General features: G+C 42.6%; 7 protein-coding genes across 19 annotated transcripts in view; 4 read left to right on the top strand and 3 right to left on the bottom strand.

The window, feature by feature from the left end:
• Positions 1 to 29,302: 29,302 nt before the first annotated feature.
• WNT2B (Wnt family member 2B) lies at positions 29,303 to 42,910 on the top strand. 2 transcript variants are annotated; one of them, XM_047784998.1, is made up of 5 exons: positions 29,303 to 29,954; positions 35,723 to 35,943; positions 36,963 to 37,240; positions 38,179 to 38,443; positions 42,039 to 42,910. In XM_047784998.1, the coding sequence occupies exons 1-5, from the start codon at positions 29,770 to 29,772 to the stop codon at positions 42,266 to 42,268; spliced, it is 1,179 nt and encodes a 392-aa protein (XP_047640954.1). In that variant the 5' UTR covers positions 29,303 to 29,769; the 3' UTR covers positions 42,269 to 42,910. The 2 variants fall into 2 exon arrangements, with proteins under 2 accessions (XP_047640954.1, XP_047640955.1); XM_047784999.1 differs by having other exon boundaries at positions 29,892 to 29,954; positions 35,681 to 35,943.
• Positions 32,438 to 128,802, bottom strand: ST7L (suppression of tumorigenicity 7 like). 6 transcript variants are annotated; one of them, XM_047784992.1, is made up of 15 exons: positions 128,537 to 128,802; positions 126,754 to 126,836; positions 122,840 to 122,999; positions 117,202 to 117,256; positions 114,559 to 114,674; positions 107,634 to 107,712; positions 104,833 to 104,987; positions 103,140 to 103,237; positions 102,789 to 102,903; positions 99,095 to 99,167; positions 97,919 to 98,021; positions 74,661 to 74,811; positions 70,651 to 70,743; positions 62,384 to 62,523; positions 32,438 to 35,104 (listed from the first exon to the last, which is right to left on the bottom strand). In XM_047784992.1, the coding sequence occupies exons 1-15, from the start codon at positions 128,742 to 128,744 to the stop codon at positions 34,970 to 34,972; spliced, it is 1,764 nt and encodes a 587-aa protein (XP_047640948.1). In that variant the 5' UTR covers positions 128,745 to 128,802; the 3' UTR covers positions 32,438 to 34,969. The 6 variants fall into 6 exon arrangements, with proteins under 6 accessions (XP_047640948.1, XP_047640951.1, XP_047640952.1 ...); XM_047784995.1 differs by having other exon boundaries at positions 128,723 to 128,802; XM_047784996.1 differs by having other exon boundaries at positions 128,608 to 128,742.
• Positions 128,803 to 129,376: 574 nt separating this feature from the next.
• On the top strand, positions 129,377 to 180,920 carry CAPZA1 (capping actin protein of muscle Z-line subunit alpha 1). Its single transcript, XM_047785002.1, has 10 exons — positions 129,377 to 129,494; positions 153,199 to 153,262; positions 155,868 to 155,919; positions 160,065 to 160,128; positions 165,651 to 165,857; positions 169,439 to 169,518; positions 170,164 to 170,242; positions 175,943 to 176,014; positions 178,464 to 178,526; positions 179,286 to 180,920. Exons 1-10 carry the CDS (start codon positions 129,456 to 129,458, stop codon positions 179,424 to 179,426), a joined length of 861 nt encoding a protein of 286 aa, XP_047640958.1. The 5' UTR covers positions 129,377 to 129,455; the 3' UTR covers positions 179,427 to 180,920.
• Positions 180,921 to 185,065: 4,145 nt separating this feature from the next.
• MOV10 (Mov10 RISC complex RNA helicase) lies at positions 185,066 to 210,428 on the top strand. Of its 2 annotated transcripts, XM_047784988.1 has the most exons (21): positions 185,066 to 185,372; positions 185,480 to 185,697; positions 199,401 to 199,604; positions 199,985 to 200,220; positions 200,402 to 200,660; positions 202,085 to 202,219; positions 203,117 to 203,285; positions 204,057 to 204,211; positions 204,468 to 204,644; positions 204,747 to 204,894; positions 205,329 to 205,487; positions 205,699 to 205,802; positions 206,288 to 206,385; positions 206,486 to 206,702; positions 207,427 to 207,544; positions 207,761 to 207,952; positions 208,404 to 208,478; positions 209,352 to 209,477; positions 209,557 to 209,645; positions 209,873 to 209,994; positions 210,084 to 210,428. In XM_047784988.1, exons 2-21 carry the CDS (start codon positions 185,561 to 185,563, stop codon positions 210,167 to 210,169), a joined length of 3,006 nt encoding a protein of 1,001 aa, XP_047640944.1. In that variant the 5' UTR covers positions 185,066 to 185,372; positions 185,480 to 185,560; the 3' UTR covers positions 210,170 to 210,428. The 2 variants fall into 2 exon arrangements, with proteins under 2 accessions (XP_047640944.1, XP_047640945.1); XM_047784989.1 differs by having other exon boundaries at positions 185,358 to 185,697; positions 199,401 to 199,574.
• A 387-nt stretch (positions 210,429 to 210,815) lies between these two features.
• RHOC (ras homolog family member C) lies at positions 210,816 to 216,834 on the bottom strand. The gene is made up of 5 exons (XM_047784990.1): positions 216,676 to 216,834; positions 213,327 to 213,490; positions 212,669 to 212,789; positions 212,250 to 212,380; positions 210,816 to 211,422 (listed from the first exon to the last, which is right to left on the bottom strand). Exons 2-5 carry the CDS (start codon positions 213,480 to 213,482, stop codon positions 211,249 to 211,251), a joined length of 582 nt encoding a protein of 193 aa, XP_047640946.1. The 5' UTR covers positions 213,483 to 213,490; positions 216,676 to 216,834; the 3' UTR covers positions 210,816 to 211,248.
• A 3,056-nt stretch (positions 216,835 to 219,890) lies between these two features.
• On the bottom strand, positions 219,891 to 225,373 carry PPM1J (protein phosphatase, Mg2+/Mn2+ dependent 1J). 5 transcript variants are annotated; one of them, XM_047784985.1, is made up of 11 exons: positions 225,006 to 225,372; positions 223,573 to 223,687; positions 223,001 to 223,111; positions 222,824 to 222,901; positions 222,412 to 222,524; positions 222,072 to 222,156; positions 221,151 to 221,269; positions 220,884 to 220,947; positions 220,620 to 220,727; positions 220,352 to 220,503; positions 219,891 to 220,207 (listed from the first exon to the last, which is right to left on the bottom strand). In XM_047784985.1, exons 1-11 carry the CDS (start codon positions 225,329 to 225,331, stop codon positions 220,060 to 220,062), a joined length of 1,419 nt encoding a protein of 472 aa, XP_047640941.1. In that variant the 5' UTR covers positions 225,332 to 225,372; the 3' UTR covers positions 219,891 to 220,059. The 5 variants fall into 5 exon arrangements, with proteins under 5 accessions (XP_047640941.1, XP_047640940.1, XP_047640942.1 ...); XM_047784984.1 differs by having other exon boundaries at positions 222,439 to 222,524; positions 222,824 to 223,111; positions 225,006 to 225,373; XM_047784986.1 differs by lacking the exon at positions 223,001 to 223,111 and having other exon boundaries at positions 225,006 to 225,373.
• A 4,040-nt stretch (positions 225,374 to 229,413) lies between these two features.
• The window catches only part of TAFA3 (TAFA chemokine like family member 3), a 16,323-nt gene continuing 13,859 nt past the window's right edge, over positions 229,414 to 231,877 (top strand). For both annotated transcript variants that reach the window (XR_007135577.1, XM_047784981.1), the window contains exons 1-2: positions 229,414 to 229,776; positions 230,958 to 231,015. Coding sequence is in view for 1 of the 2 variants with exons in the window: in XM_047784981.1 (XP_047640937.1) it covers positions 229,656 to 229,776; positions 230,958 to 231,015 (179 nt within the window). In the remaining variant the exon portion in view is untranslated. The remainder of the gene's footprint in view (positions 229,777 to 230,957; positions 231,016 to 231,877) is intronic.

Genomic DNA, 231,877 nt, shown 5'->3' with positions numbered 1-231,877 from the left:
CCTGGCCTCGATCAGTGAGTCGGGGATCCGGAAGTGCCTTGAGCTACGGTACAGTTTGTAGACGAGGTTCAGATCCCAAGTTGCTGTGGCTGTGGCTTCCATTCAATCCCTAACCTGGCAACTTCCATGTGCTGTCGGTATGGCCCTATTAAGGGGAGGGGGGGGGGTGTGCAAAAAATAGGAATAAGCTGTAGTGACACCATCCCCAGTGGATTCAGGAATGGTCTCAGAGAGGAAATGACCCTCGTCCTGGTCTTGAAGGAGGGCTAGATGCTCCCAGAAAAGGCGATGAAGAGGGTGTTCCAGATAATGAGAACAATGCACCCATTTCACCAAATTGCCAACCAGCATAATGAGAAGTCTGGGGTGGGAGTGTAAATCTGGAGAAGTAAACAGGTTCAGAAAAAGGCTTGGTCTGCCTAGGGAAAGAATTTGGACTCTACTTGGTAGGCCACTGGGAGCCTGAGCCAAAGAGGTATCATGAACAGAGGCAGGTTTACCAGGAAGTTTAATCTTCAAGGACCATCACTGGCATAGCCCCTTCCAAACCTGAAGAGCCCAAGCAATGTGTTCATACGGTCATATGGTTTTTTTTGTTTGTTTTTTAATTTTTTTTTGTCTTTTTTTTTTTTTTTTTTTTTTTTGCTATTTCTTGGGCCGCTCCCACGGCATGTGGAGGTTCCCAGGCTAGGGGTTGAATCGGAGCTGTAGCCACAGGCCTACGCCAGAGCCAGAGCCACAGCAACGCGGGATCCGAGCCGCGTCTGCAACCTACACCACAGCTCACGGCAACGCCGGATCGTTAACCCACTGAGCAAGGGCAGGGACCGAACCCGCAACCTCATGGTTCCTAGTCGGACTCGTTAACCTCTGCGCCATGACGGGAACTCCTGGTCATATGTTTTTATAAAATTTGTAAATATGAAAGATTTTAACTGCAGTCAGTTAAGACTGCTGTCTCTTTTCACTCTGGCATCTGTATTAACACTTCCCCCCATGTTGGGTGACCTTGGAATGGTGGCCACAGCATTTTGGGAATTCAGCTAAAAGTAAGTTAAATAAGGAGTTATTTTTGAGTGAAATATGTTTATGCAGTTTGCCATCACTTTCATGTATAGTTGAATTTTTGCTAGACATCCCAGTGTAGGAATGGCTTCTGAGAATGGTCCTATCAATCATTGTGCTGCCTCACTTTGCATAATGACATGAAAGAGAAGCACCAAAGGTTGTATGGCTATAAATATACTCTATAGCACCTGGCACTAAAAGTAAAGTGGGAAATGGAAGACAAACAAGATTTTAAATGTATGAAGCCAGAAGTTAATCTCTAGAAAATTCTTCCAGTTGCTGGATGAGTAAAATTATATGTGGGCAATTTCTCATCAGTGCTAGTCACAACAATATTTCTGTCAGGAAAATATCCAATAAGGCAGTATACACAATTATGAATGCACCATAAATATAAAGATGTAATTAGAGTATGGAGTCCAAAGACATGTTTTTTAAATTTTTAGAAAATTCTGCTCCTGACCGAGATGAAATAAGAGGGACTGGATTTATTCTCCCCCTTATTCAACTGAACACTGAGTGAACAACTAACCACTAAAACATCTAAAACAACTAAACACTGAGCAAAATATATTAAATAACAATGCTAAAGAGATTGGACATCAGGCAAAAGGGTAGAGATGGAAAACAAATGAAGTGACTCCTATAACTGACCCAGCAGTGAACGGGGGGTCAAGGTATGGCTGGCAATATCCCTAAGTAGAGGAGATAAAGGTGAAAATTGGGAGAGAAAGGTATTATAGACAAGAGAGCTGCAATGACAGAAATGTCCAGAGATCTTCAAAGGCTTCCTCTGAGGTCTTCAACTGAGTACTAATCAATATATGCATGTGAGGAAATGACCAAAGGCCAATGAGAACTACCCAAAAGTATTAGAGGGAACAAACTCAAAAGTAGGAGACCCTCATTATACAGAAACCTGAGATGAGTGTATGTTACCACCCTTCTGCTGATTTGAATAAGCACCAAAACAGTCCTAGTTTGACCATGCAGGGTCAAATGTTCTGTTACCCAAAATGGAGGAGCTGATGATGTAAGCCCGACATCTACCCAAAGAATGAGGAAGAAAGCAGTCTTTTCCCCTCCGCACTTTCCTTGGATTATAAAAATGTAGCCCACCTAATCCTCAGGGCAGAGCTTCTTTGCCTGCCCACTTGTATCTCTCACAAGTGTCCTATCTTAATAAATCTATTTCTTGCCTAACACATTGTCTCTCGCCGAACTCCTTCTGTGCCGAGACACAAAGAACCTGAACCTCAGTAAATCCAGACACCAGGTGAGTGATTCTAATTTAAAAACCATGTGTTCAAGTCCCAATATGGGTTTAGGCTGGGTTCAAGTCCCGGCATGTGGGTTCAAGTCCCAATCTGGCTTTTGACTGGATTCGAGTCCCATCATATGGGTTCAAGTCCCAATCTGGGTTCTGGCTAGGATCTAGTCAAAAGTGCTTTTGTTTTCAGAACTGCTCTTAGGAATTTAAATGGTACAACCACTTTGAAAAATAGTTTAGTAGTTTCTTTAAGACTTAAATATACACTTACCTACAATATGATTTAGCCATTCTACTTCTAGGTATTTATCTCAAATAAATAAAAGCTTATGTCTATACAAAAATTGTAAAATAATTTTCATAGTGGTTTTTATGTGTAATAGCAAAAAAAAACAAATTACCCAAATTATCTACAAATATCAACAAATGAAATAATAAACAAACTCTGGCATATCCATACAATGGAATACCACTCAGCCATAAAAAAGAATGAACTATCAATACATGCAACAATATGGATGAATCTCAAAATGATTATATTAAATGAAAAAAGTTAAAAAAAAGGGGGGGGGAACCAAGTGAAAACAGGGTCCTAAGAGCCAAAGAAGGGAAGCTTTTGATGAGTATGGGGCTTTGGCAGTGTCAGAAACCCCAGAAATGTCAGTCAAGGCAAATGCAGAATGAAAATAAGCCACTAAATCTGGCAATTAGGAAGCATTCTGTAATAATACAGAGAACAATTTCAAGTATACTTTTGGGTACTGAAACCAGATTATAGCGTATTAAGAAATACTGGATTTTCCTGTTGCTCAGTGAGTTAAGGATCCTGCGTTGTCACTGCTATGCTGTGGGTTTGATCCCTGGCTCAGGAACTCCTACATGCCACAGGTGTGGCAGAGAAAGAAAGAAGGGGGGGAAGGGGAGAGAGAGAGAAAAGAAAGAGAAAGAAAGAAAGAGAGGGAAAAAAAGAGAGAAGAGGGAGAGAGGAAGGAAGGGAAAGAGAAAGAAAGAGAGAGGGAGGAGGAGGGATTAAGAAACTTAAGATGGAAAAATCTGAAGTTTTCCTTAATAAAGGATATAGATTATGCTGTAAATCATCTATAATGAAAAAAATAAAAATCATTATATAAAAAAGAATATAGATTATGTTTTTAAGAAGTTTAGAGGTTAAGAAAGGATGAGGGAGGGAAACTAGTCTTGAGAGTTTTGAGATAAAGCTGAAAAAATAGAGTATATTTATAGACCACGAGTACTTGGTCAATAGACAAAGAAATCTTGAAAATTCAGAGAGGTTTTTTTATATGGAAAAAAAGTCAGACCTTGAACCATGTACAAAATCCAGTGTAGATGGAGTGAAAACTGAAGTTCAAAAGATAAAATTAGCAGTGGAAACAAATCCGACTAGGAATCATGAGGTTTCGGGTTTGATCCCTGCCCTTGCTCAGTGGGTTAAGGATCCAGGATCCAGCATTGCCGTGAGCTGTGGTGTAGGTTGCAGATGCCACTTAGATCTGGTGTTGCTGTGACTGTGGTGTAGGCTGGCAGCTGCAGCTCTGATTTGACCCCCTAGCCTGGGAAATTCCATATGCTGCAGGTGCAGCCCTAAAAGGAAAAAAAAAAAAGTTGAAAAATACCAACTACTTTTAAGAACAAGAGAAAATGGGAAGTCTCATTCGTTACTGAGAGAGTGTAAACTGTAGTGAGTTTAAGCGTGTGTGTGTCCTGAAACCCAGTAATCCTAGATAAATTTGCACACTTAAAGCTCATGTGTGAAAATGTTTTGGGAGGCATTCGTTTTGATAGTATGAGTTCAGGTTACTGGGAAAATGAATAAGTAAAATATGATCAATATTCATTATGGAACACAGTGCAATGCTTAGAACCAATGAATTATGCATGTCTATATAGCAAGAAGAATAGATATTTTTTAAACATAAGAGTGTGGGAAACGTTAAAACTCGGGGAGTCTAAGGTCAGTTGTATTATTGTCCTCAGTAATTCACTCTTTTCCCTGTAAGAGGTTTACATAGCCCACCTGTTAGAGGAAACTTGCAGCACCAGTTTTCCCAATAGGTATACTTCATGCATTGTTAGGTTTAGATATGACTTGTGGGAACAGATGTGAAACATGTCAAGTCCAAGCTGAAGTTTTAAGAAGCATCACAACTTCAGCCAACTCTCTGGCTACTTTCTTTTGCAAGAAAATAGCATGTTCACCAAAAGGGTCTGTTCCTTCAGCCTGGTCCTAAAGTGGGAAGATGGAGGGGGAGAACTTCGGCCTCCAGCCTATAATCACTAACATGTAATGGAGCAAGAAACAAAAGCTATCGTAAGCCACTAAGATGTTAGGATTTTTTTCACTCACGCAAAAACCGGACTAATACAAGGTCTATATCACAATACAATATTTTTAACTTTTAATTTTTTAAATTTAATTTTAGGAGTTCTCATCATGGCGCAGGGGAAACGAATCTGACTAGGAACCATGAGGTGGCAGGTTCGATCCCTGGCCTCGCTCAGTGGGTTAAGGATCTGGCGTTGCCTTGAGCTCTGGTGTAGGTCACAGACGCGGCTCAGATCCTGTGTTGCTGTGGCTGTGGTGTAGGCCAGCATCAACAGCTCAGATTAGACCCCTAGCCTGGGAACCTCCATATGCCTTGGGTGAGGCCCTAGAAAGACAAAAAATAAATAAATAATAATTTTATTGGAGTATAGTTGATTTACAATGTTGTTAGTTTCAGGTGTACAGCAAAGTGAATCAGTCATACATATAAATATAGCCATTTTTAGAGTTCCTGTCGTGGCTCAGTGGCTAACAAATCTGACTAGGAACCATGAGGTTGCGGGTTCGAACCCTGGCCTTGCTCAGTGGGTTAAGGATCCGGCGTTGCCATGAGCTGTGGTGTAGGTTGCAGACGCAGTTCGGATCCTGTGTTGCTGTGGCGCTGGTGTAGGCCAGTGACTACATCTCCAATTCAACCCCTAGCCTGGGAACCTCCATATGCCTCGGGAGCGGCCCAAGAAATAGCAAAAAGACAAAAAAACAAATAAATAAATAAATATAGCCATTTTCCCCCCATATAGGTTATCACAAACTATTGAGTAGATTTTCTTGTGCTTTGCCGTAGGTTCTTGTTAATCATCTGTTTTATACTGTAGGGTGTACATGTTATTACCATCCTCCCAATTCTTCCCTCCACCCAACAGTTTCACCTACAGTAACCATAAGATCGGTTTTGAAATCTATGAGTTTGTTTCTGTTTTCTAAATGTTTGTTTTTTGTTTTTTTGTTTTGTCTTTTTAGGGCCACATCTGCAGCATATGGAAGTTCCCAGGCTAGGGGTCAAATCAGAGCTGTAGCCGCTGGCCTACATCACAGCCACAGCAATGCCAGATCTGAGCCAAGTCTGCAACCTACACCACAGCTCGTAGCAACTCTGGATCTTTAAACCACTGAGTGGTGCCAGGGATCGAACCCGCATCCTCATGGATAGTAGTCAGGTTCATTACTGCTGAGCCACGACAGTAACTCCTAAATAAGTTCTTTTGTATCATTTTTATTAGATTCCACATATAAGTGATATCATATGATATTTATCTTCCTTTGACTTACTTCACTCAGTATGATAATCTCTAGGTCTATCCATGTTGCTATAAGTGGCATTACTTCATTCTTTTTTATGGCTGAATAATATTCCATTGTATATACGTACCATATCTTCTTCATCCATTCCTCTGTTGATGGACATTTTGGTTGCTTCTATGTCTTAGCTATTGTGAATATTGTGAATAGTGCTGCAATGAACATTGGGGTGCACGTATCTTTTTGAATTGTGGGCTTCCCCTGTGGCCACAGCATAACTATGGCATTGTCTCTGCAATGGCTCTTTTGTTTGATCCCTGGCCCTGGAATTTCCACCTGCCACAAGTGCAGCCAAACAGTACAATTTATAAAAATTAAAAATAAGAAAAACACACATGCAAACAACAAAGAAGGATACATATATATCCAAGGACATATTTCAATTACATTAGAGTGGATGCCTATGGAACAGGGACGGGAATAAAGAACAAATGAGAGGAGTCTATGGTGCAGTGGGTTAAAGATCCATCATTGTCACTGTAGATGCTTGGGTCACTGCTGTGGCGCAGGTTTGATCCTTGGCCTGGGAAATTCCACATGCTGCAGGTGTGCCCCTCCCTGCAAAAGAGTGAGCCTCACAGTTTAATGATGATCATGTACTAAGAACTAGGAGTAGGATTAACTCAGCCCATGAGATCCAAGTCCAAACGATAAAAAGCTCAAGAGTTGGAATTACTGTCAGATGGAAGTCCCAGGGGAGTTGGGAGAAAAAAGAATCTAGGATCCAGGTAGAGAGACAAGTCTGGGGATCAACTCCTTGCTCTGGGAAAGAAGTTGAGAGAAGGGTGTCTAACGGATTCTGTTTTCAGTGTAGAAAGTTGTTCTGCCAAGTGTGAGTGACAAAGGGGGCTTAAAGAGAGAGCTTAAAAAAATGTTTCTTTGTTCTCAAAGAATTTATATTGTCGGACTTCCCGTGTGGCTCGCAACATAACTACTCGGCGTTGCTTCTACCCTAGCCTGGGAACTTCCATATGCCGCAGGTGTGGCCAAAAAAAAAAGAATTTATATTGTTAGTGAAAAGAAAATATTGATATTCCCTATGCCCCAAATGCGCATTCCCCCATTTTTGTATATTAAATTCTACCCATCTCTCAAGGCCTAGATCAAAATATACATCTTTCAGAAAGATTACCTTGGTCTTCAATACTCTTCCTGAAAAAGTAGAAATAATTCCTCCACTTATAAAACACCCACAGAACCTTTTTTTTTTTTTTTTGGCTTCTTAGGGTCACACCCGCGGCATATTGAGTTCCCAGGCTAGGGGTCAAATCGAAACTACAGCTGCTGGCCTACACAACAGCCACAGCAACGCAGGATCTGAGCTGCATCTGTGACCTATGTCACAGCTCAGGCAAAGCCAGATGCTTAACCCACCAAACGAGGCCGGGGCTCGATCCCGCGTGCTTAGGAATACTAGTCAGTCTTATTTCCACTGAGCAACAACGGGAACTGCCTACCCATAGCACTTTCTATTTTTGTTGTTATGCTTGTGTTTCTCCCTCCCAGGAGACTTATGAATCCTTGAAAGTGGTAGTAACTGGCAGGTGGAGTGCCTCACATAAAGTAGGTGTTCAAAAAATGTTTATAGAGGAGTTCCCATTGTGGCTCAGTGGTTAATGAATCTGACTAGGAACCATGAGGTTGCAGGTTCAATCCCTGGCCTTGCTCAGTGGGTTAAGGATCTGGCGTTACCATGAGCTGTGGTGTAGGTCGCAGACGGCTTGGATCCTATGTTGCTGTGGCTCTGGCATAGGCTGGCAGCTACAGCTCCGATTAGACCCCTAGCCTGGGAACCTCCATATGCCGTGGGAGCGGCCCTTAGAAAAGGCAAAAAGACAAAAAAAAAAAAGTTTATAGAGTAATATTTTTCTGGCCGCACCTGTGGCATACAGAAATCCCTGGGCCAGGCGCGGAACCTGCATCACAGCAGTGACCCGAGCCACAGCATTGACAACACCAGGTCCTTAACCCACTGAGCCGCAAAGGAACTCCTCTTACAGAGTAAATGTAAATGATCATTTAAATGTCAGATAGCATATTAATACGATAAATTAAGTAACAGTTGTGATAGAATTTCAGAAGAGGCGTTTCTGCCATGGCTCAACGGTTAACAAACCCAACTAGGATCCATTAGAATGCGAGTTGCCATGAGCTGTGGTATAGGTCACAGATGCAGCTCGGATCTGGTGTTGCTGTGGCTGTGGTGTAGGCCCACAGCTGTAGCTCTGATTCAACCCCTAGTCTAGAAACTTCCATATGCCTCAAGTGCGGCCCTAAAAAGAAAAAAAGAAAAAAAATAGAGAAAACATTTTTTTCCTGATGTTGATAATTCCTAGTATTTACTCTCTTAACTTTTATATATAACATTCAGTGTTAATTTATTATTGTACTTTACATTGCTAGTATTTATTTCTCATAACTGGAAATTTGTACTTTTTAAAGAAGTTTTTTTATAGTTGATTTACATCGTTCTGTCAATTTCTGCTATAAAAAAAAAAAAAAGTTTGTACCTTTTGAACCTTCATCCAATCCCCCTGCATCCCCACCTCTGGTAACCACAAATCTGATTTCTTTTTCTATGCATTTGTTTATTTGTTTGTTTTTGAAGTATAATTGCCCTACAAAACTATGTTAGTTCCTGATGTATCACTACAATAAATCTATTTACCGTCTGTCACCATGCAAAGTTATTGCATAATTATTGACTATAATTCCAGCACTGTACATTTCATACCCACGCTTGTTTATTTCGTTACGGGAATTTGGTACCTCTTAATCTCCCTCGCCTATTTCTCTCATTCCCCCACTTTCTCCCCTCTGGCAACCACCCATTTTTTTTCTCTGAACCTATGACTATTTCTGTTTTCTTATGTTTATTCATTTGTTTTTATTTTATTTTATTTTTTGCCATTTCTTGGGCCACGCCCACGGCATGTGGAGGTTCCCAGGCTAGGGGTCCAATTGGAGCTGTAGCTGCCGGCCTACGCCAGAGCCACAGAAACACGGGATCCGAGGCGCGTCTGCAACCTACACTAAAGCTCACAGCAATGCCGGATCCTTAACCCACTGAGCAAGGCCAGGGATCAAACCTGCAACCTCATGGTTCCTAGTCGGATTCGTCAACCACGGCGCCACGACGGGAACTCCTTGTTTTGATTTTAGATTCCACATGTAAGTGATATTATACAGTATTTGTTTATTATAAATAATGGCACAATGAATATAGGAATGCATCTTTTCAAGTTAACATTTTTGCCTTTTTCAGATAAATAAGCAGGAATGAAATTGTTGGATTGTTTGGTAGTTCTACTTCCAGTTGTTTTTTTTTTAAAAAACTCCATACTGTTTTCTGTAGTGGCTACACCAATTTACATTCCCAACAACAGTGTACAAAGACTCCCTTTTCCCACGTTCTCACCAAGATTTGTTATTTGGGGCCTTTTGGATGATAGGCATTCTGGCAGGTGTGAGGTGATATCTCACTGTGGTTTTGACTTGCATTTCTCTGATAATTAATTATGTTGACCATATTTTCATGTGCTTGTTGACCATCTGTCAACTTTGGAAACGTGTCTATTCAGATATTCTGTTCATTTTTTAATTAGGTTGGTTTTTTTTTATTTTGAGTTGTATGAGCTATACATATATATATATATATATATATATATAATATACGTACAAAATATTAACTCCTTATCAGTCATATCATTTGCAAATATTTTCTCCCATTCCATAGACTATTTTTTCATTTTGTACTACTTCATTAGTAGTTGGGACATAGCTGAAGAAACAATCTCTGAACTCGAGGATATTCCAATAGAAATTTCCAAAGCTGAAAAGCAAAGAGAAAAAAAGGTGGAAAAAGAACAGAAAAGAATACCCAAGAAATGTGGCAAAACTAACATGTAACAAGAATACCAGAATGAAAAGAAAGAGAGAAAGGAACAGAATATTTGAAGCAAGAATAACTGAGAATTTCCCCAAATTAATGTCAGATACCAAGCCACAGATCCAGGAAGCTCAGAGAACACTAAGCAGGATAAATAGAAATATATCTATACTGGCATACCTTGGAGATATTGAGGGTTTGGTTGCAGACCACCTTAATAAAATAAATATCTCAATAAAGTGAGTCACATGAATTTTTGGTTTCCCAGTACATATATGTTTACACTATAATCTATTAAGCAAGCAATAACACTATATCTGAAAAAAACATTGTACACATCTTAATTTAAATATACTTTATTGCAGAGTTCCCTTCGTGGTGCAGGGGAAACAATTCTGACTAGGAACCATGAGGTTGCAGGTTCGATCCCTGGCCTCGCTCAATGGGTTAAAGATCTGGCATTGCCCTGAGCTGTGGTGTAGGTTGCAGACTCGGCTCAGATCTGATGTTGCTGTGGGTATTATGTAGACAAGCTGCCATGGCTCCGATTGGACCCCTAGCCTGGGAACCTCCATATGCCACAGGTGCGGCCCTAAAAAGACGGAAAAAAAAAAAAAAAGAAAGAAAGAAAAAAAAGAAAAAGAAAGGAGGGAGTTCCCTAGTGGCCTAGCAGGTTAAGTAGCCAGCATTGTCACTGCTGTGGCACAGGTTCAATCCTGGCCCAGGAACTCCCGCATGCCATGGGCATGGCCAAAAACAAAGAAAGAAGTACCTATATTAATTTCAAGCAGAGTAGATTTCAAAGTAAGGAAATTTAACAGGAATAAAGAGGGGCATTACACAATGATAAAGAAGTCAATTCTCCAAGAAGACTTATTAATCCTTAAGGTGTATACCTAACAACAGAGCATCAAAATACATGAAGGGACAATGGATAAAACTACAAAGAGAAACAGATGAATCCGCCATTACAGTGTAGACTTCGGCACCCCTTTATCATAAATGGACAAATCTAGCAGGCAGAAAATCAGTAAGAACATAATTGAATTCAAGAGCACCATCAATTAACTGGTTATATTTGACATCTATTGACTACCGCATCCAACAGCAGAATACATATTTTTCTCAAGCTTGCATGGAACATTCATCAAGATAGGCCACATCCTGGTCCAGAAAACACATGTTAACAAATTTAAAAGAATACAAATCATACAACGTTTGCTCTCAAACCACAATGGAATTAATCCAGAAATAAGTGACAGAAAGATAGCTGGAAAAATCCCAAAATACTTGGAGATTAAACAACACACTTCTAAATATCACTTGGATCAAGGAAGAAATCTTAAGACAAAATTTTAGATTTTTTTTTTTCTTTTTGGGGCCTCACCTGTGGCATATGGAGTTTCCCAGGCTAGGGGTCTAATCATAGCTACAGCTGCCGGCCTACACCACAGCCACAGCAACACCAGATCCAAGCCATGTCTGCCACCTACAACACAGCTCACGGCAACGCCAGATCCCTAACCCACTGAGCAAGGCCAGGGATTGAACCTGGACCTCATGGTTCCTAGTCAGATTCGTTTCTGCTGCGCCACAATGGGAACTCCTAGAATATTTTTAAACTAAATAAAAATACAACTTAATAAATTTCATGACAGGGAACAAGAGCAATACTTAGAGAGAAAGTTATAAAATTGAATGCAAGTATTAGAAAAGAAGAAAGACCTAAAATTAATAATGTAAGCTTCCACCTTAGGGAACTAGATACAGAAGGGCAAGTTAACCACAGGCAAGCATAAAAGAAATAATAAAAATTAAAGCAGAAATCAATAAAATTGAAAACAGAAAAATCAGTATAGAAAATCAATAAAATCAATTAGCCATTAGTTAGGCTAAAAAAAAAAGAGAGAGAGAGAATATATAAATTACTAATTATCAGAAATGAAAGCGGGGACATCACCATAGATCCCATGAACATTAAAAGGATAATAAAACAGGAGTTTCCGTCGTGGCGCAGTGGTTAACGAATCCGACTAGGAACCATGAGGTTGCGGGTTCGGTCCCTGCCCTTGCTCAGTGGGTTAACCATCCAGCGTTGCTGTGAGCTGTGGTGTAGGTTGCAGATGCAGCTCGGATCCCGCGTTGCTGTGGCTCTGGCGTAGGCCGGCAGCTACAGCTCCGATTCGACCCCTAGCCTGGGAACCTCCATATGCCGCGGGAGCGGCCCTAGAAATGGCAAAAAGACAAAAACAAAAAAGATAATAAAACAATATTAGTAACAATCTATGCCCACAAATTTGATAACCTAGATGAAATGGATCAATTATTTGAAAGACGTAATCTGCCAAAACTCACACAAAAAGAAATAGGCAATCTGAATAGGCCTATGTCTAAAAAAGAAATTAAATCAGTGATTAATAACCTCCTAAAACAGAAAATACAGGGCCTACATGGGTTCACTGGTGAATTCTACCAAATATTTAAGGATGAAATTTTACAAACTCTTACAATCTCTATCAGAAGATAGAAGCAGAGGGAATTTTTCTAATTCATTCTATGAGGTCAATATTGCCCTAATACCAAAACCAGATAGAGATAGTACAAGGAAACTAAAAACATATCTACCATGAACATAGATGTAAAAATCCTTGACAAAATATTAGCAAATCAAATCCAACTATATATATATATATATATTTTTTTTTTTTGTCTTTTTGCCATTTCTTGGGCTGCTCCTGCGGCATATGGAGGTTCCCAGGCTAGGGGTCGAATCGGAGCTGTAGCTGCCGGCCTATGCCAGAGCCACAGCAATGCAGGATCCGAGCCTCATCTGCAACCTACACCACAGCTCACGGCAACGCCGGATGGTTAACCCACTGAGCAAGGGCAGGGATTGAACCCACAACTTCATGGTTCTTAGATTCGTTAGCCACTGCGCCACGACGGGAACTCCCAACAATATATTTTTTAAGAAGAGTTATACACTATGACAAAATAAGATAGACCAAGTATGCAAGATGGGTCCAATATTCAAAAACCAACTAATACATCATCACATCAACATGCTAACAAGAAAAATGACATGATTATACCAGTAGATACGTAAAGCATTTGACAAATAAATGGGTGACAAAATACCCATTCATGATTTCTAAAAAACCTCTAATTTAATGAGGAATAAAAGGGAATTTCCTCAACTTAATAAAGAGCATCTACGAAAACATCTACAGCTAACATAATACTTGATGGTAAACTAGAACCTTTCCTGCTAAGATCAGGAACAAAGCAGGAATGTCCCCTCCCACTATTTCTTTTCAACATCATACTGGTTGTTCTAGCTAATGCAGTAAGACAAGAAAAGGAAATAAAAGATGTACTGATTGGTAAGAAAACATAAAACTGTCTTTGCTTAAAGAAGACATGATTGTCTATGTAGAAATAATAAATAACAGCAACAAAATCTTCTTGAACTAATAGGTAATTACAACAAGGTTGCAAGATGTAAGGTTAATATACAAAAGTCAATAGCTTTCCCATGTATCAGCAATGAATAAGTTGTATTTGAAATTAAAAACACAATCCCATTTACATTAGCACCCCCCAAAAAATGAAATACTTAGGAATAAATCTAACAAAACATGTACAAAATCTATATAAGGAAAACTACACAACTGTGATGAATGAAATCCTTAACTAAAAAGATGGAGAGATAGTCCATGTCCATGGATAGGAAGACTCAATATTGTCAAAATGCCAGTTGTTCCTACATGATCTTCCTAAACATGGAAGCAAACAATATGCCCTTCAACAAGTGAATCAATAAATAAACTATGGTACATTTAGACAATGGATTTTTTTTTTGGCCACACTTGTGGCATGTGGAATTTCCTTGGCCAGGGATAGAACTCATGCCACAGAAGCAACCTGAGCCCCAGCAGTGGCAATGTGGGATCCTTAATCATTAGGCCACCAGGAAACTCCTGGACAATGGAATATTATTTAGCAGAAATGAGCTATCAAGACATGGAGGAACCTTAATTGCATATTACTAAATGAAATAAGCCAATCTGAAAAGGCTACGTACTGTAAAATTCCAACTATATGGTATTTTGGAAAAAGTAAAATACGGAGACAGTGAAAGCATCAGTGGCTACTAGGTGTTTGGGGGAAAAGAGGAATAAATGACAGCACACAGAAGATTTTTGAGACTATTCTATATGGTACTATAATGGTGGATATATATCATTGTGTGTTTGAAAAAACCCATAAAATGTACAACACCAAGAATGAACACTAATCTAAATTATGGACTTTGGGTGATAATGATGTGTCAATGTAGGTTCAGAAAGTGGACAAATGGACCACTCTGATGTAGGATTTTTTTTTTTTTTTCTATTTCTTGGGCCGCTCCCGCGGCATATGGAGGTTCCCAGGCTAGGGGTTGAATCGGAGCTGTAGCCGCCGGCCTACGCCAGAGCCACAGCAACGCGGGATCCGAGCCTCGTCTGCAACCTACACCACAGCTCACGGCAACGCCGGATCATTAACCCACTGAGCAAGGGCAGGGACTGAATCCGCAACCTCATGGTTCCTAGTCGGATTCATTAACCACTGCGCCACGACGGGAACTCCTGATGTAGGATTTTTATAGTGAGGGAAGCTGTGCATATGCAGGGGTAAGTGATATATGAGAAATCTCCACATCTTCCTCTCAGTTTTCCTGTAAACCCAAAACTACTCTAAAAATAGTCTATATAAAATAAAAAGATATTCATAATGGGCAAAAGCTATAAATAAACAATTTTTAGAACTACAAATGCCTTTGAGCACTGGCAATCTGGGAAATATGGAATAAAACTTTAAAATACCACTTATTTGCTCATCAAGCTGGAAAAAAGTTAAAATGCTTATATCCAAATACGGTAAGAGTATAGGGGAAGTGGCAATAATATATGTTGTTAAAAGTGTAAAGCAGTACAATTTTTTCAAAGGACATTGTGGTAATATGCATCAAAATTTAAAACAGTCATATCCTTTGACTGAGCAGTTTCACTTCTACAGAAATACATATTACTCCAAAATGTATATAATTTTGTAACATACTGACTGTATTTGTAATACTGATTGTACCATAAATCTGGACATAACCTAGATGTTCATCAATAGGAGAAGAGTTAAGTAAATTTTGATATATGCACAGCTTGGAATACTATATGGCAACTGCAAAGAATGGCAAATAAAGATAACATAAGTATGTTGTTAAAAGTATAATATGAATAGTTGATGCCAATTCTATGAAAATAATTATATATTATTATGGCAATAAGGACGTAATAATATCTGGAAGGAAATAGATAATTTATCTCTAAGAAGAGGTGTGGAATGGGGAATGTGGTGGTGAAACACTTTTAACGTTTTACTACATGTATATGCCTGTAATTTTTCCTACATAAATGTATTACTTTTGTGATTTACAAACAATAAAAGGGAAAGAATAAATCAATTAAAATAAAACCTTCTAAGAGTTGAGGAAGCGTAGAGCATGTTCAGAGCCCAGAATGAGAAGTGCCTTGAAATGATGTCAGCAAGATGGCAGAGTAGACGATACTAGCCTTCATCTCTCCACAAAACTCCAAAATTAGTACACCTGAAATTAACACAACATTGTAAATCAACTATACTTTGATTTAAAAAATAACAAAGGGAGTTCCCATTGTGGCCCAGTGGGTTAAGAATCCAACGTAGTACCGTGAGGTTGCAGGTTCAATCCCTAGCCTCTCAATAGATTAAGGATCCAGCATTGCCCCAGGCTACAGCATAGGCCTGTAGTTGCAGCTCCAATCTGACCCCTATCCTGGGAACTTCCATATACTGCAGTTGCAGCCATAAAAATAAATAATAAATAAATTTAAAAATTAAATAGTTATCCATGAACTAAAATAGACCTGGGAGAGTCAAGCATCCAATTAAGAACCTCTGCACTTTAAACTTATTCAGTGTTGTGTGTCAATTATATCTCAATAAAACTGGAAAAAATAAAGATATTCTGAGGGAAAAAAAATATTGGAAATAACCTATGTTTTTAAAAAAAGAATCTCTGGCAACATAGAGGAGCAAAAAATGAAGACTAATCACACAGAAAGAATTTCTAGGGAGGCTGGCTTAGGAGAGATATCTGGAATCATCTAGGAATAAAGAATAAAGTGGGGGATTATCAGTGTAAGCCAGGCAGCATAAGCAAGCACAACCCTAAAACAGCAGCCTGCTCTGTTTTGCAGCTGAGGACTTCAACAACCCCCATAATAGCCATGAGCTACATGCAGCTTTCACAGTACAAGACTCTGTAGTGTTTGACAGTGCAGATCTCAGCGGTCTGCTCCACAGAGAACATTAGCAGCTTTCACTACCGAGGTAACCAAAGGCCACTGCCATCACAGACCTCCAGGGAGGAAGACACTGCCACACCTATTCACCAGAAGGAGCTGCTGTTGCACTGCCTAAGGACCAGGGCTTCTAGCCCTCCTTCCCCCAACCCACTCCCCACTTACATACCACTTTAACCCTGAGCAGGACAAAGAATTAAAAATTGTTTTAAAGAAGCTCAACAAGCTACAAGAGAATACAGATACACAATTCAAGAAAATCATGAAAATAATACATAAACAAAACAAGGAGTTCAGCAAGAGCTAAAAATTGTAAAAAGAAAAAAAAAAAAAGAACCAAACAAAAATTCTGGAGCTGAAAAATACAATAAAATGAAAAATGCAGGAGTTCCCACTGTGGTGCAATGGGTTAAGAATTCGCCTGCATGGAGTTCCATTTGTGGCACAGTGGAAACAAATCTGATTAGGAACCATGAGGTTGAGGATTCGATCCCTGGCCTTGCTCAGTGGGTGAGCTGTGGTGCAGGTCACAGATGCAGCCTGGATCTGGCATTGCTATGGCTCTGGCATCGACTGGTGGCAACAGCTCCGATTAGACCTCTAACCTGGGAACATCCATATGCTGCAGGTGCCGCCCTAAAAAGACAAAAGACTAAAAAAAAAAAAAAAAAAGGAATTCGCCTGCAGTGGTTCACGTCCCTGCAGATATGTGGGTTCAATCCCCAGCCCAGCACAGTGGGGTAAAGGATCTGGCATTTCCACAGCTGTGGCATAGGTCTTGGCTGCAGCTTTGATTCAAGCACTGGCCCCACAAACTTTTATATGCCACAGGTATGGCCATAAAAAATAAAAAAATAATTTTTAAAAGAAAAATGCAGTGAAAGATCAACAACAGACTTGATCAAGCAGAAGAATGAAACTAAGAATTCAAAGATGGGGCATTTGAAATTATCCAGTTAGAGAAGAAAAAAGAATGAAGACAACGTGACTTATGAGACACCATAATTGAGGTGCTGCATGCATTATGGGAGCCCCAGAAAGAGAACAGAGAGAGAAAGTGAGGGGATGAGAAGTCAGAGAGCTTATTTAAAGAAATAATGACTGAAGGAGTTCCCATGTGACTCAGTGGTTAATGGACCTGACTAGCATCCATGAGGACTTGGGTCCAATCCCTGGCCTCCCTCAGTGGGTTAAGGATCCAGCGTTGCCATAAGCTGTGGTGTAGGTCGCAGATGTGTCTTGGAGCCCACATTGCTGTGGTTCTGGCATAGGCCAGAGGCTATAACTCCTATTGGACCCCTAGCCTGGGAACCTCCATCTGCCATGGGTGTGGCCCTAAAAACACAAAAGAACAGAAAAGAAAAAAAAAAAAGAAAGAATGACTGAAAACTTTCCAAATCTGGGAGACATATGGACATCCAAGAACATGAAACTCACAAGTCCCTATCTAGAGTCAACTCAAAGAAGACTTTCAACAAGATACATTAATAATAAAAGTGTCGGGGTTCCCGTCGTGGCTCAGTGGTTAAGGATCTGGCATTGCCATGAGCTGTGGTGTAGGTTGCAGACATGGCTGATGGTTAATGGTTGATCCAGTGATTAATGCGGGTTCAATCCCTGGCCTTGCTCAGTGGGTTAAGGATCTGGCATTGCCATGAGCTGTGGTGTAGGTTGCAGACGCGACTAGGATCCCCCATTGCTGTGGATGTGGCGTAGGCCAGAGGCTACAGTTCCAACTTGACCCCTAGCCTGGGAACCTCCATATGCTGCAGGAGTGGCCCAAGAAATGGCAGAAAGACCCCCCAAAAAAGTATATATATATATAAAATAATAAGTGTCAAGTTAAAAACTAAACAAAAAATGAAATAAAATTATCACTAAAATTTTAAATAAATAATTTATCTTATAATAATACAATTATATTAAAATTTCAATATGCATTATAATAAAACACATTATAATAAGGTTGTCAAAAATCAAAGACAAAGATAATTTTGAAAGCAGTTAAAAGAAAAAGAAATCTCATCTCATACAAGGGAACCCCCAGTAAAGTTATCAGTGGAGCTCTGGAATGATCTATTCAAAGTGTTAAAGTAAAAAACTTCCAACCAAGGAGCTTTACTCAGCAAAGCTGTCCTTCAGAAACGAAGGAGAGGTAAGATTTTCTAAGACAAACATAAACTGATGGAATTCATCACCACTAGACCTGTCTTATAAGAAATGCTAAAGGGAGTTGTTTAAGCAGAAATGAAAGAAATCCTGCTTAGTGATATAAAAAAACATGAAAGTATAAAACACGCTGGTAAATATAAATATATTATTAAGTACAGAATACTCTACTGTGATAGTGGTGTATACATCACTTAACTCCACTATAGAGATTAGGAGTTCCTGTTGTGTCTCTGTAGTAATGAGCCCAACTAGTATCCATGAGGACATGGGTTCGATCCCTGGCCTTGCTCAGTGGGTTAAGGATCCAACATTGCTGTGAGCTGCAGTGTAGGTCGCAGATGTGGCTGTGGTGAGGCCAGCAGCTACAGCTCCAATTCAACCCCTAACCTGGGGACTTTCATATGCCGTGGGTGTGTCCCTAAAAAGACAACAACAACAACAACAAAAAGATTAAAAGATTAAAAGCAAAAGTGTTAAAAATAACTACAGCTACAATAATTGTTAATGGTACACAATATAAAATGATGTAAATTATGGCATCAAAGCATGAAATAAGTGAAGAGTAAAAGGGTATAATTTTTGGATGTGATCAAAATTGTTACCAGCTTAAAATAGACATTTACAACTATAAGATATTTTATGTAAGCCTCATAGTAAGCACAAAGCAAAAACCTATAGTAAATATACAAACAATAAAAGAAAGAAATCAAAGCATATTATTACAAAAAATCATCAAATCACAAAGGAAGAGGAGTTCCCTGGTGGCCTAGTGGTTAAGGATCTAGCATTGTCCCTGCTGTGGCTTGAGTCACTGCTGTGGCATAGGTTTAATCCCTGGCCCAGGGAACTTCTTCTAAAAGAAATCTCAAAGGAAGATATCAAGAGAGGAAGAAATAAGAGAACCATTGCTATGGCTGTGGTATAGGCTGGCAACTGCATCTTTGATTCGACTCCTAGCCTGGGAACCTCCATATGCCATGTGTGCAGCCCTAAAAAAAAAAAAAAAGCCAGAAACCAATGAGAAAGTAAAAAGGCAATCCTACTTACAATAGCATCAAAAACAAAATTAGGAATAAATTTAACCAAGGAGGTACCACACCTATCCTGAAAACTGTAAGACATTGGTGAAAGAAATATAAATAGATAGATATCCCATGTTGTTGGACTGGAAGAATTAATATTGTTAACATGTCCTTACTACCCAAAATGATCTACAGATTCAATGCAAGCTCTATCAAAACTCCAACGGCATTTTTCATAGAAATAGAAAAAAAATCCTAAAATATATAAAACCACAAAAGACACTGAATAGCCAAAGCAATCTTGAAAAAATCAAAGATAGAGCCATGACACTTAACTTCAAACTATAACGCAAAGCTATAATAATCAAAACAATATGGTACTGACATAAAAAGACATATAAACCAATGGAACAAAACAGAGAGTCAGAATAAACCCCACACATATACAGTCAACTAATGTTTGACAAGAGCACCAAGAACACACAACAAGGAAAGGATAGTCTCTTTAACAAATGGTAATAGAAAAACTGGATATCTAAAGGCAAAAGAATGAAACTGAACCATTATCATACTCAATTACAAAAATTAACTCATGGAGTTCCCATCGTGGCTCAGTGGTTAACAAATCCAACTAGGAACCATGAGGTTGCGGGTTCGATCCCTGGCCTTGCTCAGTGGGTTAAGGATCCAGCGTTGCCATGAGCTGTGGTGTAGGTCGCAGATGCGGCTCAGATCCTGCGTTGCTGTGGCTCTGGTGTAGGCTGGCAGCTACAGCTCCGACTGGAACCCTAGCCTGGGAACCTCCATATGCTGCGGGTGCGGCCCCATGAAGCAAAAAAAAAAAAAAAAAAAAAAAAATTAACTCAAAATGGATTAAAGACCCAAAGAAAATCTGAAACAGTAAAACTCTTGGAAGCAAATGTAGGGGAAAATCTCTTTGACATTGGTCTTGGCGATGATTTTTGGAAAAGGTGCCAAAAGCATAGGCAACAGAAGCAAAATTAAACAAGTGGTACTATATGAAACAAAAAAGCTTCTGCACAGCAAAGGAAACAGTAAACAAAATGAAAAGGCAACCTGCAGAATGGGAGAAAATATTTGGAAACCATGTATCTGGTCAGGGGTTAATATCTAAAATATATAAGGAAATCCCAATCCTGGGCATATATCCTGACTATAATTCGAAAAGATACATGCACCCCTATGTTCATAGCAGCACTATTTATAATAGCCAAGACATGGAAACAACTTAAATGTCTATCCACAGAAGAATGGATAAAGAAAATGTAATATATGGCAGCACTTGTGGTTTGTGGATAGTATTCTGTGGGTGGAAACATCTCTACTGAATTGATGCCCCAACCTAGTTTCTGAAGACAAGGAGATGTCTTAAAATACACTTGGCCAAACTGGATTTACCTGCCTATGGCAATGAGAGAAACTAGTCCTCGCTAAAAGCAAAGCAAATATCAAACTTATTAAATCAAAGACTGTTTTATCATTCACAGGGGAAACTCGGGCTGCTATGCAGGAGATTTCATCAGAAAGAAGAAGCTCTTATACCAGAATTATCAATAGTCATCCAACAATCATTTATCCCATGCATTCAGTATTTTGGGGCTTGTAACTTCTCAGTGGTTTAGGAAAAATGAGAGGGGCAACTGTCCCATTGCTAAATAATTTCGCACAATGGGAAGGAAGCACAGTGTTTTGCATATTAACTTCACAGAGCTACTGTGACTGGCAGAATGATGCTCATGCTGACATGGACTGGGGAGTGTTGAAAGGGGATGATAGGGGTGGGGAGAAGGCAGGATATGATGACAAATATGGCCAGAGAATTCAGTGGAGTTGTTTCAAAGCTAGTGATTTCAAATTGTGAATCTAGAATCAGAGCAATGGATGAGATCACTAAGGCAGCAGTTTTCTGTTGTTTGACCTTTCACACTCATTCTTTCTTGAATGTAGAGTGGAGTTTTCCAGAGGCTATAAGACATGCGATGTTACAACAGGCAATGCAGAAACAAATACGAGACTCCTGCTCTTAAGCCGGACCTTAAAGATATTCGCAAAAATGTTACGTAATGCCACTCTTCCACTGTTTTTGTTTTGGAAATTATAGTTGTTTTTCATAAAACATGACATTAATATTAGCAAGTATTGGGTTTGTTATTGTGAATTTAAATTAATTAAGATATGTAAATATTTTAAAGTTTTCATCTTTTAAACTTTATTTTTTAGAAGTTTTAGATTTACAGAAAAATTACAAAGATAGTACAGAGCGACCATACACCCCACATCCAGACATCCAGTTTTCCCCATTATTAACATCTTGCTTACATTAAAAATATGTGGTGCATTTGTCAAAATTAATGAACCAATACTGATACATTTTTATTATTTACTAAAGTCTATACTTTATTCAGATTTCCTCAGTTTTTCCCGGATCCTATCCAGGATACAACAATACATTTAGTTGTCATGACTCCTTAGGTGCCTCTTGGCTGTGACAGTTTCTCAGACATTCCCTGTTTTTTTTCTTTTTTTTTTTTTGGTCTTTTCTAGGGCTGCACCTGCAGCATATGGAGGTTCCCAGGCTAGGGGTCTAATCAGAGCTGAAGTCACAGGGCTACACCACAGCCACGCCAGCTCCAAGCCGCATCTTTGACCTACACCACAGCTCGCGGCAAGCCAGATCCTCAACCCACTGACAGGGATCAAACCCACATCCTCATGGATGTTAGGTTCATTAACCACTGAGCTACGACGGGAACTCCAGACTTTCCTTGTTTTTGAATGACCTTGACAGTTTTGAGGAGCAGTCACTGGTCAAGTGTTTGGTGGACCGTCCCTCTGATGCAATTAATTTGATTTTTTTTTTCTTCTAGTTAGACTTTGGCTACGGGGAGGGAAACCACAGAGGTAAAGTATCATTTTCATCACATCACAGCAAGGGTCCACTATCAACATGAATTGTCACTGCTGATGTTGACCTTGATCACCTGACTGAGGCTTGTCAGGTTTCTCCACTGTAAAGTTACTCCCCCCACCACACACACCCTTTTTCTGTTTTGTACTCTAGAAGGAAATCATCTGTAGCCCACAGTTAGGAATCATTTATTTATATCAGTATGGACTCATGCATATTTATTTGATACTTTGGGTCATAATCCAAAATTACTTAATTTTGTTGCTCAAATTGTCCCAACTTTGGCCGCTGGGAACACTTGCAGTTTGGCTCCTGCCTTCTTTTCAAATGCTAATATGGATAGATATAACCCACCTAAGTAAAAGCTCTTTAGGGTCCTTGATAATTTTTAAGAGTGTAAAGGGATACTGAGACGGAAAAATTTGAGAACAGCCACACTAATGGGCCCACCCGACCCCAGCGCCAGGTGTGGGCATGGTTCTTCTGCAGAAAATAGGCTGCAGACAGGGCAGAGGCAAAGCAGGCCACATTCCTTGCACCCATGGAGGCACCCACTTCTCCGTGCCGCGCACTCCTAAGATTTTCTTCCAGTTTGAAACGCCGGAGCCCCCACAAAGTCGAAGCTCACCCAACTATGCCTTTCCAGGAAATGCCACTGTGGGGCGCACGGCCCACAGAGTGAGTCACCCGCCAGAGTCGGGAAGGAGACGGCATCTTGGCTCTCGCTCAGCGTTTTCCTCCGCGGGGCCAGCGCCCAGGCCGGGCCTGATTGGTCTCATCCCTGTTCTAGGCTCTGGTGGCTCGCCCTCCCGGGCCACATCAGGCGTGCAGGTGTGGCGCCGCGGAAAAAGAGCGCTCCTGCAGCGGTAGCAGGGCACACAGGGAAGACTGGCCGATTCTCCAGACCTCAGAAGGGCACCCCCAGTTGCCCTGTCAGATCCCTGCTGAAAGCAGCCGGACAGCTCCCCGGGCCTCGGCCCTGCTCCCGCCCTTCCCTCGCTGGTCGGGCTGGCTGGGTCAGACAGACCATGTCTCCCGCAAGGGCACGACGACAGAGATAAACTGCTGCAGCTGGAGACCAGGCTAATTGATACAATAAGTTCTATAATTGCCTGGAAAATAAGGTAGTGATTTGGCAGAGGGAATGCTTTGATCTTATCAGCCAAGAAAGACCTCTTCAAATGAAACTTCTGAGAGAGGCTGGAGGCCTCTAACTTAAAGTGTGAAACCCAGGGTCTGCCTGCCCTGGGTCCCCTGTTCTCTGCCTGACACCCAGACTTTTCTGGAAGGGATGGAAAGACCCTTCTGGGAAAATGACTGGGAAGGAATATATGTGTGGTGAAGGGGTGGGTTCTGGGCTGTTAAGGAACAGGCGGAGGGCTGGAATGATTTCTCCAGCCCTAGAGAGGCTGTAGTAAAGGAGATAGGGAGGTGGGGGAGGAACAGACTGGGGTTATGAAAACCCTGATTTGGCTCAAGCCTGAGGAGTTTTCCTATGGACTCAGGGCTTGATTTGGGCTTTTTAGGCAACAGAGGGTAACAGAGGGAGGAGAACCTTGGTCCTGTTTTCTCTAAGAATCTGCCTGTGCACATGCCGGCACACGCACACACACACACACACACACACACACACACACACACACACACACACACACACACACACACACACACCCTCACTCTGCGCTGTGGGTGTCCCTGCCTGGCAGAGGCCCCAGCACAAAGAGGATTAGAGAGATGAGCTAATCTGGTTTATATCCCAGACATGGCCCCAGAAACGGACCTTGTCTACCCTGTTTAAGAGAGTAAAAGAGTGAGGGGTCCTTTTGGGGCCTGCTGGCTGACAGTATCAGAGACTCCTTCCCACTGGAAGTCTGGAGGAGGCTGGAGTCCTAACTTTAAATTTAGGGAGTAAAGAAGCAGAACCCTCAGAAGAAAGGATGGGCTTTGCTACAAGAAATGAGAGATAAAGACAGAAAGAGGCCTGGATAGAGGGAACTGGATCTCCATCCCACTTGTTTCACATGCAAGGAAACTGAGGCCAGGAGTGGGAAAGTGACAGAGTCATGCAAATCTTACATGATTGAGCATGCGCGGGATGGTGTTGATGGTGGGGGCCTGATTTCTTTCAGTCCAGTGCACTTTGCACTGTGTTGGAGGGACTGCAGAAGAAGGTGTGAGGCAGAGGGCAAGAGAAAGAGAGAGGACAGACACAAAGAGAAACAAAGATACATAAAGAAAAAGAGGGACACAGAGGCTGAGAATCAGAAAAGATATGGAGAAAGAGAGATGAAGAAAGTGACAAGAATGAGAACGGGAGTCATACAGATTCATAGAGTGAAAGATGGAGGGGGAGACAGAGATACAGACCAAAACAAGAGTGACAGAGATAGATAGGGAGGCAGAGGTTCTGACAGAGGAGGAAAGGCTAGCAGATACAGGCAGAGAGACAAATGGAGACAGAGACAAATGCAGAGAGAAAGGAATAGACACAGAATGACAGAAATACGGGCCAGAGAGAGACCCAGAGAGATGATGACACAGAAAAGAGACTGGCAAAGAGCAAGAGGCAGAGTGAACCAGGGAAAGCAGACTGGGAGGGAGCCAGAGAGTGGGCTCTGCAGATGGTTCCACTGGAAGAAAATCTTACTTCCAGATTGTTCTGAAGCCCAGAACAGGTGGTGAGAGGAGAATGAGAACTCTGTGTAGTCCATTTGATACAGGCAGGTTGTGAGAGAGAGGCTGGGGGCAAAGTAGGACCACCCTCCCTTGGGGTTAGGCTGGTTAGTGACCACCCAGGATCCCAGCAGCACACCCACTGGCCTCACACAGAACCTGGGCCACCCGCCCAGGATGGCTGTCAGCCCGCCCACCGCCTGGCTCCAGTCTGATTACAGCCAAAGTGCTAAAAGGCTCCAGACCCCCGGGGCTCCGCCTCCTCAGGCCTCTGCTTCCCCTTCTCCCTTAGCTCTCTCTTTTCCTTTCTCCAGGGGCCCTTGGGGATTGGTCTACCGCCATTTGGCCACCAGCTGGGAGAGAGAGGTCTCTGTCTTTAGCCCTGCCCCACTGAAAGCCTTCCCCTGGTTTGGGGCAGATGCTCCTTCCTCCAAAGCCCTCTTGGCCTGGCCTCTTTGAGACAAGTCCAATGCTTCGCCTGGGAGCTCATAAATACCAAGGAGAGGCCCGTCAGGCTGTGTACAAAGCATTGATCCCCATCTCACTCTCCTTAAAAGCCCCTGGGTTCTTCCCAAACTCCCTGCTCTTCCCTAGGCACCTGCCTGGGGTGGCGGGAGAGGAAGAACAAGAGCTGGGGCACTAGGGGTCTGGGTGAACCTGGCCCCACTTCAAATGAGACTTGCCTAGCTTTGCAAAGAAATCTCAGCAAAGGCGTCTCAGGGCCCCCTGTGCAAGCAGCAGGCTCAGGAATTCCTTGACTCCTATCCAAACCTCCCCCCAGCCCCTTCTCAGCTTTTCTCTCTGCTCATTACCATCCACACCACCTCCCACCCACCGGGAAGAAGAGAAGGTCATCACCAAAGGGGCCCAGGGAAGCGGGGCCTCCAAGGGGGGTAGACCCGGGTGGAGTAAGAGCTGTTTACTTACACCCAAACTCCCCTTAGCTCATCTCCACTCCCATCCAAGGGCCAGTAAAAATTCAAAATCACTGAGCCACACACAGCTGAGAATAGTGGAAAAAGATGGGGGGGGGTAGTCCTGGGATTCTCCCTCAGACCTTTTCTGCCTCAGCAGACAGCCGAGCCTTATCATCCCAGCCTTTAGATGGCTTTATTGCATTTGCATGTAAATGCCTTGGGGGTGAGACCCTTTTACTCCTGTCTTTTAGGATGTCCTAGCCAGTGCTCAGTGTACAGCAGGACCTCAGTAAGTGCTGACTTGACTCCAGGCAGGGGCCCTCTCAACCAGAACTTGACTCCCAAATCAGCGACTCCTCCCCTGGCTCCGGTTACGATGGAGTGGAGGTGGGGGATGGGAGGGAAGAGCAGGTCAGGCGCTAGTTTGAGCCTCTGGCCTTGACCCTCTGCCTGGAAGCCCCACAACAAGCCCTTGCGTGAGGAGCTGAGCTCTCCAGTAGAGTTTAGGACCTTGAGGCTGGAAGTTTATTTTGAGATTTGAAGTCCAAAGTGGCAGATCCCAGAAAACCTCTTCTCTGGCTCCGTATTTGTTCTCAAGTTAAGTGGTTGAGTGCAGCTCTTGCAGTCAGCTGGCTCCTGCAGCCTGGGGTTCCTCCTGGGGAGTTGAGGGCTCTGAGGGGAGGGGAAGAAGGAGTGAAGCCCCATCCTGGGTTGTCCACTCTAGGGCAGAGGTAGCCTGTAAGCATTGGGGAGAAGTCTTGTCCCCTCACCCACTTCCCTCCCTCTTGAAGCTGCTGATGTGTTTCTGGGGGCCCCCTTAGCTCAGCAACATGCTTTAGTAGTTGAGCATCTATGTTGTGCCAAGACACAGTCCCACTTGACTATGAAGACAGCTGAAGCCAAAGAAGGGGCCTCATAAGTGAGTTCGGGGCCCATGTGGGCGAGTCCACCCAAGGTTAGGGCTGATGTGATCATCTCCAGCTCCCCACCCTCCAACCTCAGGCCCATATGTAGAAATAAACACAGGGCCAGAGTCACACCCAGGCCTACGCACACAGGGGAGCCTGGGAGAGGCTGCCAGAGCTTGCAGAGCTTAAAGACTGCTGCCCAGCATCAGGGTGGGACTGGGCTGGGAGGAGGTAAAAGAGTGGTCCAGTGAAAGGGACCTGGCCAGAAATGAGCCTGAGCCTACTTTCTCGCTCACCTGTCCCTATCAGGAAGCTCATCTGCTTCTTTTTTTTTTTTTTTTGCTTTTAAGGGCTACACCCGCAGCATATGTTAGTTCCCAGGCTAGGGGTCAAATTGGAGCTGCAGCTGCCGACCTACACCACAGCCACAGCAACGTGGAAACCAAGCCAAGTCTGTGACCTACACCTCAGCTCCAGGCAACGCTGGATCCCCGACCCACTGAGGCAGGCCAGGGATCGAACCTATACCTCATGGACACTAGTCGGATTTCTTTCCACTGCATCACAACGGGAAATCTGAGTCTGCTTCTTTTTAGGGAGAGGGCTGAGTGGAGCCTCCCGGACAGAGAGAGAGAAGGAAGGAGAGGGGAGAAGAGTCAGGTTGGCAGTGAGGGATGTGGCCAGCATGCGGGCCCCACTTGGTCTCTGTATTCACCCCTTGTTCATTCCCATCAGCTCCAGTCCAACCCCTACTTTCCACCCACCCCAAGGATGGGCACCTTCTTCCCTGCATGACTTGGATAACCCCTGTTACCTGTCTAAAGTCCTCTCCTCCTCCCTAGCTCACTCTGCAGTTAGCCCACTCCCAATTCTGTCTTGCTGGCTGTGCCGTCTGCTTGGGATGCTCTTCACCAAGAATCCACTGGCTTGTTCCCTCACCGTCTTCAGGTCTCTGCTTGAATGTCATCTTAATGAGTGAGGTCTACTCTGATCATCCTGGTTACAACTCTATTGTTTCTCACTTTTTAACATACTCTATGTTTTACTTATCTTCTCCCGAAAGAAGTTAAACTCCATACCCGCAGGAAGTGTTTTGCTTTCTTCACTGATGTGCCGAGCATAGTCTGCCATATGGGAGGGGGTAAATGCTTGTTGAACTATTGAATTCACTCCACCCCCACCATAGAAAGTGAGGTAAAGAGGTGAGAGATGGGGAGAGGGGATAATGGGCTCTCACAGCCCTTCTCCCTCATATCTGCCTATGGGATGTCTGCAGCCTCTTGGCAGCCAGCTGCACCCTGTCTGGTCACACTTCCGAGTCTCAAACACCGACCACCCCCAACCCCCCAGCCAAGAACTGACAGTGAGTTTGGGGTTGAAGAGGGTGGGCAGCTTCCAGCGCGTTGTTTACACCGGGGCTTTATAGTTTAAATAAAGACACCTGGGAAAGAGGGGCTCCGCAGGAGAAACTGAGGCTGGAGAAGGGGTTGGGGCCAGAACCCAGGCGGACTCTGGAAACTCTGCTTACCTCTCAGTAAGGGCCACCCTACCTCCAGAAGCTCTACCTGCCTGCTTAGGAAGTGCTGAGGAAAGAGGGAAGTCAATTTCTACAGCCACCACCTCCACACCCCTTCCCAATTTACCACGCCCCTAGGCAGTGAGCAAGCTGGCGGGGGGCCGTGGGGGGGGGGCGTGGGGTAGAGAGGAGGAAGGGTGGAAAGGTGGAGGAAATGGCTTCGGGGCTTCCACTTTCTCAGCAGGACCCCCACCCTGGCCTCTGGATCGGGAAAGCTGCCCAGCTGTTTCTGATTCTTTCGTACTCGCAGCCCCGCCCCAAGGGGTCGGGGACCGAGGCATCAGGAAGCAGGGCGAGAGTAAGCTCAGGGGATCCCGCGCGGTAAAGGGCGGGGAGTCCGCAGGTGTGCCCCTCCGCTTCGGCCATAGATTCCTGGTCAACAGGCGGGAAGGTGGCGTGAGGTCGGGGGCTGTGCGTAAACGTTGTGTGTACTCGAGGGGTGCGGCGGGCAGCGGATAGGAGTAACTGGAGGCAACGAGGCGTAGGTGAGAGAAGCCCCTACCTGAAGTTTGCTGCCCGTGGCACCCTTGTTGGCAGCGACGGAAAGGGAGATTCTCCCGTACTCCCCGTGGCGTAGATTCTACCCATTTCACAGAAGCGCGAGAACGAAGAAAGGACACGAGGAAATGACTGCGTCCTCTGTGGCTCACTCCACTGTCACTGTAGGTTAAATGACAGAGGAAAATGTCTGCAGCTCCCCTCACTCTGCACTCTTGGCCATTACCTACGGAGGTTGGGGTTGAGGAATGAAGGCGCTAGGACCCGGCGGCGCGGCCTCGGCAGGGACTGGGTGCTCCGAGAGCCAAAGGGCGCCACTGCGCCCGGTCGCTTCCACCCAGTGCAGGTGAGGGCGCACCGCAGTGCAAGGGGAGCTGAGGGGCCGAGGCGGCCGCCACAACTAGGGCGCCTCGGAGCGCCCAGGGCTGGTGCGGGCGGAGCCGCCCGCCCGGCCGCGTGTGTCCCAAGCCTCGGCCCCGCCCCGCGCCGTCCAATGAGAGCCCGCGGCGGGAGGGGCTGTCCGCACACTCAGTCCGTAGCCCCACTCAGCGCCGCCGACCCCCTGACACCGCATCCCAGCCCGGACAGCGCGCCCCAGACCCCGAGCTCTGCGCGCCGCCGTCGGCTTCCGGACACCGCTCCCTGCGCCCCTTTCTGGGACTTGACGCCCGCGCTCCTGCACTGTAGGTGCCCCTAGGTCTCCAGCCGCCGGCGAGCCCTATGGCGCCCCGGGGGGGGTGAAGTAGTAGCGGCCTGAGTACCCTCAGCCGGTGCCCCGTCCACGCCCCTCCGGGCCGCGCGGCGGGAGTCTTCGGGGAGCTATGCTGAGGCCGGGTGGTGCGGAGAAAGCCGCGCAGCTGCCCCCTCGGCGCGCCCGCGCCCCAGTCCCCGCGCCCAGACCCACGGCCCCCGACGGCTCTCGGGCTTCCGCCCGCCTAAGTCTTGCTTGCCTTCTGTTGCTGCTGTTGCTGCTGACGCTGCCGGCCCGCGTAGACACGTCCTGGTGGTGAGTGTGGCTCTCACGGTTGGGAGGGTGAGGGTGAGGCTGGGTTGGAGAGGCCAAATACGCTCAAAGGTAATATACAGCTCCTGATACCCGATGCTCTGGAGACCAGGTTGTCGCTTTGATGGAATTAAGAGACGATCCAGGCAACACTCTCACTTAAGTCGTGAGGGGCGCGGGCAAAGGAGGGCAGGCAGGAATAGGGGGGCGCCGCTCCTTCGTCTTGGTGATGTGGGCGCTGGATATTTGGAACAAGGTCGCCCGGTCTTCCAGGCTTCCCAGACCCCCTCTATTTTAGCGCAATCCTCTTAAGGCAAGAGTTACCTTTTGAGTTTCTCAGGGTAGATTCAAGAAACCAGTCGTCCATCTGGGGCCTTCGGTGGCCATCCAAGAGGACCTTCTGATCCCATAAGATTGTCCCCCCCTCGCCCTGAGACGTGGCGAAAGGGGCAGCCTGGCATGGGGGGACAAGCCTCTGGCTAGTCTACCCCAACCCCATAACGCAGTAAGGCTTTGGTGAGTCAGCAGCACCCAGGGCAAGGTTTAGAAATGGTATTAAGGCAAAAACTACCCCATTAACTCCCACAATTTCAATAAACAAAGCACTTGGGTCTGCATACTTTTAGACATTTTGTCTTCAGCCTCTGTTTTAAGGTTGTCACTTGGAACCTTGATATCTCCCCCGCCCTCTCTCGTTCTTTTTCTTCCCCTATAGTCCCATCTCCCATCTTTCCCCTCCAAGAACTTATGGAGTCTCAAAGCATTAAGGGATCCTCTCCTTAGATTTCTTGCAGGGCTTAGATGCCAGACACTCCACAAGCCAGCACATGAGGCAAAAGGAATTAAAAATCCACTGGCTATCTTTTCTTTTCCAATTCCCTCCCCCCCCCCACCACCACTTCCACCTTGAGCTCTGGATGGCACTCATTTTTTTCTCCCAGGAGTAAGAGCTGTTCTCTTCCCCCACCTTCCGGGGGCCGGGCAGGGGGAGAGTTGGACTGAGAACTGTCTTCTCATCTTTCCTCTTCACCCCACTAATCAAACTGGCCTATTGGACTGGGCTATTGCCCCTCTCTGCCCATTCAGTACCCCCCTTCTTTTCCTTACTCTGCCCCTCCCCCAATCCTCCCCCACCTCCACAAAGTGCTGTCTCTTCTCTCCTTGCACCCTGTGGCTTCTCTCCTCTGGACTTGGAATCTTGGCTGGAAGGGTGAGGGGTAGCTAGCTGGCTGAGGGGCCAGTGAGCTTGGGCTGCAGATTCCTATCATTTCAAGATGCGTCTTTCTCCATCTTCATTACCCCCACCCCACCCTCCGTTTTCCTGTTTGAGAAAATCTTTTTTATCTCCGCAGTGTTAGGGAGGGCGGGGGTTGGGGGGGGGGTTCTGGATGGGGGAGCAGGGAGGCCCATATCTTACATCTGGCTTGAGACATTCCTTTAGAAAAAGAAAAGAAGGGGATGAGGAGAAAAGAAAAGGCTTTCAAAGTTCAGAGTGAGATCAAAGCCACCCTTTACCTTCATGGGCTCAGTCTGGCTGGGGACTTGTGTCTTCAGTGCCCCAGTAGAGAAAGGATGAAGTAACCACTGGGCATCTTTATCCATCCCAGATGACAAGTTGATTTTAGGGACTCTTGATTGCTTCTTACCAATTTGGGAGGCAGTCTTGGTCCGCTTGATGTTTAGGTGAGGAAGTGACACTCTAGTAATTTCAGCATCCTGGTAGTGGTTCCTGAAGACTCAACTGGGGTTCTTCCTAGTCCCCATTTTGTTCCCTTGGCTACTTCCTCTCCCTTTTCCTTTCTCCCTCTACTACTCTCCCCCCATGTGGTTCATATTAAAGATTTTGGAAAAACTCCTGGGTGGAAGAGCTAGCTAAGGAGGGAGGCAGGCGGGTGATATAGAGGGATTTAGCAGTCCCTGTGAAAAGGAGGAAGGCAGCAACAGAACCAGGATGGGCAGTGAGTGCAGAGGTCATTTCAGTCTCCTTGCCTCACACAGGTCATAGCTGCAGGCCCCAGATGCCTGTCTCAGTGGCCAGCACTTCTGGGATAAAGTAGAAAGCTGCTTTCTAAAGGCAAGTCAGGCCCCCAGAGTGATTATCTCTCTACTTTAGGGGAAAAAAAAAACAAAAAACAAACAAAAAAACCCCATCAAGTCTGATATTCTGTACAACCGCCTGAAGAGATGCCTATGTGTATCCATGTTCAGCTCTGGAGCAGAAGGCATCCACTATCACCAGTTTACAGTCTGATCTTCCTCACAGCCCTTCCCTTTACTCTCCAACCACTCCTTTCTTCTCCTGATTTTTAACTGGAGGAAACAGATGGTCTCCTTAATCTACGAAAAAGAGAACAAGAAATAGGGGTCTCCTGGCATGTGCCTACCTATACCATTTAGTATTTTTTAGGGGACTGGGTGTAGGGCATCACAAGAGTAGGACTGTGTTCGTGGTTTCACAGAAAGAGGAACAAAGTGGTACCATGATGTTAACATTAGTTATCGACTACAGCTGCCATTTATTGAGCCCTTACTAAGGTCCAGACACTATGGCTAAACACCTATAAGCATCATCTTCTTCAACCAACATGATACTCTATTGGGGCAGATACTATTATTATCCCCATTTCACACATGAAGGTGAAGGATAGGAAGGGAGTAGTAAGAAACTCAAACCAATTTTGGAGCCAGGCTGGTCTACTCCTATGCCTCTCTTACCCTTGGAATTGAAAACAAACTTGGACTTTGTTCACCCAGTTCTCCTCTGACTAGCCCTGATGGACAGAGCTGGATATTATTAATCTCCATGAACCTCAGTTTCTTCACCTGTAAAATGGCAATCTCTCCCTCTCATAGGATTTTTGGGTACAAAAATGTTTTGTGAATTGTAAAGTACCAGGTAAATGATATTGCATTATGATATTCAGGAAGGGTAATGGTTTTATCCCTGTGTTCAAAGCCCTGCATAGACTGAGCTAAACCACACGCATACACTATGGACTGTGAGAGAAAGAGAGTAAATAAAAAGAGGATCCCTGACCTCGTTAAAAAACACAAACCTAAAACATCTGCAAATAGGCTGCCAAGATCAATAAGGAGTAAAGCTATAATTGAAATGAAGTTTATACCTAAGTAGGGGGAGAAAGGAGTTGGGGATAAATCAGAGCAGTTAGGTATTTATTCAACAAATAGTTATTAAGTACCTGCTTTGTGCCAGACAGTGTTCCAGGTACTGGGGACACTGAAGTAAACAAAACAGGCAAAAATTCCTGCCTTCCTGGAGTAGTAGTAGTCCTAATCCTCTGGAGATGTTAGAGAAATGCTGGTTCAGTAGGCCTGGAATGGGGCCTGAGGCTCTGCATTTCTAACAGATTCCCAGGAGATGCTACATGGCTCTTCTGGGGACCACATTTTGAGTAGCAGGGGGGCTAGAGTATGGCACAAGTCACTTTGTCAAAGGAAAGTATGTGAATTGGTCAAAAGCAGGTGAGGAGAGCTTTCTGGAGCAGGAAGCTGGGAGGAAGTAAAAATTCTGGAAGGGAAACAGCTAGAGAGTAAGGGGCATCTCACCCTTCTACCATCCCATCAGCTGGAGATGCCTTAAATCTATCTGTGCCCCTAAGAGCTGAGCTCATTGCTTGGCACACGGTAGGCATTTTGCAGGCATGTGCTGAATTAAGAGGGGGATGGATTGGGCCTTAGGCTGCTTTACTGGAGGCCCCCAAATTGACTACAAGTGGCTGACCACTGGTCAGGAGACAAGTGCCCTGCTCTGCAGAATCTTGAAGCAGCTCCTTCAAGGGGTAAGGACAGAAGGAGAGAAAATTATACTCTGGTCTTAGATACTGAACAGATGTTCCCACGCCCAGTGAGGATGTAAGAAGAAGGACTAATGTTGGCTGCAGCAGAATGGAGTTAAGTCAGACCACAGGAAGGACTTTTTACCAGAGCTTGGCCTGCCCCACTCCAGACTGTCTCATGAGGGCTGGATTACTGGTCTCCCATTCCCATCCAACCCCCCTCTTCCCAAGCCCCAGTTAAAAAAAACAAACACCCATTGCCTAGAGCAGTACTCCTCCAGACTGAACTGGGGAAGCAGAATGGTGGTGAGACAGGGACAGGCTCCAACTCCAACGGTCTTGATTCTCCAAACAAAGCACCGCGGCAGTGGGTGTAACCCCCGGCTGTGCGTCAGGCAGCCCTTTCCGGCCAGGCCCAGCCCGGGGTGTTTATTTTGTTTGTTCCTGGAAGCTGTTGCCCTGATGGACAGTGCTGGGGACTGATTCCATGGGATTTGTTAGTGGTGGACCAGCCCTCTCACCCCTCCCCCGGGACAGATGGGCCCCATCAGCCCTGCTGAGTTCCAGAAGAGGCAAGCATCAGCCCTCCTTGTGTTTGTTTGAGTTGGTGTCACCACTGGTGATCCAGTCTGTGGGTGAGGGCCGGGTGTGCAAAGGCAGAGGGTGGGGAGTGTTGCAGAGGACACAGAGCCCAGGGCAGTCCAGCTTTTCCCTTCTCGCCACTGGCTGCCCTCCCTCCTCCTTATTCACTTATAGGCCCTTTGGGGGCCCTTCCTAAACCACAGGCTCATCCACAGCCCAAACCAAATCTTTTCTGTCTGTAGTAGCAGCTACCCTCTGTAGCCCCAACCTGTTGAAAAAAGGGGAGAGAAGGCATCCTTTGATGTGTTAAGACAGGAGAATAGAGAATTCCCAGCAAATCAATGCAGGTGCTGGGTGTTTGAGAAATAGAAAGGGAATGAGAAGTGGGTGTGAGAGTCAGATCTCAAACGGTGACCTTATGGGGAGAAAAGGTGATGATGAACTCCTGCCTTCTCTCTGAAAGGTTCTTCCTGAAGCTTGTAGCGGAGTCCAGGGCTAAAAGTGTGTGAATAAAGAAAAGTACTGCCCTGAGAAAATTGAGAATGACTCTAGCAACCACCTGTCTTTTAGTAGCCCACCCTAATGATCTTCTAATAACTGTTCACACTGGGCAGACTGGGGACTGGAACATAGGGAGTGTCACCCTTTTGCTTGATCTTGGCCTTTGGCTTCCCACTGGAAACAGCCCTCTGCCTGTGCAGGTCCATCCAGGACACTGTGCCCTGTGAGTTGGGCAGGATGATTTTGAATGACTCGTTCAAAAGTCCATAGGGCCTGGAAGTAGAGTATGGGAAAGAGAGTTAGGGAGGGGTCTTCTTCCCCAGACCTCAGGATTGGGAATGAGGACTTTTTGTTACATAGGTCTAATTAGAGCTGTAAACATTACTCAAAATTGCCCACTGTATCTCTTCCCACTGGCCCCTCCCTGTCTCCATCTTTCTTCCCCAAACTATGTCTTTATGGACCAGCCATGCAGGACGTGTCTCTTAGATGTGGGTGTAACAATGTTGTCTCAGACTCTCATTTTGTTAGTTTATTTTTCCATGAGGCTCTTAATGTTTATTAAATAAACAGGCAATGGGTTTGTGTGACATGCCCACAGCTTCTGTGTATGTGACACATGCCTGGCCTGTGTTCTGGGAGTATGTGTCACTTTGGCCCTTGGCTGGGTAACTGGTAATGGTGGGAGACCACTCAAATACTCTCTCTGCAACTACTTAACTATTTCTCCAGAGCTTGTGGGGATCAGTTCTCCCCACTGCCCTTGGGGAATATGGGCTGGGGGGAGGGAAAGGAATCTCTCCAAGGTCTGAATGCCAAACCTTTCCCCTCCTTATTCCCCTAATGCAGAAAAAAGCCGGATGCTCTGACAGGGCCATCTCCACCTTGCAGGTACATCGGGGCACTGGGGGCTCGAGTGATCTGTGACAATATCCCTGGTCTGGTGAGCCGGCAGCGGCAACTGTGCCAGCGTTACCCAGACATCATGCGCTCGGTGGGCGAGGGTGCCCGAGAGTGGATCCGAGAGTGTCAGCACCAGTTCCGCCACCATCGCTGGAACTGCACCACCCTGGACCGGGACCACACTGTCTTTGGCCGTGTCATGCTCAGAAGTAGGGCCTCTTCCACCCTGCCCCAGCTCCTTCCCTTTCTATGCTTGGGGTGGTGGGTGGGTAGGGCAGGCATGAGCCCCTCTCTCCTCTCCTACACACTACTTCAAAATCAGAGAAAGGATTAGGGGCAGAGCCCAGGATACAGTTGGGAACAGATCCTCAGTACCTTAGCTATATAGGCAGTGGCCCCTCTAAATCCCCGTGTTCAGGGATGACTGGTCAAAGGAACGACATTCCTTGTACATCCTTCTCTCTTCCTCCCCAACCCCTAGCCTTCAGGTTTCCATATACTGTAAGGCTGAGGACTGGAAATGGTTGTTCTGTTCTTACCAACACCATCACTACCCTCACTCAACCCTCCCAACACTATAGTAATGGGAGCAAGGGATAAACAGAAAGGTGATATGTAAATATTTGGAGAGTGAGTGGCTTGGACCCAGCTCAGCAAAAGAGCTAAGCAGAGCTAAACAATAAACTAGGAGAGGGGGAATGAGATGAGAATCTGGAGGTGGCAGAGAGACAAGAGCAATGATTCAATTCTCAAGAGCAGGGAGGGAAGAAAGCAGGCTGGGGAAAGTAGCATGTCTCTCCAAATAGGATGACCCCTGGGCTGGGGTCTCCATTGTAGGGGAACTGTCCAGCAGAGTGGGCCTGAAAAGGCCTGGAATGTGGACTGAGGCAGTCTTTACTAAGCTGGGGTTGGCACTCTGTGGGGGGGAATGATTCACTGTGAAGCTTTTCCATGGCTGGACCCAAGGAGTTTGGAAGGAAGCAGGAATACAGGTCAGCCCAAGAGGTCAGATATACAAAGAAGCAGACAGAGTTGTGAGGGCTGAGGGGAACAGGCTAGCTACTCTGGGGAATGCTCTGAGAAGGGAAGAGTACATTGATAAGGGAGGAACAGGGGTTGACCTGGGAAAGAAACAGAGAAGAGGTTTCAGAGTTGGAAGTTATGTGGGCTGAGGAAGGGGACAGACGTGGGCCTCGTTCCTGAAACACATTTCTACCTTTTTCTCTAGGTAGCCGGGAAGCAGCATTTGTATACGCCATCTCATCAGCAGGGGTGGTCCATGCTATCACTCGTGCCTGTAGCCAGGGTGAACTGAGTGTGTGCAGCTGTGATCCTTATACCCGTGGTCGACACCATGACCAACGTGGGGACTTTGACTGGGGTGGCTGCAGTGACAATATCCACTATGGAGTTCGCTTTGCCAAGGCTTTTGTGGATGCCAAGGAGAAGAGGCTTAAGGATGCCAGAGCTCTCATGAACTTACATAACAACCGCTGTGGTCGCACGGTCAGTACTCATGTTTGCATATGTACACTCATTTTCTGGGGGTGACCTGTAGGTATGACCACGGACTAAATATGAAGGTGGAAGCGCTGAAGGCTTGTGGGTCACCTCCAAAAGCCCCAACCCCTGGAACAGCAGCAGTAAACACAAGGGATCTTCAGAATGGCTAGGTTCAATCTGGTGCCTGAAGAGTCTTCACATAGGTGGGAAGTAGGGAAAGGTGGAGAAAAGACGGGAAATTTTTTAAGAAAGAAAAGAACTGTATCCATAAAGACTGAGGAAGATAAGAGCTTGCTCTGGTCAGTTCATTGGCCTTTGAGCACCTCCTACATGCCTAGTACTGTGCTGGAAAATGACATGCAATAAAATTGGAAGGCATGGTAACGTGAACTCCAAAACACATGAAAACTAGAGGATGTTCCAGTATACGGTAATTGTGAACAGAATCCTAATTCTCTTTCTTTTAGGGCTGCACCCAAGGCAGTGGAGGTTCCCAGGCTAGGGGTGGAATCAGAGCTGTAGCCGCTGGCCCACGCCACAGCCACACCAGATCTGAGCTGCATCTGAGTCCTACACCACAGCTTAAGGCAATGCTGGATCCTTAACCCATTGAGCCAGGCCAGGGATACTAGTCAGATTTGTTTCCACTGAGCCACAACAGGAACTTCCAAGAATCCTAATGCTTTAAAGTTCAAATGGGCTATCATGAAAGGAAAGCACTGTTGGTCCAGGAAGGTTTCCTAGAAGAAGAGGTTCATGAATTCGATCAGGAAGAATGGGTGGGATCTGACTGGGGAGAGCACAAACAATGGTTCCACCAGCCAATGGTTCAACTAGGCCAGGACTAGCCGACCTCAGGGCATTCATGCTTTTAGTCCTAGAGATGACTATACAGTACCCTGACTGGCTGCCTCTCCATCACCTGCCTTCCCACCTCCCAGGCTGTGCGGCGCTTTCTGAAGCTGGAGTGTAAGTGCCATGGCGTGAGTGGCTCCTGTACTCTGCGCACCTGCTGGCGTGCGCTCTCAGACTTCCGCCGCACAGGTGATTACCTGCGGCGGCGCTATGATGGGGCCGTGCAGGTGACAGCTACCCAAGATGGTGCCAACTTCACAGCAGCACGCCAAGGCTATCGCCGTGCCACCCGGACTGACCTTGTCTACTTTGACAACTCCCCAGACTACTGTGTCTTGGACAAGGCTGCAGGTGAGTAAGGAAACAGGTGGGACATGGAGCCCCAGTTCTTAGTGCAGGCACCCCTGGTTAATCACAGTCTGTTCAGCCTCAGAAGTTAGGGGAGGAGGTGCTGCTGGAGGAGTCAGAGGAGTCAGAAAATGTTGAAATAAGAGTGTTGATTTATGCCTCAGTCTGCCAGGCCCAAATGTGCCTGAACAGAGAGGAGAGGACACTGAGCTCCTTGAGGCCTGAGGTTATTTATCACTCCTTCATATCCTGAGCATCTGGGATACAGTGGGTGCTATTCAGTGAATGTTGAAATAAATCACTCATTTTCAGTACCAAGCAGTGTATGGGCTATACAGAATCATAAGACGCAGGTTAAGTTCTGGCTCTTTACAATCTAGCTAAAGAAATGAGATATAACAGGGAGTTCCCATCGTGGCGCAGCTGAAATGAATCCAACTTGGAACCATGAGGTTGCGGGTTCAATCCCTGGCCTCACTCAGTGACTTAAGGATCCGGCATTGCCATGAGCTGTGGTGTAGGTTGCAGACTCGGCTCTGCAATGACTGTAGCTCCGATTAGACCCCTAGTCTGGGAACTTCCATATGCTGAGATTGCGGCCCTAAAAAGACAAAAAAAAACAAAGAAAGAAATGAGATAAAACAGGCAGACAAACGCAACTGAAAAAGAGGGCAGTTAAGGAAAGTTTATTTGAAAGTGTGGAATTTAAAGCTGTTTCTTGAAGTGTGGGGATTATCTGGGTAGCCAGAGAGAAGAATAGGTGAATACTGTCTACACATAAGTAGAATGGTAGGTGGGAAAGCACATGATCTGTTCCAGGAACAGAGAGCAGATTAATCTGACTTAAGTGGAGGTTTGAGGTAAGGGAGATTAAAAGTAGAAAGATAGAGAATAGACCATGAATGACCTTGAAAGGATTTATCCATTGTACTGCTACTGAAGATTCTAAAATGGAGTTGAGGAAGCAAGGAAAGAGGTAATAATTCCTCTATAGGCTCTTCTCTATAGACTCAGCAGTCAGGACTTGGGTAAGGCGAAGCCAAAAACCTTAGCTGGCTTCCCTACTATTTGTTTTCACCTAATGCATTTGTTCCTGGAGAGGCAATTAGCTCAGAGCAAAACTAAGCACAGAAACAGGATGAGGCACTACCCAAGTAACAGAGAAAGTAGTTTGTGTACTTTGAAGAGTGCTAGGAGAAAAAAGGTTGAAAAGCACCTGTGATTTCCTGCCACTAAGTTTTTTTTCTCCCCATGTGGTATAATTCAGAGGGCCACTCTCTAAGTGCCTAGATATCATTCCACAACATCCAAGGTGTAAGCCTACGCTATCATCCTAAAATGCACCTTTGGGGAAAGATCTTTGGAATTAGAAGGGAGGATGAATCGTATGTTTGTTGGTTTTTCTTAGAAGCATAAAATTCGATCTCATAAAACCCAAAGTGGAGCCTGGAATTCAAAGGGTACAAGTCATCCCAGAAGGGAGTCTGGAGCCTGGAATTCCCTCCACAGCAGTACTGTCCCAGTGAACTTTCTGTGATGGTAGAAATGTTCTACATCTGTGCTCTCCAGTACAGCAGCCACTCAGTCACATGTGACTGTGGAGCACCTGAACACTGACACCTATGCCTTACTGAGGAACTACATATTAAAATTTATTTAATTTTAATTAACTTAAATCTGAATGACCACATTTAACTGGTGGCTACTACATTGGACAGCTCAGCTCCACAGTGTAGAAGAGGCTTCCGGTGTATAAGAGAATGACTAAGACCCAGCCCTTGGAGGTAGAAGGATAACATATATAGTAGACCTGGTCAGCCCAGGCTCTAGAGCAGTAGGCTCCTAACATTTTGGCTTATATACCCCTATCATTTAAAAAAAATTAAGCATGGTACCTCCAACATATGTATATTTACTTGTGAATTATATCTTTGTTCCACTGTACTAATATGTACATTATAAAACATAAATACAAAGCATAAATATTTTATTTTTTTGCTTTTTAAGGCCACATCTGCAGCACATGGAGGTTCCCAGGCTAGGGGTCGAATCGGAGCTATAGCTGCCAGCCTACACCACAGCCACAGCAATGCAGGATCTGAGCCACATCTGCGACCTACACCACAGCTCACGGCAACGTCAGATCCTTAACTCACTGAGTAAGGTCCTGGGATCAAACCCGCAACCTCATGGTTCCTAGTCGGATTAGTTTCCACTGCGCCACTCCACTTCAAATTGATGAGAAAAAAACAAATATAGAAGTACTAGCATTTTCTATCCATACCAGTGGAATTTGGAGACTACTGCTATAGAAATCAGTTAATTTAGTCCCTTTCTTGAACCCCAGGCTAATGACTTTCCCATCTCTGGGAAAGGGTTGAAATATTTACTAGGATCCATCCTATCCAAAATTCTAGTGGCATTGGTGGTATAGTGTTGCGCATAGCTACTTTCCAAAATTCTATGATTTTGTGATCCTTTGCAAAAATCATTCAGAATGAGGTTGAGAGCATTCTCTGTACAGGAAGATAACATCATCCCTACCCTTAAAGATTCCAACTGTAAGGGATAAGGCAAAGGATATTTTTTAGGAATTCCTTAGCATTACTGGCAGGAAACATATCCCTAATCAGTTCACCTCCTCAGTTGAACAGAGATTATAGATATAACCATCTACTGAGTTAGGTGCTATTACCATGTCTCTTCATATGAGAAAACTAAATCCATGAGAGATTAACTGACTTGCTGGATCAAAGGGGGATAACTAAGACCCAGCTAAGAAATGTAAAACTGAGTTTTAAACCTAGACAACCGGACATCAGGCCCATCCTTTTAATGACCATGCTAGATTACTTTACTGCATAGCACAACTTTATAAACTAAGGTCCAAGATACTAACACATGGTAGCTGGACTGGAGTTTTAACAAGACTTTTTAGAAAAGGTAAATTACAGGAGTTCCTGTCGTGGCTCAGTGGTTAATGAATCCTACTAGGAACCATGAGGTTGTGGGTTCGATCCCTGGCCTTGCTCGGTGGGTTAAGGATCCGGCGTTGCTGTGAGCTGTGGTGTAGGTTACAGACATGGCTCGGATCCTGCGTTGCTGTGGCTCTGGTGTAGGCCAGTAGCTATAGCTCTGATTCAACCCCTAGCCTGGGAACCTCCACATGCTATGGGAGCAGCCCAAGAAATGGCAAAAAGCCAAAAAGCCAAAAAAAAAAAAGAAAAAGAAAAGGTAAATTACAGGCTAAGTTGTTTTTTTTTTTACTTTTTATTATGGACATTTTCAAACATAAATAGAGAGCCCTCACCCAGCTTTAACAATTATGGCATTTTAAAGCTAAGTTTTGCTGGAGATATGGAGATGGGTATTGGCAGAGAGGGCATTGCAGGAAAAGTCAATGGTCTTTGGGGACACTTGATGATGGGAAGAAACAAGCCTGGTGCAGAGGGCAGTGAGGCAATGATCATTTTGGCTAGTGGGTATATTTTCAGGAAAAGGGATTCTTTATGGTTTCCTCAGGAGGATGTGGGTAAGGGAACCCAGAGCAGCTGAAGTAAGAGGTAACTTGGTTCTCTCTCTCTCTTCCCCAACTCAGGTTCCCTAGGCACTGCAGGCCGTGTCTGCAGCAAGACATCCAAAGGGACAGACGGTTGTGAAATCATGTGTTGTGGCCGAGGGTATGACACAACTCGAGTTACCCGTGTCACCCAGTGTGAGTGCAAATTCCACTGGTGCTGCGCTGTGCGGTGCAAGGAGTGCAGAAACACTGTGGACGTCCATACTTGCAAGGCCCCCAAGAAGGCAGAGTGGCTGGATCAGACCTGAACGTATAAATACCTCACTCATCCCTATACTTCAAACCTCCTGACTCAAAAGCACAAGATCTTCGCATGCACACCTTACTCCACCTTCAACCTCGGGCTGCTACAGCTTTTATTTAAGGACTTTGAGAGTACTCCAGAGGGGCTCCGGTGTCCTAGCTGGTTCCTTGGCCCTGGGAAGAAGTTGACAGGGGATGTAAAAGACTGAGCAGCTCCCCGACTCCCCACTCTGGAGGTTAGCAGGGAGAGTGGAAGAAGTAGGGGTCTTCAGAGTGATTGAGTTGCACTAAAGCACGTGGTCAAGGCTTATTTTTTCTTTCCCTTGCACTGGCTTCCTGACACTTCTTTTTTGTGCAAGAGAAAGGGTACCTGGAGAAAACTTTTTTTTCCTACCTGGCTAAGGGTAGATGGGACAGAGATGAAACCACTATCTCTTCCCTGGGTCAGTCTGAGCTAACTGCCTGGGACTCCAAAAGAAACTCTTAGGCCGCAACATTCTTCCCATATTAAGAGCCTGGGATTGCTAGGTAAGAGTTAGCAATAGTGGACAAGGTTCCAGTCACATGCTCATTCATATGTTTATAAACTGCTGTGTTTTGTAGGAGAAAAAAATTATATAACTATACCAATATACATTTTCTCCCAATCTCTCCTTTTCAATCTACATCAGCCAGCACTGCCTCTTTTGCTCACTTGCTGCCTGTTCAGAGTGAGTGGCATGAAGTGTCATGCTATACCTAACAGATCTTTAGAATATTCTTGAATACTCCTAAGAAAGAGTAACTTAGTAGGTCTTTTCTACTTTTTAAAACTCTCCATGCATTATTCTGGTGGTCAGACAGGTTTGGGAAACACTAAGTAAAAGATATGTAACTCATAGAGGGTGGGAGAGGGTAACAAGCCTGATTTCAAGGGCCCATATGAGGCATCAGTGTATACTAGGCAGGTAGAAATCTCTGGCTTTGGCAATTTTAGGAGAGGATGCTAGCCTTTGAATCTGGGAGAAGCCAGTGCTTACAAAGGGAAGGAGAAAGAGGGCTTGAGGCCAAAGTGGTAAACAGCTTAGAAAGCAGCCTTTCCTCATTTATTCAACAGTCTTTATTTAGTGACTCTCCAAGTCCTGGTGATTATTATCCTTCACTCCATGTTTGGCTTAAATAGGGTAGTTCTGCTTTGCTACTGCCCATTGCCTAACTCAGCTTGCAGTAGTAGAGTCTGCACAGATAGCAGGCTTAATAAGCTAGAGGATAGGTCACAAAGTCCCCAAAACCATCATGCTCTATTTCGATGTGACTAGACAGTGGTTATTTCTTGCCTATTGATATTTTAAAGGAGAAGAATGGTATAGATCTTTGCAGCTAGACCTGGGTTGAAATCTCAGCTGTGATAGTTACTGTTCTTGATATTTTGAGGAAGTTACCCAAAATCTCTGGGCCTCTATCTTCTAATCTCTAAAAGGCGGTTATGAACCTATCTCAGATATAGAGTTTTAATTATGCCCAAACTCTAGCCAGTAGACCCTCTTACCAAAGGCCCAACTGGTCTAGCCCATCCTGACTTCTCTCAGAATCTCCAACTCAGGTAAGGTATTGACAGCAGGCTGTAGATTAAAAAGCCTACATAAGGAATTTTGAATACAGCACACACACACCCCCACCCGCCTTTCCTGAGTTCCTCTCCAGCACCCCTTGGGGGTCCTCATGTGTTTGTGGAGCAGCTTTACTCTGCAAAGGCAGCAAGAGGATGGTGGAGCCATAGCTCTGGGCCATAGGGGCAGATTTATTTGGATGATAGGACTAATATTTGTGTAACCTGCTGAGACCTGTGTGGGAGAGTTTAGGGTGGTTTTTCTTTTGGTGAGGGGGTTTGCTCTGGTTTCACATACATTAACACAAAACATGAGCTAGTCAGGGCCCTTGTGGTCTGCGGTGAGGGGATTCCTGTGGAGAAATGGGACTGAGTGAGTCAGGCCAGGGGAATGTCTTCCTTGCAAAGTGGAGTCAACTAGATAACTGATGAGCCAATGGTGGGATTAGGGAGGGGGAAATTGGAGGGGAAAAGAAGAGTTTCTGACATCTTGAGCTGGGATTAAGAGAAGGAAAGCTCTAGGGTAGTGGGAAGGCAAGGGGGTTATAGTCAGTCTGAACTTAAGAACAGAGTTGAATGAATTACAAAAGGGTGCTGTCTTGTATGCTGGGCCACTGGGAAGAGCCACAGGTCCCAGTTAGCTTCAGCTCTCACAGAAACATCCAGAAACATAAATGATAGCCTAGGCTTTCCATGGGAAATCAACCTGAGCTAAATCTACCTGTGCTCTATTATTCTTTTTTGGTTTTTATCCTATGCAAGGAAGTGGGCCTCTTCTGGCACCTCATGCTGCTCTGTGCTTTTCCCTGAGGTCCAAATTCTAGTTCATAAGGACTTAAAGTTTTACAATTTCCTATAAATGGTTAAGGGAAGAGCAAACTGTCCAGAGTGTGAGAAGTGTGAAAAGTGAGGTCGATAGTGAGAGAAAAGAAGTCCATGTAAGCCCTGCCACTTATGGTTCTTAGGCTATGTGGCTCCTAGAAGGAGTAATGGCCAAACAATTTTTCCTCTTGCTCTTTAGCTTGTCTCTGCATTCCGACTGGCTTTAGACAACTGGCATCCATTCTGTACTATACAAACAGAAACTAATTTATTTGGAACACACAGCAAAATGAGAACTTTATTTGGTACAGTCAGGGCTCCATTTAGTTTTGCTGCCACTCACTGCCTCTAACTTCCGCGCCCCCCACCCCTCCCCAACGGTCTATCTCATAGCTGTTTGTCCTTCAGATCAGGAGTCTCTTAGCATGCCCCCTCTCTTCAACTCCTTCCTGTTGGTCTTCATTTCTTTTAACGATTAATATTTAGGTAAAATGCATTGCAAAAATGCTACTTGGACACAAGATTAACTTAAAAGACAGTATCCTTAATGGAAAAAAAAAAAAAAAAACAGTATCCTTTAAGGATTTTAGAATCTTTTAGAGAAGACACATGATTTAAGTACCTCAGCTGCACATCCTATAGCCAATTTCTCTTATATAAGAGTAAGAATGCCAGCTTTAACACAGCCCGGTAGGAGTTCCCATCATGGCACAGAGGAAACAAATGTGACTAGGAACCATGAGGTTGCAGGTTCAATACCTGGCCTCGCTCAGTGGGTTAAGGATCCGGTGTTGCCGTGAGCTGTGGTGTAGGTCACAGACAGAGCTCGGATCTGGCATTGCTATGGCCCTGGTAACAGCTCTGATTAGACTCCTAGCCTGGGAACCTCCATATGCTGCAGGTGCCACCACAAAGAGACAAACAAAACAAAACAAAACAACCCCACACAGACCAGTAGATAAGAGCCAACTTATTGCTAGCCTTGAATAATAGCAAGAATCCATACTCTTCCTTAGAGTGACGCTGGAAAAATGAAGTCAGGGATTTAAGATTATTTAAAAGAATCAAGCATTGCCTGGTCCTAACAGTCTGCTTGCAAAAAGTCTTGTAAGTCTGACTCATGACTACTCACTGCCTCATTTCTCTTCCTGTTACAGAAAGTAATTTCTTCTCCTTTCTCTCACCTCTCTTAGCAAGCATACCAACCATTAAGTCCTTTGCCAAATGCTCAGAATGGGTTTCTACATGGCTTAATAGAAAAAAGATAATAAGGATTTTTTTCTCTCAGCCTCTCTGAGTTGTATTTAAATGCCCTCAGTGGTCATACGGCAGAAGCCCAAGGGAGGATGCCAGGGAGAGTATGTTTCTCATCCCTGGGAGGCCGTCGGCCTGGCTCCTGCAGCCAAATTACAGCACCAGAGAACAATGTAATGCATTCCTGGGCAGGTCGGTGGGACCCTGGGCGCCTGGGCCTTGTGGAGAGAGGTGCCAGACACAGAGCTCTCCGTAAGCAATCCTGCAGAGCCTCCCCCTGGGTGCAGAAATGAAATACGGGAGAGCTTCACATTACACAGAGACCTGTAGCTCACACCTGGTTATTGATGGCCTTGGTGGAGGCCTCTGCCCCCACCCTCCACTTGGGAACTGCTTGCTACTATGGGGGTTGGGCATCTTTGAAGCAATGTTAGAAAACAAGAAAGAGATGCCTCCTTTTCACCCCTTGCCTTCCTTGTCCGTCTCTGCACATCCGTGAGAATATATATACACACATGGACATATATGGACATATAAATAGGTTCTCTCAGGCTGCATAAGTGTTCTAGTTATCCTTCTTCCTCCCAGCAATAAAAAAGAATAAAAGGAGTTCCCATCCTGGCTCAGTGGAAACAAACCCAACTAGTATCCATTAGGAAGAAGGTTCAATCCCTGACCTCACTCAGTGGGTTAAGAATCCAGCATTGCCATAAGCTGCAGTGTAGGTTGCAGACATGGCTTGGATCTGGCGTTGCTGTGGCTGTGGTGTAGGCTGGCAGCTGTAGCTCTGCTTCGACCCCTAGCCTGGAAACCTCCATATGGCACGGGTGCGGCCCTAAAAAGTCAAAAAACCAAAACCCCACTAGATGTCAATCAAAAACTTCAAAAGTCATACCAACAACAAGGGTTTAGCTATAACCAAGGAATATTTAAAAGGTATCAACTGGGCGTTCCTGTTGTAGCTCAGTGGGTTAAAAATATGACTGGTATCCACAAGGATACCTTGCCTTGCTCAGTGGGTTAATCAGGCATTGCCTCAAGCTGTAGATGCAGCTCAGATCTGGTGTTACTGTGGCTGTGACACAGGTCAGCATCTGTAGCTCCGATTTGCATGGGAACTTCCATAAAGGCCACAGGTGCAGCCCTAAAAAGAAGAAAAAAAAAAATCCTTATCAACATGCAGACAGCTGTTTGGTTTGGGGACTGGTACTCCTGTGGGAGGTGGCAGGGGAAGGATACAGAGAGGGCACGGAGAGAAGAGATCAACAGTAGACAATTCCCTCCCAAGCAGAGTAGCTGAGCCCATAGAACTTCTCATGGCTGCTTCACGCTGGAGAGAGTACAATTCATGCCCTGTGTGCCGTGGATGAGCAGGCAGTCTCCTGTCACTGCATGAGGTATGATTACCAAGCCTGCTGCTCATGACCTGCTGTTGTTATTTTTAACTCTTACTAGGTTAGAACACAGGATACCTTTGGGTTCCAGAGAAAGGCATGAGAGGGGAACAAGCAGTGGCTCTGCTAGAGTAAATATGTTAACAGTTGCTGCACCAGGCTGAGCTTTCCCAGAAGCTGGTGACTGGCAGGTTTCAGGCCATATCAGTAATATGCCTGTCCCCGGTGCCAAAGGTCAAAGGGATAGAAGAGAGGGAGTTTATAGGTGCATTTTCCCACTTCCTGCTTATGGCTCAAATGGCCTCTGACCAGCTTTGTGGTTATTCCTCACAATGTTTTAGCCATCCTGAATTTGAGAAAGCAAGGTAAGCATTCTCCTCTTTGTCCCCTAATCTTATCTTAAAATTTGTCTTTGCTCACTTTCATTCTGCCAATGAGTCTATGGATGGAACTGCTGGACATGGGAGTTCCCTTTTTTTTTGGTGAAAAGAAGCTGAAATCTGGTGACTGTACTTCAGCACCACCAGCCCTTGTAAACAGACTTGACCAAACAGAAAAACTAAACTGGGAGTTCCTGTCGTGGCGCAGTGGTTAACGAATCCAACTAGGAACGATGAGGTTGCGGGTTCGATCCCTGCCCTTGCTCAGTGGGTTAACGATCCGGCATTGCCGTGAGCTGTGGTGTAGGTCGCAGACGAGGCTCGGATCCTGCGTTGGTGTGGCTCTGGTGTAGGCTGGCAGCTATAGCTCCGATTCGACCCCTAGCCTGGGAACCTCCATGTGCCACGGGAGCGGCCCAGAAATGGCAAAAAGACCAAAAAAAAAAAAAAAGAAAAACTAAACTGAATAAAAACGGAAGACAGTTTAACCCACAGCTGTTCTATTGGACAACTTTCAAGGTGGGGCTCCCCCAAGAATAACTGCGATGTTTATAAAAAGGTTTTTCATGTACAAACGCTTTAGCTTATATGTAATTGTCTCACCAACCCTGTGAAATAGGAGTTACGCTCATTGCACAGATGCCACTCAGAGAGGCTCTGTCATTTGTCCAAAGTCCTGTGGATACTGAGTGGCTCAGCCAGAACTCAAGGCAAGGGCTTCTGACTTCAAATCCTACGTGTTCTCCTCAAAGACTGAGGATGCCTAGGGCTGGAGGCACCAAAATCACAGCACCTTTAGAACAGAAACTGATACAAAATATCCTAGGAGAGTTTATATGAGCAGAATTGACAAAAGGAACATCTTAGGCCTTCCATAACCTCACCAATGAATCCCCTTTTGGCCATTTCTGCCATTAATACCACCACCACCAAATGATCACTATACGAAGTAGTCCATATTTAATCAGCTCCGGCTCTTAATTGTTTCTTTTTTCTTCTTCAGACTAACACTTGAACTTTTTTTTGTTTATCTAGTCCTTTTAAAGTGATGTTAAATGTACAGACAGAGCTGAAATAGTCATGAGAAGCTATGAGAGGAAGTTATTGAGGTTTGGGGCTTTTAAAGTATATATCAGAATTTCCTTTGAGACTTCAATCTTTTAAAAAATGCTGTCAACCCCTGTGCTAGGAAAATAAGAATAGGGAATGAAAGTGCTAACAAACTGTCCTATCCCAGGCCAGATGCCTACTAACAGCCTAGTAAAGGTCCTCTAGCCAAGACAAGCAATTTATCTACACCAAGGCAAGGAGTATCTACCCTGCAGAGAAACCCCTGCAAGATGAGGCAGACAACAGATTTTCACTTGATCAAAAACTTTTGCTGCTCTCAACCCCTCCTCCCCTCCTCATTCAAAATCCGGACTTCTGTTTAGGTCCGAGACAGTGAGACAAAGCAGCTCCAAGAGATGATGTGAACAAGGGGAACCCTTCCCTGTTCAACCCTGGAATGCATTCCAGTAGAGACAGCATAAGCCCTCACACACCCCACCTATCCCACTCCTGCACCCCAACCGTGAAGGCAGGAGGGAAAAGTGCAGGAACACAATGTTCATCAATCACAGATCTGGGATGCTGCAGCTCTGGGCCCCCACTTGATCAAGGGAAGAACACTTCATGCCAACAGTCTACCTATAGTCAGGATTTCTCATAGAACAAATCTTTACTTTTTGGTCTATCGATCTTGGCTCTCACTGTTCTCCCTGCTTCCCACCCCCACTGCCTCCGCATGTGGGCTCAGAAGTCATCATCTAAAGAATTCCATTGCTCACCTCCTGCATAGCAGCACAGCCCCATGAGGCCGCACACCAGATGGAGGGGATAAAAGTACGAGGTCATGGCTTCTAGCAAGAGGCTTTTTCTTAAACTAACCCTGACTCCTGGAAAAGAGGCAGAGCAGGAGAGTGTCGGGTGAGCTGCTGACGACAGCAGCTTCAGAGGTCTTGTATAAAAAGGAAGGAAAAAGCTAACTTGGCTTTCAGTGGAAATTTCCCTACTTTGGGTCTCACATCAACTTCTTGAAGGTGTATGAATAGAATGCAGAGAGTGTCAAACCAAAGGGTTAAATCCTTCCCAATTGTAGGGACCTATTCAGCAGGCTGCCACCCACATGCTGAGGAGGAGGCCAAACCCTGAACACATGCCCTGTTTCTCCAGGAAAGTAACTATGAATAAAGGGAAAGGATATGGAAGGTGGACTAGAACTTGGGAGAAACTGAAAAGGTTGCTAGCAGACCTTCAAAGTGTTTGTATATAATATACAAAGACAGGGGGATGGAAGAGGAACATCATTTCTATATCATTAAGCTTGCTGGGTGACAATGAATACAAGCAACAATTACAAAGAGACAAAACATTTTAAGTAACAGACTAAGAAACAAGTCTTAGAATAAAGGAATCAGGTGACTAAGATTAATTGGGCTTTCTATAGGAGGTGGCACTTTTTTTTTTTTTTCCCCTTTCTTTTTAGGGCTGTACCTGCGGCATATAGAAGTTCCCGGGCTAGGAGTGAAATCAGAGCTCCGGCTGCCAACCTATGCCACAGCCACAGCAGTGCAGGAGCCAAGCCGCATCTGTGACTTACACCACAGCTTGCTGCAACACTGGATCCTTAACTCACTTGAACAAGGCCAGGGATAGAACCTGAATTCTCATGGACACTATGGTGGGTTCTTAGCCTGCTGAGCCACAACAAGAGCTCCTAGCTAGTGGCTTTTGAGCTGGCTTTTATTTTTTTTTCTTTTTTGGCCGAACCCATGGCATATGGAAGTTCTCAGGCCAGGGACTGAATCCAAGCTGTAGCTGTGACCTACATCACAGCTGTGGCAACACCAGATCCTTAACCCACTGCTCCAGGCTGGGGACCAAACCCTCGCCACCACAGAGACAATGGTGGGTCCTTAACCTGCTGTGCCACAGCAGGAACTCACTGAGCTGGATTTTTAAAAGATGAGGTATGTCCTGGTTGAGAGCAGTCAGAGGAAGGCATTCTAAATAGAAGCAACTAGTTTATGCTGAAACTTAGAAGAATATGCAAGCAATATATAAGGAATTTCAAGCGAGTACATATTATATACACTGGGGAATACAAAGAAATTAGAATGCTGAGATCAGGGCTTAAACAATGTGAGGTGACTGCATGTGCCCAGACTGTCAAATGGCTCAGAGTCTCCTGTAGAGCCACAAAGCATCTTGACCTATGTCAGTAAACACCAGGGCACCTATGGGAAAACACAAAGATGAACCCATTTGTTACAGATATAGGGACTGGAAGAGAGCTACACTGTAAAGCCCCCCAAAATGCTAAGTACCATTAACTACAGCTCCCTATCATTTGCAATTCTGGGCTAAATAAGAGATATCGAATATCTCATCCAGAACTGTGATGCATTTAATATAGGCTTACAGGCACAAACCCTGGCATAAATCTAGGCAAACTCTTAAGAAATTAGAATGTAAAAAAGGAAGTCTTCAAAATAGAAAATAACATGTTTCTTTCCCTGACTCCCAAACTTAAAACTTGAATGGTCCCTTGTATACTGTTTGGCATACTGGACTTGAGGCTATAGTACATTCATCATAGTGAATAGGAGGGGAGCTACAAAAGAGCTTTAGGGACTGTAAAATCAGTTCACTAATAAGTCAGAGGATAGTTCTGCTGTACTACAGGCTGCCAGAGCAACAGCCAAAGACAAGATAAATTCCAATTTCATAACTTCGAATTAGGTCTCTGGCTTCTCTGCATTGTTGAAGGTAAAAGCAGCTATTTATAGGGCTTCTGTCCTGCTTCCTAAATGAACTTCCCTAAGGACAAAAACCACCTGTTCTTCCAGAGCACTTTCCTGGTACCACTTTCAGAAACAGAATATTGAAATGTATGTATATATAAAAATTATATTTATGAACACTGAATAAGCCCAAAGGTGAGCAGTATCCAGTTTCTGCTTTACTTAACTGGTACAACTTAGTTCTGCCTCTCGAAGGGAGGCAGCTACTTAACAGTGATAGCATTTGTTGGTATCATCTTAGTTTTTCCCTCCTCTCCTAGGTAGTTTATAAAAGGTGATTTCTGAAAACCTTCACAATAGAAAAGCTCCAGGGTTTACATTCAACTGTGACACCACTATGAATTCATTACGAAGCATGTTTCAGGTTGCACTATAATTTCCCTATGTAACATAAACCCATGGAATCTGACATAAGCTGATTGCTCATGCTGGTTATTTTATTTACATTTCTGAATGGAAAGGATTTTAATACTCATAAGGTATCAAACTGACTTATTATTTTTCATCTGTTCTCCCAGAGCAGCTATTATAAAATAGGCATAGAGACAGAAGTCTCAACTTGTATGACTGGTTAAGCAACCAGAGAAAGTTACTGCTCAAAAGCAATTTTTTAAAAAATAATTCAATACAGAACTTGAGGCCAAATGAGTTATCATTACTCTCACTGCCATCTGAAAGATGAAGTGTTTTTTTTTAAAATAAATATGTTCACTATCTTCATCAAAGTTGTATGGGAGCAGGAGGTAGTTCATAGAAACTCAGGGGGCCTGGAGTTTACTTAAGTCTTTCCCTAGAGACCTAATGTTAGCAGACAAAGCCTAGTATAAACAGAAGTGCAGGTGAATGCAAGACAGTGGGCTCCTCACGAACTAGAAATATGAATGTGCCTCTTTAGCAGCATGTTACAAATCAGACTTCTGAATTGTCATCATCTAATTCACTATTTGGAGATGTATGTTCTGTTCACATAGCAAAGAGTAATAGTTTCTGTTTATTTCAGTAGATATTGCAAGCTCAAATAAATTGCTAGAGAAGTTACAGTTACCAGTAAACTCCAAAGGCTGATCTGCTGTCATCTGCTTCTAAATCTTTGTTCAAATCATCCCACTTTTTCTGCCGCCACACAGAGTTAAATAAGTATACTCTCCAACCCTCTAGTACAACCTTGGACCTACTATTTTACTCAATACATTTTCATCACTTTACCATATTATTGATTACATGCCCAACAGTGTAAATTCCAAGGACAGGTTCTGTGCCTATTAAAAAAAATTTTAATATGTATTTCAAGGTCATATCCCCAATGATCCAATTAGTACATATATTTGACTGAGTCCAATAAAGACAGGAAGTTGTTTTCAGTTGATTAGAGAGAAAATCTTGGTAATTCCCATTTTAAAAAGGTAGAATTGTCTAGGATTGAGAATTGGTCAGCAAAACTCTCCTTGGAAGAGAGGGAAAAGGCAGCTTATTTTAGTACCTTAACCTAATATCCTTTTATTCTTTTTCTTAATTGACCTATTCTATTTTCAGAATCAGTGACTGCAGGGTACAGCATTGACCTTAACAGTGAGCTCTGGGAAATTCTGAGAAGTCCTTTCCCTTTCTTTCTCACATGTCCACACAGGCACATAATTTTAGTGCCAACTCTTGGCTGTCCCATTCTGCTTCACCAAAACATTATAGTGTTTCATTTACTAAACCAGGATGGTCCCTAGCCCTTATTAATCTGTCATTATTAGGAATGAGAAGATATAAAAGAGAAAGAATAAAATAGACTTTCTATTTCCTCTCATTTGACTGAAAGGAATCCTAATCAAATTCTTCTACAAGGAAAAAAGCCTCTATGAGTCTAGATCAACTTTTTTGGGTCACAAAATCTTATGTGAGGCATGTGAAAATAATTCATCAGTCACTTCTAGTCAAATGAATAAATACGCAAGAATGAACTAATCTACTGTTGTGGCAGTAACCCTGTCTTATACTAATACATCTTTTGCCTACCTTAACCCCCCTACTATTAGATTATGAGTTACTTGTGAACAGGGATTGCATTTTATATTTCAGAAAGGTACCCAATAAAAATCTGTTCATTGAATGAACAAATTCATTAGTAGTAACAACTTTTTTTTTAAGGTGATTTTTAATTTTTATTTATTTATTTATTTTGCTTTTTCAGACTGCAGCTGAAGCATATGGAGGTCCCCAGGCTAGGGGTCCAATTGGAGCTACAGCTGTCAGCCACAACCACAGCAACGTAGGGTCAGAGCCGCATCTGCAACCTACACCACAGCTCACTGCAACACCAGATCCTTAACCTGAGCAAGGCCAGGGATGGAACCTCCACCCTCATGGTTCCTAGTTGGATTCATTTCCCCTGCACCTTGACAGGAACTCCATTTATAATAACAACTTAATACAATGAATTCAAACATCAAAAACTTACAATATATTACGGGATAATCATTACCATACTATAGTATATACAGAACAATAGTTAACATGTTTTTAAATGCTGAAGCTCTGTAAAAAGCAAAACCAAACAAAAACAACCTCTGAAAACAAATTAAGATAAGCCCTACTGGAGTCTTTTATTCAATAAGCCAATACTGAAAGAAGAGTCTTTTCAGGGTATCCAGGACTCTGAAGTGCATGTTCCAGGGCCGGGTTTTTATGTGTGTTTTTTTTGTTTTTTGTTTTTTAATGCAGAATTACAAAAGCTAAAATACACCAAGAGCAAATTAATAAAAAAAGTCCACACAGCTAGGGCTTTGTTGAATTAGAATCCCTGGGCACCTAATAAGGGCTAACTCCCAAAGGGATCAGAGTCAAGTAAATAAAAAATCCATTTGAATTTTATCAGAGGGCAAAGTTTCAACTTTGAATACCCCAGCAACCAAGGATGAATTATGTATAAGATTAGTAAAGTGGTTCATCCACGCCCAAGCCAGAGAACATTCTTCTATCTCACTGTGTCTGAAGGAAAAACAGCAATGTATTTGCCTGCCAAGAATAGCTGTGGCTATACTCTAGACAGGAGTTTAACAACACTGAGGGATTAAAATTTAATTGTAAAGCTGCTGCTACCTGAGAGCAAAAGCTTGAATTCTGGCTTCAGAAAGAAACTGAGACTCCAGCATATTGAATAGATGAAAACAAGAGTTGGCATGTTCCTAACAAAGAGTATGAGAACATGTTCCCTTCTTAAGTTCTTCCCCAAACTGTTTCTTTCTCTATATATCCTATTTATAATATGCAAGGGTCCTCAATGGGATACAGCCCTTTTCTACACTTGGAATAGTATATATACATTTCATTTCCAGAATGCTTGAAATTACAGGATGAGGTTAAAGGGTGATTATGTGGTCTAAATTCCCTGAATATCAGTTCTCATAATTTTGTTCAGCATCACCTGAAGCCCAAATCATTTCTTTTCTTAAAAGAGCTGTTGAGATGGATCTAAAGCCATCTTAATATTATTACAGAACTAAGAGAGACTATTTTTTCCTCCAAGTCAGATAGAATACTACTAACAATCTTTTACTGAGGCCTCATCAGCATTAAGGAACGCACCAGGAGTTCCCTTTGTGGCTCAGCATAATGAACCCAACTGGTATCCATGAGGACATGGGTTCAATCCTTGTCCTTGCTCAGTGGGTTAAGGATCCAGCGTTGCTGTGAGCTGTGGTGTAGGCCAGCAGCCACAGCTCTGATTCAACCCCTAGTGTCGGAACTTCCATATGCCATGGGTGTGGCCCTAAAAAGACAAAAAGACAAAAAAAAAATACATCAAAGTTTCCTATGTATTGTTTCAACCACTAGAAGTACCAAAAATTTATTCTGTTCAAATAAACTTCCCCTCACAATTCTTCACAAACTTCATCTTTGATTTTGAAAAAAGAGTACTGTTGAAACATAAGATATACATTTGTACTTTATATTAAAACTTTTTTTGATCATTTCAGAGAGTTAATTTCCCTCTGAATCCTTACAAATGACCATGTAATAGACCAAACAGCATTCTGTCTTAAGTGGCTTACCAGCAAAAAGAGGAATGAAATTAGAGTGAATCAAACAGAAAAGCAAATGTACATTCTTCATTTTAAAACATCACAGAGATCATAAAATAGGTGTATACTATGAGGAATTCTCCAGGTAGTTTATATGTCTACTTATGTCTTTGCAGTAAGTATTTCTGCAATCTAAAAAAGAACTCTCTTAACTCTAATGGCTCAAACTCCCTCATTTATTATATTGGAAGATCACAATCTGTCCTCCAATGCCTCTGGTAAGAATAAATGAGAATATAAGCATAAACTCTCTCTCTCTCTCTCTCTCTCTCTCTCTTTTTAATGTCTTTTGGGGGCCAAACCTGCAGCATATGGAGGTTCCCAGGCTAGGGGTTTAATCAGAGCCGTTGCCATCATCCTACACCAGAGCTACAGCAATGCCAGATCCAAGCCGCGTCTGCGATCTACACAACACCTCATGGCAACACCGGATCCTTAACCCACTGAGCAAGGCCAGGGATCAAACCCCCAACCTCATGGTTCCTAGTCGGATTCATTTCTGCTGTACCATGATGGGAACTCCAAAGTATAAACTCTTAAAAAAAAAAAAAGAAAACTAACGAAGTCCATATTACTCTTGGTTTAGAACTGTAATATATTTAAGTAGTTGTCCTAATTTAGTTCTTTTGCGTATTAAATTGATTAGTGGGGGAATGAGCAAAATTCCAGTCAAAAAAGCTAAAATAACTATCCCTTAAGATTTTAATTTTCCTCTGTATCCCATTATTTTCTCCATTTAGAGGACTTTGCTGGCTCTGCAAAACATGAAGATGTTTTCTAAAACAAAAATAAGTAGTTTTCCTAATATGAATTCTAATACCACTAATGTAATGAGTTTGGAATGAGTGATTTACAGTAATATTTAGGCACAGCTCTTCTGAAAACTATACAGCCCATCTGACTCAACTGCTAATGAGCAACAATAAATATATTAGGAGTTCCCGTCGTGGTGCAGTGGTTAACGAATCCGACTAGGAACCATGAGGTTGCGGTTCGGTCCCTGCCCTTGCTCAGTGGGTTAACAATCCGGCGTTGCCGTGAGCTGTGGTGTAGGTTGCAGACACGGCTCAGATCCCGCGTTGCAGTGGCTCTGGCGTAGGCCGGTGGCTACAACTCCGATTTAACCCCTAGCCTGGGAACCTCCATATGCCGCGGGAGCGGCCCAAGAAATAGCAACAACAACAACAGCAGCAATAACAACAACAAAAAAAGACCAAAAAATAAAAAATAAATAAATAAATAAATAAATAAATATATTAGTAGCAGTTAGTGACTGGATATCCTAGACTTTGGCATTGAGACTTTCATTTTGAAGGGGAAAAGTTGATTAAATATACTGCCAAATAAATTCAAGGAACGCTTTTGTGAACTTCATACTTGTCAGGCACATGTTAATAGGGAAAGAGGGAGCTTTCCATAAACTTCAAAATTGAATTAAATCCTGGGGAAGGGATATAGACATGCATTGAAAAGTACATTGTCCTAACTTTTATTCTTTAGAGTTTACTACTTAGAAGATTTGGATAAAGAAGGAGATTAGCAATTTCATAAATTTCTAATCCTGGTTCTTTTTGAAAGCGAACAATGAAGATGCAGCATGAGAAATTACTCTTATAAAAAGTTGAGGACAACTTTTCTCTTGTTATTGCAGGTAAGAAAATCAAAATTGGAAAATGTTGGATTACCCAAATAAAGACTTTAGCAGCACTAAAAATGGAGCAAAATTGTAAACATTTAAAATTTTTGAACTGTCACAATAGGTTCATTTTATTATCAGGATAGTCTCTGGGAAATGCCTCAGATATATTACTATGGAAATAGCATGGTTACAGAATAAGATTTTACAGAAATATAAACTTAGTTACAATCCAAAAAAATTTTTTTTCATCATTTGAGGGCCACACCCACATAATATGGAGGTTCCCAGTCTAGGGGTTGAATTGGAGCTTCAGCTGCTGGCCTATGCCACAGCCACAGCCACAGCCACAAGGGATCTGCACCATATCTTCAACCTACACTACAGGTCATGGCAACACTGGATCCTTAACCCACTGAGTGAGGCCAGGGATTGAACCTGTGTCCTCATGGATGCTAGTCAAATTCATTTCCACTGAGCCACAATGGGAACTCCCAAAATATTTTAAAAACTGTATCAGTTCTTAGGAACTAGAGAAGTCTCACAGCTTTGGAAAATAATCCATTTTCAAATAAAGTGAAGAAACATTTTAATTGTCAGTTTAACTTATGAATGAGGCCCTACATACTCAATAAAGAAGAATGCAACTCTCATATAAGTTTTCAGTATTAATAAAGTCAGATGCAAAATATAAAAAAAATTTTTCACCTATAAACAGATTTCATGTCATAAAATGGAAAATTAGGAACTTTAAAAAACATTTTTTTCTTCTGGTATATATCAATATGGTTATAATTGCCTATCAATTCTCCTGGTTATGAAGACAAATTTGCCCTTGAAAAAATGATGATTATGGACAAACTGTCTCAAAAGTTCTGGTTACTATTCAGTAAAAGACACTTGGCATTTATATCTGCTTATTATTTTTAAAAATGTAATTTGGGGAGAAAAATGTTAATTATTTTTGGGAAGGGGCTTAAGAAATCCCAGCGAGACATTCTGTAGAGCGGTCTTTTGTTAGTGTAACATCTGACCTTCTATATCTTTGGAAATCATGCAACTTGGCTAATGTAGTCCTTAAAGAATTAATCAAGCAGATTGTTAGGCCCTAGTTACAGCGGAGCCAGCCAATTATGAGTTGCTCAGAAATTCATCACTGGCATGTCCAACCAGATTTTCCCACATAAAGATTAGTAGAAATATGTGGAAACAGGGCCCGTTCCCACCCCAGCACTGCTACAGTGTGTTCAGTGAAACAAATTTTAACCATGTTTTAACTTAGTGAAACAATTTATTTGGGAATCTTTTTGATTTCTGCCTTTACCCATAATACCTTTTCTGTCAACATTACAAAGGCTGCCCTATTTAGTTAAAACTCAACTAGGGATTTTTATATTCAAACACACTTATGAATTCAAAGCACTAAAATCACGTGCCACAAGCCTGAATTTATCAGGAAGTAAATAAAATACCCAAAGACCATCTTCAGTATTTTCGCTGTTGTAATAACACCTTCCCAAGGCTTACTAAGAAGAAAGCTTTTCTTGCAAGAGAAATGAAAGTGTCCAGAGGAGATGAAGATTGGTTCTCTAAGAAGAAGGCTGCTCTTAAATAAAGAAGCTCCTTTCAGATAAGCAGAGAATCAGATTCCAGTTCATTGGTTAGCTGGCTACCCTTACTTTGAACTCTCATATTTAACCCAGCAGGCTTCAAAGCAGGTGAGAAAATGACCTACCACTTAAAAGTAATTTTTCCTTTTTCAGGAATTCTGGCCTTAGAGAGTATCAGCTCTGATATCAGCACATTCCACATCTCCAAGGATTTATGCAATTTTTTTCATTGCTCTATGTCTAATGTCAGACTAGGTTTTCATCTCAGCCAAGAGAAAAATCAGGGGAAAAAAAGTCCTAACTTGCTGAAAAGGAAGTCTTATTCCACACAGCTTTATATTATGCAAAAGGAGAAGGGGTACTAAAATTACTGACCATTCTAGTTCATTCCCTTCCATTTATCTAAATCTGATGCTCAGTGAGGATTACTAAAAATCATTCATCCCTAGCACCTTGCTTCACAAAAAAGCAATTTCTCTAACAAATAGATTTTAACAAATTCAAACTGAATTTACTCTAGCACGAGAGCTAATACAAAAAGATATTGCATGAGGAAAAGACAATGGTAACAATGGAAGAAATTTAGGAAACTTTCTTAAATCACTCTACCTTACTAAATAGAAGAACAAATATGTTTCAAAAATTCTTCACTGATTTCTACTGTACTTGGCTAGCAAATATCTGACCTAACTGAAAATTTAACACAGGCAGTTTGCAATTACCAACAGGTTCTGCTCTATAGGCAATTTGCTGTTGCTGAGAATTTGAAACATTTCTCCACTTTCTGTGGTTTATATACACATCAAGTACCAGAAGTATAATACTAATAGTGTTGTTTAAATGATACCAAACCACTAATCCTACGAAAAAAATGCATTTTGAATTTTGTGTTAGGACACAGCTCCTCCAAACATGAAGAGAAGCTGTAGGGTTTCCCCCTACAGCTGCACTTCGGTGATGATGATGCCACAAATGACGTCAATGGTGATGATGGTGGTGACAAGTAACACCTAGTTTTTACTCTGACAGACACAGTTCTAAACACTTGATATATTTTAAACGAATTTAATGCTCACAAAACCCATGAGGTAGTTCTATTCTCATTCTACAATGAGGGGGAAGAAAAGGTTAAGTAACTTACCCAGGGTTGCACAGCCAATACGTGTACGAGCTGGAATTCAAAGCAAAGCAGTCTGGCTCCAGAGCCTATGCTCATAAGGCTTCCACAAAGCTGGCTGTCTCCACCTTGATAAGGTGGCACTGCCCAGGCATTCTAAATTCCTCTTATTGGGGGCAGAACAGAGCAGGGCTTCTCAAGTTTTAAATGGGTATATAAGATCACCTGAGATCTTGTTAAAATGCAGATTCAGGAGGGCTGGAGTGGTGCCTGCAGTTCTGCATTTCTAACAAGTTCCTGGGTGATAAGAATGCTCCAGGGGACAGAGACTATACTATAGCAAGTGGTGAAGAAATAAAATTTGAGCCTCTAGTTCCCTTAATGTCTGTCTGTTGAAGTATTTATATGTTTAGCTTATAAGCTGGAGCCTGCTCATACTGCAGTCATTTCCCATTCTTAAATGGAGACTGCCCTTGGAACTGCTGCATATCAAATATTGGTTTGCAGGTATTTTCAGTAAATACTTGGCTTTTAGGAATTTAAAACGTACAAGTTTGCTGTCAGGCACATTATTAACACTATGTACCAACAACAAACACCAAAAGATAGTAAGCAAATGCCTGTTTATTGTTAATCAAGTAGAATCACAGTAAGTTAATAACTTTTGCTCTAAAAAAGCAGCTTCCACCTTAAAACGTATTATTCATTCTCGGACTCTGTTCAAGCAGTGCTAAGGAGCTTGTGCTATGCAATCTTAAAGGCTCTTCTGGTGCAAGAGATGTATTAGGTAAAGGCAGGCTCTATTGTACTAACAGTGATGAATAGAGGAGTGAGTACCCTCCACATTAATTTAGCCAGTGCCTCCTAGGAGTACACTGTTAACAACTGCTAACAGAACAGCAGAATCTATTAGAATCTAATAGAGTCTCTACTCCAGATTCTAGATTTCCATCCTCTCTCTCTTTCACTTCCTTCCCACTGGCCCTGGCAGAAACCCAAGGACCATCTCCCCCATTGCTTGCTTGTGATTTCAAATACACAGCTGAATTTTTTTCTCTGGTTGTTAAATGGATGGAATTTCCTGGCTAGTCCATTTTTTCCATGCCAGGTTATACAGTAAGGTCATTTCAGTTCGAGACACACTCACTCCCCAATCAGCACCACTGTAAACAACAAAGTTATGGTATGATTGCCAAGCTTCCTTTTTATACTAAAAGGAAATAGAAGAGTCAATTTCCAACCCAGATATCTATACTCCCTGGACAAAAGTGGAAAGTCATTCTTCTTGCAGTTTGACCCAGAATCAAGTGCATTATCAGACTCCTAGGCCTACAGCCAGTGGCAACCTAACACAGTATAAGTAGACCTTCAGGGAAAAAGAGAAACCAGTGTTCTTACTACTGCTGCCAGAAGAAAACCAACGAATCTTTAAGGCACAAAATAAACTATTCTTAAGGCAGGAAAGAAAGTGTAAAGAAACAGGGAGTCAGAATGAAGGCACATAGAGAAAAATACAGAAACTATATTACCAAGTAAGGGCTGGTGTTTCCATGGTTCTCAGTGCCTTTCTATTTGGGAATATAATGAATCGACATTTTCTTTTTGTATCTGAACTCTTATTACTTGGTAAAAATGCAAAGATGTAAAAGACATATTTTTAAAAAAGACTTGGAGACTTAAAGGGATTTATCTTTGGTAATTTTGCTTTGAGCCAGTGACATTAATTAATAGGTTTACGTAGATGAGTAAATAATTATGGGATACTGATACTAATCAGTCCTCAGGTACTTCTTGGACCTGGATCAGGAAATAAGGAAGCAGTTCAAAACTAAAGGGTAAAAATGAGTAAAAAAGTCTATACATGGTTCTGTGCCCAAGGTTGGGAAGGTAGTAAGAACAAGCAGATATAATAACAGGGAGAACTTTCGAGTAAAGGGGCACATTCTGTATCCAGGGCAAATGACCCAAGTGTTTCATCTTATGTACGTATTCTCCACCCTAGTTGCGCTCCTGAATTAACCTTCAGCAAATCCTTAGAACTAATGATTTCATTTAAATGGAAAAAAATAAAAAGTCTTATGTAAAATAAAGAATTTTTTTAAATGCGAAAGAAAATGCATTTAGAAAGAGTTGGACTATTCTTTAGCTAACAACAAGGGCTACGTTACCATCAAAAGTCATCTACAAAGACCACCAACTTTGTATTCTTTAAACTTCTAAGCAACAAAAATGCAACTCAAATCACCAAAAACTTATATTTGACATATTTATGGCAGCAACTTTACAAATCAATTCTTGTACTTTAACAAATTCCACTGCTCAACTGGTTTAGCACAAACAGATCATAAATGGTTTCTTGTGTGTTTTACAAATACTCCACACAAGTCCTTGAGACCATACTTACAGCTTTAGCAAAAACACCCATGATTTCAGGAAACTGGTGTGTGAGAAGAGCTATCATTGCTGTAGAAGAACACAGTCCTGCTGTGAAATGGATGAAAAAAGGAAGCTCCTTCTTTGGGTAAACAGAAACATGATGAAATGCTGCAAGAGAGGAAAATATAGAAATAGATTTTACTTCAGAATACCGTATAAGCCAGTTTTATATTCTCAAATGAAATCTATTTTTAAAAACTAAAAAAGACAGAGTTCCATCGTGGCTCAGCAGTAACAAATCCAACTAGTATCCATGAAGATGCAGGTTCCACCTGTGGGTCTGCTCAGTGGGTTAAGGATCCGGCATTGCTGCGGCTGTGGTGTAGGCCGGCAGCTGCAGCTCCGATTCAACCCCTAGCCTGGGAATTTCCCTATGCTAAGGGTATAGCCCTAAAAAGACAATCAATTAAAAAACAAAACAAAACCCTAAATTAAAAAGGAAAGTGGCTTTTAAAAAGAACAAGAAGTTTCTGGCCAAGCAAGGTAGAAGGAAGCTATCTACTATTTACAGCTTCAACAGCATTATCTACTTAGCCCAATGACTGTGCTGGGAACTGGGAATAGGATGGCATTGGGAAAGGACATTAATTGTAGTCATGCTGAGGTGGTTTTGAAAAAGAGCTTTGTCACTTACTAGCTGTGTCATCTTGAGTAAGCTGCTAAACCCTCTAGCAGTTGCTATGGAGTTGTTATGATGAACATGTAAAGCCTTTTATAAATGTGTTGTTATAATTCTTGTTCTTTGAGAGCTCAGAGATGAATATAGAGATCAAGAGACAGACATATGGTGGGAGATTCCCCAGAACAATCAGTTGATAATTTTATCCCCTTATTAATAAGTATCCCATATGCAACATCTTACCAAGCACTGTAAAAATCTAACCAGAACACCAAAGCCCTAGGATTCTAAATATAAATGGAGTCCCTTGTCTTATTTTACCACACTGACACATCTACTCAGGTATTATTTTTCTAAGCATTAGATATTTCATTGCCAATAGTATTCAAATATTTATTTCTTATTTGAAATTTGAAAATACCTGAATAACAATGCTGAGAGGAGCTATTACAATGATTGACAAACGGTAGGTTCAATAAATGTCTGTTAAACTGAGAGTTATTCTGGGACTTCATTAGTCCAGGAAGTTGACCACTCAGGGTTGGACACAAACCTAGGAATTCCTGATGTAATACCTTGCATAAGTAAAGAATGACTAATTCAGTGCTGAATCAAGGTCAGCTATAAATTTAACTGTTTTAAACATGATTCACAGAGAAGATTACACCTAAGTTTCCTTCAGTAGCTAGGTTATTTTTTATGTCTTATACTATCTTCAGAAAGCATATACCAAAAAAACAAACTCATTAAAAATCCAGAAAATTTCCAGAGCCTTGAATCATGTTTAAAGAGAAAGCATACCAAATCTGAATTTTTTTAAAGTTGGAAACATTTGAAGCTTTGGACAACATTGTGCTCTCAGCACCCAAAAAACCAGCAGTCTGTTTTGCTCTGTCCCTTAGTCATAAGAGGTAAACTTCTTCCAGCAAATCAATAGATACAAGCCATGGTATTTGCAAAGACAGGGAACAAACACTTATATATGCCAATAGTTACTATAATTGCTTTTGTGTGACAGAAAAATTAATAAATTAAACTGTATAGCACTTTATGGTTTACAAAGTACTTTAATTTATACTGGTTTAATTTTTTTCAACAATCCTAGGAAATAGATAGTATTACTCCTACTTTATAAGGTAGAAAACTGTTTAGCTTTAGTAACATAATTTTCTAAAATATGATATTTTTATACTGTAGGAGAGATTCAATTATTTCTTTTTGGATTGCTTTCTATAAATTCATTTGTCAGTCATTGTTTGGCTAATACATCAAAACAATGGATGACTAGTACAAAAACACTCCTTTGGAAGTACAGTTCAAATTTCATCACTGACTTGTAGAGAAAAATTTATCAGGAGGCATAAAAGACAACTAAATAGCTATGTGAACTAAGGGAATAATTCAAGTCTGAACTTATGAGGTTCATAAGCAAATTCCAGAATGCTGTAAGTCATATCAAGGTTGAAGGAGAACTGAAAACAAAAAACACTAAGTACTCCTGGGGATTAGAACTCCACATTATTAAAAATCTGTTCATTCTATTATAGTCAGAGACAGAAGAAAATACTCTAAGAACATAAAATACAATGTATTGCTTTCTGTTTCTTGTTAAAAACAAAACCCCAGAATATCCCTCCTTTCCTATCTCCTAGAATCTGCAAATGCGTAGAACCCTAGAAATAATAAAGGCCTGTCAAATAGCAAACTATCTGTTCTTAGAGCCTATGGCTCTGAGAAGACATAATAATAACCCTGATTTTATTCACATTACTATGAAAGTCAGCCTTATATCAGGCAACCTCTGAAATGATTTGGAGGGCATTATTTTAGGCTAAATGCATTAGCCTAACATAATAACACTCTTGCATACTGATGTTCCACAACTAAATATTTGTGTCTTTGCTGTAAATATCCTTGTTCCCACTAAAATAGAAAAGCAACAAAATAACTAGCACCACCATCCTAGGAAAGAAAATAAAATTTCTAACACTAATGACCGTCTAATGGATTCTTCTCAATAATCACCTTCCTAAATACCTCAGATACTCCTCCTCACTTGGAAATTTTTTCCTCCTTTCAGTTTCTATGATATCTAATTCTGGTTCTACCACTCCTTCCCTGAATCTTCCAGCTCCTTATCAGACACCCATTTTTTAAAACTTTTGGTGTTCCCCATGTTTCATCCTTAGTTTATTTCTCATACACTAGACTGTTTTCCTTAGTGATCTCATTCATGCCTAGAAAATGATCACTCCAAATCAGTTTTGTGATGTAAAGAGATGTGGAAAGAAAAAGATATCAGGACTGGTGGCAGTTTTATTTACAAAACCAGATCCTGTACCTAGGTCATAGCTGATTGAATCAGGGATGAACACCTGGGTAAATCTGATTCCCTCTCACAGAAGTTTTAGAAGAGGAATTGAGATATTCTTCATTCTATACTATCTGCCTGAAATGATGACATGTAAACTCAGAGCTGTATGGAGGTATCAAGCTGGGCTACATGAGTATCTAAAAAGGGAAAGCCAAACTGCAAAAAGAAAAATATAAAAATGAAACAGATATATTGAAAGAAGCAGAAATGAGACCTCATACAAAGATGCAGTAGGGGGAGGGAAACAAAAGTGAGAATAGGAGAGACTGAAAAATGCAATCAGAGACAGAGACATACAGAAAACTGACTCCTGGAAATCCTGATAGTTTCCCAGGTTCCTGGTCCTAGTCTCTTCCGAGGTAAAATTGTAATTGTTGCCTTTGGGTTCTTTGAGATAAATTTTCTTTCAACAAATTCTCTTTATGTTTAAGTTAGTTTAAAATAGTTCTCTTATACTCAAAGAATGCCTATAACATTTACTACTTGTATTATATATATTTAATAATATAACTATTATATAGATAACTTACAAATATATCTTATCTCCATATTCTTAGAGACAAAATACAAAGATTATGTATGTATATGTTAAATATATTAAATAATAAAATATTTAGGAGTTCCCGTCGTGGCGCAGTGGTTAACGAATCCGACTAGGAACCATGAGGTTGCGGGTTCGGTCCCTGCCCTTGCTCAGTGGGTTAACGATCCGGCATTGCCATGAGCTGTGGTGTAGGTTGCAGGCGCGGCTCGGATCCCACGTTGCTGTGGCTCTGGCGTAGGCCGGTGGCTACAGCTCCGATTCAACCCCTAGCCTGGGAACATCCATATGCCTCGGGAGCAGCCCAAGAAATAGCAACAACAACAACAACAAAAAAAAGACAAAAGACAAAAAAATAAAAATAAAAACAATAAATAAATAAAATATTTAAGCACCCATACATACATGTGTCATGTATAGGTGAGATGTCATACATGCGACATACTCAAAGCCTGAAATTATTTACTTCTCCCATTCCTATTCCTAAACCTGCTCCTCCTGCTGCATGATGGATTTACCATTCTTCAAATCATCTATGTCAGATTTGGGAATCATCCCTGACCGTGGAGAAACAGGCACTTCTGACTCCAGCTTCCTTATAATCTATTCCATGCATATAGCACTTGGTACATTATCAGTCTTTCTGTTAACCTGTAAGTAGCTTAAGAGTTCAAAGCAGGGTAAAGAGGAAAAGTCAATAATAGTTAACATTTTTGTTGAGTACTTACAATGTATCTGGCATGTTTATAAGAATAAATAACTTTGACTAATTCAAACTATATTTATTAATTATAAAATTTTATGGTGAACATTATAGAGAAACATAGAGGGACCAGTGAAGAGAATCCTGGCCTTCAAGTTACAATCTAGAAGGGGGAGATTAAGAAGTACACAAATCATTCTGTGAGTTCAAAGAAAGAAGAGACAACTTATCTCAGATGATGGAGGAAAATAAAAAACCCTGGAAGAAAAATACCAACATACTCATCTTCTATAATCTCTCCTAAATTTTTATCTATCTATTTGAACTTTTAAGCTCATTAAGCCTGATGGTTGTAAAAGTGCAGCTTTCCTTAGACTTCAGTTCTAATGGACCCAGAATTGTAAAAACTGTGGTAAAGACTTATATCATATGAGGAAACTAGTGTTTACAACTTTCAGCATGCTTACTTATTAGTTAAATCATAAAAGGAAAGTTAAACAGAAATTTACCAGCTCAGAGAGAAAAAGAATGAGTGGATGATAAAGAAGCTGAGACAAAAAGTATAGACTATACTTTCAAGAAGTTTGGTTTCCTGAATGTAGGAACTAGATGAAAACACTAGCAGCAATCATCTACATATACATTACAATATCTACATATTTCTGGTTCTCCTGACTCTTTGATTGCTCTTATTTATTTTTTGGCTGTCCCTGCAGCATGTGAAAGTTCCTGGGCCAGGGATCGAACTTGCACCACAGCAGCAACCCAAGCCGCTGCAGTGACACCACCAGATCCTTAACTCTCAAGGGAACTCCTGACTGCTCTAGGACTGCCAGCCTAAGCCACAACTACAGCCACTGCAACGCCAGGTCCAAGTCGCATCTGCAACCTACACTGCAGCTTGCAGCAACACTGGATCTTTAACCCACTTAGGCCAGGGATGGAACCCATATTCTCATGGATACTACTCAGGTTCTTAACCCCCTGAGCCATGATGGGAACTCCCAAATGCTCTTTTTAAAAATGGGAAGTATAGTCCCTCCAGCTTCACTCTTCTTTGTAAAGATTGTTTTGGCTATTGTGGGTCCTTTAACTTGCCATAAAAATTTTGGGGTCAGCTTGTAATTTGTAGAAACTGTATTGAATTTACAGGTCAATTTGAATTTGAAGAGATTTGCCACATAAATAATATTGAATTTTCTAATTCATAAACATATACTGTCTCTCCATTTATTTAAATTTTAATTTCCCTTAGCAGTATTTAGTGGATTTTAGTGTACAAGTCCTATGCTTCTTGTTAAATTTATTCCTAAACAGTTTGTTCTTTTTGAAGCTAATGTGATTGGAATTGTTTTCTAATTTTCATTTTGTTACTACTGTTATTTTCTTTGTTTCTTTTAGGGCTGCACATGTGGCATATGGACCCAGGCTAGGGGTCTAATCTAAGCTGCAGCTGCCGGCCTACACCACAGCCACAGTAACACCAGATCCCAGCTGCATGTGCAACCTACACCATAGCTTACAGCAACGCCGGATCCTTACCCCAACTGATCAAGGCAAGGGACTGAACCTTGCAACCTCATGGTTCCTAGTCATATTTGTTTCTGCTGAGCCACAATGGGAACTCCTTAATTTTCATTTTGGATTATTTATTGCTAGTATATAAATATGCAACTGAGTTTTACATATTGCTATTATACCCTGCAATCTTGATGAACTTGTTTATTAGTTCTAATAGTATTTTTATGGATTGCTTACACAGAAGAACATGTCATATGTCATCTGTGAATAAAGACAGTTTTACTTCTTTTTTTTTTGTATTTTGAGGGCCACACCTGTGGCATATGGAGGTTCGCAGGCTGCTGACCTATACCACAGCTACAGCAACTTGAGATCTGAGCCATGTCTGTGACCTACCCCACAGCTCACGGCAACACATGTCTGTGACCTCCCCCACAGCTCACAGCAACACCGGATCCTTAACTCACTTAGCGAAGCCAGGGATTGAACCTGCAAACTCACGGTTCCTAGTTGGATTTGTTTCCGCCGTGCCACGACGGAAACTCCTTCTTTTTGAATATGGATGCCTTTTATTTCTTTTTCTTTCTTGATGGTGCTAACTAGAACCTCAGTACAATGCTAAATAGAGGAAAGCAGAGGAGTTCCTGTCGTGGCTCAGTGGTTAACGAACCCGACTAGGATCCATGAGGATGTGGGTTTGATCTCTGGTCTCACTAGGTGGGTCTAGGATCTGGAGTTGCCATGAGCTGTGGTGTAGGTCTCAGACATGGCTCTGATCTGGTGTTGCTCTGGCTGTGGTATAGGCCAGGAGCTACAGCTTGGATTTGACCCCTAGCCTGGGAACCTCCATATGCTGTGGATCTTGACAAAAAACAAACTAACCAACCAAAAAAAAAAAAAAAAACAACCAAAAAAAGGGAACACATACATCCTTGCCTTGTTCCTGATCTTAGGGGTAAACATGCAGTCTTTCACCATTAACTATGACATTAGCCGTGGGTTTTTTGTAAATACTCTATCAGGTGGAGGAGTATTTTGTAAATACTCTATTCCTAGTTGGTTCAGAATTTTCATCATGAATGGGTGTTGGATTTTTGTCCAATGGCTTTCTGCATCTATTGTCCTTTATTCTATAATATTTTCAGATGTCAAACTAACTTTGCATTTGTGAGGTAAATCCCACTTGGTCATGGGGTAAAGTCCTTTTTATATGTTGCTGGATTCAGTTTGCTAACATTTTGTTTGTATCTATATTAATGAGGAATATTGTTCTATAGCTTTATTGTAATGTTTTTGTCAGATTTTGGTGGGTAATGCTGGAATCACAGAATGAATTGGGTAGTATTATTTTCTCCTTTATTTACTAGGAAGAGTTTGTGAAGGACTGTATTATTTCTCCTTAAATGTTTGTAAGATGGGAGTTCCCACAGCGGAAACGAGGTCCACTAGGAACCGTGAGGTTGTGGGTTCAATCCCTGGCCTCACTAAGTGGGTTAAGGATCCAGTGTTGCCATAAGCTGTGGTGTAGGTCGTGGCCATGGCTTGCATCTGGCATTGCTGCGGCTCTGGCGTAGGCCAGTGGCAACAGCTCTGATTGGACCCCAGCCCAGGAATCTCCATACGCTGAGAGTGCAGCCCTAAAAATACAAAAAAAATAAAAATAATAAAAATAAATGTTTGTAAGATGACTGCTCTTTTTAATACTTTTTTTTTTTTTCTTTTTATGGGTGTACCTGGGCACATGGAAATTCCTGGGCTGGGGTCAAATTGGAGCCACAGATGCAGGCCTATGCCACAGCCATGGCAACACCAGATCCAAGCTGTATCTCTGACCCACACCGAAGCTGTGGCAATGCCAGGTCCTCAGTCCACTGAGTGAGGCCAGGGATTGATTCTGCATCTTCATGGACACCATGTCAGGTTCCTAACCCCTGAGCCACAACGGCAATTCCCTTCTTAAATATCTTTAATCTTTGTGTCTTTTTTTTTTGTCTTTTGTCTTTGTTGTTGTTGTTGTTGTTGTTGCTATTTCTTGGGCCGCTCCCGTGGCATATGGAGGTTCCCAGGCTAGGGGTCGAATCGGAGCTGCAGCCACTGGCCTACGCCAGAGCCACAGCAACGCGGGATCCGAGCCGCGTCTGCAACCTACACCACAGCTCATGGCAACGCCGGATCGTTAACCCACTGAGCAAGGGCAGGGACCAAACCCGAAACCTCATGGTTCCTAGTCGGATTCGTTAACCACTGCGCCACGACGGGAACTCCTAATCTTTGTGTCTTTCATTGCACCAAGCACAAGGTTTTACCCCAAAAATACTTGGAACTGAACTAAATTGTACAACTACATTCAAGAAGTGGCTAAAAATAGTATTTAAACAATATCCTGAATTTCAAAAAGGTACTTTTAAAATGGGAGAAACATGAAAAACAATCTTACAGCTAATTTTAAGTTTGGGAAAACTTGAATATTTACTTACTAGGTAATAGCTCTCTGTCAGCGGTCTCTGTGCAGCTGGGGTAAGGGTAAAATAGATGGCCTTTCTCTAGTGGGTATGGAATCATTCTAAAAGCTGGGGGGAAAAAAAACATATGTTGGTATTCAATTCAATCTCATTTTCATCCTCTACTATAATCAAAGCTATTTTGGAGCTGTATTTTCATTACATTTTCTCATAGCATTTTATTTTTTTAGAGACACATTTTATTTTTTAATTTTTATTTATTTTTGCTTTTTTTTAGGGCCAAACCTGTGGGATATGGAAGTTCCCAGGCTAGGGGTTGAATTGGAGCTGTAGCTGCCAGCCTACACCAGAGCCACAGCAACGCAGGATCCAAGCTGCATCTGCAGCCTACACCACAGCTCACGGCAATGCCGGCTCCTTAACCCACTGAGCAAGGCCAGAGATTGAACCTGCATCGTCATGGATATCAGTTGGGTTTGTTAACCGCTGAGCTGCTACAGGAACTCCTAGAGAGACGTTTTAGATGAAAGAAACGAAGTATGCAAAAAGAATGGATGAGAAGAACAAGATTTATTTAGAGAATAGTGAATGGTCTGGCTGGAATAAAACTAAAGGGAGCAGTAGATGGATGATGAGACTGGGTATGTCCTTCTTGCCTCAGTCTCCTCATTTACAAACACAATAGATTTAACTTCCCAGGTGTAAATTCCACTTCTTAGGAGAATCACATATAACTATTGTAGTCATAACTGTTGGCAATCTAAAAGTTCTCAATGGCTTCTAACTTCGTATGTGAGCTGTTGCCAAAGTTTTCTATGAGCAGAGCTTAATTTAGATCAGGAGACACCAAGATCTCTAAATTAAGTATCTAAAGGGGTCACCTTTGGCCTGACCTGGCCCACTGTTTTTGTAAATAAAAATTTATTAGAATATAGCCATGCCTGTTCATTTATATATTATATAAGGCTGCTTTCATGCCTTAAGAGTTGGGGAGTTGTGACAGAGACCACGGCCCACAAAGATTAAATATTTACCATCTAGCTCTTCACAGAAAAAAATTTACCAATCCCTCATCTAGATTATCACCAACTCTTGTAGACTTCTTAAATAAGAAATCCTTATTGATCTATTTAAATAGCTGAGTACTCATCAAAAAAAAATTTTTTTTTTTTTTGCCATTTCTTGGGCCACTCCCTCGGCATATGGCGGTTCCCAGGCTAGGGGTCGAATCGGAGCTGAAGCTGCCGGCCTACGCCAGAGCCACAGCAACGCGGGATCTTAGCCGCATCTGCGACTTACACCACAGCTCATGGCAATGCCGGGTCGTCAACCCACTGAGCAAGGGCAGGGACCAAACCTGCAACCTCATGGTTCCTAGTCGGATTCGTTAACCACTGCACTACGACGGAACTCCTCATCAAAATTTCAATAAGGTTTTTGTTTTTCTTTTAGTGCTTGGCTCTATACACTTTTGTCAAAATATGAATTTTGTTTTGCTCCCATAAAATGTAGTGATTTGTCTATAAAGTCACAAAGCAAATCAGTGATAACACTAGGGAATCATTCATCAAGATGATTATGAAATACAGAATAAATCATATATGTACTGAAAACTTCCTATATGCTAAGCAGAATGCTAAGCACTGAAGACACATACAAGGTGAATGAGATAGAGGACCTGGTTTTGAGGAACTTACAGTCTACTGGAAAAAAAAGCAAAAGGGGAAAGTCTAATTATCCCAAAACATTTCAGTTCTTCAGTTTCAACAGTCCTACTTCCATTAATCTGTAGATTGTCATGTCAAGCACAGTGCCTGACTCTCAACAAAATGTTAATGTAGAGGTTCCCAAATCTTCTTGGTTCAAGGACACATGGTGCCTTTCATCTTTAGGTAATATGCTATGATGCCCCTATGCTGAAAGAAATGTCTAATGATTCCACTTATTAAGCAGTGGGTCTGACCAACTTTAAAAGTTTTTATTGTAACAACCTAGTGATTTGAAAAAAAATACACATAATTAAAGAATAATTATTTCATTTAAAAACAGCCATTATTTCTTCCTAGTGGGATACATGAGCCTATTGGGCATTGCATAATTTCTCAAACCTTGGAATCACATTGGACACCACCATCCTCATTTCCTGTTCCATACCGATTTTTGTGTGATATTTCTTTCAATTCCAGCAACTAAAAAAAAGTTAGCTTTGCAAAGCTATGACAACATTTAAAGAAACAGAATGAAGAAAGAGTCAACTAATGCTGAAATCATGAACTATTTAGAGATAGCAGTTTGAATGGTGTCTGACAGATGGATATTGCTGTGTTTCCACTAAAAATTTAAAATACCCCATGGCACTTTTGTGAACTTGGTGTAATACTCCAAGGTACTTCAGTGCAAAGTTTGGGAAGTGAGAGGGTTAAGCAACTTGAGGGAATGAGCTTTGAATTTTCATTGAGAGGTGATTTTAAGAAATAAAAAATAAGGAGTTCCCGTGGTGGCGCAGTGGTTAACGAATCCGACTAAGAACCATGAGGTTGCGGGTTCGGTCCCTGCCCTTGCTCAGTGGGTTAACCATCCGGCGTTGCCATGAGCTGTGGTGTAGGTTGCAGACTCGGCTCGGATCCCGCGTTGCTGTGGCTCTGGCGTAGGCCAGTGGCTACAGCTCCGATTGGACCCCTAGCCTGGGAACCTCCATATGCCGCGAGAGCGGCCCAAAGAAATAGCAAAAAGACAAAAAAAAAAAAAAAAGAAATAAAAAATAAGAGATATGGCAGTTACTTGAAAATAGTCCAGGTCTCCAAGAAATATACAAATGGACAATTAACACATAAAAAGATTACAAATTATTGGGAAAATGCAAATCAAAATCAAAATGAGATAACTACTTCACACCCATTATGATGCTATTATCAAAAAAACAGAAAATAACAAGTATTGACAAGGATATAGAAAAAGCAAAACCCTCATGCTTTGCTGGTGGAACGTACAATGGCTTAGCTGCTATAGAAAATACTATGGTGCTTCCTCAAAAAAATTAAACACAGAATTACATGATGTAGCAATTCTACCACTATTAGGTTTACACCCAAAATAACCGAAAGCAGGAACGTGAACAGATATTTATGCACCCATGTTCACAGCAGCATTATTCACAATAAGCAAAAGGTGGAAACAACTCAAATGTCCATTGATGGATGAAAGGATAAACAAAATGCTGTATACATTTTCAATGGAATATTACTAAGCCTTAAAACAGGAACAAAACTCTGACACATGCTACAACATTATGAGAGTGAAAGAAGCCACATACAAAAAGAAAAATACTGCATGATTCCACTAATATGAGATATCTAGAGTAGCCAAACTCATAGAGACAGAAAACAGAATGGTGGCCATGGGGCTGGGGAGAAGACAAGAATGGGAGTTATTTTTTAACAGGTCCAGAATTTCAGTTGGGGGTGATGAAAAGTTCTGGGGATGGACAATGAGGATGGTTGCACAACAATGTAAATGTACATAATGTCATGGAATGTACATTTAAAAATGTTTAAAATGGTAATTTTTATGTTATATATATTTTACCACAATTTAAAAAAAAACCTTTTTTTAGAGTCAAGTTAATATCGGTAATGAGGAAAATCGTTTCATATTGTACACATCTCAAAACAAACCCCTCCCAAAAAGGTGCAGTTTAAAAAATATTAAAACAGCTAGCCACATTTAAAACAATTATAAATCAAGGAATATAAGTTTTCATTTTCTTTCCTTATAAATATGTCATTTAAATGAACATACAGCAGAATATCCAAATAGTTTCTGATTCTGCTTCTCCCAATTGTAGCATTAATATAAGCATATTACACATTTCTTCTACCAAGAAACACCACTGAGTTCACTTTTAAACCAATCTGAACAACAAATCCTTAAGGAAACTCAACAATCTCATTAAAAAGAAAGACTGCCTCTGTGAATGCAATGAACAGTCATAAAGATTAGTGCTGCACCTGGAAAAGAATACTTACTGCCTTCCCACGTACACTGTAACAGATTAAGGGCACCTTCTATCCGCTTCCAGTGCTGAAGATGAAAGAAAGCATAGGCAATTGCTTCACTATCACCCCGTTTCAGAATGTGTTCTGGAGGTAAAATGAGACTTTTCATCTCTAGTAAATACTAGAAAAGAAACACACACACATGGACACACCAAAGGAAAATAGAAAAATTTATGTTAAATACCCATAAAAATGTAGATTCATATTTTATAAAGTTAATTTGACTTAACAAATATTAAGATAGTTGAAATGACATGAAGGTTGTACTGACAATGTGTATAAAACGCTTACATATATATTTATGCAAATTCCAAAGATCAGAATATTCCTATAGGTAAAAATAAAGTAATAAGTGGCTTATGTGTGACTTTACTAAATGCAAAAAGGAAACCCAAGCTGAAGAAATAATGTGCGAGCAAAGTATTTATTTTTCCAAAAAAGAATAATTGTAAAAAATTACAAAACATAATTTTGGAATAACACTTTGTGCTAACATTCATTTTTTTCTTTATTCCCCTTTTAAAGTGAATGAATTTAACTAAGAAGTTCCATCAAATTAATATTCACTGAGTGCAAAGCACTATGCTATTTAGGGAATGCCAAAACACTCTGTTCTCTGGAGCTTTTAATTACATTAATGAGAAAGATTTCTTAAGTTAATAATTATAATCAGACTATTTTGAGTGCCTTGTTAGTGGTATAAATGTATACAGGAATATGGATAGGAGGTATCCATGTTGTAGCATGTATCAGTACTTCACTCCTTTTTGTGCTTGAATAACATTCCATTGTATGCATAGACCACATTTGTTTATTCATTTTTCATTTGATGGACATTGGATGCTTTCATCTTTTGGCTATTGTGAATAATGCTGCAATAAACATTTGTGTATGAATTTTTACGTGAACAAAGGTTTTTCATCTCTCTTGGGTACATATCTAAGAGTAGAATTGCTAGGTCATGTCATAATTCTATGCTTAACAAGTATTAATTATGGGAGTTCTTGTTGTGGCTCAGTGGTAACAAACCCAACTAGTATCCATGAGGATGTGGGTTTGATCCGTGGCCTTGCTCAGTAGGTTAAGGATCCGGTGTTGCTGTGAGCTGTGATGTAGGTTGCAGACACAGCTTGGATCCCATGTTGCTATGGCTGTGGCATAGGCCGGCAGCTGCAGCTCTGATTTGACTCCTAGCCTGGGAACTCACATATGCCATGAATGCGGCCTTAAAAAGACAAAAAAAAAAAAGTATTACATTATGATTTAAACTACTTGCTGAAGTTTGGAATTTGAGCTGATAGGTAGAATATGGATGAGAAGATTGGAGGGTAGGGTGGGGAAAAGAATAGGAGAATACATTCAATGTTCAGGGCCAACTTGCACAAAGTTACTGATCCAGGAGAGCACAGTGCAAGAATGCATTTAAGGGATTAGTGAGCGTGCCTGTTAAAGAAGTTATAACCTATCAATTCTTATTCATATATGAAATTACATTCTATGTTATACAACTTCTTCTTTTTTTTTTTAATGGCTGCGCACCCCTGGCATAAGGAAGTTCTCAGGCCGGAGACTGAATCCAAGCCAAGCTGCAACCTACACCGCAATGCCAGATTCTTTAACCCACTGCACCAGCTGAGGATCAAACCTAGGCATCCATAGCAACCTGAGCCACCGCAGTCATATTTTTAACCCACTGCACCACAGCATAAACTCCAAAAACAAAATCTTTAAAAAAGTATTTAGTTCTCTAACTACCTTTTGCAAAGAAGGAAGCCAGAGTACACTTCCCTTACTAGAAAAGGTCTGAAACAACCTCTCTGGTTCTCAATAATTTGATAGCAAATTGTATGTCATAAAGTCCAAACCACATTAATGTCTATCATAAAATATAAAAAGAAACATTTCGAAGGTGTTTTAAAAGATACATTCTCACATTTCAAATTCCAAGTTCCTCAGGTTGTTACACAAACTAATGAGATAACAAATTAAACAGCTGAATTTGTGAAACACTTTGTAAAACTACTACAAACAGGAAGAATTCTAAAAACAAAAAACTGCAGTGGTTTCAAATTTTAAGCATCGGGTTATTAATTATATGTATGCACTTATGGTATTAATATATCTGAAGTAATTTCTCTTTTTTGTTTACAGAATGTGCCTTTCCAACACTTACTGAATGTAACACCCATCTTTAATCACTCTTATTCCTATACCCCAATAAAGCTGAAATTAAAAAGCAAAAAGATAAAAGAATAATTACTCTTAGTCTTGATGTCACTGGCTCTCTCCTCAAAGTGTAAGAATGTCATCAATTTATTTTAGCAGATGTCACAAGCTATGAGATTATTTACTAATCCAGTTCGGGGACTTAACATTTCCCATTCAGTTTCTTAAAGGAATGCAGCAGAGGTTGTGTCCTGGTCAAGCAAAGCCCATTTGCTGCCTGGCTGGGTTCTCTCCCCTTAGTGCCTTGGGCCTATATTCAGGAGGGTAATATTCTTTCTAATCCTTTTTAATCCTTGCTCATTTTTTTAAAACACAGTAAAAGATCACTCGCACCAGGCGGCTGTGGGAAAATGGACTCAAATAGCTGACCTCTGACATGACTCCTTATGCTCTCTGCAAGTGCACTAAGAGCTTCTTCAGTAGGAAGCAAAGAAAATGAGGCAATCACAGTGGAATCTCCATCATAAAAAGAATATCTTATATTCTGAGAGGTTTAATACTTAAACCATGTCCTTCTTATTAGAATTCTGCTTTATTTTACAGACAAAAGTATCTTAAATTATTTTCAATGAGTTTTAGCACCCTGAAGCTTTAAACTAAATCCTATCTTGGTAGACACTTAGAAAATGGTTAGCAAAAGTATTAATTTAACAATTATTCAGTAAAACTTATAAAAAAGCATCAACTTAACATATATCTAGAATATACTTTTTTGAATAGCAACTATATGTCTATATTTTCACTGTAATAATCTAAGTGACAATTAGTATAGTAATCAAACAGATACACCACACTCATTAGGAAATGTCCTTTACAGCTGACTTTAAATCAAAGCTACTCTTATTTTTCAGTTTCTAATAGGTCATTGAAATAAAATCTCACCCTTGAAATTTAAAGAAAAATTTTCAGTTTAAGGAAAATGTACTTAAAATAGGTAACTATAGGATTATTTTATTTCCTCCACAAAATACTACTCAGAAATTTCTACTACTCAGAATAAGCTGTAAGTTAGTGCACAACAGAAACCATATTCTTCATATTCTCCTGTCTTCAAACTCATACATATATTTCAGATTTACTTAAAGATATTTTCTAACTCTCTGGACAAACTGAAAACAAAAAAAAACAAAAACAAAAAAATTCTGCTACCAAGGCTTTACTTTCTAATGAAGAATGTGAAAGGTTAAAAAAACTAAGATGTGGGAGTTCCCGTCATGGCGCAGTGGTTAACGAATCCGACTAAGAACCATGAGGTTGCAGGTTCAATCCCTGCCCTTGCTCAGTGGGTTAACGATCCAGCGTTGTCATGAGCTATGGCATAGGTCGCAGACTCGGCTCGGATCCCGAGTTGCTGTGGCTCTGGTGTAGGCCGGTGGCTACAGGTCCGATTTGACCCCTAGCCTGGGAACGTCCATATGCCACGGGAGCGGCTGAAGAAATGGCAAAAAGACAAAAAAAAACAAAAACAAAAACACTAAGATTTGGTTTGGGTTTTTTTTGTTTTTTTTTTTTGCTTACAGAATACATGCTCACAATACAAAAATGCAAATATTGCAGAGAAACATAGAAAATAGTCTATGTTTCCCGTCATGGCTCAGGGGAAAACAGTCTTCAAGTTCCCATCATGGCTCAGCGGAAACTAATCTGACTAGTATCCATGAAGATTCAGGTTCAATCCCTGGCCTCACTCAGTGGGTTAAGGATCCAGCATTGCCATGAGCTGTGGTGTAGGTCGTAGATGTGGCTCGGATCTGGTGCTGCTGTGGCTCCAATTACAAGATTGGAAAATAAAAGAATAAAAAAATAGGAAGTTCCTGTGTGGCACACTGAGTTAAGGACCTGGTGTTTACCTGTGGCACAGGTGCAGTGTGGGTTCAGTGCCTGGCCTGGGAACTTCTACATGCCATGGGCGCAGTCAAAAAATAAAAAATAAAGATAATTTGATTTGTGTTTGTCTAGATTTCTTTTTAAAGGAAAACATACTGACTCCACTTTTCTTAACTATAGTATCAAGGAGTTCCCATTGTGGCACAAAGGAAATGAAACCGACGAGAAACCATGAGGTTGCAGGTTTGATCCCTGGCCTCGCTCAGTGGGTTAGGGATCCAGTGTTGCCATGAGCTGCAGTGTAGGTCACAGATGTGGCTCAGATCTGCTGTTGCTGTGGTTGTAGTGTAGCTCAGTAGCTGTAGCTTCGATTGACCCCTAGGCTGGGAACCTCCACATGCTGTGGGTGCAGGCCTGAAAAGCAAAAATAAATAAACAAACAAATAAATAAATAAATAAAATGCATAGAAAAATGTATAGCAATATATACAGCAAACAGAAACAGTGGTTACATGAGAAAAACAGAACTGGGAGAGAAAAATAGGGGATTTTTTACTTTACAAATTTCTAAAGGGTCTGAATTCTTTTTTTTTTTTTTTTTTTTTGTCCTTTTGCCCTTCCTTGGGCCGCTCCCGCGGCACATGGAGGTTCCCAGGCCAGGGGTCGAATCGGAGCTGTAGCCACCGGCCTACGCCAGAGCCACAGCAACTCGGGATCCGAGCCGCATCTGCAACCCACACCACAGCTCACGGCAACGCCGGGGCAACGCCGGATCGTTAACCCACTGAGCAAGGACAGGGACCGAACCTGCAACCTCATGGTTCCCAGTCGGATTCGTTAACCACTGCGCCACGACGGGAACTCCTGAATTCTTTTTAAAAAGCACTCACTAGGGAGTTCCCATCGTGGCACAGTGGTTAACGAATCCGACTAGGAACCATGAGGTTGCGGGTTTGATCCCTGGCCTTGCTCAGCAGGTTAAGGATCCGGCGTTGCTGTGAGCTGTGGTGTAGGTCGCAGACGTGGCTTGGATCCCACATTGTTGTGCCTGCGGCATAGGCCGGTGGCTACAGCTCCGATTGGACCCCTAGCCTGGGAACCTCCATGTGCCATGGGAAGTGGCCCTAGGAAAGGCAAAAAAAAAAAAAAAAAAAGCACTTACGACTTTTATAACAATAATTTTTAAAAAGAATAGGTAGTGAAAGTGTACAATGAGCAGTGACAGTGAGGATGGAATAGATGGCTAGATCTGGAAGACATTTCAAAATTATGAATTGATCATTTGGAAAGGGTAAAGGTTAATTAAAGAAGATGATAATAAATACATAAATCAAAATATAAAAATAAGGAAAGGAAAGAAAAGTCAGAGAAGAGACCAAAAGATAAATTTTTAAAAGTTCAGTCTGAGGAGTTTCCATTGTGGTGCAGCAGAAATGAATCCAACTAGTAACCATGAGATTTCGGGATTGATCCCTAGCCTCACACATTGGGTTAAGGATCCAGCATTGCTGTGAACCGTGGTATAGGTGGCAGATGCAGCTCAGATGTGGCGTTGCTGTGGCTGTGGTGTAGGCCAGCAGCTGGCACCTCCAATTCGACCCCTAGCCTGGGAACCTCCATATGCCGTGGATGTGGCCCTAAAAAGCAAAAAGTAAATAAATAAATAAATAGTAAAAAATAAAAATAAAAAAATAAAAAATTTAATCTGAGACACATTAAAATGTCTGAGATACCTACTGGATACCCAGGTAAAAACTTCCATAACTAGATAGAAATGCAATTCTATAGACAAGGAAGGAAGCCAGAGTTAAAAGACACAGATTTGAAAATTATCAGCAAATAAAATATAGTCAAAGATTGGTGTTTCCATTGTGGTTTCGCAGGTTAAGGACCCAACATTGTCTCTGTGAGGATGTGAGTTTGATCTCTGGCTCGCTCAGTGGGTTAGGGATCCAGCATTGCTGCAAGCCATGGCGTACGTCAAAGATGCAGCTTGGATCCGTTATTGCTTGTGGCTGTGGCGTAGCTCTGATTCAACCGTTGGCCTGCAAACTTCCATATGCCGCAGGTACAGCTGCAAGAGTAAATTAATTAATTAATTAATTAAATATAGCAAAGAAATAAACTAAGGTTAGTACCTAGTATGTGCTACAGGACCTTCCATATTTCCTCCAAATCGCCTTCTTGTTATATCCAGAATAAATCAAAAATTGCTTGAGCCAAGTTTAACTAGTATTCAACTGTGGACAATACACTCAAATAATTACTCAAGTCTCTTGCTTTTCACTAAAAATATTAAAAATTAAAGTTACTTTGGAAAGCTATAGTTAAAAAGACATAATGATGTATGGTCTGATGATTTCTTTTATAACTCTAAACCCATACCTATGCTTACACTCAAATTCACTCTAATTTTGAATTGCTTTGATCTTTATAATTTATCTTTAGATCACTTTGTTTCTATTACTTTGCAAATCTTACAACAGCTTTTGTCCAAAAGCAATATAATTCTGACCTGAAGTAATGATAATGCTTTATAATCTTCCTCTTAAAAGCAGAGGTTTAAGAAAAATCTCTCTCAAGGCATCTGAAATTAAGGTACTTTGCTCTTGATCAGTCATGCACATCAAGAACCAATTTATCTCTGCAATTAGTTTTCTCAGTGCACATTCTATGAGATTGGACAGGCAGGCCAATTGCAAAGCATCCACATGGAGGTATATTAGAGGGGAGACTAAAGACAATTTCCAAAGATAAAGTAAATAGAACTGCTGTATGAATAAACTGAAAAAAAAAACCCCACACATAATACTACCTAATAGCCTCAGGAACAAAGGGAAAGTGATCTTGTATCAAAAAGAGAGGGAAGGGAGGCGAAAGATGGCACAAGCCTTGGAACAGCTGCCTTCCACAGCATCCTATAGAGCAGCACCTCAAGAGATAAGCATTTCACATCTCAACCCTTCCACTTGGGCCACAGTACCAGGTAATGGAGGGGCAAAGGCCTCACTGTGCTCTAAGCATGGGCCACGGATTTTAACACCACTTCCCTTTCTTCCCTGTCCCCCACTATGCCAATCAGAATCGCAAGTGAGTGCCCGTTTCACCTTTTATATATGCTGCTATAATATAGGGAGTTTGGCCAAAGAAATGTAAGCCTGCTGTCTTCTCTGATGGATGGGACTCATAACATCCTATATGCTTCCATTTCTAATCAACCAGAATGTATCAATTTATTTTAAAAATTCCCCTTGCACTTAAAAAGGCCTCCTGGCATGGTCTACTTTCTTAACAGCACAATACCCAAAAAGTTTTATTGTAAAGTAAGAAATCATTTTTAAAAGGCACAGATAACATATTCCTCAACATGTACTCAAGTTGTAGAGATTTACTAAACAAGTTTTTGTTATTGTTTTGTTTTTACTTTTTCATTAAAAAAAATTTTTTTTGCCTTCTGTCTTTTTAGGGCCATAGCTGCGGCATATGGATGTTCCCAGGTGAGGGGTCTAATGGGAGCTGTTGCCGCCAGCCTACACCAGAGCCACAGCAACGCCAGATCTGAGCCACGTCTGTGATCTATACCACAGTTCACGGCAACGCCGCACCCCCAACCCACTGAGCAAGGACCAGGATCAAACCCGCAACCTTTCTTCTGCTGAGCCACGATGGGAACTCCTGTTTTATTTTTAAATGTTTTACTTCACGCTTTCCTCAAGGACTTCTCTAAGACACAACTGAATTGTCCTCAGGGTATTAATTAATTCAAATTAGTTAATTCCTAATTGTCTCAATATCTTCACCTTCACCTCATCTCAGCAAAGGAATCCCCAAATCTTATACATACTACAGTACTAAAATAATATTCTCAAGGAAAGAGTACATAACGAAACAGCTTAAAGAGAAGAGAAAATTGGAGTTCCCATCATGGCTCAGTGATTAACGAATCCGACTAGGAACCTTGAGGCTGTGGGTTCGATCCCCGGCCTTGCTCAGTGGGTTAAGGATCCGGCGTTGCCATGAGCTGTGGTGTAGGTCGCAGACGTGGCTCAGATCTGGCATTGCTGTGGCTCTGGTGTAGGCCAGCAGCTGCAGCTCAGATTAGACCCCTAGCTTGGGAACCTCCATATGCAGCAGGAATGGCCCCAGAAAAGGCAAAAAAAAAAAAAAAAGAAGAGAAAATCATAACAGAGTATAATAAAGAATGATAGCCATAATAATCAATGCTGCTGTCTGACACTAAGACACTGTGTTAAACACTTCACATAAATCACCTCATTTAATCAGAAGCCATGATACTTTTGACACTGCTTTCCATGTTGAGTCAGATTCTTTTTTCTTTATTGTGGTGTAATTTAAAAACAATAAAATGTACAGGTCTTAAGTATACAGTTCAATGAAAAATGTAGACAAGCAATACCATTACACAAGAGGGTTCTCCTTTCCAGTTAACACCCCTACCTTGACTACCTGAGGCAACTATACTCTTTTTTTTTTCCTTGTCTTTTTAGGGCCACACCTGCAGCATATGGAGGTTCCCAGGCTAGGGGTCAAATCAGAGCTGTAACTGATGGCCTATACCATAGCCACAGCAATGCGGGATCCAAGCTGAATCTGCAACCTACACCACAGCTCATGGCAACACCAGATTCTTAACCCACTGTGCAAGGCCAGGGATTGAACCTGTGTCCTCAAGGATGCTAGTCAGATTCGTTTCTGCTGAGTCACAAAGGGAACTCTGGAAACTACTATTCTAATTCCTACCACAACAGACTGCTTTTGCCTTTCCTTGAACATCACTTAAATTGAATCATTCAGTATACATTCTTTTTACAACACGATATTTTAAAGATTCATCCATGTTTTGCTATATCAGTAGTTCTTTTCTTTTTGTTGCCATATAAATTTTATTTTCTTGGATGTATACCTTAGAGTAGAACTTCTGGGTCATAGAGTGAGGTACATGTTTAACTTTATAAGAAATTGTCAGTTTTCCAAAATGGTTGAATCATTTTACATATTCTTAGCAGCAACGTATTAAAGTTCTAAATGTCCCATATTCTTAGCATTTTATCCATCTTTTTAATTTTTAGCCATTCTGATAGAAGTAATACCTTGTTGTAATTTCTTTTTTTATGGTTGCACCCACAGTACACGGAGGTTCCCAGGCTAGGAGTCAAATTGGAGCTGTGGCTGCCGGCCTACACCACAGCCACAGAAACAAGGGATTTGAGCTGAGTCTGCAACCTACACCACAGCTCACGAAACGATGGATCCTTAACCCACTGAACGAGGCCAGGGATTGAATCTGAAACCTCATGATTACTAGTTGGATTTGTTTCCGTTGCACCACAATGGGAACTCCCCTTGTAATTTCATATTGCATTTCCCTGATACCCAACAATTGTGAGCACCTCTCCATTTGTTTATTGGACACTCCAACTATCTTCTTTCCTGAAATATCTGTTCAAAGATTTTGGCTATTTTTCATATTGTTATCATTTTATATTTATATATTATGGATATGAGTCCTTTGCCAAACAAATTTCAAATATTTTTTTCCTGTTTGTGGTTTGCCTTTTCATTTTCTTAACACTGCCATCAGTGAGAAAAACTTAAATTTCTGAAAAGTCCAATTTAGAATTTTTTCTCCTACAGTTAACTGCCTATTGTGTCCTAGGAAATCTTTGTCTACTCCAAATTTTCAAAAATAGTCTTAGATGTTTTCTTCTAGATGTTGTATAGTTTAAGCTCTTATATTTGTGCAATAGATCCATCTCAAATTAATGTTTATGTATGGTAGGAGGAAAATCCATGATTTTTTTCCACATTCAGACATCCAGATGTCCCAGCACCATTTGCTGAAGAGTTTCCTTTCCCCACTGAATTGATCTGGTGCTCCTGTCAAAAATGAAATGACAAAATACATGTGGACCTATTTCTGTACTTTCTATCCTGTAATCTTGTTTTTAAGGAAATTATTTCAAATATAAATCTAAAAACAATAAAATTTAGAAGAATTTGGTGGTAGTATGCATATTTAAAAAAACTCCAGTGAAATACTGCAGCAAGCTATTACCAGATTCTAAATTAGACAATACTGTAAAGTGTCATACTAAGAACAATCACATCTATACTAAATCACCAACATTTGTGAATTCCATATTTACAATTTAAATCATCTGTGGTATCTCTGAATATCTATGATTTAAAAAGCCATATTTGGAGTTCCTGTCATGGCGCAGTGGTTAACGAATCCGACTAGGAACCATGAGGTTGCGGGTTCTATCCCTGCCCTTGCTCAGTGGGTTAAGGATCTGGCGTTGCCATGAGCTGTGGTGTAGCCTGGATCCTGTGTTGCTGTGTCTCTGGCGTAGGCTGGCGGCTACAGCTCCAATTCCACCCCTAGCCTGGGAACCTCCATATGCCGCAGGAGCGGCCCAAGAAATGGCAAAAAGACAGAAAAACAAACAAACAAACAAAAACCCAAAATAAATAAATAAATAAAAACCTGTATTTTTATTATTGAATAAACCCACAGATTTGAATCATGTACTCTGAAGCTTGTGCACACATGTAACTAACTTACCTAGCTGACTCTTTAGCATCCATATCTCAGCAAGGTTCATGAGCCATTCTCATGTTTTACATTTCATGGGTAAAATTCCATGTTATACTGGTATTCCTTAACTATGGTGATTCACAATGGTTTTGGACCATACTAATCAAGAATGTGAACAATGTTAAAGAATCTTTTTTATACTAAAAAAGGTGAATTTAAAAATGCACAATGTGAGTTCCTGTTATGGCTCAGCAGTAACAAATCCGATTAGCACCTATGAGGATGCGAGTTCAACCCCTGGCCTCACTCGGTGGGTTATGGATCTAGCATTGCCAAGAGCTGTGGTGTAGGTCACATAAGCAGCTTGGATCTGGTGTTGCTGTGGCTGTGGTGTAGGCAGGCAGCTGTAGCTCTGATTTGACCTCTTGCCTGGGAACTTCCACATGCCATGGGTACAGCCCAAAAAAGCAAAAATAAATAAATATGCACAATGTACTTGAATAGACATTTATCCAAAGAAGATATACAAGTGACCAATAAGCCCATTAAAAGATGTTCAACATCATTAGTCATTAAGGAAATGTAAATCAGAACCACAATGAGATGTTATTTCACACCTGCTAGAACAACTATAGTCAGACGATAACTGTTGGCAAGATGAACAGAAATTGGAGGTTCCACTGTGGTGCAACAAGATTGGTGGTATTTCTGGAGTGCTGGGATGTGGGTTTGATCCTTGGCCAAGCACAGAGGTTTAAAGGACCCCATGTTGCTGCACCTGTGGCACAGGTCGCAACTGTGGCTCAGATCTGATCCATGGCCCAGGGACTCCATATGCTGCAGGGCATCCAAAAAAAAAAAAGATGTACAGAAATTGGAACCCTTAAAAACTGTTGGTGGGAATGTAAAATAGCACAGCCACCTTTGAAAAAGTTTGGCAGGCTCTCAAAAAGTTAAACATAGGATTACCATATGATCCATCAGTTTCACACCTAGGTATATACCCAAGAGAAGTGAAACCATGTATCTACATAAAAACTTGCACATGAATATTTATAACAGTGAAAAAGTGGAATCAAACCAAAGGCCCATCAACTGATAAATGGATAAACAAAATGTGGTATATCCATACAACGGATTATTACTCAGCCATAAAAAGAAAGGATGTATTGATACATGCTACATTATGCTAGATGAAAGGCCACATATTGCATGATTCAAAACCCACAGAGACGGGAGTTCTCGTCGTGGCACAGTGGTTAACGAATCCGACTAGGAACCATGAGGTTGCGGGTTCGGTCCCTGCCCTTGCTCAGTGGGTTAACGATCTGGCGTTGCCATGAGCTGTGGTGTAGGTCGCAGACGCGGCTCGGATCCCGAGTTGCTGTGGCTCTGGCGTAGGCCGGTGGCTACAGCTCCGATTCGACCCCTCGTCTGGGAACCTCCCTACGCCGCGGGAGCGGCCCAAGAAATAGCAACAACAACAACAACAACAACAACAAAAAATCCACAGAGACGGAAAGCAAATTACAGTTATCAGGGACTAGGGGAGGGATGAACAGAGTGTGACTGTTAACAGGGTACAGGGTTTCTTTTGGGGGAAATACAAATGGTCTAGGAAGTTCTTCTGTGGTGCAGTGGGTTAAGAATCTGACTCTGGTGGCTTGGGTCACCACAGAGGTGTGAATTGGATCCCTGGCCTGGGACAGTGGGTTAAAAGGATCCAGCATTGCCACGGCTACAGCAAAGGTTGAAACTATGGCTCAGATTCAGTCCCTGGCCCAGGAACTTCCATATGCCATGGGAGTAGCCATTAAAAAAAAAAAGTTCTAGAATTAGATAATGGTGCTGACTGCACAACCTTGTGAATATAATAAAACCCACTGAATTATATACTTTAAAAGGGTGAATTATATGGTATGTGAATCATCTCAATTTAAAAAAAGAATACCTTCTATAAAATTCCTTGATGGTTGGATAATAAAAAGTATGAGATATAAAAATGAAACAGAATACTATGGAATATTTAAAGGTATGAAGTATTTTCCACTATAAAATTCTATTTTAAAAAATCTAAAGTATAGTTGATTTACAATGTTATGCCAATTTCTGCTACACAGCAAAGTAACTCAGTCACACACATATACACATTCTTCTTTTTCTATCATAAAATTTTAAAACCTATAATTTCTATACTAGCTAAAAGATGTACTATCTTTTTCTTGTTTGGTGACTAAAACAAAATGTTTATTGAACCAAAGCCATGCCTAGGTAATGAAGAACAAGTCAAAAACCATTAAAATATGCTGTTCTAATTTTTTCCTATTACTATCATAGTTACTGCATATTGAAATTTATTTGGTAGATTACAAAAATCTGTATAAGAGTTCCCTGGTGGCCTAGCAGGTTAAGGATTTGGCATTGTCACTGCCATGACAGGTAGTGCTGTGGTGCAGGTTTGATACCTGGCCTGAGAACTTCTGCATGCCATAGGCGCGGCAAAAAACAAACAAAAAAACTCCAATCTGTATAAGCAATCAATACTGATGAAATACCTAAAGCAAATTCATAGCCTGAGGAGATTTATGTGATCTTTTCCTATTGCACTTCTAACAGCTTCCAGCTTTAACAAACTGCACAGCTCTGGACCTACAGCCATTTCTGTTGTAGTTATGTGGAAAGTTGTCAAAATAGTTCCTGCTAAAATAGCTTTATTCTTTGTTATTTTACTGGTAAGATTCATACAACATTTGAAAATCTACATAATATATATATATTTAAATTTCACTGTTCATTAGGTTAAATAAGTTATCATGACCTACTACTGAAGTTTGAGGAAGAAAACCCATAAAGCCCTTTATATTTGCTAGCTCCAGCTGAAAGAAACAGGAATAGAGACTGTAACAGAGAGAGAGAGAGACAGAGAGAATATCTGTACATACTTCATCGCTTATAAAACCCTAGCAAAAGCAGACAGCTGTAAATTCCAGAGCTCTCCCAGTTCATATAACACTAATGTGATTTAAGTGGGAAATTATCCAAACTGTTGGAACATAAAATTTCCCCCCCCAAAACCTTAATTAATTATTGTGTTTGATAACACGCAGGTTAAATTAAACTGCCCATCCACAAACAATAATGTATAGTTACAGCACAATTCTACTTAGCTAGATACTTTGATAGAGTTGAACTGTCAACTGGCTTTGACATTTAGTTGAGGGGAAAATATGTAAATTTTCATCTATGAATAAAAATGATTTTTTTTTATGACCACACCCACAGTATACAGAAGTTCCAGTCAGAGCTGCAGCTGCTGGCCCACACCACAGCCACAGCAATGAAGGATCTGAGCCGAGTCTGTAATCTACACTACAGCTCATGGGAAAGCCAGATCCTTAACCCAAGTGAGGCCAGGGATCGAACCTGCATCCTCATGGATACTAGTCAGATTTGTTTCTGCTGTGCCACAAAAGGAACTCCCTAAAAATGATTTTTAAAATGTTGCAGTATATACATACTTATTTAAAATATTTATATTTTATTAAATAATATATTTTAGTTTTCTTGAGGTATACATTATATATCACAGATTCACCACTGTAAATATATAGTGCAATGATTTTCAGTAAATTTATACAATTGCACAATCATCATCATAAGAAGTTCCCTCATTCCTATTTGCAGTCAATTCCCATTCCTATCCCCAGTCCTGGAGAACACTGATTTGCCTTTTGTGTCTATGGTTTTACCTATTCCAGAAATTCCTTTTTTTTTTTTTTTTTGGTCTTTTTGCCTTTTCTAGGGCCGCTTCCTGGGGCATATGGAGGTTCCCAGGCTAGGGGGTCTAATCGGAGCTAAAGCCACCGGCCTACGCCTACGCCACATATCCAATTATTAATATGTATTACATATCCAATCATTTTTTTAAATTTTTATTTTTAAATTTTTCATTTTTTTTTTCTTTTTAGGGGTGCATGTGCGGCATATGGAAGTTTCCAGGCTAGGGGTCAAATTGGCGCAGCCACTGGCCTACCCCCACAGCCACAGCAACGTTGGATCCGAGCCACGTCTGTGACCTACACCACAGCTCACAGCAACGTTGGATCCTTAACCCACTGAGCAAAGCCAGGGATCGAACCCACATCCTTATGCATACTGGTTGGGTTTGTTTTCTGCTGAGCCAACGGAAACTCCCAACAATTTAATTTTATAATTTGGGCAATGCCTGGTATTTCCACTACCGTCCCCTCACCCAGGTACCTGGAGTAATAGTTGTGAAAAACAATACACAATGCCTACCATCAGTAATTCTTAGTGCTGAGAATATACTTTACTTGAGAAAGCTTTAAAGCAGAAAAGAACTATAGAGAGCAGATAGCCCATATTTTGTTATTTTGAGTGGGAATTAAATAATATTTTTAGACATCTTAATGGTGTATTTATTTTGAACAGTTCTGACTAATAATTTCTGCTCATCTCCTCACACAAGGAACAGATTTCCATCCCATCCTGGAATAATAATGATAACAAACACTTCTGTAAAGTTTACTACGTGTCAGGCACCCTTCTAAGCACTTTAAAGATATGAACCCATTTAATCTTATTAACACGTCTAAGAGGTAGGTATCGCCAGTTTACACATGAGCAAACTCAAGTTAAAAGAAGTAGTTTAAGGTAATACAACTAGGAAGTAGTGGAGTCAGACTTCAAACCTAGGCAGTTTAGTTGCAGAATCCATTCTGTTAAGCACTCTGCAACATGAGACAGCAGGGCATTTCATATGAACGTATTTTCAGGTCTCTGCTTCCAGTAATGGAAGACTGGGTAATTTGGATCACCCCTCCCAGAAAACTAGAAAAGCCTTCGACTTAAAAAACTTGCATCAAATACATCAGAGAATTACAAAGGGTAAAGAATTACCAGGTCAAGTCCAAAGAAGGCAGACATCAGAGAAGTAAACCACCCTTGGGGCTTCTTTTACTATAAGGACATTTTCCAATTCTGGAAAAGATGGCTAGGAAGCTGTTCAGCCACTTTGCTTAGTTTCATAAGGCTAAAAGAACATAAGTCAAAGTTCAAGGCCTGTCAAGAATGAGAGCCCTGGCAAAACGCTCAGCATTGGATTGGGAACCTGAAGTTCTGCATCTTAAGAATAAGAATGAACCAGAAATAAACTAAAGCTTTCATGGCCTGCAGTCCAACTTCAAGTCACCTGGGTAGACCAGAAAATATCAATCACTGAAACTGAATTAAGGGGATCCTGTCCTGTGAGTGCTTCTTCTAGGAATCTAAGGACAAAGAAATTCCTCTCTAAAGGAAGATAAAATTATCTTAAGTTTCAGGCTATTTCTACAATTTTTCCAATAAAATGTCAGGCACATGGGCAAAGAAAAATCAGGCATAAAATAAGACAATATGAACATGATGCAATGGGAAAAAAAAGACAATTAAACAAAAGAACTTACAAAACAGAAACAGACTCAAAGATTTTGAAACCAAATTTATGGCTACCAAAGGGGGAACATTGGCGGGGGGGGGGGAAATGGATAAATTAGGGGGTTGGGATTGACATATACATACTACTACATACTGAATAGAGAGGTAACAAGGACCTTCTGTATAACACAGGGTAATCTACTCAATACAGTGTAATAACCTATATGGGAAAAGAATCTGAAAAAAAATGGATACATGTTTGTGTATAACTGATTTACTCAGCTGTATACCTAAAACTAACACAACTTTGTGTTATACTTTATACTCCAATAAAATTTATTAAAAAAGATACTATAACTCCAGTGGATAATTTTGAGGGTATAAATATTCACTGTATTATGTTTATATTTTAAAGAATATAACTGATTTTTTTTATAAAGAGGAGTTCCTGCTGTAGTGCAGTGGGTTAAGAATCTGACTGCTGGAGTTCCCGTCGTGGCGCAGTGGTTAACGAATCCGACTAGGAACCATGAGGTTGCAGGTTTGGTCCCTGCCCTTGCTCAGTGGGTTAACGATCGGCGTTGCCGTGAGCTGTGGTGTAGGCTGCAGACGCGGCTTGGATCGCGCGTTGCTGTGGCTCTGACGTAGGCCGGCAGCTACAGCTCTGATTCGACCCCTAGCCTGGGAACCTCCATATGCCACAGAAGCAGCCCAAAGAAATAGCAAAAAAAAAAAAAAAGAATCTGACTGCAGTGGCTTGGGTCACTGTGCAGGTGCAGGTTCTATCCCTGGCCAGGCACAGTGGGTTAAGGATTTGGCTTTGCCACAGCTGCTGCACAGCTCAGATTCAATCCCTGGCTTAGGAACCTCCATAGACTGCAAGTGTGGCCATTAAAAAAAAAAAAAAAAAAAGTCATGTGTTTGCCTTCCCAATAGAATGTGAGCTCCAAGAAGACAGGAACTATACTTAATTCATGTTTACCTGGAATTCATCTAGGATCCAGTGGGTGTTCAATAAATACTTAAACGAATGAATAAGTGAGTGAATGAAGAGATGAATGTAGAAAAGAATGATTAAACGAAACACTGAAGCGCTTGAAAAAAAACAGATACACAGAAGTTCTAGATATTGGGATAATCAGAGAAAGACTTTAAGATAACAAATTCATACTATTTTCAAAAGACCACATTTAAATTTTTTTTTCTTTTTAGGGCTGCATCTGCAGCATATGGAAGTTCACAGGCTAGGGGTTGAATCAGAGATGCAGCTGCAAGCCTATGTCACAGCCACAGAAACATCAGATCTGAGCCGTATCTGTGATCTCACTAAGCTGGGCCAAGGATTAAACCCACATCCTCATGAATACTAGTCAGATTCATTACCGCTAAGCCACAATGGGAACTCCACTATATTTAAATTTTTGGTAGAGAATTTGATACTATAAATAATGTCGGAGATGTGAAAAATATTCAGAAATTCAAGAAGTGAAAAATGTTTTAAAGGGGTGAAATCACACAGAGTATGTTCTCTGTCCAAAACGCAATTATGCCAGAAATCATTGACAAAAAAATAACATCAGAGTTCCTGTAGTGGTGCAATGGGATCAGCAGCGTCTCTTGAGTACTGGGACACAGGTTCTATCCCTGGCCTGGCACAGTGGGTTAAGGATCTAGCGTTGCTGCAGGTGTGCAATAGGTTGCAACTGAGGTTCAGATCTGATCCCTGGCCTGGGAAATCCATACGCTGCAGGGAAACCAAAAAGAAAAAAAAAAAAGATAAACTTCATATGTTTGGAAGTTGAGAAATATACCTCCAGGAGTTCCTGTCATGGCTCAGCAGAAACGAATCTGACTATTATCCATGAGGAAGCAGTTTTGATCCCTGGCCTCATTCAGTGGGTTAAGGATCTGGAGTTGCCATGAGCTGCAGTATAGGCCACAGATGCAACTCAGATCTGGCATTGCTGTTGCTGTGGCAAACGCCAGTGGCTATAGCTCCATTCAGCCCTAGCCTGGGAACCTCCATATGCCTTGGGTGTGGCCCTAAAAAAGAAAAAAAAAAAAGAAAGAAAGAAAGAAAGAAATCTCTAAATGGAATAAATATACCTCTAAATTAAAGAGTAAGTTATAATAGAAATTAGAAAATATTTTGAACTAAATTATATTTAAAAATATAGCATGCGGTATAATATAGAATGCAGTTAAAATGGTATTTAGAGAGAGATTTATAGATGTAAATGAATATATTAGAAGAGTGAAAATTAATGAGTTAAGTACTTTTATAAGAACATAAAAGAAATTGCCACTAAGATCAGGAACAAGACAAGGATGTCCACTCTCGCCACTACTATTCAACATAGTTTTGGAAGTCCCAGTCACAGCAATCAGAGAAGAAAAAGAAATAAAAAGAATCCAAATTGTAAAGGAAGTGAAACTACCAATGTTTGCAGATGCCACAATACTATACTAGAAAATCCTAAAGACGCTACCAGAAAACTGTTAGAGCTCAACAGTGAATATGGTAAAGCTGCAGGACACAAAATTAATACACAGAAATTCACTGCATTTCTACATGAAAGAAATCAAAAAGAGAAATTAAGGAAACAATCCCATTTACAATGAAAGATCAAAAAGAGAAATTAGGGAAACAATCCCATTTACCATCACATCAAAAAGAATAAAATACCTAGAAATAAACATACCTAAAGAGACAAAAGACCTGTATTCTGAAAAATTTTAAGATGCTGCTGAAAGAAATCAAAGATGACACAAACATATGGAAAGACATACCCTGCTCTTGGATTGGAGGAATCAAAACTGTCAAAATGACTGAACTACCCAAGGCCATCTACAGATTCAATGCAATCCCTATCAGATTACCAAGGGCATTTTTCGCAGAACCAGAACAAAATTTTTTTAAATTTTAAAATTTTTTTATTGTTGCTTTATTTATTTATTTTTGCTTTTTAGGGCCACACCCACGGCATATGGAGGTTCCCAAGCTAGGGGTCGAATCGGAGCTACAGCTGCCAGCCTTTGCCACAGCCAGAGCAATGCAGGATCGGAGCTGTGTCCGCAACCTATACTACAGCTCACAGCAACACCAGATCCTTAACCCACTGAGCAAGGCCAGGGATCAAACCCACAACCTCATGGTTCCTAGTTGGATTCATTTCCACTGTGCCACAATGGGAACTCCTAGAACAAAATATTTTAAAGTTTGTTTGGAAGCACAAAAGATCCAGAATAGCCAAAGCCATCCTGAGAAAGAAAAATGGAGCTGGAAGAATCAGGCTCCCTGACTTCAGACTATACTACAAAGCAACCATCATCAAAACAGTATGGTCCTGGCACAAAAACAGAAATATATACCAGTGGAACAGGATAGAAAGCCCAGAATTAAACCCACACACCTACAGTCAACTAATCTATGACAAAGGAGGCATGAAAATGGAGAAAAGAGAGCCCCTTCAATAAGGGGTGCTGGGAAAACTGAACATACATGTTAAAGAATGAAATTAGAACACTCCCTAACACCATAAACAAAAATAAACTCAAAATGGATTAAAGACCTGAAAATACAACCAGATACTATAAAACTCTAAGAGGAAAGCATGGGCCAAACACTCTCTGATATAAACCACAGCAATATCTTCTCAGATCTACCTCTTGACTAATGACGATAGAAACAAAAATAAACAAATGGGACTTAATTAAACTTAAAAGTTTTGGAGTTCCCGTCGTGGCACAGTGGTTAACAAATCCAACTAGGAACCATGAGGTTGCAAGTTCGATCCCTGGCCTTGCCCAGTGGTTTAAGGATCCAGCGTTGCTGTGAGCTGTGGTGTGGGTCTCAGACAAGGCTCGGATCCCGCGTGGCTGTGGCTGTGGTGTAGGCTGGCGGCTACAGCTCTGATTAGACCCCTAGCCTGGGAACCTCCATATGCCGCAGGAGCGGCTCAAGATAAGACAAAAAAAAAAAAAGTTTTTGTAAAGCCAAGAAAACCCTAAACAAAACAAAAAGACAATCCACAGAATGGGAGAGAATATTTGCAAATGAAGAAACTGACAAGGGATTAATCTCCAAAATATATAAACACCTCCTGCAGCTCAATACCAAAAAAAAAAAACCAAAAAAAAACCAACCCCATCAAAAAATGGGCAGAAGATCTAAACAGACAATTCTCCAAAGAAGACATATGGATGGCCAAAAAACATATGAAAAGATGTTCAACATCACTAATTATTAGAGAAAAGCAAATCAAAACTACTATGAGGTACCACTGTATACCAGCCAGAATGGCCATCATCAAAAAGTCTACAAACAATAAATGCTGGAGAGGGTATGGAGAAGAGGGAACCCTCTTACACTGTTGGTAGGAATGTAAATTGGTGCAACTACTATGGAAAACAGTATGGAGGTTCCTCAAAAAACTAAAAATAGAACTACCATTGATCCAGCAATCCAACTCCTGGGCATCTATCCAGAGAAAATGATGCCTTGAAAAGATACATGTACCCCAATGTTTGCTGCAGCACTATATACAACAGCCAAGACATGGAGGGAACCTAAATGTCCATCAACAGTGGAGTGGATAAAGAAGATGTGGTACATATACACAATGGGGTATTACTCAGCCATAAAAAGGAAAGACATAATGGGATTTGCAGCATCATGGATGGACCTAGAAATTATCATGCTAAATGAAGTTAGTCAGACAGTGAGATACCAACATCATATGTTATCTCTTAAATGTGGAATCTAAAAAGAGGATACAATGAACTTATTTGCAGAACAGAAACTGACTCACAGACTCTGAAAAACTTATGGTTACCAAAGGAGAGAGGTTATGCGTGGAGGGATGGACTGGGATTTTAGGATGGAAATGTTGTAAAATTGGGTTGTGATAATGGTTGTACAACTATAAATATAATAAAAGAGGGCCAAAGATAGTTGAAAGAAGGTCATAAAGAGCAGAAATGAATGAGCCAGAAAACAAATAGCAGAGATCATCAAAGTCAGGTCTTGGTTCTTTGCAAAGAACAAACTGATAAGCTCCTAGGAAATCCAATACAGGGAGGAGAAAAAAAGGTAGTCAGTGTTATAAATAAAAAAGTGAACATTACAACTGATCCTGCAATATATTAACAAGGTAATAAAAAGATTTTTTAAAATCTTTACATCAATAAATTTGATTTTTTTTCTTTTTTCTTTTTTTGTCTTTTTGCCATTTTTTGGGCCGATTCCGTGGCATATGGAGGTTCCCAGGCTAGGGGTCCAATCGGAGCTGTAGCTGCCGGCCTACATCAGAGCCTACATCAGAGCAACATGGGATCCGAGCTGTGTCTGCGACCTACACCACAGCTCACGGCAACACCGGATCCTTAACCCACTGAGCAAGGCCAGGGATCGAACCCGCAACCTCATGGTTCCTAGTCGGATTCTTTAACCACTGAGCCGCAATGGGAACTCCAATAAATTTGAAATTTTTGATGAAATAAATTGTATCCTAGAAAAATAACCACTTATCAAAACTATGGTAAAAAGAAACAAGAAATATGAATAATTATGGAATGGTTAAAGAATTTTAATTTGTAATTAAACTATTAATCTAAAGAAATAAAATTTGGAATGAAACTCCTCACAAAGAAAAGTATTAGATAGCTTTGTCAGGAAATTCTACCAATCATTGAAGGCAGAAATAATTCTAATTTTTATACAAATTATTCCTAAGAATGATAAAAGAGGGACCACTCTTTGTTTTACAAAGCCAGCAATTAAAGGAAAAGTATAGACCAAAAATATAAGAAAAGAATGAAATGAACATAATTAATGCCACAATGGTGGTTACCTTCAGGCAGGAGACAAAAACTTGTAATTGGGAAAGATAAGGTGGGTTTCTGGGGACTGACAATGTTGTTTCTTGACCACACTGGTAGTTTCTACTCATCTTCTTTACAACAAATTATTAAGATCCACATTTCTGTTTTTTACACTTTGCTATATATATATCACAATTCATATTAAAATTTTTACATAAATTTACGGCACCAGTTTCACTTAATGAGAGAATGCCATTTATCTGCTGACTTTCACTCTTTTTTTTTTCTGCTTTTTTTTAGGGCTACGCCTGGAGCATATGGAGGTTCCCAGCCGAGGGGTCTAATTGGAGCTACAGCTGTCAGCCTACACCACAGCCAGAGCAACTTGGGATCTGAACTGCATCTGTGACCTACACCACAGCTCATGGAAATGCCGGATCCTTAACCCACAGAGCGATGCCAGGGATCAAACTGGCAACCCCACGGTTCCTAGTCAGATTTGTTTCTGCTACGCCATGACAGGAACTCCCTGACTCTCATTCTTATATTATAATATTCTTATACTTACTCTAACAGATTTACGACTTCCATTTCTTAGAGATTATCTTTTAGAGATTAACCTTTAATGTTTACTAGTTTCCAAATTTCACTAACACATTATACTGGAATCAAAAGATATAATCACATTTTGTAATAAAGGCATATTCTTAAATATTTTATACTTCCTAACTTGGGCCATTGTTTTTAAAACCCAAAATTTAATCTTGGATGATAACAAAGATTAACCAATAATCCATATGTCTGCAAGGTATAACATAAAGACAAATGAGATGAGTACAGTTTCATTTGGGACTAAATAAATATCAACTCAGCAGTTTTTCTGAGAGCTTCCACATCTGTTTCCTATCATTGATTATTTTAATCTATTTGTCTTCAGTCTTTGCCTACCCAGCCCTCATTCAAAACCCACGCATCTGTCTAGTTGTAAAAAGCTTTTACAGCAACAGAAAATTTGATTTAATGATATAAAATATGAATGATCTTTTATTAGGACCAAGCCTAATATTAGTAATATTAGAATATTACTTCATCTCTATAGCTATATAATAGGACCAGCTAGATGAACAAAACTTCAAGTTTTATTTTGACAGCAATTATAAAGCCTATAGTGAAATACTGCTCTTATTCACCTTTCTAAATGCCTTTCTAATATCCCCTTTAAGGCAAATACTAAGTATCAAAATATAGCAGACCTAAACAATTATGCCTTAAATTATGGAGGCCCAAACTTTACTATTCAGGTTATCAATTTGATTATCTTAAATAAAAGTAGAATTTCTATCATAAAATTTCTTACTTTTGGAACATGAGGATTAAATTCCACAGCTCTATGAATTGCTTCCACAGCATTAATTTCTGCTGTGCTTAACCCTCTTCTGGAGGCTGTTTCTGGAGAAAATCTGTAAGAACACCACAAAATGAGGAAATAAATATTTAAATAAACAAACAAATAAATTTAGATCATAATCTGGCCCCCTGAATCAGAGGTTTCTGATGAAGGCCAAAGTTAAAGCCAAATAGTTACTAAATATGAAAGTAAAGTCTTCGGTTCAATATATAAAGGAAGGCAGCATAAGAAACAGAAAGCTTCAATTAAGGTGAAGAAAGCCTTCAGGAGAAGTCCACTGAACACACATTTTGGGCAAAGTAGTAAAATAAGAAATGCTACACAGGGACATCTAGAGAATCTCATGAAATAGAAGTACATTCTCATCAAAAATTAAAAAAAATTTTTTTTTTTTTTGCCGCAGCATGTAGCAGCACATGACAGCTCAGTTCCCAGATCAGGGATTGAACCCAGGCCACAGTAGCGAAAGCACCAAGTCCTAGCCACTAGATCCATCAGGGAACTCCCTCTTATCAAATTTTCATTAAGAGGAAACAGACTGAATATTCTATTTTAATTCATATCAAGGCATCTTAATCTAAGGTGAAAGAAGATGGTCACCATTTGATTGGTTTCTGAATATCTTACCTGTGGAATAAAGAGAAATTCATGGCAGCCAGAAATACAAGGAAATCAGAATAACTCAGAATTGTAATCTCAGGACAGATAACATGAAACATATTTCCCTACTATACACTTTATTACCATCACAGTCACTATGTACTGTATGTACCTTCCATCCAGCATTGCTTTGGACATGTAACTCACATAATCCTCACACAAACACTCTACAGTATTTTATGCTCATTTTACAGATGAGGAAGAAACTCAAACTGATTAACTTGACCTAAGTTCCACAGCTGGTATACTGCAGACTGAATTTGAATCCACGTTTACTTAGCTCTAAAAACCTTGCTCTTTCTACTACACATAGTAAGAAGCTTCAAAGTCCTGTAAAATCAAGGATTATTCAGCAGGAAGTAGGTCCCCCCAAAATAAAAAGCATTGATTAAAGTCAGTAAATGAAAAATATAATATTGAGTTTAGCAGTCTTTCTAAACTATTGTAGTTTTCATAATTACTTACTTATCTGAAACAGTCCTTGTCTTCAATAGTGCTGCTGTATAACAGATGGCTGCTGACTTTGGAAGGCTTATATCTGTAATAATAATGCTCAACTTAGGTAAGAATCACAAAAATATCTTTTTTTTTTTGGCTTTTTGCCTTTTCTATGGCTGCTCCCACGGCACATGGAGGTTCTCAGGCTAAGGGTTGAATCGGAGCTGTAGCCGCTGGCCTACACCAGAGCCACAGCAATGCGGGATCCAAGCTGAGTCTGTGACCTACACCTCAGCTCATGGCAACACAGGATTCTTAACCCACTGAGCAAGGCCAGGGATCAAACCCGCAACCTCATGGTTCCTAGTCGGATTCGTTAACCAGTGAGCCACAATGGGAACTCCCACAAAAACATCTTAATATTTTTTTTCTTTTTAGGGCTGCACGCATGGCATATGGAAGTTCCTAGACTAGGGGTTGATTTGGAGCTACAGCTGCCAGCTTATGCCACAGCCACAGCAATGCAAGATCCGAGTTATGTCTGCAACCTACACCACACCTCATGGTAACACAGGATCTTTAACCCACTGAGTGAGGCCAGGGATCAAACCCAAATTCTCATGGATCCTGGCTGGGTTCATTAACCACTGAGCTATAATGGGAACTCTAGGACAAAGTTTTTTTTTTTTTTTTTTGGTCTTTTTAGGGCCGCACCTGCGCATATGGAGGTTCCCAGGCTAGGGGTCTAATCGGAGCTGTAGCTGCCGGCTTACTCCACAGCCACAGCAACACTGGATCCAAGCCACATCTGTGACCTGCACCACAGCTCACGGCAACACTGGATCCTTAACCCACTGAGCGAGGCCAGGGATTGAACCTGCAACCTCATGATTCCTAGTCGGATTTGTTAACCACTGAGCCATGATGGGAACTCCCAAGACAATTTTTAATAAGAATAATTCATAGTGCAAATTCAACAGATATAACATAGTAGTAAAAGCACATGGACATGTAATGAGAAGACCTGATTTGAATCTTGATTCTACTTTTTTTTTTTGGCTGCACCTGTAGCATGTGGAAGTTCCCAGGCAATGGATCAAAACCAAACCACAGCAGTGACAATGCTGAATCCTTAACTGCTAGGCCTCCAGGGAACTCCCAAGCAGCAACTTCTTTAATCTCAGTTTTCTCTTCTCAAAATAGAGAAATAGTACTCTTCTAGGAGAGAGTAAATTAAAGCATGTTGATAGCCCTCACACATGATGGTAAAAGTACTTAACAAATGTTTATAATAATACTATACTGGGAAAAAGGCATAGTATAGTTATAACTATGTAAAAACTCTACCTATTCACAAAGAAAAACTAAGATTAAAAAAAGAATTAACAGTAGTAAAATTCGGGTTATATAACCACTTTTCTTCTTCCTATGTTTTCTGCATTTTCTACATTAAGTGACGGATTTTTTAAATAAAAGAAATGGAGGCATTCCCTGGTGGCCTAGCAGTTAAAGGATCTGGTATTGTCACCTGGGTGGCTCGGGTTTGATCTCTGGCCTGGAAACTTCTGCATGCTGTGGGCAAGCCCAAAAAGAAAAGAAAAGAAATTGTGAACTAAAATGAAATTAATTATATAAATTCTTTCTTAAAGAGTGCCTCAGATAAGAATTCCCATTATGGCTCAGCCTGACACAGTCTCCATGAGGATACAGGTTTGATGCCTGGCCTTGCTCAGTGGGTTAAGGATCCGGAATTGCCTCAAACTGCAGCACAGCTTGCAGATGCAGCTTGGATCTGGTGTTGCCATGGCTATGGCACAGGCCTGCAGCTGTGGCTTCACTTCAACTCCTAACCCAGGAATGTCCATGGGCTGTAGGTGTGACCATTTAAAACAAACAAACAAACAAACAAACAAACAATGCCCAAAATAATGTTATCAGAAGAGTAAGATTACAAAACTCTCTGTATTCCAGAGTTAGACCGGCAAATGGAGAACTAAAGAAGTAAACTTGCTTTTAACTTTTACATGATTCTAAAACGGTAAAAACTCAGGACTCATAAAAGTAACTGAAAACACAGAAGCATATACAGGTTGTTAGTTTTGTTTTAGTTTTAATGATAAGTCATATCTGATTTTTCATATTTGGTCCCTAGGCTTGTTCATCCCAAGTGTCATTAGCAGGCTGTGCCTCTGATAAGTAACATATGGAAAAAATTTCTCAGAAATTTCTCCATGAGCCTTACTATTCTAAAGCACTTCTTAAGGATTCCAGATGTTTAAAAGAAATAAACTTCTCTTTCCAAGTGTAACACTTTGCAAACTTTCCCAGTTATGGGGGTTCCCAAGCAAATGAGTAGGGGCTTACAACAGGACAGTATGAATAAATGACTTATTGTGTTCTGCTATAGTAAAAGATATGACCAGAAATATTATGTCAGGAAGTTTTCAGCTTCTGATCAAATGCTGAAGTCTCACTCAGAATGAGGAGGCAATGTTTCTTAAAAATTCTCCCAACTCTTTTTGTGGTAAACTAGCACTGTTACAGAATAATAAAAAGAGCCAACATATATTGACTTCTTACTGTTGGAAGACTTAGTAAACACATGAAATACCTAAATTTAAGTTCAGGCTTGCCACTTAACTGGCTAGGAAATCTTACCCAATTATTTAACCTTCTTCAACTCCAGTTTCCTTGTTTACGAACTGGAGATAGTAAAAATACTTGTCCTACTAATCTCACAGGATTGTTATAAGAATCAGATGAGATAATAAATTACATTTTGTAACTAAAAAGCATGTAAAATGTTACTCTGAATTACTCTTATGTATACTGTTAAGCAATTTCTCTTAGCTTTCCCTGACACTCCAAAACAAATGAGATAGCTAGTACCCTATACTTTTTCAGTTACCTCACCTAACATACTATGCTTCAATATGACTACTGTTCATTTGCCTGTATGTTCCACTAAACTGTAAACCCTATGAGGGCTAAGTCCATGTCTTCTTATTCACCGTTGTATTCCAAATGCCTCAATCACATCATGCTCAATAAACAAATGAATAACTCTTTTTTTTTTTTCCTTCCTTGGCCACCCTGCAGCATATGGAGCTCCTGAGCCAAGCAGCTGCAGCAAGGTCAGATCCTTAACCCATTATGCTGGGCCAAGGATCAAACCCATGTCCTAGTGCTCCAGTGACACCACCAATCCCATTGCACCACAGCAGGAACTCCTAAATGAATAAATCTTGACAGAAGTTAAGTTCCTCCTTGCAGTCTTTTGCTATCAAAAGTATGGTAAAGGAGTTCCCATCATAGCTCAATGGAAATGAATCTAACTAGGATCCATGAGGACGCAGGTTCGATCTCTGGCCTTGCTCAGTGGGTTAAGGATCTGGCGTTGCCGTGAGCTGCAATTTGGACAGCAGGTGCAGCTTGGATCAGGCGTTGCTGTGGCTGTGGTGTAGGCCAGTGGCTACAGCTCTGATTCGACCCCTAGCTTAGGAACCTCCATGTGCCCCAGGTGTGGCCCTAAAAAGACAAAAAAAAAAAAAAAAAAATTTACTGGTAAAAAAGCAACCTGAAACCACAGATCCTAAATAGTGACTGGTAAGAATGAAAAGAGAAAATCACAGAAATATCAGAGTAGGATCATATTTATGATTACTTGATTGAAATAAAAAATACTTTAACCGTGCTATCAACTAAGAGAATTATTGCTCACCGTCATATTTTGCTAGGACTGCTTGAACATCTGCATAAGCCTGTAATTCTAAAAGTGACTCTAGGAGATTTTCATGGATGTTCAACATGGTAAGAGGAGGAAATTCTTTCATCAACTGCATATTAAAAGGAAAAAGAGATTAAAATTATAGCAAAGGAACTCAACAGAGCTGAATTAGATTCATTGAAGTAGAAATTCTTTTGTTTCTTAATAAAACTTGAAACTCAACCTCTAAGAAATCTATGTTATAAAAATGATTAAAAAACAGTGATTCTGCATTAACTTAACTGGCAACTTAAAACAGATTTTGTTTTTGAAGGAATAAAAATAAGGTCAAGTCATCAAACTTACATCTCTCATTATTTTTACTGCTTCTCTTATTCTTCCTAATTTTCTTGCACACATTGCTAGTCTTCTTTTAATATATACTAGTACGTTGGTATCTCTCCCTATTCAAAAAAACAACAAATGACACAACTATCACTTTTATGTTATGGCCTGTTATTTCATTAACATATTATCCATTAATTTTATCTGCTTATTCTGAAAGGTTTAATTAAAATCAAATTGTGTCAGAATGGAAGAATATTAATAATTGCTGGATCTGGGTGATGAACACTGAGGGTCCATTATACTGCTCTCTCTAGTTTTACAGATGTTTGAAGTTTTTTATCAAAGGCTTAAGTAAATAAATATATACTGAATTACTTTTGTGTCTAATTTTTTCTTTAGCCATGCCTGTGGCATGCAGAAGTTCCCAGGCCAGGGACTGAATCCATGCCACAGCAGTGACAATTTCAGATCCTTAACCCACTGAGCCACCAGGGAACTCCTTACATTGAATTACTTTTGCCTCTACCATTAAGTCTTCTGAGTACAGTATATATAATTTGTGTATACTCGACAAGTGCATTTTAATATTAAAATAAAAGATATACATTAACAGGAAGAAATAACATTCTATTGTTACATAAATAGTCTATTAATATTCTCTATTATTTTTACTGACAAAAATATTAAAACAAACTTTTTATGGCTAGTATATTTTTGCTCAATAGCAAGTAAGTAACAAACTATAAACCACTTCTAGAAAGGGCTAACAAATATTTCTGTAACTATCTCATAACTATATTAGAGATTATACAAAGACAAATGGCATGATATTTTCACAGATATAGTTTCATTAATTCCATACTGAAAAATTATGTACTCCCACAGTTGTGTGTTATAACAACATATACTAATGAAACATACTATATACATCGATACTTAGATGGAAAACACTATCCAAATTTTAATTTCCACAAACAAATGATTTAGAACTTAGCTGCTAGCAGATAATGCATTACATAAACGTATTTCAATTTATTGACCACTATTTGCCAAAATCATGAAACTAAAACCCTCTGGCTACACAAAATGGCAGGAAGCAGCAGGACTGCAAATTCCAGTATCTTTGGTAAATGTATCAATCATAACTGGTAAAGTATGCCTAAAAGTGGAAAGAAAGGACCTCAGTTGCTATGGCCTATATAATCTCAAACACAACACAGAGAAAAATCAACCAAAGAAAGAGTCAATACCAAGTATGAGGCTAGGTTTTGGGCTAAAGGGGCTACTCTCTGGCACTACATTAAGATGTATGCAGCTGGAAGAGCGAATCAAATGGTATACCTCCACTACTGTCTGGGGGTAAAGGTGAGGATAAAAGTAATAGCTGCTTATCATTACTAGAAGGCTCTCCTGAATCTTGAGTATTTTTGAGTTGTGTTTATCCAATGACCAGCAAGCACAACTCTCGCATGAAATAAATACTGTTAAATTTCAGAGCAGCACATTTCTCAGTAACCAGAGCAGATCTGTTCCCTTCCACAAGACTTCTCTAGCTCATACACATTTCTGTCTTACTGATTTGAATAGACTTATCTCTTATGAAAAGTAGCTAACCTCTAAGTATTAAGTTTTTTTTAATTTTTGCCATTTTGTGTTTTAAACATAAAAGAGGCGGTTACAGGAGCTAAAAGACAGGTCCAAATTCGCTTACTCAGTTGAGCTTCATGCTGAGGACTTTGGTGCTGGCACTGCTGTGACTGCCTATAAATTGTTTCTCCTGCCTTGAGTGCTTGTTTAAATAACTTTTCAGCATCTACAATAGTTGTTGCTTCTTCCTCAGCCAGTAGAACATATGCCGTGGCACAGCTATAATGAAAGCAAGTAAGGCAATTTTAAGAAAAATGCAAGTATTTTCTTCTGGGTATGTCTTTTTGTTCTATGTCACATTTCCCTATCTTCACCTATACTTTCCATCTCTTGAAGAAGAAAACTTCACTCAATCTTTTAATTTATTAGGAGTATATTGGTATATTCTTTACATATGTTTCTACAACTTTTCCATTTTCTTATCCTTTTCTGTCTTTTTTTACTTCTGTATCCATTGTTTGACCCTTTATTCTGTATTTTCCATTTGTGGAAGAGGGGAGAAAAGAAAATATACAAGAAGTTATCTGTACAGATGTGATAAGTTCATTTGAGTAATAAAAAAAAAGTTGGGAGTTCCCGTCGTGGCGCAGTGGTTAACGAATCCGACTAGGAACCATGAGGTTGCGGGTTCGGTCCCTGCCCTTGCTCAGTGGGTTAGCGATCCGGCGTTGCCGTGAGCTGTGGTATAGGTTGCAGACGCAGCTCGGATCCCGCGTTGCTGTGGCTCTGGTGTAGGCCGGTGGCTACAGCTCCGATTCAACCCCTAGCCTGGGAACCTCCATATGCTGCGGGAGCGGCCCAAGAAATAGCAACAAACAACAACAACAACAAAAAGTTGTTATCTGAAAAGTAGTTCAAGGAACTAAATGGTTCTAATGGTCATGCCCGTCTTAGTCCCTATATACTTTGTAATATCTATCTAATGGGGACAAACATGGAAGAGCATGATGGTTGAAAATAAAGTCCCATAGCCAACTAGGCACCTTTAACATTTGACTCAGAAATGTATCATTCTACGACTAAACCTTTTTCCCAACCCTGAGTATTGCCTTTGCATGCTGCCCCATCTTCTCTTGGACTTACACGCAATCGTACTGCAGGAAAACCTCTCTGGGTCTGAATTCTAGCTTTTTCCTCCTACACTCCTACTCTCACTCACATCCATGCTTAGTTCAAGTTTCTTTTCTTAACCTCACTAAAACAAAGAAATTTCTCTTTCTGTCTTTTAAAGTCAAAAGCTAGCTAATATGACAAACTAACTTAGGTTTAGGCAAAAAGAGAAAAAAAATCTCCTTTCCATTTCTAGAAATAACAAGTACATCTCTTCTGGAGAGATGTTCTAGTTCTGATTATCTAAGTCCATATTATATAGTATTGCAGTTATTGGCCACATGTAGTTAGTTATAGAGCACTTGAAATGTGTCTCATCTGAATTGAGATGTATAAAATGCACACCAGCAAGTATACAGTCAGGGTAAAATGCACACTAGATTTTCAAGACTTAGAAGAATGTATAATACTTCGTTAATAGTTTTTTAAAATATTGATTACTCTGTTAAAATAATACTTAAAATTTTTGAATATAGCTAAATAAAACATGTCACTTAAATTAATTTCACCTTTTTCTTTTTGCTTTTTAAATATGGCTATCGGAAAATTGAAAGTTACATATATAGTTTGCACTACATTTCTACTGAATAATGTTTAAGGCAAGAGGAGATAAAGTATTGGTAAAAGTACAAGGCCAGGCATGAAACAAGCGATAGCAAGGTAGCTATCAACAACTGAGGTCAAGAAGGGTCTTTCAGATACAAAAAAGAGATTATTTCCCCTTAAAAATCTCTTGTTACTTGTTCAAAAGCACTTTAAATGAAGATGTTAATACAGGATTAATTTTACAAATACTTTGATGAATTTTACTACTGGGAAAGTTTTTTGGGTTTTTTTTGTTTGTTTTGTTTTTGTCTTTTTGCCATTTTCTTGGGCCACTCTTGTGGCATATGAAGGTTCCCAGGCTAGGGGTCGAATAAGAACTGTAGTCCCCAGTCTACGCCAGAGCCACAGCAATGTGGTATCCGAGCCGAGTCTGCAACCTACACCACAGCTCATGTCAACGCCAGATCCTTAACCCACTGAGCAAGGCCAGGGATCGCACCCGCAACCTCATGGTTCCTAGTTGGATTTGTTAACCACTGTGCCACGACGGGAACTCCAGGGGAGTTTTTTTTAAATTGAGGTCAAATACATATAACAGAATTAATCATTTTAAAGAATATAATTCAGGGACTTTTAATATATTTACAAGGTTCTTTCATGTTAGCATGTAGCAGTACTCCATTCCTTTTCATGACTGAATAATATTCCATTGAATGAATTTATGTACATATATTAAGTTGATACAAGGAGCTATAAAAATTAATTCTGTTAATATTAAAATAATTGAGTTAGAGCTATGTTTTACTTATTTTGAATTCTCTTCTCATGCCTCCAATTCCAATAGCAGCTATATTTCTCAAGCTGAATGAATGCTTTAAATGAAAAGACTTAAAAACAAAATTAAAACAGGTGGCATAAGTATTTCAGTATTTTTTAACTATCAAGGATTATCACCAATTAGATCAGTATTCTCCATTTTAAAAAGTATTTCTAGCATAATTTCTATTCAAAAGCATAGAAATTTTATAACTTCAGAAGCAAAATACAGATGTCAATAAACACTGCAAATTTTGCCTCTAGTATGCAAAAAGAGAAAGGTGGCTATTAATGACTCCAAGGGTCTTAGGAACAGACAAAAGGAAACAAAATCATTTGCCTGGATTTCCTTCAAAACAAACATATTTTTTCATATATTTCAAACTTACTTACTCATTGTTTAATTCTAAAGCTTGATAGGCTGCTTTGATTCGAGCTGGAGGATTTCTTTCCCTCCATGCCTTCTGCATAACTGTAGGAAAAATATTTCAAAAAATAGATGAGATGGTAAACATAATTATATGCAAAACTATGAAGAATGAGTTAGAAGAGTAAACAAAGATTTAAATAATATGCTCTTAAACATGAGAAACAAGGAATTGGGGTGCTAACTCACATTAACCTTAAGAAAGATTTACATTAAATTTGGATGCTTCATACGTAATAAAAAAAATATTCTTTCTCTGATTCATATGAATAATAACATGGACAGTACTTAGTAAGTTAATTACATCATAATTATACATGAACATTTATATATTTAAATGTATATTTAAATTGGTTTGAGTGACATCAGATTATAATATATGAAATATTCTTCTTTTATCCTCTTTAAATGGTTCTATAGAACTATTAAAAATATACAAAACACTTAAAAAACAAATATTTGTCTAACCAATGATTCAATCCATGAAGAATGTTTGAATTTTCATTTTATATAAAAAGGGGGGGAGGATTTCATTTAGAATACAGTACATTTATGGGAAATGTCAGTCTCAGTATACTAAGATTTAAGAAAAGCCTGAATTAGGATCTCTCTGGAATAACAATATGAGTTTTATTATCATTTACTGCACCAAAATGAAAATTTCACACTAAGCAAAGTTTCTTAAAAATTAAACCAACAAATAAACAGATCCATGAAATTATCTGGCCTATTTCAATTTTGATAAGAAAAATAGAGAATCTATGAATGTTGCTTTTGGAACAAAACCGACAACTGTCCAGAAAAGAATGATGTGGAAAATGTTTGAGTTTTCCTTTGGAAACAAAATATTAGTCTTGGCTTAGGAAAGGAGACAATATATTCTACTTGTGTAACAAAAATGCATTTGTCATATCAAACATGTCACCAGCTAGCTGACAGCTAATATTTCCTGAACTTGACAAATTGATCTAAGTCAGCACTCACATGATAATAACCAGGTAAAAAGTAGTATTTTGCTTAAATATTAAAATATTACATACAAATCAAATATAATATTTGACTTGCCATTTTTGATGATGAGACTCTGTTTTATAAGTTACATGATATTTTCAGGTCAAATTTTGACAGTGAATATTACAGTTTAAATGCTTATTTGAAAAAAAATAAAAGGAGTTCCCATTGTGGCACAGTGGAAACAAATCCAACTAGGAACCATGAGTTTGCAGGTTCGATCCCTGGCCTTGCTCAGTGGGTTAAGGATACATTGTTGCTGTGAGCTGTGGTGTAGGTCGCAGACACAGCTCAGACCTGGCGTTGCTGTGGCTGTGGCATAGGCCGGCAGCTGTAGCTCTGATTGGACCCCTAGCCTGGGAACCTCTATATGCTGCAGGTATGGCCCTAAAAAGCTAAATAAATAAATAGTTATTTGATATTCTAGCATATGAAGTATATTTAGTAACCTATTTAACCAGTTCTCTTTTGATGGATAATTGTTACATCCATTTTTTGCTAACATAGAAATATCATGATAACCATCTTTCAACATCTATTTTTGTATACCTGACCAAATATTTCATTTTTAGAAGTGGAATGGCTGGTTAAAATGTATGCATCTTTTAAAAGAATTTGGATATATACTCCCAAACTCCTCTCAATAATTTAACCAGTTGTATTAATTTACATTTTTAGGCAGTGCAGGAGAGCGACTATTTCCCTACTTAGTAACAGTGAGTGGTATAAACCTTTGATAATTTAATACATCAAAATTATCTCTTTTTATTTGCATTTATTCTATTTCTAGTAAGGTCATCTAATCTCCCATTAATCATTTTTTAAAGCTTTTTTTCCTTATTCTTGTGTTTTCAAATGCTCTATCCAGCATATCAAGATTATTTCTCACAACTCATGCAAATCCAAGCTAAAGGGGAAAGGGAAAATAGAGAAAGAAAAATATATACTTCTTTTTTTTAAAATATATTTTGCGCATACATGCCTGCAGCATGTGGAAGTTCCTGGGCCAGGGATCTAACCCATGCCACAGCCATAACCAGAGCCACAGCACTGACAAAGCCAGATCTTTAACTCACTGAGCCATGAGGGAACTCCTATACTTTTCCCTAAAACAAGGTTTAGGAATTTAAAGTAATATGCTGATTTAGTATTCAACTGTCCTAAGAACTCTTGATATGCTTTATAAATAACACAAGCAGTTAGCAATTCAATCAACTTTATCTTCCAAGTTAAATAATATTCTAATATGCTAACAAGCAGGAGAGACTAGCACTCATCCCAAGACCAGGGGTCACAAATATAAATGCCTGCAGAGACCAGTCAGAAAACAAATGAGTGAACTAAAAGCACATGTACTATCTAAAAGAGAGTCACACCTCAAGTCTGGTTACTGCCAAATGGAAATTCGCATCCAGTTTTGCCATATTTTCCCAATTAACAGGGTAAATCTGGAGTTTACTGCTAAATCTACTGATTTTTTTTTTTTTTTTTTTTTTTTTTTAGCCACACCTGTGGCATGTGGAAGTTCCCAGGCCAGAGATCAAACCCGAGTCACAGTAGAGACCACTGCAGTGACAACACTGGATACTTAATCCGCTGCTTCACTAGAGAATTCCTAAATCTCTTGATTTAAAAATGTTAGGGGGAAAAAAAAAAATCCATGAAAACAAATATCCAAAAAACACTGCTGGCTGGTGCTAAGGATATGTCTGCTTTCTGTCTTAGATAAATAAATAAACCAGATAAGAACAAAAATCCAATAATTTAGTAATTACTGATGACAATAGCAGAGAGAAATTTGTCACATTACACATATAGACACATTTGTCTTTTTAAAATATAAAACTATAGACATAAATCATCATTTTTATGTGTGTCTAAAAAGATCAATAGGGAACCAACAGGCCATTTCTGGATTACCATTCAGGGATAAAGTATAGTTCAGTCTTTGGCTGGGATTATGCATACCTCTAGACATATTACACAAAACTTTGCAAGGACCAAAATGAGACACATAGTTTTAGGAGATTCAATTTCTAAAGCTTCAGCTTTATATGACTGTTTCCTATAAATGATCTACCTGAAGAATATTCCTCTGATTGGTCCACTTGTCATGCTGGTTTTCCTTTCCTACCCAACATCTGCTCACCTCCACTCCCAAGCTCCCAGAAAGATATTACCTTCTCTTACTTCACAAAAGAAAAGGCCTAGTATTTCCCTAGTGGTGCACCAGGTTAAGGATCCAGCATTGTCACAGCTGTGGCTCAGGTCACACTGCTGTGATATGGGTTCGATCCCTGGCCCAGGAACTTCCACATGCCACAGGTAGAGCCAAGGGGAAAAAAAAAAAAAAAAAAAAAGCCTCCTTTCCAATGTGCATTGCCAGAAAGCGTAAAAATCTCCAGATGCCACAGGGATAATTCAATGTTTGGGTTTGGGGGACAACTTTGTTTTTTTTCTTTTTTGGCCACCCTGTGGAATGTGGAGTTCCCAGGCGAGGGGTCAGATCTGAGCCGCACTTGTGACCTACACTGCAGCTGTGGCAATGCTGGATCCTTTGACCCACTCTGCTAGGCTGATGGAACCTATGTCCAGGCACTGCAGAGGCACCACCAATCCCGTTGTGCCACAGCAGAAACTCCAGATGACAACCATTTTTAATCAAGGCACATATAACTGGGGTCTGTGCCCTTTACTTATTTAACAGTGAAACTCAGCATTAGAAACAGAGTATTCTGGGAGTTCCCTGGTGACACAACAGGTTAAGGATCCAGTATTGTCACTGCTGTGGCACAGGTTTGAACCCTGGCCTGGGAAATTTCTCATGCCAAGGGCACGGCCAGAAAAAAAAAAAAAAAAAAGAGTATTCTGACCCTTGGATGTTCTGAATTCAAGTATATTGTTAGAGTGGGGAGGGAGTGATAATTTTTATCAGTTCCATTTATCAGCTCCCCTTCTTCCCTTACTATCAAAGCATGCACTGCTCCTAAGAGAACATCCCCTCATAGTAAGCAAAGAAAGCATAAGTAAGGGATAATAAAGACAGTGGAATCTTGTTTTGGCCAAGTGATAAGCTCAAGGCAATGCTCCAAGATTTATCTATCTTAGAATCTGAATTCAGAAGAGAGATGGCTGTCATGGGGATGCATGTTAACATGGTTACATGAATTAAAAAAATGAAGTCTGACATTATTTTCTGACAGAAAATAAGCCTGATTTGGCTGATAGGAGTGACAATGGAATTCACCCAGCCAATTAGGTTATATGGAGGACATTTTCCAAAGTTGAAAGCTCCAAATATGTAGCTCCAAGGATTTGACAAAAATCTACATCTTTATGGTCACAAGAAATTTAAATTTTAAACTATTTATACAAAAAATGTTTATTGGGAGTTCCCGTTGTGGCTCAGCAGTTAATAAACCCGACTAGTATCCATGAGGATATGGGTTTGATCCCTGCCATCACTCAGTGGGTTAAGGATCTGGTGTCGCCATAAGCTCTGGTGTAGGTCACAGATGTGGTCTGGATCCTGAGTTACTGTGGCTGTAGTGTAGGCCGGCAGCTACAGCTCCAATTCAACCCCTAGCCTGGGAACGTCCATATGCTGTGGATGTGGCCCCCAAAAGACCAAAAAAAAAATTGTTTATTGTTGAAAAGCACTTGTGTGATATAAGACTCTCAAGGATAAAATAATTATATTATAATAAAATCATATAAAGGTATGGAATGGATATAAGTTCAATAAGAAAAAGTACTTATATAAAATGTATTACCATGAAAGCATTTGCTCATATATTTTTCAGTGAAATACATTTAAATATAGGGTATTCTAATTTTATTTTTAAATTATAAAATATGTTAAAAATTACATTCTTTGTAATTTTTTAACCGTATGATGTGGCATTAAAAACACGTGGGAGTTCCTTTGTGGCACACCGGGTAAGGGTCCAGCATTGTCACTGATGTGGCTTGGGTCACTGCTGTGGCACAGGTTCAATCCCTGGCCCAGGAACTTCCATATGCCTCTAGCCTGGCCAAAAAATAGTGTGAAGGGATAAATAGTTTTCAAAATTCTTTTAGGAGGTATGTAAACCAAAATGTCTTAAGACCTCAGCTTTAGTGGATAGCCCTTGTTGCTACCTCAAAAGCCTACCAAGGTGGGTGACTCTGCCCATGAGAAGGAGGTAAAGTCTAAATTTCTAGAGTCACTCCAGTCCTTAAAGTTAATATAACAATACTGATTCTTTCCACTGCTGTTATTTCCCCAACACCTACACTTTTGCCACTAATATAAACATTAAGGGTATAAACATAAAGCAATTCCCTTTTTCTTATTTGCAACTAGGCAACCATACCAAAGATCTTGGGTTTCCTATTACCACATACCCTTACTATATTTAATGCAGCAGAGCTACGCAATGAACTCACTTCAATGCTGGAAAACTGGCTATTTTTCAGACCCTAATTATTGGTGATTTTCTTCTGTCTAAAAATGTGGTGAGGAGAAGCAGAAATAGTGTAGGAGTTAAGAGCCAGACTTGACTTTGAAACCCAGCTTTATCATTTATTAGCTGAGTGATTTAGGGTGTTTTACTCGTTTCCCTATTTGCCTCAGTTCCTTTAAAATGAGGTTGAATCCAACTAGGAACCATGAGGTTGTGGGTTCAATCCCTGGCCTTGCTCAGTGGGTTAAGGATCCGGTGTTGCTGTGAACTGTGGTGTAGGTCGAAGATGCAGCTCAGATCCCACATTGCTGTGGCAGTGGCGTAGGCCGACAGCTACAGCTACAGCTGGGCCCCTAGCCTGGGAACCTCCATATGCCGTGAGTGCGGCCCTAAAAATACAAAAATACAAAAAAATAAAATAAAATGAGGTGGATAATAGTACTTATAAGGTGTATGAGAAGATTAAATTACTATATTTATATAAAATGCTTAGAAGAGTTCTTGGCACATAATAAGTGCTATACAAGTACAAGCTATTACTAGCAAAATTGCTCAAGACACCTGTGACATCTAGGCTAGTTAATCCTTCATATTTTCATCAATAAATAAACATTAATATTTAAACTATACCAGGCAATGTGCTAGATGATAGGGATTCAAAGATGATGAGAGTATAATTCCTACTTTCCAGAGTTTCATACATTAACAGAGAGAACAAATATTAAAACAAAATGATAACATTAACAAATAAATGTTTATAGTTGAATAAATTAGCTAAAATTATCTCTGATGTTTGGACTAAGTACTATAGAACTACAAAAGATCAGAGAAGGTTTCTTAGAGAATGAGATTTTTAATTTTGAAGGATAGAAGTAGAAGCATAGAAAAGGAGGGACAGAGCATTCAAAACAGTTGTGATAAAGATCCCTGATTTAAGCCAAACATTTAAGAGTTTCAATACTTTTGTCTACAGAGATTAGCGAGAATTAAACAGACATTTCTATGCTTTCCTACCACTTTACATGCATCTCTGACTTAGGACTGGAATAAAACATACCCCAATTTTCTCTACATGCTAAACCCAATGTTTAACTTTGTCTTACTCCTTTATTTCATGTATAATTGTAGGTGTTAATTTCTCAGACCAAAACTTGGTACACTCTTCTCTGCTTAAGTATTGCTATATTTGATCTGAAAGTTTTTTAAGTAATAAAACAATTTAATATTTTTATAAAATACTTCAATTCTTTGTAAGACAAGAAGGTAGGATAATAACTTAGTTTATACTCATAATTAGTTTCAACTTAATCTGGGTTCTTATCAATGATGCAAATAACTTCAAGCCAAATAACTTTGTATATTATAATAATTCTAAAAAATGTTTAAAATAATTTTTATGACTACTGTTTACCTGATGAGCAGCTATAACACATACCTGTGTCTGAAGGACGTAAAAAGTCCGTGTCACAGGTGAAAAAAGTCTGATGGTCCTGAGCTGACAAATTCATGTCATAATATGTAAGTGGCTCTTTACCAGTCACCCAAGTGTATCTTTACCAAAACACAAAAAAATATGTAAATTGAACATTAAAGAGCATCTGTCTGCTACAACAGACATTATTTAAAATTCAAAAATATACTGCTATGAATTTTATTTCAGGATGTTTTAAAAGCTTATTATAATCAATAAAACAAGAGATAAGCTATACAAACTACTTAGAGTATAATAATAAAACATCAAAAACCAAAAGGGAAAGAGTTCCTGTTGTGGCTCAGTGGGTTAAGAATCTGACTAGTCTCCATGAGGATGCAGATTCCATCCCTGGCCTCACTCAGTGGGTTAAGGATCTGGCGTTGCCACAAGCTGCAGCATAGGTCACAGATGCAGCTCAGATCCCATGTGGTTGTGGCTGTGGCTGTGGTCGGCAGCTGCAGCTCCAATTTGAACTCTAGCCTGGGACCTTTCATATGCTGCAAGTACGGCCCTAAAAAAAAAGCAAAAAAACAACAACAAGAAAAAAGAAAACAAATGAACAAAAAAACCCAAAAGCAAAAAGACTAGATTATTCAACAAACAGTGCTTCAAAATTGAATTTGAAGGGATAAGACAATTTGACTTGGATATATACCTTAATAGGTATACTTAAAAAAATTCTTAGTGAATTAGAATTAAGAGTAGGGAGTTCCCGTCGTGGTGCAGTGGTTAACAAATCCGACTAGGAACCATGAGGTTGCGGGTTCGGTCCCTGCCCTTGCTCAGTGGGTTAACCGCGTTGCTGTGAGCTGTGGTGTAGGCCGCAGATGCGGTTCGGATCCCGAGTTGCTGTGGCTCTGGCGTAGGCTGGTGGCTACAGGTGCAATTCGACCCCTAGCCTGGGAACCTCCAAATGCCGAGGAAGTGGCCCAAGAAATGGCAAAAAGACAAAACAAAAAACAAAAACAAAACAAAACAAAAAGAGTAAACTACATGAGTTCCCATTGTGGCGCAGCAGAAACAAATCCGACTAAGAACCATGAGGTTTCGGGTTCAATCCCTGGCATTGCTCAGTGGGTTAAGGATCCAGTGTTACCGTGAGCTGTGGTGTAGGTCACAGATGTGGCTTGGATTCTTAGTTGCTGTGGCTGTGGTGTAGGCCGGCAACTGTAGCTCTGATTGGACCCCTAGCCTGGGAACCTCCATATGCTGCAGGTGCAGCCCTAAAAAAGCAAAAAAAAAATGAAAAAAAATAAGAGTAAACTACAAAGAAACTATAAGAAAAGACAGGTTAATTTTTACTAGATGGCAAGATGATTAAGGTTTTTCAAAGCATGAAAGCAAAAAGAATCTTTTTTCAGATTTTACTAAAAAAGAAATTTAAACTTTTGGAGTTCCTATCGTGGCTCAGCAGTTAACGAACCCGACTCGCATCCATGAGGACTTGGGTTCGATCCCTGGCCTCGCTCAGTGGGTTAAGGATCTGGTGTTGCTCTGAGCTGTGGTGTAAGTCACAGATGTGGCTTGGATTCCTCATTGCTGTGGCCATGGCATAGGCCGGCAGCTACAGCTCCATTTCAATCCCTAGCCTGGGAACCTCTATATGCTGTGGGTGCCACCCTCAAGAGACAAAAAACAAAAATAAAAACAAAAAAAGAAATTTAAACTTTTGGAGTTCCCATCGTGGCTCAACAGAAATGAATCTGACTAGCATCCACAAGGATGCGGGCTCAATCCCTATCATCACTCAGTGGGTTAATAATCTGGCATTGCCATGAGCTGTGAGGTCCGTCACAGAAGCGGCTCGGATCTGATGTTGCTGTGGCTGTGGTGTGGGCCAGCAGCTGTAGCTCCGATTGGACCCCTAGTCTGGAAACCTCCATATGCCGCAGGTATGGCCCTAAAAAACAAACAAACAAAAATACTGGAGTTCCCACTAGACAAGGACCCAGCATTTGTCTCTGTCATGGCACAGGTTTGATTCCCAGCATGGTGCAGCAGGTTAAGGATACAACGTTGCCATAGCTGTAGCATAGGTCATAGCTGTGGGTCACATTCGATCCCTGGCCCTAGAACTTCCATTTGCTGTGAGTGAGGCCAAAAAATAAAAATTTTTTAAATTTAGAAAATAATAAAAATAATTTTTAAAAATAAATAAAACTACTATGCCCTGTACTGTTGTACAAATGAAATTTATATTCACATTCAGATTGATATTTTCTGGTGGCTCTTCAAATAAATTTTGAAATTGAGCACATATGCACAGGAATATGCTGACATTTGTAATTTTTTTCTTGATCTCAGCAATTCTTTGAGAAAGCTTTCTGGGAGTTCCCATTGAGGCTCAATGGATTAAGAACGCAACTAGTATCTATGAGGATTAAGGGCCAAATGTATATTTATTATATATACCAAACATATGGTTTATAATTTAAAAGTAAGTATAGTCAAGATGTTGCCAATTAAATCTTGGGATAATAGTTTTACTTTATTATATATCAGAATCTCTAACTAGAAGAGCTGGGGTCTATTAATAAAAACAAATGATTTCATAAATTTACTCTAAAACCAATGCCATAATTATATGAAAGCACAATGTAATACCTCCTATATTCTGCTCCTCTGAAGAGATTTAGAGGATTTCTCCATACCTTGCATTCTAAAAAACAAAGAGAAAAAAGGGAATAATGAGACAGTTTAATCAAATGCAGTTAAACTTCTATTTAACTGACATTTATTGCATAGTCGCTATATGCTAAGCACAGTGCTAGCCACATACAACACAAAGATGAATAAGGCATGGATCACCCCTGCTGTCACGCAGCATACAGTCCAGTCCAGTCATTCCTTTCTTTCTGTCTCCATAGCATTTGGTTCACTATTCATGTATAGTACTTACAATATTACAGTGTGAGTATATGTTAGGTTTTCTGCTTCTCCCTTTAGAATATGAGCTCATTTTTTGTATTTCTGGAACCTACCACAGCATTTGGAACTAACTCGTTTAACTGAATTAAATGTAGCCTGAGAATTAGTTATTTAAACTGCATAAAAGTGCTATGGTAGAGATACATGTTGCTCCAAGAGATAAGGAAGTTATTAAGTTTGCTCTGGGGAAATTAAGGAAGATTTTAGAAAGGAGGTGACATTTAAACTTGAACCACTGTAAAGGATGAGTAGAAGGTTGCCAGATGAACAATCTAAGCAGAGGAAGTTATCAGCATTGTTAGGTTAGAGTACATGGTACAGAGGGAGGGAGAGCTGTAAGTGAGGCCAGAAAATAGATTATGAGAAACTGATGAAGGAGCTTATATACTATATAAAGAGTTTAGATAATATCCTGAGTCAGTCAGGAGCCATCAAAGGTTTATAAACAGAAAAACAACAAATATCAGGTCTTTATTTAGATCAGTGGTTCTCAAACTATGATTCATAGAACAGAAAAGTAACAACTCATTTCATAATAAATGCTGAGACATTATTCACCTTTTTAACATGTTGCCTTGAACTCCATGCTGAGAGTGTGGGCTTTCTTAAAATTTATGCCCCAAGCACCTGACTTGCCTCACACTAGCCCCAGTCCTGCAAAGTTGAGCTGATAGTGCAAAATCAATAGCTGGTAAAACTGCTGGTTTTATAATAGTAGTCATTAAATTCCTTACCCCCACCTCCGTAAACAAGGCAACCAAGTATGGTGACTGCTTCCAGTATAAGCAATTGTTTTTTGAGCTGAATGTTCCATTTTTGCTTCATGGAACATCATTTTTACTTGAAAGAGCCATCAAGAGATAAACATGATTATTTGGACAGATATCTGGCAGACATTTTCTTAAACAAAGTGGGTCTAGCAAATTCAAGGAAGAAAAAACAGTATATGCTGCCAATGATAAAATTTGAGCTTCTAAGTATACGTTGGAATTTCATTAAAAAAAAATATTTTATGGAGTTCCTGTCATGGCTCAGGAGTTAACGAACCCGATCAGCATCTTGAGGATGCAGGTTTGATTCCTGGGCTTGCTCAGTGGGTTAAGGATATGGCGCTGCCATGAGCTGTGGTGTAGGTCACAGACATGGCTCAGATCCCGAGTTGCTGTGGCTATGGTGTAGGCCAGCGGCTACAGCTCCAATTCGAAGTCTAGCTTAGGAACCTCCATATGCTGTGGGTGCATCTCTAAAAAGATAAAAAGTCAAAAAATATATATTTTATGGCCACACACACAGCATATGGAAGATCCCAGGTCAGAGATAAAATTGGAGCTATAGATGATGCTTAACCACTGCACCACTGCGGAAACTCCAATTTTCTTTTCTTTTCAACTTTTAGGGCCTCAACTGCAGCATATGGAGGGTCCCAGGCTAGGGGTTGAATCAGAGCTACAGCTGCCAGCCTACACCACAGCTTATAGCAACACCTGATCTTTAACCCACTGAGCAAGGCCAGGGATCAAACTGGCATCCTCATTGATACTACTAGTCAGATTTGTATCTGCCGAGCCATGATGGGAACTCCTTTTTTTTTTTTTTTTTTTTAAGTATTAGAATTTTCCAAAATTTGTGTTTACTACTGTGAGCTTGACAATTTCCCAATACTTAAAGGCTTTCTTGTGAGATTAGCTGTGATATTAACAAATGTCATTTTTTAAAATTATACCATAAGTCAACATTTAAAAGACATACATAACTCAGTGGAAAAGGTTTGTTGTTTGTTTTTGTCTTTTTAGGACCACACCCACGGCATATGGAGGTTCTCAGGCTAGGGGTTGAATCAGAGCTGTAGCCGCTGACCTACACCACAGCCAGAGCAATGCAGGATATGAGCCGCATCTGCGACACACCACACAGCTCACAGCAACACCAGATCCTCAACCTGCTAAGCGAGGCCAGGGATTGAACCTGAGTCCTCATGGATGGTAGTCAGATTCATTTCCACTGAGCCACGACAGGAACTCCAAGAAAGTATTTTCTAAACAACATGAATGATTTATAAAATTATGTGTAAGTGAAACAAACACCCATTCAAAATGGGTCACCAAGGGATTTAATGTTAACAGAAGAGGAAAAGTTAATTGATGTAGCTTCAGGTTCAGATTAATTGGTTTAGTTGCAACTAAACTTTTACCTCAATAAATTTTAATGTTGTATTAAAAAAGAATATCCACGACTTACTGAAAAGGTTATTAAAATGCTCTTTCCTTTTCTGACTACATTATCTGTGTGAGAATGGATTTTCTTCATAGATGTCAATTAAACCATTTCACAACAGGCAATGCAGAAGCAGATATGAGAATAAGCCACTTTTATTAAGGTAGACATTAAAGAGGTTTAAATAAACATAAAACAATTTAATTTACGATTAAATTTTTCTTGTTTTGCAGTTCTTGCTGTGGTACAGTGGGTTGAGAATCCAACTGTTGCAGGTCAGCTCACTACAGCGGCACAGGTTTGATCCCCAGCCCAGCGCAGTGGGTTAAAGGATCTGGTGTTGCCACAGCTGCGGCACAGATTGCAGCTGCAGCTCAGATTCAATCCCTGGCCTGGGAACTTTCATATGCCGTGGGTGTGGCCATAAAGAAACAAAAAACCCCAACATTTTCTTGTTGGGGAAAATTTATTTTTCATGATATGTATATTAGCTCAGGCTGCCATAACAAAATACCACAGACTGGGTGGCTTAAAAAACAGAAATTTATTTTCTCAGGGTTCCGAAATCAGGGTGCCAACGTTGTTAGATTCTGGTGAGAGCTCTGTTCCTGGCTTGCAGATGATACTACCTGTATCCTCACATGGTAGAGAGAGAAACAGATCTCTCTCTTCCTCTTCGTCTATGGCTACCAGTCCTATCAGATTAGAACCTCTTTCTTACAACCTCATTTAACCTTAACTGTCTCCTATAACTCCTATCTCAAGGAGCTCCTTGGTGGCTCAGCAAGTTAGGCTATGTCATTGCTATGGATCAGGTCACCGCCTTGGCACAGGTTTGATCCCTGGCCTGGGAACTTGTGTATGCCACAGGCAAGGCCAAAAAATAAAATAAAATAAAAGCCATTTCTCCAAATATAGTTACACTAGAGGTTAGAGCTTCAACATAGAAATTTGAGAGAGAAACAGTTCAGTTCATAAAAATATGTAATGGGCTCACTGCTATTTTAAAAATAATTAACAAATATTTCTTAATTTTCTGTGTTAATTTCTAATATGGTAAATACTGAGGATATAATCAACATATACATAAACAAAAGCTCTTGAGGTCCTCAAGAATTTTTAAGAGTATAAAGAATTCCTGAATCTAAAAAGTTTGAGAACCACGTATTTAAATAGTAAGGGAGAGAATGTACAAAAAGGAGAAGTATCATGGGCAGGGAAACCAGCAAGGATTCACAGCAGTAGTCCAGGAAAGAGATATTTAAGGCCTAGATATAGGGCAATGAATGGTGAAGTAAGAGAAGGTAAGATAGAGTCAAGATACTATTTGAGGGGGATCAAGAGAATATAATTTGGGCCAACTGTTCAGAGAAGGAAAGGGAGAGAAAAACAATATAAACCAACTCAAAGGTTTCTAATATGGAAATTAATAGATTTTAGGATTGCAGAAGGTGTCCGATGAAAGAAGATAATTAGTTTCACTTTGAACAGAGTGAGTTTAGGGTTGCTTAGGGCCAACAAAGGTAGAGATTTCTAGAAAAGAGTTAGAAATGAGTCTCTAGAATGGAAAGAAGAAATTTAAAGTTTGTTCTCTGAGTCCATATGTCTGTGGAAGACAGTATTATAGAATGAGAGGCAGTTATCCAGGGAGAAAAAGTGGAACCAAAGAAGAATTTTGACTTACCTTTGAGGTTAACTCAAGCATCTCTTCTGTGAAACATTCTGTGGCCCTCCTTCCAAGAATAACTGACTATTCCCTCTTTACGTCACCAGAGTAACTTCCATACACCATATAAAAGTATCTTTTACATCTTTTCCCATCACTTATCTATATTTCTGTATTCTCTACCAAGTTGGAATGTTCTAAGGTTATCTTCACTCTCATTATGCAGTGGTACACTCAATCTCACAATAGGAATAAAATTACATAATGCAGTATTGTTATAATTATTTATACACTGGACTCTAAACTTCCTGAAGAGAGATCTATGCCATATTCATCTTAATGTGCCTTATTCTTAAGAGTTCTGTAATTATTCTACGAAAGGGGAAAAAGAAGAGGGAAAAGAAAATTACCATTACTCCTTCCTGTACTGTTAAATGGCTGCCAATCCCATCCCTACTAATTCTGGTCAATATCCACTCATGCTTTAGGGCTCAGTTTAAATGTTTCTTTCTCAGAAACTTTCCCTTGACAACACCTAAATAATGCCAGCCATTGCACTCAGGTATAGTTTTCTATTAAACTAATATAACTCTAGTGGTCAGATTTATTGAACGAATTAGACATTACGGCATTCTATGGAATGAACTCATTTATATTATTACTGTATGATTATTACCTATACCAAATAAAAGGAACAATAATCCAAAAATGTCATTTCTCTTTGGCTTCAAAAATTTTACTTTCCTAATTGTATGTCATTAATAACATTTACTTTGTATTACTAGCTACATATAAAGAAACAGTCTACAATTTAGAATACACATGAATAATTAAGATTTTGTTGTCTCTGTAAATATTTTGAGAAGAGAAACTATTTTTCCTAACTTTGCTCTCTTGGTAGAGATGGCTAATTGTCTCTTTTTTCTCCTTTATCAGTAATAAGATCACCTTGTCACCTAGGCATATGTACACTGAGAAAATGATTACAATTTCTAGCCTCCCTTACAGCTAGCTAGGGCCATTTCGACAAAGGTTTGGCCAGTAGGAAGCATGCTGAAATAGTATGTTAAGCTTCTGGGAAGTGTCCCCAGCTGCTGCAGGTTGAGGTATAGGGAGAGGGCGTCTTTCTCCCAGTCTAGTCTCCTTCTGCTGACTAGAATGTGGATACGATGGTTGAAGACAGAACAACTGCCTTGGACCATAAGGAAAAACTGCACTAGAAATGGCAGGTTAACAAAATAGGAATCTAGGTCTCTGGTGATTATTGCTCTAGGTCTCTGGTCTCTGGTGATTATTGCTCTCTTTAAATATAGGATTACCTATATTTAAAGGAAAGACAAATTTCTCTCTATTGTTAGGAGTTTTCTATCTGTCACAGCCAAACACAATCTTAACTAAACAGTTCTGAAAATACATTAAATAAGTAGTAGTCACCCGACAAATTCTGTCTGCTGGTTTCACTTTCTCTGTTGCTAGAAGAACCTGGCTCTGAAATACTGCTTTCTGTTCCTCCCATCAATGGTCTCAAATGGCTTACAGATACTTGCTCAATAAAAGATGTGCCATGTTTATGGAAGTACCACCATTCAAATATCTGTGACAAACAGAAAACATCTTTCACTTAAATTAGAACTGATCAGCAGACATACGAGCTCAAATCAAAACACTCTCACAAGATGTTCCTGTTTAATTCACCATTTTAAGTGTGCTCTCCTTCCAAAAAATAAACCAAACACAAGATTCCCTGATTAACACATGCCAAATCAAGATAAAATACCTTTTTATAGCTTTGTTATAAAATTCAGACAAGCTCAGGTGATACCAGAATAAATATTTCTGTAAATAAACCATTAAAAAACAGTAAGTGTTTAACCTATAAATAATGTTAACTTATATTACACTCTCATTTTATTCTATCTGTAGTATAATTAAAAGAACAACAACAGGGGAGTTCCCGTCGTGGCGCAGTGGTTAACGAATCCGACTAGGAACCATGAGGTTTCGGGTTCGATCCCTGCCCTTGCTCAGTGGGTTAACAATCCGGCGTTGCCGTGAGCTGTGGTGTAGGTTGCAGATGAGGCTCGGATCCTGTGTTGCTGTGTCTCTGGCGTAGGCTGGCAGCTACAGCTCCGATTCAACCCCTAGCCTGGGAACCTCCATATGCCGCGGGAATGGCCCAAGAAACGGCAAAAAGACAAAAAAAAAAAAAAAACAATAACAACAAAAGAAGAATTCCTGTTGTGACTCAGTGGTTAACAAATCTGACTAGGAACCATGAGGCTTCGGGTTAAATCCCTGGCCTTCCTCAGTGGGTTAAGGATCCAGCATTGCCATGAGCGTAGGCCAGTGACTACATCTCCAATTAGATCCCTAGCCTGGGAACCTCCATATGCCTCGGGAGCAGCCCTAGAAAAGGCAAAAAGACAAAAAAAAAAAAAAATTGGGGGGAGTTCTCATTGTGGCTCAGTGGGTTAAGAACCTGACCAGTATCCATGAGGATGTGGGTTCAATCCCTGGCCTTGCTAAGTGGGTTAATAATCCAGCATTATTACCATGAGCTGCAGTGTAGGTCACAGACACAGCTCAGATCTGGCATTGCTGTGGCTGTGGTGTAGGCTGGCAGGTGCAGCTCCGATGTGACCCCTAGCCCAGGAACTTCCATATGCCACAGGTGTGGCCCTAAAAAGAAAAAAGAAAGAAAGAAAGAAAGAAAAGCAATTTTGAAACAGCTAGCATGGTGGATTAAGCACTAAACTAGTGTTGAATTGTCCACATGTGACTCCCACTTCAGTCATACATTAGGTATGAACTTTGGGCAAGCCATTTAACTTCTAAACTCTAAGAACTTCAATGTTCTATCTATTAAATATGATTAACAGGAATTATAAGTGCTTTTGAACAATAAAATACCACTACAGTATTTGCAGTATTGTTAATGTAGGTTAAGAATCCAATTGATTCCCCTATTTTTTTAACCATTTAAAAATCAGGATATTCATTTCTATTGTTTCCATCATTTATCACTGTAGCAAAAAGAGGAATCAAAAGCAATTCTCTGTGTGGAATTAGCAGAACGTTTCATACTTGGATACTCTAGGCTTCTCAACTCCCTTTGTCTGGCTCCTTTGGGTTTCAGCTTAAATAATACAGCTGAGGGGAACTTTTCCTGATCCTACAGAACAGAAAGCTATGTTATACACTCCCACTGGCTTGTGTTTTCCTTTCAGAGTAATCTTTTTACTTGTAATAATTAAACAATTGGCTCTGCTGCTATTCTTCAAGCTCCCAAGCACACTACCTCTTCAGGTAGAAATAACACAAGCAGCACAACTAGCTTCCTCATTTCAGGTAGTAAAATAAATTATAAATTAATAAATAATAAAATTTTGCTAATAAAAACTTAGTAATATTTCAAGGGTAATGACACAGTTTAATCTTTAAAATGTTACTTGAATTTCCTAATTTTTGTAAATTTAAAACTGGATTAAAAAAACTAATAACAATTTTTTTTGTCTTTTTGCTTTTTCTAGGGCTGCTGCCTCAGCATATGTAGTTCCCAGGCCAGGGGTCGAATTGGAGCTGTAGCCACCAGCCTACACCAGAGCCACAGCAACGCGGGATCTGAGCTGTGTCTGTGACCTACACTACAGCTCACGACAATGCCGGATCGTTAACCCACTGAGCAAGGCCAGGGATCAAACCCGCAACCTCATGGTTCCTAGTCAGATTTGTTAACCACTGCACCATGACGGGAACTCCAAAAAACTAATAGCAAATTTTAAAAGCTGTTTTACCTATTATACATGTAAGTTATGTATTATATACATAATATATAACATTTTCTCCCTCATCAGTGAGGAAATTAAGACTCAGAATTCATGTGACTTGCTCAAAGTTATCAGGTAGTAAGTGGTAGAGTCAAAACTACAATATCTGGTTCCTAGCTTAATGTTTTTTCCACTACATTAGCTGTTTAAAGATAGTCTATATTCTTTATTTAGATTTTTATATGCTACTGGCAAAATAGGATAAATTATGAGGAGGCTTTATCAATCTATAGATTTTGAGGATTTATAATAAGAGTTTTACCCCTAAATTCCTCAGTAATTTTTTAAGTCAAGAGAAAAATCTCTCATCTAACAAAATGGTTAAGTTTTCATCCTTATTTAAAAAAACAAAATAAAAAACAAACAAACCAAAAAACCAAATGCTATTATTTCTACATTTGTACTATAGTTACAGAGCACCACCTAGAGATAAGAAAAAAGAATACAGAAAAATTTCATTGGCCATGCATGCCATAATTAATACTTTCTATGATTTTTATCTGTAGCAGTATTTTTCCAAAGGGCTGAATTCAAGACACAGATAAATTTTGTTTGTCCAATCTTGCCATCATTAAAATATTGGAAGTTTTTAATATAAAAACTTTATATCCAGGTTCTCTCTCTCTCTCTCTCTTTTTTTTCTTTTTTTTTGGCTTTCCCTGGGCCAAGGACTGAGTCCAAGCCAGAGCTGGGACCTACACCACAGCTGCAGCAATGCTGGATCCTTAACCCACTGCACAGGCCTGGGGATTGAACTGGTGCCTCCACAGAGACAAGCCAGATTAACCCACTGCACCACAGTGGAAACTCTAATATATCCGGTTTCTCTTAAATATCATTTGAAAAATTAGAAGATCTGGTAATACTGGTGTGCAAGTTTGCATGGCAACAATTAGCTTTAGACTTTTCTAGAAGGAGCATGCACTGTCCAGATTATGTCTTCAAACTAAATAAAAAATTTAATTTTTATACTCTGCCCATTTTTGTTACCAAACTGAGCCTACAAGTATTTAGTTCATAACACACCTCCCACTACCCCCCACAACATATAATAGTCTTTTGTATGCAAATTAATACTGCCAATCTCCAAAAGTGGAGAGGAAGTTGCAGTGTTTTTCAAATGTTTTTACACTGGAGTTCCCGTGGTAGCTCAGTGGTTAACGAATCCAACTAGGAACCATGAGGTTGTGGGTTTGATCCCTGGCCTTGCTCAGTGGGTTAAAGATCCAGTGTTGCCGTGAGCTGTGGTGTAGGTTGAAGACATGGCTCAGATCTGCGTTGCTGTGGCTGTGGCATAGGCCATTGGCTACAGTTCCGATTAGACCTCTAGCCTGGGAACCTCGATATGCCGCGGCAGTGGCCCTAGAAAAGGCAAAAAGACCAAAAAAAAAAAAAAAGAAAGAAAGAAAAGTTTTTACACACTTTGAGAATGCTGATTTATAAGTATTTATAATTATTATAATAAACATATGAAGAGATTTGACTTTTAGATAAATACCAAAGGAAATGAAAACTACTTACAAATATTAGCCCTGATATCAAAGAAGATGTCCCTGTAAGTGCCACATAGAATTTGGGTGTCAATGAATTTAAAAAGACTGTCACTGCCAAAAAGAAAAAAAAAAAATTAAAGTTTAAAAAAGTACGACGTACTCAAGTTACAAATATGTGGGTGTCTTTGTGTGGAGGAAGAAGAGTATTATTAATATCTAGTATGAGATTTGAGAAAGTTGTAATTTTTTAAAAACTACTTTAAATTCTCACTGTATCATATCTTCAACTTGCCTTCACATATGTAAGGATAGGATTTTACACTGACTGTTAAATAAGCTGATTTGTTAAATAAGCAAATTAGATAATTTACCTTGCTTTTGAGAATAAAACCAAGAATATACAAATCATAATTTACACAAGAACTTTTGCAATTCCATAAGGATAAGCTAAACCAACATCCTGTTACAAAGGAGGTTTAAAACTACTCCCTAATTATCTTGGTTAAATACAAACCAGTGTTTCAAATTAGAGGGAAGGAAACAGTGTATTTGGTATGTCAGCTAGAGAAGCAAAATAGCCTAAAGAGAATAGCAACAAACTAAGGAGCTCCCAGACCTGATTCACTGAAAACCTGGACCAGATTCTTCACTTCAAATAACTATCTCATAAACACTTTGGGTTTTAGAAATAAATAGAAATCTATAAAGTCATTGACTCTCATCCAAATGGTGTATCTAGTTAATATGTAAAATAAGATAAAATAAAATAAAATAAAACCGATATACTCAATAAGGAACTTTTCACTGAGTGTACAAACGACAAAACTTCATTAACCTGTAACAGAAACATCAAATTAGCTTTTTCATTCTAAGAAGGCCAATTTATTATGTTTTAGTGTTAGTTGTATCTGAATTTCCATACTATTTCTTAAAAAATCCGAAATATTTCAGAACATTATCTCACAGTCTTTCGATTGAAAAGGAGACATTTGCCTTCTCTTGCTACAGAAAAATAAACTACGGTGCTGTCAGCCACAATCCTCACATAACAGAAATACTTCCATCTTAATCTGAGGTTGCCAACTTGTAATGACATGAAAAAAGGCCCTGGCTCCCATCCACTTTTCCTGGCTACAGCTAAAGAATAATATTTGCAGAATCCAAGCGATCATCACCTCTTACACGTCTTCTGTCGGCACCACAAATGTCGAAAGAACTAAGAACCCACTGCTGTTTGTGGCTCTTTTTCTTTTGACTTCCTGTACTGTTCTATTCTATTACTCAAGATAAAGCCTAAAACAGAACGGACAAAAACAGCACGAAAACGATTTCTTGACAAAACCATTTTAAAACATGAGAATGGTTGGCTAGGATCGTGGTGTTTTCTTTCTTTTAGCTTTTGTTGTCTGGGTATGGATTCTCAGTTGAGCGGCAGGAGAATTAAAGGAATTTTTTTCAAGGCATCCTACCAGTGATGGGTGTTTATAAATTCTGCATCCAAGTCAGAAAACGCTCTCATCTGTCCTACCACCTGAAGCTTACAGTTTTTCAGGTGCGTTTTTGCTCGGGTGAACAACTGACGAGAGAGGGCGGAACTTCAAGAGCTCTAGGGAGGAGCCGGTAGCTGCCGCTCAGGTTTGACAATCAGCTGCGAAGCGGAGACCCAAGAGAAAAAGAACCCACTCGCTCACGCTCACCGGCTCATTCTCCGAAGCCCTCCAAAGACTACTGAGAATCTCTGCCCTTTGGTCCTTGCCCCCCGCACCTCTCCTGGCCCCCTTCCCGCCCTCGGGGAGCTCTGGGCCTCTCACCCGCTGCCAAATTCTCACACAGCCTCAGCGGGACCCTCAGAGCGTAAAGCAGCCCCAGCCCCGCCACGAACCACAGCGAGGCCCCAGTGCCCGCCAGGCCGGCGCGTAGCCGCTCCCTCCAGCCCAGCGAAGGGCTCAGGCCGGGAGCAGGTGCTGGAGGAGATGCCGCAGCAGTTGCTGCTTCACCTAAGCCGTCACCGTCCGCCATCTTGCCGCTCTCGCAGGCGCCGCGAGTTGGGAGGGTTAGAAGGGCAGGAAACCGGGAGTCGGGAATCCTGGGATAGTGGAGGACCTGAAGTTGGCCTCCGTGAAGGCTGAGAGCCCCAGGGAGCCAGGACCGAGAAGATTTGGAAGGTGGAGGAGTGTTCCAAAATAGGGCTACCTATTCCTTCCGAGGGCGGGAAGGGCCGGATAGCGGCAGCTATTCCGGAAGAACTGGACCGAGATGTGACCCCGAAGTGAAGTGTTTTGCCTCCATACGAGTGAGTCACGATTCACCCCATCCCTGGGGTTGAAAAAGCCACCGACCGTTTCAGAGTCCGAGCAGTACTCAGCCCTTTGGACTCGGCTGCATGGAGAGCTTTGGTACTGGGAAAATCTACCGGAGCAAGCAACTGCCGTTTGGTCAGCTGGAGCGTGGGCGCCAATACCAGTCGAAACACGCACCTAGAGTCCCACAGATGAATGGGGAAATGAATGCAACTCAGTGCGAAAGATACTAGACTTAAAGTCATTTTAGGCAAGCCGACTTATTGGAGTGCCGGCGCCAAAGCCATCCCCCCGCCCGTAACTGACATGGCGCCCTCGCGGTCACCGTTTCCGGGCGGGTCCTTCCGACGGCTTTCGCTGTGATTCCATCACTCGGCTTCCTTCCCGGCCTGCCTCGCGCCAGGGCCCGGCTCAGCCAGAGCAGCCCAAGATGGCCGACTTCGAGGATCGGGTGTCGGATGAGGAGAAGGTAAGGGGTCCGCCTTTCTCTCACCTGCTCCCGCGGCAGGGAACCGCGCCCCGATTTGGCTGAGGTGGGAACCCTGGCTGTGCCCCCAGGAGAAAGAAGCCTCTTGGCCTGTGCTGGCATATGCTCTCCGCAGTCGGGACGCTTCCTTCTTGAGGGGCTTTCCTCTGCCTCACGGTGGCCCCAGTTCTCCATTCCTCAAGTCTCTTTTCCTCCCGGGCCTGAGGCACAGCCCAGTGGCCTTCCTGCGAGAGAAGAGACTTTCCGTTAATGAACCGTGACCATGGGCTCTTTTTTTTTTTTTTTTTGTAATTATAGAGAGGGGGCGACAATGGTCGCGACATAGGCAGTTATTTTACCGCCTTTAGCTGTTGGGGCTCACCCCATCCCCCCATTTTAAGATATGATTGGGGCTAGTTTAGGGCGAGTCACTTCCTGGTCAGGGTGGCCTCTTAACTTCCCCTTTACTCCTCCTTCCTCAGGAAGTGATTTTGCTGTCACGATTCCTCGACTGGGAGAGGTCCCTAAAATGTTGGCTGACTATCCACACACACCTCTTTTCCCACATACTATGGGCTGAACTAATAATAGGCAGTAATAAATGTGTGAGCCTCAGTACATTTGCTTCAGAATTTGAACTTCCCTGTAGACACTCCCTGGATTGTATGTATACGCCCCCCCCCCCCCCCCGCCGCCCGTGATTCCATCCCTTGCTTCTTACATCCTCTTAACGATATTTTCTGAAAAATAATTTTCAAATTTTTTTTTGTTAACAAATCAAGAACAGCCAACGGATTTTTCCCTTTAACTCAAAGGTTTTATGTAGAACATAATACTCATGTTAACACATTCAAGTCTGGACAAAGCATCTTCTTTAATGCTCCACTGTGGTGTTTTTGATTATAGTTGAACTTGAGAGTGTGCAATTTGTGCACTTGCTTATTAAAAAGTGTCTTAAATACAAGAGAATATTCTACCTTAGGTGGAATAACTTTTTTCCTGACAGCTGCACACCTTAACAGTTTGTCAGGCCTTTTAGTAACTATGTTAAAGATTTTAGAACCTCTGGAAATTACAGTAATTTCACTACATAACAGGACAAGAATTATGTCTTGTTTCACGCAGTGGCTTTTACAAAATGTGCACTCTTGAATGCTCTGTAAATGTATCTGGCCTCTTTCCTTTTTTAATAAAAGAGATTGGGATGAGAAGGGGACTATTTACCATCCAAGAGTAGTCAGTACAGAACAATTTGGTATATCATACTTAGATATACCATGTCATTTTGAAATGCTGAGGAATATGCTAAACAGTCAGAAGCCATTGAACAACACTTCAACATTAGATTTTTCTTACTTGGAAATTGATTCTCATAAATATATAAGATTTGGGGGAAAAGGGCATTTTATATTGTATGTGAACTTATCGCTACAGGGAAAACTATAATAAAATATTTATAATGTTTATTCTAAAGCAAGCAGTTATGATTCAGATGAAATTAAATTACAGAGAAAATCATGGGCTAACAGAACATTTAGTAGCCCAGCCGATGCTCTACTTACCTTAAGCAAAAATGCTATTACAGGAAAATTTCACTAAGAATTTAGATAGCAGTTCTGTTCCCAAGCAATACTACGTTTACCAATGTCGAGTTTTTGCTTCTTGAAACAGTGTTAGAATGCCTTTTTTTTTTTTTTTTTTTTTTTTTGCTATTTCTTGGGCCGCTCCCGAGGCATATGGAGGTTCCCAGGCTAGGGGTCGAATCGGACCTGTAGCCACCGGCCTACGCCAGAGCCACAGCAACGCGGGATCTGAGCCGCGTCTGCAACCTACACCACAGCTCACGGCAACGCCGGATCATTAACCCACTGAGCAAGGGCAGGGACCGAACCCGCAACCTCATCGTTCCTAGTCGGATTCGTTAACCACTGCGCCACGACGGGAACTCCTAGAATGCCTTTTTAATTAAACTTGGGGGAAAAAATACGTGTTTCGAAGTGGAAATTAAGATATCTTTGGATATTGACAGTGTTAAAATCAGTAGCATTAATAGCTTTGATTTTATAACAGCAGATCTGTGACCAATTTTCTGATATCTCCCAGCATACTTCTTTTAATGCTTAGTTTTAGTAATGATGGAGCAAGCAAATCGTAATTAGTAAGTTAAATCTACTGCCAGAAAATGTTGATGAATTTCATATTCAGTGCACAAGTTTTAGATTAGCTGTCTTGTCTTTGTTAGTGTAGATAATTAAAAATAGCTGATTTTTTTAAATCTCATATAATAAATTCATATGATTTGAGATTACTGAGATTTTGTTAGGTTTTTATTTCCAGAGATGAACTGATCTGTATTTCTCTGTTGTGGCTCTCTATAAGTAAAAAGAAAGGGCTTTGACTTGTAAGGTTACTTTAATTCCTCTTCAGCTTTGTACCTAACCTACCTTGACCTCTTTACCTCCAGGCTCCTGATGCCTTTTAACTGAATTCAAAAATTGAAAAATTATTTTTCCAAAAAGACTTGCTGATATGAATATCTTAGCATTCATAAACAAGTGACCCTTAAGTGAGATTCTTGTTGTAGAAAACTTTTACAACCAAGGCACCATTACAAACAAGTTATTTTCAGCCTTAGTTTGTGTTGATTCTTCTTTGAAGGAACTGTAACATTTTCATTTTTTTTCTTTTTAAATAAGACTTCAGCTGCATTCGATAGGATTTTTTTAATGCATGTGTGTCATGATACCAAATACATTTTAATACTGCTTTTTATTTTTCTGAAAGCAGTGAACCCAGAGGTGAATTTGGTGGCGATGGTCTCTGATTTCCTTGCAAGTACTTCTATAAAAGTTAATAAGGTCAATCATTCTCATAACTAACTGCTATAGTTTTTAATTACGTTATAAAGAGGAAGTTGGGTTTTTTAACTTCTGCATTGTTACCTGAAATGGTCATGATGAGCTGCCTAAATAAAACAGGAAGTTGAAAGTGTAATAACTTGCAGAAATAAATGCTTTTAGTCTTATCCTCGAGTTCAGTTTCTGAGAATGAGCTCTACTCCTCTAGTTACTTAGACTCTTTAGTATTTGGTTCCAAATGCTTAACAAGACCAAAATGACAAAATACCATAATTAGGAAACTTGAATTATGAGGTTAATTACTTGTTTGGGTTCTTTGCACAGTTTCCTTTATTTCATGATTCAACATTTTAAAAACATAAATGCAGACATAATTTTAGGGCTGAAAAATGTGCTATTTTTTTTCCTCTTTAGCCTAACTAGTAGAATATTTGTGTATAGCTTCAAAAATGCTGTAACTGAAAAATTATCTTCTGTGCTTTAAATTTAGACAATATCATCTTTAAGGCACTTTTTGAAAAACAGGTTTATCAAAATTATTTAGGAAAGATGTGGAAAATGTTAAAAGATGCAGAAATTTGAGGGCTCTGTTAGAGGTCGTGAAAAAGATTTATACTTCTAAACTGGATTTCTTTGATTATGTATTATCTCCTTAATTTACTAGGTGAGTTTAATTGCCATGTATATTTTCTTAGTGCAAATTAAGATGGCTTTGGATATTGACAGTGTTAATTGCCTAAAGCTTAATTGCCATGTCTATTTTCTAACAAGTCACTGATTAGTAATAATACTACCCTTTTTTTTTTTTTTTTAAGCTTCTTTTCAGTTAGCTTTGCTGAGTAGTAGTCATACAATCTGTTACAAAATCCTTGGGCAGGAGCATAAAATGTAATCAAATACAAATTCAAATTCCCAATATTGGTGAAGAAGGTAGGTTTATTATTTCTTCTAAAACATCTGTTTTTATTAGGACCAGCCTTAATGCTAAGCAAAGCAGTGTAATTTATCAAAAAATTCTTATTGCAGGTTGGTCTGATTCAGAAGCCTTGCTTTTTTTCACTGTACTGTTTTTTTTCCATGTAACTATGAATGAAAAAATCAGAATAAAGTAATCAATTTAATGAATTATAAATGAGGTATTGTAGCATAGTGGAAAAGAACGATTCTGAGCATCAGGAGACTTGGCCCCTCCTGCTGTGCTTTCAGCCACCAGTATGATTTTGGAAAAATTGCTTACCCCTGTGGGCCTTGAATTGGATCATGTTGACTTGACCAAGTTTAATGAACTTTTTCAAACTAATTAAAAAAAAAAAAACTCAAAAGTTTGAAACATCAAAATGTTCTAGGAGTTTCCATCAGTTTGGCACATTTTCTCTGATAACGAAACTGAAATCCTTGGTAACTGCAACCAAGTCTTTATCTGCTGCCTAGCCTAGCATAGCACTAGGTGTATAGTGTAGGCACAAGCAATTGCTATGAAAGAGACCAAGCAATCACAACTTCATTCATTCTCCTATTTCCCAAACTCATGCTTCCTTATCCCTCCTCCCCAGTTATTTCTGGTAATCTGTAGGTATCTCTTGTGTTCAGGAATGTGTCCACACTCTGGGTGCCAATTTGGGCATTCATTGTGCCCAAGCACCTTCTGTCATTACTGGTGCTCTGTCATGGCACTGCTGAGACCATTTAATCCCCTGGGAGCATTTTCATAGTGAAGTCCATAAAGTTGCAGAGCTTTATGGCATATCAAAATTAGTTTGTATACACTTGTCCTTCGGTATCTACTGGGGAGTGGTTCCAGGAACGCTTACCTGCTCCCTGACCCATGGATATCCAAATCTGTGGATGCTCAATTCCCTTATGTAAAATGTTGTAGTTTCGGTTAGCCCTCCATTTCTGCATTCATGGATACAGAGGGCTGACTGTGTATACTCTGAGCCTTGCAAAATGTCTAATAAAAGTATTTCCTTCATCTGCTGTAAGTCCTTTCTTTTAGCGCTCAGAAAAGCACACACTATAGGACCAGATGTCATTTGCTCTTTTCTCTCTCCGGTGCACAAACTACTTTCGTTTTTGGGCCAAAAAAAAAAAAAAAAAAGGTGCTTATATGGATCAGCTCCTAAAAATAAAAACCACGTCTTGGAGAAACTAGTGGGTAATTTTTTAAAGACAATTTGACTATTTGGGAATTTCTGAACTAAGTGATAATTTTAATATTATATACTATAATCTTCCTTTCTCCCTTTGTCAGAACCTTCTGCCAACCTCTGTATTTCTGTTCATCCCACCATTCTCTCTTAGTTACATAGGTTCAGAACATTGGCATCAAAAGGTAGGAATGGACGTAAATAAAATGTCCTTTCCCTCTCGTTTTCTAGCTACCCAGTTCCCCTAAGCAGCAGCCAGTGTTACTTAGCACTCTCTTTTCTGTCCCTTGCATGTTCAAACAGCTAAGTATACTTTTCACTTAACAATATGTCTAACTTGTCCACATTCCTCTACTGTTATCTTCATTCGGTGCCTTTTTTTATGCTTGGAGTATTTTTAACAGCATTCTTAATTGTTCTCTTTGCCTCCAGCCTCCCTTTTTCTTCATTTTTGCTGATTTACCACAATTTTTCACACTACTAAATTTTGAGCAGTACCTGAAATTTATTTTTGCTGTAACTGCCATACATATTGTTAGGGCAGTGTGTATTAGGTAGAATGTTTGGTTGAGTGGATCATGCAATGTAGTGTAGGTTGTGGTATATATACCATATAAGTAGGAAGACAGCATAAGGCCAGGCTGCAGCAAAGAAAAGTGGTGGATTTATTAGAACATGAGAGGACTTTGCTTCATGAAATTTTTGTTTTGCATGTACGTAACATTTAAGTGCTTATTGATGTGCTAGATATTTTATGCATTAAAATGTATTCATCTGAAAATATACTCATAGGATACTTATCCTCCTTTTACAGCTGAGTAAACTGATGCACATTTGAGGTTTAAAAATATGATCAAATGTCTAGAATTAGTAATAAAAGAGCAAATACAGTCTGCTGGTAATCTGCTTCCAGGCCTGTGCTCTTAGCCATATGCTTCCTTTTGAGTAGATAATAGGTAGTGAGTTGAGATAGCCGTTCTACTGAAATAATGACATGATCCCAAACAGTAATCAAGTTTAATTGGTGTAGTGATGTAGATGCTTGTATAGACACCGAAACGTTGATGTTCTCTGGTCATGACTTAATATAACTACAAAGTCGCTTAGTGGTCTTTTGAGCTTTTTCAGGTATGCCATTAAGAATTCTAGTATTTAAAAATGTGTTATAGGAGAGTTCCCATTGTGGCTCAGTGGTTAACAAATCTGACTAGAAACCATGAGGTTGCAAGTTTGATCCCTGGCCTTGCTCAGTGGATTAAGGATCTGGCATTGCCATGAGCTCTGGTGTAGATTGCCGATGTGGCTCAGATCCTGTATTGCTGTGGCTCTAGCATAGGCCGGCGGCTACAGCTCCCTAGCCTGGGAACCTCCGTATGCCGCAGGAGTGGCCCTAGGAAAGGCAAAAAAAACAAAACAAAAAAAAAAGTGTTATAAACTCAAAGTGTTGAGAAACATGACTGTAGGGGTTTAAACATGAAAGTTCAACAAAGCCAAGGGCCCAGTCTCTCTTAAGACCCTTAGAACATTATTGCCTTCAGTAGAATCACTTAATGTGTTTCTTTCACAAACAAGATTCTTTCTTAGACCAAATGAATCAGAATTTGGGTAGGGGACCAGCGCTCAGGAATTTATTTTTAATAAGCTACCGAATAATTATTGTGCAATTCGAGACATACTATCCAAATCTTAGTCCTCTGCCTGTTATGCTTAGAAGCTGGATTCATCAGGATGGTAAGGGACAAACACATATTAGCTAGGCTGATGAAACTAGTATATAAAAGGATGGTAACAATTTAATAAATATAGGTGGGACTAGATTCTTTTTTTCAAGTGGATCAATTACATAAATCAAATCATAATTTTTTCACTGTAACATAGAGTCAGAACCAAGGATGTTAACTGTATAGTTTAGCATTTTAATGACATTTTCTTCCATAGTAAGGATAATATATCCAACACCAATATCAGGTCAGATCTTTGGGTAGGGCACCTTCTAACTTTTAAAGCAGTGACTTTCTTTCTCTAGACAGATTTTACAAGGGTGGAAGGAAGCCCTGAAGTATAAAAAAATTTGCATATCGAAGCTGCTTCTTCAGTCTTCTTCCCTCTCAGTTAATGACACCTTCATTCTTCAGTATTATCTTTGTCCTGTTTCTCTCACAATCCACATATAGTCTGTAGCAAATCATGTAGGCTATGCCTTCTAAATATACCCAGAACTTGACTCTCACCACAGCCTTATTTCAACCACTCTGAAAGAAGTTACCATGATTTCCCACACAGATTATTGCACTGGCCTTCTCTCTGGTCTCCCTGCTTCTGCTTTTGTCTCCCCATAAGCAGTCTATCCTCAATGAGGCACTCAGAGTGATCTGTTTCAAAAATGTAAGTTGGAATATGTCATTTCTGCTCAGAATCCTCCATGGCTTTCCATCTTCTTCAGAATAAGAGTTAACTTTGACTACAAGTCCCTACATGATCTGGGATTTTACCTCTTTACCACTTTATATCTCTGACCTTATATCCTACCTATTCTCCCCTGCTCCTTTCTGTTCCAGCTATACATCCTCACTTAATAGGTCTTTGCATTTGTTCTGTTCTTTAGAGTTGTCTTCCATTTCTAGTTTTCCTTCAGATATTTAATCAAAAGTTACCTTCTAGGAGTTCCCGTTGTGGCGCAGTGGTTAACGAATCCGACTAGGAACCATGAGGTTGCGGGTTCGGTCCCTGCCCTTGCTCAGTGGGTTAACGATCCGGCGTTGCCGTGAGCTGTGGTGTAGGTTGCAGATGCGGCTCGGATCCCGCCTTGCTGTGGCTCTGGCGTAGGCCAGTGGCTGCAGCTCCGATTCGACCCCTAGCCTGGGAACCTCCATATGCCGCAGGAGCGGCCCAAGAAATAGCAAAAAGACCAAAAAAAAAAAAAAAAAGAAGTTACCTTCTCAGTGAACCCTCTGTGGTGACCATGTTCTATTCCCATCTACCATTTTATATCCCCTTTCCCTGCTTTAGTGTTTATTACCCCTTAGCATTTATCACTAGCTACCATGCCATGGAGTTTAGTTATGGAATTTTCTCTCTTTTCTCTCAGCCCATTAGAATGTAAGTTCTATGAGGACCATATACTATTGAATCACCATTGCCTAAAACAGTGCCTTTATAAAATAGGCCTTAAGATATTTGTTGAATGAATGAGTGAATGAATCTTGCTTTGATAGCATCTGTCTTGATTTCATAGTTAACTCTTAAAGGGCAGACCGATTTCCAGGTTTTATGAAGCCATATTGAGGACTCCTGTGCTTCCAGATTAATTTTTGTTAATGGAGTTTCCCACTCAGGTTTTGGCAGTGCTCCATCACCTACAGAATAGCAGGCTTAATGTCAGCATTTAACTACTGCTATCTGACTCATCTTATCTTACTCTTTCTTTCTCTTTTATTATCTCCAAATAAACCTGTTTCTACCAAACTTACCTGCTTACAAAAGGCTGTTTTCCCCCACCATTTTCATTCTTACCATTCTCTGTTTTTTTGTTTGTTTGTTTGTTTGTTTGTTTTTTGTTGTTGTTGTTTTTGCTATTTCTTGGGCCGCTCCCGCGGCATATGGAGATTCCCAGGCTAGGGGTCGAATCGGAGCTGTAGCCGCCGGCCTACGCCAGAGCCACAGCAAGGCGGGATCCGAGCCGCGTCTGCAACCTACACCACAGCTCACGGCAACGCCAGATCGCTAACCCACTGAGCAAGGGCAGGGACCGAACCCTCAACCTCATGGTTCCTAGTCGGATTCGTTAACCATTGCGCCACGACGGGAACTCCCTGTTTTGTTTTTTTAGGGCTGCACCCACAGCATATGGAAGTTCCTACGCTAGGGGTCGAATCAGAGCTGCAGCTGCCAGCCTATGCCACAGCCACAGCAACTCGGGATCCAAGCTACATCTGTGACGTACACCACTGCACCACAACAGGAACTCCACCATTCTCTTATTTGTAATGCCCTCTTTCTGCTACTCCCCTACTATCCTAAAGCACTTTGGACTTCCCTGGTGGCCTAATGGTTAAAAGATCCAGTGTTGTTACTGCTGTTGATCCCTGGCCTGGAACTTTTGCATGTCACAGGTGGCCAAAAATAAATAAATAAATAATAAAGAAATAAAACACTTTGTAGAGTCCAGTGTAGATCCTACTTTCCCCTTCCTTGTAGTTATTTTTAATGCCCAACTCATTTTCATCTCTTACCTCTTAATTTCTATGCTTTATATTGCCTGTGTAATACTGATTTGACGGTTTTGCTGCTTTGAATTATAGTTGTTTTTAAATGATTGACACATCTTTACTGAGGGCTATTGTTTATGTAAGTTGTTTTGCTAACAGTGGTAAGGTATACAAAGATTTGAAAAGCTGAAAAGCCAGGATGCTGACTGTATGCTTGTCATAGTTACTTGTGTCCACCGTAATGATTTGCACTTAATGTTAGCTTAAGGTAGTGGCTTTCAACCTTGGCAGCACATAAGAATCAGCTGAGGAAGCTTTTAAAAATTCTGGTGCCTTGGGAGTTTCCCTAGTGGCGCAGCGGAAACAATCCAACTAGGAACCATGAGGTTGCCAGTTCCATCCCTGGCCTCGCTCAATGGGTTATGGATCCTGTATTGCCGTGAGCTGTGGTGTAGGTCATAGACGGGGCTTGGATCTGGCATTGCTGTGGCTGTGGTGCAGGCTGGCAGCTGTAGCTCCAATTAAACTCCTAGCCTGGGAACCTCCACGCCGTGGGTGTGGCCCTAAAAATAATAACAACAACAACAAATTCTGGTGCCCAGGCTCTACCTTAGGTCTGTTACATCAGAATCTCTCTGGGTGGAACCTAGGCATCAGTAATTTTAAAGCTCCCCAGGTGGTCCTAATTGTTTGGGCCTTGTTCAGAACCATAGGCTTAAGGCAAAGGAGAATTTGTTGGTTTACTTTTGCCATTCTCTTTTTTGTCTATCTTTTGTACTCACCTCAGTGCCTGGGACCCAGTAAAGTGTTGTTTGTTTTGAGCGAATGAACAAATTGCTAAACACAAAGATCTGAACTTTTAGACATTTTACTCCGAATTCAGTAACGCTAAGGCATTTGTTTGTGGAAAGTATCTGCTATGTCTAACTCCATCTCTGTTAACCTCATTGGATTCTTAAGATATTGCTAGATATATGAGCAGGTATTAGACTCGCCAATGAAGAAACTAAGACCCAAGTAATTAAGTGCTAAAGCTGGCCTGTGGAACCAGGTCTGTCAGTGATTTTGAAGAAAAAGTAAAATTGGTAAAAAAGATACATGTTTAATTTAGAAATACCATAACATGCCAGATATGCACCAGATCTTAAGGCAGAATGCTTCTTTGCTTCCCATTGCATCTGTTTCTATCCATCATGGGCTCTCACTGCTGAACACTACACTCTTGGACTTGGCATATGCATCATTGCTTTCTGGCACCTAAATCTCAGGGTGTTTGGGGTAGATTTTCCCCTAATTTCTTAATTCGGTCCTGATTATTTCCAAAACAACACCCATTGTATCTGGTCACTTGGAACTTTTTACCTTTCTGCCCAAACACTTAGGGTTGGGTGTAAGTGTGTATTTTAACACATTTAAACTCCTAAGCAACTAGTTGCTTAGGTGATCTTTTCACTCACGTTTAACTTTTTTCCTAACTCATTAGAACATTATATCTCAGACTTTTATACTTCCTCAGTTCTTTTTTTTTAAGATTTTAATTTTTTTCTATTATAGTCGATTTACAATATTCTGTCAATTTCTGCTGTACAGCAAAGTGACCCAGTCTCTCTCTCTCTCTCTCACACACACACACACACACACACACACACACACGTACACATTCTTTTTCTCATATTATCCTCCAGAGTGTTCCACCACAAGTGATTAGATACGGTTCCCTGTGATTCTTCAGTTCTTGATCTAGTCTTTCAGGCATATCCTCCAAACCAAATAGGGTCCTTTTCCGTCCTTTCATATGTATATCAATGCTATTTTGCATTTAAGAAAAGTCAGCTTTTTTAATCTTTATTGAGATTGAGCCAATAAATTTTTTCCTGTTTAATGAGTGACAACTTAAGGTTTATCACTTTGAACTACTAAATGAACGCTTAAGATACATACTTGGAAATCTATCAACATTCTGGATGTCTTACATTAAGAGAGTCCAGAAAGAGGACTTAGGAATGATTTCCTTCTAACTTAGTGAATAGAGAAATTATAAATTAAAAGGGAATGGTTGGGAAAGATAACTAGAAAATAAAGTAGAATCTATTTTTTGTTCTTATATGTTGTAAATTTTATGGTTAAATATGTTATTTTAAACTGGCAGCAGGATTCTTGCTAAGATTGGGCAAGGCAAGCCATAGACGAGATGGAGAGAAGATCAAGGTCTAGTTGAGATGAGAGCTCAGAAGAGCCTGATTAAAATTTGGTCAAGGAGAAAGTCTTTGGCACCCTGTGTGTTATATAATTACTTTAATAAATCTTTAAGCAATATTTCTTAGAATTGGTAGAATTTTTAAAAATGAAATTGCTCTGTTTAAACTTGCTTGCCTTCTCTACCTATTCATCTATAGCTAACAAAATTTATATTTGGTTACTAACAGAAAACTGTTTCTAAAAACTACTTAAAATGGCTTTTTTAAAGAGTAAACATAGGAGTTTCTTTATGATGCAGTGGGTTAAGGATCTGACGTCACCATAGCAGCTCAGTCACTGTTGTGGCACAGCTTCAATCCCTGGCCTGGGAACTTCCTCACTGCCACAGGCATGGCCAAAAAAAATAGTAGTATTCGGAAGTATCACTATCTGTCTCTTACAATGTTGATCCTAATTTAAGACATACATGCTTTTTAAGCCTTAGCCTTTACTGATGATAGTAATTATCATCAAAATAAACTATATACATCTAAAATATTATTTCTAAGTGTGTTCTGAATCTTTATAGTATCTCCTGGTCTAAACTGGGAATATAATGTTTAGCTTATTGGAATTTAAGGAAACATAGCTAACAATAAGTTTTATTTAGTGAAACCAGTATTCCATTGGTCCTGGAGATCACTGAAAATGTATTTTCTTCTCAAATTACAGGCTCAAATTAAATTCTCACTAGTCTCTGAGAACTCTGGGCCGGCAGGGATTTTGTTTGATAAAGGCACTGAAACTGGAACTTTAGAGCTAGTTTGGTACTTAAATATATGCATGTCAACAGCTTGGAACTTAAACCTATTAAATTACTGCCCCTGGCAGTTTGTTGTTGATACTCTGAAAGCCTTAGGCCAAAAAAATGAATCACATTGAGGAAAGTGTTTTTTTATACAAAAGATTCTTTCCACTTGTTAAAATAATATCCTGGGGGGAGAAAGGGATGAATACGCAAAGCACAGGGGTTTTTTAGGGCAGTGAAAATACTCTATATAAAACTGTAGGGTGGTAGATATGTGTAATATATCTGTTCAGATACAGAGAGAGCACCACAAACAGTGAACCTTAATGTAAGCTATAGGCTTTAGATGATAATGATGTGTCAGTGTAGGTTCATCTGTTGTAACAAAGGTACCAGTATGGTGGGGATTTTAATAATGGGGGAGACTATGCACATGAGGGGACAGGTATATGGAAAATCTCTATGTTCTTGTCAATTTTGCTGTGAACCTAAAACTGCTCTTAGAAAAAAATAGTCTTGGAATTCCCACTGTGGCACAGTGGGTTAAGGTTCAGGCATTGCTGCAGCTGTGGCCTAGGTCCTAGCTCTGGCTCAGATTCGATCCCTAACCCAGGAAATTCCATATGCCACGGGGTAGCTAAAAAAGAAAGGAAAAATGGTCTTAAAATATGAAATAAATGGAGTTCCCCTTGTGGCTCAGCAGGTTAAAAATCCAACTAGTATCCATGAGGATGTAGGTTCAATCCCTGGGCTCACTCATTGGGTTAAGGATCTGATGTTGCTGCAAGTTACAGCCTGGGTCACGGATGTGGTTCACAGCCCACGTGGCTGTGGCTATGGTAGGCTTTCAGCTGCAGCTCTAATTCTACCCCTAGTCTGGGAACCTCCATATGCTGTAGGTGCACTTATTTAAAAAAAAAAGTGAAATAACAGTAGTAACATCCTAAATATCTTCAAATAAGAAAAACTCCCTTAAGAAATAACATTGAATTCTGTGCAAATTAAACTTCTTTATCAGGATAAGAATAAGGTACATCTCTTTGTGGAAGAGAAATGCAACTATTTATCCTTGAATATTTCTGGAGTGATGTAGAATAAAAATAAGTAAAATAAATGTTTATGAAAGCACAGTTTACTACTATTTTTTGAAGGGTAGCCTAGTTGAAAACATAAGTAAACTTCGAAAGATGTGTTATTTACTTTAAAGGGAAGAATAGCAAATTTATTTTGTATAAGGTTTTTTTGTCAGAAAAAAGTTGTTGCTGTTTATGGTTATTGATGAAGATTATAATGATAGAGAATATTGTGTGACTAGTACCCAAAGAACTTCTGGAAGAGAGGAATTATTTTCTTAATAATTTGAAAATTGTGCTCAGTTTAATATTTTAAGCAGGAATTATCTTGCCGTGACCAAGTTAACAATAGCTGACATTTACTGAGCCTCCATATTATATTTTAAATATTTTTGCCAAAGACTTGACATATCTTATTTAATCTTCACAACAATTCTAAGAAGTAGATACTATCCCACTTTAGGGAAAGGATGTGATTCAAAGAGATTGAGAGACTGAAATTCCAGTCCAGGTCTGTTCAGCTCTGGAACCTATTATATCTTTCCATTTTGCCGTAGTACCTCAAAATAATCTTAAAAACTAAGCACACGTACTTAGTGTCATTTATTCAGGAAGGGTTTTATAAACATTTACTATTTGCCTTTGTGCCATTTACTCTGCTAGACCCTGCATAGTACAGAAAAGGAAAGCAGGGTAGTTTGCCCAAGTTTTGGAGAACAGAATGGTGCCTATAGAACCTTATTGTCAACAGGAATTATATTTTAGGTGCTGTAATAAATGTTCAAAGAATGGTAGAAATACAGAGGAATTTCGAGACTATAAGTAATGGGGAATATATCTTTGAAAGAAACAGATGGCTCAACCTTAAAAGATAGGAATGGTTTAGACAGGCAAAGATGAGAGGCACAATATCCAAGGGCAGCGTGAGTAAAGGCCTGGAAGCAAGGTCTTTAATACACTCAGTAGACTAATGAGGGAGATAAAAGATTTTTGCAGATACCTCGATGGCAGAGATTTGGCTCCTGAAGTATACAAAATCTGGACAGTATAAACTGACCTGGGCTTTGCTGATAATTGGAATGTGGATATTATCTAGGAAAGATTTCTTTCTCGCCTGTTCAGAATTATCCACCTAATATTTACAAAGAGCTGTAGTTGTTAAATATTCAATGTGAAGTTCTTTTGTTAAGGAAATCATTTAAAAAGCTAGTTATAGGAGTTCCCGTCGTGGCGCAGTGGTTAACGAATCCGACTAGGAACCATGAGGTTGTGGGTTCGGTCCCTGCCCTTGCTCAGTGGGTTAATGATCCGGCGTTGCCGTGAGCTGTGGTGTAGGTTGCAGACGCGGCTCGGGTCCCGAGTTGCTGTGGCTCTGGCGTAGGCCGGCGGCTACAGCTCCGATTCGACCCCTAGCCTGGGAATCTCCATATGCCGCGGGAGCGGCCCAAGAAATAGCAACAACAACAACAACAATAACAACAACAAAAAGACAAAAAAAAATTAAAAAATTTAAAAAATTAAAAAATTTTAAAAAAAAGCTAGTTATAAGTAGATTTAATACTGAAATTGCAGGTTCTATTATTAGAAGATTATTCAGTAAGCTAAAAATTTGAGTTTTATAAAAATTTTGTAAATTTTTTTTCTAATATATTTTCTAAAGTTTCTTAATAAGATTAACAAAATTAACAAAATTAAGTAGTTTCTGGGAAACAATGGGAATATTACTTTCTCACTTTGATTAGTTTTTAAGCTTCGGTGCAGATATTAGTAATATAAAAATAAAATTTTTAATCTTGCAAGGTTTGGTTTTTTCTTTATTTTCCTCTTTGGAGAGGGGAGAGGGTAATGAGAATGGGAAGAAATTGAAATCTGTGAGAACTTACCTTTCATTGATACTTGTAGATTTTAAATTCCCCTTGTTTAGGTTAGAAACAATACAATGAATTGCATAACATTAACATTACTGGAATATTTAAATATATGAAGGGGTGAATTCTGTATGAGGCTTGAGTCACTCCCCCTTTAAAATACAGATGGAGTTATATACCCTTTACTGCATATACTATCATATGAATGCTGTGTACAGTGAAACTGTTACTTTCTAGAATAAGGACTTTTTCTTAAGCAAAGTGAAGTTTTTATTCAACTGAAACCTCCCTATCAGTGATTCTCACTTAGGTGAGGGTTGATATCCCTCTCCTCCATGCAATATACCTATTGTCAGCTTTCTTTCCCCACAGTACTCTTGAGAATGATGGACTAAATTACTGTTACTGCAAGTGTTGTCCCTCATTTGTATTGCAACAAGAATATTTTTGCAATAGCTTGCTGCTTAGCCATTTCTCTCTCCATTTTTGCTCGTGCCAGTGATTTTGTTAACCTCTTAAATTTCATCTTGTTTTGACACAGCATTGAGGCTAGACTTTTAAGTTCTTATCATTTTATTTATCCCTCCCAACTTTGTGATAACTGTAGCTTTCACAAGCAAAGCCTTGTCTCAATTCCTGGTTTAAAAAAGAAAAAATTCTAAAAGGACTAGGCCAGGAATTCCCACTATGGACAGTGGGTTAGGATTCTGACTGCAGCAGTTCAATTTGCGCGGAGGAGTGGGTTCAATCCCCAGCCCAGCACAGTGGATTAAAAGATCTGGTGTTGCTGCAGCTACAGTATATATAGGTCAAGGGGGTAGCCATAAAAAAATAGTAGGAGTTCCCATTGTGACTCAGCGGAAACAAACCCAGCTAGTATCCATGAGGACATGGGTTTGATCCCTGGGCCCACTCGGGGGTTGAGGATCCAGCACTGCCGAAAGTTGTGGTGTAGGTCACAGATGTGGCTTGGATCTGGCATTGGTGTGGCTGTGGTGTAGGCCAGCAGCTGCAGCTTTGATTCAACACCTAGTCTGGGAACTTCCATATGCTGTGAGTATGGCCCTAAAAAGACAAAGTAATAATAATAATAAAATAAAAACTATGCCAAATCTGTGAAACCACACTAAAAAGAATCCTGAATTTTAATAACTGTTAGTACTGTATAGTATAGTTGATTTTCTAGTTTGCTGCCATCCCTTTGTATGTATGTGACCTTGGATGCACTTCTGAACCTGTTCCTTCAGGGGATAATAGGCTCTTACCTCCCTATTTTAACAAGCTGTTTTAAGATCAAAAGAGAGACAGGTTATGAAAGAGTTTTGTAAACAATAAAATAGTATTCATTCATTTACATTTCTAGCATGTGCCAAGTCTCAGTCCTGGATACACACAGCAGTGAATAAACATGAATTCTTATGCACTGTGCCAGGAGTTGGCATATCTGGTCCACTGCCAGTTTTTATATGTCTTAGAAGCTAATATATTTTGAATGGTTATGAAAAAAATCAAAAGAAAAATAATATTTCACGATGTGAAAGTTACATGAATTAGAAATTGAAGTTTCTAAAGGAATGTGTTAATTAACTCAATGGGGAGATAGTTCTTTCAGACTGTATAGGTATATGTGTATCAAAATCATTGCCTCAGGAGTTCCCATTGGAGAGCAGTGGAAATAGATCCAACTAGTAACCTTGAGGTTGTAGGTTTGATCCCTGGCCTCACTCAGTGGGTTAAGGATCGAGCATTACCGTGAGCTGTGCTGTAGGTTGCAGATGTGGCTCAGATCCAGTGTTGGCTGTGGCTGTTGGGTAGGCCAGCAGCTACAGCTCTGATTGGACCCCTGGCCTGGGAACCTCCATGTGCCGCAGGTGTGGCCCTAAAAAGCAAAAATAAATAAATATACACTTTAAATATAACTTTGTCATTTATACCACATTTAACAAAAACCAAAATAAAGTCTTACTGGAATACGCAATTACGCTCACTAGTTTACAGTTGGGTTTACTATCTGGCCCTTTACTTTAGCAGTTTGTGGACTGCTTCTCTATGCTCTTGGAATTCTTTTGGGGGTGTTGAGCAGTAAACACAAGTATATGTTCAGTAGTGTCAAGTTCCTTGCAGAAAATCAAAGCAGGTAAAGGGGCAAGAATATGAAAGGTATGGAGGGTAGAGTAGCTAATTAGTATGTTGAAGTCAGGAAGTAAGAGAAGGGTACTTTAGTAGATGATATTTTTTTGGTTCTTGGTTTTTGGGGGTTTTTTTTTGTCTTTTTGCCTTTCTTTTTTTTTTTTTGTCTTTTTGCCTTTTCTAGGGCCGCTCCCGTGGCATATGGAGGTTCCCAGGACCTGTAGCCACCAGCCTATGCCAGAGCCACAGCAACTCTGGATCCGAGCCGCGTCTGCGACCTATACCACAGCTCACGGCAATGCCGGATCCTTAACCCGCTGAGCAAGGCCAGGGACCAAACCCACAACCTCATGGTTCCTAGTCGGATTTGTTAACCACTGTGCCACGGCGGGAGCTCCTAGTAGATGACGTTTGAACGGAGATTTGAATGAAGAGGAAAGTGAACTCTGGTAGAAGAACATTTCTGGCAAAAGGAACAAAAGTTGCAATAGCCCTAAGGTGGGAATACAGCTGTAAGTCTAGAAGCTAAGCTGTAGGAGAATGAGGGAGGGTGAGTCAAAATGTAAAATGCCTTGGAGACAATAGAGCAGACGTTTAGATTTTTTTTATAGTGATTATATAAATGTATCATTATGATTTTTAGTGTTCCTCAAGGTATTTTTATGGTATTGTTACAGTGACAAATCAGCTTACCACTTCAAAACCTGCCTTCAAAGACTAGCAAATGTTTATCCAGTACTAAGTATGGTCCTCCCATGGAGGAGGATTTGTTCAGGGACCCCCACAGATACCAAAATCCAAAGATGTTCAAGTCCCTTACATAAAATGATACAGCATTTGTGTATAACTTAAACATATCCTGCCATGTGTTTTATTTTGTTTTGTTTTGTTATTTTTTTAATAATGATTTTTATTTTTTCCATTATAGCTGGTTTACAGTCTTATGTCAGTTTTCTCCTGTACAGCAAGGTGACCTAGTCACACATACACAGTCTTTTTTCTCACATTATCATGCTCCATCGTAAATGACTGGATATAGTTCCCAGTGCTATACTGCAGAGTCTCATTGCTTATCCATTCCAGAGGCAATAGTTTGCATCTGTTAACCCCAAATTCTCAGTCCATCTCACTCCCTCCCCGTCCCCCTTTCTCCAAGTCCATGATTTTCTTTTCTGTTGGAAAGGTTCATTTGTTCCATAGATTAGATTCCAGATATGTGATATTATATGGTATTTGTCTTTCTCTTTCTGACTTACTTCACTTAGTATGAGAGTCTCTAGTTCTATCTATGTTGCTGCAAATGGCGTTATTTTGTTCTTGTTTATGGCTGAGTAGTATTCCATTGTGTATATATACACCACATCTTAATCCAGTTATCTGTCGCTGCCATGTATTTTAAATCATCTCTAGATTTCTTTTTCTTTTTTTTGCCTCTTCTTGGGCCACTCCCATGGCATATGGAGGTTCCCAGGCTAGGGGTCTAATCAGAGCTGTAGCCACCGGCCTACACCAGAGCCACAGCAACATGGGATCCAAGTCACGTCTGCTTACCTACACTACAGCTCTTGGCAACGCCGGATCCTTAATTCACTGAGCAAGGCCAGGGATCAAACCTGAAACTTCATGGTTCCTAGTCGGATTCGTTAACTGCTGAGCCACTACCAGAACTCCTAGATTTCTTATAATACTATGTAAGTGCTATGTAAATATTTGCCAGTATGTGATAAACTCGTTTTTATTAATTATTATTATTTTAAAAATTTATTTATTTTGACTGCATTCATGGCATGTAGAAGTTCCTGGGATCAACCCGAGCCGCTGCAGTGACAACACTGGATCCTTAACCACTAGGCCACCAGGGAACTCCACAAATTTTGACTTTTGGAACTGCCTGGAATTTTTTTCCCTGAATATTTCGATCCTTGGATGCAGAGCCCATTAATACACAGAGTTGACTGTAATCTATCTTCTTTAGTAACTTTCAGAAGGTAACATGGAGATTGTTTACTTTAACAGTGTTTTAGGACCCCATGGTAGCATCTAATGACTAAATTTATTTTAACTGCTCCTTTAGAACCTCACCCTTGCCATAGGATATTTATTCTCAAATCTCTCTACTTTTGTTTGTGAACTAAGAGGTGTTTTGATTTCTTTAATTAGACAGTTCTCATGTTCTTGATATTCTCAGATAAGTTTTTTAAACTCAAGGAGTTCCCTGGTGGCCTGTTGGGTTAAGGATCCAGCATTGTCACTGCTGTGGCACAGATTTGAACCCTGGCCTGGGAACTTCCGCATGCCATGGGTGCAACCAAAAAAAATTGTTTATTATATGGGTAATGTTATCATGCCTCTTTTATTTTGGGGGAGGACTGCACCTGTGGTATGTGGAAGTTCCAGGGCCAGGGATTGAACTCACACCACCCAGCAGCCTGAGCCACAGCAGTGACAATATTGGATCCTTAAGCTACTGAACCACCAGGGAATCTTGCCACTTTTTTATTTTTTTTATTTTTTTATTAAAAAAAAAACATGCTATATTGATTTGTTTGTTTTTGTCCCCTTAGGGCCACACCCACAGCATATGGAAGTTCCCAGGCTAGGGGTCCAATCAGAGCTGTAGCTGCCGGCCTACCTAATAGCCACAACACCACCGGATCCGAGCCATGTCTGCAACCTACAGCACAGCTCACGATAATGCTTGATCGTTAACCCACTGAGCAAGGCCAGGGGTCGAACCTGCAACCTCATGGTTCCTAGTTGGATTCGTTAACCACTGAGCCACAACGGGAACTCCCCTTTTTTATTTTTAAAAGAATTTTTAAATTCTTTTTTTCAGGAGTTCCCATTGCAGCTCAGCAGGTTAAGGACCAGATGTTGTCTCTGTGAGGACATGGGTTCCATCCCTGGTCTCATTCAGTGAGCTAAGGATCTGGCATTATCTGCAATAACCACTGAGCCACAGCAGGAACTCCCGAAGGAACTTTTGTATACCACTAGTGCTGCCGAAAAGGGGGGGGGGAATAAAAAAAACAAGAATTTATCATTTTGCTACCTTTTTCACTCAACAGTATGATAAATATCAACCCATGTCATCAGTAGGTAGAACACTTCTCCATTAAAGACCTAAATGTAAGACCAGGTATTATAAACTCCTACAGGAAAACATAGGCAGAACACTCTTTGACATAAATCGCAGCAATATCTTTTGGCTCCATCTCCTAGAATAATGAAAACAAATATAAACTAATGGGACCTAATCAAACATAAGCTTTTGCACAACAAAGAAAACCATAAAACAAAAAGTCTACAGAATGGGATAAAATATTTGCAAAGATTGTGATCGACAAGGGATTAATCTCCAAAATATACAGTTCATGCAGTTCAATATAAAAAAAAAAATCCGGAGTTCCCGTCGTGGCGCAGTGGTGAACAAATCCGACTAGGAACCACGAGGTTGCGGGTTCAGTCCCTGCCCTTGCTCAGTTGGTTGACAATCCGGTGTTGCCGTGAGCTGTGGTGTAGGTTGCAGATGTGGCTCGGATCCCGCCTTGCTGTGGCTCTGGCGTAGGCCAGACGCTACAGCTCCGATTTGACCCCTAGCCTGGGAACCTCAATATGCCGCAGGAGTGGCCCAAGAAATAGCAAAAAGACAAAAAAAAAAAATCAAAAAATAGGCAGAAGATCTAAAAAGACATTTCTCCAAAGAAGACATACAGATGGCCAAAAAGCAAATGAAAAGATGCTCAACATCACTAATCATTAGAGAAATGCAAATCACAACTAAAATGAGGTGTCACTTCACATGGGTCAGAATGGCCATCATCAAAAAAATCTACAAATATTGGAGTTCCTGTCATGGTGCAGCAGAAACAAATCTAATTAGGAACCATGAGGTTTGGGGTTCAATCCCTGGCCTCACTCATTGGGTTAAGAATCCGGCGTTGCCCTGAGCAGTGGTGTAGGTCGCAGATGCGGCTCGGATTTGACGTTGCTATGGCTGTGGTGTAGGCTGGTACATGTTCATTATCCATCTGTCTATCTGGATGAAGACATGTGCCATGTGCGCGCGCGCGCGCACACACACACACTAGAATATTACTCCACCACAAGAGAGAGTAAAATAATGCCATTTGCAGTAACATGGATGAACCTAGAGATTATAATACTAAATGAAGTTATGGCAGACAGAGAAAGACAAATATCATAGGATATCATTTATATGTGGAATCTAAAAACAGGATGCAAATGAACTTACTTACAAAACAGATTTACAGAGATAGAAAACAAATTGATGGTTACCAAAGAGGGGGCAGTAAATTAGGAGATTGGAGAGTTCCCATCATGGCTAAGCAGAAACAAATCTGACGGGTATCCATGAGGATGCATCCCAGGCCTCACTCAGTGGGTTAAGGATCCAGTGTTGCTGTGAGCTGTGGTGTAGGTCAAAGACAGGCTCGGATCCTGTGTTGCTGTGGCTGGTTGTCCTGGTTGTGTAGGCCAGTAGCTACGGCTCCAATTTGACCCTTAGCCTGGGAACTTCCACATGCCACAGGTATGGCCCTAAAAACACACACAAAAAAAAAAAAAAAAAGGAAAAGAAATCAATAGAATATCTGTCTGGAAAATAGAGCTCAGTTTATTGGTTTGTTTGTTGTCTATTCAGGGCTGCACCCGAGACACATGGAGCTTCCCAGGCTAGGGGTTTAATCCAAGCTGTAGCCGCCTGCCTACGCCAGAGCCACAGCAACTTGGGATCTGAGCTGCATCTGTAACCTACCCACAGCTCACGGCAACACGAATCCTTAACCCACTGAGCGAGGCCAGGGATTGAATCCACAACCTCATGGTTCCTAGTTGGATTCATTAACCACTGAGCCACAACGAGAACTCCCAGTTTGTTGTTTTTTTGTTTTTTCTATTTACAGCGCACCTATGGCATGTGGAAGTTCCCAGGCTAGGGGTTGAATTGAAGCTGCAGCCTATGCTGCAGCCACAGCAACACCAGATCCAAGCCACATCTGCCACCTGCCACAGATCCTTAACTCACTCATCAAGGCCAAGGATTGAACCTGCATACTCATGGAGACTACATCAGGTTCTTAACTTGCTGAGCCACAACATTTAACTCCCAGTTTATTGTTAAACATACCATGTTTTTCTTTGCCCCTTTTCAGCAAGTTGAATCATCTTTATACTCATCACATCAGATATTAAGGAATTTTCAACATCTTTTCTCTCATAGTGTATTAGAGTTATATACTGAGTGACCCATTTGAGGTCAGTTTTATTATTATCAATGCTAACATCATTTATTATATAGATAAAGATACTGCCACATGATATTCCAAATTGTTTTTTTCTTTATATTGGTTTATATATTCTTTGTGTTTCATATTTTATTTGATGAGAGATGAGAGAATGATTTATATGGCAAACTGAGCACATAGTAAAACTTCAACTTTTATTGCCAAAACTTTTAAAATGAAAAAAATAGGAAAAGTGAGAGTGGAAAGAGAAATAAATTAGTAACAGTTTAAATGGTAAGTCATCAGTGGGCCGAATTTGCTTGTAGCATTTCTTGATAGAAAGCAGAATGGTTCAAAAACATGAAAAACAGTTAAGATCAGAGGAAACCCAGATAATATTGAAGAAAATTGTTATGAAAGTAGGAGCCAGAGTTCCCATCGTGGCGCAGTGGTTGACGAATCTGACTAGGAACCATGAGGTTGTGGGTTTGGTCCCTGGCCTTGCTCAGTGGGTTAAGGATCCGGTGTTGCCATGAGCTGTGGGTAGGTTGCAGACATGGCTTGGATCCTGCGTTGCTATGGCTCTGGCGTAGGCTGGCAGCTATAGGTCCAATTCGACCCCTAGCCTGGGAACCTCCACATGCTATGGGAGCAGCCCAAGAAATGGCAAAAAGACAAAAAAAAAAAAAGAACAGTTAAAGTAATTGAATAACAAAATGGGCACAGCTAAAGAACATGTTAATGAGCTGAAAAATGCAGCTGAGGAATTCTCCCTACACAAAGCATAACATGACCAAAAAAAGATAAAATATAGGAGAAAAAAATTAGATATACAGGTTACAACTTAACATTTCAGCATCCATCTCTACAAGAAGACCCAGAAACAGAATGGCAGTGGTGCACAGGAGAGGGAATTAGAATGAATAATGGAAGAAATGTTTTCCACAGCATTCTTTAGGACAGTATTGAATAGTTTAGATGAGTGGAGTCATCTTTGTCTTACTTTTAAAATTAGTGATGCTGCTTATGTTTCATCATTAAAGAAAATCTTAAGGCACCCAAACTGTGAAGGTTCAAACAGGAAATTTTATTTAAAGGAATGTGCTAAAAATTTTTTTAACATGTTAATTCGTTCCCCTCTTATATGTTACTCTTCACAGTTCTTTTACTGTAAATTTTATTTCTCTTTAGGTACGCATAGCTGCTAAATTCATCACTCATGCACCGCCAGGGGAATTTAATGAAGTGTTCAATGGTGAGTAAGGATTAGTACTTAGTTATTTTAAGCCGACTCTAATTACATACAAACACTGAGTGCTTGCTATCTCTTTTTTTTTTTTTTTTTGGTCTTTTTGCCTTTTTAGAGCTGCACCCAAGGCATATGGAGGTTCCCAGGCTAGGAGTCTAATCGGAGCTGTAGCTGCCGGCCTACACCACAGCTCCCAGCAACACAAGATCCCCAACCCACTGGGCAAGGCCAGGGATTGAACCTGCAGCCTCATGATTCCTAGTCTGTTTCATTTTCCACTGCGCCACAACAGGAACTCCAGTGCTTGCTGTCTCTTAATCCTTATAACATTATGGCTAAAGATAAGGACATCAAGATTCAAAGAGATTAGAATAACTTGTCCAGTATCACCCAGCTGGTAAGTGTCAGAGTGAAGATTCACACCTAGGTCTGAGTCAAAAGCATGCTCTTACCCTGTAAATCAGGATACCTATCTTATGTGAGAAAAGATTAAAAGTAGTTTAATATTGGCGGCCCCCTTGTGACACATTAGGTTAAGGATCTGGTGTTGCCACAGCTGTGGTGGAGATTGCAACTGTGCTGGTTTGATCCCTGGCCCAGAAACTTTCACATACTGCAGGCTGCAGCCAAAAAATAAAGTAGTATAATATTGATAAATGTAAAAACAATAAAAAATTATTTTGATAGTTTTATATCTATCATTGTAAATCATAGCTTAAATCTCTTCAGAGCTTTTCCTTAGGAGATGCGATAAAATAGGACACTTTCTAGAGCCATTAGGGCTAAGCTGACTATATCTGGGAAGCTTATTAAATACACAGATTCCAGTGTTACCACCCTCTTAAGATTCTCGTTCATTAGATCTGAGGTGAAATAGGTAATCTGTTTTATCAAGTTCTCCCAAGTGTTTCTAAGTCACAGCCAGTGTGGAAACCACTATTCTAGTATATTTATAACTTTCCATACTGTTCTCTGTCTTAACACAACTTATAGAATGAAAAACGTAGATGAAGAGTCTTGAATTTAGTGTTGATATCAATCATCATAATCCCTTTTTAAGTTATAAATTAATTCATCTTAAAGTTCCTCTTAAGTAAAATCATAATCTTTGTGCATCTTGGTTCCATTTAGCACACACTTACTTTGAAATTCTAGTTTTACATTAGAATGTTACCTGCTTAGAGGAACTGTGGTATTCATTTCACCTTGCGTACAGCCCCACAAATTGTAGAACAATCAATAATCTCCACTGGTAAAATTAATGATGCAGAGGAAAAGTAGCTAGGGAAACATATAAATGTTATTTACTAGAAATAAAATAATACAATAGAAGTAAATCAAGACCGTCTTCTTCATAGACTTATTTTTGGATTTTTGAGCACTAACAGCAAGAAAAACAGGCAGCCTTTCCTCCCTGACTCTTTCTTCTGTATTGACCAAATGTAAAATTTCAGCAATGGAGCTTTTAGAAATGCTCCTTCAACTTGAACTTTATCCAACTGATTAGCTTAGACAAATTCTTTTTTTGTTTTTTTTTGTTTTTTGCTTTTTTGTTTTTTGTTTTGTTTTTGTTTTTGTCTTTTTGCTATTTCTTGGGCCGCTCCTGCGGCATATGGAGGTTCCCAGCCTAGGGGTTGAATTGGAGCTGTAGCTGCCAGCCTACGCCAGAGCCACAGCAACTCGGGACCCGAGCCGCATCTGCAACCTACACCACAGCTCACGGCAACGCCGGACCATTAACCCACTGAGCAAGGGCAGGGACCGAACCCACAACCTCATGGTTCCTAGTCGGATTCGTTAACCACTGCGCCACGACGGGAACTCCGACAAATTCTTAACTTAATACAAATTATTGGCTTTTGTAGTTAGAAGTACCTTGTTTTATTTCTGATAACTGGAAGTAATTTACAGGAATATCATAAGAATAATTGATAACGAAGCATTAGCTTAAGAGTTTGTAAGCTACTTGTGACATAAGGGCTGGTTTTTATTGGCATGCTACACGTTGGCCTCTGCCAGCCCCTTTCAGAAGCTCGAAGAGTCAGTTGCCTTTGGCTTATAATTAGCCTTCTCTCTTAGGTTATTGCTTGGTAGTTTCTTAGTAATAAGGACCCTCCTCTTCCAAAAGAAAAATGGCTAGACTCTTGACAGGCAGCTTTTTGAAAAGATCGTAAGCCCCTACAGCAGATTCTCCAAAAGAAAAACATATTCAACATTTTAATGCCACTAACTGAATTATGCCCAGCTTTCTTGGTCTGATGTTATAGAAAAGCCTATAATTCTTAATCTAATTTAAGATGATTCTTAAATACAAAATTTAACAGTTCTAACCATAACCTTCTGTAAACCATATTTTTTATTTGCTGTGAAATTCCTGGAGAATTTATTGTTGGATTATTGTGCCACAAATAATACTGTGCAAATCCATGAACATAAGATCTGGGTACATGTTCAGGACTTCTACACATACAGAATATCCAAAGATTAATCTTGCAAAGCCTAATTGTCTAAAAATCTAATCTAGAGATCTGCTAAAATTTCTCAAGATTGTCTTATACTGAACATTTTAATTTTAACATCTTTAACGTTGTTTTCCCTTTTCCCTCCTCAGATGTCCGGCTACTACTTAATAATGACAATCTCCTCAGGGAAGGGGCAGCACAGTAAGTATCTTTCTAAATCCACTTATAAGTTGTTCTAATATTGGGTGAACTTCATTGACAGTAAACTAGTACCCTTAAAACTAAGTTTAAAATACTTTAAAATAGGAGTTCCTGTTGTGGTGCAGCAGAAATTAATCCGAGTAGGAACCATGAGGTTGCAGGTTCAATCCCTGGCCTTGCTTAGTGGGTTAAGGATCCGGCGTTGCCGTGAGCTGTGGTGGAGGTCGCTGACTCGGCTTGGATCTGGCGTTGCTGCGGCTGTGGCATAGGCTGGCGGCTACAGCTCCAATTGGACCCCTAGCCTGGGAACTTCCATATGCTGCAGGTGTGGCCCTAAAAAGACAAAAAGACAAAAAAAAAGTAAAATACTTCAAAATAAAGTTGTTTTAACAGTTTTCGTTGCTTCCCCTACCTCCTCCTGCTTGGAGAAAATAATACTCCTCTAAAATATCGTTTACCTTCTTAAAGTTTATTATATGTTCTTACTTATTTTTGCTCAGATTTTCCATATTAAAGCAGAGTGTAATGTTAGCTATTAGGTTTTCTTCTATAGTTCATTTAGTTCAAGCTGAATTTTTTTTATAACTGCCAATTATAGAACGATTAGGCTGCTATTGAGGAATAAAATGTTTCTCAAATTACCAAAAAATAGCAGATATTCATGGAGTACCTTAGTAGGGTTAACTATAGCATAATAGCACAATTATTCTGCTCAGTCATTGATTCCTTATCACTGTCAGGTTAATTATTTTTTTCTAAAATAGCATTTTCATTTTGTCCTTGTCTTTTTATATTTCAGTTTTAACTGTAAATCATTTTTTTAATAATGATTTTTATTTTTTCCATTTTACCTGGTTTGCAGTGTTTGTCCTTGTCTTTAAAAACATTAGATTGTTGTTTTGTTGGTTGGTGGCTTTCTGGTCTTCAAATTTAAACTCTTTCAAGCCCCCTGTTCTCTGGCTTTATCACTGTTCCGCCTTACTCTTCCATACAAACTGCTCTTTCAGTCACTGTCTATCCAACTGACCTAGAATTCCTTTGTAAAGAGGAAACCAGAATTGGATAATGATTGAACAGGGATGGATTGGAAAGGTGGAACAAGGACTTTGATGCAGAGCAACAAATAATTATCATAAAGACATTTGTTGTGATATCTAAACGATTTAAGCTATAGAAAGTGTTTTTTAAGAACTGCCGCCTGGGAAACATAATTGCCATAATGAATGGTATCTCAATTTTACATTGCTTTTTCTTTTAATTATACATTGATTTAGGCGCATCCTAAAAATATATTCTAATACTGGTTTCTTTTAGATGCATAGAATCTGCCATAGAAAAAGACATTCATGATTTGTTAGTTCAACCCATCTACCCTCTGCCTTTTCATTGGAAGAATTTCATCTGCATTCTGTCAATAGATAGTTACCTAATCAGAGTGCTTTTAGTAAAAAGGAACTCACTGTTTCACAAGGCAAGTTCTTTGATTTGCCTTTCGTATTGGTCTTAGTTTCATCTTTGAGAACTATCCAGAATAAATCTTTTCTTTATTCTATTTGATAAGGTACTGCTGAAAGGGGGCATGGGAGTAGAATGACAGGACCTAAGGATGATTGCATCCTAAGCCTGTCATCCAATTTCCAATTAGAAGTGACCCTAGAATTTGGTATCTAGTTCAGATGCTTCAATTACTTTAATTGCACTGACAATAAAGGTTTGTATTTATAAATATTCTGGTTCTCATAGACTCTAGAATCTTGGAGAACCTTCTTGCTAAAGAAGAATGCTTTGCTCAAATAAGACTGATTTTCTGTAGGGATGAAGAGTTCAGTTTAATTTCTCTAATGAGGTGCCTCAGTCCCTTGGCCATAGTCATCATAGTACATGTTGCTTCAATAATTATCATCGTCATTATTGCCATAATGGAGTTTTGAATGACCCTCCTTTAGGATTTACCCTCTTTCCTGGATTTCCACCTCTGCTTCTGACCACGAGAACCATTCTCTGATAATTCCCAGCACTTCTGAATTAAGTGGCATGTTGTAGATCATGTTAAAGAGTAGATTTTATTCTGAGAAAGATAGGAAGTTATTAGAGGGTTTTGAATAGAGAGAAATATTTTATCATTTATCACTGGCCGCTATGGAGGGGGGCAGAGATTGAACTAAGATGAGTACTTAGAAGACTGCTAGAGTAGTTCAGAGATAAATGGTTGTAGTGTAGACTAGAGTGGCAGTTGAAGAGGTGGTGGGAAGGAGTAAGATTCTGAATATGTACTCAAGGTAGAATCTACAAGATTTGCAAATGGATGTTAAATGTGAGAGAAGGAAGAATCAGACGATCCCAAGTTTTTGGCATGTACAACTGATAGAATGGAGATAACTATTTACTTGAGATGAGATTAAGTGTTAACATACTTTGGTGGTAGTGTTTGTAATCTGTTGTTTTAGGACATAGTCTAGAATGGGGTACTTATTTTCTCCCTATTCCTTAAGCTTTTTTTTTTTTTTTTTTGTAAATAAACGTTTAATCCGGGTGTTCCCGTCGTGGCTCAGCAGTTAACAAACCTGACGAGCTTCCATGAGGACACAGGTTCCATCCCTGGCCTCCCTTAAGGATCTGGCATTGCTGTGAGCTGTGTTGTGGGTTGCAGACATGGCTCAGATCCCATGTTGCTGTGGCTCTGGCGTAGGCCTGTGGCTACAGCTCCAATTGGATTCCTAGCCTGGGAACCTCTGTGTGCCGAGGGTGTGGCCTTAAAAAGACAGAATAAATAAATAAATAAATAAATGTTTAATCCACTTTATATTCCTTTCTGATGAGCCAGCGTGTTTAAAACTCACTTTGCTACATGGGGATATAGTGTAAAAGAAAATTATTTATTTATTGTACAGCAGTAAAAACACAATGGGAGTTCCCTGGTGGTTCAGCAGGTAAAGATCCAGCATTGTCACTGCTATGGCTTGGGTCACTGCCGTGGCACAGGTTCTGTCACTGGCCTGGAAATATCCAGATGCCACAGGCAAGGCCAAAAATTTTAAAATTTAAAAAAATAAGAAAACTTAAGATTACCCTTAAATATTTGAAGATGTTCAAATATTTTTTACTTTGGTTCCTCTTTAAAAGTCTAGAAAAAGTTTAATGCTCTGCATAAAACCCAGTAGTCTAACAGGTATTGTAGTAGGTTAAAATTGGGCTGGATTCTTGGAAACTATGTCTGGTCACTTATGATGAACCATGATAATGTGAGAAAAAAGAATGTACATGTATGTGTCATTGGTACAGTAGAAAAAAATTGTATTGGGGAAATAATTTTTAAAAAATGAAGGTCACTAAAACAACATTGTGAATCAACTATACTTCATTAAAAATATTGATTAAAAAAATAAAAAAAATTGGGCCGGATTGATATTTAACTCTCACCTTGGCAAGTGAGTTTTGTGAGAAACTGATTCTTGTAAGAGTTTAAGTGTATGGTGCTATCTTTTACTACAGCTTGTTTCCATCTTTCTTTTGCCTCATCTTTCACTTTAGCTTACTTTGTAGGATATACTAGCGAGTCATGGAAAATATAGAGTTTCATAACTTAGCACTAGACAAATAAGCAATAATATTAGGCATGTACTTGGATTATTTATTCACATCTCTTTGTTTAATAGCCTCTACTCTGCATTCAGCTCTCCTCTGAGACTTGACTCGTACTCTGCTGTCACCTCACCCTCCTTCCATGTCACACACCTTCTAGTACATTTGATTATGGTCTTTCCTCTGCCTTGCCTCCCAGAATAAAGCAGACATTTCCAAAATGGTGCATTAGCTGAAGAGTCTTTTAAATTACCAAAAGTGTCTGAATGATTAAAACTTGTGGTAATTCACAGTAATAAGATGTCTTAAAACAGGAATTGTAAAAGTGGAAGCTCTACTGGAGCTTAGGGGTAGAGAAGAGAAAGTCATTTCAGAACTCAGGGTGCTTCTGAAATCTCTGTGGAAAGGACTTCCTTCAGAAAGCTGAAGACTATCTCCAGTTGTCTGGAGAGAAAGGGAAAGAGCACCAGGGAGGGTTTGCACAGTCTCTTTTGTATTTGTTTATATGTAATTATTTTCTCTCTTTTCTCTCCCTCTTCCCCCTCTTACTTTTTAAAAAACAGTGCATTTGCCCAGTATAACATGGATCAGTTCACACCTGTGAAGATAGAAGGATATGAAGATCAGGTAATAGTTGTTCCTATTAGATAGACTGTGCCTGGAAAATCACAGAAATCCTATAAAACAGATGTCTGAAGATAAGACGCTGAATAGATTCACTTCTTAGTTTTCTTAGATTTTGTAAATACTCTACATATTAGGAAATTCTTCCTCTCTCTGAAAATACTAGGAGAGCTGTCCCTAACATGAACAGTGAAAATAAAAGATGTTGACTTTTATGCAAGTTTTCTAGCTGTGTCTAATTCTAGAATAACAGGAGACATTATATTTAATGGAAAAAAAAAAGGAATTCCCATTCAGATACAGGAATAAAACAAATACATATTCCCATTATTAATATTATATGACATGTCTTAGCAAAGACTTCAAAGGCAATATGGCATCAAATAGCAAATGCCTTTTAAAAGTCTGAATCTTCTCTGAACCCATAAGTCTAAGGAATTTATCCTAAGGAAATAAGCGTATAAATGTGCAAAAAAGATTATTTGAAGCAAAGTTTATAATAATGAAAAGTTGAGGACAATCGAATTTTCCAACATTGAATTAAATATCTGAAGGCCAAAATTCTGTATAGCTATTGAAAACAAATAAAATATTGAACTTGGAAGCTGTTCGTGATATATTAAGCTAAAACATAAAGCAACATATATGCTAGTTTACTTTTTAAATATATATTTAAACAAACAGTTACTAGAATCAATGCATTTTAAATTCTATTAAATGTGCATCATTTTATGTGCCACTAAGAAAGAGAAAACACTATCAACTATGACACATTCTTAAGATACTGTCAAGTATAAGATGTATCCCATTTTATGAGATACTAAATCATGGGGGAAATGTCTACATCTTAAAACTCAGAAATAAAGTAGTATATAGAAATGAAAACGTGGGGAAATATATACCAGAATGTTAACTCTGTGTTGGGATTACAGGATTACTGTAATTAAAATGTTTTTTATTTGTTGTTTTTTCTTGTTTTGCTTTATATTTGTGCTTATCTTAATTTTCTCAATGAAAATATTATAACTATAAAAGACAAAACATGCTGGAAAGTCATAAATATTGCTTACAGTTGATATTGTATACTTTACTAATAATGCAGAATTATTGAGGTCCAGATATATGATTTAAGGACATTTTAGAAGTTCCCGTTGTGGTGCAGTGGTTAACAAATCCGACTAGGAACCATGAGGTTGCGGGTTCGGTCCCTGCCCTAGCTCAGTGGGTTAAGGATCCGGCGTTGCCGTGAGCTGTGGTGTAGGTCGCAGACGCGGCCCAGATCCCGAGCTGCTGTGGCTCTGGCATAGGCCAGCAGCTACAGCTCTGATTAGATCCCTAGCCTGGGAACCTCCATATGCCATGGGAAGCAGCCCTAGAAAAGGCAAAAAGACAAAAAAAAAAATTTAAGTGACAGCCAGCTTTAAAATGTAGTTAATAGGAGATCATGTTCCTAACCTCCAAAACAACAACGTATTACCTGGACACATAGGAAAATGAGAAAAGATATTTGAGTTATTAAAGTAGATGCCATCTCTACATATAATAGAAAATCAACTACAGTGGACTAACTAGAGTCCAGAGGTAATATTTAGGGATGTTATGACAGCTCCATATCATCAGGGACCAAAATTGCTTCTAACTCTTGCTATCCTTAGGTATGGTTTTCATTATCTTGCTCTCAAGATAACACTTCCATCTATGGGCACCAAATCTATGTCAGGAAGGAAGAAAGCGCAAGAGGTGCTATTAGCCATTCCAGAAGCAGCTTCCGCTGATAAATTATTGCCAGAACGCATATCACTTTATCATTCCTAGCTGAGAAATGTCATTTTTTTAGATCAAAACATTGCCTTCTTGAAAACCTTTGATAGATAATGGATATTGGAGGGAATGGATATTGAATGGGAAATTAAGGAGAGAGAGAAAAACTAGCAAGAGGAGACTAGCAAGGGATAGGAAACTAGCAGAAGTAACACACAGTTCATATACACACATATTTTAACGAGAAATGAATGGAAAGTTAAATAGGTTTAAACACCGAATTTCTGAATAAGAAATATAAATAATATGGAAAGTTTATATGAATAAGAAATATAACTAATATGGGAAACTTTTCAAATAGATTCCACACAGTTCCTCTGAAAATTTTAATAGACCATACAAGATTATTCTGGTCCTCTGAAAATTGTAAAAGACTGTACAGAATTATTCTGATCAAGAACAACAGTGAAGACTAATGCTAGCAAACATAAAGATAAAAGCAGTGATAGTAGAGCCTTAAACTAAGTATCATATCATAAAACAGAAGGGAAAAGGAAATAATTGATGAAATATGAGATTAATCTAACTTTTATTTCCAAAGCCAACTATATAACTAAATTCCAAGTGTAGTTCAAAAGTTAACTATTTCTGAAACATAAAAATTTAGTAGGAAATAAAAAGAGAATCATAACTGGAGTAATGATAAAACATAAGAAAAGTTTATAAAAGAAAGTGACTTCTGGAGTTCCCATCATGGTTCACAGGAAATGAATCTTACTAGCATCCGTGAGAACGCAGGTTTGATCCTTGGCCTCACTCAGTGAGTTAAGGATCCAGCGTTGCTGTGAGCTGTGGTGTAGGTCGCAGACACTGCTCACAGTGGCTGCAGTTCCTTTTTGACCCCTAGCCTGGGAACTTCCATATGCCACAGATGAGGCCCTAAAAAGACCAAAAAAAAAGGCAAGTGAAAAAAGTTTTTAAAAAGGAGGTTTAAATAGGAAAGGGATATGTATCTCAAACATAATAAAGAGGTTATTCAAATACCTAAGGACAGTGCCAAGAGTTCAGTGGATAAATGAGCATCAGACATAAACCAGCTTCACCTAGAGAATACAAAGCAAACTTAGAAAAGTGTTAAATCGCCTAGTAATAGTAATAAAGAAAATTCAAATTAAAATATTGTGAATATATTTGCCTTTTAGTTACAAAAGTTACAAAACTATGAGAAAACTTTATGAAGATAAGACTAAGGAAATAGTTTTATGTATTGTTCCTACTGTCATTATAAACAAGGTTTATTTTGTTTGTTTTGTTCTTTGCTTTTTAGGGCTGCCCCCAGGCTAGGGGTCAAATCCTAGCTACAGCTGTGGGCCTACACCACAGCCACAGCAACTCGGGATCCAAGCCACATCTGCAACCTACACCACAGCTTATGGCAACGCCAGATCCTTAACCCATTGAGCAAGGCCAGGGCTTTGAACCCGCAACCTTATGGTTCCTAGTCAAATTCATTTCCTCTGTGCCATGATGGGAACTCCCTGTTTGTCTGCACCTGTGGCATATGGAAGTTCCTGTGTCAGAGATTGAATCTGACCCACACCTGCAGCCATGCCAGATCCTTTAACCCACTGTGTCCCACTGGGGATTGAACCCTCACCTCTGCAGTGACCCAAGCTGCTGCAGTCAGATTCTTAACCAGCTCCCCCATGGTGGGAACTCCTAAACAGAGTTTTTTAAAGGAAGTCTGGTGATAAGGACAGGAGTCTCAAAACTAGGAATTCTTTCCAAAGAATTTTTTTTTTTTTTTTGAGAAGACTTTATTTTTACTAGAACTTACAGTGGCTTTCGATGGTAGAAACTGTAACTTAAAGCTCTTTTGGGGAGTTCCTGTCATGGCTCACCTGAAATGAATCCTACTAGTATCCATGAGAATGCCGGTTCAATCCCTGGCCTTGCTCAGTGGGTTAAAGGATCCAGCGTTGCTGTGAGCTAGCCAGGGAACTTCCATATGCCACAGGTGTGGCCCTAAAAAGCAAAAGAAAAAGGCTCTTTAGATTCAGAAATAATCATTTCTGAATAATCATTAAGTGTACAACACTATGTCAATATAGTGAGATCATGTATGATTATTTTAAAAGGCAAATGTGTCAAGAGAAGGAGAAAATATGTAGACCTCAAAACACATGTAAAAGAATAATCCAGACTTCAACTGGAGAAAGACCAAAGACCCAGTGGAAAAGTGGACAAAAATTAGGTACACATAGTTCACAAAAACTTTTTTTAAAGGTGAAAAGGAATGCCAGTTAAAATTTCTACTGATGATGGGCTTGACTTGGTAGAACATCCTGTGATAATGGGGAGTTTGTCAATCTCTGTCAAAATTATGCATGCATTTACCCTTTGACCCAGTTGTCCTGCTTCAGGAAATTTATCCCACAGGTTTGCTTGGCACATGTACATAATTTGTAGATAATGAACATCCAAGGACAGTACTGTTCGTAATAGCAAAAGATTAGGAATAATCCACATATCCATTAATAGGGGACTGGTTGAATAAATTTTTGTACATCCATACAATGGAGTTGTATATAGCTATAATAAAAAAACAAGTTCTCCAGGCACTGGTATAGAAAGATCTTCTAGATATATTAAGTTTAAAAAAGAAAAGCATAGTGTGGTATGCTAGTTTTTATGTAAAAGAAATAATCTAGAGTTCCCTTTGTGGCTCAGCAGTAATGAAACCGACTAGTATCCGTGAGGACGTGGGTTCAGTTCCTGGCCTCACTCAGTGGGTTGAGGATCCAGCATTGCTATGAGTTGTGGTGTAGGTCACAGACACGGCTTAGGTCTGGAGTTGCTATGGCTGTGGTATAGGCCTACAGCTGCAGCCCTGATTTGACCCCTAGCCTGGGAACCTCCACATGTCACCGGTGTGGCCCTTAAAAAAAAAAAAAAAAAAAAAGCACTGAAAGAATAATCTAAATCAGAAATTGGCAGGTTTCTTTTCTGTAAAGGGTCAGATAGTAAATATTTCAGTTTTGTGGCACAAAGAGTCAATCTTGACTACTCAACTCTGCTTATTGTAGCAGGAAAGCAGCCAAGGACAATACAGAAACAAACAAGTGGGGCTATGTTCAGCAAAACTTTATTTACAAAAACAAGTGGCACTGCATGCATTACTTGCCAACTCTTACTCTAAATTAATAAAATCAGTTACCTTTGAGGGTAGAGAAAATTTGTTGGGAATTTGATGGGTGAGGAAGAAAGACGAGAAAAAGATGCCACTTTATTTTCACTTTTTTTTAATTATATGATTTTTATTTTTTCTATTACAGCTGTGTGGGGTTTTTTTTTTCTTTTTTGAACCATCATGCGGCTATACTACTTGTTTTAAATGCTAAGTATAATGACTCTGGAAAGGGTTCATAAAATAGGTGAAAAAAGAATACAGAAGTGAACATATAAGTTATTATAGCTATCTAATAATATATATATAAAGTATATACATAGGTTGTATATTAAACAGAAACCAAGAAATGATGGGCATTTTTAGGATGGGGGAAATGTTGCACTTTAGAGTGACTTACCCCAAAATAAAATATTTTTATGAGAATAGATTGAAAAATCTATTATGAAAGAGAAATCTGACTAAATGAAAAGTTACTTGTCTTCAGAATTTTTCCTTTTTTTGTAAACTGTGACAAGAACTGTCTTTTTTTTTTTTTTTTTACAGTTACTTACATTTTATTATTATTCTTTGGAAGGTCTTAATTACAGAACACGGTGACCTGGGTAATAGCAGATTTTTAGATCCAAGAAATAAAATTTCCTTTAAGTTTGATCACTTACGGAAAGAAGCAAGTGACCCGCAGCCAGAGGAAGTAGATGGAAGTCTGAAGTCTTGGAGAGAATCCTGTGACAGCGCTCTAAGGGCCTATGTGAAAGATCATTATTCCAACGGCTTCTGTACTGTTAAGTATCTGCCTACCTCATTATTAGTGTTTTATTTATTTACCTTATCCTTTGGAGGCTTTGGCCAGCCACAAACATCTCTTCTTAGTTACGATTTTCTCTGCATTTTATTCCCTAAATCATTTTTGAAATGGGTATAAATGGGAAATTCCTAAAATCCCAGTTACCTACCTTTGTCTTTATTCATGAGCAAATTGCCTTACACCCATCAAAAAACTTTTTACAGAGGTACTTCTAATAGTTTGAATGATTTCATTGGATAGTCAAAACTATTTGAACTGAACAATTTTTTTAAAAGTCAAGGGTGAATTTGACTTTCTTTTAATACCTCTTTGTGGGAACAATAGAAAATTTAATTCTGTCATTTCTCCTTTGTAAAATTGTGACTATTAAAAACATTGATTAGAAATATTAATGCATATAAAGTGCTTTAAAAGTGCCTGACACAAAGTAAGCTCTGCATAAATGGTACTTATTATTGTTATATATTTGATTTGGTTTTGTTCTTGTTTTTTGTTTTAAATACAAATGGAGAAAACGCATCACGATGTACAGAATTCCATTTTGGAACCTAGTATTACAAAGGGAGACATGACACACCCTCTTTTAGAAATTGACTGTTCGTTTCTAAATATACTTTGAACTTATTTGTTAACCTGTTCAGAATTTGTCACTACTCATTTTTTTATCTTTTTTTTTTTTCTTCAGGGCTGCACCCACGGCATATAAAGGTTCCCAGGCTAGGGGTAGAATCAGAACTATAGCTGCCAGCCTACGCCACAGCCATAGCAATGCCAGATCCAAGCCGAGTCTGCAACCTACACCACAGTTCACAGCAACACCAGATCCTTAATCTGTTGAGTGAGGCCAGGGATCGAACCCTCAACTTCATGGTTCCTAGTTGGATTCGTTTCCGCTGTGCCACAACGGGAACTCACTACTCATTCTTAATTTGGAGAGCCTCCACACTGAGGACTGCTACCCTACTGTGTCCTTTTCTCACTTCCAATAGTTAAAAAATGAGCTACAGAAAGTCATGGAATTATTCTAACAGTGTTTCATTCTCAGCTCTTCTGCTTAGTAATTTTTTTTGTAAGATTTTTTATTTTTTCTATTATAGTTGATTTACAATGTTCTGTCAATTTCTACTGTACAACAAATTAACCCAGTCATGCATATATATATGCATTCTTTTTCTCACATTTTCCTCTATCATGTTCCATCACAAGTGACTAGACACAGTTCCCTGTGCTACATAGCAGGATCTCATTACTTATCTACGTGCTTAGTAATTCTTAATTTGATCTCAGTAGTCCCTGATATTTTCGATATGCAGTTGATCCTTGAACAATGTTAGAGGCACCAACTCGTGCAGTTGAAAATTAAGTATAATTTATAGTAGACCCTGCATATCTGCAGTTTGTTTGTATCTACAGTTCTGCATCTGAGGATTCACCCAACCCAGAATTCATCCAGTGGCAGATCATGTAGTACTATAGTATTTACTGTTGAAAAAAATCTTTGTGTAAGTGGACCCGTGTAGTTCAAACCCATGTTGTTCATGGGCCAACTATACTATGTTCCAACTGACGTGAAATCTTTTTATTCCTCTTTCCACACTCAGAAATCTTCCCTTTCTTCCTCTTCTTCCATTCTTCTGAGGAAGAAGGATCCATATGTTCATTTCATACTATCCTGTCTACTTCAAGATATCTAATTGTGACTTTGTTTTCTCTTCCAATGTAGTTCTCTTTACCTCAAAACATTTTTATTTCTTCTGTCCTTTTAAGCAGGATGGAGGGTGAGGGGGGAACATTTCTTCAGTTATAATAGTAATTCCTATAAGTTACTTCTCTTCTCTTTCTACCTTGCCCTTCTTTCCTCTCCCTTTCCTGTCTCCTGTACAGCCAAACCAGGGAGCATTCTGCTCCTACTAGTGCCTTCCTCATTACCTATCCATTGCTTAACCCTATGAATTTTGGCTTCAGTCCCTATTCTATAGACACTGCTCTCTGAGGCTACTTATGGCTCCTGAATTTCCTGACCTGGGGTCCTTTTCTTAAAAGGTTCTTGACTTTTGTATGGCATTTCACACTGAGGCCAACCAGCTACTTCCAGAAATGATCTTTTCTTAAACTGTTGTGTCAGTATTCTTTAATTATTCTTATTCTATCTCTATTTATTTCTTCTCCCCTACTTTTTAACTGTAGGCATTCCTCATTGCTGCTTTTTTTCTCTCTTGAAAACTTGTAGTTTAAGATAGGGAAAGTTACAGAATTTGGTGTCAGAAAAGCAGTGGGGGAGTTCCCGTTGTGGCTTAGCAGGTTATGAGCCCGACTGGTACCCATGAAGATGTGGGTTTGGTCCCTGGCCTCGCTCAGTGGGTTAAGGATCCAGCGTTGCCATGAGCTATAGTATAGGTCGCAGACATGGCTTGGATCCTTTGTTGTTGTGGCTGTGGTGTAGGCCGGCAGCTGCAGCTCTGATTTAGCCCCTAGCCTGGGAACTTCCATATGCCATAGGTGCAGCCCTAAAAAGTGGGGGGGAAAAGAAAAAAGAAAAGCAGTGGGTTCAGGTTCTATCTCAACTACTTTCTGAATGACCTTGGTCAAGTAGCTCTATGAACTTCAGCTTTGTCATCTGTAGATAATAACAGTGTATTTCAGTATATCAGAGCAAAAGGAAAGTACATATAAAAACATTTTGTGGACTATAAAGCATTCCCCCCCCGCCCCCCCGCCCAGTGGTCACATTTTTGTTCCTCTCTCCTACACTAAGGAACACTTAGTGTTTCTGACTCTTAGCTGGATATCTCCATCTGAATTTTCCCATTTGTCAGTGACACCACCATCTTTCTAGTCATTCAAGCGTGCAAGTACTTTGGCTCCTTCCTTACAGACTTGCCTTTCATTTGCAGTATATTGCCAGACTTGATTGTGCTTCTCCATCTGATACCCAGTGATAACTACCCTAATTTACTGCCTGGATTAATTCTTTGGCCTCCTAACTTTCAACTTTTTTCCATTTTACCCTCTCCTCCAATATTGATTATTCTCCCAAAATAATACTTATGGTAATGTTGTTTTGGTATCTGTCCATTGCTTGTAGAATATAGTCATTTTCTTACCTTACATCTACTACTACATGACCTAAATATGCCATCCTGTATTATCTCCCACAAGTCTACTTCACACATACCCTCTAACCTGACAAAACTACTTACCATTCAGTCATTCACCGAACCAGCCCTATTTCCTTCCTGAACTATTTATTCGTCTTTATTTTGTCTCTGTTTATCATAATCTTATTTATCTTGTAAGGCCCAGCCCAACTGGGACATCTCTTGTACCCTAAACCAGGAGCGGTATTTCTCTATTAATTATACCACTGTCTCTTCTAGAAATTAGCATGTTGTGCTTTCTGTTCATATTGCATGAACCCTTGTAAGCTCATCCCATTTGACTCTTTATCTTACCCAAAGATTGAGCATACTAAACGTGCTAAATCCTTGGGGATCTGATAGTGTTTGTTGTTTAAATATGTTTTCTTAAGTCTTAACCTTTTTTTTTTTTAATAATAGGTTTATGCTAAAAATATTGATGGGCAGCAGACCATTATTGCATGTATTGAAAGCCACCAATTTCAGCCTAAAAACTTCTGGTAAGAAAGTATATGTTCTCTTCTTTTTTAATCTAATTTATATTGGAAAGAAACCAAACTAGCAGTTGAGACTTGGTTTTTAGCAGTCCATCACCTTAACCACTTGGCTACCTCGTCCCACGAGATTTAGTTTTTAATCTAACTAGCTTGGGATAAGTTATTTGACATAGAGGCTTTAGTTCCCTACCTGAAAAATGAGGGATTTGGACATAATCATTTAGATTTCTGCTAATTCTAAGGCTTTATAATCTATCTTTAAAAATTACTCTTACATTGAGTGAGAATAAGTGATTAATGAAGTAAGTATCCAGTGGAAAGTATGAGTTTTACTTGGGTTTAGTTAATAATACTTGAGTTAATTGCACAACTCAGTGGCCCATCCGTTTGTGGAAGAGCCTCCCATGAACAGAATAGGCATGGTTTTCTACCCTAAGATTAAAAAAAATGAAAAATGAAAGAATAACTTAGAAAAGGCTTATGTATATAAGCCACTTGAATACATATTTGAGCAGATAGAGCCTTGTGTTTGTTAAACTGTAAATGATTGGTTTATGTTACTTTCCTCTTTCCCAAATCCTCTGCCTCAGTGGCAAACCATCTCTTTCTTACTGCTAATTCTACAGTATTGTGTGTGTGTTTTAATAGGAATGGTCGTTGGAGATCGGAGTGGAAGTTCACCATCACACCACCTACAGCCCAGGTGGTTGGAGTACTTAAGATTCAGGTGAGATCCCAACTGTTAATAGGCCATGTTAAAGCATCAGATCTTTAAAACAAACATGCAAATTGGTACTTGCTCGGATATTAGAAATAAGGAACAACTATATGTAGATGCAAAGGGAGATCGATGGTGAATAGAAATAGAAGCCTTCTTCCTCGGGAAGTACTATCGTTAAACAGAGAGTGCTCTTCTGGGTTGATAAAGGGTAGTCATGTGACGTGTACTGCTTGCTTGTTTCTTTCAAAGATAACCAAAGAGCTTTCCAGGAATTATCAAACAGCAGTTCTCAGAAAGAAGAAAACAATTAATTAAAAGTATACATATATGTGTATGTCTGATTCACTTTGCTGTAAACCTGAAGCTAATACATTGTAAATCAATTCTACCATGATAAAGTGGTTTTAAAAATTATTAAGAAGTGGAGTTCCCGTCGTGGCACAGTGGTTAATGAATCCGACTAGGAACCATGAGGTTGCAGGTTCGATCCCTGGCCTCACTCAGTGGGTTAAGGATCCCGCATTGCCGTGAGTGTGGTATGGGTCGCAGATGCGGCTTGGATTCCATGTTGCTGTGGCTGTGGCGTAGGCCGGTGGCTACAGCTCTGATTAGACCCCTAGACTGGGAACCTCCATATGCCACGGGAGCGGCTCAAGAAAAGGCAGAAAGACAAAAAAAATAAAAATAAATAAATAAAAAATATAATAAAAATTATTAAAAAGTGATTATATAGCAGCTACTATAATTAGCATCTTTTATGTATATAATCTCATTTAAATTTATACATATATATTTAAAGTTAATTAACTCTTAGTTCTGAAGAAAGCTACATGAATGGACTTGTGTTGTTTGGGTTTTGGTTTTTTTTTACAGTAATGACTGGAAGTTTTAAATTAAGTAAATAAAACTGGAACTAGAGATAATGGCCAAGTGTGATTAACCAAGCAGAGTAGATTTCTAATGCTGGTGTCAGGACAGATAGTAAGGTGAGTAAGAAGCTTGTTGGAGTTCCCTGGTGCCACAGCAGATTAAGGATGCAGCATTGTCACTGCCGTGGCTTGGGTTGTTCTGTGGCATGGGTTTGATCCATGGTCCAGGAACTTCCGAATACTGTAGCTGCTGCAAAAAAAAAAAAAAAGCTTATTAATTCACTTGATGCCTATCTGGATTGAAGTCTTTTGATATCCTAACAAGTTGACTTTAAAAACTCATAGTAAAGAGTTCCCATCGTGGCGCAGTGGTTAACAAATCTGACTAGGAACCACAAGGTTGCGGGTTCGATCCCTGGCCTTGCTCAGTGGGTTAAGGATCCGGCGTTGCCGTGAGCTGTGGTGTAGGTTGCAGACGCGGCTCAAATCCCACATTGCTGTGGCTGTGGCGTAGGGCAGCGGCTTCAGCTCCCATTAGTCCCCTAGCCCGGGAACCTCCATATGCCGTGGGAAGCGGCCCTAGAAAAGGCAAACACACACACACACACACACACACAAAACTCATAGTGATTAATTCTTAAGCCTAACACTAAATTTAGATTAAACAGTTACTAATAACTGAGAGGATCAGTACCTAATTTTACCTCTATTATATTGTGGTAAGTCTGGCTTTAATAACCATTAGCAAGAGTTGCCTTTTTAAACTTTTTATTTTTTTCCATTATAGTTTTTTTTAATGGTTTTTATAAGTTGCCTTTTTTTAATGTACCATTTAACCAAAACACACATAGTAGATGTCCTCTGTACCCACTCTTTTCACATGTAGTGATAACCTCCTGCTACAAGTAGCTGCACTCCTCTTCCTGGAAGCTTTTTCTAGCTGCAGGGGCATGCCCAGCTCAGATGAGGCAAGTTGGAAGTGTTAAGCTCACAGCTCTAGAGCAGCCCTTAGTGCCACAGAAGCTGTTGAGTAAATAGGCCAGCTTCTTCACCCCTTAGGTGTGACAACTCTACAGCATGTTCTGCATAGTCTTCCAGAGTCCAATGCTAGAAGCCATAATGTGCTCATTAATGCACCTCTAGCACTTTCTTGCCCTCTCTGTCTCACTTCTTCAGTCCCTACCAGTGCTTCCTGAGATTATCTCCCAAATAAACTAATTTTTTTCAAATATTTATCCCTGAGGTCTGTTTCTGGAGGAGCCCAACCTAAGACAATGTACCGTTTTATATGTTGACTATGTCTAGGAGTAGCCCTGTGCTCTAGACAGCTTGTAATTGTGGCATCAGCATTAACCTGCAGCTTACTATAAATTTGTGCTAGGATTCATTTTCCTTCTAGAAAGAAATATAACTTGTGTTCCAGCTTTGCCAAGGCAAACCTATAAATTAAATAGTACACATCACAGAGGTTTCTGATAAGAATTTTACAGCAGGGCCCAGCACTCAGACATCATTTTTACCTTTTAACAACAGGTTGTAAGATCACACTTTGGGGAGAGGCTTACTTCATTTCTGTTTCTTTTAAAAATCAGAGTGGGAGCTATTTGGAAAAGTCATTAATATATTTAGCCCTTTGGTTATTCTGTAAGCAACAGGATAGCTCTGGGAAGACAGTTTTTCTGAGGATTTATGCTGATAATAGTGATGTTGAAATTTTTACTAGCACATGAAACCTGGAAAAGGTCTTGTCATTTTTGGTGACTGTGAAGCTGGGGAGATCTTAGTAAGCCCACAGATTGACTCCTCCCCTAAGCCCCTGAGTAAAACAGTTTAATTCCACCTCTAATCACCCCCAGAAAAAAAGAGAAAGTTTTGCTTTGAGACAAGTTAAAGCTTAAAATTAATTTGTCATTAATATATTAGATAGTGAAATTGATATTTTTTAGAATTTTCAGTTGAATTCATAAGCCTTACCTATTTATGATTTACTTGTCTTACCTATATTCCTATCCATGTCCAAGTTCTTAAACATAATAGAAGTTCAAGCCAATTGCATAGTCTAATCTTAGACAAAAAAGATGTACCCTGTGTATCTCCTTCCTTCAGATGGAGTCTGAGATATGTTTCAAATATGCAAGTTCTCTTTTCTTTTCTGCATTTTTTTTTATAAATCCTCTGTCCTATTTGTACTCACTTCCCTTCTTAGTGTTCTTTTCAACCTTTGGACTAGGAGTTTCTTAGTTAAAAAACAATCAAAAAAAGCTAGTGTTCTGGTGTGACCCACTTGTATTTTAAATATCTTTGTCATTGTCTATTAGAATTTTAGTCTTTGGAGTTCCTGTTCAGCGGGATGAACCCAAATAAGGATCTGTGAGGTTCCAGGTTCGATCCCTGGCCCCCGCTCAGTGAGTTAAGGATTCAGCTTTTCCATGAGCTGTGGTGTAGGTCACAGACATGGCTCAGATCTGGCGTGGCTGTGGCTGTATGTAGGCCAGCAGCTGCAGCTCCAATTCAGCCCCCAGCCTGGGAATTTCTTTGTGTCGCAGGTGCAGCCCTGGAAAAAAAAAAAAAAGGAATTTTAGCCTTTATACGTCATCATTATTTAGGCCAGTCTTTTTTGTCCAAATCTTTGTTCTAATTTTTGCATGTAATTACTACAGGTCTTTGTCAGCTCCCTCCTTTTCAGGTGTATTGTTAAATTGTCTTTTCCTCTTTAACCTTTTTTAGAAACCAAAAAATGAGGAGTTCCCTTGTGACACAGTTAAAGGAACCGGTGTTGCCACAGTAGTGGCTTGGATCACTTCTCTGGCACAGTTTCAATCCCTGGCCAGGGAACTTCTAGGCATGGCCAAATAAATAAATAAATAAACAAACAAAAATTTAAACAAACAGAAAGCCAAAATGAAATTTCAGGGAGTTGATCGGGTATGGAAATACTAGTTTCTCTTGCCCATCTGGACAGAGCTATTTGTCCTCATTAAGGTAGACCCCTATTTTTGTCCCTTAATGTTCATGTTGCCTAGGGAAGTCCTTTTGTTGCCAGTAGGGTCAGAGTTTCTACCTACATGGAGCTTGGCTCTTTTTAGTCCCTTCTAATGATATCTTAGAAAAGTAAGTCCCTAACAAGACAATTTGCTTCTTCCTAGAATAGGGAATTTTTAACTTTTGACAAAACACAGCACTGAGAAGCATTATGCATGTTGGATAAGGTTTTAGTTCTGGAATTTGATAGCTCCTCCTCCAACTAGATATATGAACATGGATAAGTTATTAAATTGCTTCAAGCCTCGGTTTCCTCATCTGTAAAACAGGGTTAATGGCAGTCCTATCTCAGAGTTTTTGTAGAGATTGAGATAAATAATAAGTAAAATGTTTTGTATAGTGCGTAACACACAGTAAGGACTCAATAAATAATAGCTATAATAGTGTAGATTATTGCCTCTTCTCTGCTTAGTCTCTAAAAAATTCCTTTTTGTTCAAATATCCCCTGGTGTTATAGATTAGATGAAGGGAAGAGGTATAACCTGGACTACCATTCCAGCATTATACTCTTAATTTCAGCTCCCTCCACTTTATTTTCTTCATAACACAATCTAATTTTTCTTAAATATTCCTTTTCCCTGAATCCCCAGTAAAGTCTGAATTCTTAACATGGTTTATAAACGATTTGTTCCGCACAGTCTATCTACAACTTGATAGCAGGATCTTCTGCCACACTCCCCTCCACACATACCCATTTGCAGGGAGTTCTTTGTTCTTCCCTAAACTAAACCAGTTGTGCTCTATCCCCTTGCTTGATACCCTTTTCTACCTTATTCACATAGCCTGTTCTCAAAACCTTGCTCAAATGAACTTAACAAAAGGATACTTTCATCCTATTCTATATGGCCAATTTGTAGCCATGTTAAAGTGACTGACTCTCTCTTCCAAGTGCTAAAACTTCCTGAGCCTTATTACTTCTCCTTGAATGGTTAGTGTGTCTCTTGTGTAACCCTCCTTCTTGCTACTTGTTATCATAATTGCAGCACCCTACTTTACCTTATATCCTCAGAACTGCTTTTGTCTTAATTATTTTTATAACCTGATTTACCAATAGAATGTTTATTTTACAGTCCTGTCCTTTTTTTTTTTTGTCTTTTTTTTCTTTTTAGGGCTGCACCCTCACCATATGGAGGTTTCCAGGCTGGGGATTCAGTCGGAGCTACAGCTTCCGGCCTATGCCACAGCCATAGCAACACCAGATCTAAGCCACATCTGCAACCTACACCACAGCTCAGGGCAACGCCAGATCCTTAACCCACTGAGCAAGGCCAGGAATCAAACCCACAACCTCATGGTTCCTAGTCAGATTCGTTTCTGTTGCACCATGATGGGAATTCCCAGTCCTGTCGTTAACCCTCAGTTAAGCTTTTCCTGCACCTAGTCAGGTCTGCATAACCAATATTGATGATAATGTATGTGGAGAAATGTTTAAAGGACCAGGATCCATTAAAATTTCTTGGATTTCACAGCAGAATACTAATATTCATTGATTTTATTTTAATTTTTTATACTTTTAAGAGTCGAGTCGTAAGATCTTTGTATTCACAGTGCCTGAAATGAATAAGCGCATAATAAATGTTGTTTATTAGTTAATAATCAGTTTTCTCTGCTAAGGAAAGATAATTCTTAAATTTAAATGTTCTGTGAATTTTAACCACCACTGTAAATTGCCATTGGTTATATTAATTATTTGTTCAGAGTTGGTAAGATTGGGGCTGGCTTAAGGCATGAATCTTTTCTCTAAGCAATGTTTCTATGTGACCTACATATAACTTGCTCAAACATTGTCTCACAGGTTCACTATTATGAAGATGGCAATGTTCAGTTGGTTAGTCATAAAGACGTACAGGATTCAGTAACTGTTTCGGTGAGTGTGAATATTTAATTTGTCTTGTTTTTCTTTAAAAAGATTAGTTTTGATTCTGAATACTGATTCTGCCATTTAGAAATTCGGCTTGTTATCAATGCTTTGATTTTGGCAACTTACAATAGTATATAACGAAACAGCTTTGTTGGTTGGTTTGATTTTAGTTCATAGTCTGACCCAGAATAGTGATACTGGCTTTACAGAATTCAAACTTCTTTCTCTTTCTCAGTTGTGAGATTTACTGAAGGACCTCAATATCTTCAATAATAAATACCAGGAGGAAGGAAAGTTTGCCAAACTAAACCCTATAGGGTTTATCATTCATACATTCATATCATTAGAGAAACTGAACATTTTTAGAAGTAATTCAATTAAAAAGTATTGTGTTCTATAGTTGGAAAGAAGGGACATAATTTTTCATGCATTCATAGTACTTCTTTATATTCCTAGAAGTTATCGAGCATTTGCAAATAAGCTTTTGCTTACGTATCAGTATTTACCTTAGTTGAAATTAAAATTGAGAAATGTTAAAAATATACTTAGTAATTTAAAAATAACAATAACAAACCCATTGCTTGTTAATTTAAATAACACTTTCCCTAGAAAAGGTATATTTTCCAAAACAAAATTAGTGAAAAGAATATTGTCACTGATTTACATTTTCAGTGTGTAATGTCTGACTTAATAAAATGGATTCTCGTGTGCTTTACATATTAGCCCTCAAATTAATAAAGTCATCATGTATCATATAGCTTTTCTGAAACTGCATTGTATACACATGAGAGTAAGAATGAAAAAGGCAAGTAACTATGTCTTTGTATTATTATGAATTTTTTTTTTTTTTGACTCTTTGAAAGCATCTTGAGATGCTACCCTGGGATTAAATCCTACCCTTTTTAATTGTTTTACCTAATTGTGAAAGAAAGAGATGAAATTTATTTTGTACCCCAATCATGTAAAGTAGAATGTGATTGGTTGGCTTAGCATCATAAGTAACAAATGGAGGAGTCTGTGAACTTAAAGTATATGACTAATACGTCTGAGGGCATTGTTTATATTTATATCATTGTTAAACCGAGATATTTTCAAGGCATAAAAATTTCAAGACTTTATGATGTCTTTGGGGCATATTGTAATAGATTGGAAAGAAGCATGAAGCATGGTTTTTGGTTTTGGGTTTTTTTGTTTTTTTGTTTTCTTTTGTCTTTTTGAGGGCCGCACCCATGGCATATGGAGGTTCCCAGGCTAGGGGTCCAATCGGAGCTACAGCTGCCGGCCTACACTACAGCCACAGCAACGCCAGATCCGAGCCGTGTGTTCGACCTTCACCACAGCTCACGGCAACACCGGATTCTTAACTCACTGAGCAAGGCCAGGGAATGAACCCGCAATCTCATGGTTCCTAGTTGGATTCGTTTCCACTGCGCCACAACAGGAATTCATGAAGCATGGGTTTTTTTGCTCAAGACCTGGATTGGGATCCCATCTTTTTTTTTTTTTTTTTTTTTTTATCTTTTTAGGGCCGCACACTCGGCATATGGAGGTTCCCAGGCTAGGGGTCAAATCAGAGCTGTGGCCACCAACCTATGCCACAGCCACAGCAGCGTCTGCAACCTGTATCACTGCTCACAGCAGCACCGGATCTTTAACCCACAGAGGGAGGCCAGGGATCAAACCAACAATCTCATGGTTCCTGATTATATTCGTTTCTGCTGCACCACGATGGGAACTCCCTGGATCCCATCTTTATGATTCAAAAGCTGTGTACTTTTGGTTAAGTCACTTAAGAGAATTTTGTTTTATCAACTGCTAAATGGAAATGGTAATAATAGCAGATCTGTGGAGTTCCCCCTGTTGTGCAGTGGGTTAAGAATCCAGCATTGCCTCAGCTGTGGCATAGGTCGCAACTGCAGCTTGGATTCAATCCTTGGCCCTGGAACTTCCATATGCCTCAGGTGTGCCCAATAATAATAATAACAATAACATCTGCTCCACAGGGTTGTTATGAGAATCAAAGAAGGTAATGTTTTGGGGAACAATTGAAAAACTAAATTGTTAACAAATGTTAGTAAAGATGGATTTACTTTTTTTTTTTTTTTGGTCTTTTGTCTTTTTAGGGCTGCACCTGTGGCATTTGGAGGTTCCCAGGCTAGGGGTCGAATTGGAGCTAGATCTGGCAGCCTACGCCACAGCCACAGTAACTCCAGATCCAAGCTGTGTTTGCAGCCTACACCGTAGCTCACAGCAACACCGGATCCTTAACCCACTGAGTGAGGCCAGGGATCAAACCTGCATCCTTATGGATACTAATCAGATTCATTTCCAGTGAGCCACGACGGGAACTCCAGACTTACTTTTTAGTGTCTTTTTATTCACTGCTTACTGAATTTTATTCACTGCTTAGGAACTTTAAAAATTTCTTATTTTCCCCTCCTCCTCTCTCCATTAGAATGAAGCCCAAACTGCCAAGGAGTTTATTAAAATCATAGAGCATGCAGAAAATGAGTATCAGGTAAGATGTTTGAAACTGATTTTTCTAAATCTAGTGCCTTATTGTTTTGCTTTTAACATAGTTAAACTTCTCTGTCCTTTTAAAGTAAATACACATGTTGTTCAGTGTTACTCAGTGTGGAGAGTTTGCAGACTTTGTAACTGCATTCTGGTTACAATCAAGGTTTTGGCATTGGAAGGTACTACACATTTCCCCCACTATCCCAAAGTAGAGTGTTCCTATGAAACTTTTCCTAAGACCAAACGGGGGTAAAGTGAAGAAGCAATTAATTACCTTAGGACATATCTTGCTATCAGACGCACAAAATAAATTAAGATACAGCACAGATAACCACAGACACAGTTCAGAGCCCTGGCTTGCATTGTGTTCAGATGCTGAGTATAGTTCTTGGGGAAGGAGCTTGATGGGGCCATTGTCATTGCTCAGGGTGTGCCCAGCCCCTAACCTCACTGCAAAACAAATTTTCAGTGCTTTGGTAAAAGTAAAGCAATGGAAAGCAAACTTTGGAAAAGCAGGGGTTGGGGGACCGAGGTGGGTACTTATATAGACCTAGTTTTAGAAATAATATAGGCAAAAAAAAAAAAAGAAATAATATAGGTTTCTTGACCTCCTTCAGAGATTGGAGAGAAGCTTACTAGAAATATTATGGCATATATGTCCTTAAGGGACTCAAGCATGTTCTTTGGCTACAGAGTTACTTTCCTATTCACAACCATGGGGTCTCTGTTCAAACAGTGTATCTTCAATTATCTGTTGCAGACAGCAATTAGTGAAAACTATCAAACAATGTCAGACACCACATTCAAGGCCTTGCGCCGGCAACTTCCAGTGACCCGCACCAAAATCGACTGGAACAAGATACTCAGCTACAAGATTGGCAAAGAAATGCAGAATGCTTAAAGGCTGAACGTATGATTCTTCAATACATGGAAAGAAAGGATTCAGCGTGTGGTCTTATGATAAATAAGTGATTTATAAACAAGAGCGATATTTTGCTAGGGCTTTCAAAGTTAACAGGTTTTCTAGCCTCACGGAATACTGTTGAACATATAGCATTGTCTTTATTCTTTTGTGTTTTCCGCCTTGTGATTTTCTTTTTTCACTATATCTACTTGTAAATCCTTTGTTTGTTTTTCTAATTTCTTTTTAAATTCTGCCACATTTAATGATGGGGAGAGAGATCTATCCTGGGGTCATTTTACTGTTTTGAAAATTTTCCTAGCCATGAAGCCCTGTTACTGATAGAGACAGGTAATATGTTCAGTACTTTTCTATCCCATCCTTCAAAACACTTCTGGTACTTCAGTGGTTTTTACTGATCGACCAATAGCTAAAGAGGCTATGCTGCAAACTGTAACTGAATGGAAGACACATTCATCCTTCTCCCTCCAATTGCTTTGATCATCATTTTTAACATCTCATAACTAGTTTTCAAACATTTGGATTGGGGTTTTTCGGGTCCATTTTGGAGGCAAAGGAAGTTTTCTGGAAATTCCATTACAGCCAGCTTCTCTGAGGAAGTTGTTTTTAAATCCAAAGACTTGAACCACATTCCTTGCATATGTACGTGTTTGCTTTCTTTCCCTTCCCTTATTGTCTCCCTCCCATTTAGTACCATTATAGTTATAGACGTGCATTTTTTAGAAGAGTTCTACTCATTTATTATTATTTTTTTAATATTCAAAAACTGCTGACATACTAGGGATATAGTAGAGTATAAAACTTGAAGAAATGCAGATATTGAAGGAATTACAGGTATCTTGTGCTTTAATACTTTGTGGCAGGATTGTACTATAAGCAAATGAATCAAACAGCTGTGTGAATCACAAACAAAAACTAAAAATGAACCAAAGTGAAACGGATAACTTTCAGGCAGTATCTTTCTATTGTAACCTGTTATTTAAGGGAATACTAGTGAATTGTTCTAAATAGGATGTAAAACTTGTTCCAAATTACTCTTCCTCAGTCTGCCTGCCAACTCAAGTGTAACTGTGATATAGTAACCCTTTCCAGCTTTACTGGCAGGTGTAGGTGTGATCTCAGAATACACAGGTGACGTAGATATGATATGACAACTGGTAATGGTGGGTTCATTTACATTGTTTACACTTCTATGACCAGGCCTTAAGGGAAGGTCAGTTTTTTAAAAACCAAGTAGTGTCTTCCTCCAAATACATGTCAAAAAAGAAGGGTGTTTGTGCTTCAGCTTTGTTTTTGCTCAGTAATACAGTCAAGCAAGAGTTTGTTTCCAAGTGACCTGTTGAGCTGTGTAAGCATTTTTGTTTATTTCAAATAAAATATATTTGTATTATTTGTCATTCATACTATCCATCCATACCACATTATCCTCTGTATCAGGTAGTCCAATAGAAATATACCTGTTTTGTTCTTAAATTGTCTGAGTCTCCTTTTTGAGCCATCTCCAGCCTTTGTGATCAAGGTAAGATGTGAGACTGATCTTATTTGATAAGAATATTCAAGCTTTCTGAAAGTGGTTTCTACCTTTAAGTACAACAGATTTGATGACTATCCAAAGACTTGCAAAGAACAGCTCGGTTTTTTTTTCTTTTTAGCAATTTTTCTATGGATCCTAAAGTACACTCAGTGGCTACTGGTGGTTCAAAGGATTGGTCTTGCGTTTTCCATTTCTTTCAAAAAGAAAAATCTACTCTATCTTCTCTACCTGTCACTCAAAAAGCAAGGCCCAAGTAGTTAAGAGTTACTAGGCAGGAGGTAGGAATGAAAGAATACCTGTACCTTGAACTTGGGTAATATTTCATATCTACTTAATTCTTTTTTTTTTTTGTCTTTTTGTCTTGTTGCCATTTTCTTGGGCCACTCCCACGGCATATGGAGGTTCCCCAGGCTAGGGGTCCAATCAGAGCTGTAGCCGCCGGCCTACGCCACAGCCGCAGCAACGCCAGATCTGAGCCGAGTCTGCAACCTACACCACAGCTCACAGCAAGGCCAGGGATAGAACCTGCAACCTCATGGTTCCTAGTGAGATTCGTTAACCACTGAGCCACAATGGGAACTCCCCATATCTACTTAATTCTAAATGCTGCTTTCCTTCCATATGGATCTAACTTACCTACAGACATGTTGGAAAGGCTTTTATTCTGTTTCCCAATAGAGAGCCAGAGAAATTTCAGTGCTTCACTCTCCATTCATGGCCAGTTCAAATCCCTACCCTTTCGAGGGACATTTAGGTATACTGCACTATGTATTTATACTGCAAACAGAACCAAACATTATGATCTCTGCCTTTGACTTATAACCCCATCAAGCTGCCCCATTAATGTCCTTAGCCCATATAGACTTGTAAAGACTCTTAATCTCTTGGCCATCGAAAGTCCTTGATTTCTTGTATATTTGGGTGGAAGTCAACCCTCCTTGCTAAGTCCTACAGATATCTCCTGACTTCCCTAGCTTCCTTCAGCAGAATATTTGCTTGAATTGTATCTGTTTTATCACATGTTGAAATCAACCTCTGGTATCCTAGGGCAAATGTTTCTGGCCGGAGGGAAAGGAGTTTTGTGTGAGGCCTCACTCCTGTATTGGAGTTTGAAATTACACTGTTGAATACCATTTCTTTTGTGCCTGGATGGTCGTGCTTCTGTTAGTTGCCTAGTTCTTGTGCCTGTTCTGTTTTATAATCTAGAACTTTGATGCTAGACTCAATCTAGGTTCATGAGATATTTGGCAGACCTTGGCACATTCTTTCTCTAAACTCCTAAAAAGACTGATAAAATCCAAATGACAATTTATAATTTAAATAGAACTACTAAGCTACTTACTTGGGAAATCAAAGAAAGAAAGGAAGATTGGTAAATATGGAACAAAACTGGATAGTCTGCTAAGTTGAGCTAATTAAATTCTCCCTTGAATAGAGTATATTTAAAAAAAAAAGTAGATCTAAGTCCTCTGAGGGCAGAAACCAATTGTATCAAAAAGCATTCTGTTATATATATGAATATACAAAAAATATATACAGTTGATCTTCATTCACTGTGGTTTTGTTCTGCAAAGTTGCCAGCAAACACTAATTAGCACATACTGAAATATGTAGAGGGATACAGAGTTGGGTTCCTGCAAGCTTCTGGTCACAACATTTTTGTCATCTGATCAATACATAATCTTGTTTTACATGTTTCTATTTAAATCAGCTTACTTAATATTCATTTTTTATTAACATTGAACTCATGGCTAATAGCACTCTTAACTCATGCTTGAGCAAAGCTTATCTAACATAGGAATTTTCTCTGTGAGGAACATCACAGCCTTCTTGTACTTAGGAACACTAAACAGCATGTCGGCACTACCTAGGCTTGGGGGCCACTTTCACCAGGGAAATCACCAACAAAAAGCACAAAAAGGGTGTTTGTTTATAATACAAGCTGAACAAGAAAACAGCACATGGCCTTGTTCTACTTCAGCTGAGAACATGCACATTGGGCAGCTCAAAATTTTCCTGCCACTCTATACATCCACAAATGACTAGAAGTGCTACTAGGGTTAATTTGGAGGTTACAAATTTTAGGGAGTAGGTAAATTTTGCAAGTACAGAATCTGCACATAATGAAGGTCAATTGTACCAGCCACAGCAATTCCTTTGGTCTATGGTAGACCAATTTTAGTATTTCAGTTTAAGGGCTATTTCTAGTTGCCTTTGGGAGTACAGTCTTGGCCAAATACGCAAAGTTAGAAATTCAAATGTTGAACTGTAGAATCTGAGTAACTACAGAATAATGAAAATTATGGAAAAAACAGCACATTTAACACTCTCCAAAGTAGTTATCAGGGGAGGTGAGGCTGTAGGTTTGTTTCAGTAATGTTGCTGGCCAGAGTTAACTTTCAGACTGCCTTCAGTCCTACTTAGACCCATACTAAAATCAACCTTATTAAAGTTAGATTCTTCTAAGTGCAGATGAATTTGGGGAAGACTTCAAGAAAGTGAGACCTGAGCTTGTCGTGAAAGGTAAGAAGGAAGACCATTCTAGACATCTGCAGTGAAACAACAATTACAACTCCGAGTAGATTTTTTCCAGATGACACTGGTTTAGAGAGGTTCCCTGTAACAAAAGCCACATGACATCACATCTTCACCCAAGTCTTTACTATCTGTGTATTTTTTGTGGTTTTTTTGTTGTTTTTGGCTTTTTAGGTGGAAGTTCCCAGGCTAGGGGTCAAACAGAGATACAGCTGCTGGCCTACACCACAGTTCACTGCAACACCAGATCTTTAACCCACTGAACAAGGCCAGGGATCGAACCCGCAACCTCATGGTTCCTAGTCGGATTTGTTTCTGCTGCACCAGGACAGGAACTCCTATCTGTGTATATTTTAAGAACCTCCAGGAGATAGCATAATCAGAGAAGGGGGAGGTTATGTATCCAGTATCCAGGAATAATGGGAGCTACAACTTGCTGATGAGAATGGAGCCAGACATTCAGTTTATGTAGGTTGGTAGGTTTTTGAAATGGTAAGTAGCATTGCACGTCCAAGGAGTTCACTCTACTGCTCAGGCCTCACCAGGTAACTGGGGGCAAAAAAAAAAAAGGTAAAATCTTTGGCTACATTCCTAATTTTTACTTCTACTTTACATAATCAATTTCTAAGACATAACGTTTTCCTCTGTTCTGTTTTCCCCGCTCCCTGTAGCTTTGGTTCCCACTGACTTTGAATTTCCTCTTGCCTGTTTTTCTTCTTCTAATGATTTTTATTTTTTTCCATTATAGCTGGTTTACAGTGTAAATCCTATTTTTCTTGGCTTTATTTGGTTGTTGGCCTGGAAAAAGGTACAGGAGTAGCCCAGCTGGAGCATGACCTGGGTTCTGGGCATTCTTCACACTGTTGTTAGATTGAGTATGTGACCTCCTACAGGGAATTACTTTGGAGAACACCACCTCCTTGGATATATTTGGAACTCTGGTATTTTTTCTTTGAAAAAAAATTTTATGTAACTCTTATTATCTTCGCCCCGTACTAACGTGTGTTTTTGTTATTATGGAAGATAAATAGACACAGAGGCTTGTTTTATAGTTCTTGTTGTAGCCCCACCCCCTTTAGTTTGTCTTAACTGTTTGTCTTCTGAAGCAGGATGCGGTCTTTTACTTCTCTTCCTGGTACTGATGCTGTAGCTATTAACCATTTATGGCCTAACAGTCTCTTGCTCTCAAGAGGCTAATATTTTGATGACTAGGGCACCCTTAGTTAAACACTAGTAACAGTTTAAGAGCAATACAGACTGGAGTGCAACTAAGTGCCCACGTATGTGGCTCAAGGGTAGGCATCACCAACCTTCCCACATAACAAAGTCTGTGTGGCAGAGAAAAGTAATGACTGTTCATCCCGACGGAGCCCCTTGTCCCTCCCACACAAACACACCTTTATCAGAGACATTTGGTTCTTTCTCCCAAACTTCTTGGCTCTTATGCCTTCCTCCCAGCGTCTGAAAGCCCAAGAAGGGAAATGGGGGAGGGGGGCGTGCCCCTCGCTTCCGCACTGGTCTGTCCCAGGCAGTCTGGGGGAAGTGCTGGATGAGCTGCCCCAGTCCAGCTGCAACCGACTCAGGTCCCGGCCCCTGCACTTTGCTCTCCTGCTTTTCTATAAGTCCCGAGGCCCTGGTGGGGAGTGGGCGTGGGAGTAGCCCAAGCTGAGGCTAGGAGGTCCTCCCGTACTGTTCAGAGGGCCCCAAGCGATAGCCACGTTCAGATTCTGGCTGGAAGCCAGGGGAGGGAGCTTGGGGTAAGGGGAGGGCCCTGAGGGAGGGGTCAGACTCTTTAGGAAAGAGTTAATGGGAAGCGGGGGAGGGGATAGGACGAAGAGACCGAAGGGAAGGCTCAGGTAGGAAAAGCAAGGAGGAGGGAAGCCTGGTGGGGGGAGAAAAGAGCCTGCAGCATCAGAGGGGGTCAGAGTTAGGGGGTTTCCCCCCTGCTGCACCCTCATCCTAGGGCCGCCAACTTCCTGCCGCGGCGGCGACTTTCAGTTTCATTTCCACGGACCCTCCTGCCTGGGCCGCAGCCACCGCCGCGATGCCCAGTAAGTTCAACTGCCGGCAGCTCCGGGAGATGGGCCAGCGCTTCGAGGATTTCCTAGTCGCTGAGGGACTGGACATGGAGACAGATCGCGAGCGGCTCCGGACCATTTATAACCGGGACTTCAAGACCAGGTACGGGATCGGCCCACTGCCCGGCCCCGAATCGCCGGCCCCGCTTGCCGCCACGACCTCCTCGGCGGGGCCACCCTTCCCGCCCCAGGGCGCGGAGGGACGCAGCTCCCCCAGTGGCTCCGGCCGGTCCCGGGGCAGCGCAGCCCCCCTCCCGCGCAGTGCCCACGCCCCGCCCGCGCCGCCAGCGCCGCCCGCTGCCCGCCGGCCCTGCCCGGGCCGGGCCCCTGTGCCGAGTCCCCGCGAAGACCCTCCCCTGCAGCCGTCTCCCCGGGCGGCACGGGACCCTGCGGGGAAGCGGGGTGCAGCGCCCACGCGCCGCCTGCGGGGGCTGGGAAGGGGGGACAGCGCTCGGCGTGGGGGAGGGGAGCTCGAGAGGGGGGCCCGGGCTCCGCGGGAGCGCGGGGAGTAAGCTGATGGCGCCAGCTTTACGGGGACCTCCGCCCCCTTGTTGAGGGGCTGCTTCCTCGGGCGTTCACTGTCTCAGAGAGCTGAAGAGACCCAGTGTAGGAAAAGGAGTGTCAGGGAGCTCGGGGAGGAGAAGGGCGCAAACTGCGTACGTACCAAACCTCCATTAGCACCTGTGGCTTCTCCATGGAGACCCGGGCCGGGGCCAGTCTCCTGGAGGCCCCTTCCCATCCTGTGGCAGAAGGCTGTTGTGTTCCCCTTGGCTGTTTCCATCCAAGTGAAACATCAAAGAGACCTCTCTGTCAAACCACAGAATTGTGCCTCAGAAACACCTCGATCAACAGGCTGCAATCTTGGGCCAAAGACCGAGAAACAATTTAACAGGAATAAGTGTCAAGATTTATACAAATAAACATGAGGTGGTGGAAATTTAGGCTTAATAACAGACCTCTTGAAAAAGACCTGTGTTTAGGCAGACCAAAAGGCAGGTATGGCCAGCTGAAAGAGCCAAAAAAGTGTTAGACTCTGTTAACAGAAGCGTGGTTTGGGGTGGAGGGAGGAGGTAAGTGATTCTCCAGATTAACCAGGTCATATCAGGAATATTGTTTTCCATAATGAGTGGCACGTTTTCAGAGGGACATTAACAGGCTTGAGCAACATCTGAAGAAGAGGCAAAAATGATGCCCTGTTTTATGCCTCCCCGCCCCCGTGCTGGGCACTGTGGGGAACACAAAGATAAAAAAGGCACAATCCCAAGGGAGCAGAAGAGGCTATGATATGCATACAGTATACGCATGAGGATTATAATAGAGATAATAAAAATGCTGGAGGAAAGAAAGAACAATTACCTTGGAGTCACATCATCAACACTTCCCATCCATGAACTCACCTGTGTCCCCTCCCAAAAAAGTACAGTGTGGCTCTGAACACTAGTCGACTACTTTTTTGGCTCTGTTGAAGAGATGGTTATTCTGATATTTGTTGAAATGGTTGAGAAAGACTCTATTCAAGACTCTTGAAATAGGGGTTATCACAGTGGGGAGAGAGACCTAGCTCAGCTCAATACAAAGACAGCTGGGAATTTATAGCCCCCAGCAGAGTGAGGGGGTCATGGATGGAAAATTACTAAGTGGAGACACTGAGGGGGAGAGGAGAGGGGCATGGTTGAGGCCTCATGGATAAGAGGGTTCAGAGGGGGCTTGACTAAAGTTTAGTCAAAGAGGCTTTGTCAGCTCTAAATCAAAAGTTACACAATGTGTTCTAATCCTGGGGAAAAACAGACTATGTCAGACAACCGCAAACAGGCATACAGAAAACCGCATAAATTGTATATTATGAGTGAATTTAAGCGATTTCAAAAGTAATTTTTTTTATGTGTACTTGTTTTTAGGCAAGCAAATACCACTCCACTGTAATTATTAGGGAATTCAGTGGAAAAGGTGGCCTTGGCCTTGGAGGCTAGATGCAGTGTTAGTACTTGGAGGAGGAGGAAAGGCTTCTGATTTGTTCTTTTGTGAAACCCAGTCAAAGAAACAGAGAAGTGTTTACCTTGAAAATAGAAAAATTGGAGAGGACAAGATAGTTAGCCCTGAATATTTTAAAGACTGTTTTGGGGAAGAGGGTTATAGTGTCACTCCAGAAAGCAGAACTAGGTTCACTCAACTGTGGCCCCCTCAGCCTGCACCAAAGGGAGCTTTCTGTTCTGATTGGAGAGACTTTGGCCTATGCCTATGCCCACACCCACGCCATCCTTCCCCCATGTTCCCCCAAGGGATCAAACTTGCACCATAGCAATGACGATGCCAGATCCTTAACCTGGCGAGCCACCAGGGAACCCCAGAGAGAACTTCCTTATTTCTTCATTAATGCTGTGACCTCAATCCTCAGCCACTCAATGGAAATTCATTTCTTCCTCTGGGCTCTCATAACTCATTCTTCATACCTTGGTTATAGCCAGGTGACACCTTGCCTTGTGTAAGAGCTAGTCCCCACCCGACGGTAGAGCCTCTAAAGGCAGGGACAGGCTTTTCATCATGTTGGCACCTTCTCTCAGCCCCCAGCATAGAGCCTCATATGTGGTAGATGTTCACAAATACTTCCAGAAATGAATTGTATTAGTAAGTAGTGTTGATCTTCAAAAAAAGAGGCTCTGGCAAAGATAGAGCAAGCCACCCTGTATCAGCAATTCTGGGGAGCTTCCTCCACTGAGAGGGATAAGTCCATTCCAACTAGATTATTTTATGATGCTCTGAAGTGCCCTGCTCTCAACTCTTGGCTTTTCCCATCTCTTATATTTTAGTGAATATATTTAATGAGGCTCTGCTATATGCCTGTGTCTTGGTTCCTGCCTCCGAAGAGTGTAGTCTAATAGGGAGCGGCACATATGCAGTCAAACGTGTCATTTAGCACTGCAGGTGCTAATGTTGTGTTTCGATAGCTAGAGTTCAAATCCTGGCTCTGCCTTCCCCCACTTACTAGTTGCACTTGATTTTGAACAAGATCTACATTTCCCTGTTAAGTGTGTAAAATACTGCCTTTCAGAGTTGTGTGGGTCCGAAATTAGAGATCTATGTAAAGCATTTCACCTGTGCAGCAGAGTGCACGGGCTTTAGAAGTGGTGGCTCTCATTAACAGTGCTGGTTTGAGTCCATCGTGTGGAGCAAGCACTCGCGTCTTGGAAAGATTCTGAGAGAAAATGATTCTTGCCTTGGGCAGGAGACTCTTTTTTTTTTTTTTTTTTTTTCTTAAACCCACACTGTGGCATTTGGAAATTCCCGGGCCAGGGATTGCATCTGAGCTGCAGCTGCAGTAATGTGGGATCCTTTAACCCACTGCACCAGGCTGGGGGTTGAACCTGCACCTCCGTAGTGACGCGAGTGAGCCACTGCAGTCAGATTTTTTTTTTTTTTTTTCGGATTTTTAGGGCCACGCCTACGGCATTTGGAAGTTCCCAGGTTAGCAGTCAAAGCTACAGCTGCCAGCCTACACCACAGCCAGAGCAACGGAGGATCCTTAACCCACTGAGCAAGGCTAGGGATCAAACCCGAATCCTCATGGATCCTAATTGGGTTCATTAACTGACTGAAAGGAACTCCCTGCAGTCAGATTTTTAACCCAGTGTGCCACAGCGGAAACTCCAAGAGACTCATTCTTTTATTCAACACCTGTTGGCTGAATGCCTCCTAGGAGCAAAACAAAACTGAGTTGCTGTAGCTGTGCAGAAGGAACCTAATTGAAAGGAAGGAGGAGGAGGCAGGCACTTAAACAAATAAATATTTAGTTATTGTCATGGTAAGTGCTCATGAGAAAAAGTTCAGGAAGCGTAGGACTTGGAGGTCTGACGTAGTCTAGGAACCAGAGGTTTCTGGGAGAAGGTGAGTTTTGAGCAGGTAAATGGAGTTAACAGGTATAAGGCCAAGGGGAGGGTGGTCCAGACAGAAGGAGCAGCACCTTCAAGAGCGGGGAGCAAACTCACAAGAGCAGGTGACATGAGGCCAGAGGGAGGCAGGGGCTGCATTGGGCAGAACCTTGTGGGCCACGGGGAGGTGTTGTGGGGTTTGGTTTTGTTTTTAATCTTAACGGAGATAGGAAAGCACAAAAAGTTTCAAAGTGGGAGACTGACAGAATCAGGGTTTTTGGAAAGATCATTCTGGACCTCTGTTCACAGTAAAAAATACAATGTACTTTGGGGCCTGGTATACACAGCTTTCACAGAACAGTATGTGTCCTTGAAACAAGGACATAGCCCCACTCCCTGCCCTCTGATATTTTTTGTTCTATTTTACCTTAATTTTATAAAAGCCCTGGTCTTGACCCACGCACGAGAGTTGCAACCCAGTTTGTAAACCACGGAACTAGAGGTCCCTGTGAGATGGCTTCCAGGTCTGATGTTGTGTTCCGAAATACCATTCTCCTGGCTAACAGGCTCTTCTGAACTGAGTCTAAAAAACTAGTCCTCTTTCACCCAGTAAACAGCAGGGGCCAAGGGCAGGGCATCATAGACCAAGGGTGTCCAATGGTGACAGAAAAGTCTTGAGGGGAGTGGGTAGTCCAGTTGCTGGGAATGGCTGAGGTGCCATTGAGAATGAATGTGGGACAAGGACATGTTCCTCAATTTCTTGTTCTCTAAGATGGGATGGTAATAGTTGCCACCAGGAAGGATTGCTGTGAGGAGGAAATGAGATAAAGCATGTAGGGTACCTAGAACAGCACATAGTAAGTGCTCAATAAATGTTTTCTCTTGTTGATGATGTTACTGTGTTTGCACTATCATTGTTCATTGTGGAGCATCCACGTGGGCTATATTAAAGGGTTGGGCTTAATCCTGTAGACTGTGGAGTAATAAATTGGGAGACACGATTTGATGTGTGTTTGTTGATAACTCTTGTGGACTCTTAGGCGATGGGACCAGGAGAGGGATATGGAGTCAGAAGGAAGGAGGAATAGTTCTTAGGGCTTGGAAAAATGATAAGTTCATCAAGCAGTTCACAGAAGAAATAGAAATGAATTTTAAACAAGATTTTTTTTTTTTTTTTTTTGGCTTATCAGATTGTCAAAAATTTAAAAGATCGAAGATTTCTGATGTTAGGATCTGGGAGAAGGGTTTTCTCAAATTCTAATTAGTGAGAATATAGGTTTGCACAACTTCTTTAGCAGACAGTTTGGCAGAACTTAATCAAAGTAAAGATTTGTTTTCTTTGACCCAAAAGGTTATTGTAACATTTGAAATACCCAAAAATTATAGGCAGCTTAACTATCACTGAACAAATAGTTAAATACACTATCCTTTGCAGCCATTGAAAAGAGCTAGGTGCCCTGGTAAAATGTTGTTTTGGAAGGATGTTTGTTCATGGTGGTAAAAGAAGTTTGTGTAAAATACAAAAAAATATGTCTATATGTTTCTATATATTCTTTTTTGGTCACACCCATATAATAGGGACTTTCCCAGGCCCAAGCCACTGCAGCAACAACACCGGATAACTAACCCGATGAGTCACATGAGAACTCCAAAAAATATATTTTTCATATTTTAAATTATTTATTTATTTATTTATTTAGGGCTGCACGTTAGACATATGGAAGTTCCCAGACTAGGGGTCAAATTAGAGCTGCAGCTGCCACAGCCACAGCCACAGCCACAGCAACACCAGATCTGAGCCATGTCTACAACCTGCACTGCAGCTCACGGCAACACTGGATCCTTAACCCACTGATTCATCCTGCATCGTCATGGTTGCTAGTCGAGTTACTGCTGAGCCACAACAGAAACTACCCAAAAATATGTGTGTGTGTATTTTTTTTTGTCTTTTTTGCCTTTTTTCGAGGGCCGCACCCTTGGCATATGGAGGTTCCCAGGCTAGGAGACTAATTGGAGCTGTAGCCTCTGGCCTCCGCCACAGCCACAGCAACACAGGCTCCAAGCCGCGTCTGCGACCCACACCACAGCTCAAGGCAACGCTGGATCCTTAACTCACTGAGCGAGGCTAGGGATCGAACCTGCAACCTCATGGTTCCTAGTTGGATTCGTTAACCACTGATCCAGGACAGGAACTCCTAACCTCATGGTTCCCAGTCGGATTCATTTCCGCTGCGCCATGATGGGAACTCCCTGTATTTTTTAAAGACAGAAAAGGGCCTGGAAAAATATATGTCAGACAGTTAAGCAGGTAGTTGGGAATGAGAGTGGAAGCCCTAATTGTTTTATGTTAGGTATTTATCCTATTTAAATGTTTTTTAATACTTTTGGTGACCACCCTTTTGTTATCTCTTTGCATGTGCATATTGACATTCTTTGATATTCAAAGGGGGTTGGTTCCAGAACCTCTCACTTGTCCCTCCAACCCCCTCAGGTTCCAAAATCTGACGATGCTCTAGTATCTTACATAAAATAGCATGGTATTTGCGTGTAACCTACACATATCCTCCGGGTTACTTTAAATCATCCCTAGATTGCTTATAATACCTAATACAATGTAAACATTATGTAAATAATTGTACATACGATATAAATGCCATGTAAATAGTTGCTAGTGCATAGCAAATTCAAGTTTTGCTTTTTCCAACTTTCTGGAAATTTTTTTTTTCTGAATATTTTCAGTCTGTGGTTGGTTGAATTCTTGGATACAGCACCCACAGCTTCATCGGGCCGACTCTAGATACCTCACACCTATGCAAGTTTACCCACAAGGGATCATCATGGTTTATCCTTTCTATCGTCAACCCCCCATATCAGCATTGCACCCCCATTTCCACCTTCTACCCCCTACTCAGTTACCTCATGCTATCAAGCAGGGTTTTGGTTTTTTGTTTGTTTGTTTTCAGTTACTGTTTTATCTTAAGAGGATCATGTTATACATATTTTCCATATCCTGATTTTCTCACTCATCAATACATCATGGACACCTGATTGCCCGGCATATGCTTCTAATGCATTGTTGGGGGGGGTTCCAACATTTTGTTATGACAAATTTCAAACATTAAAAAAAAGTTGAAATAATTTTTCAGTAAACAACCATATGCCTTTGTCACCAAACTCAAGTTCTCGTGACTGACACATGGTGAAACCAAACCTAATTGCTGGAGTTTGGAACAGAGAGAAGTTTATTACAGGGCCAAGCAAAGAGCACGGGTGGCTTGTGTTCTAAAAAAACCCTGACCCCCCACCCTAATGGTTTTTATAGGCAAAATTTGCGGGGAGGGCTGCAGGGTCAGTGAATTTCCTCTGATTGGTTGGATGTGCTCCAGGAATTTTGTGCTCAGCCCGAAGTTACCTTCTGCCACCCTGGGTGAGGGCCTTAATACCTGCCAAAGAACTCAAAAGTTTTTGTGGCGTTCCCATCATGGTTCAGCAGTAACAACCCGACTAGTGTCCATGAAGACACTGGTTGGATCCCTGGCCTTGCTCAGTGGGTTAAGGATCCAGCTTTGAGGTGAGCTGTGGTGTAGGTTGCAGAGGAGGCTCAGATCCTGCATGGCTCTGGCAGTTGCTGTCCCTAGCGTTTACAGCTCCAATTAGACCCCCAGCCTGGGGACTTCCATATGCCTGGGGTGTGGTCTTAAAAAGACCAAAAAGAAAAAAAGAAAAGCTTTTGTTATATATATTACTTGAGGAGGAACCAGGACCCTGGCCCAAGGCTGTGCTATTGTTTCCTGACTGCTCCTCCCCTGTCTCTGCATCCCCTCCCTTCTCTGATTAGCAATTGTTTGAACCTGCCCTTTGGAACTTGGGGAAGGTCGAGGAGCCCGAAGGAAACCTTTTTTCTACCAGTGAAACAGGGGACACAGAAAGACTTGTGTGCCAGGAGGGCCCCACAGGATCCCACTTGGTTTCACTCTCACCTGGATTTCTTAATTAGTATTTGACACGTGCTTGCCCATAGATCCATCCGTCTAGCCATCTTAATTTTTTGATGCATTTCAAAGTGTGTTACAAACATCAATACAATTCACCCCTAAACAATTCAGCATGGAGTTCCCTCTGTAGTGAAGTGGGTTAAGATTTTGACTGCGTCGGCCTGGCTCAGTGCAGAGTTGTGGGTTCATTCCCCAGACGGGGGAAGTGAGTTAAAAGATCGGCATTGCCACAGCTGCAGCTCGGATTCAGTCCCTGGCCTAGGAACTTCCATACGCCGTGGCTGTGGCCCTAGGGAAAAAAACAAACAAACAAAAAAACACTTCAGCACGGTTATTAACTATAGGAGTTCAAAACTGGTTTACAATCATTTACTTATTTAAAAAAATTTTATTTTATATTATTAGTATTATTATTATTGCTTTTTAGGGCCGCACCTGTGGCATTTGGAGGTTCCCAGGCTAGGGGTCAAATCGGAGCTACAGCTGCTGGCCTATGCCACAGCCATAGCAACATAGGATCCGAGCCCTGTCTGCGACCTACACCACAGCTCAAGGCAACACCGGATCCGTAACCCACTGAGCGAGGCCAGGGATCAAACCTGTGTCCTCATGGATGCTAGTCAGATTTGTTAACTGCTGAGCCACAATGGAAACTCCAGTTTTGAGCTATTTTGAATAAAACTGCTATGCACATTCTTTTACAAGTCATTTTGTGGACATATTGGACTTATATTTTCATTTCTTCTGGGGCTACCTAGAAGTGGAATTGCTGGGTTGTAGACATTGTTTCTTTTCTTTTAAACCTTGGGCAAGTTGCTCAACTTTTTTTTTTTTTTCTTTGGTGGTGGCAGCAAAATCATCCAAATTGTGACCTTCCCTGGGGTTAGGCTGTCTAAGTTTGGACAGTATATATAACCTGACACTTAAACATCCCAGGCCATTTGCACAGCAGTGCCATGTGCCAGCCGGAGATTCGATGTTTGTGTTGTGACCTGTTTTATCTATAAAATAATAATCAGTGTTATTTGATATTACTTTCACCCATTCTCCCAGGAAATAGTTATTGAGTAAATACCAATGTTCTGTCAATTTCTGGTGTACAGCAAAGTGTCCCAGTCATATATATATGTGTGTGTGTATATATATATATATATATATATATATATATATATATACACACATGCACACACACACACATACAGTTTTTCTCACATTATTGCATTATTTTTAATGAATTTTTATTCCATGCATAATAATAAATTCTTTTCATTAAAAGTCAGAACACTGAGGTTCCCATTGTGGCTCAGTGGGTCAAGAACCTGACTAGTATCCATGAGGCCTCGCTCACTGGGGTTAAGAACCTGGTGGTGGCGTGAGCTTCGGTGAAAGTCTCAAGACGTGGCTCTGATCTAGCATTGCTATGGCTGTGACATAGGCTAGCAGCTGCAGCTCCAATTCAACCCCTAGCCTGGAACTTCCATGTGCCAACAGGTACAGCCCTGAAAAGAAAAAGAAAAAGGAAATAGAACTTTGTATGTTTAGTTCTACAAGAAATTAACAGACCTTTTTCCAAAGTGATTGTACCGTTTTATATTCTAACCAACGAAGTACAAGCATTCTGCTGTTTCTGTATCCTTGTCCACATTTGGTGTTGTCAGCCTTTTAAATTTTAGCCTTTTTGAGCAGGTGCGGTTCGTGCTTTTAGTGGCTGTATCATATTCCATGGTGTAGCTTTTACAACTTATTCAGCCATCTCCCTGTTGATGGACATTTGTTTCATTTGTTTCATTTCCAGTTCTTGGCCACTGTGAATGACTCTATAGTAAGCATCTTGCACTTATGTTCTTGTATGTTGGTACTTTTCCATGGGATACATTCCTATGAATTAAAAGATACCTGTATTTCTTGGGAGTTCCCATCGTGGCTCAGCAGTAACAAAATTTACTACCATACATGAGGATGCAGGTTTGAATCCCTGGCCTCGCTCAGTCGGTTAAGGATCCAGTGAGTGTTACCATGAACTGTGGTGTAGATCACAGACGAGGCTTGAATCTGGCGTTGCCGTGGCTGTGGCATAGGCTGGCACCTGCAGCTCTGATTCAACCCCTAGCCTGGGAACTTCCATGGATGGGTACAGCCCTAAAAAAAAAGGCTACCTGTATTTCATATGTTAGGCGATATTGCCAGATTGTTTTTCAAAAGGTTGTACTCCTTCAGCTCTCTGCCAGCAATGTGTGAAAGTTTACTTTTTCCACATAACAATGCCTAATATACAATGCATGTGACTTTTTTTTTTTTTTTTTTTGGCCTTGCCTACAGCATGCAGAAGCTCCCAGGCTAGGGATCAAACCTGCACCATGGCAGTGACAATGCCAGATCCCTAACTGCTAGACCACCAGGAAATTCCTGGCGCATCTTTTCATACTTCTTTGGTCATTATTTGTTCTTCAGGTTGAATATTCGATTTTTCCATTGAATTTTTCTTTCTTTCTTTTTTTTTTGTCGTTTTTTGCTATTTCTTGGGCCGCTCCCTCAGCATATGGAGGTTCCCAGGCTAGGGGTCAGATCGGAGCTGCAGCCTCCGGCCTACGCCAGAGCCGCAGCAACATGGGATCCGAGCCGCGTCTGCAACCTACACCACAGCTCACAGCAACGCCGGATGCCGGATCGTTAACCCATTGAGCAAGGGCAGGGACGGAACCCGCAACCTCATGGTTCCTAGTCGGGTTCGTTCACCACTTTGCCACGACGGGAACTCCTCTATTGAATTTTTCATGTTTTTTCCCCTGGAAATCTAAGTGACTAGATGTATGATACAAGAATTGGTGCTTTTTTCAACATGTATGTACCAAGTTTGTGATTTAAAAAACTTTTTTTTTTTTTGTAATGCCTGTCACCTACCAGGAATTGGTGAATTTGAGTGGTGGTAATAGGAGGAATAATTCAAGAGCTACTTAGGTGGTAGCACCTACAGTAAAAGTTGTCAAACTTGAAAAATTTGGTTCCTCTTGCCCATGTGTCCATGCAGAAAGCCCCCAAAGAGAGAAGATTTCACCTTAAAATTGTGACGTGGGCTTCTCTTAAAAGCCAGATCTGGCTGTCTCGGGCCTGCACTCCCTGCTGGCCACGTCTTTCTGGAGTAGCAGTTACCCCCATTTAGACAGGACTTGTGCTCCTGGGTTTGCCCAGTCCTCTCAGTGCTGTTTCCTCCCGAGCACTCAGCTGAGAGCTCCAGGGCATTTCAGGGCACCTGCACTTTCGTTTTCTTAGAGTAGATTATAGCATATTAGTATAAGAAAGACGAGTGGAGTCCTTCTTATACTGATGACTCAAAAATGGAACTGAGAGGGCTGCAGGTATGAGATAGCTATGGAGCCTAGCGTCTGTCGGCATTTGAGTGTGCGCCTAATCCCTGGAACTTAGTGACTCCCTGGCCAGGGGGCCCTGGTGAAAGTTACCGATGACCCCCTGATTTCAGTCCCTTTTCCTGGACCCTCAGCAGCAGGTGAGCCTGATACCTGGTTTAGAGATTTCCTCCTGGTTCTCCTCCCTCTCTCGGGGGCTCCTGCTCTGTTTTCTTTTCCTAGCTGGGTTGTGCTGGCCTCAGCTGCTCTCAGAAGCCTCACCCTCGCTGGGGAGATCCCCAGTGCTTCCATGGTTGTAACTGCTACCTGACGTCTCCCTGATACTAGGCTCTGCTTTGACTTTGGCCTGAATTCTCAGCTTCTGATTCATGGAGCTGGCTGCCTCCGGACCACGGGAACCTCAGACTGAGCCTGTCCACATCCGCATGTGGTCAGTCCCTCCAACCTCCTCCTCCTCCTCCTGTCTCTCTCAGGAATAGTCCCTGAAGCCAAGCCATAGGTTTGTGTATTGTCTTCCACTCTTCCCTCTTCCCAGCCTGCATACCCCCTCCAGTCCTAAATCATATTCTGCTAATTTTGTATTCTAAATATCCGATCTGGCCTCTCTTCTGTTCTCACCGCTGCTTCTGTCTGGCCCTTACCATCTTTTAATTGGACTATTGCAATGGCCGCCTTCTAACTGGTCTCCCTGCCTACAGTCTTGCCTCCAGCAAATCCATCCTCCAGTGCTGATGCCTGAGTGATCTGAAATGCAAATATGATCTTGCTACTCCCCTGCTTAAAACCCACCAACCGGGGTGGTTCTGTAACCACAGTGTAGCCCCTGGTACGGGCTGAAAGTAAGTTGTTGCTACTCCTACTCCTACTGCTACTATTAGTACTACTATTGCTACTAATAGGATACTAATAATAGTAGCTAACATTTCCTGAATATTTTCATTGTTTTTTTCATATGATGTATTATCTTTTTAAGACAAATCGGAGCTGATTCAAAGTTTTCTTAATAGTATCACTCATTTGCTTGGGGTGAGGGAGAGAGGCAGAGTTATAGGCAGGAGCCCCCAGGAAAATGTCCATTAGCATAAATGATCTGATACGCTAGTGAGTGACCATGGTTGAGCCGTAATAGTTAAATAGCAATGACCATGGTTCTTAGGAACTAGGATTTTTCTTTCAGTCCCTACAAAGCATGGAAGGGGAGTGGTCTGTCCAGATCTTGAATGTGTCTATGAAGTGTGTCACACGTGGGGATGTCCTCTGGCTCCTGGGTCCCCTTAAAGAAGAGCTGCTGGCCTTCAGGGTCAAGGGTAGGCTTCATGGCTTGGCATGCAAAACTATGCAAGACCTGGTCCCTGCCCACCTCTGCTGCCTCCTGCCACCCCCTTCTTTGCACTCTTCACTCTAGTGCAACCAGACTGTTGTGTGGTACTAATCATACTGCACCTTACTGAGATCTTATGTGCCAAGCACTGGGCTGAGTGGACACTACAGTGTCTGTCTCTCACCTCAACCCGGGGAGCTGAGTGCCGTTACCCCCCACCCCCACCTTTTCTCGAGGAGCAAAGTGAGGCTCTGCGAGGTGGAATAACCTGAGGTGACCCAGCCACTGGCAGAGTGGGCTCTCCCCTCCCCAGCCCTCTGCACTTGTGCTTTGCAGACCCCCTGTACCTCAGCTCACACTCGGCGCCCCTCCTGTGCCTGGATGACGCCCCCTTATCCTTCGGGACTCGGCTCTGGCACTGTTTCCTGGAGAAGCCTCTGGGGCTGGGCTGGACTGGGGGGCCCCAGAGCCACTGAGCTCCCGGCAGCAGGCTGGATTTGATGTGTCTGCCGGTGCCCCTCGAGGCAGGTCTGGGTCTCCTGCCTCTTTGAATTCCAGCATCTAGCGCAGTGTCTGGCACATAACAGGTCTCTGTAAGTGTTTGTGTCGAGTTGACTAAACTGAATTCCAGGCGCTGAGCTTTGGGGTTATTTGTCCTTCTGACCAGTTTTCCCTGTCTTCACCTTCTCTAGGCTCAAAGCCAAGCTATTTGATCTCTGGAGAAGGATCCTTTCCCTTCCTGCTGGGGTTCCACCTGCACCCTATGACTTCGGGGGCAAACTGCTGTCTGATCAGCCACCTTGCCCACACACCCTGGACATCTGTTCTCTGTCAGCCCCTCTCTCCCTCCTCACCGGCGGGCTGGACGCCAGAGGCCCCCCCCCCCGCCCCCGAATCAGCTTATTCCCCTCAGCTTTAGCTCCTTCCGCTGCGTTGCTGGTATCTTTTCTGTCCCCAGTAGCCCCCGCCCCCACCCCCAGTCTTCAAGTCTTTCTCTTCCCTCAGTCTTCCAAGCCAACAGCCCATGACTGGGCTTTTCTCCTCAGAGGTGCACCATCCACCACCTGCTGTTCAAAAACAACCATATTTTGGCGGGGGAAGTCCTGTCGGCTTCCCCGGAAACATTGAAAATTCTTTCGGTCCCCATCCTGAGCCTCTGCCCCGGGGCCCGTCCTGCCGCACACCGAGTGGCCCTCAGACGCCGTCCCCAGCCTGCCAGCCGCCGTCCCTCACTCCCCAGTCTCCTCTGCTCCCGGCAGCTTTGGGAACCCCACCCCCGGCTTCTCCTCCATGCTGTATGGAATGAAGATCGCCAATCTGGCCTACGTCACCAGGACTCGGGTCAGGTTCTTCAAACTCGACCACTGGGCCGACGTGTGGTTCCCAGAAAAGAGGAGAATGAAGCTGGGCTCGGAGATCAGCAAACACCACAGGTCACTGCTGGCCAAGATCTTTTATGACAGGTGTGCGTGTGTGTGAGGGGGCGTGCAGAGAGGGGCCTGGGGGAGCTGGTTGGGGAGCGGGCTGGGGGGTTGCCTCCGCTTGGGGCGAGGCCCCCTCCTTCAAGGAGCTGGCCACGATCTTTTATGACAGGTGTGCATGTGTGTGAAGGGGCGTGCAGAGAGGGGCCTGGGGGGAGCTGGCTGGGGAGCGGGGTCGGAGGTTGCCCCGCCTTGAGGTGAGGCCCCCTCCTGCAAGGAGTAGCGGGAGGGCCGGGAAGGAGCTCACTGGCTTGGGGGAGGGGGAGGATGCCTGAGCACAGCTGGCACTTGGCCAGCCTCCCCAGCCTGCAACTTTCCCAGGGCAACCCCCACGCCCTGCCCCTGACTCCCGCTCTCTCCAGGGCTGAGTATCTTCATGGGAAACACGGGGTGGACGTGGAAGTCCAGGGGCCCCATGAAGCCCGGGATGGGCAGCTCCTTATCCGCCTGGATTTGAACCGCAAGGAGGTGCTGACCTTGAGGCTTCGGAATGGAGGAACCCAGCCTGTCACCCTCACCCACCTCTTCCCACTCTGCCGGACTCCCCAGTTTGCCTTCTACAATGGAGACCAGGAGCTGCCCTGCCCCCTGGGCCCTGGTGAGTGGGTTTCCAAAGGAAAGAGCCCCTGGCGGAGGGCCTACCCTAGGAAGAAACATGCCCTTGCTGGCCAGTGGGCTCCTGCCTTGGCCTGGAGCTGCCTGGGGGCCGTGCCCAGGGTCGGGATGCTGGTGGGAGGCTCCCTCCGCCATGCTGACTCACACAGCCGTCCTTCCCCCAGGTGAATCCTATGAGCTCCATGTCCACTGTAAGACCAGCTTCGTGGGCTACTTCCCAGCCACGGTGCTCTGGGAGCTGCTGGGACCTGGGGAGCCAGGTTCAGAAGGAGCTGGCACTTTCTACATTGCCCGCTTCTTGGCTGGCATCGCCCACAGCCCCCTGGCAGCACAGCTGAAGCCCACAACACCCTTCAAGCGGACCCAGATCACTGGAAACCCTGTGGTGACCAACCGGGTAGAGGAAGGAGAGCGACCGGACCGGTAACTCCTCCTTCCAACCCAGGCCAGGCTCAGGGGTGAGAGGGGCACAACAGCACAGTGCGGGCCCTTGGGAAGAACACAGAGCTGGCAGCCAGTCTCCTTTCCTAACTGTGAGTTCTGAACCCCTCCAGACCCCAGAGGGCTTTTTCTGTCCAGGAAGAACGTTGCAGATAGGAGGACAGTGTGAAAAAAATTTCAAGAATTTTCACCTGTATGATGGATCATCATGCAACCCGAATGCACATCCCCCCCAACAGCTTTATTGAGACAATTCACATACCATGCAATTCACCCATTTAAAGTGTACAATCCGTGATTTTTAGCACATTCACAGATATGTGCAACCATCACAATCCGTCTTAGAACATTTCATCACCCCAAAAAGGGAACCTGTACCGTTTCGTTAGCACCCCTTCTGCATCCCATCCCCTCCCAGCCCTAAGCAACCCCTCTGTAGATGTCCCTCTTCTGGACATTTCATATGCATGGAGTCATATTTTGTGTGGATGTCTCTTTTTGACGTCCAGATGTTCACCGAATATTGAGCAAACTGTTAGACCATTGTGCTCTTTTTTTTCATGTTTTTACTAAAGTATAGCTGACTTACAGTGATGTGCCAATTTCTGCTGTACAGCAAAGTGACCCAGTCAGACATGTGTATACATTCTTTTTCTCATACTATCTTTCCTCACGTTCTATCCCAAGAGATTGGATGGATATAGTTCCCTGCCATTGTGTCCTTTTTGTTGAAAATATGTGTGTATAGTAGAAATTAACGAAGAAAAATAATCTAGAAGGCTACACACCAAAAAGTTAACATTGGTTAATCCCTGGATGATAAGAATGTTATATATTGTAATATCAAAATATTACCTATTTTGACTTTTTTCTCTAATGAACATATTTATACACATATATGCATCATATATATATGAGGTTTTTTTGGGGTTTTTTTTTTTTTTTTTTTTTTGCTTTTTAGGGCTGAACCCACGGCATATGGAGATTTCCAGGCTGGGGGTCTAATCAGAGCTACAGCTGCCAGCCTACACCAGAGCCACAGCCACGCAGGATCCGAGCCACATCTGTAACCTACGCCACAACTCATGGCAAGGCTGGATCCTTAACCCACTGAGTGAGACCAGGGATCAAACCCGCAGCCTCATGGTTCCTAGTTGGAATCATTTCCGCTGCACCACGATGGGAACTACCACATATATTCCAAGTATCATGCTTTCCAAAAGTGAGAACAGTCTGACCTTGGCATGAGTAGCCTCAGGAGACAATAAGCCCTGCCTCGTAGGGTAAAGGCCTTTAGCAACAGATTTGAAGCAGGGCTTTGAGCCTCCTTCAGGGAGGGGGCTTTTCAGAGTCAGTGAAGGTGAGAGGTCTCAGTATTTGTGAGAACTTTTCTTCTGCTCCTGCAGCTCTAGGAACTATGACCTGGAGTTAAGTATGGCACTGGGGACATACTGCCCACCCCTGCGCCTCCGGCAGCTGCTCCCCATCCTTCTTCAGGGAACAAATATCTTCACTGCCCCAAAGGAGATTGCTGAGATCAAGTAAGTACCACCCCTCTGCACCCTTCTTGCTGCTTTATATGTGTCTCCCTCTCTGGCTTCTTCCCATCGTCCCATGCCTCTGTCCTCAGCCTCCTGAGCTCCATTCTTTCATCCCCCTACTGAGCACGTACCATGTGCCAGGCACCGTTCCAGGTGAATGACTCACATGAGGTCTCTGCCATCCTCCTGGGGGACAGTGAGCATTTATCATCTTATTTCATGTTGTGATGAGTGCTCTGAAGAATTAACTAAAGCTATGGAGTTCCCATTGTGGTTCAGTGATAACAAACCTGACTAGTATCCATGAGGATGTGGGTTCGATCCTTGGCCTCACTCAGTGGGTTAAGGATCCAGTGTTTGCTGTGAGCTGTGGCATCGGTCCCAGATGCAGCTCGGATCTGGCGTTGCTGTGGCATAGGCCAGCAGCTGCAGCTCCGATACAACCACTAGCCTGGGAACTTCCGTATGCTGTGGTGCAGCCCTAAAAAGACAACAACAGAAAATTAACTAAAGCTAAAGCAGGGTAAGGGGTGGGCAGTGCTGTTTTGCAGCAGGCAGCTAGTCCTGGCCTCTTGGAGAAGGTGACATTTGAGCAGAGGACATGGAAACGAGGCAAGCGAGTGAGTCCTTGGAGGATCCTGGGGAGAGGGTGCACAGTGGATCCACAGGCTCCAGGCTCTGGGATCCACAGTGCAGATGGTCTGGGGTGGAGAGCGGGGACCCCCTTCCTCGAGGCCTCTGGTACCCATCTGCTTCTCTACCCTTCCAGTCTTTCCTGATTCCCGATGTCTTCTAGTCCCAGAGCTGTGGATGGGAGAGGGTGGGTACTCCCAGATATAGGGGTTGCCTGACCCATCCTGTTCCTGTCCCCTCCCACCCCTCACCCATCACTGCCAGGGCCCAGTTGGAGGCAGCCCTGAAGTGGAGGAACTATGAGGTGAAGCTCCGGCTGCTGCTGCACCTGGAGGAGCTGCAGATGGAGCATGACATCCGGCACTATGACCTGGAGTCGGTGCCCATGACCTGGGACCCCATAGACCAGAACCCCAGGCTGCTCACACTGGAGGTCGGGCTCAGATCGGGAACAGGGAGGCTGGGCTGGAGTCAGCAAGCTCCGGCTGTGGGCAGCACAAAAGGAGGAGGATGTTGTTCCTGGCCCCAGAAGGTTCAGCAAGGAGCAGAGAGCAGGCATCTAGGCCCCAAAAGCGATGTCAGAGCAGCGTGATGGGGAGGACCTGGGTTTTAGCCCAAACTTTGCTACTGCTGGCCATGTGACCTTGGACAAGTCGGCTGTTCTCTCTGGGCCCTGGCGCCATCCTCTAAAAGGCAGAGAGCTGGACTAGATAATTTCTAGGTCCCTTTCCAGCTCTCAGATGTTGAATGTGTGCGCAGAAGCCCAGAATTAAACAAGAATGGCTTCCTGCACACGTGTGCTGAGGGGGGCACCCAGGGAGAAGGGCCAGCAGCAGGGGATGATCAGGGCAAGTTTCTCACAGGAACTGAGCTTTGAACAAGATTTGAAAGGCAGAGTAGGAGCTGAGCTGGCCAAGAGGGCAACTGGACAGGCTGGGACACTGACCCCAAGTCCTGAAATCATGGCCTGGAGAGGTTGTCGGAGCCCTGGGCTCGACATCTCTGAGCAGCTTGGACAGACTTGTCCCTTCCTCATCCCCAGATCCTTGCCCTGTCTGTGGAAGAAGGAGGTAAAGCTGAAGCTCCCTGAACCTGGGGTAAAGGGCAGAGCCTCAGACCTTGTCGCTCAGGTGGGGTCTGGAGAGCCTAGGGCATCCACTGGCCACCTCTGGGATAGAAGCCAGCCGGTGTTCATGCCCCATAGGTTCCCGGGGTGGCCGAGAGCCGCCCCTCAGTGCTACGGGGTGACCACCTGTTTGCCGTTTTGTCCTCTGAGACACACCAGGAGGACGCTGTTACCTACAAGGGCTTTGTGCACAGGGTAGAACTCGATCGGGTCAAGCTGAGCTTTTCCGCGAGGTGGGTGCTGGGGGAACTCTACGGGGGAAGGTCTACAGATGTCCCAGAGGTCAGGGGAGGCGGGTGTTTCTCCCCAGAGTGCGTTGGACCCTGGGGACAGGGTGTGGGGACCCTGAGATGCTTCAGCAGCTTCCTCTCCTAGAGGATGGCTTGGAGGTCTGGGAAGGGGAGTAGAGTCAATAAATGGAAAGAGTTCTGGCCTTTTATTGCCCCCCCCAACTGGAATTCTTCCCCCACTCTCTCCCCCCTCCCAAAGCCTCCTGGACCGCTTTGTGGATGGGCTGACCTTCAAGGTGAACTTCACCTTCAACCGCCAGCCCCTGCGGGTGCAGCACCGAGCCCTGGAGCTGACAGGGCGCTGGCCGCTGTGGCCCATGCTCTTCCCTGTGGCCTCCCGTGGGGTCCCGCTGCTGCCCTCCGATGTGAAGCTCAAGTGAGATTGTGGGCAGGGGCTCTGGGGCCACTTGGGGTGTGGGCATAGGGAACAGGCAGGGAAGTCTGGGATGCGGACAATGTCTTCTCGAACCTCTGCCAGGCTGTACGACCGCAGTCTGGAGTCCAACCCGGAGCAGCTGCAGGCCATGAAGCACATTGTTATGGGCACCACCCGTCCCGCCCCCTACATCATCTTCGGACCTCCAGGCACTGGCAAGACTGTCACCTTAGTGGAAGCCATCAAGCAGGTGGGGCCTGAGCATAGACCTGGTGCCTACACTCTGTCTTCCCCTGAGACCAAGCAGTTGTCCCCAGGTTCCAGTTCCAGCTCCCAGAATACACGGCCCGAGCTGGCTTTGAGCCCCACTGGGGCTGTTGAGCACTGCTTGCAGGTTGGGTACTTCCCAGCTCTTGGAGTCACCATTCACGTCTCAGTCATCGTAGGCTTGTGTATATTTGCTGCAGCGCTTTTCCAGCATTAAAGTGCTGTTGGACTGGCAGGGGGCTGAGCATCAGACCTTGCCTTTTGAGTCACTCGCTCCCTCTGCAAAGGGAGGCAGATGCCACACCAGGCCCTCTTGAGTCACAGCCTCGTGTCTCCCTCTCCCTTCACCCTGGAGACCACAGCTGCTTCCCACACTGTGCTTACTACCCTCCCCCCCCCCCGCCCCGCCCCGCCCAGGTGGTGAAGCACTTGCCCAAAGCCCACATCCTGGCCTGCGCTCCGTCCAACTCAGGGGCTGACCTCCTCTGTCAGCGGCTCCGGGTCCACCTGCCCAGCTCCATCTACCGCCTCCTGGCCCCCAGCAGGGACATCCGCCTGGTGCCTGAGGATATCAAGGTATCTGGGGAAGTGCTGAGGGCCAAGGGCAGGTGCTGCTCTGGGCAGACGCTGCGGCCGGGAAACTAGGAGACCTGGATTCTGTGGCCTTGGGTGGGTCAGGACCCCCCTCTCTGGGGTTCAGTTTCCCTATGTGTAAAGTGAAAGAGGTAAATAAAATTGCCAGGGGTGGGGCCAGAGCTGACTCCTCCCTTCCCTGCACACCCCACAGCCCTGTTGTAACTGGGATGCACAGAAGGGGGATTATGTGTTTCCTGCCAAGAAGAAGCTGCAGGAGTATCGTGTCTTGATTACCACGCTCATCACTGCCAGCAGGTGCAGAGTGTGTGTGTGTGTGTCTCTAAATTGTATGTTAAGAGGTAGCAGGCTAAGGAGTTCCCATCGTGGTGCAGGGGAAACGAATCCGACTAGGAACCATGAGGTTGCGGGTTCGACCCCTGGCCTTGCTCAGTGGGTTAAAGATCCAGCATTGCCGTGAGCTGTGGTGTAGGTCACAGACGTGGCTCAGATCTGGCGTTGCTGTGGCTGTGGTGTAGGCCGGTAGCACAGCAACAGCTCTGATTAGATCCCGAGTGTGGGAACCTCCACATGCTGCTGGTGCAGCCCTAAAAGGACAAAAGACTAAATAAATAAAAATAAAATCTCAGCAAGGTATTAAAAAAAAAAAGAGGTAGCAGGCGAAGGAGATGGGGAAGAAGGGTTCCTGGGGAGTGAGGGGAGGGGCCACCTTGGGTGGACATTCAGGTTTGGTGGTTGGGTGCCTGGGTATGACACACCCTGCCTGGCCTGCCCCCTCCCAGGTTGGTCTCAGCCCAGTTTCCCATCGACCACTTCACACATATCTTCATCGATGAGGCTGGCCACTCTATGGAGCCAGAGAGTCTGGTGGCCATAGCAGGTGAGGGGTTCGGGGGTGGGGGGGCTGCGGATAGGCCACCCCCCATGGGGTCAGGAAGGTCCCACCACACACCTTTCTCCCCACACTCCCCACCTCCCAGGGCTGCTGGAAGTCAAGGAAGCAGACAATCCAGGAGGACAGCTGGTGCTGGCAGGAGACCCTCGGCAGCTGGGCCCTGTGCTGCGTTGCCCACTGACCCAGAAGCATGGACTGGGGTACTCACTGCTGGAGCGGCTGCTCACCTACAACGGCCTGTACAAGAAGGGCCCTGATGGCTATAATCCCCAGTTCATAACCAAGCTGCTCCGCAACTACAGGTATCCCACACCCGCCGTGCCAGCCCTGCCTTCCCAGCCTCTGCAAGCCCAACTGGAGGCTCCGGCCCGCAGTCCTGCTACTCATGGATGGGGTGACTTCGGAAGTGGCCTCATCTAGAGCAGTTTGCTTATGTGCCTGGAATATGTCTGATGTGGGTCCTGGCTGAAAATTCCAGACCATCCAAGGAGAAATGAGAAAAATACAGTGTATATTTTTCATAAATCTAACAGGTTATTCAGGTTAAAGAGTTATATTTCCCTTTAGTCAGTGAGTTTATATACCTGAAATGCTCCAGTGAATTCCTGTGTCCTTAGTTCCTCAGGTGAGTCCATGACGAGTTCAATAAATGATAGCTGTCTGCTTATATTTTTGGATTTAACACATCATGTCATCAGATCATGGCGAGAGTAGATACTTGCTTTCGTATTGTCCTTCCTCAGCTAAACTGAAACCTGGGAATGGGCCGCTGCCTTCTTGGTGCTTTCTTTTAAATATGACTGGTCTGTGAAATCTGTGGATTGGATGCTCTTGAGACCATCTTGCTTTCTGTGGTTAACATTGCCTAGCAGCAAAACCCGTAGCTGCATGAGTCTGCTGTGCAGTGGGCCGGAGGGCAGGAGGGTGGTGTGTGAGAGCCCCGAGCAGGGGGAGTGGGGTCCCTGAGAGGGAGCGGAAGTAACCGGGCCCCGGGTGTGGCTCTTCCTTTCTCCTCCTGCCTCCCAGGTCTCACCCCACCATCCTGGACATTCCTAACCAACTCTATTACGAAGGGGAGCTGCAGGCCTGTGCAGACGTTGTGGACCGGGAGCGCTTCTGCCGCTGGGAAGGTCTCCCTCGACAGGTGAGGCTGAGCCGGCAGGGGCTCAGGCTCCTCCCCCAGGACCTCCCCCTCCCTCTGACTGAAGGCGCTGGGTAGCAGGAGGCTCTGAGTGCAGGGCACGAGCCCCTCCTCTTGTCACCTTGACCTGGGATCCCACATTGCCTGGAAGGCTCTGGGGGTGGGTGGGACAGGACGCAGGGAGGCCGCACTGATGGTTTCCCTTGCCCCTGTGTCCAGGGCTTTCCCATCATCTTTCACGGTGTAATGGGCAAGGATGAGCGTGAGGGCAACAGCCCATCCTTCTTCAATCCCGAAGAGGCTGCCACAGTGACTTCCTACCTGAAGCAGCTCCTAACCTCCTCCTCCAAGAAGGGCAAAGCTCGGCTGAGCCCCCGAAGCGTGGGCGTCATCTCCCCATACCGGAAGCAGGTCAGGCCCCCAGTTCCCATCAAGGGTCACCCCTGCCTACTCCCATAGCCAGACCACTAGGCAGAGGGTCCAGCTGAGGCCTCTAAGGCCCCTATCTCAGAAGAGCTCAGAGGTCAGCTGCACCACCCTGGACTCCTGCGTGGCTGCCTCTTTTTCTTCTTTTTAGAGCCGCACCTGCAGCATATGGGGGTTCCCAGGCTAGGGGTCCAATCGGAGCTACAGCTGCCAGCCTACGCCAGAGCCACAGCAATGCCCGATCCCAGCCGCATCTGCGACCTACAGCCCACGGCATAGGCTGGATCCTTAACCCACTGAGCGAGACCAGGGATCGAACCTGCAACCTCATCGTTCCTAGTCAGATTCGTGTCTGCTGCACCATGGTGGGAACTCCTGGCTCCCTCTTGAACTAGGATAACAGCATGAGAGAAGGGCACCTGTCCCCATCTTCCAGGTGGAAAAAATCCGTCATTGCATCACAAAACTTGACAAGGAGCTTCGGGGACTGGATGACATCAAGGACTTGAAGGTGACCTTCCTCACGGCTTCCCATTCCCTCCCTGACTTGTGTCCCCCTCACTTCCCCACTGCCAGAAAACCGCCGCAGGTCCCAGCCCTGCTGCTCCAGGCCAGCCCAGGTCCTGCCTGAGATGAACTTGCGCTTTCCCCAGGCCTCTCCTTCCTGGAGATCCCAGCTCGTAGGTCTGGGATGGGACCCAGAGGCCTGCATGTTGAGCAAGCCCACACAGTTTTTATGATCAGGCTTAAGGTTTAAGGTCTCTGCCCTGAGGAGAAAGTCCAGAGTCCCCAGCGTGCCTGACCTGACCTGTCATGTGCTGATGTCCCCACTCACCTCTCCCACCCTCTGAGTTGGTCAGTAGTAGCTGAACTCTTTCAGATAAGAATCACCTGGAGAGCTTTAGCGCTGCGGCTCCACCCAGCCAATTAACACAGCTATCTGGGGGCCGAGCCAGGGCGGCTGTTTTTTATGGCTCCTCAGGTGATCTCTGTGCAGCCAGGACTGAAAATCAGTGCTTGAAGAGTTAGAGGCCTCTCCTGTGTAAATTCTGATTCAGGAGGTCTGGGTTAGGGCCTGAGGTTACATTTTTTTTTAACAAGTACTGAGTGATTATCTTCAGGAAAGTTTGGAAAACACTGCTGAGTTACAGTGTTCTTTGCAAGCCTGTTTTCTTTGCTTAGAACCCTTTCTAGCCCCCAGCCCTTTAACTGGATTCCCCCTTCAGGTTTCAGCTTCCAAGGCACCCTTCTGCCCTCTTTCCTGCCTGGCCGGACACTGGCTCATTCCATTGGGACAATTGCCCTCAGGCTCACTGAGGCGGGGCTGGTTCCTTGGTCCCCTGCTGAGCGCCCTGGCCTCCAGCCCTGCCTCCCTCCCCTCTAGGTGGGCTCCGTGGAAGAGTTCCAAGGCCAGGAGCGCAGCGTCATCCTCATCTCCACCGTGCGGAGCAGCCAAAGCTTTGTGCAGCTCGATCTGGACTTTAACCTGGGTTTCCTTAAGAACCCCAAGGTTTGAGGGCTGGTGGGTGGCAGGAACTCCCCTCCTGAGGACCCTTCCCTCCTGTGACCCCACCCCCTCTTCTTCGCAGAGGTTCAACGTGGCTGTGACCCGAGCCAAGGCTCTGCTCATCGTGGTGGGCAACCCACTCCTCCTGGGCCATGATCCTGACTGGAAAGCGTGAGCATCCCACCTGCCATCCCTCTGGGTGGACAGCTGTGGGCTCAGTCCATCTTCCCATCTTATCTTAACGTCATCCCCCGCTTGCCAAGGTCGAGCACCTTGCCTGAGCACCTTGCCCCGAGGCAAGGTACAAGCCAAGTGCAGGACCAAGGCTGGGCCTCCAGCCTCTGCTGGCGCTCAGCCAGCCCTGTGCAGCCATGTGTGAATGTCCCTGTACCCCACAGGTTCCTGGAGTTCTGTAAAGAAAACGGGGGGTACACCGGGTGCCCCTTCCCTGCCAAACTGGACCTGCAGCAAGGACAGAACTTACTCCAAGGTCTGAGCAAGCTCAGCCCCTCTACCTCAGGTATGGCCGGGCCAGGGTGGACTGAGTGGGGGACAGTGCTGAGGGAGGAGGGAAGTTACTAAAACAGAGCTCCTCTCTTTTCTTTCTAGGGCCCCGGAGTCACAACTACCTCCCCCAGGAGGGTGAAGGGGGCCTGCCCCTGCAAGTGGAGCCAGAGTGGAGGAATGAGCTCTGAGGACACAGCAGCCAGCCTTCTCACACCAGCCAAGCCTTAACCTCCCACCCGACCCTGAGCTAGACCCCGAACCAGACCCCGGCCTGAACCAGACTCCAGCTGTGCCGTACCTCTGGGGGACAGGAAGGCTGGAGAGGGAGTTTACAACCACACCACCCCTTCCCTGCTGGGGAAAATGACACATCAAGCTGCTAACAATCGGGGGAAGGTGGAGGAAAAAAGTCTGAAAAAAAAATCTTTATGCCTCCTTGTCTCCTCAGCCTGGCCCCAGCTTCCTGAACTCCCAAGATGACCCCACAGGGGAGGGTGGGACTCTCACACACTGCCAGGGGCCATACCCCCACTTCCCTGCTAGAAAGCAACCCAACCCCCATGTCTAGGGGAGGAAACCCAATGGGAGGTGGCAGGGAGGCCACCCACAGGCTTCTAAGTTTAGCCCCTGCTCTAGACCACTCCCCCCTTACCCTCCTCCAAGGCCCAGAGCCAGGCATGACCTCATCCTTTTCTCTAAGACTCCACCCTGCCTGCCCAGGAGTCCTGCCTTTACAGACAGGGGGCCAGCCTGGTGAGCAGTTTGAAGAGATGGGACTCCAGGCTCACAGCCAAGACAGGGACCAGGAGAGAAGGACAGGAAGCCACACACAAGTTGGAGCCTGTGGCCTTTATTCATGCCCCCCACCAAGTATAGCCAAGAGCCAAGGCCTCTGCCCAAAGCAGAAACACCAGGGACCAGGACTCCGGGTTACACCCTCCAGGTCCCCTACCCCAGCTTCTCTCCTGTGAGCCAGACGTGTATAAAGTGCTGGTGTGATGATCCTCTGGGGAAGGCCAAAGGGAGCAAAGGCCCCACCCCTGGACCAAGGCAACAGGAGCAGGGACGGCTCTGGACAGGCGGGACACAGCCCTAGGTTCCCAGGGCCGCTGGCCACCGCTGGCCACCACCCTCAGGGCTGGGGAACGATGCAGTCCTGGGCAGGAGGGAACTGGGAAAGGGAGCCTTGGGCAGGGATCCCTAGTAGGGAGGGGAGCTTCTGCGCCCTGTGAAGGGAGGCAGGGAGGCAGGGGAAGCTGTGGGGAGCTCAGAGAATGGGGCAGCCTCTCCGGCGCTTATTCTTGCGGACCTGGAGGCCAGCCCGAGTGGCCATCTCAAACACCTCCCGCACCCCCTCCTTGGTCTTGGCTGAGCACTCAAGGTAGCCAAAGGCACTGATCCGGTTTGCCATGTCCCGGCCCTCCTCAGATCGAACAGGCTCCTGGGAAGGTGGAAGATGAGAGGTCAAAGGAAGTTGCTGGCTAGGTGCAGCAACCGGAACAAACGATCTCCTCCAGCCCTGGCCCCTATGGGCAGGGTCTGGCTAGAGACCCAAGACTCAGGTTTACCTTCAAAATTCTCTTCATTGGCTTTACACCCCACGGTTCACCCTTCTCTTACCTGAATCAGGATCTCCTAACTGACCGACCCTGCCTCTGTTCTCACTCACTTCCAGTCCATCCTGTAGGGCTGCCAGATTCATTTTCCTAACATGCTGACCTGACCACACCTGTCCCCAATTTAAAACCCTGCCACATTACCCTTGGAGGACAGTCCATGTTTCTTGGCCTGGCAGTTCTCCCTGATTAACTCACCTCTGGCTAGAAAGCCACTTACTGGGACCCCAAATAAGCTAGCTCCCCCACTTTGCCCTTGTTCCAGCCACTCAATGCCCTCCCTCCTGCATCCACCTCAGCCCATACCTCCCAGGTGTACTTAGGTGGCTCTACCTGCATATCCCAAGCAAACCTCTATTGCAAGAAGCCAGCTCCCTGAGGGCAGAGATTTTCTGATTCATCTTTCTAACCCCAACATCAAACAGCGGGCAATGGATAAGCTGCCAAGTGCCCTTGGACAGGTCACTTTGTCCTCTGACAGTTTCATCATATACTGGCTCAGACACTAGGGCCTGTTTGGTTCTCCCTCCCTCACCATGGTGTCGACACAGGGGGTAGGAAGTCACAGGGAGTCAACAGGAGAAGGCTTCTTTACCAGCCTGTCAGCCCTCAGGGGGGTCCTTCCTCGCCGGGGCCCGGCAGCCACACTCACCTGCTTCATCTTGGCCAGCTCCCTCCGTGTGTGCTCATCTTGCCTCAGGTCCTTCTTATTTCCCACTAGGATGATGGGCACATTGGGGCAGAAGTGCTTCACTTCCGGGGTCCACTTCTCAGGGATGTTTTCTGTGCAGACACATCCCGACAGGGGTCAGTGCCCCCACTTAGGCCAGAGGGCTCCCCAGGGCCCCCTGTCTCCCCAAGGCAGCCCCTTTCACAGCTCAAAACCCCTCTCCCTCACAGCACACACCCTCCCGAGTCCTCTAAAGGCCATAGTAACCACAGGAGGAGGCCAAGGGGCTCCCCGGCACCTCCCCCCAGCCTCCGAAGAGGGTTCAAATGAACCAAGGCAGAAGCTCCCTCCCGCTGGTGGATTCAAAGGGATTCTCAATCCCCTCCCTCCAACAAGCTCACCCAGACTGTCGGGGCTGTCAATGGAGAAGCACATGAGGATGACGTCAGTGTCCGGGTAGGAGAGAGGCCGCAGGCGATCATAGTCTTCCTGCCCTGCTGTGTCCCACAGGGCCAGCTCCACCTGACACACAGGGCCAGTGCTTCACTAGCCTGAGGGCCCCAGGCACACCCCCGCACGCCCTGCCACCCAGGGGTCCTCTCTGAAATCCTGGTCCTTTAGGTTCACTGGGCACCTACTGAGCACCTACTACATGCAAGGGATAGTCCTCATCCCAGCCACACAACATAAGGTGAGTTCAACCCTGAGACAATGTGTTTGGTCTTTGTGCAGTGTGAACTGCCATTGTGAGCACCACCGTTTTATTTCATCTTCACTGAAACCCTTTGAAAGAGGCCCTACTGTTATTCCCATTTTATAGTTGGGGTGGGGTCGGGGCTCAAGCCCAGAGGCCAAGGGACTGGGCCCAGGTTAGAGCACATGTGTAAAGAACCAGGAGGCTGGATTTCCAGGGACAGCAGTTGCACTTCCTCACTTCACTGCTTTTAGCCGGGAGAGTGGAGCAAGGATGTGGGTGGGGGGAGAGGAGGGCCATCCCAGGCTCCTACGTGATGGGGGCGGGGTGCCGAGGCGCGACGAGCAGAGGCTCCTGGCCTTTACCTGCTTGCCGTCCACCTCGATGTCTGCGATGTAATTCTCAAAGACGGTGGGGACGTAGACCTCTGGGAACTGATCCTTGCTGAAGACGATGAGGAGACAGGTCTTCCCACAGGCCCCATCCCCCACAATCACTAGCTTCTTTCGGATGGCAGCCATGGCTGGGGCTAGCAAAGAAGAGGCAGTGGGAATGTTGGGGAAAGCCACGAAGTCAAAAAACACATCTCTAGGGCCCCCCAAGACCTCCCTGGAAACCACGGAAGGAAGGGAGGAAGAGGGGCTTTTTGCTCAGGCACCTTCTTGCCAAGAACCAATTGTTGAAGCAACTGAGCTTGAAATTCTTAATCTCAGGGTCAGGGACAGACCTGCCCCCATGGGTTAGAACACAGAAGTGGGAGGTGGAAGAACCACCCACTTGGGAGCCAGAAAGCATGAGTTCTAATCTAATCCACTCACCAAGTGTGGGCCCCTGGACACCTAGACAGGTGTCTGAAGCAGCAGCTTTTATTTGCTCTACATAGCAGGGTATCAAGTCAGACTTATTTGTTACCAGGATCTTGATACTTTTCAAATTTAATTATCTCAAATGTCCAATCTAGAACACACTGTCCCTCACTCAGCACAGTCATGCATGCCCAGAGAAAAACCAAGAGTCCCCACCAATATGGGTGGGTAGGGAAGGAATATTTACCATGCCCCTGGGTGCCAGGCACTATGGGGGGCGCACTGACAAAAATCACCTCCCTCAGCCCCCAAAAGCCTGGAAGGTTGAAAGTGGGCTTCCCATTTTGACAAACTAGGAAAGTGTGGCTCAGGAGGTTTAAGACAATGTGTATGGAGCCGTGACAGTGATGGCACTCAAAGCAGGGCATGCGACACTAGTCTGCTGTCTTCTCTACATATCACCCCAGAGGTGGGAAGGAGAGCAGATGGATGGAAACCCAGATGGAGGGCAGTGGCAGCAGCCAGCCGGTGTCCCTGGCCCACCCCATCCTGGTCCCCAGAGCCCCAAGGCACACAAAGGAGGCTCAGTCTGGGCAGTGCCCACAGCCCACATTCGGGCAGCCTGCCTTCCTCCCCCCTTCCTCCTGGGCCTGGCAGCAACACTGGGTCACTCAGCCCCAGGCAGGGGACAATGACCATACTGTAGGGAGCCACACATCTACCACAGCAGAGGGACTGAGAATAATCCACTAGGGAATCACCTCCACCCACTCCCTGGAACAGCCCCTTCCTCCCCTCTGTCCAGCTCACCCCAAGGCCCTGCCCACCCCTCCCTGTGACTCAGGGCAAGGAGTCAGCTTCCCGGGGTTTCCAGTGTCTCCCGCCCCCGACACACACCAAAGAGCATCTGCACAGTTCATCACACCTTCCTAGCTTCCCTGCCCCTGAGCTGAGCCTCACTTCCTCCTTCCCTGGGGAGAGGAGCCGACCTCCAGCCGGCTGGAGTTCCCAGGCTGAGGCCTGGGAGGAAGAGAGGGCGGGCTCTGGAGCTGAGATGAAGTTGAGGCTGTTGGGGGGGGGGGGAGGCTAGAGCCAGTACTGGGAGGAGCCCCAAAAAAGAGACAAATGAGTCCCAGCACCAACCAGGCAGGGAGCAGTTAAGAAAGGAGGAGATGGTAACCCGATCTCTGCCCCAAACCTGGCTTTTTCTCTCAGTCCCACATCCTGTCGTTCTAGACTCAACTCCTTCACTCTCCCCACACCAGCATCACTTCACACCCCTGCCTTGGTCTGTCTTTTAAGAGGCGAATATCCCAGCCCAAGACAAGTTTTCTTCCACAGTGGGATCCTGGGTGGCCTCCCTCCCCTACACAAACACACACACACACAACTGGGATGAGGGGAAGTGGATATGAGTCAGAGGGAATTTATAGGAGTTGAGAGTGCACAGCCACTCTCCCCACCACAACAGGGGCTCCCCCTGATACCCCAAAAGACAAACAAGAAGGCATTCACCCTGCCAGCAGATCCCTTCCAAAAATGGAAACCATCCTTCAGAAAAGGGGGGAGTGTCCCTGGAAACTCTATCCAGGTGACCAAAACTCGCTTACTTGCTCCCACAAGTTCCATTGGTCCAGCGGTGGGAAAACAGGCTGGGGTGGCCCCAACCAGGGCAGGGCCCTGCTGATGGAGGGCTGGAGGGCATTCACCACTGGGGTGACTGCCAGTTGCTTAGGCACGAATGTGCCACTGCCCTCCCCCAGCAGGACAGTTTAGGTGGCACCAGATGGTGGGGGGCAGAGGCCAGAACTCTGGGGCAAGAGCATGCATTAAATTACCTGGAGCCCCCAGCTCAATCATAAGACTTTCCCTTCAAGCTCAGTAGAGTAGTTGGCCCAGGCCACCAGGCCCAAGGCCAAGATGGCAAGGACAACAGCTCCCTGTGAGAGGCTGCCCCTGAAGAACTGCCCCACTGACCCTCAGAGAGGCAACCAAACCCCACACTGGGCTGGAATGGAACCTGAACTCCTGGGGCCTTCCTTGGGACTAAACAGCTGCCCTCTCCTCCATCCTTCTGTAGATTCCCAGATGAACCAGGGGCTGCAGTACCCTGCTGGCCACCCCTGAGGTCCAGGGAAGAAATCAGATACGTCCTCCTGAACGTGAAAACCAGAAGTGATGGCAGGACTCAGCCTTGGGGCTTCCAGCCCAAACCCCCAGGACACTCTCGAGCCGGGTTGGGAAGTGTGAAGGCGGGTGGGGGGTTGGAAGGGAAGAGATTCTTGAACTCACACACACACACGCACGAGCTGGATCCTTCCCAATCTCCCCTACCTCCCACTCCAGGCCGACTCCAGAAACCATCCAGGGCGACGGCCAGACCCCCGGAACAGTGGCCACCCCCACGGTCACACCCAGCCCCTATTCCCGCCACTCCACCAGCCCGGCGAGGGGAATTCCCTCCTCCATCCGGACTCGGACCGGGACCCACACCCCAGCCCAGGTCCACAGCGGGCCGCCGGGCCTGGGAACTAGAGCGTCTGGCCTGGGGCTCCCTCGCAGAGACCCAAGTTGCCCCATTTCCCCTCGCCCGGCTGGGCAGGTTCCGGGAAGTCGGGAGGGGAAGGCAAGGGACTCCGGCTTGGACACCAAGAGGCGACAGGCCCTGCGGGGCAATTCCCGGGGCGCCTCACGGCGGCCCAGGAGGGCAGGGAGGGGCCGAGCCCGGCCGACCCCCGCGCCGCCCAGGCGCCGCGTCCAAGGGGAGGGCAGGCGGCCCGTACTCGGGCCAAAGCCCCTCCTCCCCGGCCGGCGCCCCGAGCTCCGGCCAAGCGGAGAAGGGGGAAAGTGCTCTGCCGGGACGAGTTCCCAGGACAACCCCGCCGCCCCCAGCCCTAACCCGAGGTACCTTCCGCTCCGCCGCTCCCAGCTGCGCGGCCGGTGCCGGAGGCAGACTGACCCGAGGGGCACCGCCCCGCCCTCCTTCTTCGCCGCGGCGGGAGGGGCGACTCGCGGGAGGGGCGGGCCCGGCAGGGGGAGGGGCGGGCCGGGCGGCCCTAGGCTCCGCCCGCCCCCCGCCCCCGCGGGTCGCCGAGCGCAGGCCGCGGGGGCCGCGGGGGCCGCTGGGGGGGGGGGGGGGGTCCCGGGTGCCGGCCGGGGGCTCGGGAAAGAGGCCCGGGCCGTGGAGGCGTAGGCGGCGGGGCACGGCCGACGGGACCCTGAAGGACTCTGCCTCTGCCCCGCCTTCCAGCTCCTAGGGGAGAACCGGTATCGGGAAAGTTGAGAGGCGCTCGGGGTGGAGTCAGGAAAGGGCCGCTGCTGCCCTCCTGTGGCCAACTGGCCACCCGCGTCTACACCACCCGGGGCTTCGCGGGACTAGGAAAGGAGTCCTTGGGGACGCCCGAGGAGAGGGCCGCGGAAGATGCCCACCGTCTGTTCGTAGAATCACTGCGGAGTAAGTACAGTCCGCTATCATCCTCTAGCCTTGGAGACTTTTCAGAACCTTTGAGATTCAAGGCACCTGGTTCCACCTCACAGTTCCCTTCGTTTCTCCCTGCCTGGAGTTTCCAACTCCTATCCATCCCTCAAAAGGCAGTCCTGGAAATCCTTCCGGATCCCCAGCTTTGAATTCAGTTCTCGCCCCCACTGTATTATTTCTGTGCTGTTAGGGACACCTAGCCGGGTTCGACTTGTGCACCGGGTGTTTACCAACAGGTGTATTTTCTTCCCTGAAAGGTGCCTGAGGAGGTAGGTGGAAGATGAGGAAGTCTACTCACATTTTATTAGCTTGGGATCGTACAATACATAGCTTTTAATATTCATCACAAATCTTCGGAATAAGTATATCCGTCCCCTTTTGCCTGTTAAGGAAACTGAGGCTCAAGGAAGTTAAGCGGCTTGCCCCAAATTTGCCATTTGTATGTGGCAGAGCAAGCACTTCCTGGTCAGCCCTGTCTGGCTCCAATCTGGTCCCTCTCCCAGCTGCCTACTGTGATCCTCCAATCTATGCCTCTCCTGTCTGGCACAGTGTGTGGCACGTAAATAGGTTTTCAACAGATCTTTGCTGAATGAATAAATGAATGTTAGAAGTCAAGCATACCTTAAAGATCTGAAAAGCAACTCATTATATTTGCTAAATGAGGAAACTGAGGTCCAGAGCTGTGTGGTCCCCAGGCCTCTTAGCTGACTCAATAAATTGAGCTATGTGCTCAGTTGAGGTCGATTTCTGCCTTCAAAGAAGGTACAATCTAAATTCAGAATGCAGACAACTTAAAGATAGCTCATGGCTTTTTAACTCTTGTTACATGGACCTGGCTCCGCATACGTGAACTCCTTTCGTCATGCTCAGAGAGACGGCAGACCTAGTAATGGGTTTGGCATCAGGACTCTCAAGCTCCTGCTCTTAACTGTTATTCTGTACCAGCTCCTTATAGAGACAGTTGTAGTACAGGAGGTAAGCACCGTAGTGGGGGTGTGTGTGGACTGTGGAAGGATAGGTGAAGTGTTCAGGATAAGGCGATGTGTAGATTTCAAACGAACTGCAGCTACTTCAGACCTGGAGAGTTATGGAAACCTCACGAGGGTGGGAGGGAGGGGGGAGACAGGACCGAAGGAAGCCGTGGACAGCTCATAAAGGTCTTTCTATGCTGGGCCCAGGAGGAGAATGTCAGTTTTGGTCTAGGTGCAGTAAGGAGCCACTGAAGTATTCTTGGAGGGATGGATTCACACTGTGGAAAGGATTTCCCTGGCTGCTACTTATGTTGTGTATTGGGGGAAGCAGGGAAGTGACCTGGAGACAGAGTTAGGCAGCTAATCTACTAGAGGACTAAGGCAGTGACTATAAGGACAAATAGGAAATATATATATATATATATTTTTGTCTTTTTGCCTTTTCTAGGGCCACTCCCATGGCATATGGAGGTTCCCAGGCTAGGGGTCCAATTGGAGCTGTTGCAGAGCTGGCCTACACTAGAGCCATAGCAACGCCAGACCTGAGCTGCAACCTACACCACAGCTCACGGCAATGCCGGATCCTTAACCCACTGAGCAAGGCCAGGGATTGAACCCACAACCTCATGGTTCCTAGTCGGATTCGTTAACCAGTGAGCCATGACAGGAACTCCAAGGAAATATATTTAAAAATAAATCACGGAGTTCCCGTCGTGGCGCAGTGGTTAACGAATCCGACTAGGAACCATGAGGTTGCGGGTTCGGTCCCTGCCCTTGCTCAGTGGGTTAACGATCCGGCATTGCCGTGAGCTGTGGTGTAGGTTGCAGACGTGGTTCAGATCGCGCGTTGCTGTGGCTCTGGCGTAGGCCGGCGGCTACAGCTCCGATTCGACCCCTAGCCTGGGAACCTCCATATGCCGCAGAAGCCGCCCAAAGAAATAGCAAAAAAATAAAAAATAAATTAATAAATAAAAATAAATCATCAGCTATACTTAGTGATTGATTCTCCTGATGAGGAAGAAACAGAAGCCAAATGTGACCAATTCCAGGGTTTCTAACTTGAGTAGCTGAGCTGGTAGCCCTGAGATGATGCACCCAGAGAAGGATATGATTGTGGGGGAAATGATAAATTCAGCTGGAGGAGCGTTGAGTTGACGTGCCTGTGGACTGTCTCGGAGATGTTCAGGAGACCACTGGGATATGTAGGTCTAAAGCTCAGGAAAGGTCTGTGCTGGAAATAATGACTTAGAAGAGGCCAGCACATGGATGAAGCCATAGAAGCAGATGAGAATGTGTGGAGCAGGAAGAGCAGAGGGCAGAAGAGCGAGCCTGGGAATGTTACATTTTTAGGACTGTTTTGGAGTTCTTTCCACCCCCACCCCCACCCCCGTTGTTTTGCCTTTTAGGGCTGCACCCACAGCATATGGAGGTTCCCAGGCTAGGGGTCTAATCAGAGCTGCAGCTGCCGGCCTACACCACAGCCACAGCAACTCAGGATCTGAGCCACGTCTGTGACCTACACCACAGCTCACAGCAACGCCAGATCTTTAGCTCACTGAGCGAGGGCAGGGATCGAACCCACATTCTCATGGTTACTAGTCGGGCTCGTTACGGCTAAACCAAATGGGAACTCCACCTTTCAGTTTCTATTCAAAGTAAATAAAAACACACACCTTTATCCATCTGCTTTATTTGCCAAGAGATATAATTTTGGATCTAACTGGCACCCCTTCTTCGGTTAAATTGCCGCTAAAGGTCATAGAGACAACTTCAGAATTTGGGTTGGGAGAGGCGTAAGCATGGAGAAGCTGGGATCGTGGTGGGAGGTTCGGGGCTGAGCCCCTCAGGAGTAACTGCCTGGCCCTCCCAGGGGGATGACGAAGACCGAGATGTCATCCCCGGAACCCAGCTTGTTGTTGGGGAGACGCCAACCACGGTCCCGGGGGGTGCCCCGGGCCCCCAGGACCAGAGCTTGGGCCAGAGCTGTGTACCTGCCAGGAGCACATGTGCACATTCATGTACCAACATGTATATGGGAAGACAGTTACACCGGCCCTCATGTGGGTCCCCAAGCATTGCTCCCCTTTGTCCCTTCCTTCCCCATCGTCATCCCCTTGCCGCCATACAGCCCCTACCTGCTGGGGTCATTGGGCTCATAGGCTGACAGCACCTTGTCCACAGTGGCAGCTACCTCACAGTCACTGGTGACGTCCCACAGCCCGTCTGTCCCCAGGACTAGCACGTCATCTGGGCAGTGCTCGTACTGGGTCAGGTCATACACTCGCACCTGGTGGGGAGAGAGGGTGCAGAGGGAGCTTGGGGGTAAAGAGACGCTGGGTGAGAGCCAGCCCCGGACCCCTGGAGGAGGAAAAGTACGACTGAGGAGGCCCCCATGCCGCTCACCTCAGGGAAGCAGGAGAGGAAGGGCTTGATGGGCAGGGTGGAACTGCAGACCCTGAGGTTGTGGTCTCCCAAGCCCCGGGTCACCCCAATGGTGGCCATGACTCGAGCCTAAAGGAAATGAGGAGGGGGTAATGCTATAGCCCTCGGCCGGACTCTCTGGGACCCTGGACCCTTCCCACCCCTACCCTCGGGTAGAACCTCCACCTCCCTAGATAACTCGTGGTGGGTCCTCCGGCCCTCTCCCACCTCTACCATGGAGTTTACCTTTTTGCCCTCCCCACAGACCAGAGGAAACCTGAGATCCTCCAGCTCGATCTTTTTGTAGGCCCTGGGGAGGGGGGAGTAGAGGAGGCATCACCCAGGCATCAAAGCCCCTCTCCCCTAGGAGCCGTGCCCCTCACACAAACCCCTGAGAAGGACCACATCCCACCAGCTCCCGGCTTGACCCAGCCTCCAGCTTCCACCTTGCTGCTGGCGAGGGACTGGTTGTGTTGCCACAGAAACGGGTCCCAGATCTGAGGGAAGTGTTACCAGCCAGTCATGTTCTGGTCCCGGTACAGCATCCTCTGCCCCAGCTCCTTAGGCTGAACTCTGCGGGGGAACTCAAGGTGGGTGAATTCACCACCCAGCAGCTCTGGTTTCAGGAAGCCCTAGGATTGGGAGCAAAGGGCCAGGGCGGTGTTAGGTTTACAGCACACCCTAGTGTACAGATGGTGTTAATTATAGCAGACCCTTAACTGGAGTTTACCATGTGCCATGCGCTGTTCTAAGATTAACATTTATTAACTCATTTAATCCTCACAACAACCTTTAAGGCAGGCACTCGTGATGCACGGAGAAGTTAAAGAAATCGTTGAAGAGCACACAATTAGCAAAGTACTCAAGCCTGTATTCAATTTTAGGCACCCAGCTCCAGAGCCACTGCTTTAAAGTACTAAGCCAGGAGTTCCCGTCATGGCTCCGACTAGGAACCATGAGGTTGCAGGTTCGATCCCTGGCCTTGCTCAGTGGGTTAAGGATCTGGCCTTGCCGTGAGCTGTGGTGTAGGTTGCAGCTCAGATCTGGCGTTGCTATGGCTCTAGTGTAGGCCAGCTGCAACAGCTCCGATTGGACCCCTAGCCTGGGAACCTCCATATGCCATGGGAGTGGCCCTAGAAAAGGCAAAAAGACAAAAAAAAAAAAAAAAAAGCACTGAGCCATACTGCCCCTTTGGACCTTTGCAGTTTCCTTCCCTCACCTCTGACCACACTTCCTTCCTCAGTTGGGGCCACCGTGGGTGCACTGGAGCAGCCCACGCTCCTCTCTGCTGCACCCTTTACATGAGCTCGGCCCCAGTAAGCTCCCAGGAAGGAACTATCTGTGTGGTGGTGGTGAAGAGTCCTTGGGACACAGGGCACAGAAAGGCACAGGATTCAACAAGGAGTGGGAGCAGGGAGTCTACTTCCTACTCACAAGCAGCTGAAGACGCTGGCGCTCAGTCTCCGGGGTGAATTCCTGGGACATTGGAATGATTTCACCGTTCCGGACGATGATGGCTCTGCCCAGAGAAAGAAAAGATCTGGCTCTGGCTCTCCTCAACCGCCTCACAAGAATTCCCCAAAGATCAGGCCCTCCCTGGGTCCCTCACCCAGACTCCCAGTGTTCCTCCCCTCCTAGTTATGTCAGGCCCTTCCTTATGTCTGTGAGCCCTCCTGAACCCCTCCAGTCTTTGATTTTGAACACCCACCACCTCACCCTTTTCTATTCCCCCATTCCCGCCCCCGTAGCCATTTTCCAAGCCCCCACCCCATACCTGCTGTCACCTGCGTTTGCCACGTACACTTTGCCTAGTAAGTAGACCACAACCAGTGCACAGCAGCCCCCCTCCACTTGGTGGCCACGCCGCTCCCTCGCCATTTGCTCATCCTGACATAGGAGGAAGGTCAGAGGAGGTGGATGAAGAGGAGGTTCCAGACACACAGCCGCCACCCCACCCCACCCCCCGCCATGTCTGCCGAAATGAATTGCCCAGGCAAGCCGCACTGGCAGAGAGTGGGGAAGACATCGTTATGACACTCGCTTCTCCCTCCCTCTGAACCAAGCTCTGCTCAGGCTCTCAAGGCTGTCGTGGGCTCTTAGGGTCACCTCCTGAGGCCACCTGACTCCCATACAGAGTTGATCAGAGTGTCGGTCTGGCAGGCCCTTGACCTTGGCCCCCCACTTACCATGAGCTGGAAGGCATTCTCAATGGCACCCACTACCAGGCTCTCATGGGTCACTTCCTTCTGCAAAGGCCAGCAGGGCTGAGGACCAACCAAGTGAGAAGAATCAGAGGAACCTGGAGCCCCCGGGGTGGATGGGAGGCAGAGGGGAGGTGGTGAGGGGTCCTGGAGTATCTCTACCAGGTCCTTTAGCTGCTCCCGAATGTGGCGGTGCAGGAGCCTAGAGGCCATTTCAGCAGCTCCACCCCCTGCGTGCCCATCGAACAGACCCCAGTAGTAGAAGCAGAGTCCCTGGTGGAGGAAAAGTTGAATGTGTGAGTGAGTGTGTGTTATGCAGGGAGAAGAGGAAGAGTGTGGGCATCCATATAAACATCGGAGAGGAGGTCAGAGTTTGGTCTTAAAGGGGAATCGTATTTATTCGCTCATTCACCAAGGGCCATATGTGTCTAAAAGCATCGAAAAAGTCAAACTCAGAGGATAAAAGGTGCAAAAATAAACATTAGTGGTTACTTAAATCATCAATAAATACATGAGCATCTACATTTTAAGTGGAAAATGGAACATTCATACTGACATGGTAGAATCTCGCGGATCAGTCAATGCCAGATAAAGGTTCTGTGCCAGAAGGTAGAAAGCTTGTAAGTTAGGAGGGAGGTCTTTCACAGGGCTCAGACTAAAACCAGATGCCTAGAATCCCTGGGGAGAGGTGTCACTTGTGTCTCTGCAGGCTAGGAAAGGGGGTAGGGGCTCACCTGGCCTCGGCTAGGCTCTCTGGGTGCCCCTGAAACGCTCCTCCGACCTTCCACGTACACCACCTCACAGCAAGCCTGGTCCTCATTGTGTCGGCTCTTGCCAGCGTTGATGACCCTGTCAGGCCACAGTGACCACATCAGGTTGGACACCAGACCGGGTCCTGGAATAACTCCCACCTTAGACACACATACCCTCTCTGGAGCCTGCTGGCCAAGCTGAGAAAGGTCACAGCCACCTGGGAACCAGGCCAGAGGAAAGAAAAGGGAGGCAGGGCAAGGCACAAGGAGTACTGTCTGGGTGTCAGGCCCCACTACCTCACAGAAAGGCCACAGCAGCACCTTCCTGCCTCAGTCCCCTGGTCCCTGGCTAAGGGGACCTCCCAAGTGGTGCTGCTGCTGTGGAAGGACCTCGACGGAGGGAAGGAGGTTTTAATTCCTGACTTGCCAAGACCCTATATCCCACCCTGACCCCCAATCAACTCTTCTAGTGCCTTGTCCACAGCACCCCACCCTCATGAGCACACCCACCTTTATTCTAATATCATCCAGTGAAAGTTTCTGCTGCTTTGGCAATAAGTGCTCCAGCCCAGATCAGGAAAGAGGAATTGAAATAGGGTAGGAGTGGATGCCCCCCTGGACTGCGCAGGAGCCACATAACCACCAACTCTTCCCAAAAAGGAAGTTAAAGGAGCTGGGAGTGGGGTCACGGAGTCACCAGCCACCACCCTCAGCACCTCAGCGCTCCTGTCTCCCTCAGTGCTCCGCTTTTCCAGCAGATGCATTAAAAATACAAGCCGGCTGCTCCGGCCACTCCGACAGCTCTGGCCCGGGGTCCACTTTCTTGCCTAGCCAGGGCAAGTCCACCCGCCGAGGGGTGTTCAAAGGGGGCCCTTCCGCTTCTCTGGGAGGCCCCCTCCCCCGCTCCTGGGGAAGCCGGCGGCCGCCTGGTGTCGCCGGCTATTTCTGGGTGTGGAGGGGGAGGGGAACGGTAAAAGGAACAGGGAACTGGGGCGCTGGGGTCGGGAAGCCCAAGGAGTTTTTCCAGTCACCACCTCCTCTATTAAAAGGGCCCCTCGCTCCTTGAAACCTCTCCTCCCTTAGTCATTAAGCTACCGGGCCGCAACTGAGAACTGGCCAACTCATCACTCGCGGGCCCTCTACCCTCCGGGCTCTGGAAGGGAACAAGGTCCTGAAGCGGCGTGGGTGAGGGTAGTCAGCGAGCCAGAAGGTCCTAAGGAAGGCTCACCCGACTTGGGAAAGGGCTGGGAGTGGGTGCGGCCCGAAGCCCAGAGAATAGCAAAGGTCCTGGGGAAAGGAAGCTCCTGGCCCCTAGCGCGGCGAGGGGGACGCATCCCAGTGCCCAGGATGCCGAGATGGGGAGGGGTTTGGGGATGGGAGTCCCATCTGAGTAGGGTGCTCCCGGGGTCGCTCACTCGGCGTAGCCCGTGCTCCAAGGCAGGCGACGGCCGGTGTCCGGGGGGCTTTGCACAGCCCGGCCAGCGTGGTCGTCGGCGCGTCGCAGACCCCCAGGGCTCAGCTGCAGAAAGGTCGGTCGGGAGAAGCTCGCTCGAGCCTCTGCTATCTTCCTGGGCGCCGCTCTCGCGCTCCCAGCCCTCGCCGGAGGGCTCCTGGGAGCTTCTGGAGGGGCGGCAGGCGGCGCCGAGGTTGCGGTGGGCAGGTCCGGCGATTTGGGGCGCGGAGGCGGTCCACCCCCAGAGCTAACCAGGTGCGCCACGGCCGAGCGCACCCGGTTTAGCATGCTGCCTCCCTGCCCCGCCCTCGGCCGTGGCCCCGCCCCAGGGAGGGCCCCGCCCCCTAGGGCTCGCGGGAGGCGGTGCTCGCTCCCGCCAGCCCGGCCCTGCCATTGGCTCCCGGCCCTCAGAGCCGGTCCTGGGCAAAACTTCCTCGGCCTCCCGCTACCCCGCGAACAGCCCTGCCAGCTTGCGGCCTCTTCCCTGCCCCGTTCCGGCTTCGCTCGCCTCAGTTTCTTTGGGGAAGAAGGGCCTGCTGTAATAGGAAGGGGACGGCGAAAAGGAAACTCTATTTGAGCCTTGCTCTAAGGTTAGGCATCAACTAGAACTTCCCCATTGTGACGGGAGGGTGGTGTCTCTTCGTCCTCGGTTCTTTGTGGCCAGCCTACCCAGAGGGTGATGGAGCTGGTGACCTCAAAACGAAACCAGTCGCTTCGGTGACCTCTGGATGTGAATCTCCTGGTGCGATAACACCTCTGGCTGGGGCCGCTGGAGTGAGAGTGAGAGCAAGCGAGCCGCTGCTGGGGGTGGTGTGGGGGTTGGGGACTAGACAAGCTGGAGCCCATCATCCTGAATTAGGGATCTGGGGATAAGTTCCTGGATTCCTGAGGGCGCTGTTCCCTGAAGACCACTTATAGATCCGAGAGAGCGTTTACATACTTTAGGTCTTTTACACCGCGCACCAACCCTGCAAGGTGGGTTTTATTATGTTCTTTTATTTACTTATTTATTTGCTTTTTAGGGCCGCAGGTGCGGCATATGGAAGTTCCCAGGCTAGGGGTAGGATCCGAGCTACAGCTGCCGGCCTACGCCACAGCAACGCCAGATCCGAGCTGTGTCTGCAGCCTACACCACGGCTCACGGCCACGCATGATTCTTAACCCACTGAGCGAGGCCAGGGATAGAACCCGCGTCATCATGGTTACTAGTCGGGTTCGTTACTGCTGAGCCACAACGGGAACTCCCTTTATTATGTTCTTTATAGGGATGAGGCAGGACTGAACAGTCAGTGCGAAATTCATACCTATGTCAATTCCCAGCTACCAAAGCCGATTGTAAAGAACGAAGCTGACTTGTCTGGGTCAGAAAGGAAGGGTTAAGAGGTAGATACCCAGCAGAAGGGTGGGGGTCCCTCCTCTCCCATACTCCTCCTCTTAAGCCAGAGGCTGAGAGCAATCCAGGTTCTGTGGCTGCCGCCGGGGGGAGACAGAGGCCAGGCTAGTAGCCTGACTGAGCCAGGAGGGTGGTAACTGACCTGAAGCCCTGAACTGAAGAGCTATGTGCCTAAGCCTAGGAGTCCATTATTAGGCCTCCAAAGACACCTCTTATTCCACACATGGTTCAAATGGGGACAAGGCCCTATGGCCCTAATGCAAGTCGAAGGTAGCCCTCAGGAACCACTGGCACCCAGTTCATAGTGGGGACTCCACCTCTGGACTGTCAGCTGGGTGCTTCCTGAACACGACTCTCCCTGCTCCCGGCTAGACCGCTTCCAAATAAAAATCTCACAATAGTCATTCAGGTTTGTAGACTTCTATAATTATGACTCGACTCTGGGCAGAAAGGAAGACAAAGAATTCACAAAAAAGGAAAAAAAAAAAAAAAAGATCAGACCCAAAGGCACATAGAACGGCCAGGCAGATAGGGAGATAAAGAATATGCTGCTGGAGTTCCCGTCATGGCTCAGTGGTTAAGGAGCTCAACTAGTATCCATGAGAATGTGGGTTTGATCTCTGGCCTTGCTCAGTGGGTTAAGGATCCAGCATTGCCGTGAATTGTGGTGTAGGTAAGCAGAAGCGGCTCGGATCTGGCGTTGCTGTGGCTCTGGCGTAGGCCTGCAGCTACAGCTCCGATTAGATCCCTAGCCTGGGAACCTCCATATGCCGTGGGTGCAGCCCTAAAAAGACAAAAGACCAAAAAAAAAAAAAATGCTGCTGCTATGGGTATTTCCCTCTTGTTTGAGAAAAGCCCTGGAACCAGCTCACAGATAAATGGCATAAACAGCAGCAGCAAGCCAGAGACAGAAGAAAAAAATATATAACATCCTGGCTATTTTTATTATTCAGTGTTTCTGGGACAGTTTGCTTACCACTTCTCCATGTCACTCCGCTCCCTAATCCCTACGCCTTACAACACCCATCATAGTGTGACCGAAAGTGGGCCACAGAGCTAAGGCCCAGAGACTTCCTAGTTCCAGCACTAGATAGTCACCACGGATATTAACAGCTCACTTGGGCTCCAGAATAGACCCAGTACCATACGAAAATCCCAAGGCTCCGTTCTCTCTAAACTTCTCACCTCCTATTCCTGGCTTCATCATCCCTCCTCCATCCTCAGACTGCCTCAGAACCTGGTGAGGTCACCACCTCTATTCATCCTGAGGTAGCACCAAATGAGAAGGGAAAAGGGGGTGGGGTGGGAAGAAGCAGACCTGTGGGGTATTCTTCTCTGCTGAGAATTGCTCAGAGGCTGGTCCTGCCTAGGGCATGGGAAGTCTCAGCTAGCGGCGGGAATTGGGCATCCTCAAGACAGGTGACCTTGTCCTGGGACCATGCAGAGGTTCAGAGCCCAGAACTGGGCCTCTTCCCTTTGCCTCTCTCCTTCCCATTACACTCTTAAACTAATCCCAAAGCACTCTTAAACTAATAGGAGTGTCCTTCAATTATGAGACAAATCCACAGACAACCACCTCCCCCTTTCATCTGTCTAACACTTTTGTATCCAGAATCTCACCTCTAAAGAATTATATAATATACAAATGCAATTATATTACAATTTTTATGGTGAAGAAACTGAGTCCCAGGAGTTCCCCTCATGGCTCAGTGGTTAACGAACCCGACTAGCATCCATGAGGACATGGGTTCAATCCCTGGCCTCGCTCAGTGGGGTTAAGGATCTGGCATTTCTGTGAGCTGTGGTGTAGATCACAGATGCAGCTCAGATCCTGCATTGCTGTGGCTCTGGCATAGGCTGGCAGCTACAGCTCTGGTTCAGTCCCTAGCCTGAGAACCTCCATATGCTGCCCGGTGCGCCCCTAAAAGACAAAAAGACAAAAAAAAAAAAAAAAGAGTTCCCATCATGGCACAGTGGTTAACGAATCTGACTAGGAACTATGAGGTTGCAGGTTTAATCCCTGGCCTTGCTCAGGGGGTTAAGGATCCAGCATTGCCATGAGCTGTGGTGTAGGTCACAGACGTGGCTTGGATCCCGTATTGTTGTGGCTCTGGCTTAGGCCAGTGGCTCCGATTCGGTCCCTAGCCTGGGAACCTCCATATGCCTCCAGCGCAGCCCTAGAAAAAGACAAAAAACAAAAAACAAGAGTCCCAGAGTTTCATCCCCAAGTTGGAGTTCATACCCATCAGCCACAAGCCTACCAAAGCCATCCTGTCTGCCTGTCCCCTAGTCCTTCCTGTCCCAGAAGACACCACTCCTAGGGTAGAGATCATTCGCTGTTTCCTCTTGGTTTTAGCATTTTAACAATGGAGGGCTAGCAAAGCAACCTGCATTGCTATGGAGAATTTTCAGATAGGATTGAGGAGGGGTGCCCCTGCAGTTTATGGAAGTTCTGGGCCAGGGATCAAACCCACACCACAGCAGCAACCTGAGCCACAGTAGTGGCAATTCCAGATCCTTAACCCACTGCACCACCAAGGAACTCCTCAAATAGGAATGTTCTACATCTTTTCTGCCCAATGCAGTAGTCCCTAGCTACATGTAGCTATTTAGTACTTGAAGTATTGTGAGTGTAAATGAGAAACTTAAAGATGTTTAATTTATATTTCAATTTAAGTCACTACATAAGGCTGGTGGCTAGTATTGGACAGTGCAATTCGGGAATATTTAAGACTCAGAACTCCTGAAGATCTGGGCTATCACTTCTCACACTCAGCACCCCCACCCCAGGCCCTCCAGAATTTTGAGCGACCTTTCTGAGTTACCCTGGCAGCACCAGGGAGGTAGATGGTCCACTGGACTGCGCTGTGGTGGCCTGCGGCCCTCTTTTACCTGGTCTCGCCTCGGCCGCCAGGGGTCGCTGCGCCCCGGCTGGGAGCGCCAGGCGGACTGAGCGCTGTGTGCGGTGCCCCGCGCGGTCCGGGAGGAGGCGGTGACGCGGGAGGAGGGCTGGCGAAGCGGGGGCGGCCCCCGGAGAGGAAAAGGAGGCGGCGGTGGCCGCTGTGTGCTCGCTGGCGGTCCTGCGGGCAGGAGCCTCGGAAGGACCCTGGCTGAACTCTGCAGAACTGGCCGGGCGGGCCCGGAGCTCCTCGGTGCCCAGAGCGGGCCCGGCATGACCGTGATGCCAGTTTGGCCAGAGCCCCTCCGCCTCGGGGACGCATGAACTTGGTGAAGGGGACAGGGCTCCGGACTAGACAGCACCCGAGCTGGCCGCTCCCGGCTGCAGTCTCCCTTTCGGAGTCTCTATCCCGGGCTCAGAGGCGAGGAGACTCTCGGGCAGGTGGGTTGAACCAGTGGGAACCATCGTAGGGTAACCAGTGGGCACCGCCGTGGGGCAGGTAGGTCCCAGGATGGGGGTTCAGAATTGGGAGGACTGAGCGGGTGCGGGGCGGGGGCGGGAGAAGACAGAGAAAGATTAGAGGATCTTGAGGTTCTCATTCTCAGCCCATGCTAGTATGCAGGGGTTGGGTGAAACAGCCTGGGAAACTGAGGCGCGAGCGTGGAAGCCTGAGAACAACTCCCAGAAGCTTCTTTCTCTAGATCTCTCTGAGGGAGGGGACAGAGGGCGGGAGGACCCACCCCAGTGCCCACCCCAGGTCTGGTATTGGGGTCCATAGGAGAGAGGGGAGGGGTGGCAGCTCAGAGAGAAAAGACACAGCTGCGTTTGTCATGATCAAAACGAAGTGTTCTGATGGGGACAGGGAGAGAAGACACCTCCTCAGAAAAGAGGTACTTCTAGAAGTTCTCTGCCTATGGAGTACACCCACCCTAGAAGTACTGACAGCACTCCCACCCTCTGCCCCCATTGTCCTTTCTGGGCTCTCACTCTGGGAAGCTAGGGCATGGGTTCTCCGTCTCTCTTGGGCCCTACTATCCTACCTGCCTCAGCTCCACTTCCCTTTGGAGGCTGAAGGAGGGGAGATCTTAGGGAGAAATGGAGAAGCTTTGGGGTTAGGGCCTCTGGGAATGGGGGTGAGGGTGGCAGAGCTGAGCCAACTCCTGTCAAGTTCAGGAAGCAGGTGTGATGGGGCCAGGATGAGGAGGCAGAGAGGATTCAGGACCTCGGTCAGTATTCACAGGCCCTTCTTTCCAGCATCAGTCTCAGCAGCAGGGCCTGAAGGCCAAGAACTCTTCCTTGGCCTTCAGCTCCTTCCCTAGCCAGAGAGATGACAGCGTTGATTCTTAGACACCTCCTACCACCAGCCCTGCTTCACTCCTGGGACACAGACACTCTCTCCAGTTTCTCTTCTGAGGCTTACCACCCTACTGTGCTCCCAGAGTCTGTAAGGACCCCTGTGGATTCCCAGGGCCAAGGAAGGACCCCCCCTGCTCTCAGAATTGGGCTCTACCTCAGTGCCCAGTCCACCCCCCATGTTCCCCCCAGGCCCTCCTCCATCTCCTGCAGGGCCATGGGCTCCTTCTGTCCTTGGCAGACCCTGAGAATCTTTCCTCCTTATCTAGGTAGAGTGAATCTGAAGCCAGTGGATGAACAGACAGAAGCTAAAAGATCCCCAAAAAGGTGAGTGAGGAGGCGGTTGATCAGGGGGAGTAGGAGGGTGAACAGAGATGAAGCACCCAATCCAAGGGAGCAACCATCTGGCCTCTGGTGTTTCCAGCACGTGCTGGTGCCTGAGGAAGCCCAGTGATGCTGCAAGAGGCCAGCAGTGCAGCAGAGGGGGTGGTCCAGGCCCCTTCCATGCTTGGATGGCTCCCAGCTGCTCTGTGCCTCTGCTTCCCTGGGATTCTTCCATTTCTACTCCCCCCTTGGGATAGATTTGGGCACCATCAAGGATGGAGGAGAAGGAAAGGGGAGGAGAACACAAGCAGGGCAGTGCAGTGGGTCCCGGGTAGGCTCCTGAGCTCTGGGCTCTGCCACCCACTTGCTGCCTGGCCTTGGGCAAGTCTTTGGACTTCTATTGGCCTCCTTTCTTCCTTTTTAGATTTAAATTTTGTTTAATTTGAATTGCTAGGACATGCCCATGGTTTCAGAACCCAAAAGGTTAAAGTGCAATAGGGAGAACAATATCTTCCTTCTACCTCTGTATCCCAGCCTAACCAGTTTCCTTTCTGGATGGCAAACAGTGTTATTCGGGGGGTTGGGTACATTTTCCAGAGCTAGTTTACCCATATTTGAGTAACATATATAATCCTTCCCTTTGACACTACACCCCATCCCGCAGTCTGCTTTTTCTCCTAAATGATTCTCACTGGAGATCATCGCATCCCTCGGGACATGAAGCACTTCCTCATTCTTTTACAGCTGTCTGGATGGGACTGCACTTGCACACATGGCCAACATGTAATTAGCCAGCCTTTTATTGATGATTGTTTGGTTGTGTCTAGACTTTTTGAGTATCAGTTTGCTCATCTGTAAAATAGGT

Source organism: Phacochoerus africanus, chromosome 6 (genome assembly GCF_016906955.1).
Source record: "Phacochoerus africanus isolate WHEZ1 chromosome 6, ROS_Pafr_v1, whole genome shotgun sequence".
NCBI classification, from domain to species: domain Eukaryota; kingdom Metazoa; phylum Chordata; class Mammalia; order Artiodactyla; family Suidae; genus Phacochoerus; species Phacochoerus africanus.
This window is presented reverse-complemented; position numbering and strand designations above follow the sequence as displayed.

What these genes read in the sequence shown, in the direction of transcription:
- PPM1J (XM_047784983.1), bottom strand. Translation starts at nt 225,331, where the DNA reads ATGCTAAACCGGGTGCGCTCGGCCGTGGCGCACCTGGTTAGCTCTGGG. An exon ending in GACCAGAACATGACTGGCTG is followed by an intron (nt 220,948 to 221,150) that starts GTAACACTTCCC and finishes CCCCCTCCCCAG; the next exon opens with GGCCTACAAAAAGATCGAGC. An exon ending in TCCTCTCCTGCTTCCCTGAG is followed by an intron (nt 220,504 to 220,619) that starts GTGAGCGGCATG and finishes TCTCCCCACCAG; the next exon opens with GTGCGAGTGTATGACCTGAC.
- MOV10 (XM_047784988.1), top strand. Translation starts at nt 185,561, where the DNA reads ATGCCCAGTAAGTTCAACTGCCGGCAGCTCCGGGAGATGGGCCAGCGC. An exon ending in ACGCTCATCACTGCCAGCAG is followed by an intron (nt 205,803 to 206,287) that starts GTGCAGAGTGTG and finishes GCCCCCTCCCAG; the next exon opens with GTTGGTCTCAGCCCAGTTTC. An exon ending in AAGCTGCTCCGCAACTACAG is followed by an intron (nt 206,703 to 207,426) that starts GTATCCCACACC and finishes CCTGCCTCCCAG; the next exon opens with GTCTCACCCCACCATCCTGG.
- RHOC (XM_047784990.1), bottom strand. Translation starts at nt 213,482, where the DNA reads ATGGCTGCCATCCGAAAGAAGCTAGTGATTGTGGGGGATGGGGCCTGT. An exon ending in TCGAGGTGGACGGCAAGCAG is followed by an intron (nt 212,790 to 213,326) that starts GTAAAGGCCAGG and finishes CCTGTGTGTCAG; the next exon opens with GTGGAGCTGGCCCTGTGGGA. An exon ending in TGACAGCCCCGACAGTCTGG is followed by an intron (nt 212,381 to 212,668) that starts GTGAGCTTGTTG and finishes GTGTCTGCACAG; the next exon opens with AAAACATCCCTGAGAAGTGG.
- CAPZA1 (XM_047785002.1), top strand. Translation starts at nt 129,456, where the DNA reads ATGGCCGACTTCGAGGATCGGGTGTCGGATGAGGAGAAG. An exon ending in GGGTGTCGGATGAGGAGAAG is followed by an intron (nt 129,495 to 153,198) that starts GTAAGGGGTCCG and finishes ATTTCTCTTTAG; the next exon opens with GTACGCATAGCTGCTAAATT. An exon ending in ATGCAGAAAATGAGTATCAG is followed by an intron (nt 178,527 to 179,285) that starts GTAAGATGTTTG and finishes TATCTGTTGCAG; the next exon opens with ACAGCAATTAGTGAAAACTA.
- ST7L (XM_047784992.1), bottom strand. Translation starts at nt 128,744, where the DNA reads ATGGCGGACGGTGACGGCTTAGGTGAAGCAGCAACTGCTGCGGCATCT. An exon ending in TCAGCATGAAGCTCAACTGA is followed by an intron (nt 103,238 to 104,832) that starts GTAAGCGAATTT and finishes TTTTTTGAATAG; the next exon opens with GGAGAGATACCAACGTACTA. An exon ending in AGTCCTAGCAAAATATGACG is followed by an intron (nt 99,168 to 102,788) that starts GTGAGCAATAAT and finishes TTATTATTACAG; the next exon opens with ATATAAGCCTTCCAAAGTCA.
- WNT2B (XM_047784998.1), top strand. Translation starts at nt 29,770, where the DNA reads ATGCTGAGGCCGGGTGGTGCGGAGAAAGCCGCGCAGCTGCCCCCTCGG. An exon ending in CGCGTAGACACGTCCTGGTG is followed by an intron (nt 29,955 to 35,722) that starts GTGAGTGTGGCT and finishes TCCACCTTGCAG; the next exon opens with GTACATCGGGGCACTGGGGG. An exon ending in TGGCCGTGTCATGCTCAGAA is followed by an intron (nt 35,944 to 36,962) that starts GTAGGGCCTCTT and finishes CTTTTTCTCTAG; the next exon opens with GTAGCCGGGAAGCAGCATTT.